This window comes from Salvelinus fontinalis, chromosome 2 (assembly GCF_029448725.1).
Source record: "Salvelinus fontinalis isolate EN_2023a chromosome 2, ASM2944872v1, whole genome shotgun sequence".
Classification (NCBI taxonomy): Eukaryota; Metazoa; Chordata; class Actinopteri; order Salmoniformes; family Salmonidae; genus Salvelinus; species Salvelinus fontinalis.
In genome coordinates this window covers 63,936,208-64,202,609 of record NC_074666.1, presented here as the reverse complement: position 1 = coordinate 64,202,609, position 266,402 = coordinate 63,936,208, and the positions used below count along the sequence as shown (strand labels likewise).

The following is a 266,402-nucleotide window of genomic DNA, read 5'->3' as shown; positions in this document are numbered from 1 at the left end:
ACAGGAACAGGATATGACATCACACAGGGAGAAAGTGATGGCAGAAGCAGTGGTGCCCTGTATGTTCCGGGTTCCTCTGGTGTAGGCCGGGTTACTGTATAGGCACTTTGTGACAACTGCTGATGTAAAAAAAAAAAAGGCAATACAGTACCAGTCAAAGGTTTGGATACACCTACTTTTTCTTTATTTTTACTATTTTCTACAGTAAGAGGACAATAAGAAATGTAGGCTCTTTCAGTTATGAAATCAAATGTGCAACATAACACTAATGAGATTTTTACATTTTTTATTCTACAATGAATAATAGTGTAGAAATCAAAACCATGAAATAACACATATGGAATCATGTAGTAACCAAAAAGGTGTTAACCCCCAAATATTATATACAACATATACCAGCTTCACCTGGAATGCTTTTCAAACGGTCTTGAAGGAGTTACATTTAACATTTACATTTAAGTCATTTAGCAGACGCTCTTATCCAGAGCGACTTACAAATTGGAGTTCCCACATATGCTGAGCACTTGTTGGCTGCTTTTCCTTCACTCTACGGTCCAACTCATCCCAAACCATCTCAATTTGGTTGAGGTCGGGTGATTGTGGAGGCCAGGTCATCTGATGCAGCACTCCATCACTCTCCTTCATGGTTAAATATCCATTACACAGCCTGGAGGTGTGTTGGGTCATTGTGCTGTTGAAAAACAAATGATAACGCAAATCATATGAGATGGCGTAAACCATATGGGATGGTGTATCGCTGCAGAATGCAGTGGTAGCCATGCTGGTTAACTGTGCCTTGAATTCTAAATAAATCACAGACAGCGTCACCAGCAAAGCACCCCCACAACATCACACTGTCACGACATCTGCTGAAGTCGGTCCCTCTCCTTGTTCGGGCGGCGTTCGGCGGTCGACGTCACCGGTCTTCTAGCCATCGCCGCTCCACCTTTCATTTTCCATTTGTTTTATCTTGTTCTCCCACACACCTGGTTCACATTCCCTCATCAGACTAAATGTATATTACCTTCTGTTTTCCCCATGTCTGTGTGTGGAATTGTTCTTTGTGTAGGGTGTTACGCTACAGGCTGACTTGCGCTAGGTTTGTTTGTTTTGTTTAATCCGGTTCAAGTTACCGTGGTTGTGCTTTGTGCTGCCTAGCCTGTGCCTTTGGGCGAGGGTGTATATTAAAGTTCTCCTGTTATCCCCCATCTCTGCTCTCCTGCGCCTGACTTCCCGGCAACCAGTCACTCACCCCGTTACACACACCTCCTCATCCATGCTTCACGGTGGGAACTACACATGCGTTCACCTACTCCACATCTCATAAAGACACAGTGGTTGGAACCAAAAATCTCTAATTTCAACTCATCAGACAAAAGGACAGATTTCCACCGGTCTAAAGTCCATTTCTCGTGTTTCTTGGCCCAAGCAAGTCTCTTCTTCATATTGGTGTCCTTTAGTAGTGTTTTCTTTGCAGCAATTCAACCATGAATGCCTTATTCACACAGTCTCCTCTGAACAGTTGATGTTGAGATGTGTCTGTTACTTGAACTCTGTGAAGCATTTATTTGAGCTGCAATCTGAGGTGCAGTTACCTCTAATGAACTTATCCTCTGCAGCAGAGGTAACTCTGGTCTTCCTTTCCTGTGGCGGTCCTCATGAGAGCCAGTTTCATCATAGCGCTTAATGGTTTTTGCAACTGCACTTGAAGAAACTTTCAAAGTTCTTGAAATTTTCCGTATTGACTGACCTCTCACAGGCTACAAGTGAAGACAGACTCATCTGGGACGCAACTGCGCTCGTTCTTATCCAATTCCGAGGTGCATATTGAAGATATTGGAAGAACTGTCAACAGGTACTATGTCAGCCAACAAGATGAGTAGTCCTAACGAACTGTCACGTCCTGCCTTAGTTATCTTTGTTTTCTTTATTATTTTAGTTAGGTCAGGGTGTGACATGGGGGATGTTTGTGTGTTTTTGTCTAGTCTAGGGTGTTTGTATTGTATAGGGGGTTTTGTAGAGTTCATGGGGTTGTGTTCAGTGTAGGTGTTTATGTAAGTCTATGGTTGCCTGGATTGGTTCTCAATCAGAGACAGCTGTCTATCGTTGTCTCTGATTGGAGCCATATTTAAGGCAGCCATAGGCATTAGGTAGGTTGTGGGTAATTGTCTATGTGTAGTGTTTAGTGTCAGCACGATTTGTTTATATAGCTTCACGGTTGTTTGTTGTTTTTGTTAGTTTGTAAAAGTGTTTGTTTCGTCTTCATTATAAAGAGAAGATGTATCATTATCACGCTGCGCCTTGGTCCTCTCTTTCACCTAACAACGATCGTGACGCGAACAGCAAAAGCACTAGCCTATGTCAATTTACTATCCCCCATAGTACAAAAGTTGACCTATTCTGTGCGAGAAATTAATATTCCAAACATAGTCTGGGACAGTTGGGGATATGATAGATACCAAATTAATACAACCACTAGCATAAAAAAAAACGTTGTTACGCAATGTGTCTGACACAACAGATCAGAATGTTTAGCTTGAAATGTTGATAATCTATTGTGCTATTTCTTCACATTATGAACGCAGAAATGCGCACATGGCAGTAGGCTATAAGCGCGAATGTTCCATCAGTGGGAAAACACCATTATCAAAACAGACCGCAAATGTGATTATGCATGTAATGCTTTTATTATAAAAGTGAATTTTTATGGTGAAAATGATTTTCCCAAATTTGAAACTCACGCGCTGCTTATGTATGCCAGTTAGGCTCTACACCCCTTGTAAAGCGGATTAATGTGCTTCATTTTAAGAAGATATTTGACCACTTCAAACCTTATCAAAACATATAGACCTAGGGGCTAGGCTACATGAGGTGTGCGACTATGATTCAAATATTGTCACCCACCAGACTATTCTTGACTTAAACTTGTCTTTACTTAAACTAAATAATATATGTGTGAAATTTTTTGTGATTTAGAATGGACCATTATCATGCTCCTGTCTCCAAACAGGGGCAGCGGGAAAAAATGTGTCATCTATGCACTTAAATAGCGAATGGAGGACGCTTTTCCCGTGGTTCATTTTCATGCCAGCCAGGTACTCCTGTTGTAAAGATAAGCAATGTGCTTAATATTAGGAAAGTTGAGAAATAATATATTAGGCTTAGCCTATAGAAAGCTGACAGGATCCTCCACTTTTAAATAGAGGCCATCACTCTGTTTTCTCACGCAATTGCATAGCCTATAGAAATGTTGCGCAACATGAGCTCATTGGCCTTAATGAAGTGTTTGATTCGATTTTCAATTACATTTCCATTGATGTCAAAGTGATTAGAGGACAATAGAGTGCTGAGTACCAGGCAGTTAGCAAGATTGGTAGGCTACTAATGACCATCAACAGCATCAGCGCTTGGAGAAGCCTAATTACCGTGACTAAATGGTCACGTGGAATTTGACTCCCTTCATGACTGCGTTGTGGTGGTAATATGGTCACTGCAACAGCCATAATTATGATTTGGGGGTAGAATCTGGTATGGAGCCTTTTAGACCTAGACTTAGCGCTCTGCTACCACTTGCCTTGCGGTAGCAGAGAGAACAGTCCATTTTTTTACCTAGACAAGTCAGTTAAGAACAAATTCTTATTTTCAATGACGGCCTAGGAACAGTGGGTTAACTGCCTTGTTCAGGGCCAGAACGACAGATTTGTACCTTGTCAGTTCGGGGATTCGATCTTGCAACCTTTTGGTTACTAGTCCAATTCTCTAACCACTAGGCTACGCTGCAGCCCCGATGACTAGGGTGGCTGGAGTCTTTGCCCATTTGTAGGGCCTTCCTCTGACACCACCTGGTATAGAGGCTCTGGATGGCAGGAAGCTTGGCCCCAGTGATGTAATGAGCCGTACGCACTACCCTCTGTATCGCCTTACGGTCAGATGCCGAGCAGTTGCCATACCAAGGGGTGATGCAACCAGTCGGATGCTCTCGATGGTGCAGCTGTAGAACTTTTTGAGGATCTTGAGACCCATGCCAAATCACCTGAGGGAGAATAGGCGTTGTCATGCCCTCTTGACGACCGTCTTGGCGTGTTCGGACCATGATCGTTTGTTGGTGATGTGAACACAGAGGAACTCTCTCGACCCGTTTCACTACAGCGCTGTTGATGAGAATGGGGGCGTGCTCGGCCCTCCTTTTCCCATAGTCCACGATCAGCACCTTTGTCTTGATCACTGAGGGAGAGGTTGTTGTCTTGGCACCACATGGCCAAATATTCAGTTCCAAAAATTGTTTGGTGATCAAGAATATTAACTGTTTACTTTGAAAGTTTACCAGCAATGGGGCATCAAGCAACAATTACTAGCATAGGCCTACTGGTCTTTTGGTCTGTCAAAATTGCTTTAAATTTAGAATTTACTTATAAGGATTGCATTTTGAATTTTTTGCTCTCCACTTGCACTGGCCAAACCCCCGCCAGTGGTGAGTGCTTTTTTCTCTTGTTTGAATGTTTGCTGTTGCTTTCACACGTTTAAATGCATATGTAGTAAATCTATATTCCATCTAATACTACAATAACTTCTAGCATTTCATCATTCCATCCCTGTAACATGTAGTGCAACACTTAGACATTTCTGTTTTATGTTTGATATGCCTACGATACATTTTCATTTAGCCAACCATTACTTACCCTGCTCTGAGTGGGAGGGGTGTTTATTGTACACATGAACATTCGCTGGATTCATGAGGTATTCGTTTTGTTTATTGAATTAAATGTATGGTTTCCTTTGTTCATATTTCCTGGGACATGTTAGAGTTCCGCGTGTCTGTATCCTATGTCTCTGTCATTTTTGTTATGCGTGTTAGGAGCGAGCACGCCTCAGTGCACATAGAAATAGGTTACGTGGCCTGCACTCCATGCTTTGGAGTCAGAACGTGGAATAAGAGAAAGTGATTGTTCTAGGTATGCATGTTGTTGAAATATAATTAACAATCATTAGGCAGATTAAGACTAATGTACCAATGTAACAATGGAAATGGCCTTTTACATTGTAGAACCAGTTTATTGGTTGTTATTGCCAATTGGGTAATTGTATGGTCCTGGGGGCCAAGTGCTTATATTATGTACCTGTTTAAGCTTCTATTAGACAGATTAAGGGAAGGCTGTGCAGTCTTGCCCTCTATGTATGTATGCTCAGATAGGACAGGTTAAGCCTGATCCAGAGGCTAATTCTTTTGTGCTATTGCCCTTGTATATTTGGTAAATCTACTTGTATATTTTGTATGATATGGTGCTATAACCATTAGATCACCAAGATCTGTAAATAAATCTACTCTGAGTACGTCAACCTGCCTTCTGCTGATTTCATGCCTTGCTACAAGGTCCCTATTTTACAATTACATAATCCAAATGTGTTGTAGACATGATAATGAAAAGGGCTGTCTGGTAGCCACAATAAATAGACAAAGATTTGCATTTGAACAAGTCTTTGCATGTATATATTTTTTTTTACTTTACTTTTTCAAATGTATTTTTATTTAACCTTTATTTAACCAGGTAGGCTAGTTGAGAACAAGTTCTCATTTACAACTGCAACCTGGCCAAGATTAAGCAAAGCAGTGTGACACATACAACAACACAGAGTTACACATGGAATAAAAAAACATACAGTCAATAATACAGTAGAAAAAAGTCTTTATACAGTGTGTGCAAATGAGGTAGGATAAGGGAAGTAAGGCAATAAATAGGCCATGGTGGCGAAGTAATTACAATATAGCAATTAAACACTTGAATGGTAGATATGCAGAAGATACCGGGGTGCAAAGGAGCAAGATAAATAAATAAATACAGTATGGGGATGAGGTAGTTGGATGGGCTATTTACAGGTACAGTGATCTGTGAGCTGCTCTGACAGCTGGTGCTTAAAGCTAGTGAAGAAGGTAAGAGTCTCCAGCTTTAGTGATTTTTGCAGTTCGTTCCAGTCATTGGCAGCAGAGAACTGGAAGGAGAGGAGGCCAAAGGAAGAATTGGCTTTGTGAGATATACCTGCTGGAGCGTGTGCTACGGGTGGGTGCTGCTATGGTGACCAGTGAGCTGAGATAAGGCTGGGCTTTACCTAGCAGAGACTTGTAGATGACCTGGAGCCAGTGGGTTTGGCAGCGAGTATGAAGCGAGGGCCAGCCAACGAGAGCGTACAGGTCGCAGTGGTGGGTAGTATATGGGGCTTTGGTGACAAAACGGATGGCACTGTGATAGACTGCATCTAATTTGTTGAGTAGAGTGTTGGAGGCTATTTTGTAAATGACATTGCCAAAGTCGAGGATCGATAGGATGGTCAGTTTTACGAGGGTATGTTTGGCAGCATGAGTGAAGGATGCTTTGTTGCAAAATAGGAAGCCGATTCTGGATTTAATTTCGGATTGGAGATGCTTAATGTGAGTCTGGAAGGAGAGTTTACAGACACCTAGGTATTTGTAGTTGTCCACATATTCTAAGTCAGAACCGTCCAGAGTAGTGATGCTGGACGGGTGGGCAGGTGCAGGCAGCGATTGGTTGAATAGCATGCATTTAGTTTTACTTGCATTTATTGGCATTTATTGGTTTACTTGCATTTATTAGTTTTTTACGTGATCTCGTTGGGGGGGGGGGGGGGGACTGTCCAATTCCCTGGTGCTTAAATCAATGCCTCTTGCATCAAATGCAAACACCACTAATAGCCCACATTTCATGTAAAAAGGTAGGCTAGGCCTATACATTTCACAGCACTCGTTTTTATGAATAAAAACAAATAACACCATAATCTACAAACGAAACACTTTCGCCATGTAATGTTAATTGTTTCAAGATTTTAATCCTGGTTGTCTTTCCTCCACAGTGCTCATCACACTGCACCACAATGTTTTGACTTGGGCCTGGTTTCCCCATACCGATGGAATTTTTGAGGCTTATGATTGTTTTAATGATGCATCTTTCCTACAAAGGCCGAAGATGTAGGCTAACATGAGTTTCCCAAAACACCACGCAGAGAAAACGGTTGTTAAGTGTGTTGTTGAAGCATGTCGATACTGATAGGATCAAAAGAAAGGGAGTGCTGCTCTTGGATACGCTTTCTTCATTCAAATCTTTCCTTGACATTATAGTTATCTCACAATACTGAGAAATCAGCTCCTGGAGAGATATTATCACCTATAGCTGGAATATTGAGGTGGTTAATTCTAATGCTTACCCAATAAAAATGCACTAAATCACCATTTTGGCACATCATTGATCACATGTTTGGCTACACATTATGAAATATATTGAGACAAATTGGAGACAGTAGCCTACAAGTAGCAACATAGAACTCAATTGATTGAGCATGAAATGTATTTCTATATGATTTAAATACAGTAGGCATGCATCGCCTACTGTTTATATGTTAATTAATGCAGTCATCTCGGTTTTCATTTGAAGCATTTTTTATACGTCGCTTGTTTGTATCAAATTCAAAGGCATTGGCAACTTTGTATTTGTGGTCAACTTTGTTCTGAAGTTATCATGGTCAAAGAGAAACGGAAAAACCATGTGATTCTGTGAAAAAGTGATGAGGGGGGTCAAAAAAGCATCTAACTGCGTACTTAGCTGTTCTACGAGTGGTCGGACATGGAACCCAAACCGGCTGCGTGCGTGCGCCATCGTGCATAAATGTATTTTGTCCCCCCACACCAAAAGCGATCATAACACGCAGGTTAAAATATCAAAACAAACTCTGAACCAATTACATTTCTTTGAGGACAGGTCGAAAAGCATTTGTTATTTTACCTGAAATGCACAAAGTCCTCTACTCCGACAATTAATCCACACATAAAACGGTCAACCGAATAATTTCTAGTCATCTCTCCTCCTTCTAAACTTTTTCTTCTCTTGACTTTATATTGCCATTGGCAAGTTTAATAAATTAGGTGCATTACCGCCACTGACCTCGTTCGTCTTTCAGTCACCCACGTGGGTATAACCAATGAGGAGATGGCACGTGGGTACCTGCTTCTATAAACCAATGAGGAGATGGGAGAGGCAGGACTTGTAGCACGATCTGCGTCACAAATAGAACTGACTTCTATTTTAGCCTTTGGCAACGCAGACGCTCATTGGCGCGTGCGAGCCGTGTGGGTGCAATAATTGAATAATATAGATTTCAAATTTTATTTTGCAACGCTCGCGCACGCGACGCAAGTGGTGTAGTCAGCCTGTGAGGCAGACGTTAGATTACAATTGTTTTCAAGTGCAACGTTAATAACCTTTGCATATCTATTAGTGATCCAGACTGTTACGGAGTCTAGTTGATAGGTAATTGACTAGCCGAACTGTTCCCCGAACTCTGCGTGTAGAGATTTTGTACAATGCTTGAACAAGGCTATTGAACTTGACATTGGTGTCTGTCTTTAGTCCTTTATCCAACATATCACACTGAAACACAGACCACTCGTAGAGCAGCCAAAGTGCATCGTTAGGCTTACTTTCTGCCTTACCTCACAATGATTCTAAAACAATTTATAAGTGTTTTGTGTGAATGGGTATGATTGTAACGGATGTGAAATGGCTAGCTAGTTAGCGGGTACGCGCTAGTAGCATTTCAATCAGTTACGTCACTTGCTCTGAGACTTAAGTAGTGTTGCCCCTTGCTTTGCAAGGGCCTCGGCCTTTGTGGAGCGATGGGTAACGACCGTGCTTCGTGGGCAACCGTTGTTGATGTGTGCAGAGGGTCCCTGGTTCGCGCCCGTGTCGGGGCGAGGGGACGGTTTAAATGCTGTTACATTGATGCTGTTGACCCGGATCACTGGTTGCTGCGGAAAAAGGAGGAGGTTGAAAGGGGGGTGAGTGTAACGGATGTGAAATGGCTAGCTAGTTAGCGGGTGCGCGCTAGTAGCATTTCAATCAGTTACGTCACTTGCTCTGAGACTTAAGTAGTGTTGCCCCCTTGCTTTGCAAGAGCCGTGGCCTTTGTGGAGCGATGGGTAACGACCGTGCTTCGTGAGCAACCATTGTTGATGTGTGCAGAGGGTCCCTGGTTCGCGCCCGGGTCGGGGCGAGGGGATGGTTTAAAGTTATACTGTTACATTGATGCTGTTGACCCGGATCACTGGTTGCTGCGGAAAAGGAGGAGGTTGAAAGGGGGGTGAGTGTAACGGATGTGAAATGGCTAGCTAGTTAGCGGGTACGCGCTAGTAGCATTTCAATCAGTTACGTCACTTGCTCTGAGACTTAAGTAGTGTTGCCCCTTGCTTTGCAAGGGCCGTGGCTTTTGTGGAGCGATGGGTAACGCTGCTTCGTGGGCGACCGTTGTCGATGTGTGCAGAGGGTCCCTGGTTCGCGCCCGGGTCGGGGCGAGGGGACGGTTTAAAGTTATACTGTTACATGATCATACGATGATAAATGTTTCATTTGTGTAATGTATAGAATTTTATGTAATATTTGAAATATGTAGCCTTTGTAACATTTTGTCAAGATTAGTTTTGTCCCAAGCTGAATCTTATCTGGTAAAAAAAATGTGGAAACTCCTGGAACGATATAAATACAAAGTCATTGTCAGATGTCGGAAGTATAACAATAAAACAGCTGCTTATTCAGCATATTGTGTTCTCAATTTGCCTACCTGGTTAAATAAATGTTAAATAAATAAAATAAAATAAATATTGTATCTCTCCAACATCACCCGGCAGCATCCGCCTTCTGAAATACAGGGTCTCGCGAGAGGAGATACTCAGACTGCTTGACCTTGTCTTCCTCAATCAGCCGGCCGACCCTTTGCAACTTTGCGCTGAGTGCAGCTTCTTCCAGGTCCTTGGGGATGGACACGTCTTCAGATTTGTAATTTTTTTATGAAAAAACAAAATGTGCAGTAGAGGGTTAGTTAGTGTATATATTTGTGACCTGAAACGGAAACTATCTGAGACAGATATTGATTTTATTTGTACGTTTATTTGGCAGGTACAATGCACAACAAAAATATAGGCTAAGTCAAAGAGCACTAAGAAAGCATGCGTTGTACCACATTTAGCTGACAGCTAATCTCCATCTATAGTCCCTAAAACATATACATATGTAAACATCTAGACATGGAAACATTATATACAAAACAGAAAAACATATATACATTATACAGTAAAAAAAAATATATATATAGATCAGGGCCGGATTTCCCAAAATCATCTTAAAGCGAAGTTCACCATTAGAACCTTCGTAGGAGCATCATTAAATCTCAGCTGTTTCTGAAAACCATCAGTATTATGAGCCGCGTTACTAACGAAGACTGGGAAACACCTCGGCCTACTAAGGATCCACCGTAAGACCGTTCTAACGATTATCTTAACACTACCAAGGCTCTGGAAAACGAGGCCTAGGGCCCGGTTTCCCGAAAGCGTCTTAAGGCTAAGTTCATCGTTAGAACCATAGGATCCCTGATTTTGGGGAACCGTGCCCTGGTCTTTACGCACGGTTGCGCATCAGATAGTTTCAAATGACATTTTGTGCGCTATAGGACTGTGAACAGAGCTCAGTTTTTATATCATATGTTATTATTTGATGTAGCATATAGGCTTAACACAAATGGCCAGATCCTGACATAGGAAAAAATGGAAACTGTTCTCCTTGGGTCATGACTTGCGAATTTCACCAGACCGCGGCTGCCTGCCCATATGGTTGTTGTCTAATCGGCTGCCTGCCCATGCTCCAAACTGGTAGGAACTGAAACTTGTGGTAATTGGTGGCACGTTTTTGAACCTATCCACAATTACGTAGGCTACAGTTTAGTGCTATAGGTGATAAAAGTGGTGGAAGGGACTGTCTAACTGACCTAGGAGAATTTGAACTCAGGACATGACCCGCTACAGTGAGTGTCCATCATCAAATCATTGGAATGAGAAACAAAAAATGTCAATAAGTAATGTTTCTGTTTATTCGATGACATATGCAGATCAAAAACATGAGGTACGAAACATTTATCATTTTATCTGTTGTCAGGATGCCACAACTATTAATTTGCCAAAACGTAAGGTGGAAGGGTTGAACCAAAACTGATCATTAAAAACACAACATTTGAATAATCAAATCATTATTCCGTTTGTAATTATTTAATATTTCCTTTGGACAATAAAAACTAAAAACCGTTCAAATAAACAAGGAATGGTCTTTTACTCGTTTTTTTATCTGGTTATGTAATAGGAAATATTAATTGACCTCCTACAACACACTGATGAGAAGAAAAAAGCCTGTCCCATGACTGTACATTTCCATATCTCGCTAACTCTGCTGTACCCTACCTTGCTGAGACAATCTGACTCCAGAACAGTATTACACTATTTTTAAATTGAATGCTTAACAGTGATAATTGATCTCACCCCCCCCCCCCCCCCCCCCCCCCTCAGTTGATGGCACCTACAGGCCAGTTTGAAGGACAGCTGGACAGGATATACCAAAATTCTTGGACCTCAGCTGAGATCCTCCTCTCCTTTTCCTTCTTTCAAGGAAAGCCCCTTCTTTACACTTCCTGATTGGCATGATGCTCTCAACGTGTGTCTCTTTCTCATGCTGTGTGGTATTACCTATAGATGACTCCTAGACACTTTCACATACACTACGTGACCAAAAGTACAGTTGAAGGCGGAAGTTTACATATACCTTGGCCAAATACATTTAATCTCAGTTTTTCACAATTCCTGACAATTAATCCTAGTAAAAATTCCCTGTCTTAGGTCAGTTAGGATCACCACTTTACTTTAAGAATTTGAAATGTCAGAATAATAGTAGAGAGAGCGATTTATTTCAGCTTTTATTTCTCTCATCACATTCCCAGTGGGTCAGAAGTTTACATACACTCAATTAGTATTTGGTAGCATTGCCTTTAAATTGTTTCATTTGGGTCAAACATGTTGGGTAGTCTTCTACAAGCTTCCCACAATAAGTTGGGTTAATTTTGGGCCATTCCTCCTGACAGAGCTGGTGTAACTGAGTCAGGTTTGTAGGTCTCCTTGCTCGCACACGCTTTTTCAGTTCTGCCCACAAATTTTCTATAGGATTGAGGTCAGGGCTTTGTGATGGCCAATCCAATACCTTGACTTTGTTGTCCTTAAGCCATTTTGCCACAACTTTGGAAGTGTTCTTGTGGTCATTGTCCATTTGGAAGACCCATTTGCAAACAAGCTTTAACTTCCTGACTGATGTCTTGAGATGTTGCTTCAAGATGTCTACATAATTTTCCTTCCTCATGTTGCATCTACTTTGTGAAATGTACCAGTCCCTCCTGCAGCAAAGCACCCCCACAACATGATGCTGCCACCCCCGTGCTTCACGGTTGGGATGGTGTTATTCGGCTTACAAGCCTCCCCCTATTTCCTCCAAACATAACAATGGTCATTATGGCCAAACAGTTCTATTTTTGTTTCATCAGACCAGAGGACATTTCTCCAAAAAGTACAATCTTTGTCCCCGTGTGCAGTGGCAAACCGTAGTCTGGCTTTTTTATGGCGGTTTTGGAGCAGTGGCTTCTTCCTTGCTGAGTGGCCTTTCAGGTTATGTCAATATAGGACTTGTTTTACTGTGGATATAGATACCTTTGTACCTGTTTCCTCCAGCATCTTCACAAGGCCCTTTGCTGTTGTTCTGGGATTGATTTGCACTTTTCGCACTAAAGTACGTTCATCTCTAGGAGACAGAACGCGTCTCCTCCCTTAGCGGTATGATGGTGCGTGCTCCCATGGTGTTTATACTTGCATACTATTGTTTGTACAGATGAATGTGGTACATTCAGGCGTTTGGAAATTGCTCCCAAGAATGAACCAGACTTGTGAAGGTCTACAATTATTTTTCTGAGGTCTTGGCTGATTTATTTTGATTTTCCCATGATGTCAAGCAAAGAGGCACTGAGTTTGAAGGTAGGGCTTGAAATACATCCATAGGTACACCTCCAATTGACTCAAATTATGTCAATTAGCCTATCAGAAGCTTCTAAAACCATGACATCATTTTCTGGAATTTTCCAAGCTGTTTAAAGGCACAGTCAACTTAGTGTATGTAAACTTCTGACCCACTGGAATTGTGATAGTGAATTATAAGTGAAATAATCTGTCTGTAAACAATTGTTGAAAAAATGGACTTGTGTCATGCACAAGTAGATGTCCTAACCAACTTGCCAAACTATAGTTTGTTTACAAGAAATTTGTGTAGTGGTTGAAAAACTAGTTTTAATGACTCCAACCTAAGTGTATGTAAACTTCCGACTTCAACTGTATATGGAAACCTGCTCGTCGAACATCTCATTCCAAAATCATGGACATTAATATGGAGTTGGTCCCCTCTTTGCTGCTATAACAGCCTCCACTCTTCTGCGAAGGCTTTCAACTAGATGTTGGAACATAACTGCGGGGACTTGCTTCCATTCAGCCACAAGAGCATTAGTGAGGTCGGGCACTGATGTTGGGCGATTAGGCCTGGCTTGCAGTTGGCGTTCCATGTGCCTTTTACTGAGGAGTGGTTTCTACCATAAAGGCCTGATTGGTGGAGTGCTGCAGAGATGGTTGTCCTTTTGGGAGGTTTTCCCATCTCCAGAGAGGAACTCTGGAGCTTGGTCAGAGTCACCATCGGGTTCTTGGTCACCTCCCTGACCAAGGCCCTTCTTCCCCGATTGCTCAGTTTGGCCAGGCAACCAGCTCTAGGAAGAGTCTTGGTGGTTCCAAACTTCTTCCATTTAAGAATGATGGAGGACACTGTGTTCTTGGGGACCTTCAATGATGCAGACATTTTTTGGTACCCTTCCTCAGGTCTCTGCCTCGACATAATCCTGTCTCGAAGCTCTACAGACAATTCCTTCGACCTCATTGCTTAGTTTTTGCTCTGACATGCACTGTCAACTGTGGGACCTTATATAGACAGGTGTGTGCCTTTCCAAATTATGTCCAATCAATTGAGTGTGTTAGAATGTTGTGTACCTTTCACATAATTTGAATGATCCCTTCACTGCCACGTTCTCTCTCTCTTTCTCTCCAGGATATACTAGGGGAAGTTACTTTGCTGTAGGCACCAATCCCAGGCTGTCAGACGACATCAACGACTTTATCCCCCTCATCCTAAACTTTGCTAACTGTTGTTCAACCTTTAATTAAATCGGTTACATTGCATGTTCACATTCGCTTCAAGTGTGCTTTTCTACTGAAGGTTGACAGATGACACTTGTATGGAGTATGACATTTCAAAGGGTAACTTGAAGCATAAAGCCCATTTTCCAGTTGGTTTTGGCTATCCAGTTGGTTTCTTGTCCTAATTTCAACAACATGTACCAATGTGGTATATCTGGTATTTTTTTTGTAGTAAATCTCGCTCATTTGTGCCCCGGGTCTGGAAACTCAGTTATATTTGAAGACCTATTTTCAACTTCAGTATCCAAATTGCTCTGGCTGCTCCCATAGGATATAGTAATTACAAAAGTGTACAACACAAAAGTAGGGCTTAGTTACAAAAGCTCTCATATGGTGTTTTATCATTAGAATTTTAGTGGGCACTATGCTGGCCCAAGCGTTCCATTGCCCCAATAAAGCAAAATTATTAATCAGAATGTCATGGGAATTATCTACCACAATTAATTTGACCAGGATAACAGAGGACCGACTGCCTGATGCCTCTGGATCTGCAGATAGATACAGAGAAGATAGGCTCAACACTCACCTTCCAAGAAATGACATCCTTCAAGTACTGAGCAAATGTCAAAATTAATGAAATTCCCTTAATTTGCATTCCGAATGTTGCTTTGATAATTGTGATCAACAGTATGACCGTAAGAGTGTTAATGAAAAAAATTACAGCAGCAGTCATTTTATGATCCAGCAGGTGGCATAACTGAGCAGCCCAAATGAGTAGGGGCAGAGAGCACGGTGCAGGAGGTTAGGCTTGAGGTCCAAAAGCCTTGAATCTACACAAAATGTGCCTATAATCCAGGGTTTCCCCAAACTCGGTTCTCGGGACACCAAGGTGTGCACGTCTTGGTTTTTGCCCTAGCACTATACAGCTGATTCTACTAATCAACTAATCATCAAGCTTTGATAATTTGAATCAGCTGTGTAGTGTTAGGACAAAAAACAAAAGGTGCGCCCCTTGGGGTCCAGAGGACTGAGTTTGTGGAAAGCTGCTGTAATCCAATTTGAGCAAATTGAGTGACATTACGCAGTGTTGAAGTCATTGCCAGCAGCATACCACCCTGCATACCACTGCAGGCTTGCTTCTGAAGCTAAGCAGGGTTGGTCCTGGTCAGTCCCTGGATGGGAGACCAGATGCTGCTGGAAGTGGTGTTGGAGGGCCAGTAGGAGGCACTCTTTCCTCTGGTCTAAAAAATATCCCAATGCCCCAGGGCAGTGATTGGGGACACTGCCCTGTGTAGGGTGCTGTCTTTCGGATGGGACGTTAAATGGGTGTCCTGACTCTCTGAGGTCATTAAAGATCCCATGGCACTTATCGTAAGAGTAGGGGTGTTAACCCTGGTGTCCTGGCTAAATTCCCAATCTGGCCCTCAAAACATCATGGTCACCTAATAATCCCCAGTTTACAATTGGCTCATTCATCCCCCTCCTCTCCCCTGTAACTATTCCCCAGGTCGTTGCTGCAAATGAGAATGTGTTCTCAGTCAACTTACCTGGTAAAATAACGAAAAAATTAAACCCACATTTCTGAAACGATTTACCTGCTGTGCCCTGCTCACTATACTATCAACCTAAAGTATAACACATCCTCCTGTTTCGTAAAAAGAAATACGAACACAGAACAGTTTACAAGCTACATGTAAAATATAACACCAGAATTTTATGACCTACCCTTAGATATAAATCAACACAAAAAAAATAATATACAGTGCATTCAGAATATATTAAGACCCTTTACCTTTTTCCACATTTTGTTACGTTACATTCTTTTTCTAAAATTGATTAAATTACAATTGTATCCTCATCAATCTACACATAATACCCCATAATGACAAAGTGAAAACAGGTTTTTTGAATTTTTGCAACTGTATAAAAAAAAAATATTTTAAAAAGAAATACCTTATTTACATAAGTATTCAGACCCGTTACTACGAGACTCAACATTGAGCTCAAGTGCATCCTGTTTCCATTGATCATCCATGAGATGTTTCTACAATTTGATTGGAGTCCACCTGTGGTAAATTCAATTGATTGGACATGATTTGGAAAGGCACACACCTATCTACATAAGGTCCCGCAGTTCACAGTGCATGTCAGAGCAAAAACCAAGCGATGAGTTCGAAATAATTGTCTGTATAGCTCCGAAACAGGATTGTGTCGAGTCACAGACCTGGGGAAGGGTACCAAAACATGTCTGCAGCATTGAAGGTCCCCAAGAACACAGTGGTCATTCCTAAATGGAAGAGGTTAGTACCACCAAGACTCTTCCTAGAGCTGGCTGCCTGGCCAAACTAAGCAATCAGGGGAGAAGGGCCTTGGTCAGGGAGGTGACCAAGAACCTGATGATCACTCTGACAAATACTTATTTTCCACCATAATTTGCAAATAAATTCATAAAAAATCCTACAATGTGATTTTCTGGATTTTTTTCTTCTCATTTTGTCTGTCATAGTTGTACATACATGTAACTATGATGAAAAGCAACAGGATATAAGATAAAAATAGTAGCAGCAGCTTGCATGTGAGTGTGTGTGCGGGTGTGTAAAGTCAGTATAAATGTATGTGCATATTATTATGTGTGAGTGAGAAAATTAGTGTTTGTGTGTGTGTTGGAGTGACAGTGTGTGCAAGTGTGTAGGGCCCTGTGAGTGTGCATAGAGACAGTGCAAATAATTAAATAAAAGGCCAATAAAGATAAGGTAAACTCGGTCCATGTAGCTATTTTGTTAGCTATTTATCAGTTGTATTGCTTGGGGATAGAAGCTGTTCAAGAGCCTGTTGGTGTCAAACTTGATGCACCTATACCTCTTGCCATGCAGCAGCAGAGACAGTCTATGGCTTGGCTGGTTGGGGTCTTTAACAATTATCCGGACCTTCTTTGCACACAGCCTGATATCGAGGTCCTGGATGGCAGGGAGCTCGGCCCCAGTAATGTACTGGACTGTCCTAGGAACTTGAAGCTGTCTACCTGATCCACTGGCGTTCTGTTGATGTGGATGGAGGCGTTCTCGCCCACCCCGTTCCCTGTAGTCCACGATCATCTCCTTGGTCTTGCTCACGTTGAGGAAGAGGTTGTTGCTCCGACATCACACTGTCAGGCCACTGACCTCCTCCCTGTAGGGTGACTCATTGTTGCCGGTGATCAGGCCAACCACCGTCGTGTCATCAGCGAACTTGTTGGACTCATGCGTTGCTACACAGTTGTGGGTGAACAGGGAGTACAGGAGGGGACTAAGCACACACCCCTGTGGGCCCCTGTGTTAAGGGTCAGTGTAGTGGAGGTGATGTTGCCTACCCTCACCACCTGGCATTGTTTCAAAGCTTTTATGCTCTCTATTAACCTGATTTGTCCACCATGAAATGGAATAAGGGTTTATTAGACACATACATGAGTAAGTCTTTGTCAGAGCTAAGAAGCCACAACTGAATGATGCATGTAATTTTGTTTCTAAACTCAACGGTGGAAAAAACAAACAGGGCACTGGTCTACACACATCTGCAAGTGATATCACTCAGCTGTGACAATGCATCTTGATATGGCCTATAATGGAACATATTGACTACTGTCAAACACATTTTGAATTCTACTGTAGCTGTAAAACTGTAGCCTATTGTGTACTTACCTTTCAGAAACCTTAACTTTAAGAAATATTAAAGGGGAAAATGGTTTCTAGAAATGTCAAGGTAGGAGATCGTTCATCACTGCCAGGGCTTCACCCAGAACCGACCACCCATTGGGTCAATGGTGGACCCTCTACCCTACTCATTGCAGGGTTTTCCTTTATTTTCACTATTTTCTACATTGCAGAATAATAGTGAAGACATCAAAACTATGAAATAACACACATGGAATCATGTAGTAACCAAAAAAAGTGTTAAACAAATCAAAATATATTTTATATTTGATATTGTTCAAATAGCCACCCTTTGTCTCGACGACAGCTTTGAGCACTCTTGGCATCCAGAAAGTGCCTATGTGGTCCCAAGTCTAAGATTAAGGGTCATTTTTCCTATTTTAAAATGATAAACATTGTCATGCTGGTATAAAGGATTCGGAGACAGGCGCAGGAATACACAATAGGGGTTTTTAATACACCCAAAACAAACACGTATACAAAAACACTGGGCTGTACCCAAACAAAAGAGCGAGGGTCAACCTCGTTGAATGACACGGGACGATACCCGTAATACACAATACATAAAACACGCAGCATAACAGCTTCACCAATGCTTAGGTACTCACATGACTAACAGACATGGGAACAATAACCGACAAAGACAGAGGGAACAGAGGGCACATATATAACATACTAATCAGGGGAAATGATTAGAGAAGACAGTCCGGTGTTGATGATATTGAATCCCGTTCAGTGAAGCCTAGAAAGCCGGTGACGTAGACCTCCTGAACTGGTGAACAGAAGGAGCAGCAGTGCCGGGGGGATCCATGACCAACATTGGCCATGCTGTCAATGAAGCATGATTTGTGCCGCACTCAAAACAACTGTTAACTCGGAATTGCAAAATCTGACTTTAGTGAGTTCAAGACAACTGGGAACTGGAAAAACGAGCTACGACTGGGAAAATAAGTTTGTTGACTTTCCTGTTCAAGGTGAGTCCAAAAATGTCTTGTTTGCTGCTGCATAAATTATGAAATACGCCAAGGACATATGTATACTGTAGCTAAGAAAGTAATACTAAGTGTATGTTGTGTATTAAGCTGTTAGTAGCCCTTGTGCCTCACCCTAATAATTTGGTCTATTTTCACCTCTTAATTTTGCCTACTGTTCTGACTTGGTGGTGCACATGTAGCCTTCCTGTTTTTGAGAAATGTAATCATTGAATATTGTAAGAGCTTTCATGGTCTGCTTATATGCCCCCTTTATTTATCCTATGGTTGTAACGGATTTCCTCCTGTCATCCTGTCTGGTTGGCGGCTCTGGCAGATCCTGTCTGGTTGGCGGCTCTGGCAGATCCTGTCTGGTGAATGGCTCTAGCGGCTCCTGACTGACTAACGGCTCTGACGGCTCGGGACAGACGGATGGCTCAGATGGCGCTGGGGAGACGGATGGCTCAGATGGCGCTGGGGAGACGGATGGCTCTGGCCGGATGAGGCGCACTGTAGGCCTGGTGCGCGGTGCCGGAACTGGAGGCACCGGGCTAAGGACACGCACCTTCAGGCTAGTGCGGGGAGCAGGGACAGGGCACACTGACCTCTCGAAGCGCACTGTAGGCCTGGTGCGTGGTACCGGCACTGGTGGTACCGGGCTAAGGGCACGCACCTCAGGGCGAGTGCGGGGAGAAGGAACAGTACGTACAGGGCTCTGGAGACGCACAGGTGGCTTAGTGCGTGGTGCCGGAACTGGAGGCACTGGGCTGGAGACACATACCATAGGGAGAGTGCGTGGAGGAGGAACAGGGCTCTGGAAATGCACTGGAAGCCTGGTGCGTGGAGTAGGCACTGGTGGTACTGGGCTGGGGCGGGGAGGTGGCGCCGGAAATACCGGACCGTGCAGGCGTACTGGCTCCCTTGAGCATTGAGCCTGCCCAACCTTACCTGGTTGAATGCTCCCCGTTGCCCGACCAGTGCGGGGAGGTGGAATAACCCGCACCGGGCTATGTAGGCGAACCGGGGACACCATGCGTAAGGCTGGTGCCATGTAAGCCGGCCCGAGGAGACGTACTGGTGGCCAAATATGTAGGGCCGGCTTCATGACATCCGGCTCAATACTCAATCTAGCCCTACCAGTGCGGGGAGGTGGAATAACCCGCACCGGGCTATGCACACGTACAGGAGACACCGTGCGCTCTACTGCGTAACACGGTGTCTGCCCGTACTCCCGCTTTCCACGGTTAGCCTGTGAAGTGGGCGCAGGTCTCCTACCTGCCCTTGGCCCACTTCCTCTTAGTCCCCCCCCCCCCCCCCAAGAAATGTTTTGAGTTTCTTCGCGGGCTTCCTTGCTAGTCGCGTATCTCTCCGGTTGCCTCTGCTCTCCTAATCGCCTCCAGCTGTTCCCATGGGAGGCGATCTCTTCCAGCTCGGATCTCTTCCCATGTGTAGCAACCCTTGCCGTCCAATACATCCTCCCATGTCCACGAGTCCTGGTTACTTTGTTGCGCTCCCCCACGCCGCTTGGTCGTATTATGGTGGGTGGTTCTGTAACGGATTTCCTCCTCCTCTTCATCCGAAGAGGAGGAGCAGGGATTCGACCAAAACGCAGCGTTGTGAAATGACATATTATTTATTTTAAACAAGACAAAAAACGAACTATACTTGATAAACTACAAAACAAATAAACGACGTAGACAGACCTGGACATGCGAACTTACATACAACGAAGAACTCACAAACAGGAAAATGACTACACAAAAGAACGAACGTACAAACAAACCGAGACAGTCCCGTGTGGCGCGACAAACACAAACACAGGAGACAACCACCCACAACAATCAATGTGAAAACACCTACCTTAATATGGCTCTCAATCAGAGGAAATGAAAACCACCTGCCTCTAATTGAGAGCCATATCAGGTCACCCTTTAACCAACATAGAAACACATAACATAGACTACCCACCCAAACTCACGCCCTGACCGTCAAACACATACAAAATAACAGAAAACCGGTCAGGAACGTGACAATGGTTCTGACTTGGTGTACAGGGAGAACACTGTAAGAACGGCCCATGTTCTGAATTCTGTTGCTGTACATTTCAAAAGTGCCGAACAAATAGTTGTATTGACTACGTTCATCCTAGCTCGCTCATTTATGCCTAATCGAAATAACGGATTGACTCTTATCCGCTTGTCGTCCCCTTATGCCATAATTTGTACATCTCAAATGTCAGTAGAAACCACAGTTGTTGAAGCAAGTCAGCCATATCAGCTGTTTTTTAAAAGGTAGTAAATGAGGCTGAATGAACTGTTTCACTGCCAGACAAGGCTCCGCTGATAGCCAGGTGTAGCAGTGGTAAGTTGTTGGGACTTCTGTTGTGACTCTGCTGTTGGGACTGCTTTATTTAGGCCCTAACAGTTTGTGGGCACCGTTTGTCACCGTTATAGTGCAATTAATGTATTGTTTAGTGTTGTGTAGTGGCTTTGCTGGCTGATCCCACATTCTTTTTTTTCCCCCCACCAAGATGTATATGCTGAAATCACCACTGGAGCCATGTCTGTTGGTCCAATAACGTACAAAAAATCATCCATCTACCTTGAGTATCAGTTTGGACAATTTGCACATTCGGATCAAAATTATTGTAATTAATATCATCACCCCTTTTGAGTTTCTTTGCCCATGGGAGAAGTATATTTCACCTCCCCAGTCCTTTTTCCACACAAGTTCATCTAAAATTGTTGAATAAGACTTTCTCCATATCATTGATTTTCAGCCACTCTGAAAGGTGGTAGGTATACATTTCAGAAAAGTAGGCCAATTGTTGTAGCAATTCATGTAGTATCCTCACAATTATGCCTTTTCCACATCTGCCTTTAAGTAAGCAGGAAATGAGGTTTCAAATCAAAAGCAAAATCGACAACTATCGACAATTTCCTCCTGAGACTAGAGTCCTTTTGGATACATTTCTTCAACAGTCTCCAAGAGGTCTAAACGAGGAACTAGACATAAAACCTTTCCATAAAATGTGTTCTGCTCATAGGGGGCTGCTGTTTTCCCATTTTCGTTATCATATCATATTCAAAATGATTGATGCATTTGTCTAGCCCATATTGTATTTATTGCACACCTCCAGTGCATTCGGAAACTATCTAGACCCCTTGACTTTTTCCACATTTTGTTACGTTACAGCCTTATTCAAAAATTTATAAAATTATTTTTTGCCGTTATCAATCTAATCTATACAATACCCCATAACGACAAAGCAAAAACAGCTTTGCAAATGTATAAAAAAAGATACGGAAATATCACAATTGCATTAGTATTTAGACCCTTTACTCAGTAGTTTGTTGAAGCACCTTTGGCAGCGATTACAACCTCGAGTCTTCTTGGGTTTTGCACTACAAGCTTAGCACGCCTGTATTTGGGGAGTTTCTCCCATTCTTCCCATTCTCCTCTCAAGCTCTGTAAGGTTGGATGGGGAGCGACGCTGCACAGCTATTTGCAGATGTTTGATCGGGTTCAAGTCCGGGCTCTGGCTGGGCCACTCAAGGACATTCAGAGACATGTCCCGAAGACACTTCTGCGTTGTCTTGGCTGTGTGCTTAGGGTCGTTGTCCTGTTGGACGATGAACCTTCGCCCCAGTCTGAGGTCCTGAGCGCTCTGGAGCAGGTTTTCATCAAGGATCTCTCTGTTCTTTGCTCCATTCATCTTTCCCTCGATCCTGACTAGTCTCCCAGTCTTTGCCGCTGAACAACATCCCCACAGCGTGATGATGCAGCCACCATGCTTCACCTTAAGGATTGGTGCCTGGTTTCCTTCAGACGTGACACTTGGAATTCAGGCCAAAGTGTTCAATCTTTGTTTCATAAGACCAGAGAATCTTGTTAATCATGGTCTGAGAGTCCTTTAGGTGCCTTTTGGCAAACTCCAAACTCCACTCTACCATAAAGGACCGATTGATGGACTGCTGCAGAGATGGTTGTCCTTCTCCCATCTCTACAGAGGAACTCTGGAGCTCTGTCAGAGTGACCATCGGGTTCTTGGTTACCTCCCTAACCAAGGCCCTTCTCTCCTGATTGCTCAGTTTGGCCAGGCGGCCAGCTCTAGGAAGAGTCTTGGTGGTTCCAAACTTCTTACCTTTAAGAATGATGTTCTAGGGGACCTTGAATGCTGCAGAATTGTTTTGGTACCCTTCCCCAGATCTGTGCCTCGACACAATCCTGTCTCGGAGCTCCATAGCTACTGTCAGCTTTAAGGTGGGACCTTATATAGACAGCTGTGTGCCTTTCCAAATCATGTCCAATTAATTAAATTTACCACTTGTGGACTCCAATCAAGTTGTATAAACATCTCAAGGATGATCAATGGAAACAGGATGCACCTGAACTCAATTTTGAGTCTCATAGTAAAGGGTCTGAATACTTATGTAAATAAGGTACTTTACTTTATTATTTTTAAAACATTTGCAAAAAATTCTAAAATAGGCATTTTAGCATCATAGATTTAGCCTGTGGTAACCAATCAGCATTCAGGATTAGAACCCCTCATTGTATAATTAAGCAATAAGGCAAGAGGGGGTGTGGTACATAGCCAATATTATTTTTTTGTTATTATATATATATTTTCTCCTCCCAAGTGTCGCAGCAGTCTAACACCTTGCCCAAACCGGCTGCGCGAGTGTGCTATCGTGCATAAATAAATTTTGCCCCCCCACACCAAACGCGATCACGACACACAGGTTAAAATATCAAAACAAACTCTGAACCAATGACATTAATTTGGGGACAGGTCGAAAAGCATTAAACATGTATGGTATTTTAGCTAGTTAGCTTGCACTTGCTAGCTAACGTTAATTTGTCCTGTTTAGCTAGCTTGCTGTTGCTAGCTAATTTGTCCTGGGATATAAACATTGAGTTGTTATTTTACCTGAAATGGACAAGGATCTCTAGTCCGACAATTAATCCACATATAAAACGGCCAACCGAATCGTTTCTAGTCATCTCTCCTCCTTTCAGGCTTTTTCAGCGTTTAAATTATATGGTGATCACATCAAAACTTTCATTATATTACCACGACTACCGGCAAAACAGTTTTCGTCTTTCTATCACCCACGTGGGTATAACCAATGAGGAGATGGCACGTGGGTACCTGCTTCTATAAACCAATGAGGAGATGGCACGTGGATACCTGCTTCTATAAACCAATGAGGAGATGGGAGAGGCAGGACTTGCAGCGCGATCGGCGTCAGAAATAGGAACGACATCTATTTTAGCCCTTGGTGTCCCAGACGCTCGTTGGCGCGCGCAAGCAGTGTGGGTGCAATAATTAAATAACATGGGTTTCTAAATTTATTTTGCGACGCTCGCGCATGCGACGTGTCCGGTCTGGTCAGCATGTAAGTCACAGCGGTCTAAGGCACTGCATCTCAGTGCAAGAGGCGTCACTGCAGTCCCTGGTTCGAATCCAGGCTGCATCACATCCGGCCGTGATTGGCCCAGCGTCGTCCGGGTTTGGCCGGGGTAGGCCGTCAATGTAAATAATAATTTGTTCTTAACTGACTTGTTTAGTTATATAAAGGTTAAATTAAAAAATATATAATAATTAAATATACCACAGCTAAGGACTGTTCATTATTCATTATGCCTGGATACAGCCCTTAGTAGTGGCATATTGGCCATATATCACAAACCCCCGAGGTGCCTTATTGCTATTATAAACTGATTACCAACGTAGAGCAGTACAAATAAATGTTTTGTCATACCCGTGGTATATGGTCTGATATACCACAGCTGTCAGCTTTCAGGGCTGGAACCACCCATTTATAATGCGGTTTTGATCCTCTTGAACAAGGCCAATATTTGCGAGCAATACATTGCTTTGCGCTCTACCATGAGAAAAATATTTGTATTTGTGCAAACAGAGATGTGCAAGCAAAGAGAGGGAGACTTGAACAATAGCTTCCAATTTTTTTTACAATGGGCAAAAAAGCTTGCTAACTAGCCATAAAAGAAAGACATTTAAACTTACCTACCATGACAAGTAACAGCTTCACTTCGTTGTTGGACATTGCGTAAGTGGTAACCTGATAACGCACTTCGCGATTGACAGGTGATTGCGCCAGACCACACGCCCATGTGAGCTGTAACCAACCAGATTAGAGTAGCCTATACTGGTCTATTAAAACCTAATCTGATTGGTTAGAAGACACAGGTTCCACTTCCAAGAGCTCCTGCTCTTATTTGCATGGGAATCGTATTTTTACATTGCCCAAGCAAGTGAAATGGATAATAAACAAAATAATCAATAAAAAATAAACATTACACTCACAAACGTTCTAAAAGAAAAGGGAAATTTCTCTCTTTCTCCCTCCCTCCTTGCAAATTGCTGTTTGCACCTCTACACATATTTTTGTCATGGTAGAAAGCACTTTACCTACATATGTTCTTCTCTTTCGTGTAATGTAACTCTCAAGTATTAAATCCTCAACGAAGCATTAGCGTTCTTGGATGCAACGGAAAGACTTCCACGGTCGTAACGTTAACAGAAAAAACGACAGGCACATGCAAGAGTATCAGACTCACAGGACTAAAATGAAAGCAATCAATCTATCAAGGTTTAAGTGACAAGTGGATTTTGCACCACTCAAACACAGGAAATAGATGGCTGAAAAGGACACATCCTCACTAAGAGCATTCATAAGTCCCCTCGTCCCTCCCTCCACCTATCCATGCATTTTTGAATTACCCTTATTAGTAAATAGGCTCACAGGCTTTCATCTCTCCAACTCCCTCTTTCCACAACTCTCTTTTCATCCCCGCCTTTCTTTAACAGGTATGAGCGACATCAGTACCTTGTCAACATGCACTCCTCTCATTTTTGTAATTGTCTTTTCTCCTTTTCTCTTTCTTCCTCTCTCTTTGATGGTGACCACTTACTCTCCCAAAAGTCTTCCTGCCTGTCTCTCATTGCATGTCTGTCTGTTTGTCTGTCTGTCTGTTTGTGAGGAAGATAAAATATTAAAACATTCTAATTTGTGAAGCATATCTTCATTTCCTCATGTTTTTTTCTTTCTCACTACCAGGCTATCTTCTCTGTATTGTTCCTATTTCTAATCTTTGAAACATTCCTTATTTTGCTGTCTATCTCTGTCAATTTACTAGTCACTGTTCAAAATATAATCCATGGCCTATTGCACTGTGAAAAGAGAGAGAGGGGGAGAGAGAGAGAAAGAGGTGAAGGAGATTAGATTAGATTACATACAGGGTTTAGGAGACAGAAACTGCACAGAGAAACACAGAGAGACAAAGAGACAAGACCAGGGTTGCTGTCTGTATTCTGCCATTGAAGGGACACCAGGTTTGTGGGTTGTAGATGTAGTTAGAATGTGTGCTGCTATTGCATGACTGAAGGTGTTATTATTGAATATTGTACGTTAGGATAAAAAGTAATGCTTGATCACTCTGCATTGTAATTGTGTGTGTGTGTGTGTGTGTGTGTGTGTGTGTGTGTGTGTGTGTGTGTGTGTGTGTGTGTGTGTGTGTGTGTGTGTGTGTGTGTGTGTGTGTGTGTGTGTGTGTGTGTGTGTGTGTGTGTGTGTGTGTGTGTGTGTGTGTGTGTGTGTGAAAGCATGGATATGGACTTGGAGAGGATCATTCAGTGCATCAAACAAGGAGACCAGGACAGTGTCCAGATACACCTGGACCACTACAACACTCAGGTACTACACTGCCTATGTTACTATGACTACCACACTACTGTAACCAACTGTCTGTAACCATGACTACCACACCATGTGGCTGTCTGTTTCCATGACTACAATTCTCCATGACTGCACCATGTATCCTTGACTGTTTTCTAATACCCTCTCCTTCTCCTTCTCTTTCTCTTTCCAATTCTCTTTCTCCCTCCCTCCCACATATCTTCCCCACAGTATGCTGAATGCTTCTTCTTCAATATTGAGGAGAGGGAAAGAAGAAAGGTGAGGACGAGGAAAAGACTTGAACTATTCTTTATTTCTGTCATTCCTTTGCATCGTTTCTCCATTGCCTCTCTATTTCATTCTTCCATCATCCCTTAATTTCTATTTCTTTCGCCCTCTGTCCTTTCTCATCTCTCTCTCTGTCTATTCCCCTGGCCTGTCCCTGCCCTCTCAGTGTCAGGCCACCAGAGGCTCAGATTAACCATGTAATTAGACAAAATCCTGCTCATCCCCCGCCACTCATCTTTATCTCTCTTTCGCTCATACTCCATCCCTGTCCTTCTCCTCCCCTCCCTGTCTCGCTGTCCTGTCTATCTCCTGTCCTCTTTCTTTCCTTCTTTCTTTCTCTCTCTTTCTCACATCCAACTGGGCACAGACGTCATTTCAATAGCTAGTTTTGATTTACATTTGGTTGTGTTGTCAAATAACGTGAATTGAATGTGACATCAACAAAAAGGATCACAATGTCATTGAGTTGGGTAACAGAAAATACAAAATTCCCTTATGTTGATGACTTCTTGAAAATCCAATCAGTTTTCCATGTTGATTCAACGTTATCACATTGAATATATTTTTTTAAATGAAATAGGAACAATGTAGATTCAACCAGTTTTTGTCCAGTGGGATGGTTCTTTCCCACCTCCCTCCCCTACAGTAGTCTTCTCCCTATCATCCATTCCTTTCCCTCTCTTCTGTCATCCCCCTCAGCTCCCCTCTTCTTTCTCTGTCGTATCTCTTCATAATGTTAATGATGTCATCATTCATCATTTCTATGTCTTCTTTCTTCCACCTATAATGGCTCTACTATAATGGCTGTGCAAATGACTGCAGCAAAAAGAGCTGGATGAGGTAAAAAGACAAACTCATTACACCATCAGAAAGAGAGAGAGATAGGAATACAGGGGGGAGAGAGAGACAGAGAGAAAAGAATAGAGAGAAAAGGGAAGAGAGAGGGAGGGGGAAGCTGAGCTGACAGGTCCTTACTCTACATTACACTAATCTCCATTCAGCGCAGTGTTTCATTAGTGGGTGTATGCGTGTGTGTGTAAGTGCGTGCCTATGTCTGTGTGTGTGTGTGGCCTACGTAAGTGTGTGTGTGTATGTGTGTGTACTCCAAAGCTAATTGTGTGTAATGACTCAACCTACTCCCCCCATTAACCCTCACCAGTTCAGGAAGAACAAAATGAGGGACTTTGTTCCTGACTCGGACTCTGATTTCAACTCAGACTCAGATGACGCTGAGGACCCGGATCTCCTTCTCAGACGGGTGAGTCAGGGTGTGTGTGTGCATGTATTTCTCTATTTCTACCTATTGCTCTTTTCAGTTAAACTGAATTCTCCTCTCCTCTCCCCAGAGGCTGGCTGCAGCCCTGGTGTGGTTTATCCGTACCCAGCTCCAGCCGGGGGTTCTGAGAGTGACCCTGCATACGCTACGTATCCTGTCCCGTGACCGACAGGCTCTGGCGCCCCTGGTGACCGACACCGCCCTCCTCACCCTAGCCCACTTGGGTGGCATAACCTCCCTGCCCATCCCCGAAGGCCAGGAGGAAGACGAAGAGGAAGGTGATGATGCCGAGAGAGAAGATTACGGCTATGTCCTTGGTGACGTCAGTCCGGATGCCTGTAAACAGAGCGACACAGAGGCCAGTGAGTGCAGTAGAGGCGCTAATGCTAATGCTAGCTCGTTAGTGGTTAGCAATGTGGATGCTAACATTGTCGGTGCTAGCCCGACCCAGCACTCCTTGGCCCAGGCTTCCACTCAGACCTGTCCAGTCCTGGTTACGGCCAACAACAGCCAAGGTGGAGCAACGACATCGCCATCAGTGACCAGGGACCCCTGCTGCATCCTCAGTACGGAAACCTGCCATGGCAACCTGCGCTCTGTCTCCACGGAAACCTGCACTGCCGAGCACCACTGCTCTCCGGGTCATGGAGCTCTGGTGCGCGGAAAGAAGGATGCCCGGGAAGAGATGGATGAAGAGGAGGACAAAGAAGATAAAGAGGAAGATGACCAGGTGGGGAGGAGGGAGGCCCTGAAAGCCCTTTGTAATATAATCTACAACAGTCAGAGGGCGCAAGAGAGGGTCAGCGCTCTGAGGTGAGGGAGAGCAACTGTTGGAGTACAGCAAAAACGATTTCTAGTATGGCATCACTTCCCTCATTTCTCTCTCTCTCTCTCTCTCTCTCTCTCTCTCTCTCTCTCTCTCTCTCTCTCTCTCTCTCTCTCTCTCTCTCTCTCTCTCTCTCTCTCTCTCTCTCTCTCTCTCTCTCTCTCTCTCTCTCTCTCTCTCTCTCTCTCTCTCTCTCTCTCTCTCTCTCTCTCTCTCTCTCTCTCTCTCTCTCTCTCTCTCTCTCTCTCTCTCTCTCTCTCTCTCTCTCTCTCAGACTGCTCTCTGGTCTATCAGACAAGCTGAAGCAGGGGATCTGTGCCAAAGCTCTTCCCAGTGGTCAGTTTTATGAACTACGGCTGCTCTTCCTGCTGACGGCTCTGAGGCCAGAGCTCAGGGTGCAACTGCAGCAGGTAACAGCCTAGAGGAGGATGGAGTTGTGGTTTCCCTGCTAATGGTTAGGCGTATGATTTGGGATGGGTAGGCCTACTGTATGCCCCTCTCTCCTGCCATCTCTCCATCTCTCTTTCTTTTCTCTCTCTCTCCATATCCCCCTGTCTCTCTTTGTCAGGAGCGAGGGGTGTCCATGCTGACTGCAGCTCTGGAGCAGTGTCTGTCTGCGCGGTGGGGGGAAGAGTACGAGGTGCTGAGCGACCACAGTGCGCCCCCTGTCTCTAAGGAGGTGTCACAGCGAGCTGTGGAGATCCTCAAGACCCTGTTCAACATCACATACAGCTTCCACAGACAGGAGCCAGACGAGGTGGGTGGAGGAGAGTCCCATAGAATTCAAATGTGGCTTTGTCCCAAATAGCATGATCTATTCCAATATCTGTACCTTGTCTGTCTTCTATGGGGCATCCTTGGCTTTTAGTTTGTGAGTAGGTAAGAGTAGGTAGCTAGGAGCTATCTCAAAATACTAATCCAGTATTTTTTAAGCTAAGACTGGGGGTTAGTTTAAACTGACCCTAGATCTGTGGTCAGGAGGCCTTTTTAAAGTCTCTTCTTTTCTTTGTGTGCCTCTCAGGAGGATGCAGCTCTCTATCGCCGCCTGGCTGCAGTGCTACGTCACTGCCTGCTGCTGACCTGTGACGGAGAAGAACTCACTGAGGAGCTACAGGGGTATGTACGAGGGCTTCTGCTGTCCCCTCTTCTGTTGTATATCCATGCATTTGTATTTGCATCTTTCTTTTGAAAGTAATGGTGGCCATTCTAGATGTTGTCTAAATGTTTCCTTTTTCATGGCGAAGAAGAAAAGATATGTTCTGAATCATTTCGAAATGGGTGCCGTTTCAGGTTTGCCCCATGTCTCCTTACCTCTGATCCCTGACCCATAACCCTTGACGTTTAACCTATAACCCTCCTTAGGCACACAGTGAATGTGCTCTCTGCCCTACCCCTACAATGTCTGGACGTGCTGCTGTCTGTGCGTCTGACGGAGGGTTCACAGGAGTGGGAGGGGGTCAACATGGACACTGTCCACACCCTACTCACCTTCATGGAGAGACGCCTGGACAGGGTGAGGCAGAGGAAGAGGGAGGAAGGGACTGAGAGAGGAAAGTGGGGAGGAAAGGAGGGAGGAAAGGAGGAACCTATCTCACATGAGGATGCTGTTTGCTTCCCCATGGTGTACAGGGGAGGGTTGCATCTCAATAGAGCATAGCTATGGAAGCATACCGGGTGTGTATAAAGGGTCATAAGCTGACAAAATCACCTATGAATTTGTTATGAAGGGTCAGAAGTTGAAGGAGAAGCTGACTCCAGTCCTGAATCTGTTGACTGAGAGCTGCCGCGCGCACCGCGAGACACGCCACTACCTCAGACAACAGGTACTGCTCTCAACTGTTGGGCTGAAACTCAAACTGAATATTGTGGCTTTAATACAGTATGATAATGTTAGTCTGATGTTCGGTTTACATTGTTGTGTTGGAGAAGCCTGCTTCGACTTGTGATATTGGGGCCTCTGTCTGCCCCCTCCCTACATGGGTTCTGGATAGCAGCTAACTGGTTGAGCAGGTTTTTGCTCCCACCCAGCACTAACACCTGCCTCTGCCTGTCCACCGCTACAGATCCTCCCCCCTCTGAGGGACGTGGCCCTAAGGCCGGAGCAGGGGGCCACAGTGAGGGGACGTCTGGTGCGCCTGATGACCCACATGGACACGGACATCAAGCACTGTGCTGCCGAGCTCCTCTTTGTGCTCTGCAAAGAGAACGGTGCCCACATCATATCACACACCTGTCACACTTACTATCTCCTCATTTCAAAGTAACACTCAGTGAGAAGAACCCACTCGTATCACAGCATACTTATTAACCCCTCATAGCACATGTAGTAACTCATATAACCCCCCCCCCCCCGCTTCATCTCTGTTTCAGTTAGTGACTATCCAAGAGTGTGAAATAGATGGATGTTGCCATCTTATGTTTCTCTCTCTCTGTCTGTCTCTCAGTGAGTCGTTTTGTGAAGTACACAGGCTATGGTAACGCAGCAGGTTTGCTGGCAGCGAGGGGCTTGCTGAGTGGAGGTCAGGTGACCCACGCCCAGTACTCTAGCGACTCAGACTCTGACACAGAGGAATACAGGTGTGTAAAACAACCATTGATAATGTCACAAACACAACACTTTGTAATACTGTATAGGGACACAATGCATCTTTAGGCTTGTGTTACATTACTCTGACTGATAGATTCGACTTGGAACTATCAAAACGGCATAAATCGGAGCATGCAACAGAAGCAATTTTCAATTGTTAGGAGTGGACAGTATTTACAAGGGAGGTGTTTGTAACTGTGTCCCACAGGGAAGCTAAGAGGCGCATCAACCCAGTGACGGGGAGGGTGGAGGAGGAGCAGCCAGACCCCATGGAGGGAATGACGGAGCAGGAGAAAGAGCAGGAGGCACTAAGACTCATCAGCCTGTTCAATAGGCTCTCACGGTGTGTGTGTATTTGTGTGTGTGTGTGTGTGTGTGTGTGTGTGTGTGTGTGTGTGTGTGTGTGTGTGTGTGTCTGTGAGTACATATCTGTTTCAGCTAGTGACTAGCCAAGTGTATGAAATAGATGGATGTTGCCAATTTCTCTCTTTCTCCCTCTGTCTCTCTCTCAGGGACAAGATCATCCAACCAGTGGGAGTGATGACAGGGGGGGGACTGGAGCCCCTGTGTGGTCAGATGAGGGGGAGCACAGTGGAAGAGGTGGAATCAGAGGGAGAGAGTGAGGAAGAGAGGGACAAGTAGGGAGGTTAGAAAATAAAAGTGAGAGATAGGAGGGTGATTACAAGAATTTACAGCATATAGGATGGTGAAGAGACAGAAAGAGTAAGAGAGATAGAGGGTGGTTTGTATTTATATAGCACAGTCTTGGAAAAAGTACCCAATTGTCATACTTGAGTAAAAGTGAAGATACCTTAATAGAAAATGACTGAAGTGAAAGTCACCGAGTAAAAAGTATCTGGTTTATCAAGTATCAAAGTAAAAGATAATGCTAAAAAATACACTTAAGTATCAAAATTAAAAGTAAGTGCTCTAAATCCTTTCAAATTCCTTATATTAAGCAAACCAGACTGAACAATTGATTTGATTTTTATTTATTTATGGATAGCCAGGGGCACACTCCAACAGTCAGACATAATTCACAAACGAAGCATTTGTGTATAATGAGTCCACCAGATCAGAAGCTGTAGGGATGACCACCGGTTTTCTTGATAAGTGCTTGAATTGAATAAGCATTCGAAATGTAACAAGTACTTTTGGGTGTCAGGGAAAATGTATGGGAGTCAAAAACAACATATTTTATTTAGGAATGTGTTGGAGTAAAAGTAAAAGTTGTAAAAAATATAAATAATAAAGTACCGATACCCCCCAAAAATACTTAAGTAGTACTTCAAAGTATTTTTTGCTTAGTTACTTTACGCAACTGATATAGAGCCTTTCCTCCATTTACCTGAAAGCACTTTACTTCGGAGCATGTGTCTGTACCCCACCTCATCTGTCACTATGTGTAGCACTAGTCTGAAAGTACTGTATACGGTACCATCACGCACCAAAACATCACTCTTAGAATCACTGTTTAGCCAGGTACATTAATTGAGAAGAAAATTTAAAAAACACTAGAAAAAGGACAAGAAGCAGAGAATAGAGTCCTCAGATTCCTTGGCAATCGTAGTGTTGTTTAGCTTCCATATCCTTTATTCTTCCACTCTGGTTCCTCTCCTGGAGATATGTTTATGTTCAAGGGTGCAATGCCATTTGCTTGTAACAGGGGATATATCTGGTTGAGTGTGTGGTATGTTTGTGTTCCTGTACCTGTACTTGAACACTCCACCCAACCAAGGAGACAATCCACTCTGAGGACATTATCCCAATGTGGAACAGATATCCCAATTGGACTGGAGAGGGAATAACAGGTCCATGATGATTGTAATCAATGATGTGGGAGCAGTTATTGTGCAGGTGTCTGTCCCTGTCATGTGATGGGAACGGGGTATCACTACTTTTGAGTAGCATGCTTTTTCCTCTTCCGACATGTTGTCATTCATTCCTCTGCGTATATACTTCCTTTCCCCTCCAACATTTGCTGTAGTGTAAAATGCATATGGTTTCTCATGTTGAAATATAAATAAACCATTCCTGCTGTACTGCACAGTCACCGTGTCTGCCTTGGATAGGAAAAATAATCAATAGGGGTAAAATCCTCTGAAACTCTTCTGGGGCTGTCAGAGAGAATATGTTTTGTCAGCATTTTCACACCGAATAAAATATTAACTTGATTGGATCAGAAACTTCACAGGCACAGACTTTAAACTGACGTAACCGGGAACATTGCGTAACATTAGCTAAGATTCCCATTAAGCTCTAGTTAAGATTTTATCTAACATTAGGATGATAACATCCCAAAAGCATTCAAATAATGTTTTTGATAGCAAATGATTTGTCTTCCTTTAAACGTTTTAAATTAAATATCATTGGAATGTCCTCATTCACTAAAATGTTGTGCGCAGCAATCTGTAATAACCACCACCAAACATTCCCATTAGGTTTCCAGTTCATGTAATAACACAATGTACCAGTTATATTTTTAGAACATACTGCCGCAACTAAATGTGAAAGTGAACGTTCATGCGACATCAGGCGAATGTTGTATACAAACATTGTTACATCCGATGTCGGAATGAGACCAAAGCGCAGCTTGTAAAGTGTACATCTTCTTTATTTAAAATGAACACCAAAAACAACAAAAGATCAACGAACGTAAAGTTTTGCAGGGCTAAACAGCTGCTATGCAAAAACAACATCCCACAAACTAGGGTGGAAAAACAGGCTGTCTAAGTATGATTCCCAATCAGAGATAAAGACAGACAGCTGCCTCTGATTGGGAACCATACCCGGCCAACAAAGAAATAGAAAACTAGAATGCCCACCAAAATCACACCCTGACCTAACCAAATAGAGAAATAAAAAAACTCTCTAAGGTCATGGCGTGACAAACATTGTATAATCATCCGCACAACTGGACAGTTTCTGATATGAGAACATTTGCCTCAACCTAACGAATGTTCTGGGAACTTACAAATAACCAATTTTGGTTTGCTGGGGAGTCACTCATACACAGCATCTCCTTTTACTGATTTTTTTCTTTCTGTCTTTATATTCCTTTCTCTTGGGTCAGTCTGTACCTCTGAACTCCTACCCAATTTGTTATATCCCCTCCTCCCCAATCTGAGCTGTTTCATTCTTCTGTATTTTTTCATACAATTTCAGGTCAACATACACTACATGACCAAAAGTATGTGTACAAGTCAAACATTTTGTCAAACATCTCATGCCAAAATCATGGGCATTAATATGGAGTTGGTCCCCCCTTTACTGCTATAACAGCCTCCACTCTTCTGGGAAGGCTTTCCACTAGATGTTGGAACATTGCTGCGGGGACTTGCTTCAACTCAGCCACAAGAGCATTAGTGAGGTCGGGCACTGATGTTGGGCGATTAGGCCCGCAGTCGGCGTTCCAGTTCATCTCAAAGGTGTTCGATGGGGTTGAGGTCAGGGCTCTGTGCAGGTCAGTCAAGTTCTTCCACACCGATCTCAACAAACCATTTCTGTATGGTTTGGAGCTCTGTAGTGAGTGTTGCAACCGAGGACAGACAATATTTTTACGCGCTTCAGCACTTGGCGGTCCTGTTCTGTGAGCTTATGTGACCTACCACTTTGTGACTGAATCGTTGTTGTCCTAGACGTTTCCGCTTCACGATAACAGTACTTACAGTTAACTGTGGCACTTCTAGCAGGGCATAAATTTGACAAACTGACTTGTTGGAAAGGTGGCATCCTATAACGGTGCCACGTTGAAAGTCACTGAGCTTTTAGTAAGGCCATTCTACTGCCAATGTTTGTCTACGGAGATTGCTGTGTGCTTGATTTTATACACCTGTTAGCAACAGGTGTGGCTGAAATAGACGAAGCCACTAATTTGAAGGGGTGTCCACATACTTTTGTATATATAGTATACTTTACTAACAATAGTACATGTTGTCCAGGGTTGGGAAAATCCTATTTCCAGCCAAATCAAAAGGACACTCAATTCCAATTCCAAAATGTCCCTCATTGGAATTGCAATTTCAGTGTACAATTTTAATTGACTGGAATTGAAATGGATTTGACCCCAACCCCGATATGTGGTCAACCACACCCTTACTATAATGCAAGTTTTAGGAGGAAAAACAAAATTACAGCTAAAGTTGTTTTCTCTGTCATTTTCAAATTTTTATTTGCTTTTGTCAAATACAGGAATAGCATGTACAGAAGAGGAACTGGGCTTTAGAGACTGAAGTAACTGTACAATATTTACAGATAAGAGAGCTTGAACAAATAGGTAAACCTCCAAAATAAGAATTATCATAAACAACAAACAGATCAAATAAAAACAGTCAACACAGATTTTATACGCTTTTTAACAGTTACACCTCCCTAAAACCACAGCGCTTTCTTTTAGAAAGCGAACAGATATTTATTTTAATTTATTAACTTCAGGTGTAAACTCTGCTCTCATTGTCTTTTGAAGAACAAACATAAAGAACACAGTTTGCTTAGGTTTTAAATACATTTTTCCCCCTCACAATTTATTTAGGCAGACAGAAAAAAGGGAACATCACACACTCCTCTAACCTCCCTTCCCCTCAGTTTTTCTCCCCTCCACTTGTTTTTACCTTCAGCAGTAAAAGGGGGACTGAGCAAAGGATTTCAGGTAGGCCATTTCATTTATACCCTAACAAAACATTATTATTTAAAATAACAACAGCAAACAATCCCAGCTAGGGAGGGTAATTTCCTTGTATAAATAATACAAATCATAATTATTAATACATATACGTATATATATATAGTGTTTGTATGTTGGTGTGTGTGTGTGCCCGTGCATGTTTGGATGTAGATCGCAATCTTTTCTGTAGTGCTGACTGATTCACCGTGGTCCCCTGCTTTCCCTGTTCAGGTCAAGTGGCAGACGTCGTACCCTTTTACACATTCACTATTTTCAATCCGCCTCCTCCGCTCTCCTCCGTCTTTCTCTTTTCTTTAGTCAAGAGATACTTTGTGAGAGAAAAACTAAACAAAAGCGCTAAAAACAGTTCATTGTAGCATCCATTTTAAGTTAAAACTCAACTGTACTCACAGACCAAACATTGACTGTTCGATCTTTCTCGCTGGGCAAGAACTAGAGTGGTAGGGTCTGAACCCCCCCCCCCTCCCCCTCTCCATCTTGGTACAGTCCAGTGTTCTCCACTCCAACTCTCTTGCTATGTCTCCCAAATACTGTATACCTCCTCCCTCCCTCCCTTCCCACCCCTCCCCTCCCTTCTTCAACCCACATTCTGCTTTCCAAATGGCACCCTATTCTCCATATAGGCCCAATGGCTCAGGCCAATTGTAGTGCACTATTTCAGACTGTGCCCCCTCGTCCCTCATCAGGCTTTGGTACTGAGGGTCAGCAGGTCGATGAAGGAGTTGAAAAGGGTCTCCAGCCAGCCCTGGTTGGCCATACACTGCTGCACCACCTCCTCCTGACCAGGGTCCTCCGCTGCCTGCTCTATACTGTCCGTCTGGGGGGAATAGAGAAAGAGAATAGATTATTTTTCTATTGAAATTCACTTGCTTATTTACAGTATATATACAAAAGTATGTGGATCTTCAAATTAGTGGATTCGGCTATTTCAGCCACACCCGTTGCTGACAGGTGTATAAAATCGAGCACACAGCCAGGCAATCTCCATAGACAAACATTGGCAGTAGAATGGCCTTACTAAAGAGCTCAGAGACTTTCAACGTGGCACCGTCATAGGATGCCACCTTTCCAACAAGTCAGTTTGTCAAATTTCTGCCCTGCTAGAGCTGCCCCGGTCAACTCTAAGTGCTGTTATTGTGAAGTGGAAACGTCTAGGACACCAAGTGGTAGGTCACACAAGCTCACAGAACGGGACCACCGAGTGCTGAAGCGTGTAGTGCGTAAAAATCATCCGTCCTCGGTTCCAAGCTGCCTCTGGAACCAACGTCAGCACAAGAACTCTTCGTCGGGAGCTTTAAGATCACCATGCGCAATGCCAAGCGTCGGCTGGAGTGGAGTAAAGCTCGTCGCCTTTGTACTCCGGAGCAGTGGAAACGTGTTCTCTGGAGTGATGAATCACGTTTCACCATTTGGCAGTCCGACGGACAAATCTGGGTTTGGCGGATGCCAACAGAACGCTACCTGCCCCAATGCATAGTGCTAACTGTAAAGTTTGGTGGAGGAGTAATAATGGTCTGGGGCTGTTTTTCATGGTTCGGGCTCGAACCCTTAATTCCAGTGAAGGGAAATCTTAATGCTACAGCACACAATGACATGCTAGACGATTCTGTGCTTCCAACTTTGTGGCAACAGTTTGGGGAAGGCCCTTTCCTGTTTCAGCATGACAATGCTACCATGCACAAAACGAGGTCCATAGAGAAATGGTTTGTCGAGATGGGTGTGGAAGAACTTGACTGGCCTGCAGAGCCCTGACTTCAACCCCATCGAACACCTTTGGGATGAATTGGAACGCCGACTGCAAGCCAGGCCTAATCGCCAAACATCAGTGCCCGACCTCACTAATGCTCTTGAAAGGAAGCAAGTCCCCACAGTTATGTTCAAACATCTAGTGGAAAGCCTTCCCAGAAACGTGGAGGCTGTTATAGCAGCAAAGGGGGGACCCACTCCATATTAATGCCCATGATTTTGGAATGAGATGTTAGACGAGCAGGTGTCCACATACTTTTGGTAATGCAGTGTATTTTACCATACTGCAAAACCTTTATTCTCAATTCTATTTCTCTAAAGCTGTAAATAGATGTATTCAGTCTTCAAGGCCAGAGTATAGACATGTTGCATATACATCTAACATTAATTGATGTTATGCAAGTCAAATATCCACTCTAGGATGGATAATAAAGTTATTATGTTTATACAAGCACAACACAGCCACTGTGACAGTCAACCTCCCACAACAAAAGGACTAAATACACAGTGCTCCATTTGAATTATTCTGACCACAATGGAAACAGCGAGAGAGAGAGAGAGGGGGGGAGAGAGAGAGAAACAGAAAGAAAGTAGAGAAGAACAACAATGCCGTAGAGGAAAGAGGGGTGTTGGAAGTGTCAGTGTTGTGAAAAGCGATTGTGTTGCTGAGTCTTACCTCCTTCTTGCAGTTCAGGAAGGTGTGATACTTGTAGTGATGTAGGGAATGATAAAGGCTATAGACACGACACGTCTCTGTGGACAGCTTGAGGTCCTGAGAGTCACAGAGAGACGGGGAAAAAAGGGATGGAGGGAAAGGAGAGAGGAAATCACTTATTAGGGAATCTCCCCGGTTCTCTTTGACTAAAGATGAACAGGGAAAAGGCCCAGTCTACTATGTATTCACAACTTCACATACTTTCAGAGGACAAGTAAAAATACAAATGCACTTGAACAACGCTTAAAGAAACATAGCCTCGTCGGGAACCAGGTTTCCCTGATCGGGAAGCCTGGTGAAGTCTATGGCCGAAAGGGGCTAAATACAGGTGAAGACCCGGTGTAAATCAGTGGCGCCTTGCAACACGTCAAATCGATCGAATGCATTGTTTGGGCGGAGCTTAACACGCAGCACCAATCAGACACATCAAATGAATCAAATGCTTTGCTTGGGCGGGGCTTAACACACAGCACTCCTTCAACGGGCACGTGGGGGGAGGGTTCTTGAAATGTAAAATCCATAAAAATGTAGCCTCCGGAAGCCAGTGGACCATTCAAACCGTTTCCAAAGGACGTGACAACAACGTTTTTGGCGGTATGGCTAGACGAAACGAGACAACTCAAGTGTAAATAAGGACGGTGTCATGGTTTAGCTTTGTTTGCACATGGGCAAACACCATCCGGATCGAGTTAAACCCACCGAGATACAGGTTTATGTACAAAGCAAAGTGACAAACAGGTCCAGACTTTATTACTCCAGTTCTTGTGAGACAGCATTGTCTCTTCTACTCTACTCGACACAATTTCCGAGGCCAGGGTTAGCCACAGTGTAGCTGATTGGATACATTGGTGTCAGCGGTGGGGAAAGTCAAGTCAAGGAGTTCATGACTAGGCCTCCCGGGTGGCGCAGTGGTCTAGGGCACTGCACCGCAGTGCTAACTGCGCCACCAGAGTCTCTGGGTTCGCGCCCAAGCTCTGTCGCAGCCGGCCGCGACCGGGAGGTCCGTGGGGCGACGCACAACTGGCATAGCGTCGTCCGGGGTAGGGACGGTTTGGCCGGTAGGGATATCCTTGTCTCATCGCGCTCCAGCGACTCCTGTGGCGGGCCGGGCGCAGTGCGCGCCAACCAAGGGGGCCAGGTACACGGTGTTTCCTCCGACACATTGGTGCGGCTGGCTTCCGGGTTGGAGGCGCGCTGTGTTAAGAAGCAGTACGGCTGGTTGGGTTGTGCTTCGGAGGACGCATGGCTTTCGACCTTTGTCTCTCCCGAGCCCGTACGGGAGTTGTAGCGATGAGACAAGGTAGTAATTACTAGCGATTGGATACCACGAAAATTGGGGAGAAAATGGGATAAAAAAAAATAATACAAAAAAAGGAGTTCATGACTGGATGTGGTTCACTCACCTGCTGTTTGGGCGTGGTGCTCTTCTTGACGCGGTTGAGGGTTTTACGGTTGTAGCACTCGCCGCCGAGGTGCACTTTGACCGCTCCAGAGTCCAGGGGGTCCGTCGTCATTTTGGGGAACATATGCAGAGTCTCCTAAAGAAGAAAAATGATAAAGATGCAGGGGAGCGAGAAGTAGTAATTTCAACTGTTGTAAAGTTCCCACTTGTCAATATGATAGTGAGAATGTTGGATGGAGATTGGAATTGTACCATATCTCCTTCCAAACACATCAGGTACTTTTCATAATCAGGTTTCAGCATTTTCACAACTAAACAGACAGACGTACCTGGTGTTGGCCACTCATGTTGACTCTCCTTAACAGTCTCCTCTTTTGTTCGTTGAGGAGGCTGTCAATCTTCCTCATGGGCGGGAGGTACAACTCGTCTGAGGGCCAGAGTGGGAGGGACATAGAGTCCGTATGACTCATCTCATGACATCGTTCTTCCTCAATCCTATTCTCACTCCTTTACTTTTGATCAATACTCTCTTTCTCTCACTCCCAGGGCTGGGGTCAATTCCCTTGGAATTCAGTCAATTCACGAAGTAAACTGAAATTCTAATTCCAAATTATCATATAGAAGCACTGCGATTTATTTCGTTTTTATTTAACTTCTTGAAATGGCTGAATTGACCCCAAACCTGACCAAATCATCACCCACTCATCTGCTCACACCACGACCCCATCCCTCTCACCGTCTGTGTCCTCCAGGGCTTGAATCATGTCGGGGTCAAGTGCTGTACTGACCAGCATCTCTATGTAACTCCTGAACATCTCCCTCATGGCTCGACTGTTCATCCCCCCTCTCACTGGGGCTACAGGGGAGAGACACAGAGAGAGAGAGATAGATAGAGAGAGAGAGAGAGAGAGAGAGAGAGAGAGAGAGAGAGAGAGAGAGAGAGAGAGAGAGAGAGAGAGAGAGAGAGAGACAGAGACAGAGAGAGACAGAGAGAGACAGAGAGAGAGAGACAGACAGAGAAAGAGAATATGTCACTGAGTGGGTTTCAACCTAGAACCAAGGCATTACATATAAATATACATACCAAAATTGTATTAACAACACAGTTACACACACACACATTCCCTCACCTTGGTCCTCACTGGGCCCATCGGGGGAGGAGTCTGAGTCAGAGGGTACTTCCTTCAGCCACTTCTTCCTCTTCTTGGGTGGAGGCTCCGCCTTCACTGGCCTCGCCCTCGACGTGGGCTCTGTCTTCTTCTCCCCTCCTCTCTTCTCCTCCCTCAGTCTCTTTCGATCCTCTTCACTGCTCCTTCTCTCCACCTTCTCCTGAGGTGGTGGACGCCTCTTCTCTTTTTCTTCTCTCTCCTTCTCCTTCTCTCCCTCCCTCTCTCGCTGTTTCTCTTTTTCCCTCTCCCTCTCTCGCTCCTTTTCTTTTTCCCTCCTCTCGCGCTCCTTCTGCTCCCTCTCCTTCTCTTTCTGCTCTTTCGCTTTCTCCCTCTCTTTCTGCTCTCTCACTTTGTCCTTTTGCTCCCTCTCTTTCTCCTTTTGCTCTCTCTCTTTCTGCTCTCTTGCTTTGTCCTTTTGTTCTCTTTCTTTCTGCTCTCTTGCTTTGTCCTTTTGCTCTCTCTCTTTCTGCTCTCTCGCTTTCTCTTTTTGCTCCCTCACTTTTTCTTTTTGTTCCCTCTCTTTCTCTTTTTTCTCCTTTTCCTTTTGCTCTCTCTCTTTCTGCTCCTTCTCTTTTTCCTTTTGCTTCCTCTCTTTCTGCTCCTTCTCTTTTTCCTTTTGCTTCCTCTCTTTCTGCTCCTTCTCTTTTTCCTTTTGCTTCCTCTCTTTCTGCTCCTTCTCTTTTTCTTTTTGCTCCTTCTCTTTTTGCTCCTTCTCTTTCTGCTCCTTCTTCTCTTTTTGCTCCTTCTCTTTCTGCTCCTTCTCTTTCTCCTTCCGCTCCCTCTCATCTCGCTCCAATCGGGGTGGAGTTTGACTGATGGCAGGGGGAGGTGGCTTGGGGAGCGATTGACGCCTGTCAAGGTACAATTTTTTTTGTAATTTTGCAGGATATATTGCTTACAGTTAATATTTTCAGATCTACACAAGTGCATGGGGGTAGGGGCTACAGTTCTACATGGGTTTGGGCACGTATGAATCAAGACCCAGAGGAGTACGGCAAACATGCAGCACAAACCTACCTCAACATGAGTCCAGGTCTGTGCCAGGGTTTACGTGAGCACACACGGACATAATCCTTTTTATTGAAATTCTCCAGGAACTTGACATAGAGACGTTGGTACCGCATCTTGGCATCGCCAAAGTAGCCCAGATACTGTGAGAGAAAGGGAGAGAAATATTTCTAGAGATATAATAATTTGAGTCATTATAAACAAACAATGTGTAGCTTCAAAATATTTGTACAACTATCATGACGATCTCATGCTGGATTGTAAATCCTTGCATCCATTGCTGGATTGTACTTTGAGATTAAAGAGAAGGAGAGAGTCTCCTGTCTAAAAGGGGATGTGAGTAACTTACGTTGCTGGTGGCACAGAACTGCCTCTGTCCGTCTTTGATCTCGGGGCTGAACTTCTGCAGCAGGGCTTTCTGCACTCTCCAGATGGGTGGTGGCTCGCGGCCAGTCTGCAGGGCCATCTTGAGAGACAAAGAGAGCATGTACAGTGCCTTCAGAAAGTATTCATACCCCTTGACTTACTCCACATTTTGTTGTGTTACAGATTGAATTCAAAATAGCTTAAATAGATTATTCTTCGCACCCGAGTCAACACACTGTTAGAATCACCTCAGGCAGCGATTACAGCTGTGAGTCTGGGTAAATCTCTAAAAGCTTTGCATTTCTGGATTATACAATATTTGCAGATTATTCTTTAAAAAATTCTTCAAGCTCTGTCAAGTTGGTGGTTGATCATTGCTAGACAGACATTTTTAAGTCTTGCCATAGATTTAAGCCGATTTAAGTAAAAAAAACTGTAACTAGGCCACTCAGGTAAGCAGCCTGTGCTTAGCTCTATTCCGTTTATTTCTATCTCCCAAAAAACTCCCAAATTCTTGCCAATGACAAGCATACCCATAACAGGATGCAGTCCCCACCACCATACTTGAAAATATGAAGAGTGGTACTCAGTGATGTGCTGTGTTTGCCCCAAACATAATGCTTTGTATTCAGGATATTAACTTAATTTCTTTGCCACATTATTTGCAGTTTTACTTTAGTGCCTTACTGCAAACAGGATGCATGTTTTGGAATATTTGTATTCTGTACAGGCTTCCTTCTTTTCACTCTGTCATTTAGGTTAGTATTGTGAAGTAACTACAATGTTGTTGATCCATCCTCAGTTCTATCACAGTCATTAATAAAAACTCTGTAACTCTTTTAAAGTCACTAGTGGCCTCATGGTGAAATCTCTGAGTGGCTTCCTTCCTGGGGGGGATCATTTAGCTATTTGATTTGGAATTTTAAGACCCCTTTAGGTATCCCAAATAGTATATATTTTTATTATTTGATAAAATATTGAATTTGGCCTTTACTACTATAGAGTCAAAAAATAAAGTCAAAAAGTAAAATCAGTCAAAAAATAAATCATAAAGAATAAGGTTTTGAAATGTCTGTCCTATATCTAGGAGATATAAGAAAGCTCAGGAAATATTTCCATTTTTTTTAATACACATATATAACCCCTTATGTTTGTTGCCACAAAACTACCTCCATACGAGTAGGGGTCGTAGAGCAAAACGGATATTAGTTTGTAGTTTGTATTAGTTTGTAGCATCGAGTTCGGATGCTACAGTCAGAAGTCGGCACATCAGCGTTACCAACTTCAGACGAGTCCCGCGACACTTGTGGGGGTCGTAGAGCCGTTAAGACGCTACAGACGTTTTCGTGAGAAGACCGATTTTCGGGATGTCTCATGGTTTGACAAACACTGCTGTAGGCCATCTTCCACCACAGATGGGGAAGGCCGACATAGGCAGATGCGGAAGGCCGTCAGGCAGATGCGGAAGGCCGACATAGGCAGATGCGGAAGGGCGACATAGGCAGATGCGGAAGGCCGACATAGGCAGATGCGGAAGGCCGACATAGGCAGATGCGGAAGGCCGACATAGGCAGATGCGGAAGGCCGGCATAGGCAGATGCGGAAGGCCGGCATAGGCAGATGCGGAAGGCCGACATAGGCAGATGCGGAAGGCCGACATAGGCAGATGCGGAAGGCCGACATAGGCAGATGCGGAAGGCCGACATAGGCAGATGCGGAAGGCCGTCAGGCAGATGCGGAAGGCCGTCAGGCAGATGCGGAAGGCCGACATAGGCAGATGCGGAAGGGCGACATAGGCAGATGCGGAAGGCCGACATAGGCAGATGCGGAAGGCCGTCAGGTAGATGCGGAAGGCCGACATAGGCAGATGCGGAAGGGCGACATAGGCAGATGCGGAAGGCTGACATAGGCAGATGCGGAAGGCCGACATAGGCAGATGCGGTAGATTGATATCGCTAGCTTAAATTGACGGACTTTGATGGGGATTGTTTTATTTATTGTGTTACTTAAGATTGACACACGGGTGCGTCTCTTAAGGATGAATAACTTCACCATGCTCAAAGGGATATTCAATGTTTGTTTTTTTACCCATCTACCAATAGGTGCACTTCTTTGCGAATCATTGGAAAACCTCCCTGGTCTTTGTGGTTGAATCTGTGTTTGAAATGTACTGCTCGACTGAGGGACCTTACAGATAATTGCATGTGGGGGGGTACAGAGATGAGGTAGTCTTTCAAAATCATATTAAAACACTATTATTGCACACAGAGGGAGTCCATGCAACTCATGATGTGACTGGTTCAGCATATTTGTAGTCCTGAACATATTTAGGCTTGCCATAACAAAGGGGTTGAATACTTATTGACTCAAGACCTTTCAGCTTTTCATTTTTTATTAATTTGTAAAAAAATTCTACAAACATGATGGCCAGTGACCCAAAATAAATTTTAAATTCAGGCTGTAACAACAAAATGCGGAAAAAGTCAAGGGATGTGAATACTTTCTGAAGGCACTGTAAGTGTGTGTGTGTGTGTGTGACAAGACAAAACATACCACCTCCCACAGTAAATGCCAGAAGCCCTCACCTTGAGCGTGCCAATGTCCTCAGTCCGCACCACAAACTCATCTCTCTCCCGGAAGATGCCCTCGCCGCCACTCTCGCTGTCCTCCTCCTCGCTCTCTCCAGCGATGGCCGCATTGTCCTGCTTTTTGGCCAGGTGCAGAGAGGTGATCTTGGGGGCTGGCGCATCCTCAGGGGTGGGGGGTGAGGGTGGGGAAGAGGAGGGTGAGGAGGAAGGCTGGGCCAACTCTGGAGCATCCGAAAGGGGAGGGGAAGAGGAGGGAGGGGGAGTAGTGGAGGGGGGCATTGCAGGGGAAGGGGAGGGTGGAGAGGGCAGGGCTGGGGGAGAGGAGCTGGGGGGAGGAGAGGAGGAGGGGTTGTGGGTTTGTTTGGGGGATGGCTCCTGCTGCTCCTCTTCATCATCCTCATGCTGGAAGGGCAGAGGGGAGGGTGGGGAGAGGGGTGGGGGAGATAGGGGGGAGGGGGAGGAAGAAGTGAGAGGGGACGGGGAGAGTGATGGGGGCGAGGGGAGTACGGGGGCGAGGGGAGGCCCGGATGGAGAATCTGTGTGGGGGGTTCAGAGTATATTACATCTTTGGAAACGAACAACTGTTTGTCAGACCATTTCAGAATATCTGAGATTGTAGGCTACTCACCTTCCACTTTAGGAGCATCCAGCATCTCAAACTCAGGCTCTCTCTCCTCCTCCTCTTCCCTCTCCTCTACCTCTTTCTCCACACCCCTGCACTCTACATTCAGGTCTTCCTCTACCCTCTCTTCTTTCTCCATCTCCTCCTCTTTCTCCATCTCCTCTTGTCGTTCGTCCTCTCTGTCCATCCCTTTCAGTCCTTCCTGTTCTGGGGGCGGTGTATTTGGCTGTGCGTTGGCCTGTGTGTTGTGTAGTTGCATTTGTGTCTCTACGTCATCGTCCTGCTCCTCCAGATCGGCTACGTCCTCCCGCATTTGGGCCAATGGCGGCGGCGTTGGTGGCAGCGATGGGCTCTGGGGCGGAGATGGGCTGGGTGGGAGCGGGGCCACGGCTGCAGCCAGCGAATGGGGCGTGTCATAAAGGGCAGATATGGCCGAGGAGATGCTCTTCTGCAGGTCCTGGTTCTTACTGACAGAGTCCTCCTCCTCGTCGGAGGAGAAGGATGGCAGCGTCTCCAGGTTCCTCTTCAGCTCGTCGTCCAGACGCTTACAGGGGCTCAGCCCGTCCTCGCCCTCGCTACTGTCCCCAAACGGAGGGGGTGGAGGAGGGGGAGGTGGAGGGGGAGGCGGGGACAGGATCCTACACTTCAGGGAGGAAGAGTCTGTGGTTTCAGCTCCTTCCACTGACCCTCCGAGGTCTTGTGGTCCACCAGGTCCAGATTCAGGCTGCTTCTTCCCCGTCTTGAGGAAGTCCAGGAAGGAGGCCATGAAATTAGACTTCAGCTCCGGGGGCTTGTCCTCCGTCTAAGAGGGGGGAAGAGAGGAGATAAGGAGAGGAGAAAAGAGACGGGAGAGGAAAGGTGAGGTGCAGATAAGACCGGGGAGGAAAGAAATAAGAAAGTTAATAGCAGGAAAAATAATGAGAAAAGGGTATGAATGGGAAAAGTAAAAAAAAAAAGGTATATAGGAGGGTGATTTGTATATATTATAATAAAGCTTGGACAGAAACCAATGTTAAAATCTCCCTAAATGCTATATAACTGTATTTTTCCATGCTTCGTGTTGGGGTGTACCTTTAGAAACCTTTCTCTTCCTCTGAATAGAGGTAGTTCACCTTACAAACAGCAGGGGGGGTCTGAGGGTGGTAAGAAAATATAATTGGGTAACCATGGCAACAGCTACCCTGGCAACAGCCTTCTCTCTCCTCTTTCCCTTTCTCTCTGTTTTATTGTCAGTCAGAGGCTGGCTGTCAATCACCTCAGACTCACGTCTCCGCTCCGCCCTCTATAGGCTACCGATATGCGCACACACACACACACACACACACACGCACACACACGCACAGACACACACACACACACACACACACACACACACACACACACACACACACACACACACACACACACACACACACACACACACACACACACACACACAGCATTACACAGCCTCACAAACACAGCTCTATGTTGATACACACACACAGTCTCACATACACACAGCCTCAGATACACACAGCCTCACATACACACACCTCTAATGCATCTTTAAAGCACAGCCAAATGGCGAGGTCATCCGTTTTGGCTGTCCTGACTTTTTTTTAAATCACTTTGGGACATTTTTCAGATGTAAGTGGTATCCCTCTGGGCACACTGTGTCATTTCAACGTGGATAATGGGCTAATATTTGGTTGAGATGTTGATCAATGAGATTACAACCTCTATTCACCCACTCAAAAAAAAAAAAAAAAAAAAAGTTTGTTGAATTTCCAATGTGTTATCACTATGCTTTCAACCATCTAAAAGCACAACCAAATTCCAACATAAAAAACTTTCTGATTTTTGGTTTAGTTGTCACCCAAATACCTATCACCGCGCTTTCAACCATATAAAATGCACAGCAAAGTTCAAATGGGAATACAAAGTCAGATATTTTGTTTATTTATACAATTGTGATATCACTGTGCTTCCTCTAATAGCAGAAACAAATGACCTAGATTGCAGTTGAGATTACATTCAAAGTACATAGTGCAAGTGCTCAATGCCATTTGAGATTCTGCTGAGATTATTACAGCAATCTCCACAGACCTGCAATGACCTATGCATGCCACCTTAAACATGCACACTTTATATGACTACATAAGAAGAAATGTATAGTTACAGTAACCTCAACATTTGGCCATGAATGATAGCAACGGTGACTATTTCGTTTTTTTATTTTATCCCATTTTCTCCCCAATTTTCGTGGTATCCAATCGCTAGTAATTACTATCTTGTCTCATCGCTACAACTCCCGTACGGGCTCGGGAGAGACGAAGGTTGAAAGCCATGCGTCCTCCGAAGCACAACCCAACCAAGCCGCACTGCTTCTTAACGCAGCGCGCCTCCAACCCGGAAGCCAGCCGCACCAATGTGTCGGAGGAAACACTGTGTACCTGGCCCCCTTGGTTAGCGCGCACTGCGCCCGGCCCGCCACAGGAGTCGCTGGAGCGCGATGAGACAAGGATATCCCTACCGGCCAAACCCTCCCTAACCCGGACGACGCTATGTCAATTGTGCGTCGCCCCACGGACCTCCCGGTCGCGGCCGGCTGCGACAGAGCCTGGGCGCGAACCCAGAGACTCTGGTGGCGCAGTTAGCACTGCGATACAGTGCCCTAGACCACTGCGCCACCCGGGGGGCCCAACTATTTCGTTTTTAAGTGGAGATCTCTCAACAATCACTCAAAATAGCACATCGTTAATAGTCAGTGACAAATATAATAGCTGGGCTTTGTTAAAACTTTGGATGGGAGGGTAGCTGTAGCTAGATCAATTCTCCAGTAGGAGGTGCTGCCCAGTCTATTGTTTTTGTTTCTTCTGACAGTGGATATAACAGTGAAAATCTGACATTGTTTTAAAGTTACAAATTCAACATACGGTTTGTCTATGTTGAAATGTGGTTACCATGATGACATACTCCTGTGGTTGATAACCTCAAAACAATAGTTGTGAACTTTTTTCAAATCCAATGTATTTTCCACGTAGACTCCACGTCACAATACGTTGACAAATGACGCTGAAACAACGTTGATTCAACTAGCTTGTACCCAGTGGGATATTTTCAAAACTCTACGTACAAAACTAAACTGATAACACTTGTATCTTATGTTCAGAACATTTGATTGTTCATTCATTTGGGTTTCACGGTTTCATTATCCTTATACAGTACATATGTTTTGGCTCTGTACTCCAGCACTTTGGATTTGAAATGATACAATGACTATGAGGTTAAAGTGCAGACTGTCAGCTTTAATTTGAGGGTATTTTGTTTCATTTCTATGTTGTGCCCAATAGAAATAAATGGTAAAGAATGTATTCTGCCATTTTGGAGTCACTTTTATTGTAAATAAGAATAGAATATGTTTATAAACACTTCTACATTAATGTCGATGCTACCATGATTACGGATAGTCCTGAATGAATAATGATGAGTGAGAAAGTTAGACGCACAAATATCATACCCCCCCCACCAAAAAAAACGAACCTCCCTTGTTATTGTAATGGTGAGAGGTTAGCATGTCTTGGGGGTATAATATTTGTGCGTCTGTAAGTGACTCCAAAAGTGACTCCAAAACGACACAATGCATTATTTACCGTTCATTTCTATTGGCACAAAATCGGCACAAAATAATCTGAAACAACAAAAAACAAACAGCAAATGCATCCAATAAGTTTCTAGAGTCCCAAGCTTGATGTACACATTGCGCACTAGGACTATGGGACCAAATACTAATCTCTTGACTACTTTAACACACATAAGTGAATCTGTCCCAATACTTTTAGTCCCCTAAAGAGGGGACTATGTACAAAAAGTGCTGTAAATTCTAAATGGTTCACCCGATATGGATGAATAGCCTCAAATTAAAGCTGATTGTCTGCACTTCTTAGTCTCATATTCATTGTATCATTTCAAATCCAAAGTGCTGGAGTACAGAGTCAAAATAAATGTGTGTATAGCTTTGGAGCTCACTGTATATTGTTATATACAACCCAGGTATTTCAGCAGTGCATTGTACACTTCACTATAATTCCAAATGGTAGCACAGAGTGACTCTTTCTACTTTGTCCTATTGAAGCACACTGGCTGATGGAATATGATGATGTAGTATTTACAGCCACATTCATATATATGATTTGGTTTTACCTTCCAACGTAAATTTATGTCAATTTGATACATTTATGGAGGGGAAAATATAGAAATGTAGTGCTCAGAAGTTGTGAAACTATATACATTACAGTAAGAAATCTTTTGGTTCAGTAGTTATGTTTGGAGCACGTCGATTAAGTGATAGTTGTATTGTTAAAAAATGACAAGAAAATCATTATCTAAAGGCAGGTGAACATTGCATTTTGAAAACCAGATACTTAGATTGAATGTGTCCAAATTGAAAGACCGATTTGGTGCGGTGAGCAAGTGACTTTGTGAAGGTCTTTGTTGTACTCAATCAAAAATGCCTCGTTGTGAAAATGACCCACATACTTGTGAAAATTGCACCAAAATGTTTAAAACAAAACTAACACACACCAATGTGTTCTCTTTTGTCTTTCCCCGACTTGAAATATCACTTGTGGAGCCTTATGACCCTCTATCTTATTCGCCCCACTAACCACAAACTCGTAACTGCACACATATGCTCTCCTCTGGATGTTCGTGTTCTAGTCAACGTTAGCCCACCATTGTTCTGACTGAGGTAGAGCCTACCCTGCAGCCTTCTTGCCTGGCGAGTTACCCAGCGCTGAAGGGATCTCTGAGTTATATGACTTGTGAAATATGAGTCATGAATTATAGATGATACTGTGATTTATTAGGAGGTGTAGCTCGGGACGGATTGAGGTTTCTCACCGTGTTGGAGAGCTTCTGCATGGCAGCCCAGGCCTCTGGGGTCAGCTGCTCATCCATGTCCCTCTCCCACGTCATCTGTGGCAGCCACAAAGCAAAGACATTCATCATATGTTCAAAAAACGAAACCCATATTCAATTAAAAGCCGTGTCCGGCCCGCTTGTTTCATAGGGGTAACATTTACATTTCTGGCATATCTGCACTGCTGTGCGCTACAAGAGAGGTTTAATTAATGATTCAATTGATGACTGATGAATTGGTTGATTGACTTTGCATTGTTGTCTAGTTGAGGTTATATTCCATGCTCTATAGAGTGATGTGAGGAAACCGGTCGCCACTGTTTTGGCTGTTCAACCCGCTTCAATCAATATGGACATCTGAACACACTTGAATAAGACAAAACAACAGTCTTTGTTGCACCCCTGTGAAAATGTTATCTCTCATCAATTAAACTTACTGCATTATGTTAAAAAGGCATTACAGTCAATTGATACCAGTATATTTTTGTAATTACAACCGCTTTACAATGAGTAAAAGGCAAGTGATGAGAGTTAGGGAGGGATTGAATTAGATGGGGGATTCCGCTCTTCACCCCCCCTACCCCTGCAAATCGCACAGAAATCTACACTGTTCATTCCATTGGCCACTTTCCTGTGTCCACACTCTCCCTGTTGCTGAGGCAACAGCCGCCATTTTACTTTTACCATGACCAACCAGCAGACATCAACAGATGGAATCCAGAACATCAAACTCACACAAAAAGACTCCATCTTATCTATGTCTAGCCCAACATAAGAAATACATTCACCCCCCCCCCCCCCCCCCCCCCCAATACCATACATGGCTGGCAGCTGTTACACTAACGCTCAGACTACAATCACATATTGATAGAGGATGAGGTGACTAAGTGCTTTGAGCACCTGGAAAAGGGCAGTGTACAATCTTAATGACTTCCTATGAGATTTCCGACCATTATTATACAAATAACGAATATAAATATACAGTGCCTTCAGAAAGTATTCACACCCCTTGACATTTTGTTGTGTTACAGTCTGAATTTAAAATTGATTCAATTGAGATGTTGTGTCACTGGCTTACAAACAATAACCCGTAATGTCAAAGTGGAATTGTGTTTTTCCGAAGTGTTTACAAATTAATAGTCAATAAATATTTAAACTCGTTGTTATGTCAAGCCTAAATACTGAAAGTTCAGGACTACAAATGTGCTTTAAAAGTCACATAAGAAGTTGCATGTACTCACTCTGTGAAATAGTAGTGTTTAACATGATTTGGAATGACCTCATCTTTGTACCCCACACATGCAATTATCTGTAAGGTCCCTCAGTCGAGCAGTGAATTTCAAACACAGATTCAACCACAAAGACCAGGGAGGTTTTCCAATGCCTCGCAAAGAAGGGCACCTATTGGTAGATGGGTCAAAATAAAATAAAAAGAAAGCAGACATTGAATATTCCTTTGAGCATAGTGAAGTTATTAATTACACTTTGGATGGTGTATCAATACACCCAGTCACTAAGAAGATACAGGCATCCTTCCTAACTCAGTTGCCAGAGAGGAAGGAAACCGCTCAGGGATTTCACCATGAGGCCAATGGTGACTTTAAAACAGTTACAGAGTTTAGTGGCTGTGATAGGAGAAAACTGAGGATGGATCAACAACATTGTAGTTACTCCACAATACTAACTTAAATGACAGAGTGAAAAACAGGAAGCATGTGCGTAATAAAAATATTCCAAAACATGCATCCTGTTTGCAATAAGGCATTAAAGTAAAACCGCAAAAAATGTGTCAAAGAAATTAACTTTATGTCCTGAATACAAAGCGTTATGTTTGGGGAAAATCCAACAACACATCACTGAGTACCACTCTTCATATTTTCAAATATAGTGGTGGCTGCATTATGTTATGGGTATGCTTGTCATCGGCTAGAGATTTCTTGGGGATAAAAATAAACGGGATAGAGCTAAATACAGGCAAAATCCTAGAGGATAACATGGTTCAGTCTGCTTTCCAACAGACACTGAGAGACAAATTAACCTCTCAGCAGGAGAATAACCTAAAACACAAGGTCAAATCTATACTGGAGCTGCTTACCAAGAAGACACAATGTTCCTGAGTGGCCGAGTTACAGTTTCGACTTAAATTGGCTTGAAAATATAGTAATTCTTGAAAATGTCTGTCTTTCAAAGAAAGACCCACAGCTGTAATCGTTGCCAAAGTTGATTCTAACATATACTGACTCTGGGGTATGAATTCCTAATTTAAATGAGATATTTCTGTATTTCATTTTCAATAGATTTGCCAACATTTCTAAAAACATGTTTTCACTTTGTCATTATGGGATATGGGATAGTGTGTAGATGGGTGAGATTGAAAAAAATATTTAATCCATTCTGAATTCAGGCTGTAGCACAACAAAATGTGGAATAAGGGGCATGAATATTTTCTGAAGGAACTGTAAATATTGAATACTAAATATGCTGAATTTAAATCATATAAAGTCAGATGTAGATTAAAAACATACTCATTATCACATCTGGCAGATGTCCAAGTTCTTTTTTGGGCCTAGTTGTTCATATCAGAAATATTTCAGTTTTCTTTGCAAAATGTTTGTCAGTTTTAATTCCCCCTCAGAAAGAGAGACAAGTGATCCCTCCCTCCCAAGCTGGTGTGTATAATGTGACAGGAAAGAGGAGAAAACTCTCAGATTTGGTCACACACCAGAGAGTCAATCCCCCAAAACACACTTCAAATACCTTTGTCGTTCTCAGAGACGAATCCCAAATTCACCACTTTGAAGTGAGAAGCTCTGCCGAACATGAATAATTTAAAATGATATCAGGTACACCCACTAATGAGAAGGAATCTCTTTCGAAACCTCAAGAACTGTAGCTACAGTGCATAACAACAAATCAACAGTGAAGTACTGACCAGGGAGTTCAGTAGAAAAATATAAAAATAAACATTATTGCTGATGAAATATATTTAAAAAAAATCTTGGTTATTTTGTCAAATCAAAGCAATGCATCACTACTGATTCTCTGAAACGATCCCTTAGTTTCCTATAGAGAGAGGCCTACCTATCACCCTTGCCCAAGGATGTACATGTAGTGGTAAATAAGTTTGGATAAAGCTGAACACTGGTCAAAATGACAGATAGTGAGTGACGTAAAAATTAACGCAAACAATAACGTAATAGGTACGATTTACCAAATTAAAAAACAGCAGGTAGAATCCAAAAAAGACAAAGGAAGATGCACTCACCTCCTGGGATTGAGCTTTCTGCTTCATCTTCTCCTGGCTCCTGGTGATATTCATGTCCATCCCAGCGGTGGTTCCTGGACTCAGGCCCAGGGAAGGGGCCGAGCCCACTGACCCGTCAGAGAGAACCGGGTCGGTGCTGGACAGGGAGTCTGTCCTTAGCAAGGAGTCCGAGGGAGACATAGAGGGGATAGGCAGCTTGATCTGAGAGATGTAAAGAGGGGATGGAGGGGAGTGATGGGTATAGGGAAAAGAGGAAAAGAGAGAAGGAGGAATGAGGGTATTAGGGGTATGGTGAGGGGAAAAGAAAGGGATAGTTGAAGTGAGGGGGATATAGGAAGAAAAAACGCAGAGAGAAAGAGTTAGTGGGGTAAGAGAGGAAATAACACAACTGATTATTTACAGTGCCTTCAGAAAGGATTCACACCCCTTGACTTTTTAAAATGTTGTTGTGTTACAGGCTGAACTTAAAATGGATTAAATTGAGATGTTGTGTCGCTGGCCTACAGACAATATCCCATAAAGTCCAAGTGGAATTGTGTTTTTGGATATTTACATATTAATAAAAAATGAAAAGCTGAAATGTCTTGAGTCAATAAATATTCAACCCCTTTGTTAAGGCAAGCCTAAATTAGTTCAGGAGTAAAAATGTGCTTAATAAGTCACACAAGTCACATAATAAGTTGCATGGACACAACACATCACTGAGTACCACTCTTCCTATTTTCAAGCATGGTGGTGGCTGCATCATGTTATGGGTATGTTTGTCATCGACAAGCACTTGGAGTTTTTTGAGGGATAAAAATAAACGGAATAGTGCTAAGCACAGAGGAAAACCTGGTTCGGTCTGCTTTCCAACAGACATTGGGAGACAAATTCACCTTTCAGCAGGACAATAACCTAAACCACAAGGCCAAATATTTCCTGGTTACTTACCAAAAAGACATTGAATGTTCCTGAGTGGCCTAGTTACAGTTGACTTAAATCGACGTGAAAATCTATGGCAAGACTTGGAAATGGCTGTCTAGCAATGATCAACAACCAATTTGACAGAGCTTGAAGAATTTAAAAAATAATAATGTGCAAATATTGTACAATCCAGATGTGCAAAGCTCTTAGAGACATTCCCCAAAAGACTCAGTTGTAATCTTTGCCAAATGTGGTTCTAACAGGTATTGACTCAGTGTGAATAGTTATGTAAATTAGATGTGTCTGTATTTCCTTTTCAATAGATTTGCTAAGATTTCTAAAAACATGTTTCCACGTTGTCATTATGGGGTATTGTGTGTAGAATTCAGGCTGTAACACACAAAATAAGGACTAAGTCAAGGGGTATGAATACTTTCTGAAGGCACTGTAAGCTTTACGGAGTCCATACAACTCGCTATCTAAACATGATATCACTCTGCTCATGTCTCCCTTACCTTGATAGGCTTGAAAGGTTTCTGGTGCTGTGGATGCTGTTGATGAAGGTGTTGTAGGTGCTGCTGCTGTTGAGGTTGTAGATTTTGCTGCTGTTGGAGGTGATGGTGTTGGTGCTGCTGTTGTTGAAAGTGCTGTTGCTGGTGGAACTGCTGCTGTTGTTGTTGTTGTTGTTGATATTGGAGGTCGGGTACTTTGTTCATTTCTTGGTGCATCTCTGTCATCCCTTCCTCCTTCCTGCCACGCCCCCTACCCCGCCCACGACCCCTGCGGGTCTCCCCGCCTACATTTCCCATCAGCCCCCTACAGTAGGGCGGCTCCGGGAGCGGGCGGATGCGAGGGCGCCCTCTGGGCCGAGGCGGCCCTTCACGTTTGGGTTTGGTTGGTTTCCTGCCCCTCTTCTTGGGCCCGTCGTGGGGTAGGAGCTGGGGAGGGGGTCCAAGGGAGGGGTAGCCGGACGGGTGGCAGAAGTCCAGGTCACCCATCAGAGGGCTGAGGGAGCCCACCCCCGAGGCCCCTCCTCCTCCAGCCTTCCTGCAGCTGGACACCAGGTCGGGGAGGAGGTCAGGGAGCCGCCGGCTGTTCAGGCGGATGTCAGCGGGAACATCAGCCTTGTCCTCGTCATCCTCGAACTCATACTCCTGGGCGTAGTTCTTCTTGGCCTGCGGCTGCGGGTCGCGGCGCTGCTTCAGCAGGTGGAAGGAGCTGGTCTTCAGCAGCTTCTTGGGTCGGGAGGAGCAGAAGATGGGCGACGTCAGCCCAGCCAGACCAGACCCTCCACCCACGCCCGTAACCCCAATCATCTTGTTGGCGGAGCCGTCCCCAGGAACTCCCCCTGTAACCCCCAAGCCAAGGCCTGGGGTCTGGGACTGGATGAGGCCGAGCTGCTCTGTGTTCACAGTGGAGGGGAGCTCATGGGTTTTCAGGGAGTCCAGGTCCAGATGCATGGTGCTGTTTTCTGTTTCCGTGAGGCTGTGGCAGTACCCATACCCCTGGTCGCCATGGTGACCCATCATGTCATAGCCACCTCCTCCATCACTGGTCTTGACGTCCTCCATGCTGTCTGGTCCCTGTCCACGTGCCTCAGACATACCTTCCTGCACCCCTTGGCCTGCCCCGGGACCCCCGGCGCAGCTCGACTTGGAGTAGTCGTCAGAGCAGAACATATCCTCCATGCCGGGGAAGAAGGAGCGATCCTCATCCTGTAAGAGGGAGTCTGGGAAACAGATAGAGGTCAGAGGCACAAACCTTTGCTGCTGCTGCTGGCCTTGGTTCTGGCCCGCTTTCCCCACAGGGCTCACAGTGTCAAACTGGTGCTCTTTGAGCTGGTCCAACTGGGATTGACAGAGCTGGGGCTCCTGGTTCCTCTGATGGGGCGGAGGCTGTTGCTGCTGGGGCCCTGCGTTGGTTGCCAGGTGGTGGGAGTGGGGGTGGGCATGGGTGTGCGGGAGGGGGTGGTGCGGGTGGGTCTGCTGTTGGTGATGGACATGGGGGTGGTGTGGGTTGAGGTGGTGCAGGTGGGAGGGCGTGGTTATTCCCAGGTCTGGCTCGGAGAGGAAGTCGTGAAGCTTGGAGGCAGTTTGTTGGGAGTGGTGATGAGACGGCAGCCTGTGCTGCTGCTGTTGTTGCCTGTGTCCGTCACCACTGCCCCCATCTCCTCCCCCCACCCCACTTCTCTCCACGGCCCCTCCACTGTCTCTGCTATTGGCACGGGACAGGGTGCGCTCCAGCATGTCCAGCGGAGAAACCGAGTTCTGGCTGGCCTGGCCGTAGTGGGCCTCCATAGCCTGGGACTGGAGTTGGAGCTGCAGCTGGGATTGAGACTGGGGCTGGGGATCCACCCCCGCTTGTCCCCCAGGCTCTGCCTCTCCACCTGCCCCCATCATGGCCTGCTGACTCATGGAGTGCTGCTGCTGCTGAGAAGCAGCTTGCTGGGTGTCCATCTTGTTGCGGGTAGTGTGGGACAGAACAGATTGGAGCATGTGGGCAGAGGGAGGCTGCTGGGGCTGGTTTGGAGGGGAGTCCATGAGGGAAAGGGAGGGCTGGGACTGTCGGGGCTGCTGCTGCAGTTCGGGTGTCTTCCGCAGGTATGGCAGCTCGGACGAGTCGGGAGGCTTTTTGAGCTCCATGTGAGGGTGGCCATGGGAGTGGGGGTGGGCGTGTCGGGAGTGCTGGGTGTGTTGGGGGTGTGAAGGGGCCTGCGAGGGATGGTGGGGGTGCTGGGAGTGAGGGTGTTGGGAGTAAGGGTCGCTCCTGCCGTAGTGCACCACTGAGCCGAGGGAGTCGTGTTGCTGCGGATAGGGGACGTGAGGGTTGGGATGTGAGAGGGAGTCTGCCCCCCCTCTTCCTCCGCTGGCTCCTGCTCCAGACAGCCCTCGTTCGTTCTTGGCCTGCTGCTGCTGTTTCTTCAGAGACATCTCCAACTGGCTCTCCAGGTCACCTCCGCTGACGTTACCTGCAGTACCGGGGACCGTGCTGTTGGTGGCGCTGTTGGTGCGGATGACACTCTGCAGGTGGTAGCGCTCCTCAGAGGCCTTACTCAGGTCGTAGGCCAGACCTTTGCCCCCATCCCTGGCCTGAGAGATGGACTGGGGCGGCTGCTGCTCGGGGTGGTGCTGGGACGGGAGGGGCGCAGGGCTCTGGGCATGCAGCAAGTGCTGGATCAGGAAGTCATCGTCATCGTCATCCTCCTCGTCTTGAGAGCGCTCCACTCCCAGCATGTCGCTGTCTGGCTTGGGCTTGGGGGGCGTGGGGTGATAAGACTGAGGCTGGGGGCCTCGGGTGTCGGGGTAGCCCTGCGGAGAGGACAGGAAGGCAGGGGAGAGGACGGAGGAAAGGTATTTGTTCCCCCCGGCTCCCCCGGGGGACTGGGCAGGGCGGGCGGGAGCAGGAGAGTGCAGCCCAGGTCGAATGATGCCAGAGTTGCTGGAGGGAGAGGGGCTGGAGTCAGGGAGGTGGTACGAGCTGCCTCCCCCAGCTCCACTGCTACCACCTGATCCTGCACCCCCACCTCCTGATCCACCAGCCCCGGACCCTGCCCCACTGCCGGCTGACCCTCCACCCCCCCCAGACCCCAGGAGGGCAGGGGAGTGCCTTGGGCCACCGTACCCCAACGAGGGACTGCCTGCTCCCCCGAGGGAGGTAGGCAGCGAGCCGTATCCTGAGTCCGTCCCGTAGACCACCTCGGCAGAGAAGGAGCGGCCTCCTGGCCCTAGTCCTCCATACCCTTTCCCAGAACTCCCAGGGCCAGAGGTCAGGTCCTGGGCCTGGGGGGAGCTGAAGCCCCCATAGGGCTGGTGAGAGGGGAGGTGTGAGGGAGGGGGCTGGCTGGGGGAGTACGACTGCTGCTGGGGAGGTGTCTGACCAGGGAGGCCTGCGGTGGGCTTGACGGGGGCAACAGGGGACCCGTATGCTGACAGGCAGGGTTTAAGAGGAGGCTGCTGGGCCGGCGCAGAGGAGACTGGAGGGGGAGGTGGGGGAGGGGGCGCAGACTGAGTCGGGGGCTGCTGTCTGGATGGGGCTGACGAGGAGCTGGAGGAAGGGTTAGGGTTGGAGTTTGAGGAGGACGAGGAGGCTGAGGGTGGGGTGTGGGGGGTTCGAGACGACGAGGAGCCCGAGGAGGAGTAGCCGCTACTGGAGCTGGAGTTCTTAGCCCCCTTCCCTAGACCTCCACCTGATCCTGACGAGGAGGCGGCTGAGGAGGTGTACGGGGTCTGGATGATGGGGCGGTACACTTGGTCTGACCGGGGGGAGGGTTTGGGGTCTGCTGAAGGACTCTGCTCTCCCAGCGGACTGCAGGACACCCCTCCATGCCGGTGGTGGGAGATCTGCTGGTAACCCGATGCCCCACAGCTGAGGTAGTGCTGCAGGGGGTGGGGGGCTGAGGAGGAGAGCTGGGACTGAGCCGGAGAAGAGCGCTGGTAGTGCTTGATCACGCTGTCCTGCCGGGGGATGGCCCTTTCCTGTGGTGGCTGGGGCGGAGGGGGGGCGGGTGCCGATGAGAACACAGAGGCGTTGTACAACTGGGAGGACTGGTCCTGGAGCTGGGACGACAGCAGGTTAAACTGGGGAGGGGGTAGGTGGCGGCCTGAGGAGGAGGAGGAGGAGGTTTGCGGCGGGCCTGTGGGGTCCTGCGACCCTCGGTAGGCGGCGCCCTGTGAGGAGAGTAAGCGGTCGAAGCCCAGGCTGGACTGCGAGGGCGTCTTGATGTGCAGCAGGGGGTCATGGGGGGACAGGAGGCCGTTGGACGTGGGGCTGAAGGTGGGGGAGTCCTGGAGGGAGAGCGAGGCGCCAGGGAAGGACCGCCCAGAGAAAGAGGCTGGGTGCTGGTAGGCCGAGAGGGAGGAGGAGGGGAAGGAGCCAGACCCAATGAAGAGCTCTGGCTGAGTGTGCATCGCTATGGGAAATGGAGATAGAAAGACAAGTAACAGATATTATTATAAATGTGCTGCTGTCCTTCATAACACTTAGAAAATGATGAACACGACTCAGTTGTACTTGAACATGACTCAAGACTGGCTCCTGCACTCACCAGTCTGCCAGGAGGGTGTTCGGAACTGGGAGAGGAGGGAGGAGGCTGAGGGGGGTGGCTGCCGACCCTGGGACTCCAGTGCTGAAATCAGGTTCATGACAGATGGGTCTGGACCAGAGGGACTGGCATGGTGTAGCCCAGTATCAAACAGCCCAGATAAGCCTAGAGGACATAGACACAAAAGCATTTACTCAACCACACACATTTTTCTGTTTATAGTGACTCATCTAAACAACAGTCTAGTCGAAACAAAAACACTTTGATAAAGACAAAAATGTACATGCTCCCTTGCTGTGTGTATAGGATAGGACAATATTGTACTGTGATGGCAGGTATTCTAACAGTCTATATGACAACCTTTTGGCATCATGCAGAGACCTCAATTTCACATTTGAATCAAGGTTCATATTAGCCCCGCCCCTTACCTAGACTCCGCCCAGCCCCCCATGCCCCGCCTTGTCCAGAGCTGCCAGGATGGTGATTGGTTGCGTAGCCCTGCAGAGGGTGGGGGGTGCCATAAGCCTGGCGATGGAGCAGCTCTGAGTCCGGATGGGAGGACCTAGAACTCCCATACACCAGGCTGAGGAAAGAAGGGAGGAAGGGGTGAGAAATCATTAATTCATGAAAAGTTAGATTATTCTTCTATATCGGGGTTATCTAAATCGAGATCTGCAGTACAGCTGTTTTTCTTTTCTCTTTGCTAGATAATTGATTGATTCGTGTAGCCTAATTGATTGGCCAGAGAGTCCACTCACTTAGTGTCTCAGGTCGGAATCAGTCTCTGATTATAGGGTGAGTGTATGTAATTTTGCCTCGGGCAGCATTGACTTTATATTTATTTTCAATCGTCAAACAGTCAATCAATTATGAAAACCAGAAGTGCTGCGGACTTGATACATCCGAATTGGGATACTCATGTTGTATACCAGGGGTATATAAATCTTACTCTACCGAAGTCCAGAGTACTGCTGGTTTTATTGTCTACCTGATTGCACCGACCTGATGTCCCAGGTCTAAATCAGTCCCTGATTACTAGGAGAAGAACAACAACAACAAAAAGCAGTAAAACTGACTGAGGTCAAGATTTGAATTTGCGGGTTGTATACGAATAGTGAGGCAAGAGAAGCATTGTGCATACAGGATATTACTGATAACCCATCATCGTCAATTAGGCCTAGATAAGGCTATTTTCTTGAAAGCCTACAAATTTTTACATAACACCTCCTGTTATCAAATCACAAAGAAATAGTTAATTTCCCAACCAAACCAACTGTAAACATCCAACAAAATGGTAGTAGTATGAGGGAATCAGCAAATGCAAGGCTTTCTGCATCGATAAAATCCTGTTCTAACCACAAAGCCTAAACAACAACAATGCATTTTAGTCCGGCTGACAGTGTCTCCCAGGCTTTGGTGATGGATTACCTTTCTAATCTACCTATACTCTCTTGTAGAGTTGTTTACTTAGGTATACTCCATACTATATAAGGTCAATATCGCCCTTTCCAGCCCACACCATAAAATATGAGTCTTACACTTTACACAGGGTAACCTAACACTCAAAATAAGGTATTGTTCATCAATATCAGCCTCTAAATAGAACTGGGAGCAAAGTTCACATGAAAGTCTGAATGAAAAGAAAGATTTTCAACAATCACTCCCACTTCCAATCACTTACTTGCACAGAGGGGAAAAATAACACCCAAACAGAGACAGTGTCCCAAATGGCCTGGTCAAAAGTAAGGCACTATGTAGGAATAGGGTGGCATTTGGGATGCAGTCAGTCTCAGAGAACAGAAAATCTCCATAGAGTCAACAAATCAAAGTTTGGGCATTTTCACGAAGTCACCATGAGACTACAGTGCAGTGTAGTCTCTACATTTCAATTATATTATTTGCTTCATTCATTAATGTGGAATAAACTCAAAACTATTATGCATAAAGACATTTATTATTAACTGTTTACTTATGAAGTCCTGTGGTTCTATTTTTGAACTGCCCGATAACCATGGCCTTTTATCAATTAGATGTGCTCACCTCCTGCGTCCTCTCTCCTCTGTCCTCTCTCGCCTCCTTTTGAAAAAGGCCAAAGGTAATTGAGTAGAGGCGGCAAGGAGATGGAAAGTGGACGAAAATGGCTTGTATGAAATGAGACTCTCCTTCTCCAATCGCACGTCATCAGGCAAATTAAGTTTACAGGGTGGAATCCGGAATCCCAAATTAAATGTATAAACTGACCAAAACGATTAAGCTAGTGCACAACCTTTTATCAATAAAAGGATAAGTATCATATTATTTTTAAACCTTTGCATGCTTTTTCGTAAAGGGGGTTTGGCAGATTTCAAAACTCTTCCATGAAGGACTCTGGTTGGATACACTTGTGCTTCTTCGCCAAAAGGAGGACATCAAGGAGGGAAGGACTGTATTCTGTTTGCCTGCTACAGAATTTACACACTCTTCAACCACTCATCGGTTTCCGGGTCACAAAGGAGAGAGGACGGAGGAGAGAGGACAGTCTTTTGCTCCAACGAGAAAACCGGCATATCACCCTTTGGTTCTCTTCAGTGTAATGTGATGTTGATTGGCCACCACTCTGTCACCATTCAACCAATCATGTGACTGTGACTAGCCACCTTAGCTGATTGGAATTGCTGTTCCCCAGTCATGCATAGAAAGCTAGCAGCAGAGGCGAGCGGTTATGACTGGACAACAAAGTGATGAGGCGAGACCCATAGTGGTTTCATTGATAAAAGCGTGGTGACTGTCTGAGTGTGTCGGTCGCTGACTCCTCCTCCTCCTCTGCAGCCGTGCTAAGTTTAGCCACGGCTCGGTTAGCATACGCCACTATCTGACTCAGGAATCAGGGGTAATTTTCTCTGAATATGACACGTCAGTGTGTTCAGTATTCTTGAGTTTGACACATCCATATATTCTACTGAAATCTTCATAATATGTTAACAATAGAAATATTTTTGGCTAAATGCTAAAATATCAAACGGAACCCTAATCCCTAAATGTCGATTTCTATGTTTAAGAAATTGGTTCCATTGAAATGAATGGCTCTGGAACTGGACACTATATACTAGAACCAGACGCAGTCAGGTTCAGTACTTCCACTTTCCCAGAATATATGTACATTGAGAATTCAATGGGCTAAGCAAATAAATCAATAGTATGTATTTAGTTGAGTGCTAATCTCTTGTACTGCTCAGATGCAATTTTCAAATGAGCGCACAACCTCTCCACCTCTTCCCATCCTGTTCTCTCTCCTACATCTCCTCTCCTCCTTCAACCTGTCATCTTCTCTCCTCTCCTCCCTACATCTCCTCTCCTCCAAATTCAACCATTCCTTCTTTCCTTTCTTCTCTCCTCTACATCTCTTCTCCCACCCCCTCCTCTCCAACTCTCTGTCGGGCCATATAACCATGATGGAGTGAGCTGCAGTCCTCAAGATTGTGAAAGAGGGGATGAATAAAGGAGGGGGAGCTATTAATCCTTCATTAAGACTGCTTTCGCAATCAACCACTGTTCATTTCACCCTGCCGTTCCATCCAGGCAGGTGTATGATGATAATAGGCTCACTAGTTTAATACACTAGACATTTGTCATCTACAGACATGCCTGGTACTAGTAAGAGCTTGGTATGGAGATTCTGAGCTAAACAAATGTATTCTACTGGTATTATTGCTATGGTTAGTTGAGTGCAGCAGAGGGCATTTTTTGGAACTCCGTTGTATTTACAATACAATATGATTCAGACTACAAATGGGACAGATTACCAAAATGTTGTCATGGCTACCTGCAAGCACATACAGGTATGATACCAAAATAGATGTAACCACTATACAGTCTCATACAATCAATGAACTGATTAAATGACTCATACATATTGGAACATGTTCATTAATTGCACATTAAAATAAAAGATTTCTATAAACGTATTCACTTCAATTAATATGGCTGAAGATAAAATATTTTGTAACTGTCATCCAATGTTGGTTAGGTTCATTACCCTAGAACAGTAGTAGAACAGTAAAGTAGTAGTAGTTTCTGTTCCTTTACCTTTTTCAATAAAGGCAGCCAGACAATCCCACATTAGGGAGCATGAGGTCATCATAAGAACACCAGGACTACATCAATCTGCCTGTGGGCTTGGAGATGCCCTTGACTCTGGGATTCAGCCATCAAAAAAACAACAACCGCTGGCTAGGCTAGATCAGCTGACCCGCAAAATAATATATATATATATTTAGGGGCCTAAATACTCCTTGGTTCAAAGATAAAATATAGTAGTAGGCTACATAAAACATTGTATGTATCTCAACACTGTCAGTTACCAAGGTTACGTACAATAGCCTATTCTGCATAAGCAATTACTATAGCTTTGAAATTGTTTTTGCAGTGATTTGATCATTTGCATCTTTGATGAACCAATGAGTATTCAGGCCCAAAATAGAAAATATGGTAACACTCTATAAGGACAATATAATAAGTGGCACTACCAGTGAATGACACTGTCATAGAGGGCACGATTAGGGCTTTATGCAATTACTTCATGCACACGTTCAGTCAGAATGCAATATGTATTTGCCTGTGGGACTAATACTTGAGAGTTTTGTCCCTTACAACCATTGTGCAATTGTATTTTGCTCATATTAAATCTTATCGCCAATCTGGAATTTCACAGTATCTGCGTTTTAAAAACAAATTATCCAAATAAACTGGTGTTTACTGCGAGCTACACTTTTGCTACGTGTAACGTACGCTCTGTAGCAAGATTGATTTGGTTGTCCCGGCGACGACTGGTAATGTGCGTAGCGTTTGAAATGTAAGTAGGCCCCAATTCATTAAAACACAGAGACGAGGCATTTTAAGACACACAATGTGAAACATTGTAACATTTCGTTACATTAATAACGTTCTTACATTATATCATTCCCGTTTTAATTCATGCGTTAACGGAAATTAGAGATGATTTTAAATATTTTACCAGTACGCCCGTAAGCTTAGCTAACGCGTTAATGTTAGCTGGCCAACGTTCGGTGGTTAGAGTTAAGCAACTGTCTCTCAATACCGCATAACATGAGTTAGCTAGCTGGGTAGTGAGTTCTAGCTAACATCACACAAGCCATCGTTTTAGCTAATGACATTTGTTGGTGTTTATGATCGATTATTATACATTTTACTTTGTAGCCAAAGACCTGCAGCATTGAGTCAATGCAGAATAATTTAACTTTAACAGAACAACTAACGTTAGCTAGCAAGGACAACAGTTACCTGTAACCTTTAAGCTAGCTAACTTTACCCCAAAATGGCTATAGCTAGTAGAGGTTTTTCTCGCATGAATGCACAAGTAATACACCTATCATTGCACCTGTTAATAACACGCCTATCACCTAAACTTGAGAGTTAAGCTAGACAGTTACTGTATTACACACGGTGTACCATTACCAATTTATCCAAGTTTCCATCAATACAATTTCTAGGCTTAAAGCTATCTAGGAGTTATTATCCCAATATAGAAAAACATTTGCACTAACATCCATGCTGCAACTGCTGCTTCTTTAATAATGGGATTTAATGTACTCGTGCTTGCAGAGTGAGTTAATTAAAATACCTTACAATTCACTAGCTAGCTGTCACTAAATTGTCACTGTTACAAGCTAAGTTATGGAAAGTGTTTACTCTAATTGTTTGATGATAGCTGCATATCTTGATTTGATTTAGCCTACACTCATCCTACAGTGTATTAGCGAGAATGCGAGACGATGAAAAAGCAACCCTGCAGCACCACCATTTCTAGCATAAAGGCAATTTCATTTGTAGACACTGTGCTAGCTACAGTAATCTGCCGACAGTAGCCTAGCTACAAACATTGCATTTTGCATCGTCAAATACATTTGGTTTGTATAGCTAATTAGCACCAACCATTGCTTTGTAAACGTATTACGCAATCAATGCATTAGTAAAGACAACCCAGTTTGCATTCATATAATTATGGAATATTGTGAAAAATGCAAATGTTCTTTGCAAATATCATTACATTATTTTTTTTCTTCGTTTCTGATTATACACTAGCCAGCTAAAACTAGCTGTATCCTCCCAAGTCCAACCCATCCCCCCTCTTTTCGCCCCTCTCCCCCCTCTTTTTTTCTGTCTCGGTCTACCTTCCGTATCACGTATTAACTCTCAATCGCGTTCCTTGCATTTTCAAGACCCCCCCAATCTTGCTAATGACAATACTGATAGCCTTGCTATAGCCTACCTGGCGCTTGCAAACAATGTAATCTATATATATAATCGGAGCGATAGAGGGAGCACAGATTGCATTGCCTCTATCGGCATGGGCATTGTTACAGCAAGCTAAGCATATTTATGCATCCAATGTATGAGGGCGCACATGTACGTGTACAAATGCTTACCTTGCCTTGGCGGATCTCTCGTAACTCCATCCCGTACCAGCGCCCAGATCACCGAACCCTGTACCAGGATAATTTCTTTCCATTAAAGAAAAGACGAGAGATGAAGATGGAGAGATAGTGAGGGGGTAGGGGAGGGAGGAGATGTCTTAAATTCTCGCACGCTATCACTCCCTGTGTTCTTTTTTTCCCCCTCTGCTCAGTGTCTGTTTATTTCTCCCGATTCACTAGCAAGTCCTCAAGACTGAGACCAGCACGGAGGGGGAGAGGAATGGAGGGGAGGAGAAGGAGGAGGGGGATGTGGAGGATACAGAGGGAAGGAGGGGGTGGATGGGGGGGTCACACCAACCACCACCACAAAAATCCGGTTTCTTCCTTCCCTCCCCTCTTCAGCTCGCTATATATTTCAATGTCTATTGTCCTTCTAGGCACCACAAGCGATTCAGCTGATGCTAGCGCGTAGCCTAAACCAGTCTGTGCACAGCAAAATATTTGGTGCCCATTTATCACTCTAGAATGAAGTACGCTCTCTTACCATCCCTTGTTCCCTACGTTGTTGAAGTATTGCATTGCTAAATTTATTTGGAATATATATATATATAAAATGTGGCGATTCTATTATAGCGACAGTGTCTATTGTTTATATTTTGGCTTGCCAGTTCCCTCTCCAAAATACATTTACACACACCCCCTCCCTAATATTGCTAGCCTAGGTAGCCGATAGTGGGCGCTAGACCTGCACTATTGTGTAGAATTTATGTTCCCAGACCGTAATACACTCGTATCCACCGTGCTTGCCTGACGAATCAAACTGAATTATTTGACTGGTCTCTGTTCGCAGCATACTTCAATCGGAGACTGCCAGGCGTGATGGACAAAAAGTAATCAGCGATTGGATCATCTCTAACCGGCTCAGAAAGCCCGCCTACCCGACCAATCAGATGAGGTTACACAACATCACTCAAATGCATAACATTGAGAAAGGACAAAAGTTTTGGGCAAAAGGGTAAATTGGCTTTTCTTTTTTAGATAACTAGTAGCTAACTTTTGTTACTCATGTAAAATGAGCTAGCTAGCAAGCATAAGCGATTCCATTTCAAGCACAGAGAAGTTATTCTATTTGATGGAGCAACATTGTTAGTTTCCCTACAAGCCTTTCATTCTAATATTCTTGAGCTTCAACAGATGCACAGCCTTTGGCAGGGGAAAAAAAACTCAGCTGGGAGAGTAAAAGTCTCCCAACTTGAAGTTGTGAGCACAAAGACATATGAATGCCACCATGGAAAAGACAGACAAACAAAAGCCAAATATAAATATGCTGCTGAAACGAACATGAAGGCAGTAAATTCAAAGACCGATCACTGTAATTTATACCATACACTTTTACATCATTAATTTCATTTTAATAATGTTAAAGTACCAACCAAGAATGGAGTGTACCTCAATAAAATGTAAGATGGGGCTTTATGTAATGATGAGTACCATTTTATGTGTAATGTGTATATAAAACTGTATTCCTTTCATGTAATTGTAACGGCAGCCTTCCTCCTCGTCTGAAGAGGAGGTGTAGCAGGGATCGGACCAAGACGCAGCGTAGCTTGTGCTCAACATGTTTAATTACGAAAGAATAAACGTGAACACTTAACACAATACAAAATAAAATAACAAACCGATACAGTCCTAGAGAAAACACAAAGACAGGAAACAACCACCCACAATCCCCAACACGAAACAAGCCACCTATATATGATTCCCAATCAGAGACAACACAAAACATCTGCCTCTGATTGAGAACCATATTAGGCCAAACATAGAAACGGACAAACAAGACACACAACATAGAATGCCCACCCAGCTCATGTCCTGACCAACACTAAAACAAGCAAAACACACAAGAACTATGGTCAGAACGTGACAGTAATACTGTGTATAAAATTACCATGTATGTAAAGTTTATGAATAATGTACAGTATATGAAAGAATATCTGTAAAATTAAAGTACAATTAAAAAGGAAAACAAGGTTACCTTTGTCATCCAAAGAGGGGAGCGGATGGGCCAAGAAAATAAATACAAATAAAGAGTATGTACAGTGCATTTAGAAAATATTCACACCCCTTGACTTTTTCCACATTTTGTTGTGTTACAGACTGAATTTAAAATGGTTTAAATTTAGATTGTGTCACTGGCCATACCTCATAATGTCAAAGTGGATTTTATTTTATTTTTTACAAATTAATAAAAAATGAAAAGCTGAAATGTCGAGTCAATAAGTATTCAACCCCTTGATTATGGCAAGCCTAAATAAGCTCAGGAGTAAAAATGTGCCTAACAAGTCACATAATAAGTTGCATGGACTCACTCTGAATGCAATAATAGTGTTTAACATGATTTTTGAATGACTACCTCTTCTCTGTACACCACATATACAATTATCTGTAAGGTCACTCAAGTCGAGCAGTGAATTTCAAACACAGATTCAACCGCAAAGACCAGGGAGGTTTTCCAAAGCCTCGCAAAGCAGGGCACCTGTTAGTAGATGGGTATAAAAAAAAGCACAACAAAATGTGGAATAAGTCAAGGGGTATTAATACTTTCTGAAGGCACCAAGTGGGGTTAGGGTGGTGAGTTTCCCCTTACACTGTAAAGAGCTTTGGGTGTCTAAAGTGCCATGTAAGTCCAATTAATCATAATAATTATTAAATGTTTTGCCATCTTCCATAACTTGAAGACCATGCCTTTGTACTGAGACAGAAACTGGTACAAAATACCAAAAAAGGTGTACTGTCAAGTTAAATAAATTACTATAGTAAGTTCCTAGGTGCCAAATAAAGTAAAAGGGTTGAAGTTTATCTTAAATCAGGCAAAAATAAACACATTTAAAAATTAAAATAAACAATTCTGTGAACATTTCTGTGAAACTGTGTACGTTTTCAAGATGTGTCAATTTGCCTATCTGCATGCCATTTTAAAAACAATGCCGATATTGGAGTAAACCTATTTTGGGTTAAAACAAGTAACTGAGTAAGGGAAAACGTAATGATAAGCTTTCAAGCTGAGTTTGAAAAAGACATCCGATTACCACTTTACATTTAGAACGGTTGGTTTTATTATAGCTAATAAATAAAGAAATCATTGATGAGATAAAAATGGTGCCGCGTTCACTTACTAGTCGGAACTCGGAAACTCTAGAATTTCCGACTTGATGATTCGTTGAAAGCGGCACGTGCATAACTACAACCATTTAGCAAGCCAGAAATGTCAGTTTCCTAGATCCGACTACTATGTGAACGCAGCATAAATGCATCTCTCTCGTCTGCCCCTGCAAACTGGTCAGCATACGCGTGATCCACTCCCTCATCTGATTGGTCAAGTAGGCGGGCCTTCTGACTTTGGCAACGACTACAATATTCGTACCGCGCATCAACATATATTGTAGTAGTCCTCGCGTTCTTTTGTAAAACCAATTATAAATAGACCTGAGAGAATTGAAGAGAGGTTTCGCGGCCATACTAGAATCTTGATGTGAGGGTTACACGTTCTTCTGAAGACGCCATTTTTTAGAGCAGCTGGTTGGATCGCATGTTAGCACAATCCCTCCCTCTCCCCACTCACTCGCTTTCTCTCCCTCTCCAGTGCGCGCACACACACACACATACGCAGTGTCTGCTAATCCAACCCTTTCTAAAAGCCAATTTATGTTTGATCCGAAATGTGGTCAGAGACTTCGTATGACGGGTGTGACGCAATTGCGGAGCCACCAGAGGAATGCAGAGGCCAAATCATGCGCTGTACCACATCGCGGTGCGCCTCTCAAATTTTGTAACAAAGCGGAGGGCTCTGTATAGCTCCGCATTGATATGGTTGGTTGAGAGTAGGTGGGAGCGGGTGGTCCAGTATAAACACTAACTCACTTCCTTGACAAATTCCTTCACAATAGCTCTGCTCAGCTAAGCACAAGAAGTATGAAAGCCCTGATGTCTGCGGAGGCTGCATCGTAGTAAATTCTATACGGCCAACTCAGATGCAGACTGACCATGTACAGCCTTTAGTCATATACACAGAGACAATTCTCAGACAGAATACAAGTGTAGCACAGGCCAAAAGGGTACATTTGGGAGCAATGCAAGATACATTTCGATTAAAGAGTGCAGATATATGCAGGGTTGGGTGGATTACTTGAAAAATGTAACCGTTACTGATTACGGTTAAACAAAAAATAATAACTACCGTAAAATTTTGGATTACTCAAAATGAGTAACGCAATCCGATTACTTTCACTTCAAATACCCAGGCATATTTTAAAACGTTTTTGAAAACGTGCAACTCTATAGAATATAGATGACTGTCTGATTGACCAGTGGGCTACGTGCAAAAGCTTTATTCAAATGTTTTGAATAAGAAATGTGTATAAATATACTTAAATTCAGAGTGGTCTGTCATGTACCAATACAGATAGAAACGACCGAGATAAAACAAACATTAGCCAACATGTTGACCTAACTACTATACCATCTGCTAGTTTGTACATATTAAAGGAAATTCCATCAGCCCATTGTTGAAATAGTCCCAAAATGTTTTGCTTGTCATCAATCAAGTTGTCAAGATATGTAACTTTCAAAATACAGAAATCATCCCATATGATGCATTTTGTAATCAAGGGATTGCTTCTCTTAACAAGTCTTCATCCCATTCCCTTAATTTCTCTATCTATAACATCCTTCAGCCTTGCCCCCCTATGAACTCCCCTCTTCCCCCGAATAAAAAAAAAATGAAATGCTCTCCTATTATATGGACATATACCATGTCTATTTCAACAACTCACAGGAATTTAAATGTTCACAGCTGTGCTCACTTATAACTGTCCAGAACTCCAATTGAAGCTTGTAACACACACACCCCCACTCTACATGAATCCCCCTTTTTAAAATGTCCTTCCCTCCTTTTCACTCAGTGTCCTCAGTATTCACAGTAATCTCAGTATCGTCAGTTGGGTCAGGAGGTGCTGATGGCGCCCCCCTGTGGAAAAAAGAGATAGAAAAAAAGAGAAATAGGTTGTGACATAAATGAAAGATGCAGACAGACCTGTGATCTAAAGTACTTTAAAGTACCCCTTAATTCGTTCTTTTTTTGGGGGGGGGGGGGGGTGTATCTGTACTTTACTATTTCTGGCAACTTTTACTTCACTACATTCCTAAAGAAAATAAATGTACTTTTTACTCCATACATTTCCCCTGACACCCAAAAGTACTTGTTACATTTTGATAGGAAAATGGTCCAATTCACACGAGAGAACATCCCTGGTCATCCCTACTGCCTCTGACCTGGCAGACTCACTAAACACAAATGTTTTGTTTGTAAATTATGTCTGAGTGTTGTAGTGTGCACCTGGTTATCCATCAATAAAAAATGAGGAAATTATTTGAAATTATTTTTACTTTTGATACTTAAGTACATTTTAGTAATTGCATTTACTTTTGATACTTAAGTATATTTAAAACTAAATACTTTCAGACTCGATTAGTATTTTACTGGGTGACTTTTACTTGAGTCATTTTCTATTAAGGTATCTTTACTTTTACTCAAGTATGTCAATTGGGTACTTTTTCCACCACTGAGACAGACACACAGTTGACAGACATGCATATTACACATCGTACACAAAGCTGGAATACATTCACGCACAGTACACATTCTTAAAATGTGGTGGCACCTACATACACACCAGTGGAGGCTGCTGAGGGGAGGATGGCTCAATAATGGCTGGAACAGAGTAAATGGAATGGCATCAAACACATAGAAATCATGTGTTTGATACCATTCCACTCCAGCCATTACCATGAGCCCGGCCTCCCTAATTATGGTGCCACCAACCTCCTGTGATACACACACACACACACAGGCCTACCCAGAGTAAGGTGGCGGGGGCGCATCATGCTGCCCACTGCGGGTCAGGGCATCGCCGTAGGAGGGCAGTCCTGGAGCGATGATCCCAGCCAGAGGCACTGTCTCTGGGGCAGGCTGGCCATCCATAGCCATTCTCACTGGAGCACTGAAACAGATGACATAAAAGTCATACTAGGTTAGGCTACAACAAGTAATGTTGCCCACATACACACACCAAATAATGGGAAGACTCAGGGTCCATTGTTAATTTCTGAAATATTGTTGCTGCTATGTAGGGCTATCCGGGATTACATAGGCCTATTTTATCATGTTGCTACTACCTTATATAGGCAACTGTAATTAAAAAATAATAAAATACAATGTACTTTATGATATATGTTGCTACGATGTAGGGCTACCAGGGAGGTCTACTTTATCATATGTAATTTGCTGACAGGTAGGGCAATCAGGCAATAGATGCCTTAGGTTAGGTAGGCTATACTATACAGACTTACACTCTAAGATCGACCCACTAACATACATAGACACAACACACACACTCAATCTTACCTGCCTGCCGTCCTACCAGCTTTGTTCTTGTAACAGTAGCAGCCCAGCACCGTGGCTATGACAGCAGACACTAGAATAGCCAAGATTCCTGCCACTAGACCCGACACATCCACTCTGGGAGCTGTATCTAAAGAGCCAACACAATAAATCAATTTGCAATGTACATTATATTAATATTATAGCCTGTGCAATGATAAATCATCAATGCTAGCATCAACCATAGAAAAACATGAGGACAGTAGTGAGAATGTAAATGTCAACATTGCCTTAGTATAGGTTTATAAAGGCCCCCCCAAAAAAATATCTTACTGTGACTGCTGGAATATGTGTCCCAAAATACATTCTGGGGAAAATAAAAAATTAAATTTGTCAATTAATTGAACAAGCTTACAGTATTCTTAATGTGCGTAAATAAAACATAATTTCCAACAGACTTTCATGAAATGTATCAACACATTCACTGCCCCCTTCCCTCACCGTTTTGGATGTGTCCTCAAACACCTCCCTGGCCTCCTCGTAGGTGCACACCTCCTCTATGCACTCCCTCTCAAGGCTGTCTGGCGTCACCATCTCCAGATCCCATTTGTTCCAGAGCAGCGAGCGAGACAGGTACGAGGACGCAGACTGTTGTCCCAGGAACACTGGACCCAGAAAGAGAGAGCAAAAGAGGGGCAGACATCGTACGAGAGACAGAGAGGGAATAAGACAGACCGAGAGAGAGAGGATATTCATGGGCATGAGATTGAGGTTGATATAATCGCATTGGTGTCAGAGATAGAGACAGAGCCTCTTTCTCACACACACACACTAGCAATCATTTATCACAAGTCTGACTTCGACAGACAAGAGAAAAGTCAGTATTGAATGGATAACCTCACAATCAGATAGAAATAGAAAGAGTGAAGCAAAAGAACAATTGCCTAACACAGTGGTTCCCAAACTTTTTCACTCTTCTATCATTGGGGAACACCCCTTCCCCTACACTGTCCATGACAAACTGGTCACACCCCTCTTGTTGGAGAGAATTTTGCATGTTTCAAACTTATTTCCGGTAATTCTATACATTTTTCCATGGGGTGGTGATTTTTTGGACATTTTAAAGCACATTCTTGCAATTCTACACATTTTGCCATGTGGTGGAGAAAACATTTATCAGTTTTAAAGCAAATTTCCTGCAATTCTACACATTTTGCCATGTCTTGTATGTGTTCATGTGATAACTCAGTGACAAACATTACAACAAAATCAATGGGCTAAAGAAACGTTTCTGACAAGTTATAAATAGCTCTCTAAAGGTCTGCAATGACTGACATGACAATAGGAAAATTGCTGATTGTTACGAATCCCGCCGAGGATGGTGCCTCTTCCTGTTCGGGCGGCGTTCGGCGGTCGTCGTCTCCGGTCTACTAGCTGCCACCGATCCCCTTTTCTGTTTTCTTTTGAGTTGGTCTAATTTGTTTCACCTGTTTTGTGTTTAGGTTAGGGGGTATTTAAACCCAGTTGGCCCGCCGACTTTTGTGCGGGCTTGTTTTTCTGTTTCGTGTTGGTGGTGTTCGTTAGTGGATTTCTGTATATTTTTTCTTGGAATGTACTTTTACGCGCCCGGTGTTTTGTGTGGCGTCGCCTTTCATGTATTTGATTTTCTGGGAGGAATAAATATCCACTTGTTGAAGATCACCCTGCTCTCTGCACCTGACTCTTTTATTCCACCACTGGAATTGTTACACTGATTCACTATTCACTATGCATTCTACCATTACAACTTTCAAGAGTAAGTTGAAAGCCCAACATAGTTCCTTAATGCCTCACAGCTTGGGAACCACTGGCCTAATATGACCCATCTATCTGATGCTGTCTGGTCAAAAAGAGTATGACATTGTTGCCGCCCGTAGCATTGAACGCAAGGGAAGCCAGCAAACATTCGTCCTCCCTTGAAAAACAATTATGTATAAAACAATAGCAAATCAGCGCTAAGCTAAACTGAGTAAGCTCAACTGTGAATGTTCCTGGCACCAAACAAAAAAAGTGTCAAGGGAAGCCAGTTTGGATTTGGCTTCACCCCAATCACTGACAGAAAAATGTGAATTGTTGATGTTGTCCTCCAGTGGCTAGCTAGCTAAAATTGGCCCTTTCCTAACTTACCCATGGATGGAGAAAGGGATTTGGACTTGTGGTTTAACTTCATTCTCCGTACTGGCCAATGATTATAACAGATTCTGATCCAACTATAAACTCATTCATTGTGCCCCTGGTCCGAGAGGATGAAAGTTCTAGATGTAGTAGGCTAATATTAACTAGCTGTCTCATTGTTGCCCTTGAAGTTAGCGAGCAAGCATTTTAGCCAGGTAGCCTAAAACAACAAAAACTAAAAATGTGTAGTGTATGACAGAGTCATAGACAATATCATCAACATCAAAGACAGGAGGATGGCATTTCTCTACAAGTAGGGTGAGTCAACATGTTTTTTCTACTTGCACAAACACACACACAAACAGAGAAATCAGAACCATGGACAGCCACATCATATTTAGCTTACGTTGATTGAACTAAATTGTTTTTTGTTATCTTTTAGTTGTCACTGTATTAGACTAAGCATAGGTGATTTGATGATGTTGAAGTTGAAATGGTCCTGGAATAGTGGAGGCAGCTCCTGTTTCTTTGCAACTTGCGGTAACTGTCCGTGGTTCTAAATCAATAGTTGTTTAGTAGTCAGAAAATGTCGGCAACATTAACTTGCTTGACGATGCTGTAGGTCTTGTAACTGTTTGTTACATGCAATATGCTTTGTGGACTTCATCAGACAGAGGTTACTCTCCGGGTTTGTGATGAAACAACGGTGTGGTTGAATTTATTCTGCCACTGTCTCCTTATTGTCTCGGCCTTAGGCCTATATATCACGGTGGCAAGGCATATGAACTAACAGGTTATACAGCAAACAACACAATTATCACAACACATAGGTTGTAATATGGATTCTTTTTTTCCTGGCTTGGCTTCCCCAGTTATTTTACCTACACACCGCTACTTAACAGATGTGTGTTTACCTTCGTTGTGGCTGTAGACAACTCTGGCCCAAGCCAGAGGGAGCAGCAACAGCATGCCAATACATATCTCTGCCAAGCCTGGCATTTCTCAAGCAGGAGCGACAACTGCAACAAAATGTGTTTATTAATTATTGCTCTAAATTAATATCCAATACTCAACACATTATTATGTGATTTTTTTTAATGTAAAAAGGGCACACACACAACAGAAAAAGGTGATACTGAAAATCAGCCATTTTGTTTGACTATGTCGCCCTCTAGAGGCGCAGGTTAAAACGAAACAAAAGCTACTTTTAGAACGTGTCTATGTAACAAAATTGAATCACATAGGAACTAAAACCTACATCGTAGCCCTACTTATAGTAGGTAGGCCTACTGTCTTCTAAATAATAAGGAATATAAATTAATCACATTTTATTTTTCTATTTTAACAAAATATTTGTTCGGTTGCATTGGGAAAAGAGAAAGCTCAATTAACGATAATTAATTAGCATAGCTGTAGTCATATCAATAATAAACAAATGGCCACTGATGCCAGCCCAATAATTTTGGTCGATTAGCCTAATTCATTAAAACAAGAAAATATTATCCTTACCTTATGTCCTCGGTGTTTCCGCCTCGAAATTTATGAAAAACTGAATATTTAATCCTCTATTTACAACTCACTCACCCAGGCTTTCCTTAACTTAAACAATTACTATGAGCTATTATATGCTAATTCAATTATTGATATTATAAAGTTTTTTTGTGCTAATTTACGACAGGTAAAACATCTACCCAAATGTACCTGTTAGGCAAACACCCTGCCAAAACGTCACACAACATACCTGTTTTACAACATGCCTTATGCTCGTGTGAGGGCAGAAAGGGGGAGTTTCCTGAAATTGTGTGCGTGTTTGTGTGTGAAAGAGAGGAAGAGAGATCAACCAGGATCATATCCCACATGCAAACAGTTGCTATCAAGTCACCTTAGCCTAGTAAGTGCCATGATAAAACTATAATTTTCTGTAAATTAAAACGTTACAGATTTGTTATGTTTACTATTGTAACGCAGTGGCGTGCCGTGGGCCTGGGCCTTCAGTGAGGTCCTACACAGTCCCACCCGAATTAATCCACCTCTTATTACCATCATTATGATGCCATGGCTCTAGACACGATACATTTAGACAGAAACGCAGTATAACCTGGTGTTGCGTCACCTTGAAACTGACATTTTTATTCAGAGAATTGCAGGGGAAGAGTACAATACAGTACAGTTCAACTAATAGGCAAGAACATAGTCGAGTGCAACAGAGTTATATTAATATTCTTCTTCTATCCATTTCTGGTCCACAAACTTTGAGCTTTAAGTCCAAAAAAATATAAAAATACAGTGTGTTCACTAAACAGCGCATTGTCGCACCCAAAGCAGTTCCACCATGATGATAAAGACACATAATTATTCACTGAAAATAAAAGAAAGAAAGCAAATAATTTGCAACATAGGCTATTTGCCATTTTATTTTGTTAATATATAGGCTATTTAATATTAACGAAATAAAATGCGAAACATACATACACATTTAATAAAAAATTAAATGCATTGTATGCCTACTCACCAAAGACTGATTATTTGAACACAAAATCCTTCCTCCTTTCTTTCCTCAAGAAGACTTCAATGACTCTGTTGTACAGTCTATCTGTGCGTTTTAGTTCCACCAATAAGTCATTTTCTATCGACATGGAGGCTAATGCTGAAAGCCGAGTCTGTCCAGTAGCATTTCTGGAATACGTTTTGATTCGCTTTAAGGCCCGAGAATAACCGCTCGACAGAAGCCGTGGACACAGGGATTAGTCACTGTCACACATGCCAATGTGTAAAGTTGCCCCATGTCCTCATTCAGATTTTTCTGCTTAAGGAAATCAAGTAGATCAGAGGGACTTTTCCCTTCAAAATCAGTCATAGCATACATTATATAGCATACATTACATAGCATACACACTGTTTTTAGCTTGGATAGGTCGAACAGTGTTCCGTGACTCTCTGTTAACTGGAGAAGGCTGTTTGCGGGAATTTTTTCCGGTAAGTCTGAAAGTGCTGGGGGTCCAGGAGGGAGAGAAACATACATTTTTCGTGGTCTTGAAACCTGTTTCGTATCTGGCAAAGAATGTTGTCCAGAATATTGCTGTGGAGCTGTTGGAAGTATGTACGAGGGTCTCCTTGTGCTGGGCCTCTGCGTGCGCTGGGTGAACTTGAGATGCGCTCTGTGTCATCGTAGATTTGACAGAACCTGCGCCTCTCTCGCTCAATTGTGTCACAAAACTCGTTCACCCTTGTCAGGCAGAATTGTACATCCAAAGTTTGTTTCTGTAGAATTCCAAAAAGCACATCCGAATAATTAAAAATCCCATTGAATGTTTCAAGCAAAAAACAAAACTCAAAATCATCCAAACGTTCATTAAATCCATCAGCCATAAGCACAGTATCCCCGTCATGGTCATCATGATGTTCCAGTAAGTGGTTAAACAGCTCCTTTAGGGCAACTCTCTTTTCAAAGACTGCATTGACCAATCTAGATGTATATTGCCACCTCGTTGGTGCAACCTTAGGAAGACGACGCTTGCAGATGTCATCCAGCAGTTGCGTGCGCTTAGGGGATCGTGAGAAAAATGCTGCAAGGCCATTGAGGTTGGCAAAGAAGACCTTGCATTCTTTAAGCTTTGAGGCTCCTTGAGTCAGTACTACATTTAGTCGATGTGCATAGCAGTGAATGAATAAGGCCATCGGTGCCCTCTCCTTAACTTGAGCCTGCACCCCATTGAGTCCAGATGCCATGACTGCTGCGCCATCAAAACACTGTGCCACAACTTTATCCAGACTACATTAATTTTCCTCCAGGAAACGGAAAATAAGAGCGGCAATGTCATCAGCTCGCTTGCCGCTTGTCACATCTTCAAATCGGATAAATCGCTCCTTGACTCCTGTGTCCGTCACATAACGCAGGACGAGTGAGAGCTGTGCTGCATTTCCCACATCTGTTGTCTCGTCCACCATAACAGCAACAAAGGGAGCTTTTTTTAATCTCCATTTTGATCTCTTCTCCCATCACTTCAGCAATAGCATAAATTAGGTAATTTTGTATTTTGCCTGACGTCCCAATGAACACTTTGTTAGTGGACAGGTGGTATTGTAAATCTGTGTTGCTTTCAGAAAGAAAAGAAAGAAGCTCCACATAGTTCCCTTTGTTTGTGGAGTCAGCACTTTCATCGTGTCCCCTAAATGAAAGTTCCTGTTTACCCAAAAACATGACACAATCAATGAGTCTTTTCAATATTTCCCTATTTTTATTCACCTTTTCATTGTGCAGCTCCGTTGCCCTTCGCGCTTGTTCGTTGAGCTGTAGATCCACTCGGGTGTCCCCAAAAGTTTTCAAAAGCACCATTGCTTGTAAGTGCCCAGCCGTACTTTGGTGTCTCGTTGCTGCCTTGGTTAGACAACTCAAGTTTGCAAAGCCAGTGTGGCTCCAAACACCAAATCGATCACTTGCAAATAATAGGCATTCCCAGCAGTACAGTTTGCAGTGCTTCTCGGAGCCATTGATAACGCTCGTAGTTGGAACTTTGAAAGTGGCGAACGAACCCCTTTCCCGCCTGTGACAGGCTTTGTAGCGTCGGCGTCGGGCGACCTCTCCTTACAATGTCTAACTTTTCTTGAAAAGTTCGTCTTGAGAATGGCGTTATAATTATATCCTCGACCAAATCGATATTTTCTCCTCCTTCCGCCACTGTGGGTTGAAAAAACAGCTTAGTAGTATGCAAATTAATTTGTTTATCAAATTCAGTTTCCTAGTTCTGAGGTTCTGTATAGACCTGCCCATAGGACCTGCCTCTCAATATTGGTAATCCAATCAAAAGACGTGCACGCACTACGCCTGCTAGCTGGCTCCTGTGTAACACTGGAGCCAGCCAGCAGGCGTACAATAGCCAACTCTAAAGCTGATTGTGTTATGTTCTGTTAATTACTGATGTCCCCTTTAAGAATGGAGCATCCTTGGTCATGCGCAGTGTTGTTCTATGTTATTCTGGTACTAACTGATTCCAGTAAAATGTGAAGCTCCAGTACCATTTATTGTATTCAGAGTCTTTTTTATTATATAAATAAGTAATACGAGCTAAGACACTACAATGGCGACGAGGATGATTACCTGCAGTGTGCATCACGAATGCAGATGGAGCCCGTAGGAAGAGAGGAAGATTTTGACCCTGTAGCACAACAGCTAGCAAGCAGTGACGACGAGGGGAGAGCTAACGAGAACGAGGCGGCAGATCAAAGACCTGTGGAGCCGTAGGTAAAGAGAATGGCTAGCATCGGGAAAATAGATGTGTTTGATGACACGCAAGAAAACTGGGCAACTTACATTGAACGACTGGAACAGTACTTCATTGCAAACGACATTGCTGATAACAAGAGAGTACCAGCGTTGTTGAGTTTAATTGGCCCAAAAACGTACAGTTTGCTAAGAGATCTGACTGCCCCTCTGAAGCCCTCAAATAAAACACTCACAGAGATTGTGGAGATATTGCAAAATGCCCTATCACCTAAACCACTCCTCATCGCGGAACGTTTTCGTTTCCACAAGAGAGATCAGAATGAGGGGGAGGGTGTTAGTACATATGTAGCAGAGTTGAAGAAACTGTCTGAACATTGCCAGTTTGGAGAGAACCTAAATGACACATTAAGGGATAGATTTGTTTGTGGACTGAAACATGAACACATTCAAAAACGTTTGCTCACAGAATCAGATCTCACGTTTGCAAAGGCTGTTGAAATTGCTGTGACTATGGAAATCGCGACGAAAGATGCATTTGAGTTGCAAAGTAAAAGAAATACTGACCTATCACAAACTTCCCTGCACAAGTTTTCGCGCAGCCGACAGCGCCCCCGTTTGGCCGAAAAATGCAACAGGTGTGACAGAGATGGTCACAGAGCAGAGGACTGCCGTTTCAAAGACGAAATTTGTCACAAATGCAGTAGAAGGGGGCACATTCAAAGAGCATGCAGAACAAAATTCAGTCACAACAGGAAAACTGAGAAAATTAAAGGGTCTGTGAATGCACTAGCAGAGAACAGTGGCAGTGATTCAGATGAACGATTAATTGGTCCAATGGAGTTAAACACAGTGACTTCTCCCAGCAGTAGCATAATATGGGTGACACCAGATATCGAAGGCAAACCCCTCAAAATGGAGCTGGACACAGGATCTGCAGTCTATAATTTCCACTACTGTCTACAATAAGCACTTCAAGGCTATCAAGCTGAAGAACACAAATGTGTTGCTGAAGACCTACTCAGGAGAGAGATTGAGCCCAATGGGGGCGTTGCAGGTCAGAGTGAGCTATTTGGCAGGGAATGGCTTTCAAAAATAAAGCTGAACTGGTGTGATTTGAAAATACTCCACACGTTCCAGTCCAAAGAGAAAGACACAGACCAAACACTGGAACACTTGCGGAAGAAATACAACTCAGTTTTCAGTGATCAGATGGGAACAGTAAAAGGCTTCACAGCAAAACTTGTACTGAGAGATGACGCAACCCCAAAATTCTGCAAAGCCAGATCGGTTCCATACTCCCTGAGACCAAAGGTGGAAGCGGAAATCGATCGCTTGCAGCATACAGGGATCCTGACGAAAGTGAACAGAAGCGAATGGGCCACACCCATAGTTCCTATTGTGAAGAAAGACGGGTCTGTTAGAATGTGTGGGGACTTCAAGGTAACTGTGAATTCAATGTTGCATGTGGACCAATACCCCCTGCCACGTCTGGAGGACATCTTTGCTGCACTAGCTGGTGGGAAACACTTCAGTAAAATCGATCTGAAACAGGCTTACCTGCAGCTACCGGTTGAAGAGAGCTCCAAACAGTACCTGACAATAAACACACACAAAGGTCTATACAGGTATAACCGCATGGTTTTTGGCATCGCATCGGCCCCAGCCATTTGGCAACGAACTATTGACCAGATTTTGCAAGGAATCCCAGGAACCCAGTGTATCCTGGATGACATGATCATAACAGGAAGCACCGACAAAGAACACCTGGCTAACCTGGAAGAGGTCCTGAAAAGACTGAAAGAGTATGGTCTACAGGCAAACTTACAGAAGTGTGAGTTCTTCAAAGACAAGATTGTCTTCTGTGGACATGAAATTGACCGCAATGGATTGCACAAAACACAGGACAAAATCGAGGCAGTGGTACAGGCACCACGACCACAAAATATCACAGAAGTGCTATCTTTTGCGGGACTGATCAATTACTACAGAAGATTCCTCCCAAACCTTTCAGCAGTACTCCAGCCTCTAAATCAGCTCCTGGAAAAGAATAGGACATGGTGGTGGACAGAACAGTGTGAAAATGTGTTTCTGGAGGCAAAACGGCTCATCACATCTGAACAGGTCCTGATGCATTACGACCCTGAACTGCCAGTGAAGTTGGCTTGTGATGCGTCCCCTTATGGCTTAGGGGCCGTCCTTTCACACACACTGAAAGATGGGTCAGAGAGGCCAGTTGCATTCGCGTCACGAACATTGAACGATGCAGAGAAAAACTACTCACAAATCGACAAAGAAGCACTGGCGCTAGTGTGGGGCGTCAAGAAATTCCACGCATACCTATATGGCAAGCGTTTCACACTGGTTACGGATCACCAGCCGTTGCTTTCCATTTTCAGTCCAAAGAAAGGCATTCAGGCAATGACAGCAGCCAGGTTACAGCGATACGCCTTGTTCCTTACCAGTCATATGTCTGACATTGAGTTTAAGCCGTCGTCCCTCCACACATGGATGGATTATCCAGACTGCCGTGTACAAGAGAAAGACAAAGGAGTGTGGATGCAGTGGACATTTTCCATACCGCTCAGCTCGAGGCACTACCGGTCACAAGCACAGTTATCAAACAGGAGACAAGGAAAGATGTGACCTTGTCAAAAGTGTACACCTACACCATGTCAGGATGGCCAGCTACTGGCAGAAAGGAGCTGACTCCGTATTTCCAGCGGAGAAATGAAATTACAACGTACCAAGGATGTTTGATGTGGGGAATGAGATTCATGATACCCCAGAAATGCCAACATCTGGTTTTGCAGCAACTACATGAAGGTCATGTTGGAATTGTCAAAATGAAGCTGCTCGCAAGGAGCCACTTCTGGTGGCCAGGTCTGGATCAACAGATAGAAAATATGTCAAAGAACTGTAGCGGATGTTTGGAAACCCTTCACATGCCTGCTCCTGTCCCAGTCCACCCTTGAGAATGGCCCACAGAGCCATGGCAGAGAATTCATGTGGACTACGCTGGTCCCTTTGAAAAGCACATGTTTCTGGTTATAGTTGATGCCCATTCCAAATGGCCAGAGGTGTTTTGCACTGACTCCTCCACCTCAGCTCAGACGATAGAGTGTCTCAGAACAACGTTTGCACGCTTTGGATTGCCGCTGCAGCTAGTAAGTGACAACGCGCAAGCTTTTGTAAGTGACGAGTTTACAAGATTCATGTCAGTAAATGGAATCAAACACTCAACCTCAGCTCCGTACCACCCTGCCACCAATGGGCTGGCAGAATGCTTTGTGCAAACCCTAAAGCAAGGACTCCGTGCAGCAAAACGAGACGAAGGGACTTTGCAAACAAAACTGGCCAAGTTCCTGGTCTCCTCCCGAAACACCCCACATGCCACGATAAATGAAAGCCCAGCCGCACTGGTGTTCGGGAGGCATCTCCGCACACGACTGGACATCATGAAGCCTAACAGGCGTAATGAAGTGCTGAACAAACAAGCCAAGATGCTCTCCGGTGGCCGGGAGCGCCATCTCCAAACAGGACAGGAAGTGATGGTGCGAGACTACAGAGGAGGAGGGAAATGGACAAGAGGGACCGTATATACACAAACGGGACCCAGAACTTACCAGGTTCAAGTGAGCCCAGACATAATGTGGCGGCGTCACATTAACCAAATGCATTCCACAGAAAACAGCACAACAATCGAGAGAGAACAGGCACAGAGAGCTCCTGAGAGTGACACACAGGGAACTGTAGAGGGCGGTGGAGCAGTAAAGAGACCCCAGGCTGAAAGAAGGGAACGTGTTGATGAAGGTGCTGCTATAGCAGAACCTATAAGGGAGCAAGCACACACTGAGGATGTTCAGGAGCCTCCAGACAATCCTAGGCGCTACCCAGAACGAAGGCACCGTCCACCAGACAGACTAGACTTATAAACAAACAAACAAAAACGAACTGTTCAAGTTCAAATTAAAAGATGCAAAATAACTACAACAAGTTCTGGGAAGTGTTTCAGTTGTGGTTTGGTAAAAGTAACTCTGATTGTATAAGAGAGGGAATGTTATGTTCTGTTAATTACTGATGTCCCCTTTAAGAATGGAGCAACCTTGGTCATGCGCAGTGTTGTTCTATGTAATTCTGGTACTAACTGATTCCCGTAAAATGTGAAGCTCCAGTACCATTTATTGTATTCAGAGTCTTTCTTATTATACCACTGCTGGCTTGCTTCTGAAGCTAAGCAGGGTTGGTCCTGGTCAGTCCCTGGATGGGAGACCAGATGCTGCTGGAAGTGGTATTGGAGGGCCAGTAGGAGGCACTCTTTCCTCTGGTCTAATAAAATATCCCAATGCCCCAGGGCAGTGATTGGGGACACTGCCCTGTGTAGGGTGCCGTCTTTCGGATGGGACGTTAAACGGGTGTCCTGACTCTCTGAGGTCATTAAAGATCCCATGGCACTTATCGTAAGAGTAGGGGTGTTAACCCCGGTGTCCTGGCTAAATTCGCCTATTCACCTAATAATCCCCAGTTTACAATTGGCTCATTCATCCCCCTCCTCTCCCCTGTAACTATTCCCCAGGTCGTTGCTGCAAATGAGAACGTGTTCTCAGTCAACTTACCTGGTAAAATAACGGTAAAATAAATAAAAAATAAATATAAATAAGTAATAAGAGCTAAGACACTACAGATTGGTTGACACTAAATTTTCATTTCCATTCACTTTAAGCTACAAGCGCCCGCACTGTTGATTCTGAAGGCCTGAGGGCAGATTTTAGACCCCTGGCAACACATGATGGCTGAATATGATTGGATAAAAGATCTAACATAAAGACCAGCCCTCCAAATCTCAACCTGGGGCTGGAAGCAGTGCAACCAAGAGGAAAGCTATGAAATGAAGAGTATAACTCTTACTCTGGGGAATAATTGAATACATATTTGTGGGAAAATATATATATTTTTAAATTATATTCTGATGATGTTTAGGCCAGCAGAGAAGGCCTTGCTGGCCCTGACGGCCCACCACTGTTGTAACGACATTCAATACTATGCTATAGCCACAGGCAGGGGGCTAAAGTGAGGAATGTATGACCCCTGGGCCCTGTCATTGCAACAGGAGCCTTATCATCCATTCATGGGTATGATGGTAAAAGAGATAACAGCAATATAGACAGCATACATGGTTAATATTTGACATTTACTTCTGCTTGATCACATTTATCAATAAAAGCGGCCCCTAAATGGCATAAGCTGCTCATCAACAGTAACGTTGGGCCCAGCGTTATAAAACAGGGGAAGGCGGTCCACCCACTTGTCCCCCCACTGACCTGATTGCAGCAAGCTTGTATCTCTGCCGCCGAGCTGGTCTGGTGTCTCGGTTATCGAAGCAGATAATCCTGGAAATAATGTGGATGTTTTCCAGAGACATTGTTGCACAGAAAAGTTCTCTGCCAGTTTCTGCATGCCACAGAGATTCTGTGGATTCCCCATTGGATTTGAAAACACCAGCAAGGATAAGAACCCCAAAGTATGCATGTAAATGGTCCATCTCCTATCTCTCTCCAAAAACATGCTTGGCCTCCAAATGAGTGCAGTCCAGAATGATTTTCTGGATGGTGTCTGAGATGAACAGTTCAAAAGAAGACTTTATGTCCTGCACACGAGTAACCGCCACCTGCATCGGCCCTGGTTGCATCTGTAACAGTAGTAACTTTACGTCGTCCCCTCGCCCCGACACGGGCGCGAACCAGGGACCCTCTGCACACAACAACAGTCAACCACGAAGCATCGTTACCCATCGCTCCACAAAAGCCGCGGCCCTTGCTAAGCAAGGGGCAACACTACTTAAGTCTCAGAGCAAGTGACGTAACTGATTGAAATGCTACTAGCGCGTACCCGCTAACTAGCTAGCCATTTCACATCCGTTACACATCCTTATCACATTGGCAGCCATGCGGGTGGCTCATTCCTTGAGCAAAAAGACCATTCAATTTCACTATTTTTTGACATCCATATTTCTCCTCCTGCAGGCTGCTGATGGGCTGGTCCTGGGGCTGGCTGAGGGTCAATCTCATCCTCTCCTTCCAACTCACTGTCAGACTCCGAATTGAGAGACAAGATCCTCATATTTCAGAAAATTCTTCATCTTCCAAAGCGGAAGACACTCTTTCCACACTATTGATTGTGGTAAGAAGCCACACATGCAAAGCTATTTATTTGTTGTGTCCCTCCCCCAATTTGCACCTGGCTGGGGTAGAGTGTGGGAAATACAGATTTTTTTAACAATGTATCGAAATAATGTAATGTAATAACATTGTGTAGTTTCACACACTACAAAGGGTACAGAGTGTGAGAAAAGCGGGAGACAGACAGGTTCTTGGTGTTATGTTGAAACAACAGTGGACCCAAACACCACATTTTCACCTACACTTGTATTACCCTCGGGCCTAGTGGACCCGAACACCACATATGTAATATAAATGTGCAGGGGGTGCTTTCAATGAAAATGTGTTATTTTGCATGTTCTTCACAGAAAATGAGCCAAGGCCAATGAGTCTCAGATTGAAAAAAATTATACAATTAATTATTTGAGTAAACATTGAAAATTGGTCCACAGACCCAAACACTACAAAAGGGTTAAAGGTATTTTATATATTTGTTTAGCTTTTATTTAAGCATAGAAAAATGTTGGAAAAATAGGGAAGATGGAGAGGGAGAATCAAAGGGCAGTGGGCCGGATTCGAACCCATGCCGGCTGTAACCACTGAACCACACAGGCTACCATACATAATATTTTTGAGCATGAACATCAGATAAGCGCATGTTTGAGTAGATTGAATTGTCACAATCCCAATTCAAAGTCTTTTATTGATCTGTACATTTACATGCTCCTTTCTTTTCTCATTCATCAGTTAAAAAAAAATCATATTTGACCTCGGCCAAACTGCTTTCCTCTGGCTACTTTCCTGTCACCAAGCGTTCACCAATACTGTTGATGAGAAATAGTCAAGTACAAAAAGTTGAGTGTGTCCAGACAGCCCGCTGCCCTATTTCATTCTGACACATTCTGAGCAAAAACTCAAGATTTGAGTAATAATGTATAAAAAGTGTAACGTGTACAAAAGGTATTTGGTTTATTTCAGTACAAAATACACATGGCGGATACTGGTAGATTACAGGGTGCAAGTTTGATATAGTTTGAGATTCATTGGTATAAGAAAACGGCTTTCTGCTGTTAAAAAAAACTATATAACAGATTTAAGTACAATACTTTTTTGTGGCTTATTACACTGCATTAATAGCACTGAGTCAATGCATTATTTTATAATTAGGCAAAGAACAATGCGGGACAAATGTGGATCCAACACGGTTCTATTTCCCAAAGAAAATAAGATAGCCAGCTTTGAGAACCAATCATCAATAACTCAAATTATTAATCAAAACATCGCAAATATTTTTAGGGTCAGAGTTTTGAGTCGGATTCAATTCACAAATTTGGAGCAGATTCAGAATCTTTCATAACGTTAGTTGGCTATCCGGCTTTGTGTGAAATATCGCCCAGGGAATAAGAAGGGTAACTGTTAGTCATATGTTAATTACATCTATATGAAGGTTTGCAAGACCAGTGCTACATATCCTCTCTAAACAAACAAGTTATTTCATGACAGACAAATGTAGGTTACGGAAGTTAAATCAGGAAGGCTGGTCTGACTGCTCGGTTAACTTCAAGTAAGCATAACACAATTAACTTAGCTTCCTATTGCGTGGGCATAGTGGGAATGAACACGAACGTATTAACATCAGCATAACGTCTTCTTTCCTATTAGCCACGTCCGGAATGTAATTCACCCATTTACCGTATAGCTTATAAAAGCACCGCACAATACCCATTCCGCATGCTTGCTGTTCAGCCTATGGGCTAACTCCTGCAATTATCACTCATCTCTCTCAACCAATGGGCGTAAATCTTGGGATGTATTCATATGACAACTTACCCATGTTATCTAACTTTCTGTTTTTCATCAACAGTTGTCGACAGTTGATGCCTTGTCTGAAGCTTTTCAACAGATCTTCATTAGCTGAGACTCATTCATTTAATACAATTCAAAAACAAACTCCTTGATGTACATGGTTGGTAGCGGTGTGACATTTAAACATTTGCAAAGAGCATAACAATAAAAATGACCTACACCTGTATGCATAGACAAAAGTACCTGGACATGCCTAAACATCCACCCAGTCATTTAAAAATAAACAATAGCACTTTAGTGTCAAACTACTTTTGCCTACCAGTTCATATGTTGAAGTTGTGCAAAAAAAATTATATATTCTGTGGTCATGGATACTACACTGTGAAAAAGTACCAGTCTTTCAAACACATCGTTTCATTCTGCCTCAGCTCTCACTCTTTCCATGCAGTCTTTTAAAAATCTAATTTGTCGATTCAGTTTAACTTGGCTCCTTTCATTTTCTGTTGTAGGAATGAATGATAGCACCCTCTAGTACCTAAATTATCCATTCCTTCCAGCAATGTCAAATCAGTGACTTCCATCAGGTTGACCCAATGTAGGAAGCTACCCAAAACACAGTATCTGTGAGATCGCACTCTTTACCATCCCTACTCTTTCTTTCTTCAGTCTGTAGACTCTCGCTCTCTTCTCATCTAGCCCAAGATCTCTCCCTTTACATCCTCAATAATGAAATAACAATACCGCAAATACAAAAAATATATATATAAAAAAAGTTTGAAGATGCTAATTTCTAAGTGTGAATGAAACCATTTAAAAAAATGTATCACTCCACCACTTTACCCACCATTGCCGTAAGCAACCTCTCCCACACACATCCCTGCCCAATTCCCCAAACCTCACCATACAGTTTTTTGCATTTCCAAGTGTATATCTCTCCCCTCCCTTGCCAAATCTTCCCATTTCCCTCCAGGTAAGTCAGACAAGACTTGCATCAGTGGTGAGGTGAGAGGGTTTTGGTCTCTGTGACAAGTGCTATGCCATGGGAGGGAGCAGTTAAAGGAGGGTGCAGGGGCAGCCACCGCTTTTCCGTTTTCCTGTGTGGTTTGCAGGTAGAGGGGGACTCTCAGTCTCCTGAAACTTTCTGTGTTTTTAAAAGAAAGAGAAAGAGGGAGCATTGGATACTTTGACTCAGGAGTAGGCTATAATGTACACTAAAATGTCTGTCCCTCAACTCTGCCTCTGGTCACCAACTCTTCTAATCATCTAGCTATAAACATGACCTATTATATAGTACCTTACAGCTTTCTAGCTGTTAGCTAGCTGTTAACGTTACCATATAGCTTTCTAGCTGTTAGCTAGCTGTTAACGTTACCATATAGCTTTCTACCTGTTAACGTTACCTTACAGCTTTCTAGCTGTCAGCTAGCTGTTAACGTTACCTTATAGCTTTCTAGCTGTCAGCTAGCTGTTAACGTTACCTTATAGCTTTCTAGCTGTCAGCTAGCTGTTAACGTTACCTTATAGCTTTCTAGCTGTCAGCTAGCTGTTAACGTTACCTTATAGCTTTCTAGCTGTCAGCTAGCTGTTAACGTTACCTTATAGCTTTCTAGCTGTCAGCTAGCTGTTAACGTTACCTTATAGCTTTCTAGCTGTCAGCTAGCTGTTAACGTTACCTTATAGCTTTCTAGCTGTCAGCTAGCTGTTAACGTTACCTTATAGCTTTCTAGCTGTCAGCTAGCTGTTAACGTTACCTTATAGCTTTCTAGCTGTCAGCTAGCTGTTAACGTTACCTTATAGCTTTCTAGCTGTCAGCTAGCTGTTAACGTTACCTTATAGCTTTCTAGCTGTCAGCTAGCTGTTAACGTTACCTTATAGCTTTCTAGCTGTCAGCTAGCTGTTAACGTTACCTTATAGCTTTCTAGCTGTCAGCTAGCTGTTAACGTTACCTTATAGCTTTCTAGCTGTCAGCTAGCTGTTAACGTTACCTTATAGCTTTCTAGCTGTCAGCTAGCTGTTAACGTTACCTTATAGCTTTCTAGCTGTCAGCTAGCTGTTAACGTTACCTTATAGCTTTCTAGCTGTCAGCTAGCTGTTAACGTTACCTTATAGCTTTCTAGCTGTCAGCTAGCTGTTAACGTTACCTTATAGCTTTCTAGCTGTCAGCTAGCTGTTAACGTTACCTTATAGCTTTCTAGCTGTCAGCTAGCTGTTAACGTTACCTTATAGCTTTCTAGCTGTCAGCTAGCTGTTAACGTTACCTTATAGCTTTCTAGCTGTCAGCTAGCTGTTAACGTTACCTTATAGCTTTCTAGCTGTCAGCTAGCTGTTAACGTTACCTTATAGCTTTCTAGCTGTCAGCTAGCTGTTAACGTTACCTTATAGCTTTCTAGCTGTCAGCTAGCTGTTAACGTTACCTTATAGCTTTCTAGCTGTCAGCTAGCTGTTAACGTTACCTTATAGCTGTCTAGCTGTCAGCTAGCTATTAACGTTGCCTTATAGCTGTCTGTCAGCTAGCTGTTAACGTTACCTTATAGCTGTCAGCTAGCTGTTAACGTTACCTTATAGCTGTCAGCTAGCTGTTAACGTTACCTTATAGCTGTCAGCTAGCTGTTAACGTTACCTTATAGCTGTCAGCTAGCTGTTAACGTTACCTTATAGCTGTCAGCTAGCTGTTAACGTTACCTTATAGCTGTCAGCTAGCTGTTAACGTTACCTTATAGCTGTCAGCTAGCTGTTAACGTTACCTTATAGCTGTCAGCTAGCTGTTAACGTTACCTTATAGCTGTCAGCTAGCTGTTAACGTTACCTTATAGCTGTCAGCTAGCTGTTAACGTTACCTTATAGCTGTCAGCTAGCTGTTAACGTTACCTTATAGCTGTCAGCTAGCTGTTAACGTTACCTTATAGCTGTCAGCTAGCTGTTAACGTTACCTTATAGCTGTCAGCTAGCTGTTAACGTTACCTTATAGCTGTCAGCTAGCTGTTAACGTTACCTTATAGCTGTCAGCTAGCTGTTAACGTTACCTTATAGCTGTCAGCTAGCTGTTAACGTTACCTTATAGCTGTCAGCTAGCTGTTAACGTTACCTTTTGGCTGTCAGCTAGCTGTTAACGTTACCTTATAGCTGTCAGCTAGCTGTTAACGTTACCTTATAGCTGTCAGCTAGCTGTTAACGTTACCTTATAGCTGTCAGCTAGCTGTTAACGTTACCTTATAGCTGTCAGCTAGCTGTTAACGTTACCTTATAGCTGTCAGCTAGCTGTTAACGTTACCTTATAGCTCGCACGACCTCCAGGAAGGCTTCGTCTACATTGTGGCGGTTCTTAGCCGAGGCCTCCATGTAATGGATCCTGTTCTCTCTGGCAAAGCCCTGGGCCTCCTCTCTGGAGATCTACAGACAGGGCAGAGAGAGAGGTACATGCACTCAGGTTAAAAAGCACCTGCCAGGCCAGCAGCAGTTTCATTTCCTTATTCCGGTAAACTGAGTAAGAGTAAGGTAATGGTATTAGACCTAGCCAAAGAAACACTTGTAGCCACTCGCAAACCTGTTGGCAACTCAAAAGTATTTGAGGCCTGAGAATTTGAACCAGTAGGATCTAAATTGACATTATTATAGCTAGCAGAAGATCTCCTTTAACATGACATTGAGAGTGAGTGTGAAAGCCAGTACCACTCTCGACTGGTCCAGGTCAGCCTTGTTCCCCACCAGCACCATGGGGAAGTCATCCCGGTCCTTCACTCTCAGTATCTGGGTGTGGAACTTGTGGATCTCATTGTAACTGAAAAAAGGGAAGGAAAGTGGCCGAAACGAGAACACATTAGGAACTGATCATAAGTGCTTTATGTCCTTAAAAAAGGTGCAATCCATTAGTTCAATTTACTGTTAAAAAAAGAAGGGAAAAAAGCAGCCTTGTGGAGGACTGTCAGGTGAGACTCTTTGCGAGTGTATATGCCCCTTACAGCAAAGAGGCATATTCATTGGCATAAATCCAACTACTTAGTTGTTATATTGTATACTCTTATTTTAAATGTACAAAGACAACAGCACAGTGACAAACATGACAACAAACAACAGAAGTGAGAGGGGTAGACTGGGTCCTACCAGGACACCCATCGAGCCCTACCAAAGCAAGCCAGGCATCCTGTATAATCTGGCAGGAGTCAAGTCTTGGGGGGGGGGGGGGGGGGGGGGGGTACAGTTCATAAATAAATACGGACAATTGTTATATTAGGCTATGCTCTATGGTTTACATATGTTCTTAGAATGTGAACTCTGTTTAGGTGCAATTGCACCAATTCAACTCATAGAGAACTACTTCAGCAGCTCATTATGCTGCCTGTATTTGACACCATGTCATGAATGCAACTCTTATGAGAGGTGAAAGCCTATAACAAGTCTCACTTCCCCTAGTTACTAAAGCATCACTCTGTGATTAGTGTTGCACAGCCGCAATCAGAAAACACAGTATAGTGTAATACTGACCATGGCTTGAACGCCTCGACACTTGTCGGAAGGAATGAATGATCACGTGTACTGCGTTTGCGTTGCAAATAGGGATGTTAACGGTTAACCGTTAAATCGGAAAATTCATTTGACAAGTCATGCTTATCAGTCTATAGCAGGGATCACCAATTTTATCTTGAGTGGATGGTCGGGGGGACAGAACATAATAAAACATTACAAAAGTTAGACTGCAAATTGATCACAAGAAGCCAAAACATATGTTTGACTAAAAGAATCATTTCAAACCTTGATTACATTTGGGAACATTGCCCTGCGTAGGGTGCCGTCTTTTGGATGGGAAGTTAAACGCGTGTCCTGACTGTGGTTATTCAAAATCCCATGGCGCTTATTGTAAAAGTAGGGGTGTTCACCTCAGTGTCATGGCAAAATGTTCTACCTGGCAACACACCATCATGGCCACCTAATCATCCCCCTCATTCCTAATTGGCATACATCACTCCTCACCTCGCCACCTGATGTGTAGTGAGAGTTCTTGTACAAAAATGGTCGCCGTGCATCACTGAGGTGGGTGAGGTGAGTTTCCCCCTACTATATAAAGCACTTGAGTACCTCAGTTGGTAGAAAAGTGCTATATAAATCTAATCAATTATTATTATTTGATACGATCACATATGTCTCTATAATGCAAGGGAATAGATTTCCAAAATTAAAAAACACTTGGAGCTGATTTCCTGGTGTTTTTACAGTCTTATGTCAAACAATGAAAATTATATATTTTTTTAATGTATTTTTTGCTCAGAAAACTTGGTGGTGCGCAAATAAAACCACCCACAGGCCAAATTCAGGCCGCCAGTAAAGGAACCCAGGTGTATAGGTTACTTTGCATCATTTTTCTACATTGAAATTGCCGCATGTGTATTTTCATTAGTCGTCACGCATTCTATTTATTACAAGTGCACAGCATACAGAGAGCCTACTTTGAGGAGAGGAATAGCCTACCAGACAGCGCGAGTGTAACTCCTCAAAAAGCCTGTAGGCTACTGGAGTGAAACCTGCTTTTGTGAGACCACTCAATGTGCAAAAAAAAAAAAAAATTCTAAATGCAACCGCGCGTTAAAAACGTGTGGCCACGATTAAAAAGGAGCTATTTCTCAATCTCAACTTGTAAAGCCTCCCATTCGCCATAAGTTCTTAGTGAAAAATGCCCGGTTCTTGTATGCATGCATGGTATAAGAGAGGAAGAGGCGAAGCGCCAAAATCTGTCCAATGCATTTCTATGGGATTATTTTGGGCCTAAGCTTGTCGCCTGCCTTCCTGGCTTGGGACAACTCCCCTTGTTAAAACAGAAACAGACGCATCTCGTCATTATATACATATCTCTGATAGTTTCTGTTGGTCATGTCATTTTACTGTTCGGAAAAATGTAACCGTTCGTTGACCGGTTAATGAGGGTCAGTTAGTCGGCAGCTAAATTTACCAAAATGTGCATCCCTAATCAAACCGTGACGTTGCCTTCCTGAAACCTTGAATACTGTAGCCCTGACAAATGCTTTAGCTCTGAGGACTTCAAAGTATGTTGTGTAGTTGGGAACAATGGTTTGAATCTACAGTTTGCCTGTGACTTGAGATAAACTGTGTACATGCATCCACCCAAACAGACACACACACACAATTCTTACCTGCCAGTGTCATTCAGAGCGAACACCAGCAAGAAGCCTTCTCCTGAGCGCATGTACTGCTCCCTCATTGCCCCAAACTCCTCCTGACCTGCTGTGTCCAAGACTGACACACACACAAAGAGATTCAGATGTACATGCACAGGGATGAATATGGATAGTGACATACAGTGCATTCAGAAAGTATTCAGACCTTTAACATTTTGTGTTCCTCAATCTACACACAATACACCATAATGACAAAGCAAAAACACATTTTTTTTGTCCTGTTGGAAGGTGAACCTTCGCCCCATTCTGAGGTCCAAAGCAGGTTTTCATCTAGGATCTCTGCACTTTGCTCCATTCATCTGTCCCCTGATCCTGACTAGTCTCCCAGTCCCTGCTGCTGAAAAACATCCCCACAGAGCATGATGCTGCCACCACCACGCTTCATCGTAGTGCCAGGTTTCCTCCAGATGTAACGCTTGGCATTCAGGCCAAAGAGTTCAATCTTGGTTTCATCAGACCAGAGAATCTTGTTTTTCATGGTCAGAGTCCTTTAGGTGCCTTTTGGCAAACTCCAAGCAGGCTGTCATGTGCCTTTTACTGAGGAGTGGCTTCCATCTGGCCACTCTACCATAAAGACCTGAATGGTGGAGTGCTGCATGGTTGTACTTCTGGAAGGTTCTCCCATCTCCACAGAGGAACTCTAGAGCTTGGTCAAAGTGATCATCGGGTTCTTGGTCACCTCCCTGACCAAGGCCCTTCTCCCCCGATTGCTCAGTTTGGTCGGACGGCCAGCTCTAGGAAGAGTTTTGGTGGTTCCAAACTTCTTCCATTTAGGAATGATGGAGACCACTGTGTTCTTGGGGACCTTCAATGCTGCAGAGATTTTTGGTACTCTTCCCCAGATATGTGTCTCGACACCAACCCGTCGTCTCGGAACTCTACGTACAATTCCTTCGACCTCATGGCTTGGTTTCTACTCTGACATGCACTGTCAACTGTGGGACCTTATATAGACAGGTGTGCCTCTTACCAAATCATGTCCAATCAATTTACCACAGGTGGTCTCCAATCAAGTTGAAGAAACATCAAGGATGATCAATGGAAACAGGATGCACCTGAGCTCAATTTCAAGTCTAATAGCAAAGGGTCTGAATATTTATAAGGTATTTCGGTTTAAAAAAACATTTAATGCATTTGCATAAATTACTAAAACCTGTTTTTGCTTAATATATTAAAATAATTTAATATATTTTAGAATAAGGCTGTAATATAACAAAATGTGGAAAAAGTCAGGGGGTTTGAATACTTTCCGAATGCACTGTAGATGCAACATAGTAAAAAATGCAGAAGGGGTGCAGGGAAGGCTCACTGACAAGCACAATCCCCCCCCCCCCCCCCCCCCCTTTGTGCCAGTAGAAATTACACGTTGACTCAGATTTTCACTTTAAAAATGTATACCAAACAAAAGCCATTGATTTCAAAGTTCAAACAATACACCTCTATGCACAATTTACACAGAACATTTCACAAAAACACAATCACTTTTTTTTTGTATTCAAATGTTTAACATTTTTTAATGTTTTAAATATTGTTGTTTTTGTTTTTTTTCGTTTCTTACTATTATTATTATTATTTTATTTTTTTGGTGCGTGACTGTTATTGAAAGTTGTATTGTCAATCTTGTTTTGTATTTAAAGCCACTTTAAATGTGTACATGACACTGCAACAAAATTTCGCCATGGGGACAATAAAGTAAGTAAGTAAGTAAGAACTGTGCAGATGCAAAGTTTCTAAAACAACTATGGTAAATCGGTTTTATTATAAGACCACATTTTCCAAAAACTGTTAAATATCTGCTCCCAATTAAGATTCAAAGATGTCTGCTGAAAGAGTGGGGTGTCAAGTTATGACAGGACACCTTGAGTTTAAAATAAAAGTATTTTGGTTATTGAACTACAGTAGAAGTGGATTTACATGTTTTAAATTGAACCGTTACTTAACTAGGCAAGTCAGTTAAGAACAAATTCTTATTTACAATGACGGCCTACACCGGCCAAACTCGGATGACACTGGGCCAATTGTGCGGCACCCTATAGAACTCCCAATCATGGCTGGTTGTGATACAGCCTGGAATCGAACCAGGGCGTCTGTAGTGACAACTTTAGCACTGAGATGCAGTGCCTTAGACCGCTGATCTGTACTATACAGAAATACATAATTATGGATATAAATATAATTCTCTTCATAATGATGTATCCTGAACCATTCAGATGTGTGGGGAAAAAATATAGAACAAAGTGAGGATAAAACAACAGAGGAGGACATAGAGCGACAAAGAACAGCTCAAAAGAGGAAGAGCTTGCGTGCAGTGGTGGAAAAAGTACCCAATTGACACTAACACCTTGATACCTTAATAGAAAATGACTCAAGTAAAAGTGAAAGTCATCTATTAAAATCCTACTTGAGTAAAGTCTAAAAGTATTTGGGTTTTAAATATACTTAAGTATCAAAAGTAAATGTAATTGCTAATATATGCAAGTAAAAATCATTTCAAATTCCTTATATTAAGCAAACACAGCTCAATTTACGTAAAAAAAATAAAACGTATAGAGTGCCCCTGGCTCTCTCCAACACTGACATAATTTACAAACGAGGCGTTCATGTTTAGTGAATCCGCCAGATCAGAGGCAGTAGGGATGACCAGGACCAGGAAAAAATGTCAATTTCACGCACTTATCATGAACACCCCGTTCACGATTGTGCGTGAAATATTAAAAAAAATTCCTGTCCTGCTAAGCATTCAAAATGTAACGAATACTCTTGGGTGTCAGAAAAATGTATGGAGTAAAAAGTATTTATTTAAAAGTAGTCTTTCAAGTATATTTACTTAAGTACTTTACACCACTGCTTGCATGAGTGATTCCCGTAGCTGCAAGCCAAAGCTAATTTGGTGATTTTCGAAAGGATTTTTGGTTTGTAAGTGTAGTGCTCTGAACCAGGCTTGGATTTTGTTTCGGCAGAGCGACATTCGATGAACATTAAATATAATTTAGATTTTTGCAACTTAAAAAGCCAACTCTCTGTCGCAGCCGGCCGCGACCGGGAGGTCCGTGGGGCGACGCACAATTGGGCTAGCGTCGTCCGGGTAAGGGAGGGTTTGGCCGGTAGGGATTTCCTTGTCTCATCGCGCTCCAGCGACTCCTGTGGCGGGCTGGGCGCAGTGCGTGCTAACCAAGGGGGCCAGGTGCACGGTGTTTCCTCCGACACATTGGTGCGGCTGGCTTCCGGGTTGGAGGCGCGCTGTGTTAAAAGAAGCAGTGCGGCTTGGTTGGGTTGTGCTTCGGAGGACGCATGACTTTCGACCTTCGTCTCTCCCGAGCCCGTACGGGAGTTGTAGCGATGAGACAAGATAGTAATTACTAGCGATTGGATACCACGAAAATTGGGGAGAAAAGGGGGTAAAAATTAAAAAAAAAAAAAAAAAAAAAAAAAGCCAACTCTTCCTCTGTTTACACCACCCCTCGCTACCGCATAGATCAGAACCCCACTGGACCGATCACAGTGGTGGAGAATTCAGGCACCAGAAGTGGTGACAAATTGTTAAAATGGTTGGCTATGTGCACCATTGCACAAAAGGAAAGCACAGACCTCGGTGCCCCAGTCGCCAACGGGCTTCTCCCTGTTTTAACTGTTATATGGGAGGCCGTGCCGAGGGATTCTGGACCTCACCAAGGAGGCGTGGGAAGCCCAGCTGTGTCCCCACAGAACTGATTGAGCATGTCATCCTAATACGAGAACGGATGGCCGCGGTGTAGCCAATAGTGGAGGAACACATGGAGAGCGCGCAGCAAGCGCAACAAAGAGCCTGCAACAGCACTGCCCAGACCCAAAGTTTTAATGTAGGAGATAAGGTACTCCTTTTAATTCCGACAGCGGAACATCGGCGCTTAGCGCACTTGAGGGGTCCATACGAAGTAATGGCAAGAGTATCCCCTGTAAACTACAGTTAGGCAGCCAGGTAGGAGAAAACCTGAACAGCCATACCACATCAACCTTGAATACAACGAGAGAAATTAAGATGTGATGTTCTGCTCCCTACCCGCACCGCAGCCCAACAAGATCAACCCCCGCTAGAGATGCAGGTAGTGAAGTCGCTGACACACCAGCAAGAGCACGACTTACGGGCCCTAGTGGTCTGACACCGGGAAGTATTCTCTTCCCTCACAGGGAATAGAAATCTCATCCAGCATCATATATACACAGAGCCAGGCAAGAGTGAACTTAAGGCCTTACAGAATCCATGCTGCGGGACAAACAATAGTCAGAGGTGGTGAGAGAGATGCTGGGTTGGGGAGTTAGAGGCATCTCACAGAGCCTGGTCAAGTCTGTTCTCGTTCTGAAGCCAGACGTAGCGGTGAAATTCTGTAATCTGTAACGACTTCCGAAGCCTGAACAACATCTCCAAAATCGAATCCAATGCCCAGGGTAGATGAGCTGATAGAACGATTGGGAAAGGCAAGCTACATAACTATGCTAGATCTCACAAAAGGCTATTGGCAGGTGCCTCTGGCCACAGAAGACAGGGAGAAAAAGGCGCTCTACGCCAGATGGACTTTTCCATTAAGTGAAATTACTCATCGGGTTTCATGGTGAGGCCGCCACGTCACAGAGGTTAATGGACCAGCTACTCAGACCCCACCAAGCCTACGTGGCCACTTACATCGACGACATGGTGATCCATAGTGAAGAATGGGAGACACACCTACAACGGGTACGGGCCGTGCTGGGGAGCCTAAGGAGAGCAGGCTTGACAGCTAACCCTAAGAAATGCAGGTTCGGGTTAAGTGAGGCAGAATATCTGGAGTACACTATTGGGAGTGGTGTCATACACCCCCAGACAAAGAAAGTGGAGGCTATCCGGGAGTGGCGAACATCGGCGCGTAAAAAGTAGGTGATCCTTCTTAGGGCTCACAAGTTACTATCGGCGCTTTATACCCAACTATGTCTTTATAGCCGCTCCATTGTCCAACTTGACCAAGAAAGACCTACCCACACAGGTGAGATGGACTCAAGCAGCAGAGATAGCTTTCCAAAAGCTAAAAGAAGCCCTGTTCTCAAAACCAGGACTAAGAGCACCAGACTTTGGACTAAATTGTGAAGACGGACGCCTATGTCGTCAGCATCGGAGCGGTGCTCTCCCAGGGAGTGGGAAAGGTCAAACACCCAATAGACTACATCAGCTGTAAGCTCTCAGAGAGGGAAAATAAATATGCCACAGTTGACCGAGAAGGGCTGGCTATAAAATGGGCACTCACCTACCTCAGATATTATCTGTTGGGAAGAAAATTCACTCTCGTGACTGATCATGCGCACTCACCTGGATGGCAAGAAACAAAGAGAATAACAGCAGGGTATCTAGATGGTTCTTGAGCTTGCAACCCTGTAACTTCTCCATCATCCACAGATCCGGGGTCCATCACGGAAATGCATGAGCGCTATCCCGCCGCGACGCAGTGGATTTTGTTTCCCCTTTCTTGAACCGGCCGAGTGCCATTCGGGGAACATTAAATATATAATTTACATTTTTGCAACTCACAAAGCCAACTCTTTCTCCGTTTACACCAGCCCTCGCTACCGCATAGATCAGAACTCCACTGAACCGATCACAGTACACAAAAAGTAGAAATATTCAATATCCTTATTTTGCATAGTTGGGTATTATCTGGATTATCCTACACACTGGGTATTATTCTAATGAGCCGGAGCAGACCAAATCTGAACCAATCATAGACGTCTATGTTTCTCAAGTTTGGACATTACGGTACAGCACAGTAGAGTACAGTAGATATGTTCAGTACTGTATACAGTACTCCAGTGTGCTCTGCTGTACTAACTTTTCTTTACTGTACTGTCAGAACTTGTGAAACATAGACTTCTATGATTCGTTCAGATTTGGTTTGGCCAGGGTGGACTGACCAAATTTCAATTACTTTTCAACATCCATTAAGGTCCGATGTCAGTTGATGTTCAGTGGTTGAGGATGCTTGTTACAGTATATGGAAAGAGGGTAGGTGGTTAGGTGTCAGTAACACGCTGACCAGACCGGACACGTCGCGTGCGCGACCATTGCAAAATAAATGTACACATACTGCTCGCGGGCGTCTGGGTGGCCAGGCTCCAAAATAGAAATTGGTTCCATTTGTGACGCTCAAAGTGCTGCAAGTCCGGCCTCTCCCATCTCCTCATTGATTTTTAGAAGCATATACCCATGTAGGTGATTGAAAGATGAAGTTAGGTCCACACTCTGGTAGGTTGTAGTAATGCTGTAAAGTTGGTTGCCAACCGCGATATTAAGTCCAAAATAAGAAGCCTGAGGAAGGAGTAGAGATGACGAGAAAGGAATTTGGTTTACTGTTTTATCTGTGGACTAATTGTCAGAGTAGAGGACCTTGTGCATTTCAGGTAAAATAACAACCTAATGTTTATATCCCAGGACAAATTAGCTAGCAACAGCAAGCTAGCTAGCTAAATTGCCATGAATGGTTAATGCTTTTCGACCTGTCCCCAAATTAATATAATTGGTTCAGAGTTTGTTTTGATATATCAACCTGCATGTCCTGATCGCTTCTGGTGTGGGTGAACAAAATCAACATGCGTGCGATGGCGGACGTACACGCAAGCCCAGTTTGGTCAGCATGTACGAGTTGTGAGAGGTGACATTAACTGTAGAGAGAAAGAAGAGAGTGTGGCAGAAAGATAGAGAGGGAGAGCGAGGGGTTGTCCAGACTGTTTACACAGTCTTGCTTTGACCACCAGACAACAGAAAGAGAAATAAAACAGTTGAGAAATAAAACATGAGCTGAAGATAACAGTATGCCAGTGGAAGGGAGGACAGTAGCAGGTGACCCAACTGTGGACCTAAATGTCCCGTGTGGCTCAGTTGGTAGAGCATGGCGCTTGCAACGCCAGGATTGTGGGTTTGATTCCCACAGGGGACCAGTATGGGAAAGGATAAAGAACATCCGCTAAATTATTAAAATGTAAAAGGTTTATGACTTCTATGACTTCCCATTTTAGCCAAGCCATTTGACATGCTCCTATTAACTTCACATTGGTCTTCATGGGATCTTTTAGATGTAAATGCCCAGGGTTAACTGACTCGACAGAGGCCAACAGGCCATAGTACACTTACATATTGCTATATCCCTTGAATATGAACACAGAAACACTTTTTCTATGGCATAGTGAAAAGACTACACCTTGGCTAAGAGCATCAACATCTGCCAACTACAAGTTATAACAGAGCAGATGTGGGTGAATCATACAGACAGATTTGGCCTTGCTCACTGGCTCAAGTAGTTTACGCTTTCCCTCTATTCTTGGAGCAAAGAACGTCAGTAAACCTACAGTATGACTTACTGTCTAATCGTGTCTCTTTCCCATCCACTATGCATATTTTGGTGTAGGAGTCCTCGATGGTGGGGTCATAATCCGATACAAAGTATGACTGCGAAAGAGATAGGAGAGCATGGGTGAATACTGTGTGTATTTGTTGTCTGGTAAAATTTGCGATTATCGCTTTGGTGGTTATGAGGAAAGAAATGTTTTTAACCAAATAGCCTACACAGCCAGACAGAGAATAGTTTACACTATTTGGCCTATATGGGTTAATATGCACATATTCAATTACCACTATAACATACTCGTCATGTCAGAAGATAAGACAAATTCGAGACAAACAACACACAGTTGACAATGTGCAAACAGTTGGGGGATTCTCTCACCTGAATGAATTGTATGGTCAAGGCGCTTTTCCCCACACCGCCCCCGCCCACGACGACCAGTTTGAATCTCTCCTCCTCAGCAGACATGATTAGTTTCGTAAAATACTTTCAACGGTTGTCTATTTTTTTTTAAACAAAATGATAAAACTGACTAGCTGATATGATCTATTGATGACGTGCAATGTTGTAATCCGCAGGGAAAAAATGAAAGTCCACTTCAACGATTGAGCAAACGACTTTTATCTAAGTAGCTCAAAGAAAAATCCGAGAAGGAAGCAGAGTTGGGTTTTTAACTCGGTGTTACGACAATATATTTAACTTGAATTACCTACGATAGGTTATAAATATCTCAAATATAAAAATGTATAGTTCGTTTTCTGATACTATTTCATAACATTGAAAAACTTACGGTTTTAGTCTGGCCCAGTGTTGTAAACTATCCACAAAAGTAGTCTAACCCCAATAGAGTTTCGTATCACTGCTCCTAAAATGTATAAATCGCTACATAACCCGGTAAAATAGAAATAAAGTATTATTGTTAAAAATCTAACGGTTTATCGGCCTATCTCTCATAATTTTTGTCGGGTGAAAAGCCTTCCGCACCCGCCTCAAGTAAATTAGGTTATCGATGCCAACTTTGACTCCAGAAGAAAAAAAAATATGAGCTCGATTATCAACTATCCCGTCAAACTTCAACACGCTTGTCTAACTTTCATTATCTCTAGATTGATTCATCTACATATCTCTGCAGGAGCATTAAATAACAGATTTTGTGATATCTAAGTCACTGGGTTTTTCTTGGCGATGTCTTCATTTTTTCCTCGTCTTCACCGACTTATTTTTTCATCGCTCCAAGGCAACTTTTTTTTCTCAACCAAGAAGGGTTTCTCGAAATCTCATGCGTATGTAAAAATAGGCGTGTCTTAACGACACTGTTTCCTCATTGTATAAATTCTCACGCTTCTCCCTCTTTTCATTAATTAACAAAGGCTCTATTCGAATGAGATACATTATAAAATGTTTATTTAATCAACACTGCACGTCTATTCATTAAACTGAAACAATATGGTTTAACCAGATTTTAAATGAGTGAACCATAGTATTCACACAATATGTGTACTACATTACGTGTACTACCTTATTTGGCCATTGAGCCCAGTTGTATGTAGGTCTAGTCATTTGTTTAGTGGGGAATTTTACAGCAGAGTATACATATAGCTAGAGCAAGGGAGTAGACCTATAAAGATGCGTTTGCAATGTATTGGGGGGTGTATTGATCCTTGGCACATGGAATGTTTTATAACCCCTTTATTTATTTTTTGTTTCACGTTTAGTACTTTAGCTTATGCATTTGAGCGCATTGTATGATTACCCTCAAACGACTTTAGCCTACCTGTTGAGAATATGAGATGTTGAATGGAAAACCTAGCATACAGTATTTTATACTAATCGTTTATGACAGGTAAAGCATTCTTGTCTTCCTTTCCCTCCCTGATTTGCCATTCTCAACTGTGACTCATTTACATGGACATGTTGCTCATTTTTACCACACCCACATTCACCCACAAACCCTCCTTATTAACCCAAACAATGTGTTGATGTTCAAGGGCAGACTGTCATCTACAAGTGAAAATAATCCTAACTTTATTTTCAAGACTGCATTCTTGTAATATTTTATAAAATAAGTGAATAACCATATCAGTCTGAATTGTGAATCAGATGTTTTCCTCATAGGCCTAAATTATTGTAAATGTATGGTGAAATACATGGGAGATTAGTCAGAATAGAAAAGCCAGGAGAGAACAGGAGTAAAATATGTCATCTTTAATGAACACTATGATCCCATTACAAACAACAGTGCCAAAATACCATCCTCAAAATATTAATTTTATAAATAACAACAATAAACTGATCCCTTTATTCACGTCAATCAATAAATAAAAATCAACATAATCAAGCCTTAACCCATGAGCATTGTGTTGGAGGCATAAACTGCTCCTATATGTAATATATATAGTGCTTTTGAAGGAAGTCAACAATAAATTGGCATTTATAGGACAAAGCATTCACTCAGAGCTCTGTGAACATGGTATGGGCAGACAAATATTTTACATGCAGTTATGTACTTCAGTTCCTCACATGCGCGCGCACACACACACACACACACACACACACACACACACACACACACACACACACACACACACACACACACACACACACACACACACACACACACACACACACACACATACACACACACAAATCAATCTCCTGGCATTTATCAGCCCTCTCTCTGTCCTCGCCAGTGGTCTCTTACCGCATCAGCACCTATAGGGCAGAACAGCCTGTCCCACTTTGATCCTGGGGCCGAGCAGAACCCCCAACAGCATCTTCTCCCCCCAGCCCAGCAGCTTGTTGACAGTCAGGTTGAGAGGAGACAGGAGGCCCTGTTCAGCATCCACTCCTTCCTCAGCCTCAACTGCAGATGCAGACAGTTTAGCTGCTGGCAACACCTGCTGGTCAACTATGATACTGTGCTGGTTCAAAACAGAACTGCTGCTCAGGCTCCCAGTTAGTGTCTCCCTCTCTGCTCTTCCCTTGCTGTGGTCCTTCCCTGTCTTTGGAGTTGAGTTAGGCCTCCCCTTCTCCACGCTCTGACAGTGGCTGGGCTCTCTTTTACCCTGGCCTCTTCCCTCTCTCTCTACCTTCACCTGGGTTCGGGAGGAGCAGCGATTGGGCCGACCTGCTGCTTTGACGCAGGATGTGCTCCTCTTTCTCTGTTGTACGTCTGTCTGTGAGGAGGAAAGGGCCACCGCCGAAGGCTTTCTACCGTGCCTTTTTGAACCACTGGTGCCTTCTGACTCCCTCTTGTGGATGGTGTTGGAAGCAATGGAGCGTGTTGGCTTGTGGCTAATGCTGTGCCTGTTGTTGCTTTCTGGCTCATTCTGGTGGGGAGTTGGGGGAATTGCACCAACGGGAGACAGGGAGAGGGTGAGGCTCTTGCGCTTCTCAGAGAGAGACGCAATGCCTGTTGGGATTTGTAGTGTGTTGGGCTTTGGTTTTGGTGTCGCTGGTTCGTTGGGGCTTGGAGTCATTGCTCCACACAGGCTCTGGGCCTCCCTCTGGTTCTGGTTCAGGTTGAGAGTGAGCGTTCTGAGTTTGCTGGAGAGAGACAGCGTCAGTTGTGACGGCACACTCCTCTGCTCTTGCTGTAGCTTCTCTGATAGACTCTGAGTTTCACATGAATATGAGCATCTTTGCTCTATGTTCTCTGTGTTACAAGTGGAATTCTCATTGTACATATTATGCACATTAGCAACCTCTAAAAAGTCCTTAGCGACATAGCCATTGTCCTGCATATTCATGATCTGATTGGCTGACAGGGGGACAGAGGAACCGCAGCTAATGTTTTCATTGCTTGACTGCAGGCATGTGTCCAGTGATCTGATTGGCTGGATAGTGGGGTTGCCATTAGAGGCCTTCTGAGCGAGGGTTCCCTGGAAGTGTTGTAGCTGACCCAGAAAATTGAAGTTAGGGGAGATTGAAGGCCTGCGCTCTTTCACAAACCTGAAAGTGAGGAACAGACAAGATTAGATGTGGATGCTTTATATATACACACACACACACACACACACACACACACACACACACACACACACACACACACACACACACACACACACACACACACACACACAATCATTAAAATGCATGAATACATATAGCACAGACAAACACACCTGTAGGCATGGTCAAGGTCCATCCCCAGATTGTACATGATGTAGGCCACAGCCAGGGCAGGGGAGCGAGAGATTCCTGCAGCACAATGAACTAACACAGATCCACCTGATGACATAGCCCCATCTGAGAGAGCGAGAAGAGATAGATAAGTATTTTTTTGTTTCTGTTGAAATCATCCATACTGTACTGCATGACACCATTAAGCCAGACTGCAAACTGTGCAAAGGACACACAGCTTATATCAACTGTCATGAATGGGCTTCCTGCAACAGTAGACTTGTATCAATTGTCCATGATACTGAATGGGCTGTAACAGCATTCAATATTTCTGAAACCATAGGAGCATAACTGGCCTGCATGAAACCCTGATCAATAACTGCTCATCACTTGAACTGAGTCATCTGCGTTTCTTCCAGACAGACAGTCGCCAGTGTGTAATGCATCCATGATGATGCAGACTGTGGCATAATGATTACATGCAGAAATGTCCTATCACCTAACCTGTAGGATTTGCCCTGGTCAAATCTCCAATGACGCCTATAAGTTCCCCTTATAGTGCACTTTCCCCTTATAGTGCACTAGCTCTATAGTGCACTAGCTCTCTGTCTTGTCGAAAATAGTGCAGTTCCACTATATGGGAAATAGGGTGACATCCATTTGACACATAACTAACCCAATCTCATCATTATTCTCACCGATAAAACGCAGTGCCTCCGGGATATGGGACAGCAGGTCATCTCGGAGAGAGTCGTCGATGGGGATGCGAAGGTACTGGGAACGGGGAAGGAAAGTAGGCTGCGGGCTGCAGCGGCTCACGCTTAGCACGTAGGAGATCCCGCGAGCGCCGAGGCAATCCTGCAGCCGAGCAGGGAGAGCACGGGGAAAAGAGAGAAAGAACAGGCAATATTAATACATTCTAGTCTTCTGGAAGAGCTGCATTTTCGGTGCATTGTGAAAATACAACGCGTTGGCCAATGACGAGAGCTAAGCTATCAATTCTATTGACTGACCTACTGAAATAAAACATTATTACCTGCGTAACGTCCGTCTCTGCACCTAGGTAAAGTTGCGGTAGGATGAGAGACAGCGGTGGACGTTCGCGTGCCCCGTTCTCTCTCTCCCTGTAGAACACCATCTCTGTTCTTTGTGTCTGGAACCGAAACATGAGAGAAAACTTTGTTCATTTCAATATCAAGGGATTACAATTATGTATTAGGCTACAATACATAGGAATCGAAAAAATAATGCATGGAAGAATGCACTTTGACAATCATTTTAACAGTTGCAAGAAATATATTAGCATTATTATTGCCATGAATGTTAATTAAGAAAACATTACTTTGGTCTATTGCTGCTGCAGAATGATGTTGTCTTTGCATTACGTCATGGATTTTGCAAGTTCACATACATTAGATGATCACAAGAGAATATAAAATCAGACATAATTGGTGCAAGAAAAATGCAAAAAAATATTACATTATACTTACAGTGACGATTTTCAATCCAAACGAAGATACTGGAAATATCGCACAAATCAACTTGCACACCAAATAATATAATCAAACGAATGGTCTCAAAGCAAATGGATGAAGAATCCAAAAGGATATGTTATGCTTAATTAATAGTATAGCTCTCTCTCGACTTCTACTCTCGTCCTCGTCCTGTCTGCGACTGTAACATTATTTGTTGTTGAATGTCTATACCTGCGCGAGGGGAAAAGGATGAGGTAATGCGTTTTCTACAAGCTAAGAATAGTACAATTGTATGTGATGTCATTTTCAACCAATCAGCGCCCATGCCGGACTCTGACGCGTGCGCGCTCCATTTGTTCATCATCATCAATTCGCCTGAAGACCTTGGCTTTTTATTGTGATGAATCGTACCTTTTCTGACGCTATTGTTGCAGAGCCGTTTTAAAAAAACACGCACCTGCAATACCCCGTGTGCGAAAAGCATTTATTTGTGCAAAATCCTATAATCTCATCCAGTGGCGATTTTAGCATATAAATCTTGGTGTGGCAAAAACAAGTGGGATGCATGCCAGCAGAGCCACTACTCAACACTAAACAATACATTAATTGCACTATAACGGTGACAAACGGTGGCCACAAACTGTTAGGTCCTACATAAAGCTGTTCAAACAGCAGAGTCCCAACAGCAATCCCAACACGTCCACTGCTACACCTGGCTATCAGCGGAGCCTTCCTTGTCTGGTAGCGAAACAGTTCATTCAGCCTTATTTACTGCCTTTTAAAAAAACAGCTGATATGGCTGACTTGCTTACACAAATGCGGTTTCTAATGACAATTGCGATGTACAAACTATGGCATAAGGGGACGACAAGCAGATAAGAGGAAATCTGTCATTTCGATTAAGACCTTAATGAGCAGGCTAGGACGGACGCAGTCGATATAACTATTTGTTCAGCACTTATGAAATGTACAGCAAAGTAATTCAGAACATGGAAGATCTTACAATGTGCTCCCTGTATACCAAGTCAGAACCGTAGGATAAATAAAGGGGGAACATAAGCCGACAATGAAAGCTCTTACAATATTCAATGATTACATTTCTCAAAAACAGGTTATAGGCTACATGTGCACCACCAAGTCAGAACAGTAGGTGAAATTAAGAGGTGAAAATATACCAAATTATTAGGGTGAGGCACATGGGCTAATAACAGCTTACTATACAACATACACTTAGTATTACTTTCTTTGTGGGCACCGTTTGTCACCGTTATAGTGCAATTCATGTATTGTTTAGTGTTGTACTGTGTAGCGGCTTTGTTGGCATGCATCCAACTTTTTTGATTTACATGCTAAAATTGCCACTGCTTTTAGAACTGCCCCAGTCAATTGTAAGTGCTGTTATTGTTAAATGGAAACGTCTAGGAGCAAAAACGGCTCAGACACGAAGTGGTAGGCCACACAAGCTCACAGAACTGGCGGATGCAAGGAGAATGCTACCTGCCCGAATGCATAGGTGTCAACTGTAAAGCTAGGTTGAGGAAGAATAATGGTCTGGGGCTGTTTTCATGGTTCGGGCTAGGCCCCTTAGTTCCAGTGAAGGAAAATCTTAACGCTACGGCATGCAATGACATTAGACAATTCTCTGCTTCCAACTTTGTGGCAAAAGTTTGGGGAAGGCCCTTTCCTATTTCAGCATGACAATGCCCCCAGTGCAAAAAGCCAGTCCAAACAGAAATGGTTTGTCGAGATCGGTGTGGAAAAACTTGACTGGCCTGCAGAAATCCCTGACCTTAACCCCATCAAATCTTTGGAATGAATTGGAACGCCGACTGCGAGTCAGGCCTAATCGCCCAACATCAGTGCCGACCTCGCTGATGCTCTTATGGCTGAATGGAAGCAAGTCCTGCAGCAATGTTGCAACATCTAGTGCAGGGCTGCCCAACTCTCTTCCCGGAGATCTACTGTCCTGTAGGTTTTCAGTCCAACCCTAATTCAGCATATCTGATTCAGCTAGTTAAGGTCTTGTTGAGCAGCTAATTAGTAGAATCAGGTGTGTTAAATTCGGAAGAGTGGAGGCTGTTATAGCAGCAAAGGGGGTGGGGAGCAACTCCATATTAATGCCCATGATTTTGGAATGAGATGTTCGACAAGCAGGTGTCCACATACTTTTGGTCATGTAGTGTATGTGCGAAATGCATAATAATGTATGTGATATCAACAGAAAGGTATATTTTCTGGGTGACCTTAATATTGACTGGCTTCCATCAAGCTTCCCACTCGAGAAAAAGCTTCAAACTGTAACCAGTGCCTGCAATCTGGTTCAGGTTATCAGTCAACCCACCAGGGTATTTACAAACAGCACAGGAATTAAATCATCAACATGTATTGATCATATATTTACTAATGCTGCAGAAATCTGCTTTCAAGCTGTATCCAAATCCATTGTATGTAGTGATCACAATATAGTAGCCATATATTGGATAACCAAAGGTCCAAAGGCTGGGCCTAATATAGTTTATAAGAGGTCCTACCATATGTTTTGTAGTGATTGCAATGTTGATGATGTAAAGAATATTTGATGGTCTGTCGTGTGTAATGAGGAGCAAGCAGACGCTGCACTAGACACATACAGTGCAATTGGAAAGTATTCAGACCCCTTGACTTTTTCCACATTTTGTTAGGTTACAGCCTTATTCTAAAATGTATTAAATCGTTTTCCCCCCTCATCAATCTACACACAATACCCCATAATGAAAAACAGGTTTTATACATTTTTGTTAATTTCTAATAAAAAAATAAAAAAACAGAAATATCACATTTACATAAGTTTCAGATGCTTTACTCAGTACTTTGTTGAAGCACCTTTGGCAGCGATTACAGCCTCGAGTCTTTTTGGGTATGACGCTACAAGCTTGGCACAGCTGTATTTGGGGAGTTTCTCCCATTCTTCTCTGCAGATCCTCTCAAGCTCTGTCAGGTTGGATGGGGAGCGTTGCTGCACAGCTATTTTCAGGTCTCTCCAGAGATGTTTGATCGGGTTCAAATCCGGGCTCTAGCTGGGCCACTCAAGGACATTCAGAGACTTGTCCTGAAGCCAGTCCTGGATTGTCTTGGCTGTGTCCCTTCGCCCCAGTCTGAGGTCCTGAGCACTCTGGAGCAGGTTTTCATCAAGGATCTCTCTGTACTTTGAGAATCTTGTTTCTGAGAGTCTTTAGGTGCCTTTTGGCAAACACCAAGCGGGATGTCATGTGCCTTATACCGAGGAGTAGATTCCGTCTGGCCACTCTATCATAAAGGCCTGGTTGGTGGAGTGCTGCAGAGATGGTTTTCCTTCTGGAAGTTTCTCTCATCTCCACAAAGGAACTCTGGAGCTCGGTCAGAGTGACCATCGGTCACCTCCCTGACCAAGGCCCTTCTCCCCCAATTGCTCAGTTTGGCCGGGTGGCCAGCTCTAGGAAGAGTCTTGGTGGTTCCAAACTTCTTCCATTTAAGAATGATGGAGGCCACTGTGTTCTTGGGGACCTTCAATACTGCAGAAATGTTTTGGTACCCTTCCCCAGATCTGAGCTCTACTGAGAATTCCTTCGGCCTCATGGCCTGGTTTTTTCTCTGCCATGCACTGTCAACTGTGGGACCTTATATAGACAGGTGTGTGCCATTCCAAATCATGTCCAATCAATTGAATTTACCCCAGGTTGACTCCAAAGAAGTTGTAGGCACATCTCAAGGATGATCAATGGAAACAGGATGCACCTGAGCTCCTTTTTGAGACTCATAGCAAAGGGTCTGAATACTTATGTAAATAAGGTATTTCAGTATTTTTTTTTATACATTTGCAAACATTTCTAAAAACCTGTTTTTGCTTTGTCATTATGGGATACTGTGTGTTTTTTGCTGACAATTTGTATTTAATTAATCCATTTTAGAATAAGTGTCACGTTCCTGACCTTGTTTTCCTTTTGTATAGTTGTGTTTAGTGGGTCAGGACGTGAGCTGGGTGGGCAGTCTGTGTTGTTTGTTCTATGTTAAGTGTCAGTGTTAATTGACCTTGTATGGCTCTCAATCAGAGGCAGGTGGTTGACGTTTTCCTCTGATTGAGAACCATATATAGGTAGGTTGTTTCACATTGTTTGTTGTGGGTGGTTGTCTTCCGTGTCTGTGTATGTTGCACCACACGGGACTGTTTCGGTTTGTCGTTCGTGTATGTAGTCTGTTCCTGTTCGTGCGTTCTTCGTATATTGTAGTTCTCAAGTCCAGGTCTGTCTACATCGTTTATTTGTTTTGTAGTTTGTTGAAGTGTTTTCGTGTTTCGTCTTGACTTGAATAAACTTCATTATGTCATGTAACAACGCTGCGCTTTGGTCCAATCCCTACTCCTCCTCTTCGGACGAAGAGGAGGAGAATGATCGTTACAATAAGGCTATGGGTTCTGAATATTTTCACAAGGCACTGTATATAAAATTTCTTATTCCAGTTACTAATAAGCATGCACCCATTCAGAAAATGACAAATAACTGCAAAATCCCTGTGGATTAATGAGAATTTGAAAAATGATATGAGGCAAAAGGAATGGCAAATAAGTCTGGCTGCTCGACCGTTTGGCAAATGTACTGCAAATTGAGAAATCATGTGACTAAACTGAATAAAAAGAAGAGCGTCACATCTGGAAGAAACCTGGCACCATCCATACGGTGAAGCATGGTGGTGGCAGCATCATGCTGTGGGGATGTTTTCCAGCGGCAGGGACTGAGAGACTTGTCAGGATCGAGGGAAAGATGAACAGAGCAAAGTACAGAGAGATCCTTGGTGAAAATCTGATCCAGAGTGCTCAGGACCTCAGACTGGGGCGAAGGTTCACCTTCCAACAGGACAACGACCCTAAGCACATAGCCAAGACAATGCAGGAGTGGCTTCGGGACAAGTCTCTGGATGTCCTTGAGTAGCCCAGCCAGAGCCCGGACTTGAACCTTTTTATTTTTACAAAATTTATTTCACCTTTATTTAACCAGGTAAGTCAGTTGAGACACAAGTTCTCATTTACAACTGCGACCTGGCCAAGATAAAGCAAAGCAGTGCAACACAAACAACAACACAGAGTTACACATGGAATGAACAAACATACAGTCAATAACACAATAGAACAATCTATATGCAGTGTGTGCAAATGAAGTAATATTAGGCAGGTAAGGCAATAAATAGGCCATAGTGGCGAAATAATTACAATTTAGCAAATAAACACTGGAGTGATAGATGTGCAGAAGATGAATGTGCAAGTAGAGATACTGGGGCATTTCATAAGTGTCAAAGGCTTTTATTGACAATTACATGAAGTTGATGCAAAGAGTCAATATTTGCAGTGTTGACCCTTCTTTTTCAAGACCTCTGCAATCCGCCCTGGCATGCTGTCAATTAACTTCTGGGCCACATCCTGACTGATGGCTACCCATTCTTGCATAATCAATGCTTGGAGTTTGTCAGAATTTGTGGGGTTTTGTTTGTCCACCCACCTCTTGAGGATTGACCACAAGTTCTCAATGGGATTAAGGTCTTGGCCATGGACCCAAAATATCGATGTTTTGTTCCCAGAGCCACTTAGTTATCACTTTTGCCTTATGGCAAGGTGCTCCATCATGCTGGAAAAGGCATAGTTCGTCACCAAACTGTTCCTGGATGGTTGGGAGAAATTGCTCTCGGAGGACGTGTTGGTACCATTGTTTATTCATGGCTGTGTTCTTAGGCAAAATTGTGAGTGAGCCCACTCCCTTGGCTGAGAAGCAACCCCACACATGAATGGTCTCAGGATGCTTTACTGTTGGCATGACACAGGACTGATGGTAGCGCTCACCTTGTCTTCTCTGGACAAGCTTTTTTCCTGGCGCTTGATGGACTTCCTTGGGCGCCCTGAAGCCTTCTTCACAACAATTGAACCGCTCTCCTTGAAGTTGCTGATGATCCGATAAATGGTTGATTTAGTTGCAATCTTACTGGCAGCAATATCCTTGCCCGTGAAGCCGTTTTTGTGCAAATAATGATGACGGCACGTGTTTCCTTGCAGGTAACCATGGTCGACAGAGGAAGAACAATGATTCCAAGCACCACCCTCCTTTTGAAGCTTCCAGTGTGTTATTCGAACTCAATCAGCATGACAGAGTGATCTCCAGCCTTGTCCTCATCAACACTCACACCTGTGTTAACGAGAGAATCCCTGACATGATGTCAGCTGGTTATTTTGTGGCAGGGCTGAAATGCAGTGGACATGTTTTTGGGGGATTCAGTATGGCAAAGAGGGACTTTGCAAATAATTGCAAATCATCTGATCACTCTTCATAACATTCTGGAGTATATGCAAATTGCCATCATACAAACTGAGGCAGCAGACTTTGTTAAAATGAATATGTCATTCTCAAAAGCTTTGGCCACGACTGTACACACACATAGATTTTGTATTGTAGATATATGGTAGAGTAGTTGCCTGAGGGTACACACTTAATGTATTGTGAAAAGTGTTATGAAATGTAATGTCATGTAATATTTAAAATGGTATATAACTGCCTTGGCAGCTGCTAATAGGGATCCTAATAAATACAATTACAAATAACGTAATCATTCAATCATAGCCTATATTTAGTGACCCACAGTTGCAAGAGGGGAGAAAACTCACATAATATTGCACAACTCAAGATAAATAGGTTAACATGGGAAGTACATGGATAATTTATATTTAGTTAATGTTTTATTTCTGCATCAAGGCTGATCTTTGCTTTGCACAGGGCACACGTTTGCATGTTCACTGTAGCCTAGGAGCTGGCCTAGTTCGTCCCATTGGCACATCATGACAAGTTACTCCTCTCCCTGAAGACCTATATTCCCATTCGGGTCAAATTAAGAATAAGAAAGAATTAATCTAATCTGATCTCAATCCAGTTCTGCGTTTACCCCTGTTAACAGTTCAGGTTTATGACTGGGGGAAGATTTGCTGATCCTAAACCTGTGCTTGAAGGCCATTTTAACATGGTGTTGAATTAGGAAAATAGAAATATGACTCTAGAACTTGTCTGTTGTTGTTTTGATTATTGAGGGATAAAAACGCATGCAGGTGCCACTTTCTTCGGCGGAAGCTCGTAATATCAAATCAAATCAATTTATAAAGCCCTTTTTACATCAGCTGATATCTCAAAGTGCTGTACAGAAACCCAGCCGAAAACCCCAAACAGCAAGCAATGCAGGTGTAGAAGCACGGGGGCTAGGACAAACTCCCTAGAAAGGCCAGAACCTAGTAAGAAACCTAGAGAGGAACCAGGCTATGAGGGGTGGCCAGTCCTCTTCTGGCTTTGCCGGGTGGAGATTAACAGAACATGGCCAAGATGTTCAAATGTTCATAGGTGACCAGCAGGGTCAAATAATAATAATCACAGTGGATGCAACAGGTCAGCACCTCAGGAGTAAATGTCGGTTGGCTTTTCATAGCCGGTCATTCATAGTATCTCTACCGCTCCTGCTGTCTCTAGAGAGTTGAAAACAGCAGGTCTGGGGTCTGGGACAGGTAGCACGTCCGGTGAACAGGTCAGGATTCCATAGCCGCAGGCAGGACAGTTGAAACTGGAGCAGCAGCACGGCCAGGTGGACTGGGGACAGCAAGGAGTCATCAGGCCAGGTAGTCCTGAGGCATGGTCCTAGGGCTCAGGTCGTCCGAGAGAGAGAAAGAAAGAAAGACAGAAAGAAAGAAAGAAAGAAAGACAGAAAAGGAGAGAAAGAGAGAATTAGAGAGAGCATACTTAAATTCACACAGGACACCGGATAAGACAGGAGAAATACTCCAGATATAACAGACTGGCACTAGCCTCCTGACACATAAACTACTGCAGCATAAATACTGGAGGCTGAGACAGGAGGGGTCAGGAGACACTGTGGCCCCATCCGACGATACCCTCGGACAGGGCCAACCAGGCAGGATATAACCCCACCCACTTTGCCAAAGCACAGCCCCCACACCACGAGAGGGATATCTTCAAACACCAACTTACCATCCTGAGACAAGGCCGAGTATAGCCCACAAAGATCTCCGCCACGGCACAACCCAAGGGGGGGGCGCCAACCCAGACAGGAAGATCACGTCAATGACTCAACCCACTCAAGTGACGCACACCTCCCAGGGACGGCATGGAAGAGCACCAGTAAGCCAGTGACTCAGCCCCTGTAATAGGGTTAGAGGCAGAGAATCCCAGTGGGGAGAGGAGAACCGGCCAGGCAGAGACAACAAGGCCGGTTCATTGCTCCAGTGCCTTTCGGTTCACCTTTACACTCAATCACAGGACCCACTGAAGAGATGAGTCTTCAATAAAGACTTAAAGGTTGAGACCGAGTCTGAGTCTCTCACATGGGTAGGCAGACCATTCCATAAAAATGGAGCTCTATAGGAGAAAGCCCTTCATCCAGCTGTTTGTTTAGAAATTCTAGGGACAGTAAGGAGGCCTGCGTCTTGTGACCGTAGCGTACGTGTACGGCAGGACCAAATCGAAAGATAGGTAGGAGCAAGCCCATGTAATGCTTTATAGGTTAGCAGTAAAACCTTGAAATCAGCCCTTGCCTTAACAGGAAGCCAGTGTAGAGAGGCTAGCACTGGAGAAATATGATCACATTTTTTGTTCTAGTCAAGATTCTAGCAGCCGTGTTTAGCACTAAATTAAGTTTATTTAGTGCTTTCTCCGGGTAGCCGGAAAGTAGAGCATTGCAGTAGTCTAACCTAGAAGTGACAAAAGCATGGATACATTTTTCTGCATCATTTTTGGACAGAATTTTTCTGATTTTTGCAATGTTACGTAGATGGAAAAAAGCTGTCCTTGAAACAGTCTTAATATGTTCGTCAAAAGAGAGATCAGGGTCCAGAGTAACGTCGAGGTCCTTCACAGTTTTATTTGAAACGACTGTACAACCATGAAGATTAATTGTCAGATTTAACAGAAGATCTCTTTGTTTCTTGGGACCTAGAACAAGCATCTCTGTTTTGTCTGAGTTTAAAAGTAGAACATTTGCAGCCATCCACTTCCTTATGTCTGAAACACAGGCTTCCAGCAAGGGCAATTTTGGGGCTTCACCATGTTTTATCGAAATGTACAGCTGTGTGTCATCCGCATAGCAGTGAAAGTTAACATTATGTTTCCAAATGACATCACCAAGAGATAAAATATATAGTGAAAACAATAGTGGTCATAAAACGGAACCTTGAGGAACACCGAAATTTACAGTTGATTTGTCAGAGAACAAACCATCCACAGAGACAAACTGATATCTTTCCGACAGATAAGATCAAAACCAGGCCAGAACTTGTCCGTGTAGACCAATTTGGGTTTCCAATCTCTCCAAAAGAATGTGGTGATCGATGATATCAAAAGCAGCGCTAAGGTCTAGGAGCACGAGGACAGATGCAGAGCCTCGGTCTGACGCCATTAAAAGGTCCTTTACCACCTTCACAAGTGCAGTCTCAGTGCTATGATGGGGTCTTAAACCAGACTGAAGCGTTTCATATACATTGTCTGTTTTCAGGAAGGCAGTGAGTTTCTGCGTGACAGCTTTTAATTATTTTTTTGAGAGGAATGGGAGATTCGATATAGGCCAATAGTTCTTTATATTTTCTAGGTCAAGGTTTGGCTTTTTCAAGAGAGGCTTTATTAGTGAGTTTGGTACACATCCGGTGGATAGAGAGTCGTTTATTATGTTCAACAAAGGAGGGCCAAGCACAGGAAGCAGCTCTTTCAGTAATTTAGTTGGAATAGGGTCCAGTATGTAGCTTGAAGGTTTAGAGGCCATGATTATTTTCATCCTTGTGTCAAGAGATATAGTACTAAAACACTTGAGTGTTTCCCTTGATCCTAGGTCCTGGCAGAGTTGTGCAGACTCAGTACAACTGAGCTTTAGAGGAATATGCATATTTACAGAGTTGTCTGTAATTTTCTTTCTAATGATCATGATCTTTTCCTCAAAGAAGTTGATGAATTTATCACTGCTGAAGTGAAAGCCATCCTCTCTTGGGGAATGCTACTTTTTAGTTAGCTTTGCGACAGTATCAAAAATAAATGTTGGATTGTTCTTAATTTCCTCAATTAAGTTGTAAAAATAGGATGATCGAGCAGCAGTGAGGGCTCTTCGATACTGCACGGTACTGTCTTTCCAAGCTAGTCGGAAGACTTCCAGTTTGGTGTGGCGCCATATTCGTTCCAATTTTCTGGAAGCTTGCTTCAGAGTCCGGGTATTTTCTGCATACCAGGGAGCTAGTTTCTTATGACAAATGTTTTTTGTTTTTAGGCGTGCGACTGCATCTAGGGTATTGCGCAAGGTTAAATTGAGTTCCTCAGTTAGGTGGTTAACTGATTTTTGTCCTCTGACGTCCTTGGGTAGGCGGAGGAAGTCTGGAAGGGCATCTAGGAATCTTTGGGTTGTCCGAGAATTTATAGCACGACTTTTGATGATCCTTGGTTTGGGTCTGAGCAGATTATTTGTTGCGATTGCAAACGTAATAAAATGGTGGTCCGATAGTCCAGGATTATGAGGAAAAACATCAAGATCCACAACATTTATTCCACGGGACAAAACTAGGTCCAGAGTATGACTGTGGCAGTGAGTAGGTCCGGAGACATGTTGGACAAAAACCACTGAGTTGATGATGGCTCCGAAAGCCTTTTGGAGGCTTTTCCATGTGAATATTAAAGTCACCAAAAATTAGAATATTATCTGCCATGACTACAAGTTCCGATAGGAATTCAGGGAACTCCGTGAGGAACGCTGTATATGGCCCAGGAGGCCTGTAAACAGTAGCTATAAAAAAGTGATTGAGGAGGCTGTATAGATTTCATGACTAGAAGCTCAAAAGACGATTATTTTTTATTTTTTTTAAAATTGAAATTTGCTATCATAAATGTTAGCAACACCTCCGCCTTTGCGCGGGGGATATGGTCACTAGTGTAACCAGGAGGTGAGGCCTCATTTAACACAGTAAATTCATCAGGCTTAAACCATGTTTCAGTCAGGCCAATCACATCAAGATTATGATCAGTGATTAGTTCATTGACCATAACTACCTTGGAAGTGAGGGATCTAACATTAAGTAGCCCTATTTTGAGATGTGAGGTATCACTATCTCTTTCAATAATGTCAGGAATGGAGGAGGTCTTTATTCCAGTGAGATTGCTAAGGCAACCACCGCCATGTTTAGTTTTGCCCAACCTAAGTCGAGGCACAGACACGGTCTCAATGGGGATAGCTGAGCTGACTACACTGACTGTGCTAGTGGCAGACTCCACTAAGCTGGCAGGCTGGCTAACAGCCTGCTGCCTGGCCTGCACCCTATTTCATTGTGGCGCTAGAGCCCTGTCTATGTTCGTAGATAAGATGAGAGCACCCCTCCAGCTAGGATGGAGTCCGTCACTCCTCAACAGGCCAGGCTTGGTCCTGTTTGTGGGTGAGTCCCAGAAAGAGGGCCAATTATCTACAAATTCTATCTTTTGGGAGGTGCAGAAAACCATTTTGAACCAGCGATTGAGTTATGAGACTCTGCTGTAGAGCTCATCACTCCCCCTAACTGGCAGGGGGCCAGAGACAATTACTCGATGCCGACATCTTTCTAGCTGATTTACACGCTGAAGCTATGTTGCGCTTGGTGACCTCTGACTGTTTCATCCTAACATCGTTGGTGTCGACGTAGATAACAATAACTCTATACTCTCTACACTCGCCAGTTTTAGCTTTAGCCAGCACCATCTTCAGATTAGCCTTAACATCGGTAGCCCTGCCCCCTGGTAAAGTGTTTGATCGCTGGATGATTCGTTTTGAGTCTAATAATACGGCTAATGGAGTCGCCAATGACTAGGGTTTTCAATTTGTCAGAACTAATTCTGGGAGGCTTTGGCGTCTCAGACCCCGTAACGGGAGGAGTAGAGACCAGAGAAGGCTTGGCCTCTGACTCCGACTCGTTTCTATCGGCTGAATGAGCGACACCGGGTGAGCATTCCTACAGCATTTCCCTCCAGAAGCCATGAGGAAGTTGTCCGGCTGCGGGGACTGTGCGAGGGGATTTATACTACTATCTGTACTTACTGGTGGCACAGACGCTGTTTCATCCTTTCCTACACTGAAATTACCCTTGCCTAATGATTGCGTCTGAAGCTGGGCTTGCAGCACAGCTATCCTTGCCGTAAGGTGATCGTTCTCCTGTATATTATGAGTACAGCGACTGCAATTAGAAGGCATCATGTTAATGTTACTACTTAGCTTCGGCTGATGGAGGTCCTGACGAACCACGTCCAGATAAAGTGTCCGGAGTGGAAAAAATAGATGTGATCAGCATAACAAAGGACATCGGGAACATGTGAATAATGGGTTTGGGTGTAGGTCACTTTCCCTCCCCCTCTGACCTGTTCATAGAGGAGGATGTAATACCAAATCAGGAGTTCCTTTCTGATTAATCAGGAAAAATCACATCTCATCTCACACTAGAAGACAAAAATGTAATCTATATGTGGATCGAGGGTCGGTTTCCCAAACACTTCTCCATTGATCATGCTTTTTTAGTCAAGGACTAGGATTAATCTGGGTCCAAAAAAAGGCTCTTATGTCGAGATGACAGTGAGTATGGAATCTGTTATCTTTGCACACTTGAGCTGTGTTTACACAGGCAGCCGAATTCTGAATTGGCAAAATATCTGATCGGTCAATAATTGGGCTGCCTGTGTAAACGCTGCCTAAATGATCTGTAAAGGCCTCCTCTGTGACATACGCCCTTTCATCACTGCTTCAAAGTAATCCTCAGCCATTAGGTTGAAGGTACAGGTTGGTAACATGCAGTGTTTGGGAAGCTACTCTGAAAATATAGTTTACCAAGCTACCAATTACTTCACACTGGAAGTTAAGCTACAATAATGCTACCCTCAATAAAAATATAGTTTACTTGACTAAAGTTACTTTGAAGAAGTAGTTCACTACATCCAAACTACTTAATGAAAAAGTATCATATGTAAATCCAATATGTCAGACTACAAATTGCAGGAACAGTTCACTTTGGGGTCATATGTTAACAATGTGTTATTTAGCCAATTAAACATAAACAGTTTCAAGTGAGAGTTACGCAAGTCTGATGCCGAAAAAGGAACTTATTGCCTACTTCATCCACATCAAAATCAGAAGTGTCTAGTTCCAGTAGTTAGCTACACCGCTACATGGCAAACAAGTTAAAACACTACCTAGATTTGAATTTAGTTCAACTACCACCAAGCTACTGGAAAATATAATTTAAAGTACTAGTTGAACTACAACAGGATCTTTATTTAATGTTCAATGTTTATTCAATTATTCACATTACATCTACTACTTAGTCAATGTGATGAGTTCTTATTGATAGGACTATGCGATACATCCAACTACGGTTCTGGAGAGCTGCTGTGTGTACAGGCTTTTGCTCAAGCCCAGCACTTACACATATCAGTTTCTTGTTGCGGACGTGGAACTGTGGTGAGCTTTGGAAAGAATTTCCTCTTGACGGACATCATAATCACCATCACACACACACTTTCCCATCAAGAAAAAGAGAGCCAGTGGTAGAGTATATGGCATAGTTTTACTTTCACATTATTCAGTACAGAGTAAATTTTAAATCTAACACAGGTATCTCACAGGTTTAACACCGATACACGGGGCTGCATTAGCTAGCGGATACTGCATAGACGTGCACACACACACACACAATGATTCTACAGTTTCCACTACAATGATCAGACTGTTCCTCCAATGCTGCATGGGTTAGACGTCTAAGTGACTCCTGCTGAAACTAATATGACCATGTCTCAAAGATAATTTAGGATATTTTTATCACGTGGTACACTGACACACACACACACACACACACGTTGCCCACCCCTGATGACTCGATCCCAGTAGTTGTGATTGACAGTTGGTCTTTTGAGTTCTCTCCTCCTCCCTCTCATCTCTAAGAATGGACATGTGGGTGCGTGTGTCTGAAATGTGAGTTTACAGATAAGTGCTGTCCAGTGTCTTTGTGGTTGGTTGTGTTTTCAAAGATTACAATCAATCTTCTCCCAAGTAATACCATAAGGTAAGTATTTGTGATGTGTGTGTGCACAAGCCTGTGAGTGTTTAGAGATCAAGTTCTGAGGTACTCCTCTTTTTTCAGTCAATCCCGGTATCAAGCAGCACTCTACTCTCCAATCCCTTCCCTCTTTTCAACACGGGAAAAAAATAACATAACGAATACTAGGCCTTTGCTCTGCCTCTTCACTCTTCATGTGAACACGGACTGGCCCACCGCCCTCTAACTCCTTCCAACTACCACCTGAACTCCCCGTCAATAAAGCTTGCTCAATGCTTACTTATGCACGACATAAACATTTCATAAGCCATCGTAAAACACGCCATGTCAGCTCTCAACCAATGTTCCCTGCCTCAAGTGTCAAAAAACATTGCTAATCTGAAATAAACAGTTTTCACGACACCTTATCTGTTGTCATACTTACGGTGGTGGTAAGTAGGATTTATGACAGGTTTAAGTCAAGTATCAACCTCATCGCTGTCTGATTAACATTGTAAACAAGACCAGCTACCCTGCTACTCTCCTTCCATCTCGCTCTCCTTTTAGCTGACCCCTCTACCCTATTCGCAGGGTACACACTGCTGGCCCTACTTTCTCACACTACCTTTCACATACACACAACAGAAGCAACACAACATTACACCATTAAAGAAACATACAAAAACTTAAATAACTCCACTACTAATAAAAGGAAAGATGAGACAATAAAAAAAAAGATAAGGGGTAATTCATTACACTTTTATATATATATATATATATATATATATATATATATATATATATATATATATATATATATATATATATATATATATATATATATATATATATATTCCACAAACAGGTACAGAATCATTTGAGTTTATATATAAAGTATGGTTACAAGCCAGAAAGATGGGGTAAGTGTGAGGGGGTGGTGTGTTTATGCGTTTGTGGGGTATTGATGGACTGAGGTCTCTTGGAACCACCTAAAGTGCACTGGCCATTTCCACTGGAATTAAGCGGAACTGTAGACTTGGGAATGTGCCGGAATTCTTTTATGGAATATTATATCTCAGGGATTATACTGAGAGGCCCTTGGGATGTATAACCGGTGGGGGTCTGGGACAGCAGAGAGTGGAGAAGAGATGGGGTTGGGGTGAAGGTGGGGGTTTAGAGTGTTGTTTTGGACCTTTACACAGAAGAGTCCCATTTCTTTAGTGATTTCATTTTACCCCTCCCTCCCACTAAAGGAGAACCCTTTTCAGATACTTTACATAGACACTTAAGCATGTACAAATATACACATGTATGTGCCCACATGTGAGAGTATCTGGGTGTGTATTAAACATGAATGTGTGTATGTGTATGTAGAACTGGTCCTCCCATGCAACTCCAAGGAATAGTCTAAGGTTGAAATGTTGCGGAATCGATGCACAGAATTCCCCACCCTCCCCCATGCATCACACACGCACGGACACACACCAGCTGTCATCACAAGTCCACAAGTCCATGCTTAAATAGACAGGACGGAGAAAAACAGGACACACACACCAGCACGATTCTGAAACACAGTCATACACTTACGTTCACAGGTAAACACAGAAAAAAACAAGAATTGCAGCGCCGATGATAATAAACAGTAATAATAATAATAAGAATCGGAATTATAATCGTGACAATAGTAATAAATGTCAATGATAGGGCAGTCGTGTAAGTGGCAACGGCTGCTTTTTTTCCCTTATGTAGGTATTTTTCCTTCTCGTTGATTCTTTGTTCTTGGCAACCTCAGGATCGGGGAGTGGGGGGGATGAAGTGGGTGGGGTGAGGGGAATTGAAACGCTAGTCTCGGTGTGTCTAGAGCGTGATGATGATGATGATGGCCTGGGTCGCGTTGGGTGGGTTCTAGACTCAGGGTTTTAGAACTGTTCTGCCAGGAGGTCACAGACGCGCTGGGAGACAGTGTCCTTGCTGCTGCGCAGAGTCAGCCGGTACATCTGACAGAGAGCAGACACAGATTTAACATGGGTAAAAGTAAACACACACACACACACACACACACACACACACACACACACACACACACACACACCCTTAAACATGAATTAACATACAGGGTGGTCAGTAAAGTTCAAACCACATACTATATATACAGTGCCTTCAGAAAGCATTCATACCCCTTGACTTACTCCACATTTTGTTGTTACAGCCTGGATTCAAAATTGATTAAATATTGGTTTTTCAAACCTATCTACACACAATACCCCATAATGATTTTTTTATTTTTATGTTTGCAAATTGATAGAAAATGAAATCTCTCACATATAAATATTAACACCCCTTTGCTATGACACTCCAAATTGAGCTCAGGTGCATTCAATTCCCTTTGATCATCCTTGATGTCACTACAACTTGGTTGGAGTCCACCTGTGGCCAACTCAGTTTGGACATGACTTAGAAAGAAACACTCTATACAAGGTCCCACAGTTGACAGTGCATGTCAGAACAGAAACTATACCATGAAGTCCAAGGAACTGTCCGTAGATCTCCGAGATTGTGATGAGGTATATATCTGGGGAAGGGTATACAACTATTTCTTGGGTGTTGAAAGTTTGCAAGAGCAGTGGTCTCCAACATTGGGAAATGTAAAAAAAATATTGAACTACCCAGACTCTGACTGAGCTGGCCGTCCGACCAAACTGAGCAAGGGAGGTGACCAAGAACCCAATGACCAATCTGAAAAAACTACAGAGTTCCTTGGCTGAGATGGGAGTACCTGACAGAAGGACAATGGTCTCTACAGCACTACACCAATCTGGGCTTTATAGGAGTGGCCAGAAAGAAGCCACTCCTAAGAAAAAGGCACATGACAGCACACCTGCAGTTTGGAAAAAGGCACTTGAAATACTCAGCGCATGAGGCAAAAGATTCTGATGAGACAAAAATGTATCTCTTTGGCCTGAATGGAAAGTGTTATGTCTGGAGAAAACAGACAGATCGTCGCCCGTCTAACATCATCCCTACCGTGGCAGTATCATGCTATGCGGATGCATTTCAGCGGCATGGACTTTGAGACTGGTAAGGATAGATGGAACAACGAATGGCGCCAAATACAGGCAAATCCTTGATGAGAACCTGCTTCAAGAGTGCAAAAGATTTGAGATTGGGGCGAAGATTTACGTTCCAACAGGACAATGACCCTAAGCATTCAGAGAAAGCAACGCTGGAATGGCTTCAGAACAAGAATGTGAAATTCCTTGAGTGGCCCAACCAAAGCCTAGACTTGAATCCCATTGAAAAGCTGTGGAAAGACTTGAAGATTGCTGTTCACCGCAGCTCCCATTTAATTTAAGAACTTGAGAAAATCTGCAAGGAAGAATGGGAGAAAATCCCCAAATCCTGATGTGCAAAGCTGATGACACACCCAAGGCGACTCAAAGCTGTAATCGCTGCCAAAAGTGCTACTATAAAGTATAGACTCAGGGGTGTGAATACTTATGTAAATGAGATATTTCTGTATAATATTATTATTATTTTTTAATTTTTTAAAAATCACTTTATGATTTTATGGGGCATTGTGTGTATATATGGGTAAAAAAAAAATCCATTTTGAATTCAGGCTGTAACAATAAAATGTGGGATAAGTCAAGGGGTATGAATACTTTCTGAAGGCACTGTATATATAGGATCATCTAAAAGTTTAACACGAGACGAGGGTAGAATGGAGTTACACTGATGACACATTATCAACCTCGAGTCTAACACTGCGCACACAGAGAGAGAGACAGAGAGAGAGAGAGAAAGAGAGAGAATGTGGAGATTCAAGTGTTAAATTCTGGGGTGTCAGTGAGAAAGTGCGGAAGAATCAATGTGGAGGGAAAAGTGAATAACAAAGTGTAAAAAGGGTGTGAAAGAGAGAAGAGGGGAATGAAAAGAAAGAAAGAGAGCGAAAGAGAACACGTCCAGTTGTGTGTTACCTGCTCGCCAGGCTTGATTTGCAGCAGCACACAGAAAGACACAGACAGCAGTGAGTGATGCAATGAGAGCAGCACAGAGAAGGACAGACGGACTCTGTGTGTGTATATGCATGTACATTTGTGTGTGTGTATGCATGTACATTTGTGTGTGTGTAGTTTGTGTGTGCGCGTGCGCGTACCTGGGCCTGCGCATTGGGTTCCAGTCTCAGCAGGCAGCCGACCTGTTGGGCCTTGGTCTGGATGACTCCGGCACACACATAGTTCTCTGGGTTAGGATCCACATTCTCCAACAGGGCTGTCCCCAGGCCCAGCAACTAGAGACAAGAGGGGGGGGGGGGGGGGGGGGTGAGGGGGGAATAGGAGGGAGTAGGATGTGGTAGACATTCAGCAGGAAAGGGAATTAAATGAATATGCCTCAAGCGTGTGTGTGTGTGTGTGTGTGTCTACCTTGGCCTTGAGCACTTCTGTGTCCATGCCATGGCTGGCCTTGAAGATCTTTTGTGCTTCTTGCTGGGGCCTGAAAAGAGAAGAAAAGTCAGACACACACACACAACCCCCTTACATGCTCGCACCCAACACACACAATCTCACTCACTGGCTGAGTTGTTTCCAGCGCTGGAAGAAGTCTGCGGCGGCCATCTCTGTGGGTTGGAAGAACTTGTTGATGGTGACAGGCAGCTTGAGAGAGATGTTCTGCAGGGCTCCCCCATACCTGAGAGGAACATACACACCTTTATAAATTGAAGACGACAAAACGTGTGTGTGTGTGTGTGTGTATGTTTGGGATACTCCTGATCTTGCGTGCGTGATTGCGAGGTGTTTGTATTGTATGTCCTGTGTAATAATCTGGGTGCGTATGCGCGCGTGTACCTGAACTTGATGTTGAGCAGCGGCGCATCAATAAAGTCAGTCAGACACTCGATGTTGATGACCTGCTGCACCTGTGCTCCTCCCTCCACTAGGGGTTCCACTGTTTTGGTCTGCACGTTGAGCTGTGGAAAAGCCAGTCAAGGAGAGGAACAGAGCCAGGACTAGAGACCACACAGGGGGGACTGCATATTGAATATAGCTATGTGTGTTAAATACATGCAAGTATAGCCTGCAACCCAACGGACACACATAGTGTTGCACAGTATACGGAAACTTTGATACTAGAACATGAAAAACGGTTCAGTACAAGAATATGTTACTTGACTGGTTAAAGAGACAGCTTATTTTATAAAAAGATGCGCTACTTCTATGCAAATGTTGTTGATCAGTACCATAAAATAAGTCCCAAATGTAAGGGAAACAGATTGTTTATCATCTGTAGCCTCATGAAATCGGCCAAAACAAACTCGACAGCTCAATGCATGCACACACTCATATTGAATACGCATTCCCCTGTATTGTGAATAGGCTACATCATGATTTATCCAGTTTATCAATCGAGATTTACCATTCAAATAAATTATTACCATTATGTTGATAGAAGGGGGGGGGGGGGATAGGAGGGAGTAGGATTGGTAAAAACAAAGTCACATTTATTGTATGATTGTGTAATTGATTCATTAAAAGGGGAATGAAAACACTTCGTAAAGCTATTCAAAGAGATCCACTAATACTAAACATCTGCATTTAACACGGAAACATCTCTATTGTTAGGATTTTGATCTTGAACAACGTTTATTAGAGGTATGGGTAGGCCTAGGGCTGTGGCAGTCATGATATTTTGTCAGACGGTGATTGTCAAGCAAAGAACTGCCGGTCTCATGGTAATTGACACCTTCAGCACGAAAAATCTCAAATTTGGACTCATCAGACCAATGGACAGATTTCCACCGGTCTAATGTTCATTGCTTGTGTTTCTTGGTCCAAGAAAGTCTCTTCTTCTTATTGGCGTCCTTTAGTAGTGGTTTCTTTGCAGCAATTCGACCACGAAGGCCTGATTCACGCAGTCTCCTCTGAACAGTTGATGTTGAGATGTGTCTGTTACGTGAACTCTGTGAAGCATTTATTTGGGCTGCAATTTCAGAGGCAGTTAATTCTAATGAATTTATCCTCTACATTTTCCAGATTGGCTGACCTTCATGTCTTAAAGTAATAATGGACTGTCATTTGTCTTTGCTTATTTGAGCTGTTCTTGCCATAATATGGACTTGGTCTTTTACCAAATAGGGCTATCTTCTGTATCCCACCCCTACCTTGTCACAACACAAATGATTGGCTCAAACACATGAAGGAAAGAAATTCCTCAAATTAACTTTTTACAAGGCACAACTGTTAATTGAAAAGCATTCCAGGTGACTACCTCGTAAAGCTGGCCAGTAAATTCAGGAATTCTTGCCAGTGATGCAACAAAAATGCCAATATGGCGATTTACAGTTACAGTTACCTGGTGTTCTAAAGCCTATTGTTTCCATTCCCCTTTAATGCATACATGTCTGTCTCTGAAAAATGTTGACGTAAAAAAATAAAAATGTAATGATATTGATGTTAAAATTTGTCCCCGTTACTGAATAGAGCAGTAGCAGAGTTCATCTGTCTGGATCAACTGCCATTTTGTGACTTTGGCTAATATGCCTTCTTTTTTTAGCTGTGGTATCATTTTGGTATCGAGTATTGTGATGGTATCGCGTATTGTGATACTAAACCTGGTATCAGTATCTAAGTCAAAATTATGCTATCGTGACAACATTAACACATAGTGTGCAAGATAGGTGTGTGTGTGTGTGTGTGTGCCAGTGTGTGTGTGAGAACAGAAAGTGAATGCATTGAAGGATATGAGACTGCAGCTCCCCTGGGCAGCTGACTGTGGTGCTAAAGCTGACAAACTGCACCGAGGTCTTATTGCCATAGAACAGATACATCCTCCCTAGAGAAAACAAAACACACACACACACACACACACACACACACACACACACACACACACACACACACACACACACACACACACACACACACACACACACACACACACACACACACACACACACACGTTAGAAGATATTATGTCAAGTGGACACATTTAGGTGACATTTCCAAAATAACACATACATGTTAAAATGCATTATGTATTGTTATGTATACTCCCTTATTCAGGCTATAATGCAGCATTACACACCAACTCGTTCCAGTTTATAATGCATTATAATTCATAATTCTTCATACCTACAGTACAACATGTATGGATAGTCGTTAACCCACCCATCCCATCAGTAAAAGCACTATACACACACAGTAGCCAAGTTATGCATTATGCTCACTCACCCACTGAAGCGTAGCTTACCACTGAATAAAACATTCTGTATACTAAAATGGACATGACAAAGCTAGGATGCGAACACAAATACTAAATGACGCCATCTATTACATTCTGTGCACGCTCAGACGTACTTAGCAAAGCTATAGAATAGTACAGACATCAGTTCAATAAGGTTACAGCATATAGGCTAATGTGTTTCACATAGGACTGATCTGCATGAAAAGGGTTAATACTTCAAGGGAAGAATCCTAACTTGAAACCCACACATAATGCAATCTCCCAGAACTCACATCAATGTGACAAATGTGACTTAGGATTCAAGCATCTCCCCGCATTGTCTCGTAGGCCAAACTCACCCAGGTTCTGGCGGTACTCAGACTTGATGCCAATCTGAAGCAGCTGGTTCTCAAACAACACACCGTTGTTCTTACACACAAATCTGACAAGAGAGAGAGAGGGAGAAAGTGAGTGTGTGAGCGCGTGCGTGAGGGAGAATGAAAGTGTTAGGATTTATCATCATGTATCATTAGCTGTTTATAAAATGTCAATCATGTGGTGGTACATACACTACCTATAAGTTACTGTAACTCTTCCGTCAGGCCATCCTATCGCAATATCAATTCACTTTGCAGGCAAACATATACAGTTGAAGTCGGAAGTTTACATACACCTTAGCCAAATACATTGAAACTCAGTTTTTCACAATTCCTGACATTTAATCCTAGTAAAGATTCCCTGTCTTAGGTCAGGTAGGATCTCCACTTTATTTTAAGAATGTGAAATGTCAGAATAATAGTAGAGAGAATTATTTATTTCAGCTTTTATTTCTTTCATCACATTCCCAGTGGGTAAGAAGTTTACATACACTTAATTAGTATTTGGTAACATTTGCCTTTAAATTGTTTAACTTGGGTCAAACGTTTCGGGTAGCCTTCCACAATAAGTTGGGTGAATTTTGGCCCATTCCTCCTGACAGAGCTGGTGTAACTGAGTCAGGTTTTTAGGCCTCCTTTGCTCGCACACACTTTTTCCGTTCTGCACACAGATGCTGCCACCCCCGTGATTCTTGGTTGGGATGGTGTTCTTCAGCTTGCAAGCATCCCCCTTTTTCCTCCAAACATAATGATGGTCATTATAGCCAAACAGTTCTATTTTTGTTTCATCAGACCAGAGGACATTTCTCCAAAAAGTACGATCTTTGTCCCCATGTGCAGTTGCGAACCGTAGTCTGGCTTTTTTATGGCGTTTTTGGAGCAGTGGGTTTTTCCTTGCTGAGCGGCCTTTCAGGTTATGTCGATATAGGACTCGTTTTACTGTGGATATAGATACTTTTGCACCTGTTTCCTCCAGCATCTTCACAAGGTCCTTTGCTGTTGTTCTGGGATTGATTTGCACTTTTGGCACCAAAGTACGTTAATCTCTAGGAGACAGAACGCATCTCCTTCCTGAGCGGTATGACGGATGCGTGGTCCCATGGTGTTTATACTTGCGCACTACTGTTTGTACAGATGAACGTGGTACCTTCAGGCATTTGGAAATTGCTCCCAAGGATGAACCAGACTTGTGGAGGTCTACAATTTTTTTTCTGAGGTCTTGGCTGATTTCTTTTGATTTTCCCATGATGTCAAGCAAAGAGGCACTGCTTATCAGCTTCTAAAGCCATGACATCATTTTCTGAAATTTTCCAAGCTGTTTAAAGGCACAGTCAACTTAGTGTATGTAAACTTCTGACCCACTGGAATTGTGATACAGTGAATTATAAATTAAATAATCTGTAAACAATTTTTGGAAAGATTACTTGTGTCATGCACGAAGTAGATGTCCTAACCGACTTGCCAAAACTATAGTTTGTTAACAAGAAATTTGTGGAGTGGTTGAAAAACGAGTTTTAATTGACTCCAACCTTAGTGTATGTAAACTTCCGACTTCAACTGTAGATGTATCTTACCACACGTGAATGACTCAACATAACAGATGTCATTGACATCTACACAGTTTATGTTTTTTTGTCAATCCAGTAGATTGTTAGATACCTTTGCTCAAGAGTGATAGAACCAAAAACAAGGTAGCCCCGCCGGAAAGAGAGAGATAGGGAGAAAAGAGGAGCGAGCGAGCTAAAGCTCTTACTTGTTGAGAAGCTCGTCTGACTCGGGCAGAGGAGGGGCAGGATCCTCAGAGGCCGCAGAAGGGGGAGCAGAGCTGAGAGGAGGAAGGAGGGATGGAGAAAGGATGAATAAGGAAAGGTGAATGACAGCACCAACAGAAAATACGGGGGGTGTGAGAGAATGTAAAATGTGTTTGAAGGGGACAAAATGAATTACAGATAGAAAAAGGAATAAAGAGAGAGGGAGGAAGAGAGAGACCCAAAGCAGTGAGGCATGACAAACAAAATGGAGGAGGAAGAAGAGAAAAAGCAGAGGTGGGTTAGTATGAGCACTTAGATCCAATTCACCAAAACTGACAGCATTAATATAAACAATGAGAAGTATTTTGCTGGTAAAAAAAAAGAAAAGTGTGGTACATGTATGTTTGAAGAAGCACAAAGCATAGGTAGGCTACAATAACATAATCCAACAACCCACATGCAATAGAGGGTATATGTGTCCATGTGACTAGTCTAAGGTTGAGATGCCCATGCAGCCTCCCTAAATAGCTTTAGTTTAGATAAGAACGACAGTGTTCATGTGTGTTTGGGTGCAACATGACAGTCAGCCATCTTATTACTGGCCCCTTACTCCGAGTCACCAGGACCCTCCACCAATGGGGAGTCAGAGGCCTCGGGAGCGTGAAGAGCGCTGCCAATGTCCAATCACAATCGAAGACAAGAGACACACAATCACGCACATTATCGGACCAAGCGCGCACACACACACGCACGCACACATGCACGCAAAAACACAGAGTGGGAAATAGAAAAAGGGAAGGAGAGAAAGTAAGAAAAGAGAAAGACAGTCACATACACAGCAAGATAAAAAGAGAACAGACAAGATTACACATATAAGACACAGAAGAAACAAGAAGAATGACTGATAGAAAGACCAAGACAGAGGACCCGCACATATCACAGACGGCAAGCACCACAAGAATAAAACAACAACGCTCATTTTCAAGAGCTAGCTTCATATTCTACTACAGTGCATCGGGATAACTACGAAACATAACCACACCAAACATCAAGTTGCCACTAATCTAAGGTCAGCTTTGAATTTCTCCCCCACAGAGAGGGGGGGGGGGGGGGTAATCTATGGGAGTCTTCTAGTCACAGGGTGAACATTCACCTCAGGAAGCCGTCGTCGTTCACGCCGGCAGAGGAGGCTGCAGGCCCTGCCTCTGAAAACACATCAACCAATAGGCTGCCTGCACTGGGAGCGGCCCCACTAACGGGAGCGGCCGAACGAAGGCCAAGCAGATCCGCTGAAGGGGATGGGGTGGACTGGAAGACAAAGAGAAAGATGGACAGAGAACAGAGGGAGAGAGAACAGAGGGAGAGAGAAAACAGAGGGAGAGAGAGAGAGCGAGAGAAACAACAACTGTATAATAGCAGTGCTTTGAGAATATATTGCTCAATATTAAACTAAATCCATTACAGTGATTGTTTTTTCTAAAGCGATCGCCATCTCTTTCAACTGCTGCCAGTTTTTGAATGCAAGTGATTTATGTCATTGTGCTGCGTCTTGAAATTGCTACAAACTTATTTTCCCTTCGTAGAACAAAGATGACAAGGGCGAGGGGGTCTACTAAGCTATCTTTTAAGATGGTCAAAGAAAGGATCATTTAGCTATTTGATTTTTAATTTTAGGACCCCTTTAGGTATAATTATTATTTTAAATTATTTTTATGAAACATTGAGTTTGGCCTTACTGCTATTAGCCCATAGAAACACATTGAATAACAGATTAATGCATGTAAACAAAAAAAAACATCAAAAAGGAAGTTTGTTTAAAAGTGTCTGTCTTGTATCTGAGAGATAGGTGGACACCTGCTTGTTGAACATCTCATTCCAAAATCATGGGCATTAATATGGAGTTGCCCCCCCCCCCCCCTTTGCTACAGCCTCCACTCTGCTGAGAAGGCTTTCCACTAGATGTTGGAATATTGCTGCGAGGACTTGCTTCCATTCAGCCACAAAAGCATTAGTGAGGTCGGGCACTGATGTTGGGCAATTCGGCCTGGCAATTCATCCCAAAGCTGTTTGATGGGGTTGAGGTCAGGCCTGTCAAGTTCTTCCACACCGATCCCAACAAACTATTTCTGTATGGACCTTGCTTTGTGCAAGGGGGTACTGTCATGCTGAAACAGGAAAGGGCCTTGCCCAAACTGTTGCCACAAAGTTGGAAGCACAGAATCATCTAGAATGTTAATGTATGCTGTAGCGTTAAGATTTCCCTTCACTGGAACTAAGGGGCCTAGCCTGAACCATGAAAAACAGCCCAGACCATTATTCCACCTCCAACAAACTTTACAGTTGGCACTATACAGTCCGGCAGGTAGCGCTCTACTGGCATCCGCCAAACCCAGATTAGTCCGTCGGACTGCCAGATGGTGAAGCCTGATTCATCACTCCAGAGAACGTGTTTCCACCGCTCCAGAGTCCAATGGCGCAGATTTTTACACAACTCCAGCCGACGCTTGGCATTGCACATGATGATCTTAGGTTTGTGTGCGGTTGCTTGGCCATGGAAACCCATTTCATGAAGCTCCCGACGAACAGTTATTGTGCTGACGTTGCTTTCAGAGGCAGTTTGGAACCGGGAAGTGAGTGTTGCAACCGAGGGCTGACGATTTGTTAGAATTTTTTGGGGACGAACTGACTTGGAAAGGTGGCATCCTATGCCGGTGCCACGTTGAAAGTCACTGAGCTCTTCAGTAAGGCCACTCTACTGACAATGTGTGTCTATGGAGATTGCATGGCTGTGTGCTCGATTTTATACACCTGTCAGCAAAGGGTGTGGCTGAAATAGCCGAATCTACTAATTTGAAGGAGTGTCCACATACTTTTGTATATATAGTGTATAAGAAAGATCTGGATTTAGTATTTATTTATTTTGACCCATATTTAAGTCTCATCTTTCCGTAGTGGTTCGGACGCTACAGATGTTTTCGGGGTGTCTCATGCTCTGACAAACACCGCTGTAGCTTGGCCACCTTCCACTGCAGAAGGCCGCCATTGGCGGATGCAGTGGATTGAGACACAGCCCATGCAAAAAACAGACGGATTTTGATCGGGATTTTTTTTTTAATGCTAATTAGATTTCCAGAGAGTGCGCAGACATCAACTCTAGGGGTTTAATGCACTTTTTTTTGTAGAGAATAGGAGCCATTAAGGATGTAGATAGAGTATATTGAATTGGATGCTCACAGCGTTAGAGGCTGCAATGGCAGCTTCGCCCCCCCTGTCCCCTCCACCGTTGAGCTCTCCTCTCTCCTTGCCGTCCTCCAGCTCTACCGACACGGCACCCGGACCCTTCTTCTTCTTCAGCTTGGCCAAGATGGATGACTCCCTCTCTGGGAAGGGAGGCATCTCCTCCAGCACAGTAGCCTGAAGAGGGGGAAGGAGGGAGAGGAAGAGGGGAAGGAGAGAAAGGGAGAGAGAGGAGGAAGGAGAGACAACATTCTTTGACCAGGCAAGTAAATAAACAAGGCTAATGGTAGCTGTTGTTATGTGGTTACAGTTATGACAATGTGACTAAACCAGTCACAGTTATGGTTTACATTTGGAACACCACCACAGCTGAACACTGCAAGGTTATATTGTTGCTGCTCTGTGGCCTGCAGTCAAATCGAAATGTATTCTACAGTGCCTTCAGAAAGTATTCATAACCATTGACTTTCTCCACATTTTGTTGTGTTACAGCAACATTTTTACAAAATGTATTAAAAGTGAAAAGCTGAAATAACTTGAGTCAATAAGTAGTCATACCTTTTGTTATGGCAAGCGTAATTAAGTTCAGGAGTAAAAATGTGCTTAACAAGTCACATAATAAATTGCAAGGACTCACTCTGTGTGCAATAATTGTGTTTAACAAGATTTTTTGAATGACTATCTCATCTTTGTAACCCACATATTTATCTCCAAGGTCCCTCAGTCGAGTAGTGAATTTCAAACCCAGATTCAACCACAGAGACCAGGTAGTTTTTCCAATACCTCGCAAAGAAGGGCACCTATTGGTAGATCTTTAAAAAGCAGACATTAAATAAATGCATTCTGTTTGCAACAACGCACTAAAATAATACTGCAAAAAATGTGGCAAACCTATAAACTTTTTATATAGAATACCAAGTGTTTTTTGGGGGGTAAAATCCAATACAACACATTACGGGTACCACTCTCCATATACCACCCTCCATATAGGGATAGTAGTGGCTGCATCATGTCATGGGTATGCGCTTGTAATCATTAAGAACTGAGTTTTTCAGGATTAAAAAAGAAACGGAATGGAGCTAAGCACAGGCAAAATCAAAGAAGAAAACCTGTTTCAGTCTGCTTTCCAGTTCCACCTGACAGGACAATAACCTAAAACACAAGGCCAAATCTACTCTAGAGTTGCTTACCAAGAAGACAATGGCCGAGTTACAGTTTTGACTTAAATCTGTTTGAAAATCTATGACGAGACTTGTAAATGACTGTCAAGCAATGATCAACAACCAATTTGACAGAGCTTGAAGAATTTTGAAAAGAATACTAGGCAAATATTGTACAATCCAGGAGTGAAAATATCTTACAGACATACGCAGAAAGGCTCACAGCTGTAATCGCTGCCAAAGGTGATTCTAAAATGTATTGACTCAGGGGTGTGAATTTGCAAAGAATGTTTTCACATTGTCATTATGGGGTATTGTGTGTAAATGTGTGAGAAAATCAATTTTGAATTCAGGCTGTAACAACAAAATGCGGAATAAGTGAAGGGCCATGAATACCTTCCGAAGGCACTGTAAGTGCATTTAAAATGCCAACATAATTTGCAGTAAACAATAAAAAGTGAAATTGATCAGTAAAATAACAAAAACACATGCAGAGCTGTGGTAGCCTGACGCCTCACACTAAATTCTTCCTCTGTTCGCTACATAGTCTGAAACTGCTGTAGAAGTCGTATGACTTTAAAATGAAGCCCGTTGTACAAAACAAATTTATCAGCGATTGGATAGTGTAACAAATCTAACCAATCAGAGTATCAAAGTTGATAACGACATCTTGTAGACCGGCTCTGGCCCAACCCATCAGTTTCTGGGACCAATCAGAACGGTAAGAATGTATTCACATTCTAGAAATCGTCGGGGAGAGTGGCAAATCCAGACTCATTGTGGAAAAGAAACGCCAGTTGGTCAGAGCGATATGGAGGGGTAGCCAGGCAAGAGCTGTGTGTGCAGTGGTAACACTCCCTGGCACAGTCACATATACGTCTCTCCACTGGAGACCAGGGTTCAATCCCCGTGCCCACCCTTCCAAACTGTCTCAATAAACCTGTCTCAAAATCCCCAGTCCTCACCAGGACGTCGGTGCTGGCGATGGAGGAGAGCTTGAGGTACTCCACGGCCCTCTGCTGCAGCTCCACGTCAGAGTTCCTGATCTGGCTGTCGGAGCGAAGCACCTCCTGGATGGTGGCCTTGGTCTCTGGGAACAGGTTGATGAACTTGATGTAAGCGGAGAGCAGCAGGGCGCGCGTGGGCACCGAACACAGGTGGAACTTAGAGTGGAGCAGGTTGAACTGGACCAGAGGGCTGGAGAGAGGGATGAGAAAGAGGGAGGAGTGAGAGAGAGAGAGAGAGAGAGCGAGAGAGAGCGAGAGAGAGAGAGAGAGAGAGCGAGAGAGTACAGTGAAAGTGAGAAGAGCGGTAAAGAGTTAAAAATGATAGTGTGAAGAGAGGATGAGAATGGAGAAGAGGAGGATGGAGAGAGAAGGATGACAAAAAGGTAGAAACATAAAAAGAAAAGGGAAAAACCTAATTAATACATCAGAAAATAAGAGCAGCCGCTTATTTGTGTGCGTCTCAGGTTGATGTCATTGATGTGGGAGAGGCCACCACTCACCTGGAGCGGGGGTCCCCGGCAATGAGGTTTCCAAACTCTCCCAGGATGTACCCCCCCACCTTCACCATGTTCTCATGACAGGCTGGGGCCTGTAGAGCCTGGAGAGGGGGAGAGTTAAAAACGTAAGTAATTTGAACAGATTTTACGATAGCCAAATGCTATGGGTCTTCAGAGCCGTGTTCATTAGGCAACAAACAAAAACAAATTACTCAAACAGGGAGGACTTCATTAATATATATATATAAAAAAGGTTTTGATTTCCTTTGCAATAGTTTAAAAAAAGTTTTCACCCTAATGTACTCAACCAGGGAATATGATTGAGGAATTTCCAGGTTGAGACAAAAAGAGCACATTGGATCCAGACGTATCCGGCTTGGGCAGCCCCTACCTCGAAGACGGTCTTGGCGGCGTAGCCCTGCACATCGTCGCGGTTGATGACAATCTGGATGACGCGGTACCACACCTCCTCACTGACGTAGTCCCCGGCAATGCGGATGAGGTTAAGGATGGTGTCAACATACCATGAGTAGTCCACCGCATACTTCTCTGCCAGGATGGCCACCTTCAACACCTGGGAGAGAAGGGAGCAGAGACGTTACACCAGGGGTTCTCAAACTTTGTTGGCCCACGACTCCATATTGATATCTGAAAATTCTCGCAGCCCCACCCACCCATGTGATTTTTAAAAAGTTTTATTAACAGCCAAGTTTCCGTTTTTATTTGGAACTATGGCAGTCAATTGAAAAACATTCCAACAGTATTTGATTGTCTTCTCAACTCACCATCACACTTTTAATGTAGAGCAGTCAATTGCAAATTAGTCTGACAAAATGCATCTCATATCACCACCACATGAGATGGGTGTGCTTGTTTGTATTTGTATTTATTATGGATCCCCATTAGTTGGCTTCCATTAAAGAAGACCGTCTGTGTTACATGTCGCGTCGGAGCTTCTCAAAGTCAAGGGGCGTGGTCGACAGTGTGCACCTCATCTCTGCTTTCACATCCAACCTGGATCGATATTTGGTTTTAATGCAGACGAGAGCACTCAATCCAGCTTCACACAGATATGAGCTGGCGAAGGGTAGTCTACCATGAGTTTTATGGTGCTTTCAAGACAACTGGGAACTCGGATCATGACGTCAGTGATCTTTAGGTCGGAAAGTCCGAGCTCTAGAAAGAGGCACGAATTCCCGAGTTGGTTGACCGTTCAAAACTATTTTTCCCCAGTCAGTGCATCCCAAAGTGCTCTTCCAAGCTTTGGAGGTGAGCAGTCATCACTTGTGTGGGACACTTACTCATGCTGTTATTTTATTTTCATTACACAGAAAGTCAACCAAGTCTGTTTCTTTTACATCCATTGTGAAAGACAACAGTTCCTTCTCTCAATGCGAAAAATCTTTCTAACTCTTTCCCTCGATAACCACCAAGACTTGGTGTGAAATTGAACACTGTCATGCACTGATCACATATTTCCACATAGTTTTGCGAACAGGAGTGCAGGCATTCGATATGGTTTGATGTAGTTTACAATCAAAGTTACCTGCTACAGTATATCTCAGAGATCTGTGCTTAGCTCTTCTGCCGCCATTTGCGCTCAGTGTATCATACAATGTGTTCATAAGGCAGAAGGAGACACATTACTAACTAGAGTGCAGAGGCCTGCCCCCTGTTCCCTGATAGATGGAGCCCCATCTGTGCAAAAGCTCACCATTCGATCCCATAGGGAATCTGTTTTTGGTAAAAAAACCCACGCAGCACATTGAACATCCCCTATGCTGTTTCATGCTTGGGAATTGAGACAGAAAAATATGTCCTTGTGAATAGCACCCCATGAAATGTATAGCGAACCAAAGTCAATGCATGGGCATCTCGGCCCTCACAGCTAAAGTCCATTTGGAAAGCATAAGCTTGGTAGTTTGAGTCGTTCAGTCAGACTTTCCTCTTGATTGCTAGCAATAGCATAAATTCTTCATTTAACAGTGTTATCTGACAAAGGTATTGATGTGAGTTTCTGTGCCTCCCCATACACTGTTTTTACTATATCAATTACGGACGGTACAGTTGAAGTCGGAAGTTTACATACACTTAGGTTGGAGTCAATTAAAACTCGTTTTTCAACCACTCCACAAATTTCTTGTTAACAAGTCAGTTAGGACATCTACTTTGGGCATGACAAGTCATTTTTCAAACAATTGTTTACAGAGAGATTATTTCAATTAATCACAATTCCAGTGGGTCAGAATTTTACATACACTAAGTTGACTGTGCCTATAAACAGTTTGGAAAATTCCAGAAAATTATGTCATGGCTTTAGAAGCTTCTGATAGGCTAATTGACATCATTTGAGTCAATTGAAGGTGTACCTGTGGATGTATTTCAAGGCATACTACTGTCAAACTCAGTACCTCTTTGCTTGACATCATGGGAAAATCAAAATAAATCAGCCAAGACCTAAGAATTTTTTTTATAGAACTCCACAAGTCTGGTTCATACTTGGGAGCAATTTACAAACGCCTGAAGGTACCACGTTCATCTGTACAAACAATAGTACTCAAGTATAAACACCATGGGACCATGCAGCCGTCATACCGCTCAGGAAGGAGACGCGTTCTGTCTCCTAGAGATGAACATACTTTGGTGCGAAAAATGCAAATCAATCCCTGAACAACAGCAAAGGACCTTGTGAAGATGCTGGAGGAAACAGGTACAAAAGTATCTATATCCACAGTAAAACGAGTCCTAAATCGACATAACCCGAAAGGCCGCTCAGCAAGGAAGAAGCCATTGCTCCAAAACCGCCATAAAAAAGCCAGACTACGGTTTGCAACATGGGGACAAAAATCATACTTTTTGGAGAAATGTCCTCTAGTTTGATGAAACAAAAATAGAACTGCTTGGCCATAATGATCATCGTTATGTTTGGAAGAAAAAGGGGGAGGCTTGCAAGTCGAAGAACACCATCCCAACGGTGAAGCACGGGGGTGGCAGCATCATGTTGTGGGGGTGCTTTGTTGCAGGAGGGACTGGTGCACTTCACAAAATAGATGCCATCACGAGGGAGGAAAATGATGTGGATATATTGAAGCAACATTTCAAGACATCAATCAGGAAAAGCTTGGACGCAAATGGGTCTTCCAAATTGACAACGACCCCAAGCATACTTCCAAAGTTGTAGCAAAATGGCTTAAGGTCAACAAAGTCAAGGTATTGGAGTGGACATCACAAATCCCTGACCTCAATCCTATAGACAATTTGTGGGCAGAACTGAAAAAGCATGTGCGAGCAAGGAGGCCTACAAACCTGACTCAGTTACACCAGCTCTATCAGGAGGAATGGGCCATAATTCACCCAACTTATTGTGGGAAGCTTGTGGAAGGCTACCCAAAACATTTAACCCAAGTTAAACAATTTAAAGGCAAATGTTACCAAATACTAATTAAGTGTATGTAAACTTCTGACCCACTGGGAATGTGATGAAATAATTAAAAGCTGAAATAAATAATTCTGTCTACTATTATTCTGACATTACACATACTTAAAATAAAGTGGTGATCCTAACTGACCTAAGACAGGGAATTTTTACTAGGATTAAATGTCAGGAATTGTGAAAAACTGAGTTTAAATGTATTTAGCTAAGGTGTATGTAAACTTCCGACTTCAACTGTATGTCAGTCTCTGCAATAGTGTGTGGTTTCATAGTAGCGTGCCCAGCCATTCACGGTGGGAATGATTGAAGTGCAACGAGCAAGGGCGGCCTTTTCCCATGATCTAGTTTAATTTTATCTTTTAGATTCTAATCATTTTTATTTCGATTAAGGTTAACCACATTATAATGATTTTGAGACAAAGACGATATCATATATGTATATTTTTTTTGAATTTTACAAATTCTCCCACGACACAATTTTCACATCAGGTGACCCAGTTTTGGGACCGCTGGGTTACACACTATAACACAGACACATAAGCGCAAAGACACACATGCAGGCAGAAACCCAGAGGCACTCAGAGGGGGAAAACATACAATATACACACAAGCAGACGCGTACCATCTCCTCTCTGATGGAGTAGTCGGCTGTCTCCAGGTAGCTGAGCATCTCTGCAACGATCTGCTTGGCGTTGCTACGGTCACACATGGCGTAGAGCAGGTCAGCAGCCCTCTGGCGAACACTCACATCCCTTTCAGTCTGGAGAGAAAAAAATAAGATATAAAATGTGTTACAAACACTAGCAAAGTACTTAAAACAAAGTGTTAATTTAAAAAAAAGCAGTGTCTCGTCTGAACAGAGTGTGCGTGTAACGTGTGTTTGACAGAGACAGACCTTGAGTGCGTTGATGACGGTCTCGATGTGGGTCTTGACGGCCTCATGGGAGAACTCAGAGCTGGCCAGGGTACACATGCTCTCCAGAGCCAGGTAGCGCAGGTTGGTCTCTCTGTGCTGCAGGAACTGACCCAGCTGGTTACAGGCACGCACCAGCAGGTTGGGCTCACTGGAGAGGGGGAAGTAGGAGGAGGGAGAAATTAAGAGTAAGCCACACCATAATCAAATCAAACTTTATTTGCCACATGCGCCGAATACAAGTGTAGACTTTACCGTGAAATGCTTACTTTTTATTTACCAAGTAGGCAAAAAAAAAAAGTAATAATAAAAATTAACCGAATAAGAATAACAATAACGAGGCTATATACAGGGGGCACCGGTACTGAGTCAGGTTTGCAGGGGTACAGGCTAGTTGAGGTAATCTGTACATGTAGGTAGGGAAAAGTGACTATGCATAGGTAACAAACAAACAACGAGTAGCAGCAGTGTACAAGAGGGGGGGGGGGGGGTCAATGTAAATTGTCCGGTGGCGATTTTTATGAATTGTTCAGCAGTCTAATGGCTTGGGGGTAGAAGCTCGAGGAGCCTTTTGGTCCTAGACGTGGCGCTCCGGTACCGCTTGCCATGCGGCAGCAGAGAAAACAGTCCAATTGCCATTCTTTAGGTTTAGGATGAAAAAGAGAGAAAGAGACAGAGAGAGAGAGGGAGAGAGTAGAAAGAGGAATATACCGTGTGTGTGTGTGTGTGTGTGTGTGTGTGTGTGTGTGTGTGTGTGTGTGTGTAAAAAAGTATTCCACATTATGTTGTGTTACAGGCTGAAAATGTATAAAATATATTTCTCTCTCACCCATCTACACACAATACCACATAAAAAACAGTGTTCAATAAAGTATTCAAAACATGTTAGAATCACCTTTGGCATTGATTGCATCTGTTAGTCTTTCTGGCTAAGTCTCTAAGAGCTTTGCACACCTGGATTGTACAATATTTACACATTATTATTTTTTAATTCTTCAAGCTCTGTCAACTTGGTTGTTGATCATTGCTAGACAGTCATTTCCATAAATTTTCAAGCCGATTTAAGGCAAAACTGTAACTAGACAACTCAGGAACATTCAATGTCATCTTGGTAAGCAACTCCAGTGTATATTTGGCCTTGTGTTTAGGTTATTGTCCTGCTGAAAAGTGAATTTGTCTCTCAGCGTCTGTTGGAAAACTGAACCAGATTTTCCTATAGGATTTTGCCTGTGCTTAGCTCTATTCCATTTATTTTTATCCCCCCAAAACTCAGAGTCCTTACCGATGACAAGCACACCCATAACATGATGCAGCCACAACCATGCTTGAAAATATGGAGAACGGTACTCAGTAATGTTGGATTTGCCCCAAACACAACGTTTTTGTATTCAAAATTTCAAAATTCAAAATGTATTGGTCACATAAACGTGATTAGCAGATGTTATTGCGGGTGTAGCGAAATGCTTGTGCTTCTAGCTCGGACAGTGCAGTAATATCTAACAAATTACACAACATATACCCAACACACACAAATCTAAGTAGGAATGCATTAAGACTATATACACATTGACGAGCGATGTCAGAGCGGAACAAACTAGGATACAGTAGAATACAGTATATAGAGTTGAAGTTGGAAGTTTGCATACACCTTAGTCAAATACATTTAAACTTTTCACAATTCCTTTCATTTAATCCTTTCATTTAATCCTAGTAATCCTAGTAAAAATTCCCTATCTTAGGTCAGTTAGGATCATCACTTTATAAAAAAAAAATGAAATGGCAGAATAATAGTAGAGAGAATGATTTATTTCAGCTTTTATTTCTTTCATCACATTCCCAGTGGGTCAGAAGTTTACATACACTCAATTAGTATTTGGTAGCATTGCCTTTAAATTGTTTAACTTGGGTCAAACGTTTCAGGTAGCCTTCCACAAGCTTTCCACAATAGGTTGGGTGAATTTTGGCCCATTCCCCCTAACAGGGCTGGTGTAACCGAGTCAGGTTTGTAGGCCTACATGCTCGCACACACTTTTTCAGTTCTGCCCACAAATTTTCTATAGGATTGAGGTCAGAGATTTGTGATGGCCACTCCAAAACCTTGACTTTGTTGTCCTTACGCCATTTTGCCACAACTTTGGAAGTATGCTTGGTGTTATTGTCCATTTGGAAGACCCATTTGCAACCAAGCTTTAACTTCCTGACTGATGTCTTGAGATGTTGCTTCAATATAACCACATAATTTTCCTCCCTCATGATGGCATCTATTTTGTGAAGTGCACCAGCCCCTCCTGCAGCAAAGCACCCCCACCACATGATGCTGCCACCCCCGTGCTTCACGTTTGGGATGGTGTTCTTCGACTTGCAAGCCTCCCCCTTTATCCTCCAAACATAACGATGGCCATTATGGCCAAACAGTTCTATTTTTGTTTCATCAGACCAGAGGATATTTCTCCAAAAAGTATGATATTTGTTCCCATCTGCAGTTGCAAACCGTAGTCTGGCTTTTCGATAGCGGTTTTGGAGCAGTGGCTTCTTCCTTGCTGAGCGGCCTTTCAGGTTATGTAGATTTAGGACTCGTTTTACTGTGGATATAGATAATTTGTACCGGTTTCCTCCAGCATCTTCACAAGGTCCTTTGCTGTTGTTCTGGGATTGATTTGCACTTTTTGCACCAAAGTACGTTCATCTCCAGGAGACAGAATGTGTCTCCTTCCTGAGCGGTATCACGGCTGCGTGGTCCCATGGTGTTTATACTTGGGTACTATTGTTTGTACAGATGAACGTGGTACCTTCAGGCATTTGGAAATTGCTCCCAAGGATGAAGACTTGTGGAGGTCTACAATTATTTTTTGAGGTGTTGGCTGATTTCTTTTGATTTTCCCATGATGTCAAGCAAAGAGGCACTGAATTTGAAGGTAGGCCTTGAAATACATCCACAGGTACACCTCTAATTGACTCAAATGATGTCAATTAGCCTATCAGAAGCTTCTAAAGCCATGACACCATTTTCTGGAATTTTCCAAGCTGTTTTAAGGCACAATCAACTTAGTGTATGTAAACTTCTGACCCACTGGAAATGTGAAACAGTGAATTATAAGTGAAATAATCTCTGTAAACAACTGTTGGAAAAATGACTTGTGTCATGCACGAAATAGATGTCCTAACCGACTTTCCAAAACTATAATTTGTTAAAAAGAAATTGGTGGAGTGGTTGAAAAATTTGTTTTAATGACTCCAACCTAACTGTATGTAAACTTCAACTGTACATATGAGATGAGTAATGCCAGATATGTAAACATTATTAAAGTGACTAGTGTTCCATTCTTAAAGTCATTTCTAGTCTATGCCTACAGGCAGCAGCCTCTAATGTGCTAGTGATGGCTGTTTAACAGTGTGATGGCCTTGAGATATAAGCTGTTTTTCAGTCTCTTGGTCCCGGCTTTGATGCACCTGTACTGACCTCGCCTTCTGGGTGATAGTGGGGTGAACAGGCAGTGGCTCGGGTGGTTGATGTCCTTGATGATCGTTTTGGCCTTCCTGTGACATCGGCTGCTGTAGGTGTCCTGGAGGGCGGGTAGTTTGCCCCGGTAATGCGTTGGGCAGACCGCACCACCCTCTGGAGAGCCTTGCGGTTGTGGGCGGTGCAGTTGCCGTACCAGGCGGTGATACAGCCCGACAGGATGCTTTCAAATGTGCATCTGTAAACGTTTTAGGGTTTTAGGAGACAAACCACGTTTCTTTAGCCTCCTGAGGTTGAATAGGCTCTGTGTGCCTTCATCACCACACTGTCTGTGTGGGTGGTTCATTTCAGTTTGTCAGTGATGCGTACACCAAGGAACTTGAAGTTTTCCACCTTCTCCACTGCCGTCCCGTCGATGTAGATAGGGGGGTGCAACCTCGGCTGTTTCCTGAAGTCCACAATCATCTCCTTTGTATTGTTGACGTTGAGTGAGAGGTTGTTTTCCAGGCACCACACTCCCAGAGCACTCACCTCCTCCCTGTAGGCGGTCTCGTCATCGTTGGTAATCAAGCATACTACTGTTGTCGTCTGCAAACTTGATGATTGAGTTGGAGGCGTGTTTGGCCACGCAGTCATGGGTGAACAAGTAGAACAGGAGGGGGCTGAGCACGCACCCTTGTGGGGCCCCTGTGTTGTGAGGATCAGCGAAGTGGAGGTGTTGTTTCCTACCTTCACCACCCGGGGGTGGCCCGTCAGGAAGTCCAGGACCCAGTTGCACAGGGCGGGGTTCAGACCCAGGGCTTCGAGCTTAATGATGTGCTTGGAGGGTACTATGGTGTTGAATGCTGCGCTATACTCAATGAACAGCATTTATACATAGGTATTTCTCTTGTCCAGATGGGATAAGGCAGTGTACAGAGTAGTGGCGATTGCATCTACTCTGGATCTATTGGGGTGGTATGCAAATTGAAGTGGGTCTAGGGTGGCAGTAAGGTAGAGTTGATATGATCCTTGACTAGTCTCAAAGAACTTCATGATGACAGAGGTGACTGCTATGGGGCTATAGTCATCAAGCTCAGTTACCTTTGCCTTCTTGGGTACAGGAACAATGGCGGCCATCTTGAAGCATGTGGGGACAGCAGACTGGGATAGGGAGAGATTGAATATGCCTTTAAACACACCAGCCAGCTGGTCTGCGCAAGCTCTGAGGACGCGGCTTGGGATGCCGTCTGGGCCGGCAGCCTTGCGAGGGTTAATGCTTTTAAATGTTTTACTCATGTCGACCACGGAGAAGGAGAGCACCCAGTCCTTGGTAGCGGGCCGCGTCGGTGGCACTGTTTTATCCTCAAACCATGTGAAGAATGTGTTTAGCCTGTCCGGAAGCAAAACGTTGGTCTCGGTGACGTGGCTGGTTTTCCTTTTGTATTCCGTGATTGTCTGTAGACTATGTCTGTAGTCCCTGCCACATACGTCTCGTGTCTGAGCCATTGAATTGCTACTCCACTTTTTCTCTATACTGACGTTTAGCTTGTTTGATTGCCTTGCGGAGTGAATAACTACAGTGGCAAGAAAAAGTATATGAACCCTTTGGAATTACTTGGATTTCTGCATAAAATGGTCATCAAATTTGATCTGATCTTCATCTAAGTTACAACAATAGACAAACATAGTGTGCTTAAACTAATAACATACAAATTATTGAATACATCAATTAAACATTCACAGTGTAGGTTGGGGAAAGTATGTGAACCCCTAGGCTAACGACTTCTCCAAAAGCTAATTGGAGTCAGGAATCAGCTAACCAGTTCTTATAGCCTTCAGCTGTACCCTTATCCTACTCCTCCTCTGTTCCTCTGGTAATGTAGAGGTTGCCCCCAGCACCACACCTATTCCCAAGGTGCTCTCATTTGTTGACTTCTGTAACTGTAAAAGCCTTGGTTTCATGTATGTTAACAGCAGAAGCCTCCTCCCTAAGTTTTTTTTATTCACTGCTTTAGCACACTCCGCCAACCCTGATGTTCTAGCCGTGTCTGAATCATGGCTTAGGAAGGCCACCAAAAATTCTAAAATTTCAATCCCAAACTACAACATTTTCCGGCAAGATAGAACTGCCAAAGGGGACGGAGTTGCAATCTACTGCTGAGATAGCCTGCAGAGTTCTGTCATACTATCCAGGTCTGTGCCGAAACAATTTGAACTTCTACTTTTAAAAATCCACCTCTAAAAACAAGTTTCTCACCGTTGCCACCTGCTATAGACCCCCCTCAGCCCCCAGCTGTGCGCTGGACACCATACATGAATTGATTGCCCCCCATCTATCTTCAGAGTTCGTACTGTTAGGTGACCTAAACTGGGATACGCTTAACACATAGGTATAAACACTTATTGCACACAAGAGTGAGTTCCATTTTGACATTATGGGATATTGTGTGTAGGCCAGTGACACAATATCAACATTTGATCAATTTTAAATTCAGGTTGTAACAACAAATGTGGAAAAAGTCAAGGGGTGTGTGTGTGTGTGTACACACACCCAGAGTGTACAAAACATTAGGAACACCTTCCTAATATTGAGTTGCAGCACCACTTTTGCCCTCAGACCAGCCTCAATTTGTTGGGGCATGGACTTTACAAGGTGTACACTGAGTATACAAAACATTAGTAACACCTGCTCTTTCCATGACAAACTGATCAGGTGAATCCATGTGAAAGCTATGACCCCTTGATGTCACCTGTTAAATCCACTTAAAATCAGTGTAAATGAAGGGAAGGAGACAGGTTAAGCCTTGAGACAATTCAGACATGCCATTTGGAGGGTGAATGGGCAAGACAAAAGATTTGCATTTTAACTGGGTATGGTAGTAGGTGCCAGGAACACCGGTTTGTATCAAGAACTGCAACGCTGCTGGGTTTTTCACGCTCAACCATTTTCCGTGTGCATCAACAATGGCCCACCACGTAAAGGACATACAGCCAACTTGACACAATTGTGGGAAGCGTTAGAGTCAACATGGGCCAGCATCCCTGTGGAACTCTGTTCTGAGGGTACCTCAATATTAGGAAGGTGTATATATACATACTGAACAAAATATAAATACAAAGTGTTGACCCATGTGTTTCATGAGCTGAAAGAAAAGATCCCAGACATTTTCCATATGCACAAAAAATGTTGGGAACAAATGTGTGTACATCCCTGTTAAATGAGCATTTCTACTTTGCCAAGATAATCCATCCACCTGACAGGTGTGGCATATCAAGAAGCTGAATAAACTGCATGATCATTACACAGGTGCATCTTGTGCTGGGGACACTAAAAGGCCCCTCTAAAATGTGCAGTTTTGTCACACAAAAATGCTACAGATGTCTCAAGTTGAGGGAACGTGTTGCCAGAGAGTTTAATGTACATTTCTCTACCATAAGCCGCCTCCAACATTGTTTTAGACAATTTGGCAGTACGTCAAACCGGCCTCACAAACGCAGACCACGTGTAACCACGCCAACCCAGGACCTCCACATCCAGATTCTTCACTTGCTGGATCGTCCAAGACAAGCCACCTGGACAGCTGATGATTTGCACAAACAATTAATTTCTGCACAAACTGTCAGAAACAGTCTCAGGGAAGCTCATCTGCGTGCTCGTCGTCCTCACCAGAGTCTTGATCTGACTGCAGTTTGGCGTCGTAACAGACTTCAGTGGGCAAATTCTCCCTTTGATGGCCACTGGCACGTTGGGGAAGTGTCTTCTTTACAGAAGAATCCCGGTTTCAACTGTAACGGGCAGATGGAGGACAGCGTCTACGGCGTCGTGTGGGCGATATAAAGGTTGTGAACAGAGTGCCCCATGGTGGCGGTGGGGTTAGGTATGGGCAGGCATAAGCTATGGACAACGAACACGATGGCATTTTATCGATGGCAATTTGAAAACACAGAGATACCATCACCTCATGTTTCAGCATGATAATGCACGTCCCCATGTCACAAGGATCTGTACACAATTCCTGGAAGCTGAAAATATCCCAGTTCTTCCATGGCCTGTATACTCAGACATGTCACCCATAGAGCATATTTGGGATGCTCTGGATAGATGTGTACAACAGCGTGTTCCAGTTCCCGCCAATATACAACAACTTCGCACAGTCATTGAAGAGGAGTGGGACAACATTCCACAGGCCACAATCAACAGCCTGATCAACTGTATGCAAAGGAGACGTGTCGCGCTGCATGAGGCAAACGGTGGCCACACCAGATACGGACTGGTTTTCCGATCCACGCCCCTACCTTTTTTTAAGGTATCTGTGACCAACAGATGCATATCTGTATTCCCAGTCATGTGAAATCCATAGATTAGGGCCTAATGAATTTATTTCAATTTTCTGGTTTCCTTACATTAACTTTAAGTCAGTAAAATCTTTGAAATTGTTACATGTTGCGTTTATATTTTTGTTCAGTGTATATGTGATAAAGAGAGAAACAGAGAGAACGAGAGAGAGAGAGAGAGAGAATGAAAGAAGAAATACAGAGAGAGAGAGAGAGAGCTACTGAAAGTGTGAGAGGAAAAGAGATACAGAAAAAGCGAGAAAAAGACAGAGCGAGAAGATAGACACCTAGAGTGACAGACAGCCTCCTAACCTGTCGTAGTGGATGATGAGTGAGATGGCCTCGAACAGGATGGCGTTCTTGGCGTTGGAGTGCTGAACCTTTTTGGACTTGGGTGGTTCCTGGGCCTTGTTCAGAATGGTCTCCAGACACTCCACCAAGCGGCCCTTCACGGCGCCATCCTCTGGCGGGGGGTAGCACTGCAGCAGGCGAAGCAGTTTACAGGACAGCCACGGGGCCGGGACAAAGTAGTAGGTGTAGTCCTGCAGATCAGTGGAGGCCGATGACACAATCTGGAGAAGGAGAAGGGGAGAAGGAGAAAGAGAGATGGGTTGAGATCCTGGCGATAGAGACAGTGAGGCAAAGGGAGAATGGATCGCTGGACTGACATGCATGATTTTATAGGTATACACGAACACGTGCGCACACACACACCCTGCTCAGACGAGAAACAGCAAGGGACACACAGGTTTTGAACTCATCTGGGTTCTTCGAGCTGAGACAGGTGATGAGGGAGATGGCTGCCGTGACAACACCCTGCGAGAGAGAGAGAGAGAGACACAAGCTCATCATCAGAAACAACAGTAACACCTAAACGGCATAAACTTCAACCTTACAGTCTCAATAAAGTCAGTAGTTAGGTTCCAACATCCATACCAGCAACCGGATGCATACAGTTTTTAGGCGAAATGGAAGAGAGCCTGTTGCGTTCAACATCAGCTTTTGACATTAACAAGGCGACACTCCATCTTAACTCCTCCTCCACATTTCCTGGATTGTTTGAACAGTGCAGAAGATAACGTCCCCTAACAAGTTTTTTTTCTCTCGTCAAGACCAGTATTCTGAGGCATCTATTTTCAGGCATTTACTTTACGTTAGGTTACTCTGGCTGTGTTTAGACAGGAAGCCCAAATCTGATCTTTTTTCAGCAATTTGTCTTTTGACCAATCAGATAAGCTCTGAAAAAGATCGGATGTGATTGGTAAAAAGAGTAATTAGTGGGGGTAAAAAATCTGAATTGGGCTGACTGTGTAAACACAGCCTAATAGTGATATTCTAAACTAGTGTGGATAATGTAACAGAGCTAGCTAGCACCACCTATTGGCCTGGAAGATAAATGCACTAGCATACCTGATAAATCAGGGGTGTATTCCTTAGTGCAACAAACTGCTTTGCAATGGAAAACGTATTGCAATGAAAGCAAATGTTTTGCTACAAAAGCAAATGTTTCTAATTAGACAATTCAGTTTAGTCGCTCCCAGTTTTTACTGTTGGCTTCCTAGTGAATACACCCCAGGTGTGCTAGTGCTGGATTAGAGCAGAAATGTATGGCCCGTCTCTCACCATGTGCTGGTCGTTGAGGAGGTGCACCACCCGGGAGGTCCACTCCCCCATCAGAACCAGGTCTGGGGAGGCCTTGTACAGACGCAGAAGACACAGGGCAGCAGACTGCTTCACACTGTCCATGGTGTCCCTGGCAATCACATCACAAACAACCCAATGCTCACTATAAAGGACTACCAGTCTCCAACAACTCTGGTCCTGGAAAGATATTGTCTGTACCGCAGATTTTGTCTAATCATGCTGTTATAGCATATTAATACAAAGAAAATCATGTCCTATCCGTGTCCTCAGTTCCCCTCCCCTTTCCTCCAATTCCCTCTCCGGTCTCCTCACCCTCCCTTCCCTTCATCCATCCTTCTCTTCCCAACCTCTCCCTTTGACAAATGTTGTTGTAAAAAGGCCGATAAGAATACCATTTGACTGACTAATTGCTCTCTCCCTCTCCCTCATTACTCCTCCCTCCGCAACCCCTCCATTCTTACCCGGCCACCAGAATGCGTGGGATCTCTCCAGCAAAGGCCTCGGCCATCTCACGGCTACCCACGTTGGCGATGCAGTGCAGGGCCAGGCACATGAAGGTGGGGTTGCGGCTAGACAGGTCGTTCTTGATGGCGTTGTTGATGAGGCGGATAAGCTCGCTGTTGCTGTTCACCAGCACTGAGATGAACAGGTAGCCCTGAGAGGGGAGAGAGAGAGGGAGGGAGGGAGAGAGAGAGGGAGGGAGGGAGGGAGATCAGGCAATAATATTGTATTTGTATAGCCTTTTTACAACAACATTTGACACAAAGTGGTTCACAGTAACCCGACAAGCAGCAGCACACTGGCAAGGTAAAATGTGTTAATTCCTAAAAGGAAGAAGCCTTGAGAGGAACCAGACTCAGATGGAGGGAGGGAGGAGAGAGGGGTTGAGGCGATATATTGAAGGGATGAAGTGTAGGGGACAGAGGATGCAGGATGGAGGGAAAGGAGGGAGTTGCGTCATCGGAAGAGAGGTGAATATGATGAAAAGTGGAAGAGCGGGCGGGGGAGTGAAAGAGGAAACGTGTGTTGGGAAGCAGAGACAGAAAGAAGGGAAGGAGGGGAAGGGCGGAGAAAAAGGAGAGAGAAAGTGAGCTGTAGGGAGTGATGGCAGGACGCATTGTGGAGGGTTCAACCCTCCCTACAGTATTCGGCTGCGTCCCAAATGGCACCCTATACCCTATGGGCCCTGGTCAAAGGTAGTACACTATATAGGAACGCATTTGAGACACTCTTTCATGTGGCTGAGACTCAGAGACGGACTGGGCCATCATTACGATGCAGTCTCACAGCCTGAGCCTGAATTGTGGCTGCCTTCCACTACCTCTCACATCATATTCCTTCCATAACACACTCATTCCCTTCGGAAAGTATTCAGACCCCTTTACTTTTTCCACACTTTGTTAGGTTACAGCCTTATTCTAAAATGGATTTTAAAAATAAATCCTCAGCATTCTACACACAACACCCCATCATGACAAAGCAAAATCAGAAATACCTTATTTACATAGGTATTCAGACCCTTTGCTATGAGACCCAAATTGAGCTCAGGCGCAACCTGTTTCCATTGATCATCCTTGAGATGTTTCTACAACTTGAATGGAGTCCACCTGTGGTAAATTCAATTGATTGGACATGATTTGGAAAGGCACATACCTGCCCATATAAAGTCCCACAGTTGACAGTTCATGTCAGAGCAAAATCCAAGTCATTAGTTTGAAGGAATTGTTCTTTCGAGCTCCAAGACAGGATTGTGTCGAGGCACAGATCTGAGGAAGGGTACTAAAAAGATTCTGCAGCATTGAAGGTCCCCAAGAACATTGACTTCCATCATTCTTAAATAGATCAAGTTTGGAACCACCAAGACTCTTCCTAGAGCTGGCCCCCCAGCAAAACTGAACAATTGGGGAGAATGGCCTTGGTCAGGGAGGTGACCAAGAACCCAATGGTCACTGACAGATCTCCAGAGTTCCTCTGTGGAGATGGGAGAAAGGCACTTAAAGGACTCTCAGACCATGATAAACAAGATTCTCTGGTCTGATGAAATCATGATTGAACTCTTTGGCCTGAATGCCAAGCGTCACATCTGGAGGAATGGACATCGGGTGGTGTAGGTGTCCTGGAGGGCGGGTAGTTTGCCCCCGGTGATGCGTTGTGCAGACCTCACTACCCTCTGGAGAGCCTTACGGTTGTGGGCGGAGCAGTTGCCGTACCAGGCGGTGATACAGCCCGACAGGATGCTCTCGATTGTGCATCTGTAAAAGTGTTTTTGGTGACAAGCCGAATTTCTTCAGCCTCCTGAGGTTGAAGAGGCGAAGCTGCGCCTTCACCACCATTTCAGTTTGTCCGTGATGTGTACGTTGAGGAACGTTAAACTTTCCACCTTCTCCACTACTGTCCCATCGATGTGGATAGGGGGCTGCTCCCTCTGCTGTTTCCTGAAGTTCACGATCATCTCCTTTGTTTTGTTGACATTGAGTGTGAGGTTATTTTCCTGACACCACACTCCGAGGGCCCTCACCTCCTCCCTGTAGGCCGTCTCGTCGTTGTTGGTAATCAAGCCTACCACTGTAGTGTCGTCTGCAAACTTGATGATTGAGTTGGAGGCGTGCATGGCCACGCAGTCATGGGTGAACAGGGAGGACAGGAGAGGGCTGAGAACGCACTCTTGTGGAGCCCCAGTGTTGAGAATCAGCAGAGTGGAGATGTTACCTACCCTCACCACCTGGGGGCGGCCCGTCAGGAAGTCCAGGACCCAGTTGCACAGGCCGTGGTCGAGACCCAGGGTCTCGAGCTTAATGACGAGTTGAGGGTACTATGGTGTTAAATGCTGAGCTGTAGTCGATGAACAGCATTCTTACATAGGTATTCCTCTTGTCCAGATGGGTTAGGGCAGCGTGCAGTGAAGAGGGGAGAAACTCCCCAAATACAGGTGTGCCAAGCTTGTAGCGTCATTCCCAAGAAGACTCGATGCTATAATCGCTGCCAAAGATGCTTCAACAAAGTACTGAATACTTATGTAAATATGATATTAACTTTTTTTTTTTTTATTAGCAAAAATTTCCCAAACCTGTCTTTTGCTTTCACATTATGCTGTATTGGGTGTAGATTGATGCGGGGAAAACATTATTTAATCCATTTTAAATTCAGGCTGTAACATAAGAAAATGGGGGAAAAGTCAATGGTCTGAATACATTCCGAAGGCACTGTATACAGCAGTTTTCAAAGGAAACAGCCTTAAACTTAAACTAACCAGTTATATAAAAGAAAACTTGTTCCCAAATGTGTTACTTGATTGTAATAGAATTAAGTATTTCTACATATCTATACACCCATCTATCCATTCACTCATCCCTCCCTTAATTAGCCAGACACCCTCTCCTCAGACAGAAAACACTCTCAGCCATTACACAGCAGAATAAGCTGCAGAGGAGAGGCATTTCATTTTGTTGAGCAGCAGCATAGAAAGACGTGACCCAGAATGTTTGGAGTGTATTGTGACTGTAGGCTAATGTACTCAAATGCTAAATATGGTCCTGATTGAGTGAATTGCTATGCTGTTGGGGGCCTAATGCTCGTCTCCTGTGTCACTATGGCTACGTCCCGATTCTCCACTCTTTTCCAGAAATGTGCACTTGCACACTCCCCGTCACTGATTTAAAAGCATGGAATTGGTATAAGCATTGGCTGGAGGGAGTTTCCACTATTGTCAAATCCATGTGAGAAACTGTGCAATTGCACACTTCGGGAGAAGGGTAGAGAATTGGGACTTAGCCACGTTTTGTTTCTAATGCTGTCAAGCCATATATTTAGAGAGTTAGAGAATTAGATTCCAAACTACTTGTCATGAATTGATCAATTTAATGTTCAATGGTGCAAACACGGCAGAACTCCCTACAGAACTCTGTCGACTAGTGCCTCCCACTGGCTGCCACTTAATGTATGTTCTACTTTGACGAGGGTGAGAAAGTTCAATACCACTTCATTTGTAGTGATTGCTATCACAGGCTTACATAATACTGTCATTGGAATGACAGTGTGTTAGGGGCCTACATATATCGTCACTGAATTGATATTGGCCCAACCTTATGCATCTGAAGGCCTTATTACAAGGCTTCATTATGCCTCATAAGATATGCTTTGTGAGTCTTTACATGCAACCACAAATGATCATTATCAAGGTTATTCACTTCGATTATTGATCAAATTGAGTGATGCTTTGATAAAGATGAGTATTGTGCACTCTAAGAAGGTTCTGACTGACCTACTTGGATGCAAATTATTAGTCATATTTTCCCTAGGCTACATGATGACAGATATTTGCATAGCTTTATTAACAGAAGAAGGATTCTGCCACTATACTCTCTTCTCTCTCAAATCCTCCTCCTCTCTTCCTCTTCCTAATATACAGTGCACTACTCTTCACCAGGGCCTCATTTCCCAGAGCCTTTGTGGCGTTAAGATCATCGTTAGAACCTTCGTACGATGTATATTTAGTACCGAAGGGGTTTCCCATAGCTTTCGTTAGTAACTTTTTGGTAAATTTTCAGAAAAATTTAAGCCCGGGAATTTTGCTTAAATTCATCAAAAAGGTTAGCTTATAACAGTGAACCTTTTTTGTGGGATACACGAGGCAATTCTAGGTCTTGTGGCATATTTTGGTTAAACTATCCCCAATTCAATAGAATTGCAACTAGAGGTCGGCCGATTAATCGGCATCGGTCGAATAATTAGGGCCGATTTCAAGTTATAACAATCGGTAATCAGAATTTTTGGACGCCGACTATGGCCAATTACATTGCATTCCACGAGGAAACTGCGTGGCAGGCTGACCACCTGTTACGCGAGTGCAGCAAGGATCCACGGTAAGTTGCTAGCTAGCATTAAACTTATCTTATAGAAAACAATCAATCTTCACATAATCACTAAGGTCGAAAGCCATGCGTCCTCCGAGGCACAACCCAACCAAACCGCACTGCTTCTTTAACACAGCGCGCCTCCAACCCGGAAGCCAGCCGCACCAATGTGTCGGAGGAAATACCGTGCACCTGGCCCCCTTGGTTAGCGCGCACTGCGCCCAGCCCGCCACAGGAGTCGCTGGAGCGCGATGAGACAAGGAAATCCCTACCGGCCAAACCCTCCCTAACCCGGACGACGCTAGCCCAATTGTGCGTCGCCCCACGGACCTCCCGGTCGCGGCCGGCTGCGACAGAGCCTGGGGGCGAACCCAGAAACTCTGGTGGCGCAGTTAGCACTGCGATGCAGTGCCCTAGACCACTGGGGGGGCGCCATTTCGACTTTGTAAAAATTAGTTCCCAAATTAAACTGCCTCGTACTCAATTCCTGCTCGTACAATATGCATATTATTATTACTATTGGATAGAAAACACTCTCTAGTTTCTAAAACCGTTTGAATTATATCTGTGAGTAAAACAGAACTAATTTTGCAGCAAACTTCCTGTCAGGAACTGAAAAATCTCAAATCGGGGGCTCTGTTCCAGGGTCAGTTTATAAATTTGCATGTAATCTATGGGTCTACATGCACTGCATACGCCTTCCCCTAGATGTCAGTAAGCAGTGATAATTGGAATGGGGTGTCTGGGTAGTTCTGAGGCCGTATAAAAGCTCTTGGATCCGGGGGTGCAATCTTTTCAACGTTCGTCATGACGCAAGACAGACCTCAGGATTGCATTCTGAAAAGCTAACGTTATAGGCTTTAGATATATCCGGCTCTGATTTTATTCGATATAGGTGTTAAAAACATCATAATGTAGTTATTTTAAACCGAGTTATATCAGTTTATATCAGTATATTGCGATTTTCGGTATTTCATTTGTGCTGCGTTATAGTGAGTTGGACACGTCTTCGCCCCATGTCTAATGTTTGCTGCTAATTCCAAAGTTGAAGACGACAATCTACTACCGAGCAACGATTCTTCTGGACAAAGGACAACTTGCACAAGATTCTGATGGAAGCTCATCAAATAGTAAGAACTATTTATGATGTTAATTCATTGTTCTGTTGAAAAATGTTAAACTATTATTCCGCCATTAATTTCGGTGCGGTCTCGCTTTAACGCACGCTGTATGTCGTAGTAACGTTAATTTTAAAATTCTAACACAGCGGTTGCATTAAGAACTAATGTATCTTTCATTTGCTGTCCAACCTGTATTCTTTAGTCAAGTTTATGATTAGTTGTTGATTAAATTAGGTGCCTCACAAGATTTCTCCCGACATTTTGTTTGCAGCTTGGCTACTATTCTCATTGTATAACCACGATTTGTGCCGCTAAATATGCACATTTTTGAACAAACAATATATGTATTGTGTAATATAATGTTATAGGACTGTCATCTGATGAAGTTTTGAGAAGGTTAGTGAAAAATGTAATATCTTTTGCTGGTTTATTCGCTATCGCTAACGTGCATGAATCAATGCTGCTGTGTGGTTGGCTATTGTAGTAAGCTAATATAATGCTATATTGTGTTTTCGCTGTAAAACACTTAAAAAATCTGAAATATTGGCTGGATTCACAAGATCTGTGTCTTTCATTTGCTGTACACTGTGTATTATTCATAAATGTTTTATGATGAGTATTTAGGTAATTCACATTGCTCTCTGTAGTTATTCTAGTTGCTTTGGTGAGAGTTGTGATGGTGGCTGCAATGTAAAACTATGATTTATACCTGAAATATGCAAATTCTTTGAACAAAACATATGCTATACAATAAATATGTTATCAGACTGTCATCTGATGAAGTTGTTTCTTGGTAAGTGACTATTTATATATTTATTTGGTCAAATTAGTGATAGCTACCTATGCAGTAAAAAAATGGTGGGGAAAAAAAGTTGTCTTTTGCTATCGTGGTTAGCTAATAGCTAAAATATTATGTATTCCCTGTAAAACATTTTAAAAATCAGAAATGATGGCTGGATTCACAAGATGTGTATCTTTCATCTGGTGTCTTGGACTTGTGATTTCATGATATTTTGATGCTAGTATTTACTTGTGGCGCTATGCTAGGCTATGCTAGTCAGCTTTTTTACTGATGAGGGTGCTCCCGGATCCGGGATTGGGACCAACTAGAAGCTAAAATCAATAGAGAGAAGTATATTTTTTTAACTGCATATTTAGTTAAAATAAATTAATGTTAGCAGGCAATATTAACTAGGGAAATTGTGTCACTTCTCTTGCGTTCATTGCACACAGAGTCAGGGTAATGACCAATGGCTCGTATTTCTGTGTTTATTATGTTATAATTAAGTCTATGATTTGATAGAGCAGTCTGGCTGAGCGGTGGTAGTCGGCAGCAGGATCGTAAGCATTCATTCAAACTTTACTGCGTTTGCCAGCAGCTCTTAGCAATGCTTGCTTCACAGCGCTGTTTATGACTTCAAGCCTATCAACTGCTGAGATTAGGCTGGCAATACTAAAGCGCCTATTAGAACATCCAATAGTCAAAGGTATATGAAATACAAATGGTATAGACAGAAATAGTTGACGCATCAACATTCCTATAATAACTACAACCTAAAACTTTGTAACTGGGAATATTGAACCACCAGCTTTCATATGTTCTCATGTTTTGAGCAAGGAACTTAAACGTTAGCTTTTTTACATGGTACATATTGCACTTTTACTTCCTTCTCTAGCACTGTGTTTTTGCATTATTTAAACCAAATTGAGCATGTTTCATTATTTATTTGAGACTAAACTGATTGTATTTATGTATTATATTAAGTTAAAATAAAAGTGTTCATTTCGTAACTTCTGACCCACTGGAAATGTGATACAGTGAATTATAAGTGAAACAATTGTTGGAAAAATGGCTTGTGTCATGCACAAAGTAGATGTCCTAACCGACTTTCCAAAACGATAGTTTGTTAACAAGAAATTTGTGGAGTGGTTGAAAAACGAGTTTTAATGACTCCAACCAAAGTGTATGTAAACTTCCGACTTCAACTGTACACACCAGAGCACGCAACTACCTGACCAATACAAGAGTTGAAAAATTGGTGGCCATCAGGGGCAAATTTGAGGCTTTTTTAACCTGACAACGAGCCATCCTCAACGAGGTTGGAAAGTGACAGTGAAGATGAGGCCGCAGAGTCTGATGTTCAAGAGATGGACATAGAGGAGGTCCAGGGAGAAGACATGTAAGCCTGAGAGGAAGACAACCAAAGCTTTAGTTTCTAGACAATCATTTTACAGATGTATGTTGAAAATGTTTTTGGGAGATGCAATGGATCACTGGGGATCATTCAATATTCCCTTTCTTGTGTTGTTCAGTGAAATCATCCCATGTGAAGAGTCAACTCATTTAATTAAAGTTCGATTCAAAACTAAATCGTTTTTTGTATTTCTATTGGAAGGATTTAATCATTTGCAATTATGTCTACTTATGATAAGGTAAAAGGTTTATGTTTCTGTCTCCATATGATATGGTAAATATAACCAATGCAAAAAACATCTACATTTAAATGGTATTAATATTAATTTGCATATATGTCAATTAATTCCCATATATTCCCATTAATTCCCACAGAAAGTTTCGACCTCTGAATATTCCCCAAAATGTGCAACCCTAAACGTGGCTCTTAAAAACTTTTGCAAATCTATGCGTGATCCAGACCACTCATAGAGCAGCAAAAGTGCATTGTTACGCCTCGAACATACCTAGTGTCATTGCGGAAAATGGTACGGAGCATCATCTGGATATGTGTGCAACAAAAGTTTAATATTCACCTTCTGCTGCCATTTCTGTCAAGCCGTCTACGCATACAATTTGAGTTGCCAAAGTATTTGCAATTGACAAACAAGGATACAATTAAGCTTCAAATGAAAACCGAGATGACTGCATTAAAAGACAGCCTATTTAGGCCCATGTAGCCTATTTCAATCATATTGAAATCAAAGGAGTTTTATTTTGCAACTAGGCTACAGTCAAATGTTTTGCCTCAATGTGTTTCATGATGTGTGACATGTGCACAATGATGTGACCTGTATCTGTGATTTAGTGCATCATTATTGGGTAAGCATAATGAAGGTGCCTCAATAGCCTATTTGCAGTCATTGGTGGTAAAATCTCCATAGCTGTGGGAAGTAGGGGTGTAGTAGTGCACTGGGCATTTACTAGTCCTTTATTAGCGGACCGATATAGCAGTCTGTACTGCGGGCAAAAAAGAGAGTAGCGTTGCTTTTCTTTCGATCCTATCAGTATCGACACATGGTCTAACGACACAGTTAGAGAACGTTCTCTATACGTGCTTGTTTGGGAAACACTTAAAAAGTTGGCTCGTAAATAACAACCTGGCCTTCACAATCACCCGACCTCAACCCAATTGAGATGGTTTGGGATAAGTTGGACCGCAGAGTGAAGGAAAGGCAGCCAACAAGTGCTCAGCATATGTGGGAACGCATTCAAGACGGTTGTTTAACACTTGTTTTGTTACTACATGATTCCATATGTGTTATTTCATAGTTTTGATGTATTCACTATTATTCTACAATAATGAAAATCATAAAAATAAAGAAAAACCCTGGTATGAAAAGGTGTGTCCATCTTTTGACTGGTACTGCATGTAATGGGGAATTGATAGACACCAAGGCAAACAATTCAAACAATTAAGTTATGAAACAATGAACGTGCACAAATTGGCAGGAGAGAGCGCATTCTGGAGAGAGACGTGCATTGTGCATTTTAGCCACACTTACCTTCTTGGACTGTGCCATCCATGCGGCCTCCGCAATGGATTAGTCTCAGCCTTCGCAATGGATTAGTTCACTGAGATGGGCGTGAATCAGACAGGTGTCTCGTGTGCCATAAAAAAATACATATATATTTGCTACTGCTCGACTAAAAACAAATATCGGTCGACTAACAGCCTATCAACCAAACAATTGACCAGTCGACTAGTTGTCATCATCCCTAAAACGTTCACACCCGTAATTTGAGACGTAAACATTGTTTTGTCTTAAGGTGTATTGAGAGTTCCTCCACCCAACACTAAAGAGGCATGATACAATCATTTAAATTATATCCCCCTGAACCTGGGATGTGTTAGTGAATAGAGTTAGAGTGACCACCTTCTGCCTCCAGCTGTGCTCAGGACACCATCTGTGAATTGATCGCCCCTCCATCTATCTTCAGAGCCCGTGCTGTTAGGATATTGACCTCATTCCGTCAGTAGAAGATGCCTGGTTATTCTTTAAAAGTGTTTTCCTCACCATCTTAAATTAGCATGCCCCATTCAAAAAAAATTAAACCAGAACAGATATAGCCCGTGGTTCACTCCAGACCTGACTGCCCTTGACCAGCAAAAAAACATCCTGTGGCGTACGGCATTAGCATCAAATAGCCCACGCGATATGGAACATTTCAGGGAAGTTAGGAACCAATATACACAAGCAGTTAGGAAAGCAAAGGCTAGCTTTTTCAAACAGAAATTTGCATCCTGCAGCACAAACTCCGAAAAGTTCTGGGACACTGTAAAGTCCATGGAGAATAAGAGCACCTCCTCCCAGCTGCCCACTGCACTGAGGCTAGGAAACACTGTCACCACCGATAAATCCACTATAACTGATAATTTCAATAAGCATTTTTCTACGGCTGGCAATGCTTTCCACCTGGCTACCCCTACCCTGGTCAACAGCCCTGCACCCCCCACAGCAACTTGCCCAAGCCTCCCCCATTTCTCCTTCACCCAAATCCAGATAGCTGATGCTCTGAAAGAGCTATAAAATCTGGACCCCTACAAATCAGCAGAGCTAGACAATCTGGACCCTCTCTTTCTAGAATTATCAGCCAAAATAGTTGCAACCCCTATTACTAGCCTGTTCAACCTCTCTCTCGTATCGTCTGAGATCCCCAAAGATTGGAAAGCTGCTGCGGTCATCCCCCTCTTCAAAGGGGGAGACACTCTTGACCCAAACTGCTACAGACCTATATCCATCCTACCCTGCCTTTCTAAGGTCTTCGAAAGCCAAGTTAACAAACAGATCACCGACCATTTCAAATCCCACCGTACCTTCTCCGCTATGCAATCTGGTTTCTGAGCTGGTCATGGGTCCACCTCAGCCACGCTCAAGGTCCTAAACGATATCCTAACCGCCATCGATAAGAGACAATAGTGTGCAGCTGTATTCATTGACCTGGCCAAGGCTTTCGACTCTGTAAATCACCACATTCTTATCGACAGACTCAACAGTCTTGGCTTCCCAAATGACTGCTTCGCCTAGTTCACCACTACTCAGACATAGTTCAGTGTGTCAAATCAGAGGGCCTGTTGTCCGGACCTCTGGCAGTCTCTATGAGGGTGCCACAGGATTCAATTCTCGGGCCGACTCTTTTCTCTCTATTCATCAATGATGTCGCTCTTGCTGCTGGTGATTCTCTGATCCACCTCTACGCAGATGACACCATTCTGTATACTTTTGGCCCTTCTTTGAACACTGTGTTAACTTCACTAGGGTAGGGGGCAGCATTCGGAATTCTGGATGAAATGCATGCCCAATTTAAACTGCCTGCTTCTCGGGCCCAGAAGATATGATATGCATATAACTTGTAGATTTGGATAGAAAACACTCAGAAGTTTCCAAAACTGTTAAAATAGTGTCTGTGAGTATAACATAACTGATTTGGCAGGCAAAAACCTGAGAAAAATCCATTCAGGAAGTAGTTTATTTTTTGATTTTGTAGTTTTCTATTCAATGCCATTACAGTATCCATTGACTTAGGACTCAAACTGTAGTTTCTATGCCTTCCACTATATGTCAACAGTCTTTAGAAATAGTTTCAGGCTTGTATTCTGAAAAATGAGGGAATAAGACCATTCGGAATGTCTGGACGCTAAAGTGTTGCAGAGCTTTTTCATGCGCTCGACAGAGAGAGAGCAATTCTTGTTTACCTTTAAATTGACGACGTTATTGTCCGGTTGAAATATTATCTATTATTTAGGCTAAAAACAACCAGAGGATTGAATATAAACATCGTTTGACATGTTTCTATGAACTTTACGGATACAATTTGGATATTTTTGTCTTCCTGTTTTGACTGCGTTTCAGCCTGTGGATTACTGAAGGGGTTTTGTATATAAAGAGACTTTATCGAACAAAATAAACATTTTTTGAGTAAATGAAAGTCTGCTGAGTGCAACCATATGAAGATCATCAAAGGTAAGGGATTCATTTTATCTCTATTTCTGACTCTGACTCTGTTCTACTTAGCTGGTTACTGTTTGTAATGAATTGTCTAGTGGGCTATGTTCTCAAATAATCGTAAGGTATGCTTTCGCCGTAAAGCATTTTTTAAATCTGACACCGTGGCTGGATTCACAAGACGTTCATCTTTAAACCTATGTAAAATATGTTTTGTTTTCTGAATTTTTATAATGAGTATTTCTGTATTTGAATTTGGCGCCCAGCAGTTTCACTGGCTGTTGAAGAGGTGGGACGCTAACGTCCCACATATCCAAGAGAGGTTAACTAACCTCAAGACGAGCTTCAATGCCATAGAACTCTCCTTCCGTGGCCTCCAATTGCTCTTAAATACAAGTAAAACTAAATGCATGCTCTTCAACCGATCGCTGCCCGCACCTGCCCGCCCGTCCAGCATCACTGCTCTAGACGGTTCTGACTTAGAATATGAGAACAACTACAAATATCTAGGTGTCTGGTTAGACTGTAAAATCTCCTTCCAGACTCACACTAATTCAAATATAAATCTAGAATCGTCTTCCTATTTCGCAAAAAAGCATCCTTCACTCATGCTGCCAAACATACCCTCGTAAAATTGACCATCCTACCGATCCTCGACTTTGGCAATGTCATTTACAAAATAGCCTCCAACACTCTACTCAGCAAATTAGATGTAGTCTATCACAGTGCCATCCGTTTTGTCACCAAAGCCCCATATACTACCCACCACTGCAACCTGTATGCTCTCATTGGCTGACCCTCGCTTCATATTCGTCACCAAACCCACTGGCTCCAGGTAATCTATAAGTCTTTGCTAGGTAAAGCCCTGCCTTATCTCAGCTCACTGGTCAACATAGCATGACCCACCCGTAGCACACGCTCAAGCAGGTATATTTCACTGGTCACCCCCAAAGCAAACACCTACTTGGCCGCCTTTCCTTCCAGTTTTATGCTGCCAATGACTGGAATGAATTTCAAAAATCACTTTAGCTGGGGACCCATATCTCCCTCACTAACATTAGCTGTCAGAGCAGCTCACAGATCACTGCACATAGCCCATCCAAATACCTCATCCCCATAATGTTCTTTTTTTTTTTGTTCCTTTCCTGTAACATTAGCTGCCCATATCTCCCTTTAAGCATTAGCTGTCAGAGCAGCTCACAGATCACTGCACATAGCCCATCCAACTACCTCATCCCCATAATGTTATTTTTTGTTGTTGTTCCTTTGCACCCCAGTATCTCTACTTGCACATTCATCTTCTGCACAGCTACCACTCCAGTGTTTAATTGCTAAATTGTCATTATTTTGCCACTATGGCCTATTTATTGCCTTACCTCCCTTAACTTACCTCATTTGCACACACTGTATATAGATTTTTTCTCTCTATTGTGTTATTGTTGTTTGTTTATTCCATGTGTAACTCTGTGTTGTTGTTTGTGTCGCACTGCTTTGCTTTATCTTGGACAGGTCGCAGTTGTAAATGAGAACTTGTTCTCAATTAGCCTACCTGGTTAAATAAAGGTGAAAAAAAATAAAAAAATAGATGACATATTTCTTACTGTAAACATCAGAGGCAAGTCTCCACAGAATTTTTATATGAGAATGTTCCACAATGTTGTACCCCACTAAATGTGCAATGTGGCATGTAAAAATGAAACCACTAATCTGACATGGCTAGAGTGAATGTGTGGTTTCCACAAGATTATCAAGGAAGAAAAGGTAGGAAAGAGGACGCATTTTCAAAGTATTCAAACCAGACCAAAGGCTACCATTGTGAAAGAATTTGTACTGAAACACGCCCTGTCAGGTCAACCTTAGACTTAAATATTTTTATATACATATCGTATAACCCAATAGTCATACAGTCATACATACCGTGACATATACTGTATAAGACTACTTATACAGTATATTACTACTATTACTACTTACTACTTTTAAAGTCTTTAATCTGACAATTGAATGTTCCGGCCAGAATAGCTGAATACCAAAGCAGAGCTTGACATTCGAATGAATGACACTAGGTTCAATGATCTGTTGTACTGCAAATATAGACAGACAAGACTAGGACCCCAGAATGGGTTAAGTAAATGTACCAGTGTAGGTTTAGTAACAACATTGAAAGAACAGTTTAAGAGAAAAAGAAATAGTGCCAGGCAACCAGTACAACCAACTGACAAAACAGAGACTGGGATATCAAGATAGAGACAAACAGACAATGAAAAATGGAGTGCCACAAACTGAAATAGACAGACAACCCACACAGAGAGACATAGCCACAAGGGTACAGCACAAATACATTTTTCATTCATACAAGTTGGTTGCTCTCTCTCACACACATCACTTACGATCTGTTTCTCTGTATACTTGTTGGAGCTGAGCAGGTTGACAGCCTCCATGTGTCCAAAGTCGATGTCATGTCCCAGCAGAAAGATGAAGAGCAGCTTGCAGACATACTTCTTCTTACTATAGCCATCCAGTGCCTTGTCCCCCTTGAACTTGGAGCGGATGTTGGCCAGCTCCTTATTGATCCGCTTGATCTCCGCCTCCTTGCTCTTACCTGGGGAGGAAGTGGAGCAGCAATTTAAGTTTGGATTCAAGTTTTAATACTTTATTACCATACCAACCAAAGTTGTAAGGAATTAGATTTAATGCAGCTCATTAAAAACAAGGACAAAAAAATACACATATACATTCAGGTAAATTTGCCAGTGGCACACCACGAGAATGTGAATGACGCGAGTAATTTCAATAGCAGGTGATTTTAATCTTTAATTTCTGGGCTGATCAAGTAGTCTATAGAGTTCATACAGACTTTGGCAAGACAAATTGAAGGACTTTTTCAAGTGCTTCATTGTAATTTTCAAGGACCTAAATTGTATATTTAATTGTTGTAATAGCCTAGAGTAACCACCCCACCTACATTCGTATGCATTACAACTAAAAACAATGCATTTTTTATTAGGCCTTCCCAATGGCATTATGCGTTGACATTCACATTATTTTTTATATTCTAAAATATGTCAGAATAATATGGGCATGGCCTGGCTAAATAAACAGTAGGGCTGGCCCCATTTAGTCGACTGGTCGATTGTTTTGTCGATAGGCTGTGGATCGAACGAGATTTCTTTAGTCGAGCAGGCCTAATTGATTATATTTTTTTATTGGCCAGAAAATATACCGGTATGATTTCCGCCTGTCTCAGTGTACTAATCCATTGCTGAGGCCACGGGGATGGCACAGTCACTCGAAGTCATGTGATACTGAAATTGTATTCGGTTATTATGCAAAAATAATGGTGCAACACTAATCAATCTAATATTATTCTATAACAAATGCGCTTTCTCCCGAGTTGGATACGGTCGCTGTTCGCGATTCTGAAACAATCTTCAGTGCACCGTAGAATTGCTGCCTTTCCCTATGTTGCTATTTGCATAATAGCAAAGTTAACCATCATATTGGAATTGAGAACAATGTGTCGGAGGCAGCAGCAGCAGAAACGAGTTAAAAGCCTTTGCCTTAGCCTAATTGTCTAAGAAAATTCAGGATAGGAAACCCCAATTGAATTAGGTCTATAATCAATAGCTTAACAGTTAAATGTGCCTGTCTTTATAAATCATCCACATACAGCGTATTTGGAAAGTATTCAGACCACTTGCCTTTTGCCACATTTTGTTACATGACAGCCTTATTCTAAAATGGATTAAATTAGATTTTTTCAACAAAGGCTGTGCTTTTCTGTGACTTGGCGGTGACCTAACATAATCGTTTGTGGTGCTTTCGCTGTAAAGCCTTTTTGAAATCGGACACTGTGGTGGGATTAACAAAAAGATTACCTTTAAAATGGTATAAAATACTTGTGTATTTGAGGAATTTTAATTATGAGATTTCTGTTGTTTGAATTTGGCGCCCTGCACTTTCACTGGCTGTTGTCATATCGATCCCGTTAACGGGATCTCAGCCATATGAAGTTTTAACGTCAATTATCAAAGAAAAAAAAACATTTAAAAAAAACATTTGCATATGTTGTAGCTTATACCCTATTTTACATCATCTAATAGGGCTGCACGATTTGGACAAAATATCTAAAATATCAATTGCGATTACAAAATGTGACCATCAGACATGGTTAAAACAATTGAAATTATAAGTCAGTGCCATCACTTATAAAATGTAATCCTATGAATGAATACATACCGTGCTTACTGAATACAAAACCAAATTAAATAAAGTTTTTCCAACACTTTAATAAGCTACATATGATATGATTACTACACCTACATATTAACAAACATACTTTTTTAACATGGTCATCAAAATATTGAGTGCTATAAGCACAGCACTTACTAATGAATTGCATGAGTTCCTATTTTACCATTATGAGTTCTTAAATAACCTGTTATGGCTGCAAGGGGCAGTATTGAGTAGCCTGATAAAATGTGTCCATTTCAAACGGCGTCGTACTCAATTCTTGCTCGTACAATATGCATATTATTATTACTATTGGATAGAAAACACTCTCTAGTTTCTAAAACCGTTTGAATTCATTCTCTGAGTGAAACAGAACTCATTCTGCAGCACTTTTCCTGACCCGGAAGTTCAAAGTCTGAAACCGAGGCTCTCTTCCTCTTCCTGCCTATAAATGGGCACAAGAGCTATTAGTATACATGCACGTCAAACACCTTCCTCTGGGTGTCAAGAAGTCTGTGAGAGAAGAAATGAGGTGATTATCTCGATCTGGGATGGAATAAATCCTCTTGGAATGACGTGTACCCAATTTCCGGTACTCTGAAGAACGCAATTTGGACAGTGGGGTTGCCTTTTGTTATAGGCGTTATAGGCGAATATTATTTCCGGCTTTGATTTTATTTGATACATGTCACCATATCATCGTAACGTATGTTTTTTCAATATAGTTTCATCAGATTATTGAATTTTTTTCGGGAGTTTTGCCGTGTTCCGTTCTATTCCATTTGTTTACATGGAGAGATCCGTGCAACCCGGCTAGCGCGCTTGCTAAATGGAGAGAGAAAGTTGCCATTCTGAATCCAAACAACGACTCATCTGGACAAAGGACACCTTGTTCAACATTCTGATGAAAGATCAGCAAAAGTAAGACCCAATTTATGATGTTATTTCATATATCTGTCGTAGTCGCCGGCGCCCAAGTGTTTCTATTGTGCTAAGCTAAGCTAATATAACGCTACATTTTGTTTTCGCTGTAAAACACTTAATAAATCGGAAATATTGTCTGGCATCACAAGATGCCTGTCTTTCATTTGCTGTACACTATGTATTTTTCAGAAATGTTTTATGATGAGTAATTAGGTATTTGACGTTGGTGTCTGTAAATATTATGGCTGCTTTCGGTGCAATTTCTGAATGTAGCTGCAATGTAAACTATGATTTATACCTGAAATATGCACATTTTTCGAAAAAAACATGCTATACAATAAATATGTTATCAGACTGTCATCTGATGAGGTTGTTTCTTGGTTAGTGGCTATTTTTATCTTTATTTGGCCGAATTTGTGATAGCTACTGATGTAGTAAAAAACTGATGGAGTAATAAAAGTGGAGTCTTTTGCTAACGTGGTTAGCTAATAGATTTACATATTTTGTCTTCCCTGTAAAACATTTTAAAAATCGGACATGTTGGCTGGATTCACGAGATGTGTACCTTTCATATGCTATATTGGACTTGTTAATGTGTGAAAGTTAAATATTTTAAAAAATATATATTTTGAATTTCGCGCCCTGCACTTGAAGTGGCTGTTGTCATAAGTGTACCGACGTCGGACTGCAGCCATAAGAAGATAACCTAAGTTAATTATTTAGTCAGGCAGCCATTGGCTGCAGGTGGAATAGGAAGCTTATTATAAGTAGGCTCAATCATTATTATAATTGAAAGTATAAGTCAACATGCCTTAAAATCATGTAATACCGATTGCAATGTGCAACCTGTGTCCAAAACATTGGAAACCCTCCACTAACCCGGGCGACGCTGGGCCAATTGTGCGCCGCCCCATGGGTCTCCCTTGTCACGGCTGGCTGCGACACTGTCTGGACTCCAACAGCTTCTGTGATTTCTATGTGAGCAGGATGTTTTTCTTAGGGAGTTATACTTGAAAATGTATGGGCAATCAATGCCTGTTTAAGAGGGCAACTCCACCACTAATTTTCATTATCGCAGCACAATACCAGTGTCAACATATGCAACAAAAAAAATTGTAGAAAAAAATAAAGTTAAAAAAGTTCTACCCAATTACATCATCAAAAGTTTAAACATTGTAAATACAGTGATTTTCAAACACTATGAAATTCGTGGTGACTTTGGGAGCAAGAAAATACCCCCCCTTCGGCGAGAAACTCGTTGCAAGTTTTGAAAATCCTACCCTGTGATGTCACAGAAGCATTTTTTTAGGACCTATCTGCTTATATTTTTAGCCACAGATCATATAAAAGGTTTTCACATACAGTTTGCAGACATTTGTTTGGTGCTGGAGGTGATGAATATTAGGTTGAAATGTGGTGGAATTGCCCTTTAACCTAGGTGACTGGTTGTGGCTCTAGGGCTTTGCTGCTGTCAGGCGCTTTTTCTTACCATGCAATCATCGTAAAGTAGGGGATGGTTATTCTTCAAATGATTTAATAAAATGTGTCGTGTTGGCTCTTGTTATCGCCACAACTCTGAAGCACTTTTTGCACAACACTTGCATTTGGTTAACATCGGTCTGCCTGTAGCCAAAATACTGCCATACCACTGAAGATGAGCCCTTTTTTGGCACCAAATCAACATTCTTGTTAGCACTAGAAGCACTCATGTTTCTGACACACCCTATCATGTAACGCCACATAGTTTCTAAACCTCATACAGTACGGTCTTTGGTAAAGCGCTTTCTCTCCTCACCAGCATGCGCGTTAAGCGGGGACGCTTGTGATTGGCCAGCATGTGCATGCAGTGTCCACTTGTGATTGGTCAGCGTCCTCTGTGCATGTAGAGTCTAGCGGATCTCATTGGAGGTACAGCAGTCTACAGTCTTTGTTGTATTAACAGAGTGTCAAATAAGAGAGAAAATTGCAGATTCTTGTGATATGGTTATTGCACGTCAATATCGCAATTTCAATCTGAATTCGATTAATCATGCAGCCCTATAATCTAAGGTTGTGTTGTACCCATAAATGTACTAACATTTGAATAAAAATGTACATTTCAAATGGTACCACAAAGATGGTTGGAGGTCCGCACATCAGAGAATGTTGACATGAATGGGAATATCTGTCGTTTTAAATTATACAGTCAAGCCTCCATAGGAATCCTATTGAAATCATAGAAATATAGATAATTGAATAGATATGACCATTAAGTTAAAATTCGAAGGTGGGTGGACCGGCAGTTTGTGGTTATAATAAAAAGTTAAAATGTCAGTTCAATTTAAATGTCAATGGTGTACCAGCTGAATTGCAGTGGTCTGAAAGGATATGTCCATTCTATGAATTACATTTCTATGACCGAAATGACACCCACCCTGTATTCAAGAGCATGTTGCGTCTCAACCGATGGCAGGCACAACACAAAAACCTGAGTTTACGCGTTTTTAGATCATTATTAAATTAATAATTGTTTATTTTAATGATATCAAACTCAAAAGTTTATATTTTCCAGGGATGAAGACATGGATGTCTCATGGTATGGTGGGGTATGCAAAATGGGTAAACTTCAAGCACCTTTAACTGCTAAATGTTTTGGCATTCAGGTCCAAAAAGTCACTGACCAGTTCTTCCATGGGCAAACATGTACGGAAAGTTTTGTTTAAATCAAAAGGGGTGCTGTCAAAAAGTGATTGAATTCAATTGGATTTATGGTTTATTGGATTCATCTATATATGCTCCTGAACTATGGCAAAAGTGGACACAAATATGCAGGTCCCATGCATGACCAATAAGGTTATGAGGAAACCACACCTTTCATAATTTGAGACATAAATTTAAGGAACGCTAATAACAAGAGAAAAGTTGTGTGACGTTGTGTGTCAAGAGGCGACTGTTTTCAAGAGTGAGGGAAGGGGTAAAATGCTCTTGGAGCCTCTTCACACTTCCTACAACGTTCGTAAAAATAACATTGGCTACACATATTACTCAAATGTAAACTTGCATACTTGCTACGTCTTAACCTCTACCTCCAGAAGTAGCGCACGGCACTCGCCCGACAGTTGCCCCGTTGAAGCAGGGCAGTGTAAACATTGTTTCCTTGAGCCAACACTCCTACAGTCTAAATGGTAATAGCAGAGCAATATTTTTGAAACTGTTGAAATGTAAAGACATTTTCCTAATATGAGACTTGTTCTACTGAGTTTTACCTGAAATTACAGTAACAGCCCATTACATTTTTTAAATTGTCGCAGCAGCCACCAGCTGCACTGAGCCACATAAAACTATCAAAGCCCATCCCCACCACCAATGTACGTAGATCATACAAACAGGATATGTTTTTTCATTTGTAACATTGTGTGATGATTTTAGAGGTGGCACCATAGGTCCCAGGGTGGTTGAGGGGGAATTGTTTTCCTTGGGCCCAGTTTTTACTGATCTGGTGAATGAATTAAATTTCATTTTGTGTCAATTTGCCAATTGGCAACCCATCCCTTATGGGATTAATTGACAGAAACAAACATTACAATAATTCAGTGACAATTCTTCTTCCGGTGTTCTCTGCAGCGTGCATCGCATAAAGAGTGAAAAAAATGTAAGGTATAAATCAATACATTATAGTAAATAAGACCATCTAAACAATAGTTATATCCCTCTAGAGCAGTAAAAGAATATACATACATAAATAAATACATACAAATTAAACAGAAGGCATTTGAACTCAGTAGGCTAAGATAACCAACTCTGGACAGTAGTTGTAGCATATGTCATAGTAATAAATCAGCTGTAAAAAGTGGTTTTATATGAGTTTTATATTTTTTATATTTTTTATATGGTTTTATATTTATATGGACCAGATTTTTTCTAATTAGGTCATATTGTAAAACAAAAACGTGGACAAACTCCTGGCCCTGGGGAGGATGAAAACATTAAAATCCTTTACATAGACAACAACTGCGATTGGACAATAAAACTATCATGGCTGAGCTAGCTTTATACAGGGTTGCATCGTGTAGGCCTTTGCAGCTGTAATTAAAAAGATACTCATACACCATGTCATTACTATTGTGTTGATTGTGTTGACGAGAGAAAAGCCATACTGTACAAGTCAGGGGGACTGATGGAAAAAGGACAATAGGTGTGACAGAGGAGGGACGGGGAGGGTGTGAATAAGGGTGAAAGTCAAGATATTAGTGTGTGACTGTGTCCATTTCAAATAGAGGCAGTCATTGCCATTGCAGTTTAGACACTAGACTAAGGTATGGTGTGTGCTGTTTGAGTTTTCCAACTTTTCGATCTAGACTACTAAGATGTCATATTGTGATCTCAGACAGCAGTCTATTCCAAATCAATCTCATGTTAACCCCACATAAACACTAGCAGTCTTGCAACCTTTTCAAGTCCTGTTTTTGGTTTTCTGTTGTTTATCATGTTTGAAAGAGGAGGGGCAAGGTACCCTAAATGCCCCCTTACGAAAAAAAAGATTGCAGTCAGAGCACAGTATAACAGAAGTACACTGCAGTATAACTGCAGTATACCACATCCAAAATAACATTTTTATTTACTGCAATAATTTTGAAGTGTAACTGCAGTTAGACTGCAGTATAACTGCATCCAAAATACCACAGTTGACTGCTGTCACTGCACTTTTTTTTGTAAGGGCCAGCTTTACATGAAACAGTTGGAGGCTGTAAGCGAGACACTGTCTAGTATTCTAAACACTTGCATTTTCCCTTACAAAAAAAAATATTGCCGGTTTGAAACTGCAGTAAAAGTTCACTAACTGCAGTTGACTGTGGTATTTTTATTGCAGAATAATTGCAGTAAAAAAAGGTATATTGGACCCAGTGTTTGCAGCATAATGCAGTTATACTGCACTCTTACTACAGTTTTACTGCACTCTGACTGCAATCTTTTTTCCCATAAGGGTTAATGTGCACAAGGTGTGTGTGTGTGCTGTTTGTGTGTGTATTTTGAGTGAGTGAGAAAGAGTATTCTGCCCTATCATGACAGTGGCTATGAAAAATGGCAGTATCACGCACAATAAATGTATAATGTATGGATCATGTGTGTATGTGTGCGCTATGACAGACAATGCACTCAGCTTAGGCCAGGCCTATAATTAGAAAAACTGCATTAGCAACATGTGTATACTATTCCAACTATTAACAATACATTAATGGAATTAAACTAGGTAGGCGCAAACACATGATCGACTACTATGCTGCGAGTGGCGACCAATTATAATCGACCCAGTCGTTCAACTGGTTGGTTAGCTACTGTAACGTTATATCTGAACAGCGATACAACATAACTGTCCATCCAGTCCTGCTTCATTTCGCCCTATGCGACTGCCTGATAAGTGTATTATCACAATCACACAAAAAAGAACAAAATTGACCCTGGTGGCCCGTCGCGATATCAACAGTCAGTTACCCTGCTTCTGTTCTGGTGCAGGTGACGTGAACAGCAGCGGCAACATCTAATGAGTAGCGGCCTAGTAGTATGCTACGAGTTGGACACACAACACATCATCACGGTCGACCGTGTATCATCACAAGCACACTAGTAGGCAGCGCAAATGGAAAAGGGATGCGGTGCAGCAGCAACTGTGACCGCGAATGACCTCTCCATAGCTATAACCTCCTATCTCCTTACCATCTAGGTTAGCTAGATATTTCACTATTCACCAATACATTTCAGGGCACACTTGCAAACAAATGTCTGTCGACCAAATGTCGTCCACCCTGCAAATGTTTATAATAACATGGCACGTTGAAAAGCTAATTAATGATGGAAAAAAATACACTTACAATTCCGTATGTCCGAAATGAACACCGCTAATCCGCGCATCCCATCTCCCTTCGACACAGCCGGCATTTTTACTCGTTTCTCTGTCCTCACTCCGGCCTTTCTCGTAGAAAATTAATTGTCGACCGTCAGCTATCAAACGTCAGCTGGCGTTAAGGTGTTACAGTACAGTGTATGTTACCTTGTTTCCTAGCTAGTTAGCCAGCTAACCAACTTTTAACAGTTTCTTTCCCTTGGCGTTTTACCAAAAATAGCACGTTTATAATAGCTTGCTAGCACATTTGCTAGCTATGTAGATTAGCTAGTTTGGATGGCAGTGCCGTGGATCAACTCAGCAAGTTAGCAGTATTGGTTACTCCAAGTGTATCCGTGTTAACTAGCCGACGTTTCCGCTGGCTAGCAAATTCATTCAAACCTTCCCTTCGTTCACGACCAGATGACCGTTAAAGTACACTCAGTTGTAACTAACTATATTTACCCGCTAAATATATAAAAGTTATATATACAGGTATCAGAGAAAAAGCAGAATGACAAAAAATAGCGACTCGGTCTGATCTTTGGCTGTCAGTGAGTCACGCACGGCAAGCTAGCTAAACAGCTAACGTTAGCTGGCTAGCTAGCTATATCAAATGTTGGAAAACATCACCAGTTGACCGTGATCAGTCAGCACACAATCTTATTTCCACGATGTATCTATTCCAATAATGACGTGTGTCTGATGGCTAAACGAAGACAATTCGATGTCGTCAATAATTTATGTCAATTCGCTACTCGGTAGCCTTGAACAAGGCTCGTGACAGCACAAGCAGCGCGACCACTAGACGTGTTCGTTTTGCGCAGACTCTGGCACTTCTTTTTCCCTAGTCTCGTGCTCACCAGTGTGTTGTGAACAACATTCGCGTGAGCAACAATAGTGGAATCGGCGGTTCGCCTTCAAAATAAAAGTCCCCCCATTGAAACTGATGAAAACAAATAAAAATTGTGAAATCATGCCTCAGTTATGGACTAGATAATGCTAAACAAGGTTGGAATGTTGTTATATAAATTCAACAAAAGACAATTATTAGTTAATTTGACCCCAAAAAGTTGACAAAAATATTAGCATCTTAGCTCTTATTGCGGGACTCTGAAACCACTGAAATGAGCAATATTAAGCCCCCCCAGTCAGCCTGTATATTGACAATTCATATTTCACTGTGCAGCCTAACCTATGGATTGTACACCCATGAAATGGGGTATCACCATAGTGCCCTCTAAGCTCACCACAAAGCTCACAGCCATGGGGCTGAACTCCTCACAATGCAACTGGGTCCTGGACTTCCTGACGGGCCGTCCCCTGATTGTGGTCTTCAGAAGGAACCAGGCTGCTCCATCCTCATCAATGAAGCCACCTGGAGATGGTCAAAAATGTCAAGTTCCTTGACGTACAAATCTCAGAGGAACTGAAACGGTCAAACCAGACTGACATCGTTGTTAAGAAGGCGCAACAGCGACTCTTCAACCTCAGGAAGCTGAAGAAATTTGGCCTGTCCCGAGGGCCCTCGCAGTTTTTCACAGGAACTCCATCGAGAGCATATGGCTGTTTCACAACCTCGGTAGGGCAACTCTACCGCTGTTGACCGCAAGGCTGTACAGAGTGTGGTACGCTCAGCCAAACGCACCATTGGGTGCACATTGCCTGAACCTCCAAGACCCCAACAACACCAGGTGTCGCAGGAAGGCAAAGAAGATCATCAAGGACCTCAAAACCCGAGCCACAGCCTATTCCATTACTCAGACGTGGGCAATATAGTAGCATCATGGCAAAAACTGTGAGACTGGCCAATAGCTTCTACCCCCAGACCACCAGGCTGCTGAATAGTCACCACTAGGCAGCTACATAATCTCCCTGTCCCCCTCCTGCCCCCCAGACTTCCTACCTCTGCAACCCTGTGCATCTGACTAATAAACTAATGTAATCTAATCTATCAGCCTATTCAGTGACACTCACAAATATTAGCATCTTAGCTCTTATTGCAGGACTTTGAATGTGGGAAATCGACCTCCCAGTCTGTCTATTGTGTGTATTGGACATTCATATTGCACTGTACAGCTGAAACCAGTGGTCATCAATTACCTTATCGATCTTCAAGGCATTCCTAGTCGATAATCAAACGTTTCTGTAGAAAAGCCAATGATAAAGGCTTGCGCTCCTTCTTTTTATTATTTGTGTTGCACTGTTGGCGGTCGGTGCACTTAATTCAGAAGCCCTGGCACCGGGTAGGCAAAGTGTTACCATTATTTAACCATTTAATTTGTCTGAAAAGACAAACTCTGCCTGCCTGGAGGACCGGGAGATCTGTGTGTAAATCGAATGTGCCTACTGCGCAGGCCAATCGGATAGCTCAAATCACACTGTCTACAGCTTTTAAAACAATGACCCGTGGAGAGACTGTCAAAGAATACAGCAAGAGCTGCTGTTTTTATGAGTGAGTTCATGTTTGTTTCTATTCAGCACTGTTTTTATTCAACACTATTACAAAACCTAAAACGCTCATGTCCTTACTTCCACTTGCGCTGCAGCTGCATTGAATGAGTAGCCAAGTGTATCAATAGCCATGCATTTTTATTATTATTAGCAGCTCGTCATGTCCATTTTAATATTGAAGAATATTCACATTCTTTGGTTGTAGGAACAACATCAATTTGTGCATGAGGCAGATGCAGAGCCAGAACGACTCGAGTTTCGCCATCAGGTGAAAAACGGTCTTCCCTCTCTCGCAATCCATAGGTTAGGCTGTACAGTTCAATGTGAATGGCCGATACACACAATACACCGACTGGAAAGGGGATTTCCCACAATCAAAATCCTGCAATAAGAGCTAAGATGCTAATATTTGTGTAAACTCTACATAGTTGTGTTCTGTGGGTGTCACTGAGTAGGTTGATACACCATTTCATTGGTGCACAATCCATAGGTTAGGCTGGACAGTATATATAAGTATGCCCCCAATGCAATTCTGAATTGCAATTATTTATATATATATATAACAGAGGTCCCCCGAGGGGCGCAGTTGTCTAAGTCACTAGCTGTGCCACGAGAGAACCTGGTTCGAGTCCAGGCTCTGTCGCAGCTGCTTCCGGGTTAGGGGAGGGTTTGGCCGGCAGGGATGTTCCTGTCACATCATGCACTAGCAACTCCTGTGACGGGTCGGGCGCAATGCACGCTGACACGGTCACCAGGTGTAAGATGTTTCCTCTGACACATTGGTGCTTCCGGGTGTTGTGTCAAGAAGCAGTGTGACTTGGCTGGATTGTGTTTCGGAGGACGCACGGCCCTCGACCTTCGCCTCTCCTGAGTCCGTATGGAAGTTGCAGCGATGGGACAGGACTGTAACTACCAATTGAGGAGAAAAAGGGGTAAAAAATAAATACAATTAAATATATATATATATATATATACATAACAACATTCCAACCTTTTTTTGTTGAATTATCTAGTCCAATTGTGCCATGACTATACTATTTTTTTTCAGTTTGAATCAGTTTCAATGGGGGACTTTTATTTTGATGGCGAACCGCCGATTTCACGTTTGTTTCTCACACTAATGTTGTTCACGACAAACACAATAACTGATTGGTGGAATGTTGACGATTTGCTCATCTCAAAGTTGGACCCTTGGGTGGCACAAAATCTGCCATATTTAAATCAGTTTAAGTGCATTTTTTACATGGCATATTATTTTAATGACAAAGATTTGAGAGAAATAATACAATTGTTTTATAAATGGAGTCTGGCTTTTTAACTGAAGTAAGTTGGTTTCTTGACCCCCATATAAATGTGTCCATCCTTTGCCTTTCACCTTTCTTTTAATCTTATTGAAGTTTTATTTAACTAGGCAAGTCACTTAAGAACAAATGAATATTTACAACGACGGCCTAACTTTTCTCTAGTCAATGCTCAATGTTACTAGCTAGTTCTACTGCTAAGCCTCATCAATAATGTCTGCTCTGCACTTTCTGCAAATATTTAGCAAATGAAGCGCTTGACTAAATTGAAACTAAAGCCTAATATTGAGCATACCAATGAAACCCAGTTTTTAAAACTTATTTATTACCAATTGTAATGTGAAATACATTGATTTGATGATGTGTCATGGTCAGGTTAATTATCTATTTTTGTGAGTGTTATCGTCCTCTGGGAAAGGTGGTGGTCAATATTTCCATCTTTCAGAGGAGACCTCCAACTGAAGATCTGTTCTGACTCTTTTAGGGCCAGTTTTCCAGAGCATTGGTGGACTTAAAATCCCTTGACACCCCTGATACCATATTTGCTTCAGTGTCCCTAGCCTGTTGGCTCCACTGCAACGCTTCCCTGTTCAAATAAAGGTGCATAAGAACATTTGCAATTGCAAGTGGGGCTCCGGAGTGGCGCAGCGGTCTAAGGTACTGCATCTCAGTGCTAGAGGTGTCACTATAGACCCTGGTTCGATTCCAGGCTGTATCACAACCGGCCGTGATTGGGAGTCCTGTAGTGCGGTGCACAATTGGCTCAGTGTCATCTGGGTTAGGGTTTGGCTGGGGTAGGCCATCATTGTAAATGATAAATAATTTGTCCTTAATTAACTGACTTGCCAACAACTATGACATACGTGACTAACAGAAATTTAATAATGTGTCCCTGAACAGAGTACAGGCCTCGGTGTAATGTTCATTCCTTAAACGATAAACGTGAATTTGACCATCACCCCTGGTGAGACAAAACCATGACTCGTCAGTGAAGAGCATTTTTTTGCCAGTCCCGTCTGGTCCAGTTGCCAGTGATGTCTGGTGAGGACCTGCCTTACAACAGGCCTACAAGCCCTCAGTCCAGCCTCTCTCAGCCTGTTGCGGACAGTCTGAGCACTGATGGAGGGATTGTGCGTTCCTTGTGTAACTCGGGCAGTTGTTGTTGCCATCCTATACCTGTCGTGCAGGTGTGATGTTCGGATGTATCGATCCTGTGCAGGTGTTGTTACACGTGGTCTGCCACTGCGAGGACGATCAGCTGTCCGTCCTGTCTCCCTGTAGCGCTGTCTTAGGCGTCCCACAGTAAGGACATTTCAATGTATTGCCCTGGCCACATCTGCAGTCCTTATGCCTCTTTGCAGCATGCCTAAGGCACGTTCACGCAGATGAGCAGGGACTCTGGGCGTCTTTCTTTTGGTGTTTTTCAGAGTCAGTAGAAAGGCCTCTTTAGTGTTCTAAGTTTTCATAACTGTGACCTTAATTGCCTACTGTCTGTAAGCTGTTAGTGTCTTAATTATGTTTCACAGGTGCATGTTCATTAATTGTTTATTGTTCATTTAATAAGCATGGGAAACAGTGTTTAAACCCTTAACAATGAAGATCTGTGAAGTTATTAGGATTTTTACGAATTATCTTTGAAAGACAGGGTCCTGAAAAAGGGTCGTTTCTTTTTTCTGGGTTTATTTTGCACAAACGCACTGTCGGTGTGTTCGAAGCGTACGACCGCTGCGCCACTCGGGAGCCCCTAGTGGTCATATACTTAGTTATTGACGAGCATTGCCTACATTTTGTTTGTTTGATAGATTAAGCAAAGATCTTAATCCAATAACCTTTCCTTGGACAGAATTGCAGCAGTTTTAGCCAACCACAATCATAGATGAATTTGAGGTTAAAGTGTGAACCAATGAGAAATATTTATGCGAAACTGGGGCTGTCGTTTGGGAGGTGCCATCAACACGGATCCAATCAGGAACCGTATTTTGCGTCAAAGGGTGGGGGCTCAAAGGTGTGCGTTTTAATACCACTGTACGTCTGCGTCCATGCCCACACGGAATTGAAATGGCGGAGACTACGGACAGAATGGAGGTAAGCGCAGTGGTGTGGTCGAGTAGCGGTGTAACACATTTTAAACCACGTATAATTTGTTTCTGTAGCTTGAAATGTACGTATTTTCACTAAGCTAAAGTAACTATATTTCCAATGTCATTGTAGGCCGCGGAGCCTGTTAGTTCAGAGAACACACGCACTTCACTATCAAAGCATCCATTTTAGCCAGGCACCCTACACGGCGAGGCTCATTCATTTTGTCGTCACGTGTTTGCTAGCACAGCAAACTCTTAATGTCCATACGCGGTTGTCATATATAATTCTAGTCACTGAATTATGAATACATTTGGGAAATTGATCAGTAATGACAGAAGTATATGTTGTGAGCCATCGCTAACTCGCACTTTGGGTTTAGACCGCATGGGTGCTAGGTTAGCAATGCTAACTAGCGTTTCACAAAGCAAATCTGGCTCAATTTGCCGGCATTTTATTTATGTAGCCCAAGGTCCGTTTTAATCAATCAAATGCGTTTCGATACAACATATACTACATACATAAATAATTGGTAGTCATTGGTGTTAACTAGGTATTTCTAATCTGTGCTTCTAACGTTACCTAGCCGGCAGCCCAGGATGAGTTATTAACTATTTTAACTAGCTTTTTTTTTTATAGCTAGTTTATGTCCTGCCAATCCTTGAATAAAGCATATCTCATTTAATTAATTAGTGGAGCTCGCTAGTAACGTTATGTTCAGTGCGCGCCATTCGATTACCTGTTTCTACTTTTTTAGTTGCTGTCCCAACGTTACATGTAAGTAAGTGAAGGCCTAAATCACCATGTGCTTTCTCTCCCCCTTTGTGCTCGGAGAAAATAATACTACATGCACTGAACTTGGGCTTAGTTACAACTACGTGAATTGAACACACCACACACCCGTACTCGCAAATCTAACTAAATCGTTTGAAGTATTGTCCCATTAACATTTATTTTTTTGAGCAACTTAAAGTAATTACTAAACCATCTATTCAATGGTCATTTTATATCGGCATGTTCTTCTTGGCTGTAACTGGTTTGGCTGGACAACCTTCGTACGTGTCAAATGGTCATTGCCAGTCTGGGGTTGGTTGTGACTGGTATCTCTTTTGGTGAGATTTCTCAGGGGGAGAGCTCGGCCAAGCCTGCAGCAGAAGACATGACTTCTAAGGACTACTACTTTGACTCATATGCCCACTTCGGTATCCATGAGGTAGGTATTTTCGGAAAAAGGAGAATTGTCATTTAAATGTTTGTTTGGTGAGGAAATTGGTACCACAAGTTGGTTGAAATGTAAAGACCCATGCCACACTGCTATAAACTGAATTGTGGTCATCACATCTGAAAAATACAATGAGGCCATTGAGATGGGTGGTACATTGTCAAATGTTCAAGCATGTGTATATATCCCAGTTGGAGTGACAGACCTTGGTAAGCGTTGCCTTAACTAATCTCATGTCCTGCTCTGTAGGAGATGCTGAAAGATGAAGTGCGCACCCTGACCTACAGGAACTCAATGTTCCACAACAAGCACCTGTTCAAGGATAAGGTGGTGTTGGATGTGGGCAGTGGGACTGGCATCCTCTGCATGTTTGCAGCCAAAGCTGGTGCTAAGAAAGTCATAGGCGTAAGTAACCCTACCTTGTTTGTGAACGGGGAGGAGACTCATACCTCATTTACTGCCACGCACTGTCAAGTCTTTAGTACTTTCAGAACTTGTGATGCAGCTTCACCATTCTTTGTGTGATATGTCCCCATTGTCATACCATATTGTGTAAGGCATACCTGTTTATATCTCACAGATGTGAATGCTTTGCATCAAGACCTGTTTTATTTGCTTTGAAATGAACACATAGAAAAGCTCATGAATTCCCAGTAGGCTACAGTTGCTTTGATGGGTTCGCAAAAGGACACCATGGTTCTGGTTAGTTGTCATTACTTGATACACTCAAAGGCCTGCTCTCTAATCTCTGCTTTTGTGTTTTCAGATTGAGTGCAGCAGTATTTCTGACTATGCTGTGAAGATCGTCAAGGCCAACAAAATGGACCACAGTAAGTCAATACTTTCCCCCTGCCACTTCAGATTTCAGTCACCCTTGTCCTTTACGATGGTTCAACCTGGCCTGAGGTAATGTTATGGCTATTTAGTTGTAACTCATCCCTATTTTCTCCCCATTCAGTTGTGACTATCATCAAGGGGAAGGTGGAGGAGGTGGACCTACCTGTAGAGGGAGTTGACATTATCATCTCAGAGTGGATGGGCTACTGCCTCTTCTATGAGTCAATGCTCAACACTGTCATCTACGCCAGGGACAAGTGGCTGGTATGTTCCTGTCAGTATATTTAATTAGTACATTATGGAATGGACTTAAATGCTTGTTTGAATGTCTTAATTGCTCTCTATATATTGAAATCTTCAGGAACAAGTGGCATGTGTTAAACTGTTTGGTCATATACCAAGGCTTTTAGGAGATCAAGTTCCTGACTTGCTGTGGAATTGACCATAAAGTAAACCTCATTCCAGTGGGTCTCGTCAGCACCATGCTGGGTTGACCTATTGGGAACATTTCAGATAATATAGCACTGGTGTGAACTCTAAAACTCAACTGTTTTCCTTACCATGGATAAATGTGTGCTGTATCAATATTCAGTCAGATCAAATTATGCAATTTTGAAGTGTATTTGATTAGTTACTTTCTGTCTGGAGTTGGATTCCCTCTTTGGAGGCTCAACATCCCACGCAGACTGACGTGCACACACCACAAGCAGTCATTGTGCCATGATTCCAGAGCCACTAAATGTCAGGCCTCTGAATAGCCTGCTAAGTGTATTAACATGCCATGCTCTTTTCCCCTCTCCCTTTCTGTCTCCCAGAAACCAGAGGGCCTGATTTTCCCAGACAGGGCTACCCTGTATGTCACAGCCATTGAGGACAGACAGTACAAGGACTATAAAATCCACTGTGAGAATTCCTCTAAATTTTGGGGTAATGTAGTTGGTGCGAATTGGCCAGCGTTGTACCCATGTTTTTGGTTCAAGAGGAGATAGTAAAGGGACTTTGTCATTCGTTTCTGTGGTGAAGGACTGTCGCGGCCCTTATCAAAGCAGATTCAGATAACGCTCATGGTTGAGTCAGTCAAAGGAGCCAAAAGCATATTTTAGACTCATCAGCAACAATTCGGGAAAAAACATTTACTTGTACTGTGCTTTTATTAAGATCACTGTATTGGTCGATTGCACAAGGTCCAACCCAAATTTCACTATTGCTTTTAATCCAATTGCTCCAAAAGATGCATAGGTTTTGGATAGTTGCGGGAGATGCCACACTGGGTCCCTGGGGAGTTAAGTGCCTTGTGCAATGACATCTAGAATTTGATAACAGCAACCCTCCAGGAATCGAACTGTCAACCCTTGCTGGTTTGCCTCTAATCGCTAGGCTACCTGCCACCCTTGTTATAGTTATCCATATCAGCTCTGCTCTAGCTAGCTAACAAGTCTGGACTTTGAAGTGTGCACTTCTAGACCTAGCAAAGCCAACCATGTTTTTTGTAAGGAAAGACTAATGCCCAGACAATAATTTACTATCAAGTACATTTTTAAACTTTATCTGCCCAGGTGTGGTGGTAACCCCATATCTTTGTAACAGGGTGGGAGAATGTGTACGGTTTTGATATGTCCTGCATCAAGGAGGTGGCCATCAAGGAGCCCCTGGTGGATGTGGTGGACCCCAAACAGCTGGTCAGCAGCGCCTGCCTCATCAAGGTGATTCAATCACACTCAGCAGTCTCCCCCAATACACACGGTTCTGTGACCCCACTTGGAATCTGATTACTTGACTGAACCTATTGTGACTTTTCGTGTCGGCACCACATCTCCACTTAATCCCACCAGTTCAAACAGGATTTTGCATTTCTTGTCATCGGAGTCTCACGTTGTCGCCCCCCCCCCCCCCCCCCCCCCCTCCACTTTGTCCCCAGGAGGTGGACATCTACACAGTGAAGATCGACGACCTGTCCTTCACCTCGCCCTTCTGCCTGCAGGTGAAGAGGAATGACTACATCCACGCTCTCGTCACCTACTTCAACATCGAGTTCACGCGCTGTCACAAGAGGACGGGCTTCTCCACCAGTGAGTCTAGGCTCAAGTCTCCCCCCCCCCCCCCCCCCCCAGTAAACCGTCTGCACCACAGTAATAGATTTGTTCACTGAATCCTCAAATTAAGTATATGGTAAATGACAGCGCAAGTCATCAATAATTGAGAATAAATGTATGTCCGTTTCTGCACTAGTTTCTATCTGATTTTTAAGGGATGTTTTTTGTTACCTGAAGTCATATTAAAGCTGTCCTGTTTCTCCTCCCCAGGTCCAGAGTCCCCCTATACCCACTGGAAGCAGACTGTATTCTACCTGGACGACTATCTGACTGTGAAGACTGGAGAGGAGATTTTCGGAAACATCAACATGAAGCCCAATGTCAAAAACAACGTAAGAGGAAAAATCTAAGTTTGTTAGGACACCTTTTTAGTCTCCAAGCTCACCCTTTTTTTTATACCATCTGTTGGTTTGAGTGTCTTGTAAGTCTCTGTACCCCTCCTATTTTTCCTGGGTATAATTTTCCCAAACTAGAAATGATTACTTTTCTCTGTTCTGTCTCATGGTGTTCCGTACTGTTCTTTGGTTTAAAGCTGGGTGTTTATCCAGTGTCCTGTTTTTAACCTGTTTCTGTATCTATTTTTTGTTTGCAGAGAGACCTGGACTTCACCGTTGACATAGACTTCAAGGGTCAGCTCTGTGAGGTGTCCAAGACCTCAGAGTACAGAATGCGTTAGGTGCCCTCTTCTCCCACACCCCATTGTGTGTTTGTGAACGGGGGAGTGCTGAAGGAAGATCAGGGGTCAGTGTGTGTCTGTATGATCACTTAATTCTCATCCTCCAGAACTTGACTAGTACTCCTAAGCAATGTTTGAAATATTCTGTCTTGCTTTCTTGTAATGTTTGATCAGTTCTGAGGTTTAAAACGACTAAAAGACCAGTGGAAAGACATGACGACTTATTGTGCAATAGTCACTGAAATCATGTTTTTACATGTGCTTATGTCTGTTCAGATCGTGATCTTAGCATGTGCTTAAACTCAACGCACACACACTGACCCCCTCACCTGCCTGTACATAGTGTTATTGTTCAGTCACATTGGCCTCTGTTGTACAGTCACGGATCTTGTTGACATGGCAGACCCCCCCCCCCCCCCCCCCTGTTTTCATAAGAAGCGCCTCCTGTGGCAGGTTTGTCCCCCCCCGCCAGCCAATTATATTGTCTGTTTGGGGGGGGTGCAAGTCCGCCATTGGTGTATTTTAAATTCCAAATGAGCGTAATTGGAGGAAATCCTCTCCAGGCTGTAAAAAGCAGTTGTAGCTGTGATATCTGACTACCATTCAGCCTATCTTGAATCATGTCTGATTGGATAGCTCTGTGCTGATGACCCCCCCCCCCCCTTTCACTAGACTGACCGTACGCAGTTTTTTCTCATCCAGCAGGTGTGGGTGATGTAGTCTAACCATGGAGCAGTTATAATTTTCCCAATTCAGATCGGTCTTTGCTCAAGCTGTTCCCTGTTCTAGCAATCAGACTTCATTAGAGCCCCCTACTAAGAAAAGCAAACATGTTTTAATTAGAGGGGAGTTAAGCCCAGTGTACCTTAGTGATAGACCTGAAGATGTATGGTTTATTGGGACCACAAAGCATCCACTCTTGCCAGTGTTGGAATAAACGAGATCCCTCTAACCTGTTGTCGTCCCTGCCTGCATTCAGTAGCATTGGTTTAGCCAATCCCAGGGGCCCTTGTTTGCTGGATTATCTGCCTGGTTTGCCCTCTAGCGCAAAGTGCAGCACATCTGAAACAAATGTATGGCCAGACTGCCAGCCAGAAGGGGCTGTCAACCTCAGATTGGTTATTTCCAGTGTGGGCTATGCAGGGTGGAGATGAGTTAGACCGGACTGTTTCATGTTATGTTTTTTGTCCTTGCTGCTTTATGTGACGTTTTGAGTGTGGACCATCACTTTTTTTTTTTTTTCATCTTTTTAAAAAATAAAACTGAAATATTATTTGTCTTGTCCTATATTTTTGCACTTATGTTCAGGTAAAATTGACATGGTCTTTTTGGCAATTGGAATACAGTTGGCTCTGAAGAAACATTTTCATAAATAGTCTTGCTTAAACCTTTTAGGCTTCGTATAGTCACTGATTTAAACTACTTGGCTTATCTGAGTCCATTTGTCATCAAAACAGTTTTGATTTGTATTAGAAGTTTGTTATTGAGTCTTTAGGCAGTGGATGTCTAAACCTGCTCTTGTAAGCAAATAAATGCAATAACTTAAATTTACTCAGTTACAGTTCATTGAAGGAAATCAGCAAAATGACAAATTGTTTAGGCCCTAATCTGGATTTCACATGGGTGTGCACAGGCCTACCCACTGGGGAATTAGATCCAGCCATCAGAATGGGTCTACCACCACAAGGGCTTTATTACAGACAAATACTCAGCACCGATGATCCAGCAGGTGAAGAAGCTAGATGTGGAGGTCCTGGGTTGACTTCCTGCCAAATTCTTTAAAACGTTGGCGGTTTATGGTAGGGTAATGAACATTCAATTCTCTGGCAACAGCTCTGGTGGACATTTCTGCATGCAAATTGCACACCAACTTGATCTGCACACCAACTTGATCTGTCACTATTGTGACAACTGCACATTTTAGTGGCCTTTCATTGTCCACAGCGTAAGGTGCACAGGTGATTTTAGCATGTGAATCTGGGTGGGGCAAATGTTTTTTATTGCATGCCAGCAAAGCCACTAAATACATGAATTGCACTGTAATGATGATAAATGGTGCACACACATTGTTAGGGACAGCTTTATGTAGGCCCTAACAGCAGAGCTTTCTTTTCAGCACCGTGGTTTGAATCCTTCCCACCGCTTCACCTGGCTATTAGCGGAGCCTTGTCTGGCAGCGAAACAGTTCATTCACCCTCATCTACTGCCTTTAGAAAAAAACAGCTGACGTGGTTTCTTCTGACTCCTTGTGGATTTGTGTAAGTCGATAACCGCATTCTCGCTCAATAAGAAATGCCAAAATGAGTGAGTTTTGAACCATACACAAACATGTTCAGTAAATTCATGTTTATTATTAACAATTAGCTCAAAGTATAAGCAAGAGAACGAGCTGCGACAAGGTAGGCCTATTAATTCAGCACTTTCAAAATGAAGACTGACAAATTCAGATGGTAGTTCAGATAAATTCAGCTTTACTCTTAAGTTACCACAGAGAGACTCAGCTTACCATTTGAAGTATTTTATTAGGCCTATGTGGTCTTAAAAGGAAGGAAAATACCAATCATGAGGATACTTTAATATAGAATATACCAACCAACAGCGCATTGCGCAAACTCAACAACCCTTGCAATAAAGTATTAATAAAGGGGGCATATAAGCAGACAATGAAAGCTCTTTCAATATTCGATGATGACATTTCTCAGGCTCTGGGCTACATGTGCACTACCAGGTATGCTAAGTTATAAGGGGGAAAGTGACCAAATTATTAGGGTGAGAGACATGGGCTACTAACAGCTTACTACACAACATACATTTAGTATTACTTTCTTAGCTACAGTATACATATCTCCCTGGCATATTACATGATTTACTTAGTTATCAAAGTCTGACATTCTCTGGATTTATGTTGCTTTCAAGACAATGGGGAACTCAGAAAAAAATAAGATAGAAAGAGCTCTAGAAAGAGGCCAGAGTTCCCAACTTGGAATTCTGAGTTGGATGACCGTTCAAAACTTATTTTCCTAGTCGGAGCTCATTTTTTCCGAGTTCCCAGTTGTCTTGAACTCATTGAAGTCTGAGATTTCCCAATTCTGAGTTTCCAGTTGTTTTGAACGTGGCAAAAGTCATGCTGGATTGATAGCATAGCCAATGTATTCAACATTTTCTGGCCCATGGTGTTGCATGTGAATGTTTATTCTTTTAAGCTTGGAAAAGAAACCCAGACTTCGACCACACACCCACTCCACTGAATAGCAGGTAGGGGAAGCAAAATAGTGATTGCTTTGAATCACTTGCAGTTAGCCACTGATTCCTTCCAAACCACTCATTGTTGAATTTGTGATTTCCAACTTGTGTGATGTTTAATGCAAGAGGACCGATAAGTTTTATCTATAATTTCTCTTCATATGACAAGGATTGAAAAGGATTTGCAGGTATATTGTCGATGTGATTCACGATGATAACTACTTGTCTAGCTTGCTAGCTAATGTTGACATGATCAGCCAACGCCCGGACCTGAACCCGATCGAACATCTCTGGGGAGACATGAAAATAGCTGTGCAGTGACGCTCCCCATCAAACCTGACAGAGTTTGAGAGGATCTGCAGAAGAATGTGAGAAACTCCCCAAAATACAGGTGTGCCAAGCTTGTAGCGTCATACCCAAGAAGACTCAAGGCTGTAATCGCTGCCAAAGGTGCTTCAACCAAGTACTGAGTAAAGGGTCTGAATATTTCTGTAAATGTGATATTTCAGGAATTGTATTTTTAAGAAATTTGCTAAACTTTCTAAAAACCTGTTTATGCTTTGTCATTATGGGCTATTGTGTGTAGATTTTGGCTCCCGAGTGGCACAGCAGTCTAAGGCACTGCATCTCAGTGCTAGAGGCGTCACTACAGACCCTGGTTCGATTCTTGGCTGTATCGCTGTGATTGGCAGTCCCATAGGGCGGCGCATAATTGACCCAGCGTCGTCAGGGTTAGGGTTTGGACGGGGTAGGCCGTCATTGTAAATAAGAATTTGTTCTTAACTGGCTTGCCTCGTTAAATAAAGATTAAATTAAAGATTGATGAGGGGGAAAAAACGATTTCATCCATTTTAGAATAACGCTGTAACGTAACAAAATGTAGAAAACCTCAAGGGGTCTGAATACTTTCCGAATGCACTGCATATATACAGTTCCAGTTAAAAGTTTGGACACTGTGGTTGCTAATTTCTGTTTTATCAAATGAGGAGAGACAAACTTATCACACAAGTCAGTTATACTTAAACTGAATCTTTATTTGTGAGAGCTTTGCAATAGCGATGGCTGGTCGACCAATCACCCTCTCTGATGATTCGTTGAGAGCTCCGAGACAAAAGTACAAAGGTCTTTTATAGCCAAGATACACCCCTTTCAATCTACATGACGAACAACAGATATACAGTTGAAGTCGGAAGTTTACATACACTTAGGTTGGAGTCATTAAAACTCGTTTTTCAACCACTCCACAAATTTCTTGTTAATTAACAAACTATAGTTTTGGCAAGTCGGTTAGGACATATACTTTGTGCATGACAAGTAATTTTTTCAACAATTGTTTACAGACAGATTATTTCACTTATAATTAACTATCACAATTCCAGTGGGTCAGAAATTTACATACACTAAGTTGACTGTGCCTTTAAACAGCTTGGAAAATTCCAGAAAATTATGTCATGGCTTTAGAAGCTTCTGATAGGCTAATTGAGATAATTTGAGTCAATTGGAGGTGTACCTATGGATGTATTTCAAGGCCTACCTTCAAACTCAGTGCCTCTTTGCTTGACATCATGGGAAAATCAAAATAAATCAGCCAAGACCTCAAAACAAATATTGTAGATCTCCACAAGTCTGGTTCATTCTTGGGAGCAATTTCCAAACGCCTGAACGTACCACATTCATCTGTACAAACAATAGTACGCAAGTATAAACACCATGGGACCACGCATCCGTCACACCTCTCAGGAAGGAGACGTGCTCTGTCTCCTAGAGAGGAATATACTTTGGTGCGAAAAGTGCAAATCAATCCCAGAACAACAGCAAAGGACCTTGTGAAGATGCTGGAGGAAACAGGTACAAAAGTATCTATATCCACAGTAAAACAAGTTCTATATCGACATAACCTGAAAGGCTGCTCAGCAAGGACGAAGCCGCTGCTCAAAAACCGCCATAAAAAAGCCAGACTACGGTTTTCAACTGCACATGGGAACAAAGATCGTACTTTTTGGAGAAATGTCCTCTGGTCTGATGAAACAAAAATAGATCTGTTTGACTATAATGAGCATCATTATGTTTGGAGGAAAAAGGGGGAGGCTAGCAAGCCAAAGAACACCATCCCAACCGTGAAGCACACCATCCCAACCATGAGGAATGGGGGTGGCAGCATCATGTTGTGGGGATGCTTTGCTGCAGGATGGACTGGTGCACTTCACAAAATAGATGGCATCATGAAGATGGAAAATTATGTGGATATCTTGAAGCAACATCTCAAGACATCAGTCAGGAAGTTAAAGCTTGGTTGCAAATGGGTCTTCCAAATGGACAATGACCCCAAGCATACTTCCAAAGTTGTGGCAAAATGGCTTAAGGACAACAAAGTCAAGGTATGGAGTGGCCATCACAAATCCCTGACCTCAATCCTATAGAAAATGTGTGGGCAGAACTGAAAAAGTGTGTGCGAGCAAGGAGGCCAACAAACCTGATTCAGTTACACCAGCCCTGTCAGGCGGAATGGGCCAAAATTCACCCAACTTATTGTGGAAAGCTTGTGGAAGGCTACCCGAAACATTTGACCCAAGTGGCTGCTTTTCCCTCACTCTGCGGTCCAACTCATCCCAAATCATCTCAATTGGTTTGAGGTTGGGTAATTGTGGAGGCCAGGTCATCTGATGCAGCACTCCATCACTCTCCTTCTTGGTCAAATAGCCCTTACACAGCCTGGAGGTGTGTTTTGGGTCATTGTCCTACTGAAAAACAAATGATAGTCCCACTAAGCACAAACCAGCTGGTTAAGTGTGCCTTGAATTCTAAATAAATCACTGACTGTGTCACGATGGGAACCACACATGCAGAGATCATCCGTTCACCTACTCTGCGTCTAACAAAGACCCTGGCGGTTGGAACTAAAAATCTCAAATTTGGACTCATCAGACCAAAGGGGAGATTTCCATCGGTCTAATGTCCATTGCTCGTGTTTCTTGGCCCAAGCAAGTCTCTTCTTATTTTTTTGTGCCCTTTAGTAGTGGTTTCTTTGCAGAAATTCGACCATGAAGGCCTGATTCACGCAGTCTCCTCTGAACAGTTCATGTTGAGATGTTTCTGTTACTTGAACTCTGTAAAGCATTTATTTGGGCTGCAATTTCTGAGGTTGGTAACTCTAATGAACTTATCCTCTGCAGCAGAGGTAACTCTGGGTCTTTCTTTCCAGTGGTGGTCCTCATGAGAGCCAGTTTCATCATACCGTTTGATGGTTTTTGCGACTGCACTTGAAGAAACTTTCAAAGTTATTGAAATGTTCCGTATTGACTGACCTTGATGTCTTAAAGTAATGATGGACTGTCGTTTCTCTTTGCTTATTTGAGCTGTACTTGCCATAATATGGACTTTGTCTTTTACCAAATAGGGCTATATTCTGTATACCCTTCCTACCATGTCACAACACAACTGATTTGCTCAAACGCATTAAGAAGGAAAGAAATTCCTCAAATTAACTTTTTACAAGGTACACCTATTAATTGAAATGCATTCAAGGTGACTACCTCATTAAGCTGGTTGAGAGAATGCCAAGAGTGTGCAAAGCTGTCATCAAGGCAAAGTGTAGCTACTTTGAATTATCTCAAATCTCAAATATATTTTGATTTGTTCAACACCTTTTTGCTTACTACATGATTCCATATGTGTTATTTCATAGTTTTGATGTCTTCACTATTATTCTGCAATGTGGATAATAGTGAAAATAAAGAAAAACTCTGAAATGAGTAGGTGTGTCCAAACCTTTGACTGGTGCTGTATATGTATATATATATATATATATATATATATATATATATATACACTGCTCAAAAAAATAAAGGGAACACTTAAACAACACAATGTAACTCCAAGTCAATCACAATTCTGTGAAATCAAACTGTCCACTTAGGAAGCAACACTGATTGACAATAGATTTAACATGCTGTTGTGCAAATGGAATAGACAAAAGGTGGAAATTATAGGCAATTAGTAAGACACCCCCAAAAAAGGAATGGTTCTGCAGGTGGTGACCACAGACCACTTCTCATTCCTATGCTTCCTGGCTGATGTTTTGGTCACTTTTGAATGCTGGCGGTGCTTTCACTCTAGTGGTAGCATGAGACGGAGTCTACAACACACACAAGTGGCTCAGGTAGTGCAGTTCATCCAGGATGGCACATCAACGCGAGCTGTGGCAAAAAGGTTTGCTGTGTCTGTCAGCGTAGTGTCCAGAGCATGGAGGCGCTACCAGGAGACAGGCCAGTACATCAGGAGACGTGGAGGAGGCCGTAGGAGGGCAACAACCCAGCAGCAGGACCGCTACCTCCGCCTTTGTGCAAGGAGGTGCACTGCCAGAGCCCTGCAAAATGACCTCCAGCAGGCCACAAATGTGCATGTGTCTGCTCAAACGGTCAGAAACAGACTCCATGAGGGTGGTATGAGGGCCACAGGTGGGGGTTGTGCTTACAGCCCAACACCGTGCAGGACGTTTGGCATTTGCCAGAGAACACCAATATTGGCAAATTCGCCACTGGCGCCCTGTGCTCTTCACAGATGAAAGCAGGTTCACACTGAGCACATGAGCACATGTGACAGACGTGACAGAGTCTGGAGACGCCGTGGAGAACGTTCTGCTGCCTGCAACATCCTCCAGCATGACCGGTTTGGCGGTGGGTCAGTCATGGTGTGGGGTGGCATTTCTTTGTGGGGCCGCACAGCCCTCCATGTGCTCGCCAGAGGAAGCCTGACTGCCATTAGGTACCGAGATGAGATCCTTAGACCCCTTGTGAGACCATATGCTGACACATGCACATTTGTGGCCTGCTGGAGGTCATTTTGCAGGGCTCTGGCAGTGCTACTCCTTGCACAAAGGCGGAGGTAGCGGTCCTGCTGCTGGGTTGTTGCCCTCCTACGGCCTCCTCCACGTCTCCTGATGTACTGGCCTGTCTCCTGGTAGCGCCTCCATGCTCTGGACACTACGCTGACAGACACAGCAAACCTTCTTGCCACAGCTCGCATTGATGTGCCATCCTGGATGAGCTGCACTACCTGAGCCACTTGTGTGGGTTGTAGACTCCGTCTCATGCTACCACTAGAGGGAGAGCACCGCCAGCATTCAAAAGTGACCAAAACATCAGCCAGGAAGCATAGGAACTGAGAAGTGGTCTGTGGTCACCACCTGCAGAACCATTCCTTTTTTGGGGGTGTCTTACTTATTGCCTATAATTTCCACCTTTTGTCTATTCCATTTGCACAACAGCATGTTAAATTTATTGTCAATCAGTGTTGCTTCCTAAGTGGACAGTTTGATTTCACAGAAGTGTGATTGACTTGGAGTTACATTGTGTTGTTTAAGTGTTCCCTTTATTTTTTTGAGCAGTGTATATATGCAGTGCATTCGGTAATGATCATGCTGTTTAAATCAGCTTCTTGATATGCCACACCTGTCACGTGTATGGATTATTTTGGCAAAGGAAAAATGCTCACTAACAGGGATGTAAACAAATTTGTGCACAAAATTTTATAGAAATAACCGTTTTCTTGCATATGGAACATTTCTGGGATCTTTTATTTCATCTCATAAAGCATGGGACCAACACTTTACATGTTGTGTTTATATTTTGTTCAGTATACATCTTCTGGGCGAATAAAATACACTACAGCAAGCTATACAGGACCGGTTGCCAAAATGTAGTGAAGGGGATACACATTTATTTTTTGGTGGGCATTGCATACACTCCCTTAATCCCCAGGATGAATTATCAAAGTAGTGTAGTGGAGGTATCAGTAAGGCTGGCTGATAGAACAGATTAGAATGTTTAGTGTTTCAGTGCAGTGCAGCAATGTGCACACAGCAGAAGGCCTATAACTGTGCGTGTAAATTCACATGTATTTATAAAGCCCTATTTACATCAGCAAATGTCACAAAGTGCTATACAGGAACCCAGCCTAAAACAACCAAAAACCTGTCTAAAATGTGAACCTCACATGTGAGTGGTTTCATGGACAGATGGAAATACCTGTCCGAAATTTAGAGAGGGGAGGGAGATCTAAAGATGCAACAACTCTCACAGGTTGCTAATATGACTAGGATAATGCCTTTGCCTGCTAGATAATGAAAGAAAGCTGAAAGAAAACCAATAGGAAGTTTTTACAAAATAATTGCCTCCATTGTTTGAAATGTTCAGGTTTCAAACAATTACGGAACAGGAAAAATATATAGCGATGCTAATGAAAGGCCTAACCATCTTCTGGTTAATAGAAAGGCTTTCCCAAACAACTTCTCAATTAAATGTTAACTAGCTACAAAGTAGCCTATGCCTACCTGGCTAAATTACATGACTATTTGCATCAATTCAGTGGCCATTTATTTTGCAAAAGCCATCTCATGCTACACAAACACCACTAACCAAAAAAAAGTGCTAGGTTCCTGCAGACTTGATGGGTAACTCCACAATTAAAAAAAAAAAATCTTAGATTTTTCCCAGACCCCAAAGGTGATCGATCTCCTGATGTGAACAATTTTGTTGTTTTTCTATTATAATGGCGTGACTTTGAAAGCGAAAAGCTGAAATGAATTGGGCAATTCAGAAACCTGTGAAAATCTTACTCAGTTGACATCCTCAATGATCTCTTTCAATAGTAGGCCCTACCAAATAGTAGGCCTATCAAATTTTATTTGTCACATGCGCCGAATACAACAGCATTTCACCTTACAGTGAAATGCTTACTTTCAAGCCCTTAACCAACAATGCAGTTTTAAGAAAAACTAAGTGTTAAGTAAAAAATAAAAAATAAAAGTAACAAATAATTAAAGAGCAACGTTAAAATAACAATAGTGAGGCTATATACAGGGGGTACCAGCACAGAGTCAATGTTTGGGGGCACCGGTTAGTCGAGGTAATTGAGGTAATATGTACATGTAGGTAGAGTTAAAGTGACTATGCATAGACTGCATTGAAATGCTTACTTAACCAACAACGCAGTTAAAAAAAGTGTTAAATAAAAGATAGATAAGTAAAAAATAAAAGGGTAGCAGTAAAATAACAGTAGTGAGGCTATATACAGGGGGTACCGGTACAGAGTCAATGTGCGGGGGCACAGGTTAGTCGAGGTAATTGAGGTAATATGTATAATATGTATTATTTTGGTCCTTCCTCTGACACCACCTGGTATCGAGGTCCTGGATGGCAGGAAGCTTGGCCCCAGTGATGTACTGGGCCGTACGCACAACCTTCTGTAGTGCCTTGCGGTCGGAGGCTGAGCAGTTGCCATACCAGGCAGTAAAGTACCAGTCAGGATGCTCTCGACGGTGCAGCTGTAGAACCTTTTGAGGATCTGAGGACCCATGCCAAATATTTTCAGTCTTCTGAGGGGGAATAGGCTTTGACATGCCCTCTTCACAACTGTCTTGGTGTGTTTGGACCATGATCGTTTGTTGGTGATGTGGACACCAAGGAACTTGAAGCTCTCAACCTGCTCCACTACAGCCCCGTCAATGAGAATGGGGGCGTGCTTGGTCCTCCTTTTCCTGTTGTCCACAATCATCTCCTTTGTCTTGATCACGTTGAGGGAGAGGTTGTTATCCTGGCACCACACGGCCAGGTTTCTGACCTCCTCTCTATAGGCTGTCTCATCATTGTCGGTGATCAGGCCTACACTGTTGTGTCATCGGCAAACTTAATGATGGTGTTGGAGTCGTGCCTGGCCATGCAGTCATGAATGAACAGGGATTACAGGAGGGGACTGAGCAGGCACCCCTGATGAGCCCCCATGTTGAGGATCAGCGCGGCGGATGTGTTGTTACCTACCCTTACCACCTGGGGGCGGCCCGTCAGGAAGTCCAGGATCCAGTTGCAGAGGGAGGTGTTTAGTCCCAGGGTCCTTAGCTTAGTGATGAGCATTGAGGGCACTATGGTGTTGAACACTGAGCTGTAGTCAATGAATAGCATTCTCACATGCTTTTTTTTGTTGTTGTCCAGGTGGGAAAGGGCAGTGTGGAATGCAATAGAGATTGCATCATCTGTGGATCTGTTGGGGCGGTATGCAAATTGGAGTGGGTCTAGGGTTTCTGGGATAATGGTGTTGATGTGAGCCATGACCAGCCTTTCAAAGCACTTCATGGCTACAGACGTGAGTGCTAAGGGTTGGTAGTCATTTAGGCAGGTTACCTATGACGGGTAGGCCATCATTGTAAATAAGAGTTTTTCTTTTTAACTGACTTGCCTAGTTAAATAAAGGTTACATTTAAAATAATAAAAAAATATTAGTGTTCTTGGGCACAGGGACTATGGTGGTCTGTTTGAAACATGTTGGTGTTACAGACTCAGTCAGGGACAGGTTGAAAATGTCAGTGAAGACACTTGCCAGTTGGTATTTTGGTATTTTATTAGGATCCTCATTAGCTGTTGCAAAAGCAGCAGCTTCTCTTAGTGGGGTCCACACAAAACATGAAACATAATACAGAAATACATAATACAGAACTTCAATAGACAAGAACAGCTCAAAGACAGAACTACATAAACAATGCTAAAGGCACACGTAGTCTACATATCAATGCATACACACAAACTATCTAGGTCAAATAGGGGAGAGGCGTTGTGCCGTGAGGTGTTGCTTTATCTGTTTTTTGAAACCAGGTTTGCTGTTTATTTGTGCAATATGAGATAGAAGGAAGTTCCATGCAATTATGGCTCTGTATAATACTGTACACTTTCTTGAATTTGTTCTGGATTTGGGGACAATGAAAAGACCCCTGGTGGCATGTCTGGTGAGATAAGTGCGTGTGTCAGAGCTGTGTGTAAGTTGACTATGCAAACAATTTGGTATTTTCAACACATTATTGTTTCTTATAAAAAGAAGAAGTGATGCAGTCAGTCTCTCCTCAACTCTTAGCCAAGAGAGACTGGCATGCATAGTATTTATATCAGCCCTCTGATTACAATTAAGAGCAAACGTGTCGCTCTGTTCTGGGCCAGCTGCAGCTTAACTAGGTCTGTCCTTGCAGCACTGGACCACACGACTGAACAATAATCAAGATTAGACAAAACTAGAGCCTGCAGAACTTGCTTTTTGGAGTGTGGTGTCAAAAAAGCAGAGCATATCTTTATTATGGCCAGACCTCTCCCCATCTTTACAACCATTGAATCTATATATTTTGACCATGACAGTTTACAGTCTAAAGTAACGCCAAGTAATTGAGTCTCCTCAACTTGTTCAACAGCCACACCATTCATTACCAGATTCAGCTGAGGTCTAGAACATAAGGAATGATTTGTTCCAAATACAATGCTCTTAGTTTTAGAGATGTTCAGGACCAGTTTATTACTGGCCACCCATTCCAAAACAGACTGCTACTCTTTGTTAAGGGTTTAAGTGACTTCATTAGCTATGGTTGCTGATGCATATATGGTTGAATCATAAATATACATGGACACACATGCTTTGTTTAATGCCAGTGGCAGGTCATTGGTAAAAATAGAAAAGAGTAAAGAGCTTAGAGAGCTGAAATCTAACAGTACAGCTCCCACAATCTTCTTATTATCAATTTCTTTCAACCAATCATCAGTCATTTGTCAGTGCAGTACATGTTGAGTGCCCTTCTCTATAAGCATGCTGAAAGTCTGTTGTTAATTTATTTACAGAGAAATAGCACTGTATTTGGTCAAACACCATTTTTTCCAACAGTTTGCTAAGAGCTGGCAGCAAGCTTATAGGTCTGCTGTTAGAACCAGTAAAGGCCACTTTACCACTCTTGGGTAGCGGAATTACTTTGGCTTCCCTCCAGGTCTGAGGACAGACTTTCTTCTATATGACAGATAGGAGTGGCTATAGAGTCAGCTACCATCCTCAGTAGCTTTCCATCTAAGTTGTCAATGCCAGGAGGTTTGTCATTATTGATTGATAACAATAATTATTCCACCTCTCACACACTAACTTTACAAAATTCAAACTTGTAATGCTTTTCTTTCATTATTTGTTTTTTTATGCATGAATACAATTGCTCACTGTTCGTTGTTGGCATTTTCTGCCTAAGTCTGCCCACTTTGCCAATGAAATAATCATTAAAATAATTGACAATATCAAATGGTTTCGTGATGAATAAGCCATCTGATTCGATGAAAGATGGAGTTGAATTTGTCTTTCTGCCCATAATTTCATTTAAGTACTCCAAAGTTTTTTCACTCTTTATATTATTGATTTTAGCTTCATAATACAGTTTCTTCTTTTTGTTGAGTTTAGTCACATCATTTCTCAATTTGCAGTAAGTTAGCCAGTCAGATGTGCAGCCAGACTTATTAGCCACTCCTTTTGCCCCATCTCTTTCAACCATACAGTTTTTCAATTCCTCATCGATCCATGGAGCCTTAACAGTTCTAACAGTCAGTTTCTTAACAGGTGCATGTTTATCAATATTTGGAAGAAGCAATTTCATAAATTTATCAAGTGCAGCATCTGGATGCTCCTCATTAATCACATCAGACCAACAAATATTTTTAACATCATCCACAGAAGAGTTACAGCAAAATCTTTTGTATGATCTCTGACACACTATTTTAGGCCCAGCTGTTGGAACTTTGCCTTTCCTGGATATAGCTACTATATTGTGATCACTACATCCAATGGGTACGGATAAAGCTTTAGAACAAAGTTCTACAGTATTAGTAAAAATGTGATCGATACATGTGGATGATTTTGGTTATGTAGTGTTTTTAAACACCCTGGTAGGTTGATTAATAACCTGAACCAGATTACAGGCAATGGTTACAGTAAGGAGCTTCCTCTTGAGTGGACAGCTTGATGAAAACCAGTCAATATTCAGGTCCCCAAGAAAGTAGACCTCTCTGTTTACATCACATACACTATCAAGCATTTCACACATATTATTTAGATACTGGCTGTTAGCACTTGGTGGCCTATAGCAACACCCCAAAATATAAGGCTTTAGATGTACCAAGTGAACCTGCAACCACAACACTTCAATAAAACTTGACATAAGATCTTCTCTAAGCATTACAGGGATATGGCTCTGAATGTATACAGCAACACCTCCCCCATAAGCATTTCTGTCTCTTCTATAGATGTTATATTCTTGTATTGCTACTGCTGTATCATAAAATTAATTATCTAAGTGAGTCTCAGAAATGGCTAATATAGGAATGTTATCAGATGTTAGCATGTTATTGATTTCATAAACCTATTTCTAAGGCTACATATATTAATATGGGCTACTTTCAGCCCTTTCCTGGGTAGCTTATCACAGATAGACATAATACTGAAAATAGCAAACAAAGCAAGAGAAAAAAATATACTGTACATTCAGCAGTCCATTAATCAATTGGTGTGTGTGTGTGTGTGCTGCGGGGTTGAAGCTACGAACACATAGGCTTGGCTCCCTCATCCCTTCCAGGCTTCTGGGAGGGAGGGTGGACAATGAGCCTATCATAGCGGATGTAAGCAATGTCCCCACACGCTCAGGCAGATTTCATGGCTGGGATCAGTTCTTTCCTCTTCTGGCACACAGCTTCAGGATAGTCCTCGATGAGGAAGATATAAGTTCCTCTCAAGTTCTTGGCTCTTTCCAGAATAGCTACCTTGTCCTTGAACCTCAGGAACTTGACCACTATTGGCCTGGGCCTATCACCTGGGCCGGTGCTGGGTTTTCCAGTCATGTGGGCCCGCTCTACCTTTTGCCTGAAGATCTTTTTACTTTATTAAACCACCATCTCTAGTACTGCTGTGTCTGCCTCATCTTCTGGGTTCTGCCAACTATTAGTGACTGTTTCTCACACCGGGTCCTGACAGTGTGATAGAGAGACACTGCTGTCCTCAACGGTACTCCCGCCGGCTTTGGTCTTTGTCATGGTAGCTAGCAACGTATGTTACGTGGTTACTCCTCGCAGTTCCAGACAGGGCAGGTCACAGGGAAGATTGAAAACAACAAACAGCAGGGATCTGTTTGTTGTAGCTGCGAAACCAAATAGTTCCTCAGACCCATCCTTGGTCGGCAGGATCACTGGAAAGAGACTAGCAGTCCCAGCAACTGATGCCAACTGCGTCTCGGGATCCAGTTGGTCAGCGCATGCACAGAGTACATGTCCTGGTAATCCGTCTGGCCCTGCGGCCTTGTGAATGTTGACCTGTTTAAAGGTGTAACTCACATCGGCTACAGAGAACGTGATCACACGGTCGTCTGGAACAGCTGATGCTCTCATGAACGCTTCAGTGTTGCTTGCCTTGAAGCGAGCATAGAAGTAATTTAGCTCGTCTAGTAGGCTTGTGTCACTGGGCAGCTTGTGGCTGTGCTTCCCTTTGTAGTCTGTAATAGTTTGCAAGCCCTGCCACATCCGACGAGTGTCGGAGCCGGTGTAGTACGAATCAATCTTAGTCCTGTATTGACGCTTTGACAGTTTGATGGTTCGTCGGAGGGCATTGCGGGATTTCTCATAAGCTTCCGGGTTAGAGTCCCGCTCCTTGAAAGCGGCAGCTTTATCTTTTAGCTCAGTGCGGATGTTGCCTGTTATCCATAGCTTCTGGTTGGGGTATGTACGTACAGTCACTGTGGGGACGTGGTGTACTCCTCAATGCCATCGGAAGAATCCCGGAACATATTCCAGTCTGTGCTAGCAAAACAGTCCTGTAGCTTAGCATCTGCATCTGACCACTTTTTATTGACCGATTTAAGTTTACCTGCATTAAAGTCTCCGTTCACTAAGAGCACCGCCTCTGGATGAGCGTATTCCTGTTGCTTATGGCCGTATACAGCTCATTGAGTGCAGTCTTAGTGCCAGCATCGGTTTGTGGTGGTAAATAGATAGCTACAAAGAATTTAGATGAAAACTCTCTTGATACTGTGGTCTACAGCTTATTATGAGATATTCTACCTATTACCTATTAGAAACCTATTAGATTTTGTGCACCAGCTGTTGTTTACAAATATACAGAGACCGCCACTCCTTGTCTTACCAGAGGCGACTGTTATATTTTGCCGATGCAGCATAAAACCCGCCAGCTGTATGTTATTCATGTTGTCGTTTAGCCATGACTCGTGAAACATAAGATATTACAGTTTTTAATGTCCCATTGTTAGGATATATGTGATCGTAGTTTGTCTATTTGTTATCCAATGATTGTACGTTGGCTAATAGGAATGATGGTAAAAGCAGATTACCCACTCGCCGTCGGATCTTTACAAGGCACCCCGACCTACGTCCCCGATATCTCCGTCTCTTTCTCCTGCAAATGACGGGGATGAGGGCCTTTTCGGGTGTCTGAAATAAGAGTTTGCGTCCGACTCGTTAAAGATTTTTTTTTTCCAGGAAGGGGTGAGTAATCGCTGTCCTGAAATCTAGAAGCTCTTCGGTCATAAGAGACGGTGGCAGAAACATTATGTACAAAATACGTTACAAATAGCGTAAAAAAACACACACAATAGCACAATTGATTAGGAGACCGTAAAACGTCAGCCATCTCCGCCGGTGTCATTGCATGAAAAACTTGCACAGTACAGCTCGGGTTGGCATGACTGTGAAAGACCCCATATTGGTCTATCATTTGATTTATAATTTTAGGTAATTCAGAGTGTATGTCACTGTTACTCATAGAAGCTTTCACACAGGGCACATTTTCTTTGCCTGGAAGGCCATTTGGAAAATGTTTGGCAAAATTACAGTATATTCACTTCTCCAGGCACCACTACACCACAGTATATCAAGAGACTATGACTGATGGCTTCGCCATATTCTCAGAATGCCCAGATATAGACTCATTATGGACTTATCTCCCAATGTGGATGAAGTGGATTGAGTAATAGAATATTAGATATTTTTCGGCCTATGTGGACAACTCTGGCTAGAGGGTCTTGTATACTCTGATCTAGTATGCCATGAATCTTGGTCATATATACTCTACCATACTCTTTTGCCTGAATTGACAACTTGTCTGGCCTGGATGGTCATATTATCCAGGTAGGTTAGAGTGCATATGACCCAAAGGAGGCTGGTGGGAGGAGTTATATGAGGAAAATCTCATTATAATGGGGAATGAATGGAACGTTATCAAACATAATGAAACCACATGTTTGACTCTGTTCCTTTTATCAATGAAATGTATTTATAAAGCCTGTTTTACATCAGCAGATGTCACAAAGTGCTATACAGAAACCCAGCCTAAAACCCCAAACAGCAAGCAATACAGATGTAGAAGCATTCCAGCTATTACAATGAGCCTGTCCTTTTATAGCTCCTTCTACTCGGTACGGGTAAAGGGGGTTCCTTCCTTCTTCTCTTGATTTTTCCTTTGCTGCCGCTTGCTCTTTGGGAGACTAAGCCGGGTTGAAGTAAAGCACTCTGACAATCGCTGTTGTCAAAAGGGCTATATAACTAATATTTGTATTAATTAATTATGATGTGTTGCACCAATGCATCATTTGTGGGAGGATTTGCTCTTTTTCTATTCTTTTCACCATGAACATCTCAAAATGAGCTTTATTGTTATCTTGATTGTTATTGCAATCATAAAGGAGAATTGTGAATTGATCTAAAATGGAAATGTTCTCTTCTGAAATATAATTTGAGGAGTGGTGAATGACATTTCAAATGCCTTCCTGTGTGCCATGAATTTACAGTGTCACACAGTATCCACATTCACATTACTGAGTACCACTCTCCATATTTTCAGTCATAGTGGTGACTACATCATGATATGGGTATGCTTGTAATCATTAAGGAATGGGGAGTTTTTCAGGATAAACCTGATTCAGTCTGCTTACTACCAGACACTGGGAGATTAATTCACCTTGCAGCAGGACAATAACCTAAAACACAAGGCCAAATCTACATTGGAGTTGTTTACCAAGAAGACAGTGAATGCTCCTAAATGGCCAAGGTTCAGTTTTTACTTAAATCTTCTTGGCAAGACCTGAAAATGGTTGATCATCAACCAATTTGACAGAGCTTAAATTTTGAAAAGAATAATGGGAAAATGTTGCACAATCCAGGTGTGGATAGCTCTTAGAGACTTACCCAGAATGACTCACAGCTGTAATCGCTGGCGAAGGTGCTTGTACAAAGTATTGACTCAGGATGTGAATACTTATGTACATGAGATATTTCTGTATTTTACTTTCAATACATTTGCTAAAGTTTCTAGCAAATATTATTGCAGGAAATGAACAATAAACGGTCATTTGTTTCTTACTGGGGTCAAGAGGTTAGCTTAGGGACCCCAAAAGGCTAGGGGTGGCTCTGACTGCATATGTGGGTATGGATATGGGTATGTAGACCCGTGAGCCACTGCGGCCCTTCATGATGAGTTCAGATTTTTTATGGGCCCCATCTAAGTTTCCAATCTCTGACCGCTACTGTCACGATCGTCATAATAAGCGGACCAAGGCGCAGCGGGAAATGAAGACATCTTCTTTTATTAAAGATGACGAAACACGAAAACAAACACTTTTACAAAACAAAACAACAAACGACCGTGAAGCTAAATAACGTAAGTGCACAGACAAGCAACAAACGTTCAACATAGACAATTACCCACAAACAGCTAAAGCCTATGGCTGCCTTAAATATGGCCTCCCAATCAGAGACAACAATAACCAGCTGTCTCTGATTGAGAACCAATTCAGGCAACCATAGACTTTCCTAGACACCTACACTGAACACTAACCCATCTACTCTACTTAACCCCCTAAACCATACAACCACCCTAGACAATACAAAAAACACATACCTTCCCCATGTCACACCCTGACCTAACTAAAATAATAAATGAAACAAAGAATACTAAGGCCAGGGCGTGACAGCTACATCAACTAAAACAAGGGAGCACTAAACATGTCGTCCCCCATGAATGATCCAGCGCCCCCCTTGGGGCAATCAATGTAGTTTTGTAAATTATGGATCTCTATGGCAAGACGCATCATCCACCCAAGTTTCGTCAAAATCGGGCCAGTGGTGTCTGAGATATTGCCAGTGACTAATTTACATACAGTTGATTATTATAGTACCCCCCTCGGGCCAAGCAGTGTAATTTGGTAAATACCGAATCTCTATGGCAAGATTTTTTATTTATTTATTTTATTTAACCTTTATTTAATTAGGCAAGTCAGTTAAGAACAAATTCTTATTAACAATTATGGCCTACCAAAAGGCAAAAGGCATCCTGCTGGGACGGGGACTGGGATAAAAAAGAAAGTAGGACAAAACACAAATCACGACAAGAGAGAGATCTAAGACAACAACACAGCATGGCAGCAACACATGATAACACAGCATGGTAGCAACACAACATGGCAGCAGCACAACATGGTAGCAGCACAACATGGTAGGTAGCAGCACAAAACATGGTACAAACATTATTGGGCACAGAACAAATGGCTATTGCGTGGGTTAGCTAGACTCCTATCCCTGAGCATCTGTGCCAAATTTCATCACTGAGTCAAACACATCAAGAGATATAAACATGTGCCTGTTATAGTGACACAGTGTGCTTTACATGACTGTTCTTGCATATGTTGAGGGTTAATCTTGGTTACCCAGAAGTAAAATTTCGGCAAATGTTTCTGGGAAGAATGACGTTAACAATTGTGATTTCCCTTGTGTGAAGAATGAAGCGAAATCTCCTCCCTCCACAAAGGAAACTCTAGACCAAATCCCTACCTTCTGCTAATTTCTCCTGTGTTTATGATCCGTGTGGATGCGCAGATTTAGCATGCTTGCCAACTGGCTATGGCAAAAGTTTTATATATCAAGCGATGTATGGAGAAAAGTTCTTCAAAAGCTAACCGTGTTCAGCAAGCGGTTGATAGGACTGGCTGTGGACGAAGTCTAGATTTCAGACTAACTTCTGGTTAGCCATTGGCATTGCCATTGCCACAGCAGCTAGCTGTATCATTCATCCTACTTTACTATCAACTGGCAAGCTGTATCAGGCAGCTTAAGATGTGAGGGAAACATACACTAAGTGTACCAAATATTAGGAACACCGGCTTTTTCCATGACAGACTGACCAGGTGAATTCAGATTAAAACTATGATCCCTTACTGATGTCACCTGTTTAATCCACTTCAGTCAGTGTAGATGAAGGGGAGGAGACAGGTTAAATAAGGATTTTTAAACTTTGAGATGAATTAAACATGGATGGTGTATGTGTGCCATTCAGAGGGTGAATGGGCAAGACAAAAGATTTAAGTGCCTTTGAACTGGGTAGGTGCCAGGAACACCGGTTTGAGTGTGTCAAGAACTGCAACGGTGCTGGGTTTTTCACACTCAACAGTTTCCTGTGTGTATCAAGAATGGTCCACCACCCAAAGGACATCCAGCCAAATTGACACAACTGTGGGAAGCATTGGAGTCAACATTTACCATTAGGCCTGTGGAACACTTTCGACACCTTGTAGTCCATGCCCCAATTAATTAAAGCTTTTCTGAGGGCAAAAGAGGGTGCAACTCAATATTAGGAATGTGTTCCTAATGTGTTGTGCACTTATTGTATATTTGCTAGCTATCCATCTGATTGATGAAGTAGAGAAAATGCCATAGTTCACAAGATTGAAACTGCTGGGGGAAAGCTAGCTAACGTTTGCTGATGTTAACTCCCACCATCAGTCTGAGTTGAGTTCACCTTAGCTAACTAGCAAAGTGGACTGTAGCTAGGTTTCTAGAAAATAACAACTAGCTATACAATTGTTAGTTGTATTTTAAAGACTAGTTACTGACTATTGAACACTTTGTGTCAATCTACTTTGTTCCCCTGCCTGTTTATAGATGCATTGGTGACTGAAAAAGTGAGCAATATAAATGCCCCTCCTAATTTCACTGCAAATAATTTGGCTGATTAGGCTTGTGCACATTTACCTGAGTGTTTCATTAGTTAGCTAAGTTACTGACTGACTAGGCTCATTCTTATTCATGTTTTTGTTGTTGTTGCATTCCAGGTGGGGAGTGAGTTGGATCACAGAAAGCATGCTGCTGACAGACCAGGGCCCATATTCATAAAGCATCTCAAGAGTAGGAGTGCTGATTTAGGATCAATTTTGCCTTCACACGGAAAACAAACACATTGACAAAGGGGAGCTGATCCTAGATCACTGTTCCTACTCTGAGACACTTTGTGGATATTGGTCCTGGAAGAAAGCTGCTGCCCAATACTTTGCACAGCAGTCGTTTCTCCACAGTACCCTCGAGGTATTACAGTCAATGATTATTAACTGAATATTGTATGTAAATTGTCATATATTTGTTGTTGAAATATAAAGAAATGTTACAAAACACGCTTGAAGACTTAGTTAAGTCTCAAGGTTCCTCGGGTCTCCACCCGAATTGGTGGAACAATCTGCTGCTGGAACAATCTGCAGATCTCGTTGAAATTGGATGTTGTGATGACCACTCAGGCAGTTTAGTCTATTGATTGAAGACCTGGTAGCTGAGATATGTAGATGTCATCTATGACTGTATTTTTGATTTGTGTATTTTAACTATTGCTTGTATTCTATAAAATGTGTAAATTGGAAAATGCAGGGCTCCCTTGTAAAAGAGACCTTGGTTTCAACCACTGTTGAAACAAAGGTCAAATCAAAATAAATACACTGCTCAAAAAAATAAAGGGAACACTTAAACAACACAATGTAACTCCAAGTCAATCACACTTCTGTGAAATCAAACTGTCCACTTAGGAAGCAACACTGATTGACAATACATTTCACATGCTGTTGTGCAAATGGAATAGACAAAAGGTGGAAATTATAGGCAATTAGCAAGACACCCCCAAAACAGGAGTGATTCTGCAGGTGGTGACCACAGACCACTTCTCAGTTCCTATGCTTCCTGGCTGATGTTTTGGTCACTTTTGAATGCTGGCGGTGCTCTCACTCTAGTGGTAGCATGAGACGGAGTCTACAACCCACACAAGTGGCTCAGGTAGTGCAGTTCATCCAGGATGGCACATTAATGCGAACTGTGGCAAAAAGGTTTGCTGTGTCTGTCAGCGTAGTGTCCAGAGCATGGAGGCCCTACCAGGAGACAGGCCAGTACATCAGGAGACGTGGAGGAGGCCGTAGGAGGGCAACAACCCAGCAGCAGGACCGGTACCTCCGCCTTAGTGCAAGGAGGTGCACTGCCAGAGCCCTGCAAAATGACCTCCAGCAGGCCACAAATGTGCATGTGTCAGCATATGGTCTCACAAGGGGTCTGAGGATCTCATCTCGGTACCTAATGGCAGTCAGGCTACCTCTGGCGAGCACAGGAGGTACTGTGCACAGTACCTCATAATGACAAAGCCAAAACAGATGTTTCGAAATGTTTGCTAATTTATTAAAATTCTAAAACTTAAATTTCACATTTACGTAGGTATTCAGACCCTTAACTCAGTACTTTGCTGAAGCACCTTTGGCAGCGATTACAGCCTCGAGTCTTTTTGGGTATGACGCTATAATCTCGGCACACCTGTTCAAGTCCGTGCTCTGGCTGGGCCACTCAATGACATTCATAGACTTGTCCCAAAGCCACTCCTGCGTTGTCTTGGTAGTTTGCTTAAGGTTGTTGTCCTGTTGGAAGGTGAACCTTCGCCCCAATCTGAGGTCCTGAGTGATCTGGAGCAGGTTGGTTGTCATCAAGGATCTCTCTGTACTTTGCTCCGTTCATCTTTCCCTCAATCCTGACTAGTCTCCCAGTCCCTGCCACTGAAAAACATCCCCACAGCATGATGCTGCCACCACCATGATTCACCGTAGGGATGGTGCCAGGTTTCCTCCAGACATGACGCTTAGTATTCAGGCCAAAGAGTTCAATCTTGGTTTCATCATACCAGAGAATCTTGTTTCTCATGGCCTGGGGTCCTTTAGGTGCCTTTTGGCAAACTCCAAGGGGCTGTCATGTGCCTTTTATTGAGGAGTGGCTTCCGTCTGGCCACTCTACCATAAAGGCCTGATTGTTGGAGTGCTACAAAGATTGTTGTCCTTCTGGAAGGTTCTCCCATCTCCACAGAGGAACTCTGGAGCTCTGTCAGAGTGACCATAGGGTTCTTGGTCACCTCCCTGACCAAGGCCCTTCTCCCCCGATTGGTCCCTTTGGCTGGGCGGCCAGCTCTATGATTGGTCCCTTTGGTGGTTCCAAACTTTTTCCATTGGAGAACGATGTGTTCATGGGGATCTACAATGCTGCAGAATTTTTCTGGCACTCCTCCCCAGATCTGTGCACAATCCTGTCTCGGAGCTCTACGGACAACTACTTTTGCTCTGACATGCACTGTCAACTGTGGGACCTTATATAGACAGGTGTGTGCCTTTCCTAATCATGTCCAATCAATTTAATGTACCACAGGTAGACTCCAATCAAGTTGTAAAAACATCTCAAGGATGAACAATGGAAACAAGATGCACCTGAGCTCAATTTCGAGTCTCATAGCAAAGGGTCTGAATACTTATGTAAACAAGGAACTTATGTTTTTTTTTGTAATAAATTTGCAAACATTTCAAAAAGACTGTTTTCACTTTGTCATTAAGGGGTATTGTGTGTAGATTGATGAAGAAAAAAACATTTTCATACATTTTAGAATAAGGCTGTAACTTAACAAAATGTGGAAAGGGGGTCGGAATACTTTTCAAATGCACTGTATATAACATTCTACTGGTTGCATGTATTTTGTATAATAATTTTGTATGAAAAAATTTGACGTTTTAAATCCGGCATTGTTTTGCATGTAAGTTCATAAACCATGTGCTATGGAATTGGTACATCAAAAATCTCTGCCCAACTATTTTGCTGTCACGTGTGCTCCCTCACCGGCCTCTTGGTCACCAGGCTGCTCGTTAGGGCATACACCTGTCACCAGCATTACGAGCATAATGACACTCACCTGGACTCCATCACCTCCTTGATTACCTGCCCTTTATATGTCACTCCCTTTGGTTTCTTCCCCAGTCGTCATTGTTGCTGTTTCATGTCGGTGCGCTGTTTGTGTTTCTTGTTTTGTTAGTTATTTATTAAATGTATTCACTCCCTGAAGTTGCTTCCTGACTTTCAGCGTACATCGTTACGTTTGCAATCTATATGGCACAGCTTTAAATTTTGCGGTCCTTAATTAAACTGGTACACAATTTCCTTTAACCAATTTGGTCTTTAATGCAGGGCCAACAGATAAGTTCCTTACTTTTTCCCCCTTCCACTTGCCTTCCATTTGAATTAATGCTGCAATTTGTTGGTTGTAAATTTGTGTAGTGCAGACATTTCCATATATTTTTGTTAGCTGCATGTAACTCCACTGGTCCTATTTATGATATAATTGACAAAGATTACACCTTTTTTTTATTTTTTAAATTTTATCCCCTTTTCTCCCCAATTTTCGTGGTATCCAATTGCTAGTAATTACTATCTTGTCTCATCGCTACAACTCCCGTACGGGCTTGGGAGAGACGAAGGTCGAAAGCCATGCATCCTCCGAGGCACAACCCAACCAAGCCGCACTGCTTCTTTAACACAGCGCGCCTCCAACCCGGAAGCCAGCCGCACCAATGTGTCGGAGGAAACACCGTGCACCTGGCCCCCTTGGCTAGCGCGCACTGCGCCCAGCCCGCCACAGGAGTCGCTGGAGCGCGATGAGACAAGGAAATCCCTACCGGCCAAACCCTCCCTAACCCGGACGACGCTAGCCCAATTGTGCGTCGCCCCACGGACCTCCCGGTCGCGGCCGGCTGCGACAGAGCCTGGGGGCGAACCCAGAGACTCTGGTGGCGCAGTTAGCACTGCGATGCAGTGCCCTAGACCACTGCGCCACCCGGGAGGCCCCACAGATTACACCTTTTTTAAACATTGTTTTGATATTTTTTTTAATCAATTAGTATATTTGAGTTTAACCACAATATTTGTTCTGTCTTTTCTGGTGGATTAAATTGAATTTGCAACCAACTTTCTATGGCTTGTTTTAAAGATAGCGATATTGTCACGTTCTGACCTTAGTTCCTTATGTCTTTATTTTAGTTTGGTCAGGGTGTGATTTGGGGTGGGCATTCTATGTGTTTTCTATGTTTTGTTCTATTTCTATGTTTGGCTTAGTATGGTTCTCAATCAGAGGCAGGTGTCAGTTGTTGTCTCTGATTGGGAGCCATATTTAGGTATCCTGTTTTTCGTTGTGTTTTGTGGGTGATTATATTTTCTGTTCAGTGTTTTTTGTATTAAGCATTCAGGACTGTTTTGTTTTGTTCTCGTTGTTTTGTGTTCATGATAATAAATTATCAATATGAACACTTACCTCCTCTTCCCATTCCAACGACGAGCGTGACAGATATTTTGGAGATTATTTCATTTTCAAATATCTGAAAGTGAGAGGTTGTAACCTGAATAACGGGAAATAGGCCATTCTTGAACATGGGGTGAGACATTCTTACTAATCTGCTCGAGAACCAGTTCGGATTTAAATGACTTTTGTATGACTGACACCTTTGGTGAGAGGTCCAATGCTTTAATATTTCATAATTTCTGCCCTCGGAATTCATATTCATTATATAAATAGGCCCGTTTAATTTTGTCTGGCTTGCTGTTCCAAATTAAAATGTAATATTTTTGCTCATATATTTCAAAAAACAGGTCGCTATGTGTAGGCAAGACCATAAGCAAATAGGTAAACTGATATGACCAATGAGTCCATCAGGTTGATTTTTTTCACAAATAGACAGGTATTTTGCTTTCCATGGTAGAAAAATCTTAAAATGGCACTGCATTTAACCATGGAAAGGTGACTGGGAATATGTTCAAATACAAACAGTGTACTTATTCCCTCCGTAAGTCAATCAAACAGGCAAAACGTCAGTACAGAGACAAAGTGGAGTCGCAATTCAACAGCTCAGACATGAGACGTATGTGGCAGGGTCTACAGACAATCACGGACTACAAAGGGAAAAGCAGCCACGTCATGCTTCTGGACAAGCTAAACACCTTCTTTACGCACTTTGAGGATAACACAGTGCCACCTATGCGGCCCGCTACCAAGGACTGTGGGCTCTCCTCCTTCCTGGCAGAAATGAATAAGACATTTAAGCACGTTAACCCTCGCAAGGCTGCCGGCCCAGACGGCATCCCTAGCCGCGTCCTCAGAGCATGCGCAGACCAGCTGGCTGGAGTGTTTATGAACATATTCAATCTCTCTCTATCCCAGGCTGCTGTCCCCACTTGCTTCAAGATGTCCACGACTGTTCCTGTATCTACGAAAGCAAAGGTAACTGAACTAAATGACTATCGCCCCGTAGCACTCACTTCTGTCATCATGAAGTGCTTTGAGAGGCTAATTAAGGATCATATCACCTCTACCTTACCTGACACCTTAGAAGCTATTTTTCAAATTGAAATGGGTCTATCTCAAGGCCATCAGACTGTTAAAAAGCCATCACTAGCATATTAGAGGCTGTTGCCTATATACATAGACTTGAAATCACTGGCCACTTGAAGAAATGGAACACTAGTCACTTTAATGTTTACATATTTTGCATTACTCATCTCATATGTACATACTGTATTCTCTTCTATTTTACTGTATCTTAGCCTATGCCGCTCTGACATTGCTCGTCCATATATTTATATATTCTTAATTTCATTCCTTTACTTAGATTTGTCTGTATTGCGTATATGTTGTGAAACTGTTAGCTATTACTTGTTAGATATTACTTCACTGTCGGAGCTAGAAACACAAACATTTCGCTACACCTGCAATTACATCTGTTAACACATGTAGGTGACCAATAAAATTGGATTTAATTTGCTTACCGCTCCAATAGATCCACAGACGATGCCATCGCACTGCACACTGCCCTATTCCATCTGGACAAGAGGAATACCCATGTAAGAATGCTGTTCATTGACTATAGCTCAGCATTCAAAACCATAGTACACTCCAAGCTCATCATTAAGCTTGGGGCCCTGGGTCTGAACCCCGCCCTGTGCAACTGGGTCCCGGACTTCCTGATGGGCCGCCCCCAGGTGGTGAAGGTAGGAAACAACACCTCCACTTTGCTGATCCTCAACACAGGGGCCCCACAAGGGTGCGTGCTCAGCCCCCTCCTGTACTTCTTGTTCACCCATGACTGTGTGGCCACGCACGCCTCCAACTCAATCATCAAGTTTGCAGACAACACAACAGTAGTAGGCCTGATTACCAACAATGACGAAACAGCCTACAGGGAGGAAGTGAGGGCCCTGGGAGAGTGGTGCCTGGAAAATAACATGTCACTCAACGTCAACAAAACAAATGGGCCGATCGTGGAATTTAGGAAACAGCAGAGGGAGCTACATCGACGGGACTGCAGTGTAGATGGAAAGCTTCAAGTTCCTCGGCATACACATCACTGACGATCTGAAATGGTCCACCCACACAGACAGTGTGGTGAAGATGATGCCACAGCGCCTCTTCAACCTCAGGAGGCTGAAGAAATTTGGCTTGGCCCCTAAAACCCTCACACACTTTTACAAATGCACAATTGAGAGCATCCTATTGGGCTGCATGAAATCCTGGTATGGCAATGGCACCACCCGCAATCGCAGAGCTCTCCAGAGGGTGGTGCGGTCTGCCCAACGCATCACCAGGGGCAAACTACCTGCCCTCCAGGACACTTACAATACCCGATGTCACAGGAAGGCCAAAAATATAATCGAGGTATCAACCACCCGAGCCACGGCCTATTCACTCTGCTATCATCCAGAAGGCGAGGTCATTACAGGTGCATCAAAGCTTGGACAGAGAGACTGCTTCTATCTCACGGCCGTCAAACTGTTGAATAGCCATCACTAGCCAGCTTCTACTCGGTTACGCAACCCTGCACCGTAGAGGCTGCTGCCCTATATACATGGACTTGGAATCACTGGCCACTTTAATAATGGAACACTAGTCACTTTAATAATTGTCATGACTCTCCTGGGTGAGGATCAAAGGCCTCACATCAGCTTGGTAAATAGCTGACAACTACCAGACCCTCTTACCCACAGAAGAGGGGAAGGGGGATGGACCGGTTTTGACATCTTAACACTCGGTCGTAAATTAGGCAGGAGGGAAATCACTCCTTTTTTTCCTCAGTATTAAGAAATAACTATCCCTTCGTTACAGAAGGTTTTGCCGCCCAAAAACTTCAACATCCAACAATGGACACTGGGACAATATATTTCAACATCCAAATGGGGGTATTTTTTTATATTTTTTTATTTTACCTTTATTTAACCAGATAGGCAAGTTTAGAACAAGGTCTCATTTACAATTGCGACCTGGCCAAGACAAAGCAAAGCAGTTCGACACATACAACAACACAGAGTTACACATGGAGTAAACAAAACATACAGTCAATAATACAGTATAAAATGAAGTCTATATACAATGTGAGCAAATGAGGTGAGATGGGAGGTAAAGGCAAAAAAAAAGGCCATGGTGGCGAAGTAAATACAATATAGCAAGTAAAACACTGGAATGGTAGATTTGCAGTGGAAGAATGTGCAAAGTAGAGATAGAAATAATGGGGTGTAAAGGAGCAAAATAAAGAAATAGTAGGAGGAGAGGTAGTTGTTTGGGCTAAATTATAGATGGGCAATGTACAGGTGCAGTAATCTGTGAGCTGTTCTGACAGCTGGTGCTTAAAGCTAGTGAGGGAGATAAGTGTTTCCAGTTTCAGAAATGTTTGTAGTTTGTTCCAGTCATTGGCAGCAGAGAACTGGAAGGAGAGGCGGTCAAAGGAAGAATTGGTTTTGGGGGTGACCAGAGAGATATACCTGCTGGAGCGCGTGCTACAGGTGGGTGCTGCTATGGTGACCAGCGAGCTGAGATAACGGGGGACTTTACCTAGCAGGGTCTTGTAGATGACCTGGAGCCAGTGGGTTTGGCGACAAGTATGAAGCGAGGGCCAGCCAACAAGAGCGTACAGAGCGTACAATTGCGACCTGGCCAAGACAAAGCAAAGCAGTTCGACACATACAACAACACAGAGTTACACATGGAGTAAACAAAACATACAGTCAATAATACAGTATAAAATGAAGTCTATATACAATGTGAGCAAATGAGGTGAGATGGGAGGTAAAGGCAAAAAAAAAGGCCATGGTGGCGAAGTAAATACAATATAGCAAGTAAAACACTGGAATGGTAGATTTGCAGTGGAAGAATGTGCAAAGTAGAGATAGAAATAATGGGGTGTAAAGGAGCAAAATAAAGAAATAGTAGGAGGAGAGGTAGTTGTTTGGGCTAAATTATAGATGGGCAATGTACAGGTGCAGTAATCTGTGAGCTGTTCTGACAGCTGGTGCTTAAAGCTAGTGAGGGAGATAAGTGTTTCCAGTTTCAGAAATGTTTGTAGTTTGTTCCAGTCATTGGCAGCAGAGAACTGGAAGGAGAGGCGGTCAAAGGAAGAATTGGTTTTGGGGGTGACCAGAGAGATATACCTGCTGGAGCGCGTGCTACAGGTGGGTGCTGCTATGGTGACCAGCGAGCTGAGATAACGGGGGACTTTACCTAGCAGGGTCTTGTAGATGACCTGGAGCCAGTGGGTTTGGCGACAAGTATGAAGCGAGGGCCAGCCAACAAGAGCGTACAGGTCGCAGTGGTGGGTAGTATATGGGGCTTTGGTGACAAAACGGATGGCACTGTGATAGACTGCATCCAATTTATTGAGTAGGGTATTGGAGGCTATTTTGTAAATGACATCACCGAAGTCGAGGATCGGTAGGATGGTCAGTTTTACAAGGGTATGTTTGGCAGTATGAGTGAAGGATGCTTTGTTGCGAAATAGGAAGCCAATTCTAGATTTAACTTTGGATTGGAGATGTTTCATGTGAGTCTGGAAGGAGAGTTTACAGTCTAACCAGACACCTAGGTATTTGTAGTTGTCCACATATTCTAAGTCAGAACCGTCCAGAGTAGTGATGTTGGACGAGCGGGAAGGTGCAGGCAGTGATCGGTTGAAGAGCATGCATTTAGTTTTACTTGTATTTAAGAGCAATTGGAGGCCACGGAAGGAGAGTTGTATGGCATTGAAGCTCGTCTGGAGGGTTGTTAACACAGTGTCCAAAGAAGGGCCAGAAGTATAAAGAATGGTGTCGTCTGTATAGAGATAGATCAGACACTCACCAGCAGCAAGAGCGACATCATTGATGTATACAGAGAAGAGACTCGGTCCAAGAATTGATCCCTGTGGCACCCCCATAGAGACTGCCAGAGGCCCGGACAACAGGCCCTCCGATTTGACACACTGAACTCTATCAGAGAAGTAGTTGGTGAACCAGGTGAGGCAATCATTTGAGAAACCAAGGCTATCGAGTCTGACGATGAGGATGTGGTTATTGACAGAGTCGAAAGCCTTGGCCAGGTCAATGAATATGGCTGCACAGTATTGTTTCTTATCGATAGCGGTTAAGATATCGTTTAGGACCTTGAGCGAGGCTGAGGTGCACCCATGACCAGCTCTGAAACCAGATTGCATGGCAGAGAAGGTATGGTGGGATTCGAAATGGTCGGTAATCTGTTTGTTGACTTGGCTTTCGAAGACCTTAGAAAGGCAGGGTAGGATAGATATAGGTCTGTAGCAGTTTGGGTCAAGAGTGTCCCCCCCTTTGAAGAGGGGGATGACCGCAGCTGCTTTCCAATCTTTGGGAATCTCAGATGACACGAAAGAGAGGTTGAACAGGCTAGTAATAGGGGTTGCAACAATTTCGGCAGATAATTTTAGAAAGAAAGGGTCCAGATTGTCTAGCCCGGATAATTTGTAAGGGTCCAGATTTTGCAGCTCTTTCAAAACATCAGCTGACTGGATTTGGGAGAAGGAGAAATGGGGGGGGGGGCTTGGACGAGTTGCTGTGGGGAGCGCAGGGCTATTGACCGGGGTAGGGGTAGCCAGGTGGAAAGCATGGCCAGCCGTAGAAAAATACTTATTGAAATTCTCAATTATAGTGGATTTATCGGTGGTGACAGTGTTTCCTATCCTCAGTGCAGTGGGCAGCAGGGAGGAGGTGTTCTTATTCTCCATGAACTTTACAGTGTCCCAGAACTGTTTTGAGTTTGTGTTGCAGGAAGCAAATTTCTGCTTGAAAAAGCTAGCCTTGACTTTTCTAACTGCCTGTGTATATTGGTTTCTAGCTTCCCTGAAAAGTTGTATATCACGGGGGCTGTTCGATGCTAATGCAGAACTTCATAGGATGTTTTTGTGTTGGTTAAGGGCAGTCAGGTCTGGAGAGAGCCAAGGGCTATATCTGTTCCTGGTTCTAAATTTCTTGAATGAGGCATGCTAATTTAAGATGGTGAGGAAGGCATTTAAAAAAGAAAACGGGCATCCTCTACTGACGGGATGAGATCAATATCCTTCCAGGATACCCCGGCCAGGTCGATTAGAAAGGCTGCTCGCTGAAGTGTTTCAGGGAGCGTTTGACAGTGATGAGTGGAGGTCGTTTGACCGCTGACCCATTACGGATGCAGGCAATGAGGCAGTGATCGCTGAGATCTTGGTTGAAAACAGCAGAGGTGTATTTAGAGGGCAAGTTGGTTCGGATGATATCTATGAGGGTGCACATGTTTACGGTTTTGGGGTGGTACCTGGTAGGTTCATTGATCATTTGTGTGAGATTGAGGGCATCAAGCTTAGATTGTAGGATGGCTGGGGTGTTAAGCATGTTCCAGTTTAGGTCGCCTAGCAGCATGAGCTCTGAAGATAGATGGGGGGCAATCAGTTCACAAATGGTGTCCAGAGCACAGCTGGGGGCATAGGGTGGTCTATAGCAGGCGGCAACGGTGAGAAACTTGTTTTTAGAGAGGTGGATTTTTAAAAGTAGAAGTTCAAATTGTTTGGGTACAGACCTGGATAGTAGGACAGAACTCTACAGGCTATCTTTGCAGTAGATTGCAACACCACCCCCTTTGGCAGTTCTATCTTGTCTGAAAATGTTGTAGTTAGGGATGGAGATTTCAGAATTTTTGGTGGTCTTCCTAAGCCAGGATTCAGACACAGCAAGAAGATCCGGGTTGGCAGAGTGTGCTAAAGCAGTGAATAAAACAAGGAGGCTTCTAATGTTAACTTCTCTGGGATATGTGGGACGCTAACGTCCCACTTGGCCAAAAGCCAGTAAAAATGCAGATCGACAAATTCAAATAAATTACTATAAAAATCAAACTTTCATGAAATCACACATGCAATCCACCAAATTAAAGCTACACTTGTTGTGAATCCAACATGTCAGATTTCAAATAGGCTTTCCGGCGAAAGCAAACGGTGCTATTATTTTAGGATAGCACCATAGTAAACAAAGAGAGTAATAGTAATCCAAATCTACTAATAATATGCATATCTTATCTTCTGGGGATGAGTAGCTGGCAGTTGAATTTGGGTATGCTTTTCATCCAAACGTGAAAATGCTGCCCCCTATCCTAGAGAAGTTAACATGCATGAAACCAAGACTATTACGGTTACAGAAGTCATCAAAAGAGAGCGCCTGGGGAATAGGAGTGGAGCCAGGCACTGCAGGGCCTGGATTCACCTCTACATCACCAGAGGAACAGAGGAGGAGTAGGATAAGGGTACGGCTAAAAGCTATGAGAATTGGTCGTCTAGAACGTCCGGAACAGAGAGTAAAAGGAGGTTTCTGAGGGCGATAAAATCGCTTCAAGGTGTAATGTACAGACAAAAGTATGCTAGGATGTGAATACAGTGGAGGTAAACCTAGGTATTGAGTGATGATGAGAGAGATATTGTCTCTAGAAACATCATTGAAACCAGGTGATGTCATTGCATCTGTGGGTGGTGGAACTGAAAGGTTGGATAAGGTATAATGAGCAGGGCTAGAGGCTCTACAGTGAAATAAATCAAATCAAATCAAGTTTATTTTATATAGCCCTTCGTACATCAGCTAATATCTCGAAGTGCTGTACAGAAACCCAGCCTAAAACCCCAAACAGCAAGCAATGCTGGTGTAGAAGCACGGTGGCTGGGAAAAACTCCCTAGAAAGGCCAAAACCTAGGAAGAAACCTAGAGAGGAACCAGGCTATGAGGGGTGGCCAGTCCTCTTCTGGCTGTGCCGGGTGGAGATTATAACAGAACATGGCCAAGATGTTCAAAATGTTCATAAATGACCAGCATGGTCAAATAATAATCAGGAATAAATGTCAGTTGGCTTTTCATAGCCGATCATTAAGAGTTGAAAACAGCAGGTCTGGGACAGGTAAGCCAATAAACACTAACCAGAACAGCAATGGACAAGGCATATTGACATTAAGGAGAGGCATGCTTAGTCGAGTGATCATAAGGGTCCAGTGAGTAGTGAGGTTGGTTGGCGTAACAGGGATTCAGACAGCTAGCCGGGCCATCGGTAGCAAGCTAGCAGAGGATGGAGGTCTGTTTTTAGCCACCTCGTACGTTTCTGTCGGTAGATTAGTGGGGTTCTGTGTGGTAGAGGGGATCAATCCAATGGCAAATATATATAGTTATAGTGACCCAAGAAAAATTGTCCGATAGACCTATTCAGATAGCAGCCGATAAGACAGCTAACGATTAGCGGGTCGCAGATGGGCGTTTAGGTAACGTCGCGACGGAGGGGCCAGTTGGATTACTCCCTCGGGCAGATAACGTCGATAGTGCAGTTGTGAAGGCACGGTGGGGCTCCACATCGGCAGTAAAACGGGTCCGGATAGGTGATTGTAGCCCAGGAGTGGCTGATGGAACTCTTCAGCTGGCTAGCTCCGGAATAATTGATGTTTACTCCGGGATCGACGTAAGCCAATAGTCACACGGATAGCAGCTAGCTAGCTGCGAGATCCAGGTGTAAATGTCCAGAGCTTGCGGTTGAAATCCGGGGATATGGAGAGAAAATAGGTCCGGTATGCTCTGGTCTGAGTCGCGTACAAAACTGTACAAAACTGCCAATAGCTTTTCGAGCTAAAGGATAGCTGATGACCAAAAACCGTGGTTAGCTGAATACTAACGTTAGCCAGTAAACTGGTTAGCTTCTGGTTAGCTTCTGGCTAGCTTCTGGTTAGCTTCTGGTTAGCTTCTGGCTAGCTTCTGGTTAGCTTCTGGCTAGCTTCTGGTTAGCTTCTGGCTAGCTTCTGGTTAGCTTCTGGTTAGCTTCTGGCTAGCTTCTGGTTAGTTTCTGGCTAGCTTCTGGTTAGCTTCTGGCTAGCTTCTGGTTAGCTTCTGGCTAGCTTCTGGCTAGCTTCTGGTTAGCTTCTGGCTAGCTTCTGGCTAGCTTCTGGTTAGCTTCTGGTTAGCTTCTGGCTAGCTTCTGGTTAGCTACTGGCTAGCTTCTATTGTGGATTTCAGATTTGAGGTAAATAATACTTTTTTTTAAAATTGGTGAGGCGGATTGCAGGAGTGTTTTGAAGTTGAGTTGAGAATGATTGAGAATGATGAGAGATGGAAGATGGAAAAGTAATATCTATTTTGTGATGTCATTAAAAATGGTATAAAGAATTATAACAAAAACATTGTAACTTGAAGAGCTTTTACACGGTGTATATCAGGTTTACATCCTTTACATTGTGTAGAAAATATGAAGGATGAAGAGAATATTTTTGTGACGATAGGAATGTGATTTCAGTTCTCTAATGATACTTTGCCTCGTAACTAGCCACGCCCCGGGGAGCTCAGAGAGCGTGTCAGCATGATGAAAATGCCCATTTTTACCCAAGGGTATAAAAGATTGAGTTAATAATGAACATACCAGACTAAAAGGATCACAAGCTGCAGCTAGGTTTACATTAGTCACGACCATGAAAATCAACATGAGGTTGAAGAAGACGAAGTAGCCTCTAACAGTCAATGTTACGGTTGAGTAGCTGTTCTAAGTACTGTATCTAAGAAAGTGAATTTAAGTAGGACCATCCGGTTACTGTTTTCAATCATCGCAGACTACACTGCTTTCATCATCACTCTGTGGATCATCGACACGGCTGATTAGCCGTGCTCAGAAGAGCACTCTTCCAGAACGAGTGCAAGTAAAAACAGACAACTAAGAAGAAGGATATTGTGACCTCTTGTGGACAATCAGAGCCTTACACCTGAGAACGAAGCAGAAGGCCCATCCGAAGGAGAAGGCCCAATCGAACCCTTTTCACAAAGCGGAACCCTTTTCACGAAGGGCAAGGTATTAGGATTACTGTGAGCATAGTTCCGAAATGTTTTCAATTGTGGTTTCTCTTTCTCTCTCGCTTTCTCGCTTTCTCTCTCTTTAACTCTCTATCTTTTGTAACAAGTGTCATATTGTGTTAGTCCGCTAGGGACCTGTTTTCATCGTATTAAGTTTCTAATCAATAACCGATACCGTGTGTGTGTGTATCCTGTGTTATCATTTAGTTTGTTATTGAATAAATATTCAAATATATTTTTATCTCTGGGACCCTCAGGATGACAAATCAGAGCAAGATTACTTAATGTAAGTACATTATTTACCTTCAGAGGTGAATGTATCAAACCAGTTGCCGTGATAAAGGTTTTTTGTTGTTGTGCATTCTCTTCAAACAATAGCATGGCATTTTCTCACTGTAATAGCTACTGTAAATTGGACAGTGCAGTTAGCTTAAATTATTGTTACTCTATCTGCCCATATAAGACATATGTCAAACATTTTTTATATGTCAAACATGTATCCCAACTTCATTTACTATTTGGACCCTATTGCCCACGTTGGTTTTCCAATCTCGGCACTCCGGGATCTTGCAAGCACAGCTTTTGAAGCATCAAAAGCAAGCCGAGCTAAGAGCCCGGACAACTCGGTTTTCAAGCTTGGGGGGGAACAATCACTCCAGTTGGAAGTTGCAGCATCAGGGACAGGAGCGGCAAAAGATGAAGCACAAGTTGGGTGGCTACCAAGTAACCATCACACCGATAACCACCGCAGTAACGATAGCTATAAAGAACGTCCCCAACAGAACAGCTCCCATAGAGATCGATCTGGCCGCTACGTTCCTGCACCTAACCCTCACAAAGGGTCAGGGCACAAGGGTAACAAGCGTAACAAGAGCAACAAAAGGTTCAATGACGATCAAAACTTTCTAGAAGTTCTCATAAGAGATGTACAGCAGCGGAAGAAATTTGAGAAACAGGACAAGGATAAGTCACCATGACTAGGCATAAAATTGCCGGAGAACGAGTCCGCTGAAATTTACTCCGTTCGCAAGGACGTCAACGTTCACATTACCCCGCCCTCACTCAAATCCCTGTCCAGGGCCCGCTCGATCTAAACACAAGCCCACAGGTTTTGTCAACAGACTCTGATACAGATGTGGAGACAGTCAAGGTAAGCAGTTTTGCAACAGCTGAGTCCTCTCTCATTCCGATAAAGGACCCACTGGGTCACGAAGGTGGGTTATCTGTCTTGAAAATCGACACAGATGACCCACTGCTCCGTTCTTCCAACCCACTCCACTTTGTTGCGGAAATTACGAGAAAGAACAACTCAAATAGGCCATACCTCAAAGCAGTCTTAAAAGACTGTTTGACCTGTGATGCACTGATAGAGTCGGGTTTGACTAATTCCCTCATATCTCAAACTTTGCTGGGTGAACTCAAAAGGGCAGTGGACCCGGCAAAAGGCTAATTAAAAACGGAACGTTGCGACACTACACTTCGAGGTTTCACTCAGGCGAACTCGTCTCTAACCAAGCGTCTCCTACTAAAACTGAACTTCAAAAGCGCGTCACTTATCTACCCTGTGTAGGTGACTAGCATTGACACCGAACAGATGCTGATTGGGATAGATTTAATTGACCATTTGGTACCACTAATGGATTGGAAAACTAACCAAGTCTGGTCACAAATAACTATGCCAACTCCGTTGACTTCACCGCCTTCGTCAAAGGCTACATGCAATATATTATGCAACGATGAGGGTTCGACGTCATCAACTGACGTACCCCAGGTGAACTTAGTCACGAGTCCGCCATTTGTGGCAAATGACAGGGTGACAAGTTCAACTCGGAAATGAACCGAACATGAGGTTTTCCTGTGTGGCTTGGGTGAATCACCACCCGACACATACCGCCCTCCACTGATAGATGGCGTGTGCCTAAACGGCACAATGGTTGAGGATGCCATACTTGAAACCTGGTCCGAAAACGTTCAGATTCCCACTGGGAACGATTCCCCAGACGACTCTCACTGCTTTAGGGGTGTGTGCGCTATTACTCCGCATTGGAACCAAGGAAGTATTTCACTAGTGGATATTTTGGTAAGATTGGGTGTTAAACTCGATACCATACACCAAGATCTTTGGTCTTTGGCGCAGCCAGCCCAACAGACCGGGCAGACTATTCCTGAAGCTTGCAAAGTGATAACTGAGTCCGCCGTGGTGATACTGGCAAGAACCACAGAGGTTTCTGTAAGACTGAACCGGGCGCCCGGCTACCGGATGGAAGGCACCACTGCGTTCTTCCTATCCTCTCCACGACTATTCGACTTGGAGCTAACTATCAATGGTAACCCGCTGTTGGAGCTAAATGCTAGATCCACTTAACTTTTGGTGCAGAATCTGACTCAAGCGGACATTTCCATTCCTCGGCATACTCAGCTAGGAACATTGATTGATTACTCTTTCCATGATTTTGAACTTGTTGTTCCCGTGATTGGGCCTCTTCCTTCCTTCCTAGACCTATGGTGAGGGAGGGATGCTTTTTACTTGTCTGTCAAAGGCAATCACAATAAGTCCCTTATTGCCACTTGACGACACATCGACGTTCAGGCTGGATGTCGATTCTGACAACAAGCTGTTGATATACTCCATTGTCACAGAGGATGATACCGCATCTCCTTCTGCATGTGAGGTACACACTGATGAGGTAACAGCCGATGATTCCCCCAACACTGACATGCAGTCACCACCTGACGAAGACCTGTACAATGTCGCCAAACCATATTCTGGTTTCCATGCACAGGTACTACAGCTACTGCCAGAGGCAGACTCACTTTTCAATGACACTAAACAACATCAGTTGTGGGAATTGTTTAACCTCTTTGGGGTACCCCCCCTTCTTCTGAATTTCCGCCTAAAGACATACCCTCATATAACTGCCTGTAGCTCAGGCCCAGAAGCAAGGATATGCATATTATTGGTATCATTTGAAAGGAAACACTCTGAATTTTGTGAAAATATGAATTGAATGTAGGAGAATATAACACAATAGATCTGGTAGAAAAAAATACAAGGAAATAAACATACGTTTTCAGTTTTTTATTGTTGCTGCATCATCTTTCAAATGACCAAGAACAGCCAAACATACAGATAGGATGCTGATTTTAATGAAGAATATAAGATGGCAACAATAGCTGAGCAAAGTTTTAGACAGATAACTTCAAAAATGAGCGAGCTACATGACATTGAGCATGAAGTCACCCACGGTATCCCACACAAATGTACCCAAGTTGCCGAATTGGTACAGTGATACATTTTGAAGGAAAGAACTATATACAAAATACATAAATGCTATTCTAACACCCCCCCCCCCAAAAAAAATATATATACGTATATAAAAATAAGAAAATAATAATAAACAAACAAATAACAAGGGTAACTATTTACACATTTTTTATTTACAATATTGTGAGGACCCTCAGTCCTCTACACAATATTGTGCTGCTGGTGCCATGGCCCATAGCAGTCTCTTTTTGCTGTAAAGCAGAGGCTTACTGAACAGGTGGTGCAGGTGATGGGGCATTTCCTGTGGCAAAGGGCACAACGACGTCTCCCTACTGTGCCCTTTCTGCCCTGAGGCACATTCATGCCTGCAGAGATGAATCTGGGCAGTTGAACACCACTGGTTGGAGCAGAAGGGACATAAGGTGCTGCAGTGGACTTGCTGTAGCTAGCAAGCTCCTGGATGAGCAGCTCCCTAAAGGCTAGCTGTGAGATGGGGGGCTGTCCACAGCTCTTGGCCATTTCCTTCTGGAGGATGAAGGAATTCACCACAGCAATTTCATGGTCTTGTGGAGAACTCTGTAGTATCCTATCAGCGCATCTGACAGGTCCACAGCTCCCATGCCCATGTTGTCGTCCTTCACAGCAGCTGGAATGGGGACATTTTTTGTGGTCCATGCCCCGGCAACGTCCTTCACATGCCTGACGATGTGATCGCCACTGAAGGACTTGTGGATAGTTGTGCACATGACCACCTCTCTGGTATCCATCCACTTTACAAAGAGCAGGCCATCTTCACGAATCCATCGTATGGTACCCCGCTCAGCCCGCTTAGGCATGTCGTTCACCTTTGTTTTTGGAAAGCCCACTCTGTTGGTCCGAATGGTGCCACAAGCCCACACATCCCACACATATGTAAACAGGGTAGGGCTTGTGTAGAAGTTGTCCACTAACAGTTTGTAGCCCTTCCCCAGCAGTTGAAAATCCAATAACTCCATAACGGAATCATAACTCAGTCCATTACCGGTAGCAAAACTGTTTTTCCCCTCATAAACAAAAAAATTGCACGTGTAGGCACACACAGAATCAGCCAAAACAAACAGTTTGTAACCCCATTTGGTTGGTTTGTTATGCACGTATTGTTTGAGGCTGATTCTGGCCTTTGAGGCTACCATCCTCTCATCGATGGACAGGTTCTCTGCAGGCTGAAAAGAGTTCTTGCAGGCCTCAGCGATGTTGGGGTAGAGAGGTTTGATTTAGCAGAGCCTATCAAACCTTGGTGTGCCTCTCTTCTTGTTATTCTCCCCATCAACTTCTGGGTCACTGATGTAAAGCGCCCGTGAGATAGTCAGAAACCTTTTACAAGACATGACAGTCATGGGGAAAGGCAGTTGATAGAGAGCTGACGCTTTCCAGTAGTCCCTTAGAGTTTTCAACTTCACCAGCCCCATGTAAATGACCATTGAAAAGTAGCAGAAAAGGTCTGACATGGAAATGGTCTTCCATGCCTCTTTCTTTCCTGCCTGCTTCTTAGCCCCGTACTTATTGGTGTTCGACACCAGGGAATCAACAACTGACGAGGTGAAAAACTGTTGGAAAAAGTTGAAGGGGGCTGTACTTTGCAGCCATGTCTAGTTGAGGTCCTGGCTGCCTTTTGGGTCTAAAAATGGGTGGATTTGGTTCCACATCATCTTCTAACACAGAGTGCCAATGACCCTCTGGCCCTCTGTCTGCAAGTTTCTCTCTTCCCCACCTCCGCTTCTTTGTCACTGACTTCACACCTCTAGATGGCCGGGTAGGTGTGGAGCCGGAGACAGCAGGGTTCCGGCTGGATGAACCAGCTTCAGAGGGAGATGGACACCTAGACATTGGCGGCTCATAATCAGAATCACTGCGACTGTGAAAGATTTAAAAAATCAGTAACAATACTTTCACGTATGAGCCCTGTATCAACACGTAAATTATTCAGATATACAGTGGGGAGAACAAGTATTTGATACACTGCCGATTTTGCAGGTTTTCCTACTTACAAAGCATGTAGAGGTCTGTAATTTTATCATAGGTACACTTCAACTGTAAGAAACGGAATCTAAAACAAAAATCCAGAAAATCATATTGTATGATTTTTAAGTAATTCATTTGCATTTTATCCACGAGCAGAACTTAATATTTGGTACAGAAACCTTTGTTTGCAATTACAGAGATCATACGTTTCCTGTAGTTCTTGACCAGGTTTGCACACACTGCAGCAGGGATTTTGGCCCACTCCTCCATACAGACCTTCTCCAGATCCTTCAGTTTTCGGGGCTGTCGCTGGGCAATACGGACTTTCAGCTCCCTCCAAAGATTTTCTATTAGGTTCAGGTCTGGAGACTGGCTAGGCCACTCCAGGACCTTGAGATGCTTCTTACGGAGCCACTCCTTAGTTGCCCTGGCTGTGTGTTTCGGGTCGTTGTCATGCTGGAAGACCCAGCCACAACCCATCTTCAATGCTCTTACTAAGGGAAGGAGGTTGTTGGCCAAGATCTCGCGATACATGGCCCCATCCATCCTCCCCTCAATACGGTGCAGTCGTCCTGTCCCCTTTGCAGAAAAGCATCCCCAAAGAATGATGTTTCCACCTCCATGCTTCATGGTTGGGATGGTATTCTTGGGGTTGTACTCATCCTTCTTCCTCCAAACACGGCGAGTGGAGTTTAGACCAAAAAGCTATATTTTTGTCTCATCAGACCACATGACCTTCTCCCATTCCTCCTCTGGATCATCCAGATGGTCATTGGCAAACTTCAGACGGGCCTGGACATGCGCTGGCTTGAGCAGGGGGACCTTGCGTGCGCTGCAGGATTTTAATCCATGACGGCGTAGTGTGTTACTAATGGTTTTCTTTGAGACTGTGGTCCCAGCTCTCTTCAGGTCATTGACCAGGTCTTGCCGTGTAGTTCTGGGCTGATCCCTCACCTTCCTCATGATCATTGATGCCCCACGAGGTGAGATCTTGCATGGAGCCCCAGACCGGAATTCTTACTGGTTGGTAGGTGATCAAATACTTATGTCATGCAATAAAATGCAAATTAATTACTTAAAAATCATACAATGTGATTTTCTGGATTTTTGTTTTAGATTCCGTCTCTCACAGTTGAAGTGTACCCATGATAAAAATTACAGACCTCTACATGCTTAGGTAGGAAAACCTGCAAAATCGGCAGTGTATCGAATACTTGTTCTCCCCACTGTATATACTGTATTTTTTTTTTATTAAAGAAATCCCTACCATGGATAGTATTGGGTGTTCCATTATTCGACTCCACTATGGGAACTTTGTAATATTTAGAGGAGCATGGAGTACTCTTGGTGTCTCGGAACATTTATTATCAATATACAGTTTATCGACTATGAGAGCTATACATTTCCCCTTTAATCTATTCTCCTTGAAAAGTGGATACAGAACTTTTCTCGTTCTGCAATTTCTTTCTGGACTGATCATTCATGCTTATTTTCGTGCCAGTGAGTCTTTTAACCAGGCTTTTAACCATTATTTTATCTTTAAAGAATAAAAATGTGGCAACGATTGGGCGCTCATATCTCTGTCATCTCTGTCCTAAACGGTGTACATGTTCAGTTGGATTTTGTTGACAACATCGCCTGGGATCTGTAGTTAAGTAAGAAATAATTATTTCACCACGATTTCAGGATTTTCGCCTTCTTTTTCTTCGATACCAGTAACTACCAGATTTTACCTCATAGATCGAGTCTGTATGTCAAGTAAGGCTTCACTTGAAAACATGTTTTCCTTTTTAAGTTCATTAACGTCCGTTTCCATCTTATTGACTGTACCTTTTAGCTTGTTTGTTTCCACCGCCATTGTCGCAGTTTTTTCGTCACTAATCTTGAGGCTTTTTACTGACTTTACTGACTAATTCAAGTATGCCCAGTTTATCATTTATCGACATTAACAGATTGGTTTCCACCCTTACAATTCTGGGTGGTGAAAAGCATAAATTATCTGTGTCCGCCAAGGAGTCACATTTTCTTTTGGGGATTAGTTCTCCATGTTTACTCTCTGCCATGTTTGGTTATTGTTTGTAATATTGGTCAATACATTTCCCTAGCCTTATAATTTGTTTTGTGTTGTTATCCAGATTGAAGGTTATTACCCACAAGTATGTGGAGTGAAATGCTAATATATAGTCAAACTTACAGATATTGAATATTATGTTTTATGAGGCGATCTGCACCGCTGTGTTCAGTATGCCATCTTGCCCTGTTAATCAATTCTAAATAGTCAATAGTCTGTATGTTAACATGTAACACAAGAAGGAAAACTGTAACGTTACAAACAAACAAGATAAGTCACAGTAAAAAACTATCTGTAGTAGAGAAGGGTTTTTTCCCCCATCCAACAACAATGACAATTAATGGAGTGGCCTTGATGATAAAGTAGACGCGACAAGCCCACTAACCAAGTATACCTTTTCCTTTCTGCGTGGTAACATGGGTGGGGGTTTTGCTCAAGAACCAATGGAATCGCTCTACATGATTCAAAATCAAGGCCAACAAATTAATGCATAATCTATCTTGTGCCACTAGTGTATATTTGATATTTCAAAATGTTCGGTGGTGGTAAATACAAACAATTAAACTGTTCTTTAGTTTCAAAATCCTACTGTCGCCATTTTCTACAGCTACTACCACATTCGAGGGAGGATGGAAGCCCTTAACCAACAGTGCAGTTCAAGAATAGTTAAGAAAATATTTACCAAATAAACTAAAGTAAAAAATTAAAAAATAAGAAAAAGTAACACAATAACATAACAATTACGAGGATATATACAGGGAGTACCGGTACCGAGTCAGTGTGCGGGGGTACAGGTTAGTTGAGGTAATTTGTACATGTAGGTAGGGGTGAAGTGACTATGCTTAGATAATAAACAGCGAGTAGCAGCCGTGTACAAAACAAATGGGGGGTAGGGGTCAATGTAATAGTCCAGTGGCCATTTGATTAATTGTTCAGCAGTTTTATGGCTTGGGGGGGGGTAGAAGCTGTTAAGGAGCCTTTTGGTCCTAGACTTGGCGCTCCGGTACCTTTTGCCTTACAGTAGCAGAGAAAACAGTCTATGTGACTGTGGGTTACTGGAGTCTCTGACACTTTTATGGGCTTTCCTCTGACACCGCCTATTATGTAGGTCCTGGATGGCAGGAAGCTTGGCCTTAGTGATGTACTGGGCCATTCGCACTACCCTCTGTAGCACCTTATGGTCAGATACCGAGCAGTTGCCATACCAGGCGGTGACGCAACCGGTCAGGATGCTCTCGATGGTGCAGCCGTATAACTTTTTAAGGATCTGGGGACACTTTCCCACCTGGACAAAAGGAACACCTATGTGAGAATGCTGTTCATTGACTACAGCTCAGTGTTCAACAGCATAGTGCCCACAACGCTCATCACTAAGCTAAGGACTCTGGGACTAAACACCTCCCTCTGCAACTGGATCCTGGACTTCCTGATGGGCCGCACCCAGGTCATAAGGGTAGGCAACAACACATCTGCCATGCTGATCCTCAACACGGGAGCCCCTCAGGGGTGTGTGCTTAGTCCCCTCCTGTACTCCCTGTTCACCCACGACTGTGTGGCCAAGCACTACTCCATCATTAAGTTTGCTGACGACATGACAGTGGTTGGCCTGATCACCGACAACAATGAGACACCCTATAGGGAGGAGGTCAGAGACCTGGCATTGTCTTGATCACGTTGAGGGAGATGCCACAAAGGAGCTGATCGTGGACAACAGGAAAAGGATGTCTGGACACGCCCCCATTCACATGGACGGGGCTGATGTGGAGCGGGTTGAGAGCTTTGAGTTCCTTGGTGTCCACATCACCAACAAACTATCATGGTCCAAACACATCAAGACAGTCGTGAAGAGGGCACGACAATGCCTATTGCACCTCAGGAGACTGAAAAGATTTGGCACAGATCCCCAGATCCCAAAAAGGTTCCACACCTGCACCACTGAGAGCATCCTTACCGGTTGCATCACCGCCTGGTATGACAACTGCTTGGCATCAGACCGTAAAAAAAGGTAGGCTAGTCTTTGACAATTTTTAATTTGATGAGGGTTGTTGACATCAGCCGCATGTATTTAATGGAGAGAGATGCTATGCTACTAGCCCCATACCATGAATATGCATATCCATCTCGAGACAACCCCGATATAAAGTGTTTTTTCTCAAAGTTGTCAGGATGTTACGTGTCCTACTTATATCAGTACACTCGTAACAACTTAAGCATTACGAAACATCTATTAGATCAAATAAACCTCAGGTAGAAAATAAGCAACTATTCTTTATTGTTGACCAAATTCGACACTCTCTCATTGACCTCCATACAAAAACTCCTTGCTTGATGGGCGAAACAACGAAAAAACGCTACCTGCTGGAGGGAGACATATTTCCCCCCGAGTTGGGCCTCTCTCTTCCCTTCTTAATATACAGTATATATTTTTTTTTAAATGACAGCAGATTTTTAATTTTTCCATTTTTTATTAACAGTAACATGCAAAACAAAAACATAACAGCCAGAGGGATTCCACAAAGAAATTAGATTTTTTCCTTTTTACTAATCCACATTATATCAATTCAAATATATAGCGAATATTTTTTTTTTTTACATTTTGTTTTGTATATGTTTTAAATACTCTAAATAGTTTTCCAAATCAGATACAAATATTAATAAAAAGGGGCTTTTTCTTCATAAATTTTGATTTGTGTATGAAAATGTTTCCTAATAAAATAAAGAGATTTATGACATCCTCACGTTCAATTGTGGAATCAGTGTAGTAAAATAATATGCCAAACTTAGAAATGTCAATGGTTGTATGCAATTTGAGGCCAAGATATAGTTTTACATCAGTCCAGAACACTTCACTATATAAACAATGACAGAATAAGTGTTCAATAGATTCAGTTACTAGTTCACAAAAAAAGCATTCACTGGTAACATCAGGTATATATTTAGAAATCAACCTATTACACGGATAGAATCTATGGATAATCTTAAAGGAGATCTCCTTTACTTTATTGGTCACCATAAATTTGTGTGGAGTGAGCCAAGTTTACATCAAACGATGAAGCCCAACAAAATATCGCAGAGGGAATAGACTTCCTGTAGAAAATATCCCTTAATAAATGATTGTTGAATTTCATATCTAGTAGACCAATGCCATTCACCTGGATATCGCTTACAATCGGAGATATTCCAAAATATGCATTATTCTGAAGTAAAGTTTTTATCCCACTAGGTATAGCTTTAATAACAGTGTCATATTCCTTGCTTGAAACCTCAAAGTTGTATCTTTCCATAAATTCTCTCCGTGTAAATAGATTCCCACTAATATTAACTAATTGGCTGACAAGGACAATGTTTTTCGAGAACCATTTATGGTTAAATAACATCTTGTTTCTATGTAATATCGACCCATTGTTCCATATAAAACATTTAAGAGGTGAAAAGTTGTGTTTATATATTAAAGCCTGCTTGTGAAAAGCTGCCAGTTTCACAGGAAGTTTACCCACAATATATGGACATTGTAGTAAAAAATTAAACCCTCTGAACTTCTGAAAAACAAAATAAGGTATAATATTCCAGAAACTGAGGATTTTTTATGTAGCTTTTTATCAATCAATTTTATTTTATATAGCCCTTCGTACATCAGCTAATATCTCGAAGTGCTGTACAGAAACCCAGCCTAAAACCCCAAACAGCTAGTAATGCAGGTGTAGAAGCACGGTGGCTAGGAAAAACTCCCTAGAAAGGCCAAAACCTAGGAAGAAACCTAGAGAGGAACCAGGCTATGAGGGGTGGCCAGTCCTCTTCTGGCTGTGCCGGGTGGAGATTATAACAGAACTATGCCAAGATGTTCAAAAATGTTCATAAGTGACAAGCATGGTCAAATAATAATCATGAATAATTTTCAGTTGGCTTTTCATAGCTGATCATTAAGAGTTGAAAAACAACAGGTCTGGGACAGGTGGCGGTTCCATAACCGCAGGCAGAACAGCTGAAACTGGAATAGCAGCAAGGCCAGGCGGACTGGGGACAGCAAGGAGTCACCACGGGTGGCAGTCCCGACGCATGGTCCTAGGGCCCAGGTCCTCCGAGAGAAAGAAAGAGAGAAGGAGAAAATTAGAGAGAGCCAAGATTTTCAAAATGTTCATAAATGACAAGCATGGTCAAATAATAATCAGGAATAAATCTCAGTTGGCTTTTCATAGCCGATCATTAAGAGTTGAAAACAGCAGGTCTGGGACAGGTAGGGGTTTCGTAACCGCAGGCAGAACAGTTGAAACTGGAATAGCAGCAAGGCCAGGCGGACTGGGGACAGCAAGGTGTCAGCATGCCCGGTAGTCCTGACGTATGGTCCTAGGGCTCAGGTTCTCAGAGAGAAAGAGAGAACGAGAGAATTAGAGAGAGCATACTTACATTCACACAGGACACTGGATAAGACAGGAGAAGTACTCCAGGTATAACCAACTGACCCTAGCCCCCCGACACATAAACTACTGCAGCATAAATACTGGACGCTGAGACAGGAGCGGTCAGGAGACACTGTGGCCCCATCCGAAGAAACCCCCGGACAGTTGACCTTTGATATCTGACCCCCGGACAGTTGACCTTTGATATCTGATTGAAGAGAGTGAAGTCTAAGACATTTAGACCGCCATCACAAACCCTGTTGGTGATAACATCTCTTTTTATCTTATGTGGCTTGTTTTTCCATATTAAGTTGTACAAAAGCCTATCTAAGGTACATCAAGTGGATTTGGGAATGTCAATAGATGAAAAAAGATAGGATGCACGAGATAGCCCCTCAGTTTTGGTTAAAACCACCCTTCTTTGAAGAGTTAAATCCCTCCCTAACCATGAGGATATTTTTTGTTGTTGACAGATTCAGTTACAGGGTTCAAATTAAGATCATTCACAGCCTTAAGATTTTTGGTGATCTTTACACCGAGGTAGGTTACAGTATCTTTTTCAGAGATTTTACAATCTGCTGGATTGACAGCTCCTTTCAAAACAAACATCTCACATTTGGAAAGATTTAATGCCAAACCTGAAATTCTTCCCCTTCCTCTCTGAGAAACCAGGTATCACGTAAATTAGCCCAAAGTGTCGTGAAACATTAGAGGAACTGTTGCGACATTGTCGTCCCTTCACGGCGTACCGCCATTTTAAGTTGAGGACAGATCGTTTTCCCCCCCCTGGCAAGAAGCTAACCAAGCTGAAGCCTCTGTATCTCTTGGTTGCTGAAGTATATTCATCTGTGGGAAAACATCTTGCTTTGAACAAAGAGAGCGCACGCTCTTATTCCACGTTGCCTGATTCGGGCTCTCTGAGTTTTGAAAGGATTGAATGAAGAGTTGAGGTGAGTAGGGTAGAAATGTGTAGTACCCCTGAGTGGCGGCACGAGGCCTATGCTATGGTGGACAGTGTTTAGTGGTTTGGTAGACTGGAATATGTAACGTTAACTAAACTGGAATATGTAACGTTAACTAAAATAGACCTGTTAAAATGTTCCATATTTCGTTTTAGGTGTCTGGTCTTCCTGCAATTAACTAACTTAAATACTTTGGTGGATTGGCTAGGTAACGTTAGCCAGGGTGGTCCATTGTTTGACTGCGTTGTTAGTTAACGTTAGTCCAACACGGAGGTGTCTAGTCGGAAGCCAGACAACTAGCTCTAAAGGCGTCCTCATCTGAAACTGTTTGGAACAGTTCGTGCGCATATTATGATTACATTTTGGGACGTTGTTCGTTTTAGTCTAGAGAAAGGTGAAATTGCGCCCTGAAATTCGGGGCGTTCCTGCATATGGGCATTCCTACATCTGCAAGAACCCCTATCCACTTCACATTGACAGCACTTACAGTTGACCGGGACAGCTCTAACAGGGCAGGAATTTGCCACACTGACTTGTTGGAAAGGTGGGCATCCTATGATGGTGCCACGGTAAGTCACTGAACTCTTCAGTAAGGCCATTCTACTGCCAATGTTTGTCTATAGAGATTGCATGCATGGTTGTGTGCACTATTTATACACTTGCCTGCAACGGGTGTGGCTGAAATAGCCGAATCCACTAATTTGGAGTGTTCATATACTTTTGTGTGTATGTACTCCTCGAATGAAGGTGTATACTCTGGAGATTAATCTTATTTTAGCAGCAGCATGCTTTAGTGTCATCACAACTCCTGGACAGCTTCATTGTCAGGCAGCAATTGTGGCTATTCTTTGGGTGGTGGAATTAGTTGGTTGATAACATTTTATGCGATGTCTGGGGCTCCAGTCCACCCACACTAGTAGCAGCTGAATTCCTTCGTAAATCGTGGAGTTGCGTTTAGTTGGCTGCTAACTATACTGAACGTGTGTGCGTGCAAAATGTGCTGTCCAATTCGATCCTATATACTAATTACAGACAAATTACATAGGCATAGTTCCTAGGGTTGGTCTGGCATCGTCTCCTATCTTCACTTATAGAACATTCTGGAAGTTCTGCCAGATGGTCCAAAGGGTGAGGTAGTGGTGGGAATAGCTACAGACATCCAACACAATTGCATTTTATCTATGGCAATTTTAATGCACAGATACCGTGACGATCTTGAGGCCCGTTGTCGTGCCGTTCATCCATCACTTCATGTTTCGCCATGATAATGCACAGCCCCATGTCACAAGGATCTGTACACAATTCCTAGAAGCTGACAATGTCCCAGTTCTTCCATGGCCTGCATACTCACCTGACATGTCACCCATTGAGCATGTTTGGGATGCTCTGGATCGACTTGTACAAGAAGGTGTTCCAGTCCCCGGCAATATCCAGCCACTTCGCACAGCCATTGAAGAGTGGGACAACATTCCACAGGCCTGGTCAACTCAATGCAAAGGAAATGTCACGCTGCATGAGGCAAATTGTGGTCACACCAGATACTGACTGGTTTTCTGATCCACGCCCTTACCCCCCAAAAAAGTATCTCTAACAGCTACATCTGTATTCCCAGTTGTGAAATCCATAGATCATGGCTTAATGCATTTATTTCAATTGTTTGATTTTCCTTATGAACTTAACACAGTAAAATCTTTAATTTTTGTTTTTTATATTTTTGTGCGTGTATATGTATAACCAACAATCAGCCTAAAGCATTCACTATTCCAGCTAGCCAGCTATCCTTGTAAATGTGACTTTCCAGCCTTCATTTTCCTTGAAGCCTCCAGGTAAGGGAAGATTGAGCGTTGTTTGGTAACATTGATCAGTTCTCTTAGACACTAGCTTCGAAGCTAGTTCCACGCATGAAAGTAAGATGTTGCCTTACATTTGCAGAAGAAATTGAGCTGCACATGGTTATCACAATGGTCTTCCATGCCGTTGTGGCTCTGTCCACACTGTTTAATGGCAACACTGATGCAACTCTGTCTGCATATTATTAGTAACTACGTAGTTTGTGAACTAAACATCTATTTGTCTCGCTGCAGGTGAAAGATGACCCAGTTTTTACCCCCCAATCTGCTGGCCCTATTTGCGCCCCGGGACCCCATACCATTTCTGACCCAGTTGGAGAAGCTTCCCCATGAAAAACACCACAACCAGCCATACTGTGGCATCGCTCCCTTCATCAGGCACTTTGAGGTAAGGCAAACCTACCTAGCTCTTGTGCAATTAAACTCTTCGTGAATGAGATGGATAGTTGGCTATTTGGTATATTATTTGATTGAATGCCTTTGGCCCTCTAACTTTTGGACTGTTTTGATAGGACCCCAGAGATGCCCCTCCCCCCACTAGGGCAGAAACTCGTGATGAGAGGTTGGAGAGGAAGGTGAGACAATTGGAAGAGGGGTCACTTCCCTTTGTGGCCATTTCTTTCCACTTTTTTTGTCAAACCTCAATGCGTATCTGAGTAAGATTGGATAACTGGACATCTTCAGTGGGGTGTACTAGTACATGGCTCTAATGTACTGTAACCATTTAGGGTTTGAGTCTGAGGGGCCTAGCTAACCTGTTTCTGTTTTACAGAGGAGGGAGAAGATCGAGAGGAGACAGACGGTTGTGGAGACAGAACTGAAGCTCTGTAAGTTGACATGGATGAGCTTTCGTGATCTTCATAGGATTTACTGAAAGTTGATGGAAGTCAGGTTGTAATATTTTCTTCTGCCTTCTAGGGGATCCACACAATGACCCCAATGCTCAGGGGGATGCCTTCAAGACCCTGTTTGTGGCTCGTGTGGTAAGTGTGCATTATACAGGCTACCTTCCATGTTCCATGGCATCTTTACCTTCTCTTCCATCCTGTCTTTGCCACTGATACTAAAGCCGGGTAGTGATTAATATCAAATTAAGCATACATACTCCGCAATAAAATGTAAACCTGGCAGGGTTTCCCGCCAAGTTCTGGTGGGATCCATGTTAACTGTGTTATCATTGCTGCAGAATTATGACACCACGGAATCCAAGCTTCGCCGTGAGTTTGAGGTCTACGGACCCATCAAACGGGTAAGTTTAGTCTTTGTCTCCTAAACCACCCTTTCGTTTTATAATACACCTTTTCTTAGTGGCAATTGGTCCTGTGCCCCCCCCCCCAGCTTGTTCAGCTAGCATTATTATAGTCGCTCTCTTCCAGATCTACATCGTCTACAACAAGCGGTCAGGGAAGCCCAGAGGCTACGCCTTCATAGAGTACGAGCACGAGAGAGACATGCACTGTGAGTACCTCGAGAGACCAACCCCCTCATAACCCACCTCATCTCAAATGGGAGTCTGAATGCTGGGAGGGTACGTGGGTGGAATAGTATTTTTTTTGAAGGACCGAAAGAAATAAACTAGATCAATTTTGTGACCTTACAACTGGTTGGAATTTCACTATAGCTTTACAAATCGTACCAGTTGGTGTTACTGACTTTTAGTTAACATCAGCACCTTGTACTCTTGCCCAGTGCATGAGGAACCCTCTTGACTGAATAGCACCTTTTATGGAGCAAACTGACTAGGCTCTGTTTTTAAAATGTAGCTATTTTCTGTACTGCACCAGCAGCTTATGCTGTCCTTGGTGCGATTTCCCTTTGAATGGCCAGGATGAGCGATGGTTTCACATTTATCCATGGTCCTAGGCCCACTCTTAATATCTGCCAAATGTAAAAAATAAACTGTTCACACTGCTGAGCCACACCGAGCTGTACTGCGCTGGCCTGATTATGCTGCGAGGACATGTTGAATGGAAAGTATCCAAGCCAGCAGAGTGTGGTTTGGATTGGCACAATGGTATGAAAAGGGTCAGAGAAGGAGAACTAGGTGGAAAGTAGGCTTGGGCTGTATCCAGATTGTCATACCTTCATACCGACCTTGTGTCATACTGGGATATTCGGTATTGCCGGGTAGAATGCTAACGACCGCATTGTTAACATTTTTAACTCAAAATATAGTTTGCTGCAAGCACAAAACCAATATTTGCCAGCAAGGCTCTTGATCCAGGAGGTTATTCTCTGCTTTTACTAAGTGAATGGTTGATTTAGAAGAAGCTAACCACTTAGCTAGTTGGCTAACTAGCTACTAAATTAGCAAACCAAATGCAGAAGTTTGCACATTTTAGACAGGTAACTTTGAGACTTCCGATGTTGTAATTAAATCACCTGGCGCATGCTGCACAACAGTGAGTGACTCCCATGGCTCATGTCTCTCTCGTAGTTGTGTGCCTGTGTACAAACACCACATGACTGTGGACTACTGTAAGCTTCATAATAATGTGGCGGGTGAAATGAAGAACTTTGTTCTTTATCTCCTAACGTATTGCACAAGTTGATTGTGGGTGTTTACTTAAGTAGCTACAAATCAAATTTATTAATTAACCTCAAATAAATATTTTAAACGGTGTTGACGGTATGGAAAAACCATCCTGTGTCTTTTTCCAAATACCCCGGTATACGGTATACTGCCCAAGCCTATTGGCAAGGGGGTTAATATGGACCCACAGTCCATACAAGTTAAAGATTAAAACTCTGAACACAAGGGGCCTCAAAATCCATCCTTTTTATTTTTGTAACTGAGTTCAAATATTAATTAGGGGAAACAAGGTGCTGAGTGAGTTGTGTGATGTCTGTCTTGTGTGGCGCATGATGACCTCTTGACTAACTCAAGTAAGGCTGCGAAAGGGTTTCTGTACTGCACTTGTCTGAGTGCCATGACACTTGTATGTGGCGGTGCCATTCGGTGGGAAGGTTTGGCCTATGTTTTGTATGTATAAACAACTTCTAAGCCTTGTTCTTTTGGTCACCTTGAATGTCTTTGCTTGCTGTAGGTTAGGCCTGTAATAGTTAGGAGTGTTAAGTCATCTGTGGAACAGGTAGGTTTCCTGGTTGGACAACCAACGGTAAGCTACAGGTCACCAACAGGCTAGTTCTTCCTCCTAACTTGTCTGGTTAACTTGGGTACCCTCATCTCTGTGCTTTTGTGACACTAGGCCATTTCTATCAGCTCATATCAGTGGTCCTCCACCCTGGTCCTGGCGAGCTACCATGCCCCCTCGTATTATTCTCATTGATCAAATTTAAACAAATTATCAGGCAGACGGGTGTTCCAGGTGTAAATCAGTTGCTCTCTAAGATTGCTATTTACATGCCACCTTCCAGGCCGACTACATTGCAGTCACTTGCCAGATCTCACAACACCTGGGAAGGTGATTTACATGTCAGCTAAAAATCATATAAAATAAGAATCTGACGCCTGACTGCTAGGTAATGAGGCAAGTCCGCACAGCGGGACTGCAGTGTAGCTGGCCTGGAACGTGGACGTGGCCGCTGGAACACTTAGGGTCATGCGCCCAGAGTGCAATGAACAGGCGGGGAATAGTGTTCCCCGGGACCAAGGTCGCCCACCCTTGGTATGATGTGACTCAGGTGAGGGTTGACTTGTGAGGGGATGTCTATGCTGGCTCTGCAGTGTATTAACTGTTTGTTGTTCTCATTGCCACTGCAGCCGCCTATCTGTGATGGCTATTGGCCAGAGCTGGCTTGCAGATGATGATGGTTATGATACATCTACACCCTACTACCACAGCTCAGTATATGGTTGGTATGATGGGTTTGTATGATGGGTAAGCTTTCTTTCCACCCTCCATCCTCCTATTTAGGGAAGAGGAGCTACGTTCAATGGGCAAAGCACATTTTTTTGAAGCTGCTTAAATGTCGCTTGAACAATACTGACATTGATAAGACGAATCTGGTGCTTTGACCATTGAACGCACCCCCAGGCCATTAGTCAGTTAATGGGTGCCTTTTGAATTTTCCTTTTGTGTTAAAGCCACCTCAGATGTATCCCTTAACACTTTTACATATAGGCCTAAGTGCTTTTAGTATTTCAGTATTTTAGTTGTCTGAAACAGCATTTTATCAAGTTCTCTTGCATAATCATTAAGAAAAGGACAATCTTTTGCATAACATTGCATCATAAAGACCACATGCCCAAAACATAATCCCCTAGCATTGTAAGTTAAGGTCCTTTCTTGTGTGCGTCGAGCTGGCTTTAATGGAATAGGCTTACGAGGGGACTCAACACTTTTACAGAAAGGCACATACTTATGCACATACGTAGCTTTGTCCCTACTATATAACTAGGCAAGAGCCGATGTCGACGAGCATAGCGATAGCTCATTCAGACATGGCAGTCATCTCACCCCCAGATCTCTTTACCACAGCTGATTGTAAGAATCCGGTGTATACAGCTAATGGAGCCAGTCAAGGGAGGAAATATGTCACCACTCGAACTAGCCTACATTTATTCTAGCCTACACCAAACACTTATCTAATTTTCTCTAGATGCATACCTTTGTTTCTTTTTAAATAAACTACTTTTTGATATGCACGATATGTGTGCTTGTATAGTAAGATTGTATTTAGGCCTTGTTTGAGGAGTTTTTGGGGTTGAGTTAAGGCAACCCACCCCCCTTTGACTGAAGTCCTCTGATTGTTTGAGAAGGTTATGGTTTGTGGTAAGACAAACCCGGATTGGTTAGATTAGTGAGGGGTTGTGGTAAGGCCCCCTGGTAGTATAAACCTGTGAGGTGTCATGAAAGTACAGTGATAATTTGCTATGATCTAGAGGGGGTTCTGGTAAGTCCCTCTGGCTGTAAAAGTGAGTGGTTCTGGTAAGGCCCTCTAATTGGATATAAAGAGGAAAGTCCTCTGCCGTTTCCCATTGGATCGTCTACCACAGCAGAGCAGACCAGTGTAGAGGCCAGGATGGGTCTTCATGGATCCTGCTGAATTCTTCGGTCATAAGAGACTGATCCCAAGACTGTCTGGGCCAAGGGAGTATATATTTGTGTGTGTGTGTGTTCTGAGTTTGACTCAGAAGCTGCAGACTATGTGGTGTTAAATCTGGCAGTGGCAGGAGCCTGCCAATTTGGCTTGCAACTGGAAGCCCTATGCTCCCGGAGGTTCTGAGTCCGACACTGCTCGTGTCCAGGCGGTGGTAAGATAGTTGTTCAAAACAAACACAGCAGCCCATAAAGCCTCCACTAAGGTATGTGTATATAACTTGACACATTTTCTCATATCGCGATGATTCCCTCCACTATATCTCCCCCTCCAGACAAGTATTACAAGGTCAGAGGTTGTATGTAAGGCAACCTAATTTACATTAGCCTCACTATAGTCTGAAGCACAACATGTATTGGGTAAGAAGATATGTTTGTGTAATAAGCAGCTTTGTCATACAAGGTGTATTCTGGCAATTGGAGTAAATATTCAAACTCAAACCAATGTCACTGGTATTTTATGTCTCACTGAACCGGGGGCTAAGAACACCAGGAGTGGTTGTGCCAGTGACGATGGCTATTGCAGGACGTGCCTAAGGTGTCAACATTTGCAGGGCAGTATCCACCTGGTTTGTCACTAACCACGTTTCCATCCAGTTTTTGAAAAGTCATACCGTATTAAAACAAATCACGACAGCTGTGATGGAAACATGACGTTTTGGCACAATTTTATAAAGGCAGAGTTTGACATGGTGGGATCTTTGTAAAATGAATTGCGTGAAATAGCGGTGTAAATGCTTTTAGGGGCAAATATTGTTAGTAATTACTGCCTTATCGAAGTAAACTTGGAGTCAAGCGACTATGGTGTGTGATCCTCCCACTACTACTCTGGAAACCATGCAGTTTAATAGGCTACAGGAAAAATATATGAATGATGACCTTCACGTGGTGATGAAGGTGCCCGATGATGAGCTTGATTCTCCTTTCCAATAAATGTTGATGTTCTTATGATGTTTGACTGCTGTTTGACAAAATATTCTCTCGTCCATTATCTTGTGTAGACTAGCCTACCTGTACTGTATATGCGAGCTGTTGGCTAGAGCACATGCCAAGACCAGCGTGGGCACATTTACTATTAAACGCAACAGTTTGTGACAATTGGTTTGTTAAACGTTTGTATAAAAAATTTATATACATGAACTTCGCACTGATTTTTATCTTCAACAATTCAGTTTGGTGGGAAAATTCACATTCTCTTTAATGCGGATTTAAAAATATTTGCATTAAAATCTGTCGCCAATTCGGTGGCAACCTAGCTACTGGTATAAAACACCCAATTCCACCTATAAGTGGCTAGACGAAGTGGGTGGCTGTTTGATCCATGGGGGTGACTCCTATTCGATGTTCCTTCTGGATAAGAGGTTGTAGATGTGACAATTGGGTGAACATGCACAAATGCATTTCTCATCAATTTGTCAGGTTGGGTAATATAATAAATAGTATGTTGCTATATGAATTACTGTTATCAGATTTATTTCAAGTGCACAAGCATTTTTCACAACAGGCTCTCAAATGCACTCCACATCAAAGTACTGTCAATTGCTTGGACCACTCGTTTACATGTAATTCATTTAGCAGACACTCTTATCCAGAGTGACTTACAGAAGCAATTAGGGTTAAGTGCTTTGCTCAAGGGCACATTGACAGATTTTTCACCTAGTCCGCTCGGATTTGAAACAGCAAACTTTCGGTTAATGGCCCAACACACTTAAACACTAGGCTAACCACTAGGGACACACAATATTCAGTAATAAAGCATTATTGGTAATGGCCTCTTTATCTGACTACGGTAGCTTTAAATTAATGCATTTTTACATAGAATCCCATGATGAAAGTTATAGTTATGAAAGGCTGTGTATTTTCAAAATCACTTTGGAGCAATTTAAATGCATAGTTGTAGGTAAATATCGTAGCCAAAGCTACCTGAGCCTTTCATGCGTCACACTATAATTTAAGGGTATGCATCTAATTGATATTGAGCATTTTTGCTTGCTTCCTTAGATGTATTAACTTAGCTTATAGTCGTGGGCAATTTTAAGACCGTTGATTGGTCTGATCTCCTCAAACTCAACTCCGGACCTCAAAGCCAGTTCAACTGCCCCCCCCCCCCCCCCCCCCCAAAAGCAGCAGGCTCCGGACCACGTAGGTTGAGTTGAGTACCCCTGGTCTAAACTATAAAATGAGCCATGCAACAGTAAGAGGTTGGCCCTCTTCGACAATGTGGTCACTTGTCTAAGTAAGATTAAAATTATTTTAAGCTGCGTTTCAGTTTTCGGTCTCTAATGCTCCACGTGACACAGAGCAATCATTATAGGCCAAACTTCAATGTTTTGTTTGAATATATTATATAACGCACTTGATATAATAAAATTGAATTGAGATTTTAATAATTAATGCATAGTTCACAAAAAAGCATTTCTATCTGCTATACCGGCTCACTTGTAATTTGCGGCTAGAATGCATTTCTTTATCCCTCTAATCTTTTCAAAATAAGGATTTACTGAAGTAAAGTGCTTGCACAACAAAATACTTACTGTGGTACAGCTTCAATAAAGATCGATGTGCAGGTAAATGCAGCATTTAGTGGTGGAAAAAGGTCTACTACTACATGGTCTGTCTGCCCAGAGAGCAGCCCCACACTACCTCACCTGCTCCTGGTCAGTATATTCATGCACTCTTTGTTAACCTTACCTTTGAAACCGCAGAGCTCCATCTTACTCTTCTCTACCTTTCTCTCACCTCCCCCCTTTCCTCCAGCTGCCTACAAGCATGCAGACGGGAAGAAGATCGATGGAAGGAGAGTGCTGGTGGATGTTGAGAGAGGTCGCACTGTGAAGGGATGGCATCCCCGCAGGCTAGGTGAGGAACTGCACATGATCTCTGACTGTGTATAATTAACCGATGATTCTCTTTGCATTGGCCATTTTATGAATCCCTTTTAATATTAGTCAGTTTTAAATACAAATCATAGACAGGAAGTGAATGTATCCCCAACCAGGCGGTGGTCTTGGTGGGACAAGGAGAGGCGGGGCTGACGTCAACATCAAGCACTCTGGAAGAGACGACACCTCACGTTACGATGAACACCCCACAATTGGAGGGTGAGTAACTACACTGGGCCCTTGGGGTGGTCTACGAAGGGAGGGTTATGTCACCCTATTCTAAATAGGCCCTACCCATTAGACCTGAAAGAATTGGATAGATGTAGCAATATAGAAAAATGATCTGAAGGGAATTTATTACCATATTCCTTAGTTACATCGATCCAATTATTTTAGATCTATGCAAGTCTAGAGGGTATGGGCTAGCGGTAGACTTGGGATTGAACATTTTGGTTTGACTGACTTAATTTTCTGTAGAGGTTTGTCAGTTGACTGTTATTTTTGCCCTTCTCTTCACCCCAGGGAACGAGAGCGTGAACGTGGACCTGAGCCCAGAGGGGAGCGCAGAGAGCGCAGCCGTGAGCGTGAACGTGGGGGGGAGAAAGAGCGCGGTGGCGAAAGACGGCGGTCCCGGTCCCGGGAAAGACGCAGGCGCAGCTCCCGCTCCAGGGAGAGGGGCGACAGGGCTCTAGGCCAGGCAGCGCCTGGAGAGGAGAGCGTAGTGGGTGGCAGGAGGAGAGACCGAGAGAGGGAGCGGGGGGGAGGAGGACCAGGGGGAGACAGTCATAGCAGGGAGAGGAGCAGAGACAAGGGTGAAAGGAAGAGGAGGAGCCGCAGCCGAGAGCGCAAGCGAGACCGGGAGAGGAGCAAGGGTGGCGAGGGGGATGAGGGCATGGGGCTTGGAGACGGTATGATGGGGGAGGGAGGAGAGAAGATGCCTGAAGAGCCTAGTGTGGGTGAGGAAGGGGGAGAGGTAGCAGAGGAGCGCGGCGGGAGGGAGCGGGACAGAGACAGGGAGCGGGACCGTGACCGGAGGCGCAGCCACAGGGACAAGGATCGGGAGAGGGACCGGGAGAGGCACAGGGGTGACAGGGAGAAGGACAGGGAGCATAAGAGAGACAGGGAGCGGGGTGGCGGGGAGCGCAGGGAGGACCGGCATGGCTCTGTCCTGCTCCCCTCGGCCGAGCAGGACGACGTGGGTAACGGGGAGGCGGGCGAAGCAGGCGAAGCGCCGCCCCAGCCAGAGGAGAACAGCCAGGATGGGTTGATGGTGGACCAGGAGTCGGTGCAGTCGGGAGAGGGCTACGTTTCCAATGAGAACGGCTACAACAAGGTGGAGACCCAGGCAGACGAGTACTAAGCGGGGCTTTGCCATTTTTAAGTTCCTGTATTTTTTATATATATATACAACAAACCCACATACCCCTTCCCTGTTTGTGTGAATGATACTGTAATGAGCTGCTGCCCTGTTAGAGACCACAACGGAGCAGTGTAGGCATAACAAACTGTCTGTTTTATGGGTTAAGTAGGGTTTTGTTTCTTCTGTCTTTGAACCCCCAGGACTAGGTCCACACCCCAAAATAATTATTTCAAACCCGTCCCTCGGTACCAAACTGAGAAGTGTGCTCACTGTCCCTTGACATTCACGCTCTCCCCCAACCGGAACTTTAGTCTAACATTCTGCTCTGTCAAGTACTTGTCTGATTACAATCCCTTTACGAATGAGGCAGAGATGGCATAGTTATTTTAAATATTTCTTAATCTTAAATCTCTATCGGTGTGTTAATTCAACCTGGGTTCTTTTTTGGGGGTTGTTAATAGGGGCTAAGTTGTTTAGGTTTAATAACCCCCCCCAAGTGAATTGTATGAATCCATGATCCCACAAAAGCAGATAAAATTTAAATAAAAAGGAAAAATATATGTATTTGATATGTTCCTTTTTTACTTTAAAGTACAACCCTGAGAACATCTTACTCAACTGTCTGGACCCATATGTCTATTCTCAAGAAAATGTACACCAATAGCTAGGTTTCCATCCAATTGGCGACAGATTTTCATGCAAATATTCTTATCTGCATTAGGCATTATATGCGTTTTCCCACCAAAGATGTTTCCATCTAATTGACTTGTTGCAAATAAAAGGCTGCGTGATGTAGTGCAAATAAAAATGCTTTTTGCGGTTAAATTCCGATGTATCGAAACCCATTGAACTATCTTTTCCTTATCACATTTAACCCCACTGATTGTTACAAAACAATTGCGTTATATAGCGTGTGCCCACTTTGTTATTGGCATATGTCCTCTAACCAACAGCACGATGTTTGGCTAGAGCGCACATATAGCCTACATGAGATGTGGACAAAAGAGTGAGACTTTATTTTTCAAACAGCAGCCAAGCATCGACTATCATGTCACCAGAATAAGACCCTAGATATTTATTGGAAAGTAACATCAAGCTAATTACCGTGCACTTTCACCACTCTGAAGTTAATTAATTTATGTAATCTGTAGTTTAATGAACCGCGCGCTTTTCCGACTAGTAGTGGGAGGACCACATGTCATCGCGAGACTCCAAATTTACTTCGATATGATGGTTATTGTATCAATATTTGCGCATAAGTGTTTCCACTGACATTTCTCGCATAATTCATTTTACCAACACATATTCCACCTTGTCTAGTTGACATTTGGATAATTTACCCAAAAATCTGTTTCCGTCAGGCCTGTCATTACTTTTTATCTGCCATACTTTGCATACAAAGGTTGGATGGAAACCTGGTTATTGAACAAGTTTGAAAATGGGGGGGGGGAGTAAGGAAATGTCTTGCGAAGTGCATGTCCAAGAGTTGGCAAATATTGTTAATTTTTATTCTGTAAAGCAAGATTGAGGAACCCTCTGAATGGAATTGTTTTGATTCTAATGAAATAAAGTTCGTAAAAAAAAAAAGAAGAACATTTAGTCTCCTGTTCAGTAATCTAAACTATCAGGTTCTTCGGTGGGGTTTATCGTCGGTTGGCATCCGACATTATGGTGCTTTGCCGCCACCTTCTGTACTGGAGTGTGGGCCAGTGACTGGGAGAAACTAAATCATACTTTATGGATCAAATTACACGACATATGTATTGAATTTAGATCAAATAAATTGTAAACATGATAAAAGTTACTAATGTAAACATTTAAGGAAGAGTGAAATTTGTTAATCAAAAACTAAACAATTGAAATCAAAATGTATTGAATTGTTAACATCAAAAGCAAAACTTGCAAACACAATTTTAAAGTGAGAGCAAAACAGAAATGATTTAAAGGTTTTCAGTTGATCTTTCCCAACAACCAATCCTATTGAATCCATTTTGCCTACGCTCTTGCGTGCAATTACTACATTTTGGTTATGCTACTCATATCTTGGTCCTCGATTTCTTTGCCTTCACTGCAAGTTTGATTAAGTTTTGGCTTTTTTTGTGAAGGGTGGTGTTTAGAGGGAGGCGTAGACAATGCGTCTCCATTGGTCCACTAGTTTGAGGGGTGATTCACCTTAACCCAATCAATGAACTTTATATATTTTTGTTTTTGGCTACTTAACCTGATGTCACCTCTGCAAATCTTTCTCACTGTGGCCGCATGTTCTGAACATGGAGAACCAGTTACTAACACATGCGCCGAACTTTGGGCAACAGGTAATTCATGTTAACCTAAGTAGTTACATGGTTTGTCATTAAATGTATTTGACAAACTTCTAATATCTGTACATTATTGACCCGTGACTGACAATTTTGAAGTACGTTGGCTTGTCAGACTAGCCAAATGGATATGGAATGAATCGCAAGACTAGGCCACTGCCAGCCGTAGTGAAAGGTTTGCCCAGAGTGGGTGAGCGAGCGAGATTGAGATAAAACAGCGACAACCCTGAATAGCTATTCCCATAATACCTGAAGCCTAGACCCAATCTTGTCAGACACTATGAATTGTATAATGATAGAATTATAATGATATGCCTAATATACTAAACAAAAACATAAAACGCAACATGTAACAATTTCATTGATTTTACACAATGCTATAGACGTGATCTGCGGTTGAGATGCATGTCAGACCGAATTCCCTAAAATGATGTTGGAGGTGGCTTATGGTAGAGAAATGAACAGTCAGTTCTCTGGCAACAGATCTGGTGGACATTCCTGCAGTCAGCATGCCAATTGGGCCGGCAGGGTAGCCTCGTGGTTAGAGAGTTGGACTAGTAACTGAAAGGTTGCAAGTTCAAATCCCTGACCTGACAAGGTCGTTCTGCCCCTGAACAGGCAGTTAACCCACTGTTCCTAGGCCGTCATTAAAAATAAGAATTTGTTCTTAACTGACTTGCCTAGTTAAATAAAGGTAAAATACATTTTAAAAATTGGATGCTCCCTCAACTTGAGACATCTGTGGCAAGTCCAAAGACCTCTCGTATTGCCAACCTTACTACAATGGCAGCAAATATTCTTATGAATTCAACAACACATAATAAAAGAACTTTATATCATACCTTTTCCTGAAGTGAATGGTTTCACTCACTACTCTACACGCGAACTGCTGCGTTCTTTGATATCTACATTGCGCGTGAGGTTGATGGAAACTCTACATTTTTACTTTGTCACATATATATGAGCACATAATGTTCAAAAGTGGTATCAGACAAAATTATTTGAGTGACAGAGTTAAACATGAGGCATTCTCCACTCATAGTGTCTTCAAAGTGAAACACAACATAAAACAAAAACCTCTAGGTCTTTTAATCAGGAGTAAATGTATCATTTCCCAATGCCCAAAAATTATACTGATTATACTGTTGGTAAAGGAGGTCTTCTTAGTGCCAGCATGAGAGGGAAAGAGAGAGAGTCTCAAGACTATATAGTCTGTTTTTTAAATGTATTTTATTTATTTCACCTTTATTTAACCAGGTAGGCAAATTGAGAACACGTTCTCATTTACAATTGCGACCTGGCCAAGATAAAGAAAAGCAGTTCGACACATACAACAACACATAGTTACACATGGAGTAAAACAAACATACAGTCAATAATACAGTGAAAAATAAGTCTATATACAATATGAGCAAGTGAGGTGAGATAAGGGAGGTGAAGGCAAACAAAATATATATATAAATAAAGAAAAATATAAAAAGGCCATGGTGGCGAAGTAAATACAATACAGCATGTAAAAAAAAAAAAAGTAGAGATAGAAAAAGTAGAGATAGAAATAATGGGGTGCAAAGGAGCAAAATAAATACAGTAGGTAAAGAGGTAGTTGTTTGGGCTAAATTATAGATGGGCTATGTACAGGTGCAGTAATCTATGAGCTGCTCTGACAGTTGGTGCTTAAAGCTAGTGAGGGAGATAAGTGTTTCCAGTTTCAGAGATTTTTGTAGTTCGTTCCAGTCATTGGCAACAGAGAACTGGAAGGAGAGGCGGCCAAAGGAAGAATTGGTTTTGGGGGTGACCAGAGAGATATACCTGCTGGAGCGCGTGCTACAGGTAGGTGCTGCTATGGTGACCAGCGAGCTGAGATAAGGGGGGACTTTAACTAGCAGGGTCTTGTAGATGACCTGGAGCCAGTGGGTTTGGCGACGAGAATGAAGCGAGGGCCAGCCAAGAGTGTACAGGTCGCAGTGGTGGGTAGTATATGGGGCTTTGGTGACAAAACGGATGGCACTGTGATAGACTGCATCCAATTTATTGAGTAGGGTTTTGGAGGCTATTTTGTAAATGACATCACCGAAGTCGAGGATTGGTAGGATGGTCAGTTTTACAAGGGTATGTTTGGCAGCATGAGTGAAGGATGCTTTGTTGCGGAATAGGAAGCCAATTCTAGATTTAACTTTGGATTGGAGATGTTTGATGTGTGTCTGGAAGGAGAGTTTACAGTCTAACCAGACACCTAGGTATTTGTAGTTGTCCACATATTCTAAGTCAGAGCCGTCCAGAGTAGTGATGTTGGACAGGCGGGCAGGTGCAGGCAGCGATCGGTTGAAGAGCATGCATTTAGTTTTACTTGTATTTAAGAGCAAATGGAGGCCACGGAAGGAGAGTTGTATGGCATTGAAGCTCGCCTGGAGGGTTGTTAACACAGTGTCAAAAGAAGGGCCAGAAGTATACAGAATAGTGTCGTCTGCGTAGAGATGGATCAGAGAATCACGAGCGACATCATTGATGTATACAGAGAAGAGAGTCGGTCCAAGAATTGAACCCTGTGGCACCCCCATAGAGACTGCCAGAGGCCCGGACAACAGACCCTCCGGTTTGACACACTGAACTCGATCAGAGAAGTAGTTGGTGAACCAGGCGAGGCAATCATTAGAGAAACCAAGGCTGTCGAGTCTGCCGATGAGGATGTGGTGATTGACAGAGTCTAGGAAGGTTTAGGAAGGGAATGTCTATGGAATGGTTTATGGAAACAAGGTGTTCCTCAAGTACTGCAAGAAGTAGTGGCAGAGGTGGTTTAACTTAACATCAGAAGCCCATGTAGGTGTCGTTGGCAATGCTTGCCCACTTACCCTTCAGCACATCATGACCCCCAAAACAGCCTGTAAATTGTAACACTCCTCCCTCTTTTCTCCCCTTCTCTCTCTTCTCTCCACTTCTCTTGCTTGTAGAACACAGAAAATTAAGAAGGTAGTTCCTGCAAGATGGTGTTGCGGATGACAACAGACAATCTAAAAGCTCAGAGACACAAGCCAGCCATCTGCCACTGAGATTCAAGGTGTGCCACAAATGCGCTGGCTGGCTAGGCTACCTAGACTTTTCATTCCAAATTGACTGAAACTAACCATAGTGATGACATATACTGTGCGAATAACTTTTTAATTACAGGTGCGTACTAGACAATGCACCATGCATAAAGTAAGCTCAGACCTATTTGTTTTATTGTCCAATTGCAGTTCTCTCTGTGTCTGTGTAAGGGACCCCCCCTTTAGTCTCAAATTCATATGAACAAGTACAAGGTTGCTGCAGTTCGACAGGTCATTCGTCGTCCCTAGGGTCTTAAGTTGGAATAACTCCTAGCCCACTGAGTGTTTTACAATGTTATGGTTGGAAAACTGTCCCATAGACATCTAAATGTCCTTTCACTATTTGCAAGAGTAAAGCAATCCAGAATCAGAACCGGGACCATGCTACTATGAAGCTGAACAAGAATTGTTCCACTGCACCAGGGTACAGAGAGGGATGAAAGACACCTTTACTCTATATCTTCACCGAGTCTTCACACCTTCACATTTCATCCTGTAAAATAAAGTACATTTTGTGCATGCTCTCTGTTTTCTTTATCTTTACATTTCTAAATGTTGCATTAGATAGACATTTTAGGTTGACTAGATGAAAGATGATTCATATCTGTTTTTGGTTTTGTTGCTCATACTTGCCGTAGTCTGATCTTTTTGGGCCAAACTAGCTAGCTAGCTAGAATGTCTAACATGTCACTTGTTTTAGTGTAGAAGGGTTGTTATAACGTTTAGAAAGTGTGTGTGATGAGTTATACACCCTATCATTATGTTAGTGACAAACGATGTCTGAACACCGAAGGTTTGTGCTAGCTAGCTACTGTGTGTTTTTGTTTATCACGGAAGGGGGGGAATCGTCATTAGTTACCACAGCCAAGTCCTAAACCCCGCCTATTTCTACAATCGCACGTCAATCGACTTTAGGGGGTTATAATGTGATTTTAAACCTAACCACACTGTTAACCTTTTGCCTAACCCTAACGTTAAATGTACTCTTCCTGCAGTCAAATGACCTAGTGGCCTCATGGGTGGAATGTTCTTAATATTTTTCATAATTTAATAATGAATCAACATAATTTTTTTAACGTTGAAAATCCTGTGTTTAGGTCAAATTGTTTTGTTATATTTCCTTATTCTGTGATGTATATAAAGTGTAATATTGGGATGAAAACTCAAAATTGAATACATTTCAACTCTATATCTGACATGGTACAGATGCCTTCTTTTTTTTAATCCCATAACCATGTGTGAGGTGTTTACTTTTGTTTCAAAGTATATTTGTTGAAGACAACCAAGAAAAACTCAGTGTGACCCTGATTTAGTACACTGCAGTAAAAGGCTAGACCAAAAAGCTAATTTTCGTTTTGATACATTTTTAACGATATAGACCATTTTTACTTCGTGGCTGTGGTAACTAGTGGAAACCACGTAAGGGCTGGCTGGAAACAGAAGGGCTGGGTCGGTCCTAAAGTAAAACAAATTTGATCCGTTCAATTCAAAACTGGGATATCCAACGGATGTATGGTGCCGCCTTGAAGTCTGAAGGCACAGCCCTTCATTATAGTTGCTTTGTCTCGACACATCAAAGCAGCTGTTCCAGACTCTCAAGCACAGAGTTTCTAAACCCAGAGGCACAACACCGCGAGACTTCCGGGAACGCTTGAGAAACAGACCAGTGTTTGGGGTTTGAGAAGTAAAAAAATATTCCTTAGTGGTTAATTTTCTAGAAATCTAAAGGCACAACCTAGATTCGAGCCAATGTCTTAAGTAGTTGAACGTGTTATTACTACAACCTCGTGAAAGTGTCAAACTGAAACGTTTTCATTTTAGTAAAAAACTACTTTATATTGAAGGAGTGTCTTTGATTTGACAGCCTGCACACCCGATTATGTGTTTCTGCACATGAGCTTAGCCAGCCAACGTCACCATGACATCGCCTACAAGTGTGATCAGGGATTTCTATTGGAGAAGCAGTTTCTGCCTATCTTCATACTGTACTGTCTTTGTCTCAAATCAAGGACGTAGAATGGCAGGTGTTAGAAAGACTGTATCCGTGTAGACTGTATCAATGTAAGTTTGCGAGATCAAGATGGTTCGTACGAGGCTAGCGTTTACACAGGCAGCCCAATTTTATACTTTTGCCCAATTATTGCCAAAAAATACCAATTAGTGGAAGATCAGAATTTGGTTGCCTGTGTAAAAGCAGCGAAAGGTTTAGATAAACATAAATCTCTAAAAATGAACATCAGTGATTATAAGCTCTTCTGTCTCTGACCATCACAATCTTAAAATTATGCTCTCTAACCTTATGTTGTTTAATAAATATGTTACCTAATCATTTTGTAGCCTTAAGTTCAGCGAGTGGCTGGTTGACAAATGTAATTGAAATTCTGCAATTGGTGATTAGAAAAAATCCAGCCTTTTAGCAATTTGATCATGTGTGTGTGCGTGTGTGTCTGTATGTGAGATAGAGAGAATGTGAGAGATTGTGTGTGTGAGTGAGTGTGTGTAGGGTACATGAGGGGGGATAAATACATAAATAACCCAATGAAGTGTGAATGTGTGTATGAAAGCGTAAACTTGTGAATGTTTTAATTTAATTTATTTCATAAATGTTTTACTTAAAAGTGTAACTCAAACGTGTGAAAGCATGAATACGCGAGCACAAGTACTTGTGAATGTGTGCCTTTTCTATTCATAAAAAAAAAAAAAAAAATGGACCATTCAACAAAGTTTATTTTAAAACAATATGACGGCTGAACGTCTGATCAATTCAGATCCAAACAGTTGCGTTAACGGGATTCACTCCACATTATAATAGCCACTGTACTAACAGGACCCCTGCACTGTTTACCATCTGTCAAGGTGGGGGTGATAAGGACTGTATATAAACACATTAACCACATAACATTGTTCATTGGGTCCACATTAATTAGGTTAAATGTAATAAAGTCATTGACCTGTCAATTCTTTCATGTTAGACTATTACATAAGCTAGAAAGCAGGAATATTGAGACATGATTGAATCTTTGTCATTCTTGGTGTCTTCACATATTTAGACAATTTATTTTCTTACATTTAGGTCAGTGTATTTGTCATTGTTCACAGCATCATAGTCTATATGTCTTGCATTAAACATTTATAGAACATTTTATACTGCTTGGTAAGAAACCTGATGCCCATTTCTGTACGCAGATCTCGGAATTGCACTGTAATGGCTTTACTTGTTGTGTCTCCTTGTGCATTATTATTGAAATGTAAAAAGTGAATACCCTACTGTTCTGGCCCCTGTAGTTGGGTTTGAGTTCCTGTAGGCTATCGTGTAATTCCATTGTTGACCACTTGGGGGCCACTGTCCTGTGTTAATGTGTGTTGTTCGTTTAATGTGCTCAATCCTGTAGAAAAAATAATTGTTTACATTCCAAAATGGTGAAAGTCACACTGTGGAGATGCAGACATTGTCAAACTCTATGTGATAATGGAGCCAGAGGAGATGGCTGCCATTTTACTGTCACCTAACCAATTGTGCCCTGGTGTTTTTTCACGTTATATGTAATTTATTTTGTACTTATAGTTTCTGCCACCGGACAGCGATTCCTCACCCCGTACTGGAAGAATGATTTCCTCCAGACACCCGACAAGGCCCTCATCCCCGTCATTCGCAAGAGAAAGAGACAGAGATATCGGGGACGTAGGTCTGGGTGCCTTTTAAGGATCCGACGGCGAGTGGGTAATCTGCCTTTACCATCAATGTACAATAATTGGATAATAAAACAGACGAACTACGAGCAACGGGACATTAAAAACTGTAATATCTTGTGTTTCACAGAGTTGTGGCTGAACAACGACATGAATAACATACAGCTGGCAGGTTTTACACTTTTCGGCAGGATAGAACAGCCACCTCTGGTAAAACAAGGGGTGGAGGTCTATGTATATCTGTAAACAACAGCTGGTGCAAGAAATCTAAGGAAGTCTCAAGGTTTTGCTCGCCTGAGCTAGAGTATCTCATGATAAGCTGTAGACCACACTATTTACCAAGAGAGTTTTCATCTACAGTGGGGCAAAAAAGTATTTAGTCAGCCACCAATTGTGCAAGTTCTCCCACTTAAAAAGATGAGAGAGGCCTGTAATTTTCATTATAGGTACACTTCAACTATGACAGACAAAATTAGAAAAAAAAATCCAGAAAATCACATTGTAGGATTTTTAATGAATTTATTTGCAAATTATGGTGGAAAATAAGTATTTGGTCAATAACAAAAGTTTATCTCAATACTTTGTTATATACCCTTTGCTGGCAATGACAGAGGTCAAAAGTTTTCTGTAAGTCTTCACAAGGTTTTCACACACTGTTGCTGGTATTTTGGCCCATTCCTCCATGCAGATCTCCTCTAGAGCAGTGATGTTTTGGGGCTGTTGCTGGGCAAAACGGACTTTCAACTCCCTCCAAAGATTTTCTATGGGGTTGAGATCTGGAGACTGGCTAGGCCACTCCAGGACCTTGAAATGCTTCTTACGAAGCCACTCCTTTGTTGCCCAGGCGGTGTGTTTGGGATCATTGTCATGCTGAAAGACCCAGCCACGTTTCATCTTCAATGCCCTTGCTGATGGAAGGAGGTTTTCACTCAAAATCTCACGATACATGGCCCCATTCATTCTTTCCTTTACACGGATCAGTCGTCCTGGTCCCTTTGCAGAAAAACAGCCCCAAAGCACGTTTCCACCCCCATGCTTCACAGTAGGTATGGTGTTCTTTGGATGCAACTCAGCATTCTTTGTCCTCCAAACACGACGAGTTGAGTTTTTACCAAAAAGTTATATTTTGGTTTCATCTGACCATATGACATTCTCCCAATCTTCTTCTGGATCATCCAAATGCTCTATAGCAAACTTCAGATGGGCCTGGACATGTACTGGCTTAAGCAGGGGAACACGTCTGGCACTGCAGGATTTGAGTCCCTGGCGGCGTAGTGTGTTACTGATGGTAGGCTTTGTTACTTTGGTCCCAGCTCTCTGCAGGTCATTCACTAGGTCCCCCCGTGTGGTTCTGGGATTTTTGCTCACCGTTCTTGTGATCATTTTGACCCCACGGGGTGAGATCTTGCGTGGAGCCCCAGATCGAGGGAGATTATCAGTGGTCTTGTATGTCTTCCATTTCCTAATAATTGCTCCCACAGTTGATTTCTTCAAACCAAGCTGCTTACCTATTGCAGATTCAGTCTTCCCAGCCTGGTGCAGGTCTACAATTTTGTTTCTGGTATCCTTTGACAGCTCTTTGGTCTTGGCCATAGTGAAGTTTGGAGTGTGACTGTTTGAGGTTGTGGACAGGTGTCTTTTATACTGATAACAAGTTCAAACAGGTGCCATTAATACAGGTAACGAGTGGAGGACAGAGGAGCCTCTTAAAGAAGAAGCTACAGGTCTGTGAGAGCCAGAAATATTGCTTGTTTGTAGGTGACCAAATACTTATTTTCCACCATAATTTGCAAATAAATTCATAAAAAATCATACAATGTGATTTTCTGGATTTTTTTTCTCTCATTTTGTCTGTCATAGTTGAAGTGTACCTATGATGAAAATTACAGGCTTCTCTCATCTTTTTAAGTGGGAGAACTTGCACAATTGGTGGCTGACAAAATACTTTTTTGCCCCACTGTATATTCTTCGTAGCTGTCTATTTACCACCACAAACCGATGTTGGCACTAAGACCGCACTCAATGAGCTGTATACGACCATAAACAAACAGGAAGACGCTTATCCAGAGGCGCTCATAGTGGCCGGGGACTTTAACACATGGAAACTTAAATCCGTTTTACCTCATTTCTACCAGCATGTTAAATGTGCAACCAGTGGGAAAAAAACTCTAGACCAACTTTACTCCACACACAGAGATGCTTACAAAGATCTCCCTCGCCCTCCATCTGGCAAATCTGACCATAATTCTATCCTTCTGATTTGTGCTTACCAGCAAAAACTAAAGCAGGAAGCACCAGTGACTCCGTCAATAAAAAAGTGGTAAGATGAAGCAAATGCTAATACAGGACTGTTTTGCTAGCACAGACTGGAATATGTTCTGGGATTCTTCTGATGGCATTAAGGAGTACACATCAGTCACTGGCTTCATCAATAAGTGCATTGATGACATCGTCCCCATAGTGACTGTACATACATACCCCAACCAGAAGCCATGGATTACAGGCAACATCTGCACTAAGCTAAAGGGTAGAGCTGCCGCTTTCAAGGAGCGGGACTCTAACCCGGAAGCTTATAAGAAATCCTGCAATGCCTCCGACTAACCATCAAACAGGCAAAGCGTCAATTAGATTGAATTGTAGTACACTGGCTCCAACGCTCGTCAGATGTGGCAGGGCTTCCAAACTATTACAGACTAAAAAGGGAAGCACAGCCACAAGCTGCCCAGTGACATAAGCCTACCAGACGAGCTAAATTACTTTTAATTACTATGCTCGCTTCAAGGCAAGTAACACGGAAACATGCATGAGAGCATCAGCTGTTCCAGACGACTGTGTGATTACATCTTCGTAGCCGATGTGAGTAAGACCTTTAAACAGGTCAACTTTCCCAAGACCACAAGGCCAGACGGATTACCAGGACGTGTACTCCGAGCATGTGCTGACCAACTGGCAAGTGTCTTCACTGACATTTTCAACCTGTCCCTGACTGAGTCTGTAATACCAACATGTTTCAAGCAGACCACCATAGTCCCTGTGCCCAAGAACACTAAGGTAACCTGACTAAATGACTACCGACCTGTAACACTCACGTCTGTAGCCATGAAGTGCTTTGAAAGGCTGATCATGGCTCACATCTACACCATTATCCCAGAAACCCTAGACCCACTTCAATTTGCATACCGCCCCAACAGATCCACAGATGATGCAATCTCTATTGCACTCTAAACCCTTTCCAACCTGGACAAAAGGAACACCTATGTGAGAATGCTATTCATTGACTACAGCTCAGTGTTCAACACCATAGTGTCCTCAAAGCTCATCACTAAGCTAAGGACTCTGGGACTAAACACCTCCCTCTGCAACTGGATCCTGGACTTCCTGACGGGCTGCCCCCAGGTGGTAAGGGTAGGTAACAACACATCCGCGACGCTGATCCTCAACACAGGGGCCTCTCAGGGGTGTGTGCTCAGTCCCCTCCTGTACTCCCTGTTCACTCATGACTGCATGGCCAGGTATGATTCCAACACCATCATTAAGTTTGCCAATGACACAACAGTGGAAGGCCTGATCACCGACAACGATGACACAGCCTATAGGGAGGAGGTTAGAGACCTGGCCGTGTGCTGCCAGGACAACAACCTCTCCCTCAACATGATCAAGACAAAGGAGATGATTGTGGACTACAGGAAAAGGAGGGCCGAACACACCCCCATTCTCATCGACGGGGCTGTAGTGTAGCAGGTTGACAGCTTCAAGTTCCTTGGTGTCCACATCACCAACAAACTATCATGGTCCAAACACACCAATACAGTCGTGAAGAGGGCACAACAAAGCCTATTCCCCTTCAGGAGACTGAAAAGATTTGGCATGGTCCTCAGATCCATAAAAAGTTCTACAGCTACACCATCGAGAGCATCCTGACTAGTATGGCAACTGCTTGGCCTCCGACCGTAAGGCACTACAGAGGGTAGTGGGTACGGCCCAGTACATCACTGGGGCCAAGCTTCCTGCCATCCAATGACCTCTATACCAGGCGGTGTCAGAGGAAGGCCCTAAACATTTTCAAAGACTCGGCAAGCGGTACCGGAGCGCCAAGTCTAGGTCCAAAATACTTAACAGCTTCTACCCCCAAGCCATAAGACTCCTGAACAGCTAATCAACTGGCTACCCAGACTATATGCATTGGCCCCTCCCCCCTCTTTTACACTGCTTCTACGCTCTGTTAATTATCTATGCATAGTCACTTTAACTCTACCTACATGTACATATTACCCCCACATTGACTCTGTACCGGTACCCCCTGTATATAGCCTCACTGTTGTTATTTTAATGCTGCTCTTTCATTATTTGTTACTTTATTTTGGACTTATCTATTTTTTACTGAACACTTATTTTTTCTAAAAACTGCATGGTTGGTTAAGGGCTTGTAAGTAAGCATTTCACTGTAAGGTTGGATTCTATTCACCTGTTGTATTTGGCGCATGTAAGAAATAACATTTTGCTTGCTATCATTTTGTAGAAGCATTGTCTGTAAGTAAAATTAATCATAACATATTTAGCATTAATTTCATTATATTATTTTGTACGGCTGATCGTTTTAATGAGATTCATGAATCTTCTTGATAGCCACATGGATGTCGGTTCCCAGCATATGGTTGACAGGACCAGCTTCCTTGCTCAGGTCAGCAGAGCCCTCAGACACCTTTCGACTTGGTTGACTCCGGATCTGATGTCGAGATCTGCCCTCAAGTTGCCTGCCACGCCACCAACGTCTCCAGAAAGAAGTTTGACCCCAAGCGCTTTGAGAGGTTCTCAAGCTGGTGAGCACTGACAGATGCAACAGCTTGGCTTGTGCACGTTGCTCACATCGTTAAACAAAGCAGAATGCTGCAAAGGATGGAACATCTGTGACAAACCCTGCTCCAATCGAAGACTTGGATCACACCAGGACAAACATAATACACAGTCGGCAACACAGCACCTTTCACAAGAAAATGGAATGCATCAGAGAAGGTAAAGCCATTCTTAAGCAGAGCCCACTCTTCGGTCTGTTCCCCTACATGGATGATTCAGGCCTACTGAGGATTGGAGGATGCCTGTCCCAAGCAAACCTTGGTCAAGAGGAAATCAACCCTCTCATCCTCCCTGGAATGGGCCATATGACTACTCTACTCATCCGATACCGCCACCACCACGTGCAGGTCCACCACCAAGGGCGCCACTTCACTGAGGGTGCTTTGAGAGAAGCTGGTCTGTGGGTCAGTGCTGGGAAACGCTGCATTAGCAGCACACTCTACCAATGCGTCATTTGCCAAATACTTATGTGGGAAGATGGAATCTCAATGTCGGATCTGCCCGTGGAGAGAATGATCGGAGTCACGAGGCACATCCTTGATTTCATGTTGCTGAAGGTGGGTCCATCCAAGCTCACTCACAAAGTCTTGACCACATTTATGGCAGAAGTCTCAGCCATTGTGAATGCTCGTCCACTGGTTCCTGTGTCTACAGATCCAGACTCCCCCCTCATCTTGACACCAGCGACACTCCTCACCTAAGGTTGCTGAGGTTCCCCCACCACAAGGGGAGTTCAATGAGAAAGACCTCTTCCGTCTTCAATGGAGGCAAGTACAGAGCTTTGCCGACACATTCTTTCTTCCAATGGTACCAGAAGATCTTCTTTCCCTGCAGTCGTCGGAAGTGGCATAATGAGGCCAACCTTCAGCCAGAAGACATTGTGTTTCTGAAAGACAGACAAGCAAAAAGAAACGACTGGCCTATGGGCATTGTCAAAAAGACCTTTCCCAGGTGTAAGAAGGGGGGTGCGTTTAAGTGCTGGTCTAGTATCAGTTCGGATCCGTCTGAAACACTATGAATACCGGCCCTGGCGACTCCTCATGATTTACAAGTGAAATTCTTCAAGAATAAATTACTATCTTCAATCAGTGCTTGACTTAGACTAAAATAGGTTCCGGTACTCATTTTGGGTGCCTGTACTGTTTATATTTAGGTGCAGGAGCTCCACAATACTTTTGAATATATATTCTTTAAGAGGAACAGGAGCTCAAGCAGTAGAACATTTGAGGTGCCGGAAATCATCTCTGGTGAGCTCCTGCCCAAGTCAAGCACTGTCTTTAATTGTTATTACCATTGAACTGCAAGAAAGAGTTGCTTGTGATAAGCACTCTGTGCAGACTGCAGTGTCAAAATCTGAAGCAAATCTGACTTTGAAACGTCATCAGCTAGCCCTTTCTGACATGAGTTCTGCCACCCTAAGATTTTTTTTTTTTTAATACAACTCCATTTTCTTTTCAAATCACATGGTTACACAAATATGATTTCAAACAATGACTGTTCAAACCTTTACCAGCTTTATTTCATGAATAAATAAGTACATAAATAAACAAATAGTAAATATGAAAGCCTTGGAATGCTTAACCTACCTAAAGTGTACTTACATACATACATACATACATACATACATACATACATACAGAATCATCTCACTATAGAGTAGAAAAGTAAATAGACCTATGCATTTAAACTACATCCACCATGCTTACTCCACCATGCTTACTCTCCTCTGTTCTTACGCTAAACACATGGTTGCCATAAGGTAGGATGCAGGTTTCACACTGGGAGAGAAAATCACATACAGGGTAAAGGATGACCTAGGGCCAGGCAGTCCCCTGCTAAGGGTTAGGGAGTGGAGGGGGAAAATAGATGCATTTCACAAACATATATAAATAACAGATCTAAGTTGGCTACTTTGGTTACTTCCTTCTCTATCATCTGGCCTCCTATTGGAGCAGAACTAAGGTGGCGGGTCCAACAGGCTTGACTGAGGATGGGAGTGGCTAGCCTCGGGACTCCAGAGACCTGTGTTAGGGAAAATGATAGAGAAAGAGAGGGAGAAAAGAAGAGAGCAAGAGAGACAGAGAAAAAGAATTATATGAAAAACAGACATGTGAGAGAGTGAGCGTGCTCACGTACTTGCTTGTTTGTGTGTCTGTGTGTTCCCTCACGAGTAGCTTGTGTGCTGCTGGCGTCTTCTGGCGCTCCTCATCTTCTCAAAGCGGGCCTCCATCTCCTCCAGCACCTTAGGCGTGTACCTGACCACTAGTTTCACTGAGCCCTGGGCAGCCTTCAGCAGCTCCACTGCCTTCTCGTGGTGCTCCCCCTCCACACTCTGCAATACACACACACACAACCAAAAGTATATGGACACCTGCTCGTCAAGCATCTCATTCCAAAATCATTGGCATTAATATGGAGTTGGTCCCCCCTTTGCTGCTATAACAGCCTCCACTCTTCTGGGAAGGCTTTCCACTAGATATTAGAAAATTGCTGAGGGGACTTGCTACCATTCAGCCACAAGAACATTAGTGAGGTCGGGCACTGATGTTGGGCGATTGGGCCTGGCTCTCAGTCGGCATTCCAAGTCATCCCAAAGGTTTTCGATGGGGTTGAAGTCAAGGCTCTGTGCAGGCCAGTCAAGTTCTTCCATACAGATCTCGACAAACCATTTCTGTATGGACCTCGCTTTGTGCACGGGGGCATTATCATGCTGAAACAGGAAATGGCTTTCCCCATACTGTTGCCACAAAGTTGGAAGCACAGAATCGTCTAGAATGTAGTTACAGAATTGTATGCTGTAGCGTTAAGATTTCCCTTCACTGGAATTAAGGGGCCTAGCCCAAACCATGAAAAACAGACCATTAATCCTCCTCCACCAGGGGCAGGTAGCGTTCTCCTGGCATCCGCCAAACCCACATTTGTCCGTCGGACTATCAGATGGCGAAGGGTGATTCATCACTTCAGAGAACGCATTTCCACTGCTCCAGTCTAATGGCGGCGTGCTTTACACCCCTCCAGCCGACGCTTGGCATTGCGCATGGTGATCTTAGGCTTGTGTGCGGCTGCTCGGCCATGGAAACCCATTTCATGAAGCTCTCGACGAACAGTTCTTATGCTGACGTTGCTTCCAGGGGCAGTTTGGAACTCGGTAGTGAGTGTAGCAACCGAGGACAGACGTTTTTTACGCACTACAGCACTCGGCGGTCCCGTTCTGTGAGCTTGTGTGGCCTATCACTTCGCGGCTGAGCCGTTGTTGGTCCTAGACGTTTCCACTTCACAATAACAGCACTTACAGTTGACCGGGGCAGCTCTAGCAGGGCAGAAATTTGACGAACTGACTTGTTGGAAAGATGACATCCTATGATGGTGATACGTTGAAAGTCACTCAGCTCTTTAGCAATGCCATTCTACTGCCAATGTTTGTCTATGGAGATTGCATGGATGTGTGCTCGATTTTATACAACGGGTGTGGCTGAAATAGCCAAATCCACACATTTAAAGGGGTGTCCACATACTTTTGTATATATAGTGTATATGAGTAAGCATACACACACACACACACCACACCCTCCTCCCAATCCCTCTTACCACTCCATTGACAGAGAGCAGTTGGTCGCCCCGCTTCAGCCCCCCCTGTCGGTCTGCCACCCCCCCGGGGATGACCCTGGAGATATAGATTGGGGAGTTCTGCTCCTTGCCCCCCATGATGTTGAATCCCAGGCCCTCCTCTGTCTTGGGCAGCTCCACCACCCGTGGGTGGGCATGTCCCTCGCTGGCTGCAAATGCAGCCACTGTGGCCTGGAGGAAAGGGTGAAAGTGAGATTGCACGAGAAGTTGGACGCCATTACACTAATATGACTGTTACGGGATTTGTGATGTTTATTCTTTCCCGGAGTGTACATTTTCTGTATGTGTGTTAAATGTTTGTTGTCATTACCTTGGCAGTTGCCTGGGCACGAACCTCAGGCCCTCCCACGATGTCAAGAGTGTCATAGAGCTGTTCATACACCTGGAAAAATGGAAAATGTAGAGAGAACATGAGGAAAACCAAGAAACACCCAAATCATTGGAGACATTGGCACTTTAATGAGTTTCACCTGTTTATAAAACAGAAGATTATAAAATTTATAAATGTGTAAATGCTGTTATATAATATAATTTTTTTGTGACATCATGATAAACCTTGTCTGTTTGGAATTCAGTACCAAAGAATGCATGTTATATACACATCTAAACAAACCAATCTAGAAACAATATAAACTATATTGCTAGATCAGACATGGTGGGTTTAGGTAGCCTATCCTACCTCTCTGATGGATAAAGCCCATAGTATCTAGATCAGACATGCTGGGCTTAGGTAGCCTGTCCTACCTCTGATGGATATAGGCTTCAACTAGATCAGACATGGTGGGTAAGTTATACTAATATCTACCTCTCTGATGGCAGCACAGAACTTGCTCTGCAGGACTCTCTGCAGGGCCTGGAGTTTGGGAGGAGGCAGCTCACCGCTTCTCTGCAGCCGGTCCAGCAGCTCTATCACTCTGCACACATCTAGAGAGGAGCGAGGAGACGGTGAGTTGAAAAAGGGTAGAATACCCCTTCTCCTGGAGAGCTACTGGGTGTCCAGGGGCTTTCGCTTCAGCCCTGCTCTGACACACCTGATCTGTCTAATCAAATACCTGATAAGCAACTGATCGGGGTTGGAGCAAAAGCCTGCATACCCCTACTTCCAATGATTTGTGCATGTACTGTATGAATGGCCACCAAGGAGAGGATTCTGCACACTGATATGCTCCTCAATATGTCTCATGACTAAACATTGTAATAATTAAACACATGTGGGAATACATTACAGTGAGTGGGTCCCTCCATTAGGGGATCAGTAGAGAGATCACTGGAATACATAGTGTAGCCCTTAAATGAACACTAACGTTACTCATAGTGTTACTGTAAAAATGTTGTTTCGTTCTAACAGTAATTATTAAACAGATTTATTAGCAACAGATCAGATGAACAATGTAGCTACAATGTCAATCCTTATCCCAGTCTGCTGTTCCCACATGCGTCAAGAGGGCCACCAATTTTCCTGTTCCCAAGAAAGCTAAGGTAACTGAGCTAAACGACTACTGTCCTGTAGCACTCACTTCCGTCATCATGAAGTGCTTTGAGAGACTAGTCAAGGACCATATCACCTCCACCCTACCTGACACCCTAGACCCACTCCAATTTGCTTGCCGCCCCAATAGGTCCACAGACGACGCAATCGCAACCACACTTCCCTAACCCATCTGGACAAGAGGAATACCTATGTGAGAATGCTGTTCATCGACTACAGCTCAGCATTTAACACTATAGTACCCTCCAAACTCGTCATCAAGCTCGAGACCCTTGGTCTCGACCCCGCCCTGTGCAACTGGGTACTGGACTTCCTGACGGGCCGCCCCCAGGTGGTGAGGGTAGGTAACAACATCTCCACCCCACTGATCCTCAAAACTGGGGCCCCACAAGGGTGCGTTCTGAGCCCTCTCCTGTACTCCCTGTTCACCCACAACTGCGTGGCCATGCACGCCTCTAACTCAATCATCAAGTTTGCAGACGACACTACAGTGGTAGACTTGATTACCAACAGCGACGAGACGGCCTACAGGGAGGAGGTGAGGGCCCTCGGAGTGTGGTGTCAGGAAAATAACCTCACACTCAACGTCAACAAAACAAAGGAGATGATTGTGGACTTCAGGAAACAGCAGAGGGAGCACCCCCCTATCCACATCGACGGGACAGTAGTGGAGAGGGTAGTACGTTTTAAGTTCCTCGGTGTACACATCACGGACAAACTGAATTGTTCCACCCACACAGACAGCGTGGTGAAGAAGGCGCAGCAGCTCCTCTTCAACCTCAGGAGGCTGAAGAAATTCGGCCTGTCACCAAAAGCACTCACAACCTTTTACAGATGCACAATCAAGAGCATCCTGCCGGGCTGTATCACCGCCTGGTACGGCAACTGCTCCGCCCACAACCGTAAGGCTCTCCAGAGGGTAGTGAGGTCTGCACAACGCATCACCGGGGGCAAACTACCTGCCCTCCAGGACACTTACACAGACCCGATGTCACATGAAGTCCATAAAGATAATCAAAGACAACAACCACCCGAGCCACTGCCTGTTCACCCTGCTATCATCCAGAAGGCGAGGTCAGTACAGGTGCATCAAAGCAGGGACCGAGAGACTGAAAAACAGCTTCTATCTCAAGGCCATCAGACTGTTAAACAGCCACCACTAACATTGAGTGGCTGCTGCCAACATACTGACTCAACTCCTGACACTTTAATAATGGAAAAATGTATGTAATACATGTGTCACTAGCCACTTTAAACAATGCCACTTTTATATGTTTACCATACCATACATTACTCATCTCATATGTATATACTGTACTCTATACCATCTACTGCATCTGGCCTATGCCGTTCTGTACCATCACTCATTCATATATATTTATGTACATATTCTTTATCCCTTTACACTTGTGTGTATAAGGTAGTTGTTGTGAAATTGTTAGGTTAGATTACTCGTTGGTTATTACTGCATTGTCGGAACTAGAAGCACAAGCATTTCCCTTCACTCGCATTAACATCTGCTAACCATGTGTATGTGACAAATATAATGTGATTTGATTTGAATACTTTGTGGCACCATTATTCAATCAAATATTTCAAACGGAAATCCCCCATGAATCGACCAAACACGAGGGTTCTATGACACACCATCTCAAATCAACCAGAGCTGCGATAAACTGCCTGCAGAGCTTTCCCACCCAATTTGTGCATAAAAAGTAGTGAAATAAAAATGCGCACTATTACGCATGACAACTCCAGGTGTCATCAGCGTGGATGTGATAGGGCTATGCTATGCACCTACTTTATACACTGATAATGCAAATAATAAAGTACATACGCCAAAGTTGTTAGGCTAAGCCTATATAAATACGTCAGTTAATAGCCTACGCTTCGACTGGTCGCTAATCCGCAATGTTCGTAATAGGACTACATCTAAATAAACCCACAACAAATGTCATATAAACCACCAGTGTGTGGTTTATCTAAAGACGCGTCTGATTGTGGTACCACGATACGCTCAGGTTGTGCTATTGACAAAAGCTCTTCGGTGTAGCTACCTCTTTCTAGGCAGAGCGGCTCGGTCATCGTCGCCATGTCTGTTTCCTTTCCCGAATGATAATATGATGACATCATTGAGATGCTCCTTGTCTGGCACTGCGGTGAAGTGGGTGGACGTTTCTCGCCGACTGGACGCGATTGGAGAGGGTTGATTTACAGCGTTTTTTTATTCGTCGCACTGGTGGAATAATAGAATAGAGATAAGGCTGTCCAGTCTGACCCGCAGTAAAAACAGACGACGCAATGCAAGAAAAACACGTTTTAGGCTAGCCCACAAATGACCCAACCGCCTGTGCCAAGTGTCGCCGGAGTGAATATTAGAGAAAAGACTGACATAATTACGCAACCCGCTACGCAAGAACAAACCGTGTTTTGATTCGTCCGCAGTCCAGTCATTCACTGTCAAATCGTACAGCATGGTTAGTGCTATATAGGGTCATTGGGACGTCCATACACTCCCCCACACATTTTTTATTTCAACGGCATAGTGACGTCCCAAGGATTCCATATAGCATAACGTGTCTACATTAAAACGCCTTCGTTTGACCTGGTTTAGTCCCATGCTATGGGGGGTGATAAGGAACATATAGGCAACCTAGGCAACCGTACCACCTGACCTGACATGACATTTATTTTTATTTCACCTTTATTTAACCAGGTAGGTCAGTTGAGAACAAGTTCTCATTTACAACTGCAGAGTTACAGAGTTACACATGGGATAAACAAACGTACAGTCAATAACACAACAGAAAAATCTATATACAGTGTGAGTAAATGTAGTAAGATGAGGGAGGTAAGGCAATAAATAGGCCATAGTGGCAAAATAATTACAATTTAGCAATTAAAAACTGGAGTGATAGATGTGCAGAAGATGAATGTGCAAGTAGACATGATACCAACGCCATACTAATGTCTGCGTGACTCCTGCGTTATGTGTCTGATTTACATGACATGATACCAACGCCTTTCATCTGCTTGACGCCTGCATCGCGTGTTAATGAAAATCATAATGTGCATAGTTTATATTTATACAAATTAAATCTCAAACATAAATGTTAGAAATTTACATTTTTTCCTGTGCAAGCAAACATTCCAACATAGCCACCTTGAACTATGGTGTAGCCTATGGCTTGTATATTTCCTGTTATCGCTAAAGGCCTAGAAAAGATTATGCCTAATCTATAGATAATCTGTCTTTCCCTCAACACCTCATGGTATGTTATCTTATCAAATCAAATCAAATTTGATTGATCACATGCGCCGAATACAACAGTGAAATGCTTACTTACGAGCCCATAACCAACAAAGCAGTTAAAAAAAAATACGGATAAAAACAAGAGATAAAAGTAACAATTAATTAAAGAGCAGCAGTAAAATAACAAAAGCGAGACTATATACAGGGAGGTACTGATACAGAGTCAATGTGCAGGGGCACCGGTTAGTTGAGGTAGTATGTACATATAGGTAGAGTTATTAAAGTGACTATGCATAGATGACTATGTTGGTTATCTCGCTGTATACAGATCTAAATATTGTTAGCCAATCACAGACTGTGTTGTTACCTGTTCCACATCAAACAACCAATAAGAGTTGTTTCCACGGCTTTCATGAGTTCATAGGTGCTATTCGGAATCCTTGGGATGTCCCTTCAGTCGAATAGAGCAGTTTATAGACTTTCTCAGATGGTCTGTGCTATTCGGGATGTCCATACCACTATCAAGTATAAATGTAAATTGTTAAGGACGTCCCAAGGAATCCGGATTGCAGTGATCGTTCATAGAGTGAGAGACTGGCACGGTATTTGAGAGCTCGGCGGCGACACAGACATTAATTTGTTTGTTTTTTAAAAAGCGGCAGAAGCGATTTTCGAGTGTCTGCCCCAGATAGTTTCCTTATTAGAGACGATGAAAATAAATCATAAATAATAATAATATCACAACGGTATCCTAATATAGTGTGGATACAGTAGTACTGCGTTGCCAACTCCTC

At 43.2% G+C, this 266,402-nt stretch overlaps 10 protein-coding genes and 1 long non-coding RNA gene across 17 annotated transcripts; 4 read left to right on the top strand and 7 right to left on the bottom strand.

The window, feature by feature from the left end:
* The first annotated feature begins 26,032 nt into the window (after nucleotides 1–26,032).
* Nucleotides 26,033–33,483, top strand: si:ch211-195b15.7 (synembryn-A). The gene is made up of 14 exons (XM_055882218.1): nucleotides 26,033–26,121; nucleotides 26,392–26,482; nucleotides 26,696–26,743; nucleotides 27,912–28,010; nucleotides 28,099–28,841; nucleotides 29,129–29,264; nucleotides 29,423–29,611; nucleotides 29,876–29,970; nucleotides 30,217–30,367; nucleotides 30,582–30,677; nucleotides 30,918–31,062; nucleotides 31,299–31,431; nucleotides 31,650–31,784; nucleotides 31,954–33,483. The coding sequence occupies exons 2-14, from the start codon at nucleotides 26,393–26,395 to the stop codon at nucleotides 32,081–32,083; spliced, it is 2,190 nt and encodes a 729-aa protein (XP_055738193.1). The 5' UTR covers nucleotides 26,033–26,121; nucleotide 26,392; the 3' UTR covers nucleotides 32,084–33,483.
* Nucleotides 33,484–35,583: 2,100 nt separating this feature from the next.
* On the bottom strand, nucleotides 35,584–66,536 carry prr12b (proline rich 12b). The gene is made up of 16 exons (XM_055882193.1): nucleotides 66,281–66,536; nucleotides 60,284–60,438; nucleotides 59,859–60,020; nucleotides 55,330–59,723; nucleotides 53,909–54,109; nucleotides 50,626–50,700; nucleotides 45,748–46,543; nucleotides 45,117–45,655; nucleotides 42,515–42,631; nucleotides 42,175–42,308; nucleotides 41,119–42,008; nucleotides 40,725–40,844; nucleotides 40,318–40,415; nucleotides 39,990–40,124; nucleotides 38,548–38,643; nucleotides 35,584–36,942 (listed from the first exon to the last, which is right to left on the bottom strand). Exons 1-16 carry the CDS (start codon nucleotides 66,361–66,363, stop codon nucleotides 36,808–36,810), a joined length of 8,130 nt encoding a protein of 2,709 aa, XP_055738168.1. The 5' UTR covers nucleotides 66,364–66,536; the 3' UTR covers nucleotides 35,584–36,807.
* A 701-nt stretch (nucleotides 66,537–67,237) lies between these two features.
* On the bottom strand, nucleotides 67,238–76,617 carry prrg2 (proline rich Gla (G-carboxyglutamic acid) 2). The gene is made up of 7 exons (XM_055882206.1): nucleotides 76,371–76,617; nucleotides 75,776–75,880; nucleotides 73,209–73,372; nucleotides 73,041–73,074; nucleotides 72,732–72,858; nucleotides 72,184–72,327; nucleotides 67,238–71,294 (listed from the first exon to the last, which is right to left on the bottom strand). The coding sequence occupies exons 2-7, from the start codon at nucleotides 75,858–75,860 to the stop codon at nucleotides 71,222–71,224; spliced, it is 627 nt and encodes a 208-aa protein (XP_055738181.1). The 5' UTR covers nucleotides 75,861–75,880; nucleotides 76,371–76,617; the 3' UTR covers nucleotides 67,238–71,221.
* A 6,503-nt stretch (nucleotides 76,618–83,120) lies between these two features.
* LOC129823260 (uncharacterized protein K02A2.6-like) lies at nucleotides 83,121–84,262 on the top strand. Its single transcript, XM_055882181.1, has one exon. It carries the CDS (start codon nucleotides 83,121–83,123, stop codon nucleotides 84,015–84,017), a length of 897 nt encoding a protein of 298 aa, XP_055738156.1. The 3' UTR covers nucleotides 84,018–84,262.
* Nucleotides 84,263–87,185: 2,923 nt separating this feature from the next.
* On the bottom strand, nucleotides 87,186–102,853 carry rras (RAS related). Its single transcript, XM_055882157.1, has 6 exons — nucleotides 101,959–102,853; nucleotides 101,594–101,681; nucleotides 94,190–94,292; nucleotides 91,716–91,824; nucleotides 91,318–91,436; nucleotides 87,186–89,187 (listed from the first exon to the last, which is right to left on the bottom strand). Exons 1-6 carry the CDS (start codon nucleotides 102,043–102,045, stop codon nucleotides 89,100–89,102), a joined length of 594 nt encoding a protein of 197 aa, XP_055738132.1. The 5' UTR covers nucleotides 102,046–102,853; the 3' UTR covers nucleotides 87,186–89,099.
* A 914-nt stretch (nucleotides 102,854–103,767) lies between these two features.
* On the bottom strand, nucleotides 103,768–107,431 carry si:ch211-195b15.8 (tyrosine-protein phosphatase vhp-1). The gene is made up of 5 exons (XM_055882145.1): nucleotides 107,190–107,431; nucleotides 106,736–106,852; nucleotides 106,398–106,557; nucleotides 105,702–105,825; nucleotides 103,768–105,528 (listed from the first exon to the last, which is right to left on the bottom strand). Exons 2-5 carry the CDS (start codon nucleotides 106,835–106,837, stop codon nucleotides 104,283–104,285), a joined length of 1,632 nt encoding a protein of 543 aa, XP_055738120.1. The 5' UTR covers nucleotides 106,838–106,852; nucleotides 107,190–107,431; the 3' UTR covers nucleotides 103,768–104,282.
* A 13,330-nt stretch (nucleotides 107,432–120,761) lies between these two features.
* On the bottom strand, nucleotides 120,762–174,285 carry LOC129823229 (AP-2 complex subunit alpha-2-like). Of its 3 annotated transcripts, XM_055882114.1 has the most exons (22): nucleotides 173,426–174,285; nucleotides 164,810–165,021; nucleotides 150,727–150,920; nucleotides 150,245–150,374; nucleotides 149,336–149,437; nucleotides 148,934–149,193; nucleotides 140,827–140,995; nucleotides 140,554–140,691; nucleotides 136,890–137,072; nucleotides 136,502–136,599; nucleotides 135,960–136,191; nucleotides 133,832–134,011; nucleotides 131,751–131,905; nucleotides 131,208–131,267; nucleotides 130,600–130,671; nucleotides 128,829–128,911; nucleotides 127,991–128,079; nucleotides 126,096–126,220; nucleotides 125,821–125,937; nucleotides 125,673–125,742; nucleotides 125,405–125,539; nucleotides 120,762–123,245 (listed from the first exon to the last, which is right to left on the bottom strand). In XM_055882114.1, the coding sequence occupies exons 1-22, from the start codon at nucleotides 173,490–173,492 to the stop codon at nucleotides 123,168–123,170; spliced, it is 2,949 nt and encodes a 982-aa protein (XP_055738089.1). In that variant the 5' UTR covers nucleotides 173,493–174,285; the 3' UTR covers nucleotides 120,762–123,167. The 3 variants fall into 3 exon arrangements, with proteins under 3 accessions (XP_055738089.1, XP_055738095.1, XP_055738105.1); XM_055882120.1 differs by lacking the exon at nucleotides 131,208–131,267 and having other exon boundaries at nucleotides 173,426–174,284; XM_055882130.1 differs by lacking the exons at nucleotides 130,600–130,671; nucleotides 131,208–131,267.
* Nucleotides 174,286–179,170: 4,885 nt separating this feature from the next.
* LOC129823216 (protein arginine N-methyltransferase 1) lies at nucleotides 179,171–185,371 on the top strand. 4 transcript variants are annotated; one of them, XM_055882090.1, is made up of 10 exons: nucleotides 179,171–179,276; nucleotides 180,397–180,483; nucleotides 180,742–180,897; nucleotides 181,259–181,322; nucleotides 181,451–181,593; nucleotides 182,145–182,256; nucleotides 182,917–183,032; nucleotides 183,248–183,398; nucleotides 183,633–183,754; nucleotides 184,015–185,371. In XM_055882090.1, the coding sequence occupies exons 1-10, from the start codon at nucleotides 179,250–179,252 to the stop codon at nucleotides 184,096–184,098; spliced, it is 1,062 nt and encodes a 353-aa protein (XP_055738065.1). In that variant the 5' UTR covers nucleotides 179,171–179,249; the 3' UTR covers nucleotides 184,099–185,371. The 4 variants fall into 4 exon arrangements, with proteins under 4 accessions (XP_055738065.1, XP_055738061.1, XP_055738078.1 ...); XM_055882086.1 differs by having other exon boundaries at nucleotides 180,388–180,483; XM_055882103.1 differs by having other exon boundaries at nucleotides 179,172–179,276; nucleotides 182,145–182,232.
* Nucleotides 185,372–229,028: 43,657 nt separating this feature from the next.
* Nucleotides 229,029–231,866, bottom strand: LOC129823214 (uncharacterized). Its single transcript, XR_008754583.1, has 2 exons — nucleotides 231,816–231,866; nucleotides 229,029–231,385 (listed from the first exon to the last, which is right to left on the bottom strand). It is a non-coding gene; the product is annotated as an uncharacterized LOC129823214 (long non-coding RNA).
* Nucleotides 231,867–231,938: 72 nt separating this feature from the next.
* LOC129823206 (U1 small nuclear ribonucleoprotein 70 kDa-like) lies at nucleotides 231,939–244,135 on the top strand. The gene is made up of 10 exons (XM_055882063.1): nucleotides 231,939–232,127; nucleotides 234,224–234,377; nucleotides 234,502–234,564; nucleotides 234,762–234,816; nucleotides 234,908–234,972; nucleotides 235,176–235,238; nucleotides 235,366–235,447; nucleotides 241,810–241,911; nucleotides 242,051–242,153; nucleotides 242,457–244,135. Exons 2-10 carry the CDS (start codon nucleotides 234,231–234,233, stop codon nucleotides 243,292–243,294), a joined length of 1,518 nt encoding a protein of 505 aa, XP_055738038.1. The 5' UTR covers nucleotides 231,939–232,127; nucleotides 234,224–234,230; the 3' UTR covers nucleotides 243,295–244,135.
* A 14,595-nt stretch (nucleotides 244,136–258,730) lies between these two features.
* On the bottom strand, nucleotides 258,731–264,744 carry lin7b (lin-7 homolog B (C. elegans)). 2 transcript variants are annotated; one of them, XM_055882050.1, is made up of 6 exons: nucleotides 264,413–264,744; nucleotides 261,672–261,790; nucleotides 261,177–261,248; nucleotides 260,828–261,037; nucleotides 259,376–259,571; nucleotides 258,731–259,261 (listed from the first exon to the last, which is right to left on the bottom strand). In XM_055882050.1, exons 1-5 carry the CDS (start codon nucleotides 264,486–264,488, stop codon nucleotides 259,404–259,406), a joined length of 645 nt encoding a protein of 214 aa, XP_055738025.1. In that variant the 5' UTR covers nucleotides 264,489–264,744; the 3' UTR covers nucleotides 258,731–259,261; nucleotides 259,376–259,403. The 2 variants fall into 2 exon arrangements, with proteins under 2 accessions (XP_055738025.1, XP_055738016.1); XM_055882041.1 differs by having other exon boundaries at nucleotides 259,408–259,571; nucleotides 264,413–264,742.
* Between the last annotated feature and the right edge of the window lie 1,658 nt (nucleotides 264,745–266,402).

What these genes read in the sequence shown, in the direction of transcription:
- lin7b (XM_055882041.1), bottom strand. Translation starts at nt 264,488, where the DNA reads ATGATGTCATCATATTATCATTCGGGAAAGGAAACAGACATGGCGACG. An exon ending in GCCGCTCTGCCTAGAAAGAG is followed by an intron (nt 261,791 to 264,412) that starts GTAGCTACACCG and finishes GCTCCTCTCTAG; the next exon opens with ATGTGTGCAGAGTGATAGAG. An exon ending in CAGCAGCACACAAGCTACTC is followed by an intron (nt 259,262 to 259,407) that starts GTGAGGGAACAC and finishes TCCCTAACACAG; the next exon opens with GTCTCTGGAGTCCCGAGGCT.
- LOC129823216 (XM_055882086.1), top strand. Translation starts at nt 179,250, where the DNA reads ATGGCGGAGACTACGGACAGAATGGAG. An exon ending in AGACTACGGACAGAATGGAG is followed by an intron (nt 179,277 to 180,387) that starts GTAAGCGCAGTG and finishes TCTTTTGGTGAG; the next exon opens with ATTTCTCAGGGGGAGAGCTC. An exon ending in GTGCTAAGAAAGTCATAGGC is followed by an intron (nt 180,898 to 181,258) that starts GTAAGTAACCCT and finishes TTGTGTTTTCAG; the next exon opens with ATTGAGTGCAGCAGTATTTC.
- rras (XM_055882157.1), bottom strand. Translation starts at nt 102,045, where the DNA reads ATGTCTGCTGAGGAGGAGAGATTCAAACTGGTCGTCGTGGGCGGGGGC. An exon ending in GAAAGAGACACGATTAGACA is followed by an intron (nt 94,293 to 101,593) that starts GTAAGTCATACT and finishes TGTGTGTGTCAG; the next exon opens with TCTTGGACACAGCAGGTCAG. An exon ending in ACCTGGACCAGTCGAGAGTG is followed by an intron (nt 91,437 to 91,715) that starts GTACTGGCTTTC and finishes CCCTGTCTGTAG; the next exon opens with ATCTCCAGAGAGGAGGCCCA.
- LOC129823206 (XM_055882063.1), top strand. Translation starts at nt 234,231, where the DNA reads ATGACCCAGTTTTTACCCCCCAATCTGCTGGCCCTATTTGCGCCCCGG. An exon ending in TCTACGGACCCATCAAACGG is followed by an intron (nt 235,239 to 235,365) that starts GTAAGTTTAGTC and finishes GCTCTCTTCCAG; the next exon opens with ATCTACATCGTCTACAACAA. An exon ending in GCACGAGAGAGACATGCACT is followed by an intron (nt 235,448 to 241,809) that starts GTGAGTACCTCG and finishes CCTTTCCTCCAG; the next exon opens with CTGCCTACAAGCATGCAGAC.
- prr12b (XM_055882193.1), bottom strand. Translation starts at nt 66,363, where the DNA reads ATGGAAAGAAATTATCCTGGTACAGGGTTCGGTGATCTGGGCGCTGGT. An exon ending in GAGAGATCCGCCAAGGCAAG is followed by an intron (nt 60,439 to 66,280) that starts GTAAGCATTTGT and finishes TTCTTTCCTCAG; the next exon opens with CCTGGTGTATGGGAGTTCTA. An exon ending in TGGGCCCAGTGAGGACCAAG is followed by an intron (nt 40,845 to 41,118) that starts GTGAGGGAATGT and finishes TCTCCCCTGTAG; the next exon opens with CCCCAGTGAGAGGGGGGATG.
- si:ch211-195b15.7 (XM_055882218.1), top strand. Translation starts at nt 26,393, where the DNA reads ATGGATATGGACTTGGAGAGGATCATTCAGTGCATCAAACAAGGAGAC. An exon ending in ACAGACAGGAGCCAGACGAG is followed by an intron (nt 29,612 to 29,875) that starts GTGGGTGGAGGA and finishes TGTGCCTCTCAG; the next exon opens with GAGGATGCAGCTCTCTATCG. An exon ending in TCTGACACAGAGGAATACAG is followed by an intron (nt 31,432 to 31,649) that starts GTGTGTAAAACA and finishes TGTGTCCCACAG; the next exon opens with GGAAGCTAAGAGGCGCATCA.
- si:ch211-195b15.8 (XM_055882145.1), bottom strand. Translation starts at nt 106,837, where the DNA reads ATGGTGTTCTACAGGGAGAGAGAGAACGGGGCACGCGAACGTCCACCG. An exon ending in GGAGGCACTGCGTTTTATCG is followed by an intron (nt 105,826 to 106,397) that starts GTGAGAATAATG and finishes TCGCTCTCTCAG; the next exon opens with ATGGGGCTATGTCATCAGGT. An exon ending in GACCTTGACCATGCCTACAG is followed by an intron (nt 105,529 to 105,701) that starts GTGTGTTTGTCT and finishes CCTCACTTTCAG; the next exon opens with GTTTGTGAAAGAGCGCAGGC.
- LOC129823260 (XM_055882181.1), top strand. Translation starts at nt 83,121, where the DNA reads ATGTTTCTGGTTATAGTTGATGCCCATTCCAAATGGCCAGAGGTGTTT.
- LOC129823229 (XM_055882114.1), bottom strand. Translation starts at nt 173,492, where the DNA reads ATGCCGGCTGTGTCGAAGGGAGATGGGATGCGCGGATTAGCGGTGTTC. An exon ending in CATTTCGGACATACGGAATT is followed by an intron (nt 165,022 to 173,425) that starts GTAAGTGTATTT and finishes CTTCCTCCCCAG; the next exon opens with GTAAGAGCAAGGAGGCGGAG. An exon ending in GAGGGTCCTGGTGACTCGGA is followed by an intron (nt 130,672 to 131,207) that starts GTAAGGGGCCAG and finishes TCCTCCTCTCAG; the next exon opens with CTCTGCTCCCCCTTCTGCGG.
- prrg2 (XM_055882206.1), bottom strand. Translation starts at nt 75,860, where the DNA reads ATGCCAGGCTTGGCAGAGATATGTATTGGCATGCTGTTGCTGCTCCCT. An exon ending in TTGAGGACACATCCAAAACG is followed by an intron (nt 73,075 to 73,208) that starts GTGAGGGAAGGG and finishes TATTTTCCCCAG; the next exon opens with AATGTATTTTGGGACACATA. An exon ending in CCCCCGCCACCTTACTCTGG is followed by an intron (nt 71,295 to 72,183) that starts GTAGGCCTGTGT and finishes TTTTTTCCACAG; the next exon opens with GGGGGCGCCATCAGCACCTC.